General features: G+C 42.8%; 1 protein-coding gene across 1 annotated transcript; it reads left to right on the top strand.

Annotated features, from left to right (window-relative positions):
• Positions 1 to 113,250: 113,250 nt before the first annotated feature.
• LOC149462533 (retinal guanylyl cyclase 2-like) lies at positions 113,251 to 283,525 on the top strand. The gene is made up of 19 exons (XM_089676747.1): positions 113,251 to 113,995; positions 136,303 to 136,604; positions 139,852 to 140,206; positions 167,858 to 167,942; positions 190,618 to 190,714; positions 193,138 to 193,269; positions 200,294 to 200,374; positions 203,466 to 203,642; positions 204,975 to 205,131; positions 210,031 to 210,180; positions 212,046 to 212,194; positions 218,444 to 218,607; positions 223,026 to 223,218; positions 230,839 to 231,013; positions 241,701 to 241,799; positions 247,208 to 247,302; positions 253,547 to 253,632; positions 273,808 to 273,895; positions 282,718 to 283,525. The coding sequence occupies exons 1-19, from the start codon at positions 113,251 to 113,253 to the stop codon at positions 282,751 to 282,753; spliced, it is 3,366 nt and encodes a 1,121-aa protein (XP_089532873.1). The 3' UTR covers positions 282,754 to 283,525.
• The last annotated feature ends 4,833 nt before the right edge of the window (positions 283,526 to 288,358 follow it).

The following is a 288,358-nucleotide window of genomic DNA, read 5'->3' as shown; positions in this document are numbered from 1 at the left end:
CTTTCTCATTGCAGAGCTACAGCCAGTAATTTATCCCACCCCATTGCACAGCTACAGCCAGCAACTCTCCCCACCCCATTGCAGAGCTACATACAGCAATTCTTTACAACCCATTTCAGAGCTACAGCCAACAGTACTCACCACCCCACTACAAAGCTACAGCCAACAACTCTCCCTCCCCCATTGCAGAGCTACAGGCAGCAACTCCCCCAACCCCACTGCAGATCTACAGTCAGCAATTCTTCCCACCCCCTTCAGAGTTACAGGCAACACCTCTGCCCACCCCATTGCACAGCTACAGACTGTAACTCTTCACACCCTATTTCAGAGCGACAGCCAGCAACTCTCCCCACCCCATTGCAAATCTGCATTCAGAAACTCTTCCCACCCCAGTGCAGAGCTACATCCAGGAACTCTCTCCATCCTATTGAGGAGCTACAACCAACAGCACTCACCACCCCACTACAAAGCTACAGCCACCACCTCTCCTTGTCCCATTGCAGAACTACAGCCAGATACTCTCCTCACTCCATTGAGCTACAGCCAGCAGCACTCACCACCCCAATACAAAGCTACAACCAACAACTCTCCCAGCCCCATTGCGAGCTACTTTCAGCAACTCTCCCCACCCCATTGCAAATCTACAGCCACCACCTCTCCTTGTCCTATTGCAGAGCTAGAGCCAGAAACTCTCCCCACTCCATTGAGGAGCTACAGCCAGCAGCACTCATCACCCCAATACAAAGCTACAGCCAACAACTCTCCCAGCCCCATTGCAAGCTACTTTCAGCAACTCTCCCCACCCCATTGCAAATCTACAGCCACCACCTCTCCTTGTCCTATTGCAGAGCTACAGCCAGAAACTCTCCCCACTCCATTGAGGAGCTACAGCCAGCAGCACTCATCACCCCAATACAAAGCTACAGCCAACAACTCTCTAGCCCCATTGCAAGCTACTTTCAGCAACTCTTGAACACACTGCCCTTCTGCATTAACGAACAGTCAGACATCCCCCTTGTAAAAATACACTATGTCAGCACCGCAATCTCCTTCCTTCTGAAACGTGTATAGGCCACATCTCATGGACATTAATGTAAATGAAGTTGCACCCCATTTGGCAATTTAATAAAAAAACAATATCTGGGGGTCCAAAAAGTGTTTGTTTATAAAGGCATAGACATATGCATGTCTTTGGCCCTGTGCAGCCACAAATCACTGATTTTGTGTGTGCAATAAAACTACTGATTTAATGAAGACTTCACTGTGGTTTTAACAACCTCTTTACCCACTTCCAGTATTATTCAACCCAAAAGACTAAGAACTTACTATGAATGAAGGGCAATATGACTCGGCCTTTGGAGGGGTTGTCACTACAACACACTTTATTCATAGTTTATTGATGCAGACAACAGCACTGACTTCATGGATGTCTGAGGACCACACACCACTGGAGAAGAGCAGGGGAGAAGGAGGACCAGGCATGTCGTGACCATCCAGAAGACATCAAAAAAGGTAAATAGAATTTAAAGTATATCACACTAAGCACTGTACCACTTGTAGAGGGGACCATAGAGCTTGGAGTTGGGCTTTAACGTGTAAATGTGCCCTAAATAAAGATCAACACGAGTTCCCTGTATAAGATATAAGGCAGAAATTTGATCGACCACAGAAGACCTTGCAGTGTTTTTGCTAACACAGCAGAAAAGAGATGTCAAAACTCTGAAGTGCTTCCCTGTTCTCTAACCATTACAATCTAACCACAAGCGCCGGTCAGGTATCCTCAGACTATTAGCGCATTCTTAGCAGTCGCTGGACTAGTTCCTGGAATTGGGCGCTAATTAGCTGGATATTCAGCAGTATTGAGCCTGACAGGTCTAGTACAGTCTCGTCTCATCACCAGAGTGTCAAGGCTTATTAGGGAACAGCCACTCGTGGACTTACATTTAGGAAGTGAAGGCAAGGCACAAAAATCAGTATCAGTGTCCTGGGCAAAGGAATAAAATAATGTGTTATTAAAATTGATGCTACTCCGATGTAGTCATGACTCCCATCTAGCCATTGCATACAATGCAGTTTGATGCACCACTAAGCCTAAGTAATAAGCAGCTAAAATTAGAAAATGTTATCACATACTGTGGGCGGCACAATGGCTTAGTGGTTAGCACTTCTACCTTGGAGTAATTGGGTCATGGGTTCAATTCCCAACCATGTTGCCTCCTGCATGGAGTTTGTATGTTCTCCCTGTGTTTGCGTGGGTTTCCTCCTATACTCCAAAGACATGCTGGTAGGTTAATTGGCTCCTGTCTAAATTGTCCTAGTTTCATCCCTGGCCATGTGGGATCTCCTGCATGGTAGGGGTTGGGGAAAGACCTGGTAACCTACCCTGTAAAATAATTGCTAAGAGAATTCATGGAAAAAAGTTGCTTCCAAGTGATGGTTCATGCAATCACCAAGGGTTGGAAAAAACTGAATAGATAGATCTACTCACTTACCTTTCACTATACAGATTCTAGCATGCTTGAACTCTGCCTGAAGTCTATACTAGCTGCAATTTTGTTTCGTCTGTCCACAGCACATTCTCCCAAAAGGATTTTGGCTTCCTCAGGTAAGTTTTGGCAAACTCCAATCTGGCTTTTTTATGTTTCTGTGTCAGCAGTGGAGTCCTCCTGGATCTCCTACCATAGCGGCCCTGTTCATTCAGATGGCGATGTATAGTGGGTGTTGACACAGTTGTATACTGTGCCTGAAGGTCAGCTTGAATTTGTCTGGAAGTTGATTGAGGTTCTTTATCCACCATTAGACTTATCCTTTGTTGCAATCTTTGATTAATTTTTCTCTTTCATTCACGTCCAGGGAGATTAGCTGCAGTGCCATGAGCTGTAATGTTCTTGACAATGTTGCGCACAGTGGACACAGGAACATTAAGAACTCTGGTGATGGACTTGTAACCTTGAGATTGTCCATGCTTTTTCACAATTTTTATTCTCAAATACTTTTCTTCACTGCTCTTTCTCTTCTCCATGCTCCATGTGGCACACAGAGACACACAACAGAAAGGTTGAGTCCATTTTAACTGGTTCTGAGTGATTTCTATATTGTTAGCACCTGTTAATTGATACAGGTGAGTTTAATTACAAATTACAGGAGCATCCCAAACTTAGAATGCAATTGTTTCTTACAATTTTGAGAAGGTGCCAATAATTTTGTCCAGTCCGTTTTTGGGTGGAATGTGTTAGATTTGGCTTTTTGTCTCTCCACTTTTTTTCATACCAATACAAACAAAAGAAAAAAAAACATGAGAATGCCTAAATATTTGTAATTGCATCAATGTTCTGGGCGAAGTGGTGCATTACCTGGCAGAAATATCATATATATAATATATCTTCTCACACCCACCTTTCACCTCTCCCATCTCACTTCCTACCTCTGGTTTCCCGGGCTATATCTGCCTCCAGCAACATGCCAGCTCCTCTGGGAAATGTAGTCTTTTAATATGCTGTCCTGTGGTCAGTCCATAAAGTTTTTCACCAGAGTCTGTATGCCATTGAGTTGCAGGACACTGCCTCATTGTGTCTCTTTTAACATCCTGCAGTCTGAATAATAGCAGGGTGTTACAAATATTTATGTGGTCCCAGCCAATCCCTGGGGGAGGGTGCCCTGTTGGTGGCTGGGAGAGGATATAAATAATTTGAGGCTTGGAGCAGAAGTATTCTTCTCCCTAGGAGAGGTTCCCAGCCAGTAGGGCTGCTGCCCTTCCTGGCAATCTAGCTGAAGATCCTGTTAGTCTCATTGAGGTCCCAGCAGTGGAAAGCTGGGGGGCCTATTCTGCTGCAAATTCTTTGAGCTCTAAATAAGGGTTTCATTGAAGATCCGGACTGAGAGTTTCACTAAGGAGGCTGATTTCTTCAGTCTGGAGGGAGACATCCAAGTCCCAGGGACACTGTGAGTACAGAACTGAGACAAGGATCCTAGTAGACATGTGCAGAACAAAAAAATGTTTTGTTTCATTTCATTATTCAAATAATTTCATGTAGTTCATTTCATTTCATTTGTTTTCAGAATTTGTTTAGTTCCATTTAATTTATTCATTGTCAAATTCGATTTGAATTTTCCAAATTCGGTCAAACTGAATTCAGTTCGAACAAATTCTGAAAAATCAAATCAAATTTGAAAAGTATCCAATCGGCATTCAAATCCGAATGTATTCTATTTGTAATTTGAATTTCGGAAGACGGTTACATTCTTTCTATTTTAGTCTATTTTTTTTATTCTATTCTGTTCTATTGTTTTCTTTTCTATTCTGTTCTATTATTTTCTATTTTACGTTATTGTATTCTATTCTTTTATTTTCTATTCTGTTCTGTTTTGCGCTATTCTTTTTGAAATTTGAATTTCGGAAGACCGCTGTATTCTATTTTATTTTAATTTATTTTTTTCTATTCTTTTCATTTTTATTACAATATATTATTTTGTATTCTATTCCTTTATTTTCTATTTTATTTTATTCTGTTATTTTATTTTATATTCTCTTCTGTTTTACTCTATTCCTTTCTATTCTATGCCTTTATTTTCTATTCTTTTCTATTCTATTCTTTTATTTTCTATTCTAATCTTCTCTATTTTAATTCTTTATTTTCTATTCTATTATAGTCTATTTTTGTTTTCAAATTTGATTTAGTTTTCCAATTCAATATCGTTTTCAAATTCGATTTGGATTCGAATTTTAGAAAAAAGTTTGTCTAGATATTTTGGATTTGTTTAAATTCCTTACTATTGTAATTCGGAAATTTGGATACATTTGAATATCGATTTGGAATGAAACGAACCGCACATGTCTAGATCCTAGTGACCGCTGCAGCTTTTAACCCCTGGTTCACTGCTATCAAGGCTGTCCTGACCTGGGACATTGCTGATGATGTCCCAGTGGTGTCCATTTCATGTCCTATGGCTGAAGGGACAGTTCTTGGGAGAGAGCAAAAGAGGGTTTCTGCAAATCTACATACAGTTGGACCACAGAACCAGAGAGAGGCCACCCTCTAATAGGATGTCAGATCATTGCAGGAATTTGGAGGAGGCTAAGAGCAATAGAAGGGACTTTTCTAAATTCAGGACAAAAAACTGGAACAGAAACTTTCTTTTTAAAAACCGGAGTTTTGTATTACTTTACTGCAGCAATATAAATGGGCCCTTAGTGTTCTGAGGATGTAAAGTATTTCTGTTTCTTTGAAATCAATAGACATGTGTCTTTTAAATCTGATTATGTAAGAAGTTTAACATTTGGGCAGAAACTGGGCATCTTGCCTACTTTTCTTTAAATAATTTATGAAGGTCATTGTGAAGCTACAAGTTCCACATGCAAGGCAGCATTCACTAATCAATCAGTCCTCTATCCAAAGAATTAGCTTCTTATAAATCAATTCGATTTAGGTCCTGAATATTGCTGATAATGAAGGCAGCCCATATTCGAGTTTTGCTCGATGGCACATTGTATATAAAAGGGAACAAGTTAGAGCATGCTGTTCTTAGCCATAGCTAAAGATCCCATCCAGTGCTGGATCCTTATAGTTTAACTAATTGCAACACTTTTTCTTTAGTTTTGGATAGAGTGGAGAACACCTATCAGGTGCTCCCTTTAGGGAGATTCACCCCTTCTATATGGGAAGCACAGTGGCTAAATGGTTAGCACTTCCACCTGGCAGTACTAGGGTCATTGGTTCAAATCCCAACCACAGCACCACCTACCTGGAGTTTGCATGTTCTCCCTGTGCCTGTGTGTGTTTCCTCCAGGTACTCTGGTTTCTTCTCACACTCCAAAGACATGCAGGTAGGCTAATTGTATCCTGTCAAAAATTTGTCCCTAGCATGTGAATGTATGAATGTGAGTTAGGGACCTTAGACTGTGTGCCCCTTGAGGGTTAGGGACTGATGTGAATGTACAATATATATATATATGTAAAATGCTGTGTAAATTGACAGAGCTATATAAGTACCTGAAATAAATAAATACATTTATTAAGTTTATCCTTATAGCCAATAGTGAAAATAAAAGAAAATCCCCAAATTTGGGTTGTCACCAGAACGTGAAGAAATTTTTCCATGGGGACACTAGTTCTGGTGTCAACCAGGGATTCCCTCACTTTGGAGGGGTTTCCTCTTACTTCCTGTTTTAGCTATGTGGCGGGAAATGTTCTGTTTCAAGCACTACTTTATGCATACTGACATACCTCCTTTAGATTTCAGTCTATCCAGCCAGTATGGTCACCTGCTAAATAAGCGCCATCCACAGACAGTTTCACTCGCTAATAAGTCACGGCAGTTTAAACCAATTTAGTTTTACTTAGTAAAATGCAGTACATGGATGCTCACTGATCAAATCAATGTGTAAAGAGACTCTGGGGGGATTTACTAACACTGGTGCACACAGAATCTGGTGCAGCTCTGCATAGTAACCCACCATCCTTTAGGTTTAATTGCCAAAGCTTAATTGAACAAGCTAAAATTAGATGATTAGTTACTATGCACAGCTGCACCAGATTCTGTGTGCTCCAGTTTTAGTAAATCTCTCCCAATGTTCTTCTAGGCCTTGTGTCCAGCTGATAACTGAGAGAACATGAGAAAGACTGGAGAGGGGTTTTATCTAGATTTTGCAATCTTTGCTAGCCCACACATACAGGTAAACTAGAATATGCCATCTCAGAAATGCAATAATACCATATTGTAGTTACACTGGTGTAGCACTACCCCCTTAGGATTTGCTGGGAGATTTGGGTCCTCCTATAGACCTGCACAGCCAGGCATCACGCATGTCTACAAAAGCTTGCATCCAGAGTCAGAAATCAGTCCTTGAGCTTTGGTTTTTGTTGTTTTATTTAGGGGATTTTGAACTGGGATAGAGTTAGGGGTGTACAGGATTCCCAAGGGTACTGATAAACTGAGAACAACTTCCTGGATTTATTTACAAGCCTTCTCTGCAGACCAGTCTGTGTTGGAGAGCTAGCCAGGGTCTCCTTAGTGTACCATCCCAAACCCTAAATCAACTTCTCCTCTTCACCCATCTATATGGAGATATCCCTGAACAGGGGATCTGGTTCCTGTCACTTTAAGAATTGAACAGTCACTGGTAGGCGGCTAATCTGGTTTTCCACCAGAGTGCTCCTTCCCTTATCCGCCCAGCGGGTGTAGGTGTATTCACTCAGATCCTCTCCTGTACCACTTGTGGGTCAGTGTCTGCTACCAGGCCTATCAGCCTGGCCGCTCCTTCCCTGCCATACAGGTGGCCCTCTCTCAGGGGGCCGGTGAGCTCTGAGCTTTCCGCCATTCCAGCTCTAGGCCAGCAGGTAGGCTCCATCCCACTGGGGATCCTCGCAGCCTCCTCTCTGTTTTCCACCTGAACTCTCTCTTCAACCTCCAGTCTTCTGCTACTGAGCAGGCTCCAACACTTTTAAGGGTGTTCAGCCCCTTGCTAACCTCTTATTGGGGATTGGCTAAGATCCCTCAAAGGTGCAGCCAGCCACTCCTCAGATCCACCCACTGCCTCTAGGGCCTTCCTCCAAAAGCACCAGAGCAGGGGGAAATTCCAGAGAGGCTGGCCTGCAGAGCCTCTCAGCCCTGACTACAATTTGACCTTCTGGCTATACCCCCCAGGCTGCTACTCAGCCTTCCTCACTGACAATCAGGATTATAGCTTCCTCTAGCTAAACTAGGAGGGTGCTACACTGGATTGCCACTGAATGTCAACATAAAGATTCTTATGTACTACATACTAAAAATCCAATACAAAGGTGATGGTTACATGATAAGTGTTCTAGAACAGAAAGTGAATGGGACAGAGATGACAGTGGTTATAATCCTCCTTTACTCCATATAAAAAGAAAAAAGTTCTACCGTAACCATTTAACTCTAGAATGTACTGCTAATTCCAAGGCAAAGCACCTTCAAAATGATGGAACTCTTCTGATTTCTCTTCAATATAGAGAAACGGTTTGGGATGGATTTTCACCTTGCAATGAAGGATCTGTGGTCATACGTGGCAGTGCAATAATTGTGAAGTACGGGTGCACCATATCTATATGAACTTGTTGAATATTCTACTTCAAAACCAGGGGTATTGATATCGAGTTGTGATATAACGTCCTCCACCATTCTGGGAAGACCTTCCATATGATTTTGGAGTTTTTCTGATTCATGTCCATTTATCTAAAAGAGCATTTGTGAGGTCAGGTCTTGATGTTGGGTGAGAAGACCTGATATGCAATCAGTGTTTCAAGTCACCCCAAAGGTGTTCAGTAGTGTTGATGTCAGGGCTGTGTGCAGGCCACTCTAGTTCTTTCACACCTACCTCCTCAAAGCATCTCCATCTAATATAAATACATTAACAAACAGTTTGGAATGGATTGCCACTTGCCAAGAAGGATCCATGGTCATAGGTGGCAGCACAATAAATATGGGCTACAGGTGTCCTATATATATGAACTTGCTGAGCATCCTACACCAAAACCAATGCTAGTGATATGGAGTATTTCACTGTAACACCCTCTACTCTTCTGGAAAAACCTTCCACATGATTTTGGAGAATGTATCTGGGAATTTTGTGCCCATTTGGCTAAACGAGCATTTGTGAGGTCAGATTTGGATTTTATGAACCAACACTTGCGCTCAGATTTTAAAACAACAAAAATAGATAAATAAAAGCAACTTGCACGTATAAAGGCAATATTATGATGTAAATGAAGAAAATGCAATGCTAGTTATATAATAATCTTATGTCACTTTAAATAAAGTCCATACAAGTTCCCAAATGAATGGAAGCAGGTGCAGAAAGGGAAAAGTTCGATCCAAAAACCGTCACCATGCACCAGAAACAAATTGGCCTCTTACCAGACAATTTGACTATACAAAGCCGGTCAACATGTGCAGTGTGATATAACATCAATACAGCAATCGATCTTCAATAAAGATCCCTTTCAGAATGAAAAGTAACTTCTCCACCTTCAATGATCTCCAAATGGCAGAAACTCCCATCCGATGGTCAGGGAATGAATAAAGAGAAAAGGCAACTCATAGTGTAATATTTAAAATCTAATTTGATAAATCTATTTAAGTTCCACGTACATCAGTATATAAGATAACCAGCATGGGTGGAGCCTTGGACGTCATCGCGCTCTGGAGGGACGGCAGCCATCTTGTTGGTTAGAAACATCTTGTTTTACCATGCTGGTTAACTTATTTACTGATGTACATGGAACCTAAATAAATTTATCAAATTAGATTTTAAATACTACACTATGAATTGCCTTTTCTCTTTATTCATTCCCCCTGTTTCACCGGCTGTCCTGTATTCCAGGAGGCCGGCATCTTCAGTGTGGGCATCCGACTGTGATAGCTTGCGGCTTCACAGCCGGGTACCCACTGCGCATGCATGAGAAGAGCTGCGCTTCATTAATGGTCCTGTAGTCTTCTGGGACCTGTCTCGTGTCCCAAAAGACTACAGGGAGGGAGGACATCTTCCACTTCCGGTCGCCTAAGCGATCGGACCGGAAGTGGGAGCGGGTATCTGTCAAATTCGGGTACCCGCTCCCCCCAAAGGTACCAATCCTTAATGGGGAGCAGTCCTTAAAGCGGAACTTCCCCTTTTGGGTGGAGCTCCACTTTAAGTGGCCCTAGCTCTAGGGTGTCAAACTGGCGGCCGTCCAGCTGTTGCCAAACTACAAGTCCCACGAGGCATTGCAGGATTGACAGTTGCAAGCATGACTCCCAAAGGCAGAGGCATGATGGAACTTGTAGTTTTGCAACAGCTGGAGGGCTGCCAGTTTGACACCCCTGGCCAAGCTCTTCAAAAGTTTGAGCATCCTTAGTCTACGAGATGTCTTTGCAAGCTGTAATATTAACAGTATCCTCTGGAAACACTTGAGCTCTATCATTTGCAGGGATGTCGACAAACTCTTGGCCATATAGTGTACCTTGATCGCTTACCCACCCATGCTGTGTATATGAGATCGCTGGCTGGATCCCTTTCCATGCGCACCTTTGTGTTGGTGACCTCTATTCAAGTTTACGGTGAACTAATGCAGCTTGGTATACACACTGTAATTTTCTGCTATGATATCCTCCCAGGAACAGATGCTTCTGACAAACAAGTTCACGCAGTCTTGCTGTTTATTAAAAGTGATGTTTTCAGCTCCACCACGCACTTTCTCAACCACACTTGCCAGCCATTGTTTCTGTGTGTCTGGACTGCCCTCTGCTGGACCTCCACTGAAAGAAAGTCACGTTGGAAGTTACAACATAATCAAAGGTACTACTTTTCTCTTAGTTTTGGGTAGAGGATGGAAGGGGTAGAACTCCTCTCAGGTTGTTATTGCTTTCTGTGTCCCTGCTGGGGAGGTTCATCCTCATTATTTGTCTTGGTGCCCATTGTCATTGGAAAACCACAATATTACAGCTGTCTTAAAAGGACAGACCAACATGTATTGGCTGCAGGATGCATTATCCTCAATACATTTTCTCAATAAATCATAATTTTGTATGATGATTTTTTTTAAAACTAGTTTATTCTGTTAATAGGAAAAACTTTCTGTGCTGCTATAGGTATAGATAGGACTATTAAAAAAAACTGCAAACACCCTAGACCTAGACACCACTAGCACAAAGAAACAAAACAAATAAAATGGTGTTGCACTTTTATTTAGGACATGTTAGGCTACGTTCACACTAGCCTTGTGTGCAGGCGTCAGAGAGGCGTTTGGGAAGCGTTTTTACCACTTCCCAAACGCCTCTGCCAATTCTGCACATTACAGCACATGATGCTGTTCTAACGGGAGTGTTTGCGTTGTGGCAAAACGGACGCCTCTGGTCGAGTCAGGAGGCTTTGAAGACTCCTATTCTCGTCTATGGTGCTGCTCCGCAAACGCCCGGCCGTTTGCGGAGCGGTAACACCACTCAAACTGTATTATAGGCGTTTGTGGGGCGTTATTAACGCTTGGCAAACGCCTAGCAACCGCCACTAAACCGCGCATGCGGCGTTTGCGGAGCGTTAAAAAACGCTCCGCAAACGCTGGACCAACGCTTGCCAAACGCTATAGGTAACATGTTTAAAGTGTAAGTTTAACTTTACAGAAAATGTGAAAAAGTGATCTTACACTGGACCCCCCACCCATCCCCTTGGTCCCGCTGCACCCGTGTCCCACAATCCCATGCTGTCAGGCACTGGGATGCCACTTCACCTGTCCGAGGATTTAAAATCTCCCTGGCTTTTTCTCCTTGCAGCGCTGACAAGACAGGATACACAGATTCTGATTGGTTAGTGCCGCCCATGTGACGGTGCTGACCAACTAGAAAGCCTCTTGTCCGTACACGCTGAGAGGTATGGATAGGAGTTTAAGCCACGTGGATTTTGAATCCTTGGCCTGGTGAAGCAGCATCCCAGCACATAAATGCGGGGGATCTGGGACACTGGTACAGCGGGATTGAGGGGGATGGGTAGAGGGTCTAGTGTGAGGTCACCTTTTTCTGTAAAGGTGAACTTGCACTATAAAAGTGCATGTAAACCCTTACATATACCTAGTGAAGTGATTGGCCTTAGTTGATACACAGAGATGAAACAAGTCCTCCTACTTAAGTTGTACCTATCTATCTGCAGACCATCTCCTCTACAGCCTTCTAAAACACACATTTTACACACCATTTACATGTACATGCTTCAAAAGATGGGAGGTGGGGATCTGATGTCACATAATGCACAGCATAGAGCAGGCAGCTGAGTATAATCTGCAACCTGAGTGGAGGGAATGGACATACCTACACAGTGTCATAGGGAAGCATGCACAGCTGAGGCTGTCAATCACCTGCTGTGTGCTGGGGGCTCCCCAGGATTGTCTGGTGTCAGCATAACCTGACCAAGGAATCAATGGTGGAGAAGGATCTGTGAGTTCTGGTAGATCACAAGCTTAATAATGGCATGCAATGCCAAGCTGTGGGTTCTAAAGTGAGCAAAATCCTCTCTTGTATTAAAAGAGGTATAGACTCCAGAGAGAGAGATATCATATTACCCCGGTACAAATCATTAGTAATGCCTCATCTGGAATATGCAGTTCAGTTTTGGGCACCAATTCACAAAAAGAACATTGGGGAACTGGAGAAAGTACAGGGAAGGGCAACCAAACTGATAAGAGGCATGGAGGAGATCAGCTATGAGGAAAGATTAGAGGAACTGAATTTATTCTCTCATGAGAAGAGGAGATTAAGGGGGGATATGATCAACCATGTATAATACATAAGGGGGGCTATAATCTCCATGTATAATACATAAGGGGGATATGATCACCATGTATAATACATAAGGGGGGATATGATCACCATGTATAATACATAAGGGGGGATATGATCTCCATGTATAATAAATAAGGGGGGGATGTGATCTCCATGTATAATACATAAGGGGGGGATGTGATCTCCATGTATAATACATAAGGGGGGATATGATCTCCATGTATAATACATATGGGGGGATACGATCTCCATGTATAATACATAAGGGGGGGATACGATCTCCATGTATAATACATAAGGGGGGGATACGATCTCCATGTATAATACATAAGGGGGGATACGATCACCATGTATAATACATAAGGGGGGATATGATCTCCATGTATAATACATATAGGGGGGATATTATCTCCATGTATAATACATAAGGGAGGATATGATCTCCATGTATAATACATAAGGGGGGATATGATCACCATGTATAATACATAAGGGGGGATATGATCACCATGTATAATACATAAGGGGGGATATGATATGGGATATGATCACCATGTATAATACATAAGGGGGGATATGATCACCATGTATAATACATAAGGGGGGATACTATCACCATGTATAATACATAAGGGGGGATATGATCACCATGTATAATACATAAGGGGGGATACGATCACCATGTATAATACATAAGGGGGGATATGATCACCATGTATAATACATAAGGGGGGATATGATCTCCATGTATAATACATAAGGGGGGATATGATCTCCATGTATAATATATAAGGGGGATATGATCACCATGTATAATACATAAGGGGGGATATGATCTCCATGTATAATACATAAGGGGGATAAGATCACCATGTATAATACATAAGGGGGGATATGATCTCCATGTATAATACATAAGGGGGGATATGATCTCCATGTATAATATATAAGGGGGATATGATCACCATGTATAATACATAAGGGGGGATATGATCTCCATGTATAATACATAAGGGGGGATATGATCTCCATGTATAATACATAAGGGGGATATGATCACCATGTATAATACATAAGGGGGGATATGATCTCCATGTATAATACATAAGGGGGGATATGATCTCCATGTATAATATATAAGGGAGATATGATCTCCATGTATAATACATAAGGGGGGATATGATCTCCATGTGTAATACATAAGGGGGGATATGATCTCCATGTGTAATACATAAGGGGGGATATGATCAACATGTGTAATACATAAGGGGGGATATGATCTCCATGTGTAATACATAAAGGGGGATATGATCTCCATGTGTAATACATAAGGGGGGATATGATCTCCATGTATAATACATAAGGGGGGATATGATCTCCATGTGTAATACATAAGGGGGGATATGATCTCCATGTATAATACATAAGGGGGGATATGATCACCATGTAGAATACATCAGTGGTTCATATAGTGAACTCGGTGTAGAGCTATTCACCCTGAGGTCATCACAGAGGACATGGAGGAACTCTTTACGTCTGGAGGAAAAGAAATGAAATCTCCAAATACGGAAAGGTTTCTTCACAGTGAGAGCTGTGAAAATGTGGAACAGACTCCCTCAAGAGTTGGTTCTGGCCAGCTCAGTGGATTGCTTTAAAAAAGTCCTGGATTCTTTCTTGGACACACAGAATATAACTGGATACTAAAATTTATAGGTAAAGTTGATCCAGGGAATATCCGATTGCCTCTCGGGGGATCAGGAAAGATTTTGTTCCCCTGCAGGAGCAAATTGGATCATACTTTGCTGTTTTTTTTGCCTTCCTCTGGATTAACTGTAGGTGCCTTAGACTGAGACAACTGCACACTATAGATAAATATGCGTTGTTCATTTTTCGTTTCAGAGTTTTACAACCACTTTAGAGCATTGGCAACAGGTATTAAGTAGCCTTAGTCTAGGGCTGCAAGTCTAATCATTAAAAATTAATTGAAAACATGCACATCAATAAAGCATGTCAACGCACAAAAGAAATGCCCCTCTACGTACACAAATGGGTCTAAATGGACCCTCAATAAGCAGAGATTTTATTTCTCCAGCAGCACTGTAGCTTTGATATCCTCTTGCGGGTGAACATATGTTACCGATCAGACTGTGATTTTTCCAGTAACTCCCTGTAGGAGAGATCATGGATAAAATAATGAGTATGAAAATGAAAAACAGGTTTCAGGTCAGACAAACAGCCAATGACAGCGGTCATCCAGAACATCTGCTGTTGAATCAACAGCCCACACCCAGGTCACCCTCTGATAGACTGCCTGGTGCTATGACAGCCAATTACTAAGCACTGACCAAGCAGTCAAGGACGTCACAGAAGCTTATGAAGCACTGGTGTGGATGGCATGTAGAATATCTTGTGGTTATAGAACAAGTTGAACAATTGTAGAACAATTTTGAGTGAAATAGCAAGGAAGAAAATAAACTATTTCTATGCCAAGGAAGGAAGGAGGCAGGTGGAGTTAAAGTAAAACTAAAGGAAAACCTTTTCTTTTCATTTTGGATAGTATAAGGGAGGGATATAACCCCTGTCACTTTTTTTCCCCATTTGTGTCCCATTGGGGAGATTCCCTTCCACTTCCTGTCCCATAGCCAAATCAGGAAGTGGAAGGAAATCCCTCAAACGTGAAGGAATCCCTAGACACTGGAAAAATGACTTAGCCCCTTCTCTAAAAGACGTCATTGAGCGAGTCCAGACCCACTTCATCTATGAGAAATCTTTAGCTTACCTAAACCATAGAATTACCAAATTTGACAGAGCTTGGAAACCCTGGTCCTGGTCCGACTGGTTCAGAACTGTAACCAAAGATATTATTATGTTTAACCTTTTTTTGGATACTCTAAAATGATTATTTCGTGGAACTAGTAGGATTGTTAGGAATTATTTAATATTTCCTTTTTTCTCTTTGTTAAACTTTAACGCAGCACCTATACTGTGATATTGTGTAGCTTTTCACTGTCCTATTTTATTTTTAGTTTTCTTTGTTGTTGTAACTATATTTGTAAAACCAAATAAAAATTTATTATGGAAAAAAAAGTGAAGGAATCCCTGATTGTCACCAAAACTAGTGTCCCCATTGGAAGATTTCTCCTCTAGTCCTGTTCTGGTTATGATACAAAATTTCAATTTTTCTTTCACTTTCACTCTTACTGATAATGGTCACAAGGACAAATTGAGGATGATTCTCCTTAATGGGGGCACTGACAGCAATAAAACCTGACAGGGATTCTAATGCTTCCCCACTCTTATTTAAAAAAGTTTTGCCTTTAGTTATATTTTAGCCCAATTTATACAGTTGCAAGAAAAAGTATGTGAACCCCTTGGGATTACGTGGAGTTTTCCATGAATTGGGCATAAAATGTGCTCTGAACATCATCTAAGTCACAACAATAGAAGAACACAGTCTGCTGAACATAATACTACACAAACATAAGATGTTGCCATGGTTTAATTGCACATAACATGTAAACATTCACAGTGCAGGGAGGAACCTTTGGACTTAATAACTGGTTGACCCTCCTTTGGCAGCAATAGCCTCAACCAAACGTTTCCTGTAGTTGCAGATCAGACCTGCACAACGATCTGGAGTAATTTTGGACCACTCCTCTTCACAAAACTGTTTCAGTGTAGCAATATTCTTAGGATGTCTGGTGTGAATCGCTCTCTTAAGGTCATGCCACAGCATTTCAATCGGGTTGAGGTCAGGACTCTGACAGGGCCACTCCAGAAGGCGTATTCTGTGCTGTTGCAGCCATTGTTTTGTTGAATTACTTGTATGCTTTGGGTCATTGTCTTGTTGCATCACCCATCCTCTGCGGAGCTTCAGTTGGCGGACAGATGGTCGTACATTTTCCTGCAAAATGTCTTGATAAACTCTGGAATTCATTTTCCCATCAATGACAACAATCCGTCCAGGCCCTGAGGCAGCACAGCAGCCCCAAACCATGATGCTCCCTCCGCCATGTTTTACAGTGGGGATGAGGTTTTGATGTTGGTGTGCTGTGCCTTTTTTTCTCCACACATAGTGTTGTGTGTTCTTCCCAAACAACTCAATCTTGGTTTTATCTGTCCACAGTATATTTTGCCAGTAGTGCTGTGGAACATCCAGGTGCTCTTTTACAAACTTCAAACGTGCTTCAATATTCTTTTTGGACAGCAATGGCTTCCTCCGTGGTGTCCTCCCATGTACTCCATTCTTGTTTAATGTTTTTCTTATTGTAGATGTATCAACAAAAATGTTCGCATGTGCCAGAGATTTCTGTAGGTCTTTAGCTGACACTCTGGGATTCTTCTTTACCTCATGCAGCATTCTGCGCTGTGCTCTTGCAGTCATTTTTACAGGACGACCACGCCTAGGGAGAGTAGCAACAGTGCTAAACTTTCTCCATTTGTAGACAGTCTGTCTTACCGTGGACACATGAACATCAAGGCTTTTGGAGATACTTTTGTAACCCTTTCCAGCTTCATGCAAGTCAACAATTCTTGATCGTAGGTCTTCTGAGAGCACTTTTCTGTGAGGCATGGTTCACATCAGACAGTGCTTCTTGAAACCAGTAAACCCAAAACAGGTGTGTGTTTTTTAAGGGCGGGACAGCTGTCAGCAGCACATCCAATATCATCACACTGATTGGAGTCAAGGTTGGCTCACTCCTGGCTCCAATTAGCTCTGGGAGAAGTCATTAAACTAGGGCCTCACATACTTTTTCCTCCCTGCACTGTGAATGTTTACATGTTATGTGCAATTAAACCATGGCAACATCTAATGTTTGTGTAGTATTATGTTCAGCAGACTGTGTTCTTCTATTGTTGTGACTTAGATGACGTTCAGAGCACATTTTATGCCCAATTCATGCAAAACTCCATGTAATCCCAGGGGGTTCACATACTTTTTCTTGCAACTGTACATCATGACAGATAAAGTAGGGCAGCCCATTGACATTAATGGAAAAGCACAAAAAAAAGATCTTGCACTGTCACACCTCCATGGTGTGACCAGATTCTTAAAGAGGAACTTTACCCTTCTCTGCTAAAATGTTATTTTTATTACCTGGTAATTGTTCTTGTATAGAAAAGAAAAACTAAATATTTACTAGTTCATGGAATCCAGTGTTGTCCTCCTAAAGTCCAAAGTTTATTCTTTGGGGCTCTGCTCCCATTTTGGATCAACATGTTGTGCATGCTCAAACACTGTCTACAGGGCAGTCGCAGAAACCTGCAGCATGTTTGTACACATGCGTAGATATCTCTGCCATTCCATGGGACCTAACAGACTTTGTGCATGTTTGTGTTTGTTGGGGCTAACATGATTTTGGGCATGCGCAGTCACGCCACAGGTCTCTGCAGGGTCCTATAGACCTATGGCGTGTCTGCAGATGTGCAAAATATGAACATGTAGCAACTGCCCAGCAGGAAGGAAAACCACCAGCACAGGGGTGGACTAACATTATTGTTCATTGTAGTAGTGCAGGATTGAAATAACATCGGGCGCCAGTCACATTTTGTCTTTTCAAGATGTTTTATTTGCTAAAGACTCACAGAGCAAGAAGGTTAGGACTTTCTGATTCCTCCTGTGACTTGTTGTCCACACTCCAACCACACTCCTGCTGTCAGAGTGCATATAGAGATTGTGGACCACAGTGTATTGCAAAAATAAGGACCATCAGACAATCATCGGCAGCAGATCTCCATGACCAGGTAGTGGGTGCCTCTACGCATCCCTTCAAAGACAGTACCTTGATCTTCTGAGGGCAGCCTCCATCCCCATCCAATAGGACTTCTTCCCCTGGCTCTCCACCATCGACCAGGAAGGAAAGCTTCAGGATGTTTCTGCTAGGTCCAAACAGGCTTCTGGCCTAATATTTTATCACAGATACATGATAGTTTACGTTTTTGGGGTTGTATTTGATATGTGCAAAGAGAGATTATGCAAATAGTTAACAATTAAATATGTAATGACAGATACAGGTAGTAATGTTAGAAAATATAACAAGAATAGTTAACTAAAGATGCCTCTTTGCCATGGAGTCCTGCCCCTTTGTGTGGCATGGCTCAGATAATCGGGGGATGGCCTTCCAGCACCTGTAAGAGTAAGCCAGCGGCTCTATAGCTGCTCTGATCACTTTTACAATGTGCAGGATCACGGGCTGGAGAAAATGAAGACCGTGCAATCACCCTTCCCATCCAAAAACATATAGGTGGTGGTTAAATAATTGTAACCATAAAAACATATGTGAGGGTGCAATATAAGTGGTGCAAAAAAAAAAAAGGGTAAGGGTAAAGGAAGAAAAATACACAATAAACAATAATGACAGAGGATTTTACAGAATTGTTATTCCCCACTGCAAATTAAACAATAATGACAAAGGATTTTAAAAGATTTTTATTTCACAATATAAAAAAAATAGATTAGTTGAACTCTAATACTAATGGGGTAGACATGCAAGTTTGCAATGTATTTCACACTCATTTCAGTAAACGAATGAAATATTCGTAAACCAAGATACAGAGGTAAGGGCCATATATTAAGGGTAAATAAAACAAAAAACTATATTAGACATTAATGACAAAATGATTTTAAAGGTTTTTTTTTCTTCACAATAAATAGAAGTTAGGTCCTATGAACACTAATTGGGTAGACATGCAAATTAGAAATGTATTCCACACTCATTACAGTAAACATTACTTATAACCCTAAAAACATAGGTAAGGGCCTAAGATAAAGGGTGAATAAAGAAAAAACATACAAATTAAACAATAATGGCAAAGGATTTTAAAGAATTTTTATTTCACAATAAATACAAATTAGGTTTTATAGGCTCCGATGGCAAAGACATTCAAATTAATTATGTATACCATGCCATTAAATATCTGTAACCCCAGATATAGTTATATGCAGATAGGAATAAAAACATCTCTAGATAAAAAAAAATTAAATAACTACTACATGTGAAGGAATAGAAGCTGTATGTTTAGGTACATAAACTGGACGTTTCGACAAGAGAATTGCTGCTAGATACATGCACAACTTGGTTATAATAGCCTCATAGTTTATTGACACAATTGTCTAATTCACAAAACTTGTTACTTTCTGTCCCCGTCTGGTGGCGTGTCTTCCCAATTCTCAGCCAGTGAACTTTTGTCTCCACAAATCCCTCAAATCTCCATTGCAAGTCTTTTTATAGATACCCAATCGGGAAGCTGCTTCCCATGGGCTTCAGCGGGACATCGGAAGCTGTCTCTTGTTCAAACACGTCGCCCTTCGTAATTAATTGTGTAAAGATAATGCAGAGTAGACACCTCACCTCGGACTAATTAGCAGCAAAACATTGATGGAGGGAAAGAGCTTTGATTGTGTTTACGAACGATAGCAATCTTGCGTTTGAATATTCCGTAGAACAGGACTTATACGTAATCAGGCTGAGCTGCTTAATGTTAGCAGCTTATAAGATATAGGTCAGGTGGGTGAGTATAATCGGCATAGACACTTTCCCACAAGGAGAGAAAAAGATAACTCCAATACCTTTAAACCGATACCGGAGTTGGGTGTCTGAAACCGAGCATGAGTGATATTTATTGATATTGGATGACAAGTCCTAGCAAATACTCAGAGTGAAATAAAAACTGCAGCTGCCTATGCCCATTATATAGTGTTCAAAGATGCAAACAACACACTCAGCTGAAGAAACAGTAGAAGGGCCAGATCCCAGGAAAGGTTCTGTAGGCCACACCTGTGATCATTCAACTGGTCAACTTGAGGAATCCCAGGTGTGGTCAATACGACCTGCAAAGTATGCACCAATAACAAAAAAACAATTTTACCACTGCCCTATTACTAAAGAGAGTTACTGTATTACCAGATGTTGCTGCATGTTTTATATAGAAGACTGCCTAATAGTAAAGAGACTTCCGTAGCCTCCCTAGTGGTCTGATTATGTCAGTATTTCTGTGCTCAAAGTGGTACATTTTTTTGCATGGAAATATGTCATTTTTTTATTGTAGGCCTGTAATTCTTAGGAATCACTCATTGAAATCTGTCCGAACAAGAGTCTAGTAAACATCCCGGGGATGATAAAATTTGAAACACGAAATCATAAATTATAATTTAATAAATAATCATAAAAAATAATAATATAATAATAATAATAATAATACATTTAACTAAATAATATAATCAAACCAAAAACACTGAAATTTGAAATATAGCGCCAAGTTCGCATATCACTGAGCAAAGTCGCAAAATCGTTTTCAGTGTCTGATGATGAATTTCCCTACTAATCATTATCACTCAATTCTGCAAGTGGTTCTAATTTACTATCGCTGTTCTCTAGCTGGTCTAAAACCACTTTTGACCTAAAGGGACGCTTTTTGGACGCCATGGACGTTTCTCAGTTTCCAGGCAGAAAGGCAGGGCACAGGACAAAGCACTCGGGACAAAATGTATGTGAAATGGTTTGATACAGGAATGTTATACTATGTGATTTTAGTGTATTTAGTGAATGTCACTTTTTACAATTTCTACATTTCCCGGCGGTTACATTCCCCGTACGTCCCGTATGTCCCAACGTCGCAGGGAACAGAACCCGGAAGATGGATGCCGGCATCGGCCGGGAAGAGATGGCCGGGGACGCTGCAGGGGGGACATCGTGGGAGCAAAGGACAAGGTAAGTGCAGAAGAGATCCCGGAGCAACGCTGCAGCGTATTCCCGAGTGTAGCTCGGGGTTACCGCTTCTGGTACTGAAACTTTACCCCGAGCTACACTCAGGAATACCTCCAGGGAGGTTAATACAGAGGGAGATTGGCCAAATTACAAAGATTGCCCAATACCAGAGAAACTGCCTAGTGACTAAAGCTTGCTGTACTAACTATGTGATGTTAATACAGCAATCCCCCCCCTGAACTATTGTGTTTTGACAGGGGGACTGCCCCCCCACCCACCATCACCAAAACACACTGGTCAACGTTAGCAGAGACTGCCCAATACCAGAGGGACTGCCTAACGACAGAGGGTTATTGGCCAAATGACAAAGACTACCCAATACCAGAAAGACTGCCTAGCGACAAGGGGAGATTGGCCAAATTACAAAGACTACCCAATACCAGAAAGACTGCCTATCGACAGAGGGTTATTGGCCAACTTACAAAGGCTGCCCAATACCAGAAAGACTGCCTAGTGACAGAGGGTTATTGGCCAACTTACAAAGACTGCCCAATACCAGAAAGACTGCCTATCGACAAGGGGAGATTGGCCAAATTACAAAGACTACCCAATACCAGAAAGACTGCCTAGTGACAGAGGGTTATTGGCCAACTTACAAAGACTGCCCAATACCAGAAAGACTGCCTAGTGACAGAGGGTTATTGGCCAACTTACAAAGACTACCCAATACCACAAAGACTGCCTAGTGACAGAGGGTTATTGGTCAAATTACAAAGACTACCCAATACCAGAAAGACTGCCTAGCGAAAGAGGGTTACTGGCCAAATTACAAAGACTGCCCAATACCAGAAAGACTGCCTAGCGACAAGGGGAGATTGGCCAAATTACAAAGACTACCCAATACCAGAAAGACTGCCTAGTGACAAGGGGAGATTGGCCAAATTACAAAGACTACCCAATACCAGAAAGACTGCCTAGTGACAGAGGGTTACTGGCCAAATTACAAAGACTGCCCAATATCAGAGAGAATGCCTAGTGAAAGAGTGAGATTGACCATATTACATACTTTCGTGCCATGGAGGAAGTCAGTTGTGAAGAAACGCGTAGGTGGAGCTACGTGCTGACGTCACTGCATTCCCGTGTTCCTGTAAGTGAAGGTGGATTTGCTGTGTATGCCAGTTGGAAAGTTTTCTTATTGCGCAACTGGTTTTATTTGCTTGTAAGTACAATGTTTATCTAAAAAATATTGTTTGGAGAATTTTACACTATGTGGGATGTTGCTTTCATATTCCTTCTCGAGAGCCGCATGGATGGTGACTGAAGGAGGATTTCTATGAGGATCCTTGATGTCATGGAAGAAAATCAGCGAGAATGATATGGTTCTGATGTATGCATTCCATGATCTCTATATGATTTCTCTTTAGTTAGTTTAGTTAGTCATGTACCGTTGGTAAAATCATACAAAACTCTAAACTGCAGGTCACAGAAGTGCCAAGTGATATATGTGTGCTTATTTAGCAATAATGGTGATTATACATAGTCCGTGACACTACAGGTCACAGCAATGCCCGGTGTTCATGGAACTACAAGGTGCAGCAATACCAGCTGGGATGCTCAAGAGTGCTCATGATCCAACATAGGAATCCAGCACCTTATATGATCAATATTCCTCCTGCGCTATAAATGGTAAAAGGAGCTAAACCTAAAAAGCTGCCAGCACTCTCCTGCTGATACCTAATACAGTGTAAACATAAATTAATAAATAGTGTGGCGCTCTAAAAATGAATACATAAATATATGTATATAAACATAACCATTTGTACTACGTGACCAAATAAATATGTGACCAATTCATATAGTGAATTAATTGCAGTATATCCAAAAAAAATATATATATATTGATAAAAATAAATACCTCAAGTGATTTCAACAATAAACCTAGTATCCCCAGGTTATGTTGTTACATAACAAGCATACCATACAGTGATCATATATAATTAAATCCTGTATAAAGTGACCAACGTGCTAAAGTGCCAAAAAAATGTGCTAAAACATATATTTCAATTCTTGAATATTCTTAGAACACTCAGTCCTTCAAGTGATATCCAAATCATGCGATGTGTAGTGATAAAAATAGTGATTTGTGCCAAAAAACTCCTCTCCTACAGGTGGCTAGATTGCCTCCTCACCTCCTCCTGGTGACCACTAAGGGCCAGCAGGCTTGCAGGATCACCCTGGATCCTTATTCCACACCAGACCAGCAGCTCCTCTCCTTCTTTATTTATGTGAGACTCCCGTCTCTCTCCCTCCACCAGGATTCTGAAGGACAATGACTCACCAGTCCAGTGAGCCTTTTCTCATCAGCAGTATATAGCAGTCTTGTGACTTCTATCAGTGTTCAGCAGAGCACTGGTTAAAGCTTGTAGGTTTCATTCTCTAGGAGGATGAAGAACCACTGACCTCTGTCTGGACAGTGCTGATTGGCCCTATGCTGATCACATGCACTCTCCCAAGACAAAAAAGAAAATCTCTAGCAATATACACCAAACTGAGCATGTGCAGAGTGTCTCCAAACCTCTGTTCTATCAGGAGATATCAAACCTTATATGGATGTGCACTCACCAGAACGCTACTTGTATAATAGCATTAATGCTGATCCTTATGGGGGGTCTCAGGAAGCCATAAATAGGGACCGCACTTCTCCAGGGTCATGGTTATGGAAAACCAGCAAAGGATCCTCCTAGGGCAGGGGTCTGCAACCTTTAAGACATAAAGAGCCACTTGGACCCGTTTCCGAGAGGGAAAAAAAGACTGGGAGCCGCAAAACCATTGCAACATTTAAAACAAATCCGACACTGCATATATTGCAAAAAGCGCTCTGGTCATGAAGGGGGTTTAAGGGCCCAGTAAGCAAAGGGTTAATCAGGGCCACAGTGTATCGTCATAATCACAATCATAGCCTTAGGTCCAGTGGTGGGCAACCTTTTTTTTCAACTGAGCCAAATCTCGCCAAAACCACAATTGAAATTTATTTTGAGAGAAACATTTTTAAAACTGAAAATACATACCCCATATAGTAATTCATCCCCCATATAGTAATTCATCCCCCATAGTAATTCATCCCCCCTATAGTAATTCATCCCCCATAGTAATTCATCCCCCATAGTAATTCATCCCCCCTATAGTAATTCATCCCCCCTAGAGTAATTCATCCCCCCTATAATAATTCATCCCCCATATAGTAATTCATCCCCCCTATAATAATTCATCCCCCATATAGTAATTCATCCCCCATAGTAATTCATCCCCCATATAGTAATTCATCCCCCATATAGTAATTCATCCCCCATAGTAATTCATCCCCCATATAGTAATTCATCCCCCATAGTAATTCATCCCCCATATAGTAATTCATCCCCCCTATAGTAATTAATTCCCCATATTGTGTCAATTCACTTACCTTTGCTCCGCGCGTTCCTCTCGCTGTGTTCCTGCGCCGTTCTGGTCTTCAGGGCGGACTGTGAGAGGAGAGGAGTTCGTCACGCTGCCCCGCCTACATCCTGACAGCCAATGTTTGCCAGCGGGCGCCCGGCACACAGAAGAGCTGCATTAAAAGAGCCGCGGCTTGCCGACCCTATTGCCTGTCACCTGGTGGGCAGTGTGAAAAAGAGCCGCATGCGGCTCCGGAGCCGCGGGTTGCCGACACCCGTCCTAGGGGGAGAAGTTCACCACAAGAGCTGAAGATATGACAATATAATGTAGTATTTATTGTAAATAGTTAAAAGCAATTCACGTGGATACAGCAAAGAGTTAAATGCATAAAAGCAAACAAAAATGACCGCTCCGGCCATGGCGGCGTGACGTCAGCATGTAAGGCTTCACCCAACACATTTTGTGCGCATGCACGTCTTCAGGGGCACGCTTGCTAGCCAACGTCATGGATAGACTCTGTTTAAATAGCCTGCAGGGCACCATCTAAATTTTGTTGGAGACAAGAAGTGACCACAGAATAGCAGGAGCCATGATCCCGCAGTACAAACTTGATGACATATGTACTGCTAAGGAGCGATGTAAACAGGGAGAAAACTGCTGTGAACAAACGATCATTATAAAGACGTACTAAAAGGGCAGAATCATTCTCTGCAAAGAGGCATATAAAGAAAACCTATTACCAAGATATGCTTCATAAAAAGAAGGGGGGTGATGATGTGAGAGTGTGAAAAAGGTGATAAATTCAACCCAGATGAAAACTCATATGGGGTATAAAAATGAATGTCAATGTCACAAAATAAATAAAACAGGGTTTCTATGTGATCTGAGATGTTTTATTTGATTTATTTCACTGGAATATTGTATGAACACTTCTATTCACATAAGCACTTTATGATTGCATTTGTCACTTATGCTTTAGCGTTGCACTCACATTTGAATTGATTACTGTGGGTTTGTTGCCTTGCCTTTTGTGCTAGCGGCTACCATATTATCTGCACTCAGCTCATATCTTGTGTTATATGTACCGTTTGTAAGCCTGCGTTTGTACCGTTGATGGTTTTGGAACACAGATTCTAATGTGCTATGGTGGTGGAATATTAACCAACTTACCTCTATTTGCAATTTATATTTGAGCTCACAAGTGGGCATCATCTTTTACCACATGGACAAATAGTCTATTTGGAGACTTTGATATATATACTGTAGAATTAGTATTTGGACAGTTTGATGCATACTGAAGTAGCATTTTGGCGATTTAATGATTAAGTGTTCTTTCATGGCCAGACCACTTCCTGTTATCTCACATATATATTTTTATTATTATAGCCAAATTTACCACCCTAACTCCTCCCACAGTTTTTACACTACATAGACAGTAATATACCGAAACGTGTGAATTGTTCCCGATTGGTGTGCTATTATTTTGTTGAACGTTTGGCCGAATGGTTCACAAAATATCGCCGTTTTTGTAGTGAAATTGGTCCCATAGGAATGAATGGCGGAATGTTCAAAACTAGAGTGGGAGCTGACAAAAGCTAGAGTGGGAGCTGAAAAATCAGGACATGATTTCTAAACTGCCATCACTCCCTCATTTTCAAGCCCACCTACACAAATCTTATATCAAAACGTTCAACTATCCCTGCTGTCACCAAAAATGTCCATGGCTAAGCCATAGTCCTGATAGTTTTCACAATATGACCATTTGTTTGCAACTCACGTCGCCCATTGACATTCACTGAAACTCCACTCTAGCCACCTCAAAATTGAAGGGCAATTTCTAAACTGCGACTGTGCCTTCATTTCTAATATTTCAGAGACAGACTATGCATCAAAATGTAGATCTGAGTCTTGTGAATCTCACAATATAAAGCTCTTCGGTGTAGGATTTATAATTTTTAAACTACAACCGTTTGAAGATGGCAACCACCAGTGAAGTGAGCAATTTGGAGCAGTTTGTTTTTAACCGCTCTTCTCTGCACTTGCTGTAGAGTGAGTTACCATAGGATTAGCTGCCGCCAAGCACCTATGAGAAAGCTCCCAAATTGAAAATTAAGAGACCGTCCTAACTGCAGAGCAGTATGGTCTAAATTACACATAAAGAGACTGCCCAGTTACAGAGAAAGACTGTCTATAATAAAAAGAAAGTGACAGTTACAGATAGATTGCTCAGTTAGGGAGAGAGATTTCCCAGCTAAAGCGAGAGCATTCAGGTACATAGAGAGTGCTCCGTTGCAGAGAGTGCTCAGATACATGGAGAGTGCTCAGTTATAGAGAGAGATTGCCCAGATACAGAGAGAGTACTCAGTTGCAGAGAGAGATTCCCAGATATAGAGAGAGCACTCAGTTACAGAGATAGTTTGTTAAGGTGCAGAGAGAGTGCTCAGGTACAGAGAGTGCTCAGTTATAAAGAGAGATTATCCAACTAAAGAGAAAGTGCTCAAGTACAGAGAGAGTGCTCAGTTATAGAGAGACTGCCCAGATACAGAGAGTGCACTCTGGTACAGAGAGAGTGCCCAGGTATAGAGAGAGATTACAAAAAATGTCCACTGCCCCAGTCTATAACTGGCCTTCACAGCAAGGAGCACATGGAAGGGCAACGCATGGCAAACAACAAAAGAGAAAAATCCCAGCTCAGCTTCGCAGCCAGCTTGCAAACAAACCAAATTAACTTGTCTTACAGTATGCGTTAAAAACAGGGGTTCAGTTAGCACACATTTGCAAATACATGCTTAAGCTACCGAGCCTAATCACAGCGCCCCGATATTCTGTAGTTCCTAACTCTACAAATTGTGAGAGCCCCCATAGTAGAGGCACATGTATTTAATGGATAGACCAAGGGCAGGTGGACCTGAGGGAGCCCACCCCTCTTTAAAGGTATAGGAGTGGACTGGACACCCAGCATGTAGCACAATGGCAGCCAAGGTGTCCAGTGCACCGCCTCACCATTAAATCCATGTGCCTCTACTATGGGGGCTCTCAAAATTTCAAGAGTCAAACCGCCCCATCCATCATGGGCAAGACCAAAGAGCTGTCAAAGTACGTTACGGACAAGATTGTAGACCTGCACAAGGCTGGAATGGGCTACAAGACCATCAGAAAGAAGCTTTGTGAGAAGGATACAACTGTTGGAATGATTATTTGCAAATGGAAGAGATACAAAATAACCATCAATTGCACTTGGTCTGGAGCTCCATGGGGTAAGGATGGGGCAAGGGTGATCATGAGAAAGGTGAGGGATCAGCCCAGCACTACACAGGAGAAGCTTGTGAATGATCTCAAGGCAGTTGGGACCACAGTCACCAAACAAACCATTGATAGCACAATATGTCACCATGGATTGAAATCCTGTATCGCCTGCAAGGTCCCCCTCTTCAAGAAGACACATGTACAGGCCAGTATGAAGTTTGCCAATGAACATATAAATGATTTAGAGAAGAACTGGTAGAAAGTGCTGTGGTCAGATGAGACCAAAATTGAGCTCTTTGGCATTAACTTGACTTGCCGTGTTTGGAGGAAGCAAATTACTGACTATGACCCGAAGAACACTATCCCTACAGTCAAGCAGGTGGAAACATTCTGCTTTGGGGCTGTTTCTCTGCTAAAGGTACAGACCAACTATGCCGCATTGAGGGGCCAATGGACGGGCCACGTATTGTAAAATCTTGGATGAGAGCCTTCTTCCCTCAGCCAGAACACTGAAGATGGTACGTGGATGGGTCTTCCAGCATGACAATGACCCAAAACATACCTCCAAAGGCAACAAAGGAGTGGTTCAAGAAGAAGCAGTCTCCAGACCTTAAACCTATAGAAAATTTCTGGAGGGAGATGAAACTTTGAGTGGCCAAGCAACTGCGAAGAAACCTTAAGGATTTAGAGAAGATCTGTGGACCAAAAAAAAAGAAGAGTGGACCAAAATCCCTCCTGAGATGTGTGCAAATCTGGTAACCAACTACAAGAAATGTCTTACCTCTGTGCTTGCCAACAAGGGTTTCTCCACACATACTAAGTCATGTTTTGCTTGGGGATCAAATACTTTATTTGCTCACTGAACTTAAACTGTTATAACATTTGTATCGTGTTTTTTTTCAAGATTTTTGGTTGATATTCTGTCTCTATGATTTAAAATACACCTAGGATAAAAATTATAGACCCTTCATTTCTTTGTAAGTGGGCAAACGTACAAAATTCTACTTGCACCCGCTATCACAATATAAAAATAGTGCAGCTGTGCGGGGCTCAGCCCACACAGCCACGCCATTCATTCACAGCAATCTGTGAATGAATAGACTACAACGGAGTACAAGTCCCATCTATGTACTGGTGAGCACTCTCATAGTTCATTGATCTTCTTGCCCTTCAGAAATTGTGTGCCCATACCTCCCATATACTAAATTATTTACATAATTTCAAATGACTGACAAATTACACTGAAGCAGGCTAAATATAACTAAAAGACATACAGTAGAGAAACCAATAGTTGTCATTTTTTGTAATTTGGTTAAAAAAAATTGGGATGCTCAGTCTAAATTGCCAGGACCTAATTTTGTTCCAATCCGGGCCTGGTGCTCCTGTACAGAGAGAGCACTCAGGCACAGATGGAGTGCTGAGTTATAGAGAGATATTGCCCAGATACAGAGAGATTGCTACGGTACATGTAGCACTACCCTCCTTGGAGTCGCTGAAGTTATTGGGTCCCCCTACAGTCCTGCACAGCCAGGCAACACACATTTTTTCTCAGACTTGCATTCTGGAGACAGTAAACAGTCCTTGAGCTTGATTGTTTTAGGTTTTTTTAGGTTTTATTAGAGGTATTGAACATGGATTGTTTTGAGGGATGTATGGGATGACCACGGACAACCATGTTCAAGTCTCCATAGTAGATCTCTTCTTAGAGAGCTCTCCAGCTCTCCTGGTGTACCACCCCAGACCCCAGCTGAATCCTCTGCTCATCCAGCTGTACTGAGGGAATCCTTGAGCAAGGGGTCCCAGAATCTGTCACTTTAAATACACAGTCCCAGGTGGGGGATAATCAGGTTTCCCACCAGAATGCCCTCCCCCTTATCTGCCCAAGGGGTGTAGGATTAATCACTGTCCTCGCCTGCAGGCTTGTTGGGTTGGTGGCTGCCTTCAGGCCTTCTGCTGTGTAGGCTCCTTCCTTGGCACTACAGGTGGTCCTCTATCTGGGGACCAGTGAGGTCAAGTGATCCCCTTTCTGAGTCTAACCTGAAGATAGGCCCCCTCCCAGACAACTGCATCCCAATTTCTCACTCCATCTTCCACCTGAACTGTCCTGCTGCTGAGCAGGCTCAGTCACACTTACGGGCTGCCCTGACCCCATGCCAAGCCTCCTGCCTGGGGATTGGCCAGAGTCTCTTAAGTGTGCAGATAAGCCCCTCCTCACCCTCATCCACTGCCTTGTAGAAACTTCTCAGCTCTCTAGAGCAGGAGTATGTATCAGGGAACTGGTCTTCAGAGCCCTCAGCCCTGACCCAAAGGTGACCTGGCTGACTCATGCCCAGGCTGCTTCCTCTCTAGAAAACCTAGCCAGCTCCCCCTAACTAACTAGAAGGGCCCTACATACAAACAGAGTGCTCAGTTATAGAGAGAGCGATTGCCAAGATAAAGAGCAGAGAGAGCGTTCAGGTACAGGGAGAGTGCTCAGTTATAGAGACAGAATGCCCAGAGAGATTTCTAAGGTACAGAGAGAGTTCCCAGATTTCAGAAAAAATGATTGCCCAGTTACAGATAATTCTTGTCTATACTACAGTATATGAATGGAGTCTGCCCAGTTATAGAGACAGTCTGTTGAATCTATATAGAGATAGCTATAGAGGGAAGCTTACTATGCTGATATTGGACACAGTAGGGAAGTCTGGGATCACCCAATTTTCTGCACACCAAAGGTCATCTTATTGGAGGAACCTGGTACAGACCACCTGCTCACATCATTCTTAGTCACATCCCTGTGTCCTTCTATACAGATAATAAACCCATCTACTGGCGCGAAGCAGTATATACAATAATAGGGTTTGAACAGTGCTGTAGACTAATGTGGTCATCAGACTTAAAAGGTTCTAACAAGCTGTTTGTGAGAAATTAACAGACTGGTTTCAGAGGACTAATTGAATTATATCCTGCAGAGGCAGCCTGTCCCTGGATACTCATTACGGCTGTTGCAGTAAAGTAGAAGAATCTCATAGAGAACAATTTATTCTATTGCTGTACTTACAGGAGCTGCGCTCATCCCTCTTATCGTTACCCCATGACCTTCCCGAGTCCCAGTCTGATTTCACAGATAGTGTTTAAAGGATTGCTGTACTGAAAGATTCAAAGATTTTATTATATTGAATGTGTGAGTGAGCTGCTAATAGCATTCACTACTAATGATCTGATCAGATGAATTGGTACATTTACATACTTTGATTCAAGTTAATATACTATACATCTCTCTGATCTGTTTAGAATTACACGTTTCTTTTCACACAGTTAAAACCATTTGCAATATGTTAGAAAGAAATGTCTACACTCAAATCCAAACATGAAACATACACTATATTGCCAAAAGTATTGGGCCATCCCTCCAAATCATTGGATTTAGGTGCTCCAATCACCTTCATGACCATAGGTGTATAACATCAAGCCCCTAGGCATGCAGACTGCTTCTACAAACATTTGTGAAAGAATGGGTCGCTCTCAGGAGCTCAGTGAATTCAACCGTGGTACCGTGATAGATTGTCACCTGTGCAATAAGTCCATCCGTGACATTTCCTGGCTACTAAATATTCCACGGTCAACTGTTAGTGGTATTATAACAAAGTAGAAAACACTGGGAACAACAGCAACTCAGCCACAACGTGGTAGCCCACATGAAATGACAGAGTGGGGTCAGCACATGCTGAAGCGCACAGTACACAGAAGTTGTCAACTGTCTGCAAAGTCAATAGCTAAAGACCTCAAGACTTGGTGTGGCCTTCAGATTAGCATAACAACAGTGTGTAGAGAGCTTCATGGGTTTCCGTGGCCGAGCAGCTGCATCCAAGCCTTACATCACCAAGTGCAATGTAAAGTGTCAGATGAAGTGGTGTAAAGCACGCCACCACTGGACTCTAGAGCAGTGGAGACGTGTTCTCTGGAGTGACCAATCACGCTTCTCTGTCTGGCAATCCAATAGACGTGTTCGGGTTTGGCAGTTGCCAGGAGAATGGTACTTGCCAGACTGCATTGTGCCAAGTGTAAAGTTTGGTGGAGGGGGGATTATGTGGGGTTGTTTTTCAGGGGTTGGCCTTGGCCCCTTAGTTCCAGTGAAGGGAAATCTTAAGGCATCAGCATACCAAGACATTTTGGTACATGCTCCCACCTTTGTGGGAACAGTTTGGGGATGGCCCCTTCTTGTTCCAACATGACCAGCGGCGGACTGGCCATTTGGAAACTCGGGCGCTGCCCGAGGGCCCGGGGTCAGTAGGAGGCCCCATGAGATGCCCCTGGTACCTTTTTCATAGGCTTTTTTGAGTTTGGGCAAAGACACAGGGGTCTTTTCCCATGATCCCCTATTGCCCGGGGGCCCCATAAGTTGTCAGTCCGCCCCTGAACATGACTGCACACCAGTGCACAAAGCAAGGTCTATAAAGACATGGATGAGCGAGTTTGGGGTGGAGAAACTTGACTGGCCTGCACAGAGTTCTGACCTCAACCAGACAGAATACCTTTGGTATGAATTAGAGTGGAGACTGAGAGCCAGACCTTCTCGTCTGACATCAGTGCCTGACCTCACAAATGTGCTTCTGGAAGAATAGTCAAATATATGAATAGACTCCCTCCTAAACCTTGTGGACAGCCTTCCCAGAAGAGTTGAAGCTGTTATAGCTGCAAAGGGCGGGGCCAACTCAATATTGAACCCTATGGACTAAGACTGGGATGTCAATAAAATTTCATGTGTGTGTAAAGGCAGGCGTCCCAATACTTTTGGCAATATGGTGTATATTTGGATGCCCTGATGCTCCTGTACCTTTAAAATCATCTCTGTACCTTTTAAGGAGAGGTGGGCTCCCTCCAGGCATATGTTCTCTTAATCTATCCATTATATATATAACTTGGGAGACTCTCAAAAATATAGCATTAGGACTGCAGTACACAGGGGTGCCATGATGTAGCTACTACAGCTTACGCATATAATTGCAAATGTGTGCAAACTAAACCCCTTGTTTTAACATGAACTGTTAGACCAGAAAATGTGTTTTTTTGCAGGCTGGCTGGTAAGTGGACTGGGAATTTTGGTTTGTCTTTTGACACGTGTTGCCCTTCCATGTGCTCCTTGCTGCAAAGGCTAGTTATAGGTTGGGGTGGTTGCCATTTGTTTCTACAGATGACCAGATGTCCCCTGTTTCTGACGATAGTCCTCGATTTTAGGAGTCTTTCTCTAGGAAAAAAAAATTCCCCAGTTGAAACAATGTGTCCTCAATTTCTTTCCATCTTTAATAATGGCACCCCTGGTCCAGGCGGCTGCAGTTTGACCCATCTTAGCAACATTTCTGTAATTGGCCTGAAGCAGGAGGGGAACAGCACAGGTGTTTGGGGTTATTGATGATGATATATGCCGATATTGGGTGGTATTCCCAGTTCTTCCCCTCTTGGCCTGTGAAGAATTCATTGGGGGATGTGCGGATATAGATTATTTGTCGCCTTGCCGTTTCTTGTGATGGTGACCTGCAACATCTGGGCCTGCACTCTTGAACCAGAGCAAAGTAGGCTCAGGTGTTATTAAACCACAGCCCTTTAAGCCCCACTCACTGTTAGCACAATTTGACCACATTCAACATTTGGTGTGGCGTGCTTTGCATGTCGCTCTTATTCCCACTTCCTGCTCTGCCCCTGTCCCATCCCCAAGTACAGTGGGTATGGTCAGCAAGGTTTCCCCAATATCATTTAGAACATCTGGATGCCTTAACACATATATATGTAGTGCTACCCTCATGAGGGCTGCTGTGTTTCTAGGGACAACTAAGCTCTGCACAGCCAGACAACATGCATTTTTCACACTTGCATCCACAGTCAATGAACAGTCAGTGAATTTGATTTTTGTTATTTTATTAGGGAAAATTACTTGGATAGGGTAATAGGGATTATGGGATATCCAACTTGGCTGAATAAATGCATAGGGACAACTTCATTCCTAGTTACAGAAACAGATCCTGGACTGTTCTTTTCCTTGAAAGCAGCCAGTCATTGTGGATCAGTAGCAACAGCCCCTTACGGGCAAGGAACTCACAGACCTTCTGAAAATCAATTTAGCTTCTTGTAAATCACATGCAGAAATTCTCTTCTCCCTTGTAGAACCGCTTCCAGCACCACAGCCTGCAGACACTACCAGCCCTCTTGGCTGGTCTGAAGATCTCTCAGATAAAGGTTTAAGCACAGCACTGTTCTTTTAAAGCTTGTTACAGTCTCTGTCCTTGTGAATCCCTGGGTGTGCTGATGTACTCACTCTGTCCTCCTTGCTCTCATTGCTCCAGGCCTTGATCCTGTTCATGCCATACTGCTGAATGGACCCTCCTGAGTCAGCCCGAGCCCAGCTTGAAGGTCAGCCACCCCAGGCCTAGGGAAACCTCTTGCAGACTACCAACAGTCTCTTCAGCCCTCCATCTTCTACCCGAGTCCCCTTGCCGGCCTGAGTATCCCATATTTATGGGTTGTCTCACCACTCTACCAGGGCCTCCAAACATGGGACTGGTCAAACTCCCATACACATGCATATTAGGTCTTCACCTCTTCTGCCCACTAGCTTTTGGCAGGTTCTATGGTCCTCCAGAACCAGGTGGAGGTGATAGAGCCCCAACCAGGGGCGGACTGACAACTCATGGGGCCCCCGGGCAATAGGGGATCATGGGGCCCCTGTGTCCTTGCCTAAGCTCAAAAAAGCCTATGAAAAAAGTACCAGGGGCATCTCATGGGACCCCCTACAGGCCCCGGGCCCTCAGGCAGTGCCCCAGTTTCCAAATGGTCAGTCCGCCCCTGGTCCCAACCTGTTAAGCCATCCAGCTTGACCAGCATTAACCCGACCTTCACAGACTCACACAGTTACCATGAGTCATACACAATAAGTTTACCTACACTACACTACACTAGTAGCAAACTAGAGGGCGCTACATGTATATATATATGTACCGAATTAAAATTCACGGAGGTCCGGTCAGTAAAATGTTCTTCCTGCAGAGGTCCGAATCTCATTTTTGCTTTATGATTCAGGTTCTTCATATCACAGCTCCGCCTTCCCCTTTATATCAGTGCCCACAGTCCCCTCTTTCACATCACAGCCCTGCCCCCCCCTTACATCACAGCCCCCTTTACATCAGTGTCCTCAGTCCCCTCTTTCACATCACAGAGCCCCTTTAACAAGACAGCCCCCTTTGCAATTACAGACCACCAGCCCCTCACTTCATAGCTCCCCCTTCCTCACATGACAGTCCCCCTTTGCAATTACAACCCCCCTCCTCACATCAGAGCTCTCACTCCTTAAATCACAGCCCCTCTTGCTATCACAGCCCCCCCTCACATCACAGTTCCACCTCCTTAAATCACAGCCCCTCTTGCTATCACAGCCCCCCCTCACATCACAGTTCCACCTCCTTAAATCACAGCCCCTCTTGCTATCACAGCCCCCCTCACATCACAGTTCCACCTCTTTAAATCACAGCCCCTCTTGCTATCACAGCCCCCCCCTCACATCACAGTTCCACCTCCTTAAATCACAGTCCCTCTTGCGATCACAGCCCCCCCCCCTTCCCCCCCACACACACACACATCACAGTTCCCCCTCTCCTCACATCACAGCCCTTCTTTGTAAGGCAATGCACTATAGTGCATTTTTGTGCATTGTAGCATGCAGCAATACATGTATGTTGCCTTAGTGTAGGGGTCTCCAAATTATGACCCTCCGGATGTTGAGGAACTGCAAGTCTAATGAGGCCTCTGAGTCCTCTGCAAGACTCTGACAGCCACAGGCAAGACTCTCAGAGGCATGATGGGACTTGTAGTACTTCAACAGCTGGAGGGCCATAGTTTGGAGACCCCTGCCTTAGTGCATTGGGGTGTCAAATATAATGCAGTCTGCCACATAGTAGCTAACCTGTTTATTCTGCCAGTACATTCATTGATTTCCACTTCCTTTAACAGGGTGACTGTGATGTTCATTATGCGGTGAAATTACAATGGCGCTGTCACCCCACAGAAAGGGTAGTCCTAAATAGTTTGAAGGTATCACCTACGTATTTATGTTCCTTCTGCTATGTATAGCTAATACAATAATTTACAGTTTAATAGTAAGGCTTCATGTGCACGGCACACAAGGCCATACAATGTAAATTGTGGGTGTACTACTAGGGTGACACAGTTGTAGCATACAGCCACCCATAGTAATGAATGGCTGTACGTTGTCTGTAATTGGCCAGTTTGTATGTGGTCATAGCACAGAGTGTTCCTGTGATCAGAAGTGACATTTAGTTGTCTCTGAACTCAGAAAACTTTGCTCCTGGCCGCCTGTGTGAATGTAGCCTTAAAGCAATAGTTTTTTTGGATTTTTTTTTTCAAGAAAAGATTCAAACCATATGAATAAATGCTGACTGTTGAAAACAAAGCTGTGTTATATGATTGGTCTCTGTCTCTATTCCTACAATTGTAATTTTTGAGGAACAGCTTGGCCAGCATGTAGAGACAACTATAGATAAAGAAACTAAAGTAATTAAAAAAAAGGAATATATATGGTCAATAATATTATTACTGGTATTAACCACATACTTTCATCAGAATACAATATTTACCTTGTAGTACTCTCACTCTGCATGTTGTAATGCTCCCCCATGAACGATGTCCTGTTTTATTTATCCCACTTCCTGTCTGTCCTGGCCATTAAAAGAGAGGTATGGGATCCCCACCTCTAGAAAAAATCATACTCACCTAGATGGCTGTGGCATCGATCCAAGCTGCTGCTGTCTCCTGCTGGCTGTAAACCAAGAACTGAGGGATCAAACACAGCTGATCACTCAGTTCTCCCCCTCCATTCTGAGCAGAGAGCTGGTGGCTGTCAGTCGCCAGCTCTCTGCTCTTCCCCTCCATCACTCACTGGTGGGCTATGAAGTGGGCAGCAGGGGCTGGCTTGGGCTGAGAGAAAGAACTGCACTCCTGTGATCCTTAGGAGAAGTATAACCAAAATAGCTTTGGGTACACTTTAAAGAAGACCTTCACCTGAAACCAAAGTTACCCTCATTATCTCCTTCCCCCAGCCTCTAAATCACAACTTCCTTTTTTATGGGCAGCAATTACAATATTTTGCTGGTACCCATTCCCACTTCCTCAAGGATGTTGTCACTTCAGAGCCCCCCCTTTCATATCACAGTCTTTTGGGATACACATCACACATCCTAAGATGCTACAGGACCACTCTCCCTGTTTCCCTTGTTCTCACCCATGTGGAGTCAGAAGCTGGGTGTGAGGCACCAGGAAGTGACAGCTAGCTCTGAAAACCAAGATGGTGGCACCAAAGACTCGAAGTCCTACAAATTATTAGCTGCAGGTAAGACTGTTCTGGACTTCTTGGGTTGATAAGTACCTCACCATTATATGTTGCGCTCCTTAATAACAAAAAAAATGTGATTCCCCTTAAACTAAAAAACAATATATAAATATATAACCAATTTAAAAAGTTATTAAATCATCTAATCAATTTCATATAATTAATAGTCCCATCAATAAAAATAAAAGTCCAATAATAGTGACTTGGTGATTATTGCTCTTCAATTTGTGACTTTTTGTGAATCCTCCAATTAGTGAAGATGTATGCTCACCTCCTTTGTTGCCTACAATTAGGCTATACACACTTGTGGTTCACCTTCCTTGGAACCAGCCAGAATTAGCTCTTTATGGGTAGATTGAAGGGTCCTTCCCTTTGGATTAATGCAGATATCATCTATGGGTTAACTATCCCTGCAGGGATTCATCCCTCCTTCAGCTGTGATAAACCACCTATTTATCCTCTTTAGACATTTCTCCGCATGTAAAAAGAAAGTGATGACATAGTGCTTTATCCTTTAAAACATTTTTATTCCCACCATCCGGGTAATGCACTCACATTTAAAATTATCAAAAATTGCGCTCATATATCATAAAGCCTTTTGCCGGCCGCCGAGTCATATACTTGCCATCTGCCGAATGATCCGATTCCTTCCGAGTGACGTCGTAGCCCCACCCCTACACGTTACGCCACCGGTCACGTGGCTTCATCAGGGGGTTGTGATAGGTTCTGGACTTCTTGGGTTGATAAGTACCTGTTTCAAACCTGCAGCTACAGTATTTCATTTTAACATGCCCAAAAGAAGTTCCTGCTTAAGGACCTCCCCCTAGGGGTCATCAAGCCACCCTGAAATCACAGGAGAACGCTGCAGTGATTGGCAATATTTAATTCCATGAGTACCATTCTCTGCAGCATTTAAACCCACCACTGGAGGAAGACAAGCTAAAATATAATGTCAAGTGAACTCAAGACCGATATATGCATATTTTTTTTAACTCAAAGTGCTGAGGGGCAACCTGAATTTAGTCTTTTAGTCAAGATCAAAGCCACTTGATTTTAGTACTGTGCAACAATGCACAAGTCATTTTGTCTTTCTGTTTTGCAGGTACCAGAAATTGTACACCTGAAAGTCCCATGATGTGGGAGGACTCACCCTTTAAGAAAATTTTGTGTGCATTGGAACAGTTCTTTCGACCTTAGTCATATGAACAACATAAAAATAGCAACACATAATACATAGAACACAGTGACTGAAGAGCCAGCTTTGCTTTCTTGACCACTGACATCTGGCATTTGCCCTACTTCTACTCTCTATTATAACCCAAATCAACATGTTAGGGGTTAATGAAGCTTTATCCTTTCATCAGCCTAAAGGAGAAAAACAATCATCGCCAGCCAAGATCATGTAAAAGGAGGAAGCGGAGCTTATTGTTGGAGATTGTAACATCTGGCACTCCATCAAATCAGATCGCCCCTGCTGTGTTGCAATCCGGGGACTTCATACCACATGCAAAAAAAGGTCTCCATCTGTGGAATGATCCTGGGGAGCCACTGAGGTCTATGTTAGCTGCACATCCAGATATCACCAGAACTGCAACCAGCCTGATTCATTTGGTATAGGGAAATATATTCACTGGGAACTATAATTATTCTGAGTCAATTGTATTTTAAAGCTGGACTCCAGGCAGATGTGATGGCTGTACTGAAAGTGATGCAAAAGTGGACATAACTTTTTTATTAACTTACATAGGCGGTCCAGATTTCACATGTTGGTAGATAAACTCTTTTATTATAGTAACTCTTCTTCTTCTTTTTCATTGCAGTTAAATATTGGATTCCAAGCATATACAATGTGCCGTCAATGGTGTTGATTTACTAAAGGCAAATAGACTGTGCACAGTTGCACTCTGCAAGTGTAGTTGCTCCAGAGCTTCATAAATGAAGTAAAGCTTCACTTTGCAAAGAATATCCGATCATGTGCAAAGAAAATAAAAGAAAACTGAATTTGTGATTGCACATGATTGGATGAAAGATGTCAGCAGAGCTTCCTCTCATTTACTAAGTTCTGAAGCAACTGCAAAGTGCACAGAGCAACTGCAAAGTGCACAGTCTACATGCCTTTAATAAATCAACCCCATAGAGTTCTTGATGAAGGAGGGGTGCAGGCTGTATGACATCCACAGAAGGCTACAGAGTGTTTACAGAGATGACATCAATGAAGAGTGTTTACAGAGATGACATCAATGACAGTGTCTTGTTATTGGTGACAATTGTCAACGGTATCATCTCTGTAAACATTCTGTAGCCTTCTGTGGATGTTGGACAACCTGCACCCCTCCTTTGACAAGAACTCAATGACAACACATTACTTCTGCTCGGAATCCATTATTTACCTGTAATGAGAAAGGTGAAGAAGAGTTATAAGAGAAAGAGTTACTCTACCAACCTGTGATATTTGAATGACCTATGCAAGTTACTGAAAAAGTTATGCCCACTTTTCCATTACTTTTGATGCAGCCCTCTTATAAATGACATAAATAAGTACAGCTACGTATTCACTAATACATGCTCAAATTATTTTTATTTTTTTTTATGCAATCATTGCAAGTAACTGACGTTGAGTTGGTATCAACCTCTTGCAGTCACAGTACAGCAGAGCTCAGCATGGGGGAAGGAGAAGCAGCACAAGGAGCCAATTACTTATGCTGCACTGCAAAGGGGTGTACTGAAGGTAGGAGAGATTAGAGGAATGAGCTTATCAGTAACAAATCCTTTGGCAGATAAAACTTTCATGGATATTTCACCTGTGTCTTAAGGGGTTTGCCTGGAGTTAATAACAGGCATGCTTTGGAGGTAGCCCCTGACTCCTTCAAGTGTTTGTATAGCTAAAACAATTTTTTTTTCTCTGGATAAAGTAGAGAAGATTTAGAACCCTTGTCCAGCTTATATTGCTCAAAACACAAGAACAACCCAGGTGCTGGATTCAGGTTCTCGAAGGGTAACTGAAATGGTTACTGGGCACCCTCATATCTAATAGATCAGTGGTTCTCAACCTTCCTAATGCTGTGACCCTTTAATACAGTTCCTCATGTTGTGGTGACCCCCAACCATAAAATTATTTACCCAGTAATTATAATTCATGAGTGTCGTTTTACCTCCAATACTGCTGCTTTCAACACAGTAGCTACTTTTAACAGAGTAGCTGCTTTCAACACAGCAGCTGCTTTCTACACAGTAGCTGCTCTTTACACATCGGAAATATGTGTTTTCTGATGGTCTTAGGCGACCCCTGTGAAAGGGTCGTTCAACCCCCAAAGGGGTCGCGACCCACAGGTTGAGAACCACTGTAATAGATGGATATGAGGATACACACTATTCAATACAAAAACGAAAAAAAAGTGGAGCCTGTGTTGTGTAGGGATGATTAGAGATGTCATCAACTAGATATAAGGAGTACTATAACAATTGAAGTACATGCAGACACAATGATTAAAATTTAATCCAATCTTTAACTTGTACGGGTAACTTCAGCATAAATTTCAATATTATAATCTGCAGTTTTTATTTTAAAAAAATCCCTTGTAATGTCACTGATCATCTGTACCGTTTCACTGGATGTAAAGAAGCCATTACTGGCTTCGGAAAGCATCAAATCAAACCAATCTTGGATTGATTGGCTGCTTTTAAGGGCAGAGTAGAGATCTGGGGTCTAACAGACCCCAGTTGTCTCAGCAAAGGGTACCTGTCACTGTCCATGCTATCACAGGGGATGTTGTTCATCCTTTGTGATAGCAAGAAAGTTGATCTTTAATAAAATGTAAAGGTACAGTGTAAAAATAAAAAAATTAAATGAATAACAAAATAAAAAAAAAAGTTTTAAAGGGCCCCGGTCCCCCATGCTTGCACGCAAAAGAGAACACATGGGTCAGTCCCTCACGCATACGTAAACAGTGATCACACCACATATGTTGAGGTATCACTGGCAAACATCAGAGTGAGAACAATATTTCTAGCACCAGACCTCCAGTGTAACTCTAAACTGGTAACCTGTAAAGGCTCGCTGTAAAACATCACGTATGGATAATTACATGTATGTAGTAAGTCGCTGTTTCATGGGCATGTGCACTTATAAAGCATGAAATTGTTGGTATCTATTTATTCAGCGAAACATCATGATTTAGATTTTATCAACAAAATGGGTATCATATTTTTGTGTGTATTTGTGTGCACTAAAATTTGTTAAAGTGTATTTATTACCCCCCCCCCAAAAACAAAAACACTGTGTAAATACCACGTGACATAGAAAATTGCAACAAAATTTTAAAAAGGTAAAAAAAAAATACTGTACTTTAAGGCACAGTTTTCATGGACTCAACAAATTTTGTATATTTCATTTGATGGCCATGTCAATGCTTTGAATTGCAACCCTCAATCAGCGATGTTTTGCTCATAAGCACTAAAGTATTTTTGATTTTTCTTGACCAAAAACCAAATTCGTTGTTAGAATTTCATTTGTTTAGATAAGAATTTCAAAAACTTTCCCAGCTGGAGCCTTCAGACTTTCTCATTACTGCGGATGAAAATGAATGAATCTCAGATTGTCTCCATTAGCTATCAGAGAAACGATCAAACGTTCCAGAAATGAAAATTTTCCAATTAAAATTTACAAGTGTACAATGTTGTATGTTGAGCTTTAGAACTTCTGGCAGGTATTTACTGATATCTGGGTGTCTGTTAAAGTGTATCTATAGCTGAAATCTAAAATTGTGTATTCATTTCCACATTGTATCTCACTTCTAGTCTACTAAGTGTGGTGATGTCACTGAATGATGTTTGCTAGAATATCTCCTAAACAGTACACATTTAGGAGATATGCATTTTAAATACAGGAAAACTTTATTATAAGCGTACCTGTAGGTAAAATCAAAATGCAGAGTTTACTACCACTTTAAGCTGGCCATACACCTGTAGAATTTCGTTTGAACATTCATACAAAAATCTTTCTTCAGTCATTTGATAGTACCATCATGGACTTGGCAAATGTCATATAATATTTCATTTGATGGCCATGCCAATGTTTCCATATTTAAAGTTCAATTTCAATAAGTGATGTATTGCCATGGACATTATTCCAATTTCCTTAACCAAAAACCACATTCACTGTTACTTAGTTATATAGTTAGTCTGGCTGAAAAAAGACAAAAGTCCATCCACAACCATTAAAAAAAAAAGTTATAATCCTATACCCACAGTTGATCCAGAGGAAGGCAAAAAAAACTATTGAATTATTGAATTAATGTAGAACCAAGAAACATTTTTCAACCTGAGCCTTCGAATTTCCTCATCACTGCAGTCAAAAATGAACGTCAGTTTTCTAACTATAAAAACATCCTTTGAATATTCTGAAAATGAAAATTGATGCATGGACAGCTTTAGAGAAATTTACCCTACCTGTCCTGCTGACAACAGATTCACCAAACAGAAATCTGCAACAGGGAAACAGAAATAAAAATCTGATAAACAATTATAAGTAGAGCTTTTTTCTCAGAGAATAGATGCAGGAACTCCCCACCATTTGAGTCACCCCTTGTATCTGCCCCTACCTACCTCCAAGCACCATCCCTTGTTTCCACCCCCTACCTACCTCTCAGTACTGCCCCTTTTAGAGAATAGAGAACCAAGTATCATTTTTGGTGCTAAGCAATTGGGAATTAAAGCGGAGCTCCACCCAAAAGGGGATGTTCAGCTTTAAGGATGCTCCCCTGCTCCACATTAAGGATTTGCACCTTTGGGGAGCGGGTACCCGAATTTGACAGGTATCCGCTCCCACTTTCGGTCCTCCCCACCTAGGCGATCAGAAGCGGAAGGTGTCCTTCCTCCCTCCCTGTAGTCTTTTAGGACACGTGACAGGTCTCAGAAGACTACAGGACCATTCAGGAAGCGCAGCGCTACTCACAAGCTATCACAGCCGGATGTCCACACTGAAGATGCCGGCCTCCTGGAGTACAGGACGGCCGGTGAAACGAGCTGTGGGGGACACGCCATGGGACCGAGGAACAGGTAAGTGGATGTTTTTTAACAGTCAGCAGCTACAGTTTTTGTAGCTGCTGGCTTTTATTTTTTGATAGGTTGAGTGGAACTCTGCTTTAAGGAACAATAGGCTCCTCCCTCAACAAGAGATCCTTCCCAGCAACAACTGACCCCCCAGCAACATAAGACCCCCGCCCCAGCAACAATAGACCCCAATGCAAAAATAGATTTCCACTAATGACAATAGATCCCCCAGCAGCTGGCATGACTAGACCCTCCAGCACATCCCAGCACACCTTGCCATTACATACATTTGGTACTGGAGGTGCCAAAACTGCGTTACCTTGCGTTCTCACTGAAAAAAAAGCCCTGGTTATTAGAAATAATGATGCATATACGAGTCTTTCTTATTCTGCTCATCTGCTTTTCCAATGCAAAGTCTCTCTGGTATTCTAAGTAATTACACTGCAGGATAGTTCCTCTATGATATCTTGTTTGGTACACAGTGTGTGATTTGATGGCAGTCCCCCGATGCACCTGTGGCACACAGTTTTGCCATTCAGACCAAAGCCTACCTCATACGAGAATCACAAGCCAGATAAAGGTCTATTCAGGTCTGTTTCAGCATCCTTGAAGAGCCAGCGATCAAAGAGGTCCAATACATACTCAGGAAAAGGTAAGAAAAAATACAGCAGTCCTGAATTTTTCCATGTTTAAGGAAAATGAACTCTATTAGGGCTCATTTGCAACATACATGCTGGGGTGCATTGTGAACGTGTGTTGCAATGCATTGTTTTGTTTCCCCCAACTTATATGTAATTCTTATGTGCAGCAGTGCATCGCAATGCATTACAGTGCATCAGAACATGCTATGCCCAACCTTACTTTTTTCAGGGAACACCAACGCAACTGAAGCCATACTAAATAAAGCATATTTTCTCATCCTTGCCATGGGTCTGTGTTGGGCAGTGATACCCTATGTTGCTGGTATGGACAACCCCTTAAAGTGGAATTCCATCCCAGACATTTTTTTCTATAGATACAATAAAGGGAAGGTTTAGAACCTCTGTCATGGTCTTAGTGCTCTCTATGCTCCTGTTGGGGTGATTTTCCTTGTACAAAAGGAATTTATTGGAAATCATCCCAAAGTGTGGGGGAATTCCAGTTCAACAGATTTCATTGGAACAACTGTTAAAAGATAACCATACTTCTCTTTTGGTGACAACTGTAAAAGTTTGGATTTTCCATCATGTTTTGTCACAGTGAGGTTCTAACTCAGTCTTTCTTGAACTAACGTTCCTCAGGAGGTTGCTAGAGGTTCCTTGAATAATGAGTAGAAGGGAATTGATCTCCTGCCGGATGGTGCCTGCATAGTTAAGTGGCCAATGTCAATGAGAAGAGCCAGGAGCATAGGATCAGTGAAGCCTTTCCTCTCTTCTTACCACCAACCAGCAATATAAGATGCCCTACTTCTCTGATCACCAATGTAAGGGGGCATTGTTTCTCCACTGACCATCAATATACAGTGGTTCTTCTTCACTGATTACAAAAGTAAGGGGCATTGCTTTTCCAACTGACCACCAATATATTGTTGTCCTCCTTCATTGATCACCAGACCAAGGGGGCATTGTTTCTCCAACTGACCACCGTTATATGTTTGCCCTTGCTCACTGATCACCAATGTAAGGGGGGAATTCTTCTTCCCACCAACCACCATTATAAGGTGGTTCTTCTTGACTGATCACCATTGTAAGGGGACATTGTTTCTCCATCTGACCACCAATATATTGTTGTCCATCTTCACTGATCACCAATATTAGGGGACATTGTCTCTCTAAATGACCATCAATATAAGTTGTCCCTTCTTGACTGATCACCAATGTATGCTTCACCTTTTGTTTTTACGCTTTTTTGTATATTTAGTATTTTTTTAGACCAAGACTAATGAGGGGCACATGTTGTATGTTTAGTGTATTAGAAACCTTGTTTCTGTGTATAGATGTGCACTGACTTGTAACAACTGTATGTCTTTCAAGTAATAGGGGTTGTCGTTTTTAGCTGTGTTGTTGTCTTTGTTTCTGATTGGGCTCTTTCACAAGGACAGCAGTGCCTACCACCCTCTGAAAATCATTCTGCAGTGGTTTGCTTTTCAATAGGCCATAGAGCATTAGCTGTCAGTCATTTAGGAGGCAGTCCATCCACGTACCAGAGCAGCCTGAAAATGGGTAGGTACATAAATCTTTTTTACATATGTTAGTCAGCATGGGTGTTAGGAGGGGACAATTAAGGCTAGTTAGGTGTAAATTGAAATTCTACTTTAACTTAATCCTTAATACTAGATTAGCTATTAAACAATGACACTTTCCAGGAAAATAAGCACCAAAAATATAAATCTTGAAGTGCCGAAATTTTCTGATCCATGCCAACCGTTTTCTCATTGTGCAAAAGTCAGAAGGAATAAGCTACTGACTATTTTATGGTCACCCATTCCTATCCATCTCCTCATCTCACCCCTCTGCCACTCCTGCCCAAGGCCCCCATCTGACTGGAACTCCAGTTCAGACCGCCTTCCCCCCATTCCTGCACCTCATCCCATCTTTTGTCATCACTGGAATCTTCAGCAGCTGCATAGTTCCATGTTTGGGGTCACAGGGAACAAACCATATCGCTGGATATTGGGCTGAGATGCTGGAGGTTCCGTATTTGTCTGATGGGTTCATTCCTGCAATTTTTCAATGTAAGCATGTTGGCGTGAGAATTTGCATCCGGGAATTGCATGCTGTTCAGCATTATTCCCAACAGTGTTCCTGTGTTTTGGTGCATTGGTGATGAAGACGTAAAGGTGTGCGGTGTTGATGTAACCAGCAGCCTTTTGTCTTGGAATGTAGCAAGGAGTGAAACATGTTTGTGTTGTGAAATGGGATGCAGGTCTCAGGGTTGGCTTCGATTTCCTTTGTCATTGTAATAGTGCAGAGTGGAGGTGAGCCCTATGTGTGCAATCACTGATTTATTCCTAGGGAACCAGCGAAAAAGACTTTTACTTACCTTATCCCTTGTTGTCCTTCCTTTCTTCCCCCAGCCAGTGCTCAACTCTTCTGCTTGATGCACCGTGTGTAATGGCACCCTCACAAACAATTTATGGCTATTAGCCCAGCATTACATTTGATGATATCAGGGTGCCTGCCACCAACAGATCACCTTAGAGGAGAGGCTTTGGGGGCTAGTCTTATAGCATAGAAGGAATCTACAGGAAGGGAATAGGTAAGTAAGGTTATGGGATTCATTTAGCACATAGCGTTTATTTTTTATTTTCTCCAGAATTTATCTTTAAGTGCAGAGAATTCTGGAGATAATCTGTAGAGATGAGCGAATCGAACCAGGCGAACCGGAATTCGATATGAATTTCAGGAAAAATTCGATTCGCGTCGAATCCGAATATTTGCCTACTTCGGGTGCGCGAATCGGATTTTTCCCGATCAGCCGGCAAAAGTGTCCCTGCAGAGAGCTCCGCTATTTCTGACATTTCTCTGACAGTTCCTTCACATGTACAGCGGTTGAAACATTGTATCTATTAGTTTCCATTTAGGATACAGATGTTTCAACCGCTGTACATGTGAAGAAGCTGTCAGAGAACTGTCAGAAATAGAGGAACTCTGCACATACACTTTTTGCCGGTTTGGAATTCTTATTTTCATCCTACTTCTTCTTCTTCTTCTTCATCCTCATCCTCAGAAGAAGAAGATGAGGATGAGGATAAAGAAGAAGAAGAAGAAGAAGTAGGATGAAAATAAGAAGAATTCCAAGCCGGCAAAAAGTGTATCTGCAGAGCTCCTCTATTCTGCAGATACACTTAGAGGAGCTCTGCAGATACACTTAGAGGAGCTCTGCAGATACACTTTTTGCCGGCTTGGAATTAATCTTATTTTCATCCTACTTCTTCTTCTTCTTCATCCTCATCCTCATCCTCAGAAGAAGAAGAGGATGAGGATGAGGATGATGAAGAAGAAGAAGAAGTAGGATGAAAATAAGAAAATTCCAAGCCGGCAAAAAGTGTATCTGCAGAGCTCCTCTATTCTGCAGATACACTTAGAGGAGCTCTGCACATACACTTAGAGGAGCTCTGCAGATACACTTTTTGCCGGCTTGGAATTAATCTTATTTTCATCCTACTTCTTCTTCTTCTTCTTCTTCATCCTCATCCTCATCCTCAGAAGAAGAAGAAGAGGATGAGGATGAGGATGAAGAAGAAGAAGTATGATGAAAATAAGAATAATTCCAAGCCGGCAAAAAGTGTATCTGCAGATCTCCTCTAAGTGTATCTGCAGAATAGAGGAGCTCTGCAGATACACTTTTTGCCGGCTTGGAATTATTCTTATTTTCATCCTACTTCTTCTTCTTCTTCCTCTTCATCCTCATCCTCATCCTCTTCTTCTTCTTCTGAGGATGAGGATGAAGAAGAAGAAGAAGAAGTAGGATGAAAATAAGAATAATTCCAAGCCGGCAAAAAGTGTATCTGCAGAGCTCCTCTATTCTGCAGATACACTTAGAGGAGCTCTGCAGATACACTTAGAGGAGCTCTGCAGATACACTTTTTGCCGGCTTGGAATTAATCTTATTTTCATCCTACTTCTTCTTCTTCTTCATCCTCATCCTCATCCTCAGAAGAAGAAGAAGAGGATGAGGATGAAGAAGAAGAAGAAGAAGAAGTAGGATGAAAATAAGAATAATTCCAAGCCGGCAAAAAGTGTATCTGCAGAGCTCCTCTATTCTGCAGATACACTTAGAGGAGCTCTGCAGATACACTTAGAGGAGCTCTGCAGATACACTTTTTTCCGGCTTGGAATTAATCTTATTTTCATCCTACTTCTTCTTCTTCTTCTTCATCCTCATCCTCATCCTCAGAAGAAGAAGAAGAGGATGAGGATGATGAAGAAGAAGAAGAAGAAGAAGTAGGATGAAAATAAGAATAATTCCAAGCCGGCAAAAAGTGTATCTGCAGAGCTCCTCTAAGTGTATCTGCAGAGCTCCGCTATTTCTGACAGTTCTGTGACATTCACTCCATACAGCGGTTGAAACATTGTATCTATTTGTTTCCATAAATGGATCCATTTATGGAAACAAATAGATACAATGTTTCAACCGCTGTATGGAGTGAATGTCCCAGAACTGTCAGAAATAGGCTATTTCTGACAGTTCTGTGACATTCACTCCATACAGCGGTTGAAACCGCTGTATGGAGTGAATGTCACAGAACTGTCAGAAATAGACAGAAACTGTCACAGAACTGTCCTTCTTCTCATCCTTCTCCTTCTTCTCATCCTTCTTCTCATCCTTCTCCTTCTTCTCATCCTTCTCCTTCTTCTCATCCTTCTCCTTCTCCTTCTTCTCATCCTTCTCCTTCTTCTCATCCTTCTTCTTCTCATCCTTCTCCTTCTTCTCATCCTCCTTCTCATCCTTCTCCTTCTCCTTCTCCTTCTCCTTCTTCTCATCCTTCTCCTTCTTCTCATCCTTCTCCTTCTTCTCATCCTTCTCCTTCTCCTTCTTCTCATCCTTCTCCTTCTTCTCATCCTTCTCCTTCTTCTCATCCTTCTCCTTCTCCTTCTCCTTCCTCATCTCCAAGGGCATTTAAATTAAAGGTACAGTGTTCTGCACTAATTTAAAGGCTCTCTGAAGCCTAGAAACCCTTTTTATAAGTTAACTTCGTAGCGAATTAATTCGCATCGAATCGAATTTCTTCCTGAAATTCGGCGAATCAGCCGAATCGAATTTTTGAATAATTCGCTCATCTCTAATAATCTGCAACAAAGTAAAAAACCACAGCACTATAGCCTGCATATAAACTGAATGATAGAGGGGATTAAATTAATTACCTAGTGTGATGAATAAACGATTAAAATCTAAAACTTTATTTCTTGTCATAAAAACTGATGAAGGGATTTCTAAAATCACTGCAACTTGAATTTCACGTAATTAACAGTCTTGGTTATCATTTCTAGTTATAATGCTCCGTAAATGATCTCATCCAGCATTGGTATAAACAGGCAGACTATATGCAAACACTTGCTGATCTACAATTTACTATATATCCAGAATGTAGGACTGTAGTTTGTACTACAGAGGCAGGTAGAGGCCCCTCAAGTGGCTTGGTGGGTTGACATTTGGGCTGGATCTTTAACATGTTGTTGGGTGTGAAGACTTTTTAAAAGGTTAAAAGAGTTTAATTTGAAAAATCTGGGGAGAGAAGGATTAGGACACAAAGAATACTCAAAAGGACAGTAATTATACTTACAGCCAATACAGAAAAGAACTTTTAAACCAGATCAACGCTCTGTTCTTCTGACTGTGCAGAACACAAACCCCAGGATGAGCCACCAGACATTCTGCCATGTCCAAGCTTGTGCCCAGCTTCTCCTGACACCCTTTCAGCAGATGAAGTTGCTCCCTAGTGCTTTCATCAGGCTTCCAGCTTTGCTCCTTCTGCAGCAAGGCAGTGCAAGCCTACAGGCCTTAAACTCAGGCCTTCATTCTTCAAGCACATGTCATCTACAGGCAGCGGGTCAAAGTCTGGGAGGCAAGAGAGCCACCAGAAGGATACCCCAAATATTTATAACCTTTCCCAGCATGCATGTTGCAAGAGGGAGCAGCAGGATAGTGGTTGTTTGTCATATCCTCCATGTTTTCTAATTAACTCCAATTAACAAGCTCCAAGTCTGGGAAACATGAGAGGCCTACCACCCCCCCCCCCCCCACACCTTGCACAGGGTCTTGGGGTACCTTTGCTTTACTGCTGTTTTCACCAATGGCTTGGGACAAGGCTGAGGTTGCCATCAGGAAATACTCAACTCTAAGGTGGGCCTCTACTCTTAGATAGAACCGTACACCATGCACTCTTACACAACAACTGTTCTCCAGTTACTCTCTGGTCCCAGTGCAATTGTTCTTCCCACTGTAGCTTGCAATTAGGTGGGCCGTGCCAAACACTGACCACAGCCACCTACCCAGCGTTCCCACTACCGATCTGGGTAGCAGCATGGAACCTCTCTTAAATTCCATACCTCTATACAGGATAAAGACCTATGCAGTGCAGTTCCATTCCAATTGCTATGGGAGAAGAAATGTGATACAGCGAGTGCTGACAACATCTCCCTCGCGGTTAAGGCCATTCAAACTATAACAGGTACACTCTACGGATGTACTGAGTAAAGTGCGACATTACAAAGTCCAACAGAACTTCAACAGAACAGTCCAATTTCCTAAGTTCCTAGTTCCCTATCCTAATCAAGCTATGTACTGTCCCAGCATTCCTGCAGAGGTGAGTCCGTGTGTTTGCGACAACCAGCAGAGGCAAGTTCCAGAAGTAGGTCTCTTTGGGGCGAACCCCAAGTCTTTAAGATAGTTGCGCCATTCCTACACCTTTCCCAGCTGTCCTTATCTTCAGGGTTCTGAGGATTCGGCCAAGGCCGGAGAAGGGAACCGGCCTTCTCTCACAGTAGATCTTTCAAACTCTAGACCAAGGGTACAGGCTACAGGCCACCCACTTCTCTCAGGTGCAGTGGGTAGTGAGAACATTAACCACTAACCTTCTGTCCAGGACAGCACCTACCAAACTAATTCTAACCTGCTTACATGTCTATCATTTACACGACCCCTTGCCCAGTTGAAGGGTGCATTATGGAGGCTGGGCTCGCAGTATTCCAGGACTGAGTGGCTATCTCATTACGTGAGCACTGCTAAGTCCTGAAGGAATGCCCACCCTGTTCCACCACCAGAGAAAGAGGAGAAAGCTGGCATGATGTCACTGGACCAAATAGAAGACTGCAGGAAACAAGGTATGTGTGGGATTTTAACCACTTGTATACCAGGGAATAAAAAAAAACCCTCAGCATTGTTTGCTAGAAATTACTTTAAAACCCAAAACAATTATATATTTTCTGAAACAGAGGCCCTAAAAAATAAAATGGTGGCAGTGGTAATTTTTTTGTTGCCCAATATTTGCACAACTGTTTATCAAACACAAACATTCAGAAAAAAACTATGAATTTTAGTGCATACAAACACAATGAAATAAAAGTTTTTGGAGCTTAAAACTACAAATTGCTACAAAGTGTGAATGCAGCCTAAGTGTCATTTCTGTCTGTTGCTTTGTTCCTCTGCTATCAGCATGAATCAATTCTGATGAAGAGAAAAATGTGACAAGGGAGGAATCTCCAGCACATAACCTGATTGACAGTATCAGCTCTGTTCTTGTAAACTGTGTGAAGGGGGTATGTCTCTTCCCTCCATTCAGCTCTCAGAGCTCTCTTAACTGAACTCTGCAGTGTGTAATTTCAGTTCTCCACCCCTTTTTTTTCTAAAAGCTCAGATAAGATGTATAAATTGTGCACTTTGAATGGACGTAGAGAAAAGAAGACTGGCTAAAACACCCCTATGTGATAGCATTGGGTAGGTGACAGATCCTTTTTTATGGAGACATGGGTGTCTTTTGAAAGGCTGCTGGCAGTAGAACTCCATTTTTTTTAAACCCTCGCAAAAACCATGGCTGCGCCTAATTTTGCACTCTCCAGTTTTAGTAAATAAACCCCAATGTCTCCCCTGCCCTCCACTGCAGCTAATCAAGCACAGTACCTGCTTGATTAGCTGCTTTCTCAGCTACAGTAGCAGAGGAATGACAGCAGAGAACCCGGAATTGCTGAAATCTTTCATTCATTGCAAAAGAGAACTGGGAAATGGATGCATCCTGAAGCTGTCTACTGTGGTCCAAGGCTCCTTGGAGGGACTGGAGAACTCAGGAAACTCCATGGGCAGACACAGGTAGGAGTGAAGGGGATCAGGACTCCTGATGTACTGTAAAGCAATTCTGCCCGATCACTTTTATATGGCAGCTGGGAGTTGGCTGAAAAGATCAATACCAAGCTTCTGGCTGTATCTGGAGTATGGTTTCCACTTCATCCCTTTGAACTCGAACACTTATTAATTATACAGGTTCTGAGGCTAATTTAATGCAGATAAGGCACTAAGTGAGTTTAATTACCTCCTTAAGTAGCCACAGAACCTGTGGAATTAATATATATTTGGGTGTAAACCCATATGGAAGAAAAATATATTTGAAATATATTTTAAAAATATTCTTCCCAAATATATTGACATATATTTGAAATGCTACAATTTTGGCCATATTCAATATATTTCAATATATATATATATATATATATATATATATACACACACTGTATGTTGAAATGCATTTTTATTACAAAATATATGAACAATATTTTTAAAAATACATTTCAAATATACTGTATGTCTTTAAAGATACAAATCTACATTTTTGGAATGCAATTACAAATATATGTAAAAATATTATGTTAAAACTACTTTTTTATATGTTAACAAAAATCTGAAGAATATTTTTTAAAAGAATATATTTTTAAAAAATATATTTTTTAAATATATTTCTTCAGATTTTTTTAAAAAAACATATAAAAAAGTAATTTTAACATATATTTTTACATATATTTGTAAATGCGTTCTAAAAATTTAGATTTGTATTTTTAAAGACATAAAATATATTTGAAATGTATTTTTAAAAATATTTTTCATATATTTTGTAATAAAAACGCATTTCAACATATATTTATTGAAATATATTTTGAAATATATTGAATTTGGCCAAAATTGTAGCATTTCAAATATATGTCAATATATATGGGAAGAATAGTTTTAAAATATATTTCAAATATATTTTTCTTCCATGTGGGAAGGGATGAAGTGGCAACCCTAAGCTGGAGCCATGAGCTTTAGCCCCTTGACCACCAGGATGTTTATAAACGTGCCTTGGTAAAAAAAGAAGTGATTACATAAGGGGCTGGGGGTGTTGAAATTCTAAAGTTCTGCTTTGACAATTCTGCCGAGAGAATGAGACAGAAATGCCGTAACCCCTGGATGATATATCAAACTGTCGGGAACTTTGAAGTATCTATTAAAACTAAACTATCAGCTTTGGATGGACTGACCCTTTAATCTAGTGAAGTTTTACTTTCCATTCTTCAGTCAGCATTTCTCTATCAAAGTAAATTGTTAGCAATGAAGGAAGGACGTATGAAATGGGATCAAAGCATCACCATGTAAGATTGCTGACTTATCTCTCTGTAATGCAACAGAAAGTTTCGTCTGGCTGTTCAGGTGATTAAGATGTGTGGATAAATCCTTAATGAACTCCCCATGTGTTTTTCTGCTGACTTCTCATAATTCACTCCTTAGCAAATGAAGCTTTGTCATCAGCATAGGTGTCCCTGGAGAAGGCCTATTACGCTCAGGATTTATCCCAATCTCTGCAGCACACTCCTGCAAATTTTCAAGTAAGAAAAAATAATTGTCATTCCATCTTTTTTAAAGATTAACTCTTGGCACAAAAACATTTAGTTAAATATACTTCTCAGAAGCCAGAAAGTATATATATATATACACACACACTGCTCAAAAAAATGAAAGGAACACCTTAAAACACATCAGATCTCAATGGCAAAAAATCTAATGCTGGATATCTATACTGATATGGATGGGTAATGTGTTAGGAATGTAAGGGTGCCCCATCATTTGATGGAAATGACAATTATCAACCTACAGAGGACTGAATTCAAAAACACCCCGTAAATCAAAGTGAAAAAATGAGGTAGCAGGCTAGTCGATTTTGCAGAAATTTCATTGCAGCAACTCAAAATGGTGCTCAGTATGGGCCCCACGTGCTTGTATGCATGCCTGACAATGTCGGGGCATGCTCCTAATGAGACAACAGATGGTGTCCTGGGGTATTACCGCCCAGATCTGGACCAGGGTGCAACCTGGCAACGTCGGATGAACCAAAGCATGATATCCCAGAGGTGTTCTATTGGATTTAGGTCAGGTGAGCGTGGGGGCCATTCAATGATATCAATTCCTTCATCCTCCAGGAACTGCCTGCATACTCTCACCACATGGGGCCGGCCATTGTCATGCACCAGGAGGAACCCGGGACCCACTGCACCAGTGTAGGGTCTGACAATGGGTCCAAGGATTTCATCCCGATACCTAATGGCAGTCAGGGTGCCATTGTTTAGCCTGTAGAGGTCTGTGTGTCCCTCCAGGAATATGCCTCCCCAGACCATCACTGACCCACCAACAAAACGGTCATGCTGAACCATGTAACAGGCAGCATAACATTTTTCACGGCCTCTGCAGACCCTTTCATGTCTGTCACATGTGCTCAGGGTGAACCTGCTCTCATCTGTGAAAAGCACAGGGTGCCAGTGGTGGATCTGCCAATTTTGGTGTTCAATGGCAAATGCCAGTCAAGCTCTATGGTCCCGGGCAGTGAGCATAGGACCCACTAGAGCAGCGGTTCTCAACCTGGGGGTCGCGACCCCTTTGGGGGTAGAACGACGCTTCCACAGGGGTCGCCTAAGACCATCGGAAAACACATATTTCCGATGGTCTTAGGAACCGAGACACCGCTCCTCGCCGCCGCCGTCTCCAGGTGTGGGCGGGATGACATGCCGCCCCTGTCATCTGGACACACCTCGAGATCAATCCTCGCCTGTGATTGGCCGCCGGCACTGTAGCTCAGGAGAGGCACACAGGCGGCCAATCACTGGCAAGGAGGTGGAGCTTGGAGAGGAGGAGCCGAGCGGCACCGCGAAGATCGAGCGAGTGAAGAGGAGGAGAGCGGCCGGAGAAGGAAGACAGCTGACAGGTAAGTGTCGGTACCATGGGAGAGGGAGGGAGCGAGCGAGCCCAGGCTGGAGCAGGGGTCTGCAAGGTAAGTATCATTGGTGTCAGTGGGAATAGTGCCCCATCATTGGTGTCACTAATACCAATAATGGGGCACTATTCCTCCCACTGACACCAACGATGGGACACTATTCCTCCCACTGACACCAACGATGGGGCACTATTCCTCCCCCACTGACACCAACGATGGGGCACAATTCCTCCCCCCACTGACACCAAGGATGGGGCACGATTCCTCCCCCCACTGACACCAACGATGGGGCACAATTCCTCCCCCCACTGACACCAAGGATGGGGCACAATTCCTCCCCCCACTGACACCAAGGATGGGGCAGTATTCCTCCCCCCACTGACACCAAGGATGGGGCACTATTCCTCCCCCCACTGACACCAAGGATGGGGCACTATTCCTCCCCCCACTGACACCAAGGATGGGGCACTATTCCTCCCCCCACTGACACCAAGGATGGGGCACTATTCCTCCCCCCACTGACACCAAGGATGGGGCACTATTCCTCCCCCCACTGACACCAAGGATGGGGCACTATTCCTCCCCCCACTGACACCAAGGATGGGGCACTATTCCTCCCCCCACTGACACCTATGATGGGGCACTATTCCTCCCCCCACTGATACCAATGATGGGGCACTATTCCTCCCCCCACTGACACCAAGGATGGGGCACTATTCCTCCCCCCACTGACACCAAGGATGGGGCACTATTCCTCCCCCCACTGACACCAAGGATGGGGCACTATTCCTCCCCCCACTGACACCAAGGATGGGGCACTATTCCTCCCCCCACTGACACCAAGGATGGGGCACTATTCCTCCCCCCACTGACACCTATGATGGGGCACTATTCCTCCCCCCACTGATACCAATGATGGGGCACTATTCCCCCCACTGGCACCTATGATGGGGCACTATTCCTCCCCCCACTGACACCAATGATGGGGCACTATTCCTCCTCCCACTGACACCTATGATGGGGCACTATTCCTCCCACTGATACCAATGATGGGGCACTATTCCTCCCATTGATACCGATGATGGGACACTATTCCTCCTCCCACTGACACCTATGATGGGGCACTATTCCTCCCACCGACACCAATGATGGGGCACTATTCCTCCCACTGATACCAATGATGGAGCACTATTCCTTCCACTGACACCAATGATGGGGCACTATTCCTCCTACTGACACCAATGATGAGGCACTATTCCTCCCACTGATACCAATTATGGGGCACTATTCCTCCCACTGATACCAATGATGGGACACTATTCCTCCCACTGATACCAATGATGGGACACTATTCCTCCCACTGATACCAATGATGGGGCACTATTCCTCCCACTGACACCAATGATGGGGCACTATTCCTCCCACTGACACCAATGATGGGGCACTATTCCTCCCACTGATACCAATGATGGAGCACTATTCCTCCCACTGATACCAATGATGGGACACTATTCCTCCCACTGACACCAATGATGGGGCACTATTCCTCCCACTGATACCGATGATGGGACACTATTCCTCCCACTGACACCAATGATGGGGCACTATTCCTCCCACTGACACCAATGATGGGGCTCTATTCCTCCCACTGACACCAATGACGGGGCACTATTCCTCCCACTGACACCAATGACGGGGCACTATTCCTCCCACTGACACCAATGACGGGGCACTATTCCTCCCACTGATACCAATGATGGGGCACTATTCCTCCCACTAACACCAATGACGTGGCACTATTCCTCCTACTGCAAAATTACAGTTATGAAGTAGCAACGAAAATAATTTTATGGTTGGGGGTCACCACAACATGAGGAACTGTATTAAGGGGTCGCGGCGTTAGAAAGGTTGAGAACCACTGCACTAGAGGATGTCAGGCCCTCAGGCCACCCTCATGAAGTCTGTTTCTGATTGTTTGGTCAGAGACAGTCACACCAGTGGTCTGCTGGAGGTCATTTTGTAGGCAGTGTTCATCCTGTTCCTCCTTGCACAAAGGAGCAGATACTGGTCCTGCTGATGGGTTAAGGACCTTCTACGGTCCTGTGCAGCTCTCCTAGAGTAACTGCCTGTCTCCTGGAATCTCATCCATGCTCTTGAGACTGTGATGAGAGACACAGCAAACCTTCTGGCAATGGTACGTATTGATGTGCCATCCTGGAGGTGTTGGACTGCTTGTACAACCTCTGTAGGGTCCAGGTATCGCCTCATGCTACCAGTAGTGATACTGACCCTAGCCAAATGCAAAACTAGTGAAGAACAAGAAGGATGAGTAGGAAAAAATGTCAGTGGCCTCCACCTGTAAAACCATTCCTGTTTTGGGGGTCGAATCATTGTTGCCCATCTAGTGCACCTGTTGTTAATTTCATTAACACCAAAGCAGCTGAACTTGATATCCCAAGAATTAAATTGACTCGATGCTATACTCTGATTAAAAAGTGTGCCTTTCATTTTTTTGAGCAGTGTATATCCACTTTGTGTGTAGCCTGTGCAGAGAACAGAGCTGTAGGAGGGACCCATCAGGCCCTACCCACTACAGGCTGCCTGCAGGAAACTAGAGAAGGGGGCAGAGACAAGACCAGTCACCCTGCACAATGAGGGAGAGCATCAGTGACCGGTCTGTATTACAGGATGTTCCTGTAGAGGTAAAGTTCCACACTGGACAGATCTTGAAAAAATACACAAAGCACACCAAACCAAAGAATACACTTGACTCTTGTATTTAGACAATATTTGTTTATCCCGGAGTTCAGCTTTAATTTTTTTCTCAAACATATTATTATAAAGTAGGGTTGTGATAAAGAATTTTATAAATAGTATTAATGTTTCTCCACCATACTGGATCAAACTATTAAAGTATCCTCTGCTGAAAACTGTCTTTTTTTTTAGCCAAAATATTATTATTTTTATTATTATACAGGATTTATATAGCAGCAACAGTTTGCGCAGCACTTTACAAAATAAAGGGAGACAGTACAATTACAATACATTTCAGTACAGAAGGAATAGGAGGGCCCTGCTCGTGGAGCTTACAATCTAAAGGAAGGGGGTGGTACAAAAGGTAATAGCAGCAGGGGATGATCTAATGGAGGTGGCTCAAATACACGTCTTAGGTAGAGGTAGGGTAGGCTTCCCTGAGTAAGTGAGTTTTCAAAGATCACCTAAAGGCAGACCTGGTGGGGACTGATCGGACATACTGGGGTAGGGAGTTCCAGATGATGGGAGAGGCTCTGGAGAAGTCCTGGAGGCAAGCATGGGAGGAGGTGACGAGGTAGCTAGAGAGGAAGATGTCTTGGGAGGAGCGTAGCGGGTGATTTGGATGATATCTACGGATGAGGTTGGTGATGTAGCTAGGGGCAGTGTTGTGAATGGCTTTGTACCTCTGTCCTTTTTTTTCTGTTGTCCCTCTTTAAAGCTAATCCACCCCCCCAAAAAAATATTCACTCACTGGCCACTTTATTAGATACATCTTGCTAGTGCCAAGAAAATCTCCCCCCCACCAGTACACCACCACCAGCCTGAACCATTGATACAAGACAGGATGGATCCATGCGTTCATGTTGTTTACGCCAAATTCTGACCCTACTATCTGAATGTCGCAGCAACCAGTCTGCCCATTCTCCTCTGACATCAGCAAGGCATTTTGATGCACACAACTGCCGCTCACTGGATATTTTCTCTTTTTTCGGACCATTCTCAGTAAACCCTAGCGATAATTATGCATGGAAATCCCAGTAGATCAGCAGTTTTTGAAATACTCAGACCAACACATCTGGCACCAACAACCATGCCATGTTCAAAGTCACTTCAATCCCCTTTCTTCCCCATTCAGATGTTCGGTTTGAACTTCAGCATGTCGTCTTCTCTACGTCTAGATGCCTCAATGCATTGAGTTGCTGCCATGTGATTGACTTATGATACATAAGATGATAATTGATATTACTTATTAGCAATTTTTGTTACCAAGCATTGAACAGGTGTACTTATTTAAGAGGTTGGTGAGTGTATATTTCAGCTTACCAGTCCTTAGGTTTGTTGGCTAAATTAGTTTCCATTTTTTTCTTTATTTTCACCTAGTGATCCTGCAAATAACATACTTCCTGTCCTGGGGTGGCTACGCTCACTCCTCCAATGTATCTATAGAGGGAGCCATGGTTGTCATCAAAGAATAGGGCTACAAACACATTTCTCTCTTCATCTCCATTATATGGGAGGTGGGGGAGTCAGTAGTTTACTGGAGATAGCTTGGAAGGAAAATAATATTACTTGATATACCAGTTCATCTCACAGAAAGTGACAAGGACACAGCATTTCTGGCAAGAGTAACAGGTCATTTCTGATCTTGCTCAAAATTAAAGGGAGAATCGGCAACGGTTGGGCCTTGGGAGCCTATGGATGACATCACAGTTCCAGGAATTCCAGCTTTTGTTCAGTGCTCCCTCTTCTCCCTGCAGCTGCTGCTTACTAAAACAGGGGAGATCATGTGACTGGATCAGAGCAGACTATAAATAGCTAAGCAAACACATTTTTTTTCACACAGGTTAGGCAGCATAGGAATCAGGAGGGGACATATTTAAGCATAGTTAAAGTTAGGATGAAACTCTACTTTAACCACTTCAATGCTGGACACTTTCATCCCCTTCCTGCCCAGGCCAATTTTCAGATTTTAGCGCTGTCACATTTTGAATGACAATTGCTCGGTCATGCAACACTGTATCCAAATGAAAACACTTCATCCAAATGAAATGTGTATAATTTTTTTCACACAAATAGACATTTTTTTGGTGGTATTTAATCGTCACTGGGGTTTTCATTGTTTGCTAAATAAATGAAAAAAGAACAAAAATTGTGCAAAAAACTTTTTTGCTTTGTTTCTGTTACAAAATGTTGCCAATTAATAATTTTTCTTCATAAAGTTAGGCTACAATGTATTCTGTGTATTCAGTGTATATTATTTAGTCTGTGTGAAAGTCTACAAACTATGGTATATATATCTGAAAATTGATCAATCCTGATGCACTGACAGCTGATTTCATTTCTTGGCCCGAAAATGCCAGGACAGTACACATACCCCCCAAATGACCCCTTTTTGGAAAGTAGACAGTCCAAGGTACGTGGTTAATAAGAGGCATTGTGAGGGGAGCAGGAGGGAACAGTACTGGGGGGGAAGTATAGGGGGGCCAGGAGGGAACAGTATAGGGGGGTTGGAGGGAACAGTATAGAAGGGCCCTGAGGGAACAGTATGGGGGGGGCAGGAGGGAACAGTATAGGAGGGCCAGGAGGAAACAGTATAGGAAGGCCAGAAGGGAACAGTATGGGGGGCCAGGAGAGTACAGTATAGGGGGGCCAGTAGGGAACAGTATAGAGGGGTCAGAAGGGAACAGTATGGGGGGGGCCAGGAGAGTACAGTATAGGGGGGTCAAGAGGGAACAGTATAGAGGGGCCAGTAGAGCACAGCACAGTACAGCGGGGCCGGGAGAAAACAGTACTGGAGGGCACAACGCTGGGGTCTGTAGTGGTTGTCCCTAGAGATGAGCGAATTATTCAAAAATTCGATTCGGCTGATTCGCCGAATTCGCGGAATAAATTCAATTCGAGGCGAATATATTCGCTGCGAATTTAACTTATAAAAAGGGTGTTTCTAGGCTTCAGAGAGCCTTTATATTAGTGCAGAACACTGTACTTTTAATTTAAATGCCCTTGGAGTCTGCTGGGGAAGAGAAATAATACTGTCAGTCAGTATGACATGCAGATGAGTGCCGTCGATCTTAGAATCACCGCACACTTCACTCATTTGGGCAGTCACGGGGCCAAAACCAGAGTGTGGAGCCACAGTGTGGCGGTGGAGGCAGCAGCAATGGGAGGCCATACAGCACCCTATGACAAAATGGAACCCACCAGCAGTGTGAGGAGACCTGAAAGTGGCACATGGCAGAGTGTGGCGATGGAGACAGCAGCAATGGGAGGCCGTACAGGGACCCATGACACACTCTGGACCTGGCAGCAGCATGAGGAGGCGGTACAGGGGCCCATGACAGATTACGGGCCTGCCAGCAGCATGAGGAGTTGGTACGGGGGCCCATGGCAGATTACGGGCCTGGCAGCAGCATGAGGAGGCGGTACAGGGGCCCATGGCAGAGTGGCGGAGCGTAAGCAGCTAAAATTGAAGGCCATACAGAGGCCTATGTTAAAAAGTCCCCCCAGCAGCAGCGTGGGGAGACGACTATCAAGAGTCCAATGGCAGAGTGGCGGAGCAGAAGCAGCTTCAATTGAAGGCCATACACAGGCCTAGGTTAAAAAGCGGAAGCCGTCAGCAGCGTGAGCAGACGACAGAGACACATGGCGCAGGGTGGCGGTGGATGCAGCAGTATTCGGAAGCCAAACACAGGCCTCGGTTAAAAAGCGGAAGCCGTCAGCAGCGTGAGCAGACGACAGAGGCACATGGCGCAGGGTGGCGGTGGAGGCAGCAGTAATGGAAGGTCATACAGCACCCTATCACAAAATGGAACCCACCAACAGTGTAAGGAGACCTGAAAGTGGCACATGGCGCAGGGTGGCGGTGGAGGCAGCAGTATTCGGAAGACATACACAGGACTAGTTTAAAAAGTGGAAGCCATCAGCAGCGTGAGCAGACGACAGAGGCACATGGCGCAGGGTGGCGGTGGAGGCAGCAGCAATGGAAGGCTATACAGCACCCTATCACAAAATGGAACCCACCAACAGTGTAAGGAGACCTGAAAGTGGCACATGGCGCAGGGTGGCGGTGGAGGCAGCAGTATTCGGAAGCCAAACACAGGCCTCGGTTAACAAGCGGAAGCCGTCAGCAGCGTGAGCAGACGACAGAGACACATGGCGCAGGGTGGCAGTGGATGCAGCAGTATTCGGAAGCCAAACACAGGCCTCAGTTAAAAAGCGGAAGCCGTCAGCAGCGTGAGCAGACGACAGAGACACATGGCGCAGGGTGGCGGTGGATGCAGCAGTATTCGGAAGCCAAACACAGGCCTCGGTTAAAAAGCGGAAGCCGTCAGCAGCGTGAGCAGACGACAGAGACACATGGCGCAGGGTGGCGGTGGATGCAGCAGTATTCGGAAGCCAAACACAGGCCTCGGTTAAAAAGCGGAAGCCGTCAGCAGCGTGAGCAGACGACAGAGGCACATGGCGCAGGGTGGCGGTGGAGGCAGCAATGGAAGGCCATACAGCACCCTATCATAAAATGGAACCCACCAACAGTGTAAGGAGACCTGAAAGTGGCACATGGCGCAGGGTGGCGGTGGAGGCAGCAGTATTCGGAAGCCAAACACAGGCCTCGGTTAAAAAGCGGAAGCCGTCAGCAGCGTGAGCAGACGACAGAGGCACATGGCGCAGGGTGGCGGTGGATGCAGCAGTATTCGGAAGCCAAACACAGGCCTCGGTTAAAAAGCGGAAGCCGTCAGCAGCGTGAGCAGACGACAGAGGCACATGGCGCAGGGTGGCGGTGGAGGCAGCAGCAATGGAAGGCCATACAGCACCCTATCACAAAATGAAACCCACCAACAGTGTAAGGAGACCTGAAAGTGGCACATGGCGCAGGGTGGCGGTGGAGGCAGCAGTATTCGGAAGCCAAACACAGGCCTCGGTTAAAAAGCGGAAGCCGTCAGCAGCGTGAGCAGATGACAGAGACACATGGCGCAGGGTGGCGGTGGATGCAGCAGTATTCGGAAGCCAAACACAGGCCTCGGTTAAAAAGCGGAAGCCGTCAGCAGCGTGAGCAGACGACAGAGACACATGGCGCAGGGTGGCGGTGGATGCAGCAGTATTCGGAAGCCATACACAGGCCTAGGTTTAAAACTGGAACCCAGCAGCGTGAGCAGACGACAAAGACGCACATGGCAGAGGATGGATCTGGCAGCAGTATGAGAAGGCGGTACAGGGGCCCGTGACACAGTGTGGTGATGGGGGCTACAGCAACTGGATGCCAGAAAGTGGCCGATAGGGCTATATACTGCATGGAATTATAAAGTTGTAAAGACAGCGGCCTATTTGTCCCTAATAACATGTTTGGGGCATGATTCATGGCGGATTTAGTCAGTTGTGTCAGGAACTGGTGGTTTGAAATCCAGACTAATCCACGCCTGATTCATTTTCACAAACGTGAGTCTCTCCACACTTTGGGTGGACAGTCGTGTCCTCCGCGGAGTTACAATACCTCCTGCCGCACTAAACACGCGCTCCGATGCCACGCTACTGGCCGGGCATGACAGCCTTTCAAGGGCAAATTCAGCTAGTTGGGGCCAAAGGTCAAGTTTTGTTGCCCAGTAATCAAGGGGATTGTCTACCTCGGTTGGCAGGGTGCTGTCCAAGTAGGCCCAAGCCTGTTGTTTGAGGTCCTGCTCCAGGTCCACCTGATGCTGCTGCTGCTGCGGCTGGTTAGTAGTTTACTCACTGCGCTGGTGAAGAAAGCTACTCATCATCGACTGCAGACTGAGGCAGCCGCTGCTGGTGGAGCTGCCACTGCTCCTACCACCCCACCCCTCCCCTGCTGCCATGGCAGCGGAACACGAGCGCACAGGGCCCACAGTGTCTGAGGATGGACGTTGGCGCAGAAAGGCAGAGACCAACTGACTACATAGGTGGTTTTTATAGTACTTTATTTTGGCCTCCCTCTCAGCAGGTGTGAAAAAGGCCACCATTTTTGAAGGGTAGCGAGGGTCCAACAAGGTGGACAGCCAAAAGTCATCCCTCTGTCTGATGGTTATTATTTGGCTGTCGCTACGCAAGCAACCGAGCATGCTATGGGCCATTTGTGCCAAGGAATGCAAGGGACTGCCTGCCTCCATCTCCACAGCATACTGCCACGGTGCGTCTGGGTCCTCTGTCTCCTCCTCCTCCTCTACCAGATGCTCCTGCTCCTCCACTCCTGTCCGCTGAGTGGAAAAACCACCCATTTCACTCAATAATTCCTGAGCACCAATGTCCTCCTCTACCTCCTCCTCTTCTTCCTGTCCTGCCCCCACAGGGGTCATGTGGCGTTGAGATCTGTGCGCCACGTCTACCGCACCCTGACCAGCCATTGTTAACAGCATTTGTTCCAGGACGTGCAACAGAGGAATGACGTCGTTCATCCCATAGTCCTGCCGACTCACGAATAGCGTGGCCTCCTCAAAGGGCCTGAGCAAGCGGCAGGTGTCACGCATGAGCTGCCAATGGCTGACATCTAAGTTACACAGGGGAGTACCTTTATCCGCTTGTAACATCAGGAAATCGGTGATGGCCTTTCGCTGTTCGTAAAGGCGGTCTAACATATGTAGGGTTGAATTCCACCTTGTTGCAACGTCGCAGATCAGGCGATGCTGTGGAATTCCGTTCTGCCGCTGCAGCTCAAGGAGGGTGTGCTTTGCGGTGTAGGAATGGCTGAAATGCATGCAAAGTTTACGTGACATTTTAAGGATGTCTTGCAGTGGGATGGTGGATTTTAGGAACCGCTTGACAACCAGATTGAACACGTGAGCCATGCATGGCGCATGGCACAACCTTCCTTGACGCAGAGCACACACCATGTTCTTTCCGTTGTCGGTCAACATGGTTCCGATTTTCAGTTTGTGCGGAGACAGCCATCTGTCGATTTCTCTGTTCATTACACTCAGAAGTTCCTCCCCTGTGTGACTACGTTCGCCAAGGCATACCAGGTGCAGCACAGCGTGACACCGTTGCGCCCTGCACATGTGATATGCCGGTCAGGTAATGGGACTTGGCACGGGGGTGGCGGCTGAGGACACGGCGGAAGAAGAGGTGGTAGAGGCGGACATCTTTGCGGACCAAGGACGTGCAAACGTGGAGGCAAAAGCGGCGTGACCTGTCCAAGTTGCTGGTGCAGCTGTGCCATGTGACATGTACTGTCCCTGACCGTAGTTACAGCTCCACACGTCGGCGCTGCCGTGCACTTTGGCAGAGACCGACATGCTCAAAGACTGGCCCACCATCTCTTCTACATGTGAATGCAGGGCTGGCACTGCCTTTTTGGCGAAGAAATGCCGGCTTGGCACTCTCCACCGCAGCTCGGCACAAGCCATCATTTCTCGGAAAGGTGCTGAGTCCACCACTTGGAAAGGGAGGGACTGCAGCACCAGCAACTTGGACAGGAGGACGTTCAGCTTCTGCACCGTCGGGTGCGTGCTCGCAAACTGTTGTCTCTTGGAAACGGATTCCAAGAAAGACTGCTGACGGAATCCGTGAAGAGGAGTAGCAGGAGAAGGAGCATCTGAACGAGCGGAAGATGCCAACGAGCGACAACTCCCCTCAGCAGAGGTGTTGGAGCCTTGACTGGCTGATAGAGGGCGATTGACGACGTCGGGTGACGGAGCAAGTAACGGAGCGGGTGATGGAGCGGGGGCTGGGGCAGGCAGAACCGCCGTATCTTTATCACGGTTTTCCCAGGCCACCGAATGGCGACGCTGCATATGCTGATGCAACGCTGTAGTCCCAACATGGGCCCCCTGGCCACGCTTGACTTTCTGGCCACATAGTCGACATACGGCTACGTTTACTTCCTCGGGCGGCTTCACGAAAAATTGCCACACCGCCGAGTAGGAAACTTTGCCCCCGCTACTCCTCACTGGCTGACTGCTACTTCCTCCGTGCACACCGGCACCACTACTGGCCGTGGTGGTAGGCTGCAGTGGAGCTGGTGCTCTACTCCGTGGCCGTTTGCCTCCACTGACACTGCTGCGACCCTGCTGCCTCCTGGGCAACCCACCGACTGTTTTGCTCGCTGGCAAGCTGGCACCCTCTTCTCCTGATGATGCGGAAGCAATAGCCTGATGACGACGAGGCTGCCAAGTGCGATCAGCCTCATCATCATCAATTAGGGTCTCCGCGTCACTACTAGCCCCCTCGGCTGCGTGTGGGTCAGGAGACAGACCTGTCTCTAGACCGGCTACCGAGCCACTCTCCTCGCCAGTACTTCTTCGCCTGGCTGCTGAAGAGGCGGATGTCTCCCCCCGTTCCTGACCGCCCTCTGTTAGCTCTTCCTCACTGTACAGTGGGGCTGAGCCCACAGCATACGATACTTCGCTTGGTGAGGGAACAGCAAAGGACAGGGGCAGGTCGAGGACACGTGATTTCAGTGGGCTTGCTCCCGGGCCATGCCAACTAACGGTTGTGTCTGACGTACCCACCGACCGTTGGCTGTAGGTGTCAGAGGTGACCTGGGAAGAGGAAGACGACCAAGTCAACCAATCGATGACGGCAGGGTTGTCGGTGGAGACACGACCGCTGGATGACACCGGGAGCACTGGCCTCTGGCTGCGACTAGTGCTGCCTCGACCCCTTCCTCTGCTGCCACGTCTGCTCGCTCCTGAAACATTGCCTCCTCTGCCACTCCTCTGCGTGTTGTCTGATATACTCTTTAATTCAATAAGCACCCCAAAAATAAAACCGGATTTAACTCTTTGAACGTACAATAGTGGTTGTGAAGCAGAAAGTCAGTTTATTTAGCACAATCGGTCAATTGCAGCTTGCCGTTGGCTGGAAACTGTACGTTTATGTCACTGGAATGCACTAATCACCCAAAAAATATTACCGCCACCCGGCGTGTAAATGGATCTAACTCTTTGAACGTACAATAGTGGTTGTGAAGCAGAAAGTCAGTTTATTTAGCACAATCGGTCAATTGCAGCTTGCCGTTGGCTGGAAACTGTACGTTTATGTCACTGGAAAGCACTAATCACCCAAAAAATATTACCGCCACCCGGCGTGTAAATGGTTCTAACTCTTTGAACGTACAATAGTGGTTGTGAAGCAGAAAGTCAGTTTATTTAGCACAATCGGTCAATTGCAGCTTGCCGTTGGCTGGAAACTGTACGTTTATGTCACTGGAATGCACTAATGACCCAAAAAATATTACCGCCACCCGGCGTGTATATGGATTTAACTCTTTGAACGTACAATAGTGGTTGTGAAGCAGAAAGTCAGTTTATTTAGCACAATCGGTCAATTGCAGCTTGCCGTTGGCTGGAAACTGTACGTTTATGTCACTGGAATGCACTAATCACCCAAAAAATATTACCGCCACCCGGCGTGTATATGCATTTAACTCTTTGAACGTACAATAGTGGTTGTGAAGCAGAAAGTCAGTTTATTTAGCACAATCGGTCAATTGCAGCTTGCCGTTGGCTGGAAACTGTACGTTTATGTCACTGGAATGCACTAATCATCCAAAAAATATTACCGCCACCCGGCGTGTAAATGGATCTAACTCTTTGAACGTACAATAGTGGTTGTGAAGCAGAAAGTCAGTTTATTTAGCACAATCGGTCAATTGCAGCTTGCCGTTGGCTGGAAACTGTACGTTTATGTCACTGGAAAGCACTAATCACCCAAAAAATATTACCGCCACCCAGCGTGTAAATGGATCTAACTCTTTGAACGTACAATAGTGGTTGTGAAGCAGAAAGTCAGTTTATTTAGCACAATTGGTCAATTGCAGCTTGCCGTTGGCTGGAAACTGTACGTTTATGTCACTGGAATGCACTAATGACCCAAAAAATATTACCGCCACCCGGCGTGTAAATGGATCTAACTCTTTGAACGTACAATAGTGGTTGTGAAGCAGAAAGTCAGTTTATTGTACACAATCGCTCAATTGCAGCTTGCCGTTGGCTGGAAACTGTACGTTTGTGTCACTGGAATGCACTAATCACCCAAAAAATATTACCGCCAGCCGGCGTGTAAATGGATCTAACTCTTTGAACGTACAATAAGTAACGATTCTGTGTCCCTGAGTAACGATTCTGTGTCCCTGAGTAACAATTCTGTGTCCCTGAGTAACGATTCTGTGTCCCTGAGTAACGATTCTGTGTCCCTGAGTAACGATTCTGTGTCCCTGAGTAACGATTCTGTGTCCCTGAGTAACAATCTGTGTCCCTAAGTAACGATTCTGTGTCCCTGAGTAACGATTCTGTGTCCCTGAGTAACGATTCTGTGTCCCTGAGTAACAATTCTGTGTCCCTGAGTAACAATTCTGTGTCCCTGAGTAACGATTCTGTGGCCCTAAAGTCTCTGTGGCCCTAACTCTGTCCCTCAATACACAGAGGTCTGTCTCTCTTGAATGACCGGAGGCTAATAGAGAATTCGAAGATGGCCGCGATTTATAGCTCCACCATTACACAGTGCTGGCTGGCTGGCTGCTGATTGGCTAATGCGATCACATGTCATGATTCATGACTCATGAATGCATTATGGGTCAGCGCGCCTTGTCTGCGCGCCTTCCCAGAGATCCCTGCCCCATCTTCTCTGTCCATTTTCTCCTGTCGCCACACATGTCGCCGCCATTTTTGGGAAAATTCGATTCGTGCATCCGAAGTTTGCTAATCTTCGGATTCGTCGCGACTCGAATTTTTCCAAATCTTCGAAACGAATTCCACTTCGTCATGTTCGATTCGCTCATCTCTAGTTGTCCCCATACAGAGTAGCTCAGGAAAGCTCTTGGATTGTATCTGGCATGGTGATCCTATTGGATGTGACTGGTGTCAAGGGGGGTGGTGGTGTTCCCTGTAAAAGGTATTAGAAGAGCAAAGGGGAGATGGAGAGACACTACCACTTGTATGTCCATGTGTATTGTCACGGCACCTGCATAAGAGGTTGCAACTGCTCTCTTAAAATTATACTGTTAAATTTGGCATCATAGTCAAGACCTTGTGTGGATGTCCGTTATTTACTTTAACAGGGAATTACTCTCATGCATACATTTGAGTTGGGGACAACGCGGGACACAAAGTTGTTAGGCAAAAGGGTTGTACATTAAATCTGCATTCTCAGTTATGCTACACTGGATCTTTACCAGAGTTTCTAGAAATGAAGACTATGCCTTGCCACTCCAATAGTTATAGAAAGTCAGGGGAGCCCATGCAAAGCAATTGCAGAAAGTCAGGAGGGTCACTTGAGCAAAGTGAGGAAATAATTAATCCCTTGCCATGTCCACTACACAACACAAACAGGACGGGACCGAATTCTATAGGACTGGTGCCAAGGGGAGAAGGTTTGTCTTCTGAACAATGTTAAAGGAACAAAGGGGGGATGGGACATTACCACTTGCATGCCCACATGTATGTTATGATGTCTGCGGAAGAGCCCTATGAAGTTGTGGAGGATTGTCTGGATATCAGCTACAGATTCCAACCCATCAGGAATGTTACCTATTGCCCATTGTTGGAGATGTGTGGCCTGTGTGTCCAGGGTGTGCCTAAATCACAGTGAAGTTGGCTCCCTAAACCTGTTATAGGAGATGTTGTATGTTCTTGCTCTGGCCCATCCTAGAGTGATAAGGGCTCAAGGACCTTAGTCTGGAAAGCATGGAGTGCAGATTTCTATAGCTGAATGGACAGAGGCTCTGGTGGTGACTTCCTGTCCTGGCATATTTTCTCTAAGAGGGCTGTGAGATGTCTTCCTTTCTGCCTTTGGGGTTGAGTTGGCCCAGGGAGATTTGCTGGCCTCCAAAGACAGCAATGAGTTTGGGACCCTGAACATCAACCTTGTTTTCCAGAGTAAGGAAAAGGTTCATCCCTTACTTGTGGTTTTGGCTACCTAATGTATCTTGAAACCCAACTCTAGGCAAAAATCAAAACTGAACTGTGCAATGGTCATTAGGTAACTTTCTCAGATGTTCTTACTTCAACCGCATCTTGTCAAGTCACCCAGCAATATGCTGTTTCAAACAGTTTCCATCCCCTGTAATGCTAATTTCCTGACACCTGGATCGTTGAATTTAGTCCAATACTTATGTTTATGGGCACTCTCACTGCCCCCATGTAGTCCTCATTCCTGTGAGAAGATCCTGCTGGCCAGAAGTGTTCCTGCCACCAATAGGAATTGTTCATGTCATGCATGCAGTGTCATGGACACCCGAAGAAGGACCCTGCTGAATGTAAACAGAGGAGGAAAGGACTCAGGACCTGAATGTTAGATAATTGCGGCTTTAGGTAAGTAAAAAGACAATTAAATATTTTTTTTTAAATGCCAGTGATCCGGTAGATGGGGTTGGTGGGAGAGGGTATTTCTTTCTTTTTTTTCCCAGAGTTGGTCTTTAATTTTGTGTCTTTTTCCTTTTGTTTAATCACTCTATGAGGATTTGTTTAGTCACTCTATAAAGATTTGTTTAGTCACTCTATGAGGAACTGCAGAAGCCAAAAGGTACAAATGATAATTGCTGTCATGTAAAAGTCTTCCTTAAAGTTATATTAAACTCCTGGGTTTTTTAAGCACTTTTAACAACTGATTTATTCAATTTCTGAGCTTCTTCATCTTTTAATTCTTGCTTATGATGTTGTTTAAAATGGAACCATGGAGCCCCAGGTTTCCTGTTTCAGGGTGGCTCCTTTCTCTTGAAACATCCTATGGAGCCACCCTTGCATGCAGGGACTAGTGCTGTGTTTCCCTAAATTTTGTGCATCAATAGCAACACACAGCCCCATAACGTAGGATGGCAAGACACTCCCCTGTTCCTCCCTCCTCCAAACTAACAGATAAACTGGAGATTGCACTGTCCGCTGTTAGCTCTTACATGTTAAGACCAGAATTTCAGGGAAGCAGCACTGAGAGAGCAGGAACCAGCAGTACGAAAAGTTGTAAACTGCTGGGGTAAGAATTCTAACAAATAATTATTGGGGAATGTTTATTTTTTGTGTTCAGTGTGTTAAATTAACCACTTCCAGTTAAGCCCATGTATATAAACGGCCAGACAGGAGCAGTGCAGGGGCGGGTGGCCGTTTCTAAACATCCTCCCACTTCCCTGCTTGTGCGCGCTCCCTAGGAGTGCGGGGCACCACGATCCGGTGCCTTCTGGGTCCGGAGGACACAGCAGAACACCAATCTTTGTATGAGACCTCTGTGTGAGGTCCCGATCATGTGATCACTGATTGGCCAATCAGTGATCACATAAAGAGTAGTAAGCAAGATGTAACTTCTGACATCATTGCTTACTATGTGTGAAATCTGTGAATGATCACAGAGGTCACATGGTACAAGGCTATTCACAACAGCCCTGTACCATGTGGCAAGCTGTGACCAATCACAGCTCACACAGTATTTCTCAATGGCTGCAAGAATGCAGCCAGAGAGAAGGAGAAATGATTGCTTTTACAGCCTTTATGGGTGTAAAAGCAATCAGTGTAAAAAAAAAAAATCTTCATCACCCCCCACAAGTAGTACAGTACTGTACTGCTAGGGTGATGGTATGTAAAAAAAAATACATAAATAATATAACAAAAATGTAAAAAAAATTTGAAAAATTATAATTTTGGGTTATAAACTAATTTGGGTTATTTTTTTTTTTTTTACTAAAAAGATAACTGAATACATTTTGGCCAAGATTTATGAAGAAAGATTATTTATTTGCCAAATGTTTGGACTTTTAATTTATATATCAAAAAAAATAAAAAAATTTTAAGAAAAACACTGTTTTTCAAAATTGTTTGACTTTTTAATTTATATAGCAAAAAAAATAAAAATCCCAGTGATGAATAAATACCACCAAAAGTTTTATCTGTCTCAAAAGATGCTAAAAAATTAATATGGGTACAGTGTTGCATGACCGCGCAATTGTCATTCAAAGTGTTATAGCACTGAAAGCTGAAAATTGGCCTGGACAGGAAGGGAGTAAAAGTGTCTGGACTTGAAGTGGTTAAAATTGCTGAGGGTTTAATACTACTTTAAAGGATAAGTTCACCTTTTGTAACATGTTACATGTTACACTCATATTCAAGATGTAACATGTTACGAAAGGACCAGTCCCCGCTTCCCGGCAATCCCCTGTTTTGACAGCTAGTGGTGGAATCTTTTCCCCCCGCTAGCTGTCACAATTGTTCTATTTGTGTGAAAAAATTATCAAAATGTTATATGGGTACAGTGTTGCATGACCGCGCAATTGTCATTCAAAGCATGACAGCGTTGAAAGTTGAAAATTGGCCTGGACAGGAAGGGGGTAAAAGTGCCCCGTAGTGAAGTGGCTAATAAGGACTTTTGAGGTACCCAAGAACTACACAACAATTTCTAACCCAAAAAAACACATGATTTAAAATCAAAACATAGACTTTTTTTTCATTCCAATAATTATTCCTTCCTCCTTTCTAATAATAATAATTCTTGGGGAAAAAAAGTTTATGTTTTGATTTTAGATCATGTGTATTTTGTACTTTTACCTGCAAAAAAACGTGCATTTGTTATTTTTTGTTAAAAGGTGAACTTATTTAATACTGTTTTTTAGGAGCAGAATTTTGATGGAGTGTTGATAGACTAGATAGCAGAGTACCACATTTGGAATGTGTCAGAATTGTGAACATTATTGTTTAATAAGGACTTTTGAGGTACCCAAGGACTACACAACAATTTGTAACCCAAAAAACACATGATCTAAAATTAAAAAATAGACTTTTTTTGTATTCCAATAATTATTCCTTCCTCCTTTCTAATAACAATTATTGGGGAAAAAAAGTCTATGTTTTGATTTTAGATCATGTGTATTTTGTACTTTTGGATAAAAATTGTCGTGCAGTCCTTGGGTACTTAAAAAATCCCTATAAAATTATAATGTTCACAGTTTTTTTATAAGCACAAATTCATTTAAAAAGAACAATTTTTTAAAAAGAAATATAATACCTTTTATTCTTTATTAACATATGTCATATTTCTATCAAGTTCAAAAAGACCAAAAAAAAGAAGAACCAAAATTAGAACTTTTCAGATGGTTTAGTCATAATAGCTGTCCTTGTGTTTGTTCAGCTCTAATTAATTTATTTAAATGCCTCGTGTGTAATGTTTTTTACTATAAAACAATGACTTCTGCAATGATTATGGTTTTCCATCACTGATCACCTCCCAGTAGTCTCTTTGTGGCTGTGTCTGTAGAGTGCACATCTGTTCCTCCAAACCCAGTTCTGATGCTTTGTATGAGGCTCATCGAGCAATAGGGAGGAATACGTACAGCAGGGAAGAGTTTAAGGTGTGAGAGACACACAGCATCAACAATCTTCTTATGGAGCTTCCTACACAAAGCAGGGATTAAACACACTCACAGCTCCAAGTAAGCCGTGTGCCTGACCTAGAGGTTACACTTATGAAAACGGCAGCAGATACATTTCAACATTTTATTTGAATTATGAAACAATTGGAACTGGGAATTAGACAAACATCAAAACAAATCGGCTTTCATCACTTAGTGGGATTCTCCCAGGCTGGAACGAATTAAGAACAGTCGAAAAAATTTCACCACCACAGTACATTTTGGAAGACGCGGTGAAATAGAATATTTTTTTAATGCAGATCGTTATTAACTTTTTCATATTGAGAAATATATATTTTTGCAATGTTGCTTTGGTTCTGGTGCACTTCCTTTCGTGGCTGGAGCAATGACCCTTTGTTATGGAATTTGCTGACAACTTAATTGAAGATAAAGAAGATAAGACATTGAGTGGATACAGGACACCGGAGAAAGGACCAGGGCTTCATGTTTGGTTCCTGAAGCTGCGGAATACTCATTGGTTAAGGACATGAAAGGGAACGTTGCTTGGACAAAAGGATCTATGACTAAATTTGCACAGAGTTGTCCGTGGTGCTGAAAGTTTGGTCCCTCGAGGAGACCGAGAAGACATCAATGTTGGATTGAGGCTGCTCTGTTCTGCACTTTACCTAATATGTCCTACCTACAAAATTCATAATGGGCCCTTGATTGGTAAGTTAACCCAATCCGAAATTGTGTGACAGTGTACCGATCTTTTAACCACTTTAAAATAATTATGAATGAGTTATAAAATTCACTTGCTTGGTTTATATATTTTGCTAAGGTATAAATATTGATTGGCATTTCGTCAGAAACTAAGCAAAAAATGTATAAAATTGTATTTATTTGCTGATGTTTGGTAAACTGGTGTGAATCAATGGATATTATATAGCCTGTTTTTTTAATGAATTATTTAAATTGTTTGTGATATTAAGAATTCCAGCTTAATTAGGAGTGAATATTAACAGCTTGATTTAATTATGGATTTAGTAGTCTTTCCGGTGTTTTTGAAAATATAGAATTGCAACTATAGGATCGAGATTTAATATTAGCCGATGAAGAGATTGATTTTTATAAGATCACCCTAGATCCTGTTAGTAGAATATCTATTAATTATTTATGTATTTATTTCAGTACTTATATAGCGTCGTCAATTTACACAGTGCTTTACACATGTATATTGTACATTCACATCAGTCCCTAACCCTCAAGGGGTGTACAATCTAAGGTCACTAACTCACATTCATACATATTAGGGCCAATTTAGACAGGATCCAATTTAACCTACCAGCATGTCTTTGAAGTGTGGGAGGAAACCGGAGTAAACCCAAGCAGGCACAGGGAGAACGTGCAAACTCTAGGCAGGTGGTGCTGTGGCTGGGATTTGAACCAATGACCCTAGTACTGCCAGGCAGAAGTGCTAACCATTTAGCTGCCCAATTAATTCATGTAAAGAGGACATAGCAGCCTTTCTCAATCTTGTCAAGACAGAGTAACCCTTGATATAACTTTCTGGTCTTAGGGAACCCCTTTCCAAAAGTTTCTTTATCTAAAACGTATGATACATTAGTGTGATGGTCAGTGGGAAGAATGCTCCTTGTACTTGTGGTCATTGGGAAGAATTATCCCCTTACAGATAGCTAAAAAAAATCAGTGGTGTCAGTGGGAATTTATCTGAGAGCATTGCTCAAAGAATCCCCAGCAACCCTTGGAGGAACCCTAGAGGTCCATGGAACCCTTGTTCAGAAACCCTGGTCTATAGCGTTTCACAGTGTACATGGTATCATTACCTCAGTCAGTGCACTATAGAAGGTTCAACTCTAATGCCTATACCATGGTCACATGCACTAGGGCCAATTTCATATAAGATGATTAACCTCCCACTCTGCTTTTAATGGTGGATTGAAACCAGGATACCAGGAGAACATGGAAACTCAACTTATACAAGGTTCAAGGGGGTAAATGAATTCAAGATCTAATGCTGTAAGGAAGCAGTCCCAGCAACTCAGCTGAAGAAAACCTTCCTAAGGTATAAAACATATGTAAATCCAAAACTTTATTTGTTATGAATTGAATGTGGAAAGGATAGAACCCATCAGGTTGCTATTCCTGTCTGTATAGCAACATAGGGGAGATTCACTCTCACATTGCCCATGGTAACCATTGTCCCTGGTACAGAGGAAGTGAGAACATTCCTGAGTTTGCGTGAATATCCCCTAGGTTTGGAGAGATTTCCTCTTACTTCCTGTTGTGTCTCTGACAGCGGAAGTAAAGGGAGACAGATGGGACACAGAAGAGGGAAAAAAAGTAACTATTCCATAGTCTGTCCAAAAACACGCACTTTCAAATTATATTTAAAATCTATATATAAATAAATTAATACACAGAAATCACTTAATATAATTTACCCTCCTAGGCCACATTCCAAAATTATCTTTTAATTCTATGGCTGAACATTCCTAAGTATACATTAGAAATGACTCCTTATGACAAAATGTTCCTTTAATACCACATACATATATATGTACAGTTGTGTTCAAAATAATAGCAGTGTGTTGAAAAAAGTGAATAAAGATCAAAATCCTTCTAATAGCTTTTATTTCCATCCACACAAATGCATTGGGAACACTACACATTCTATTCCAAATCAAAACATGAAGAAAAATATATCAAATTTGTGTTGTTCCTCTAAAAATATTGAAGAAAAGTGAATATTAGACGGTTCAAAAAAATCGCAGTGTTTGTATTCTTCTTTACAAGCTCAAACATTCACTATATAAACTGAAAAATGTTTGAAGATTTTGCTTTCCTTTGAATCACTTCATGAATATTTGGTTGTAGTCGCACTGTTTCTGAGAACTGCTGTACATCTGTTTTGCATGGAGTCCCCCAACTTCTGGCACCTGTGATCAGGTATTCCAGCCCAGGATGATTAGACTACATTCCACAGTTCTTGTCTATTTCTTGGTTTTGCCTCAGAAACTGCATTTTTGATGTCACCCCACAAGTTTTCTATTGGATTAAGATCCGGGGATTGGGCTGGCCACTCCATAACGTCAATCTTGTTGGTCTGGAACCAAGATGTTGCACGTTTACTGGTGTGTTTGGGGTCGTTGTCTTGTTGGAACACCCATTTCAAGGGCATTTTCTGTTCAGCATAAGGCAGCATGACCTCTTCAAGTATTCTGTTATATTCAAACTGATCCATGATCCCTGGTATGCGATAAATAGGCCCAACACCATAGTATGAGAAACATCCCCATATCATGATGCTTGCACCACCATGCTTCACTATCTTCACAGTGTACTGTGGCTTGAATTCAGTGTTTGGGGGTCATCTGAAAAACTGTCTCCAGCCACTAGACCCAAAAAGAACAATCTTACTTTCATCAGTCCACAAAATGTTGCGCCATTTCTCTTTAGGCCAGTCAATGTGCTCTTTGGCAAATTGTAACCTCTTCAGTACGTCTTTTTTCCAACAGTGGGACTTTGCGGGGGCTTCTTGCAGATAGCTTGGCTTCACATAGGCGTCTTCTAATTGTAACAGTACTCACAGGGAACTTTACACCTTCTTTCATCTTCCTGGAGCTGATTGTTGGCTGAGTCCTTGTCATTTTGGCTATTCTATCCATTCGAATGGTAGTTTTTTGCTTTCTTCCACGTCTTTCAGGTTTTGGTTGCCATTTTAAAGCATTTGCAATCATTTTAGCTGAGCAGCCTATCATTTTCTGCACTTCTTTATATGTTTTCCGTTCTCCAATCAACTTTTAATCAAGGTACGCTGTTCTTCTGAACAATGTCTGGAACGACCCATTTTCCTCAGAATTTCAGAGAGAAATGCACTGTAACCAGCATGTACAACATTTGCTGCCTTCCTTCCTTAAATAAGGGCAATAATTGCCACCTGTTTTTCAAAGAATGAATGACCTCACTAATAGAACTCCACACTGCTATTATTTTGAACATGCCCCTTTCAATGAGTGATTCAATTACACAGAATCAGCAGCATGCATGTCATGACTGTTGGGTCTGTTGGATTTCTATTACTCTACTACACCTGCTAGTAAATTATTTGCCATGTAGAAGTATCATTTCTACCAAAAACAGTGATTGATCCGGTTAGTGATGTCTGACTGCTATTATTTTGAACACAACTGTATATATATATATTTATATATATACACACACACACACACACACACACATATATATATATATATATATATTAAACAGACACTTTATTAGGTACACCTGTTCATTTACTTGGTAACACAAATTGCTAACCAGCCTATCACATGGCAGCAACTCAATGCATTTAGGCATGTAGATGTGGTGAATACGACTTGCTGAAGTTCAAACCGAGTATCAGAATGGGGAAGAAAAGAGATTTAGGTGACTTAGAACATGGCATGGTTGTTAGTGCCAGACGGGCTGCTCTGAGTATTTTAAAAACTGTTGATCTACTGGGATTTTCACACACAACCATCTCTAGAGAAATCTAGACTCATCAGACCAGGCAACGTTTTTCCAATGCAAAAAACAAGGAAACAGAGGGCGTACCGGCCTAGTGCATTACCTGAGAGTTAGCTTTGTTGAGTTAAAAAGAGATATATACTCACAAACGACTGTGTGGCCAATGGCATATCAATATCCAAAGCTTTCACGTCACCAAGTCAGCTCCCAAAGCATGAGAAGACCCTCAAATGGCGGATGCGTTTCGAGGGGCGATCCCCTCTTCATCAAAGCCAATGGCCAAACCCTCAGGAGTCATTTAAAGTCTATTGCACCTTTAAAAACCACTGAAAAGTAAGATAATTTTTTTTGCCACTTTGATGCGAGTTGACAAAACGGCAACATTTTGTGGAAATCTCCTAATTTTCACAAAAATATCAGGAAAATGAAAACGCTTCCCAGTTATGTATTTATATTTATGAATATGAGCAAAGGACTTCTGTTGGGTTATAGCTGTAATCATATGCGATAGCCCAGGAAAACCGCAGGACCTATTGCTCAAATAGTATAATAGCTCATTTTTAGATGATTAAATATTCTATTATTTTCTTATTATGGTATTTGTATGCTGATGGCAGTGGGTTCCGGAGCTCTTTTTTTTTTTGCAAGCACATTAATGAATAATCACTAAGCACCATTAAAAATTCAAAGCTGAAGGAGTAATTGAGAAGTGGGCTGTATTTGTCAACACAGTGGTCCATGTAAATAAGATTCAAGACCGGAAAAATAGTGAAGGAGCCTCTTTAACCACTTGCCTACTGAGCACTTTCACCCCCTTCCTGCCCAGGCCAATTTTCAGCTTTCAGCGCTGTCACATTGTTAATGACAATTGCGCGGTCATGCAACACTGTACCCATATGACGTTTTTATAATTTTTTCACACAAATAGAACTTTGTGAACAAAAAAGGACTGAAAATTTGGAAAAAATTCATTATTTTTTAAGACAGATAGAAATTTGTTTTGGTGGTATTTAATCACCATTTTTTTTATTTTTTGCTAAACAAACGGAAGAAAGTTTTGAATTGTCAAGTTTGTCTTAGTTTCTGTTGTAAAATGTTGCTAATAAGTAGTTTTTCTCCTTTTCAGCCTATCAGTGCATGGATGGACACTGATAGGCTGCACTGATGGGCACTGATGAGGCAGCACTGATAGGTACTGATGGGCACGAAGTCATAGGTGGCACTAATGGGCACTGATAGGCAGCACAGATGGGCACTGATGGGCACTGATGGAGCTTCACTGATTATCAGGACACTGATTATCAATGTAAATACCCCCTGTCAGAATTGCCGTTTACCGACTCGACTCTCCTCACACGTGTGAGGAAAGAACTGTTGATAACTGGTAAGTCTGTTTACAATGTGATTATCTGTGATTGGACACTGCTAATCACACGGTAAGTGTTTACCGTGATTGGCCCTTTACCGTGATCACAGGGTGCGCCAGATACGCACCCCAGGGATGACCGCGCTGTAGCTGTTTTTTGGCTACAGTGCGGTGGTGAAGAACTTAAAATTTTCAGCAGGTAATAAAGCCTGATAGGCAGCACAGATGGGTACTGATGAGGCTCCAATGATAATCAGGGCACTGATGATCAGTGCCCTGATTATCAATGTAAATGCCCCCTGTCAGTTTTGCCGGTTGCCGACTCTCCTCTCCTCACGCGTGTGAGGAAAGAACTGTTGATAACTGGTGAGTCTGCTTACAATGTGATTATCTGTGATTGGACACTGCTAATCACACGGTAAGTGTTTACCGTGATTGGCCCTTTACCGTGATCACAGGGTGCGCCAGATACTCACCCCAGGGATGACCGCGCTATAGCTGTCTTTTGGCTACAGTGCAGTGGTGAAGAACTTAAAATATTCGACAGGTAATAACGCCTGATAGGCAGTACAGATGGGCACTGATAGGCAGCACTGATGGGCACTGATGGGGCTCCACTGATAATCAGGGCACTGATGACCAATGCCCTAATTATCAGTGTAAATGCCCCCTGTCAGTATTGTCCGTTACCGACTCTCCTCTCCTCACGCTGTGGCAGCGTGTGAGGAAAGAAGTGCTGAAAACTGGTAAGTCTGTTTACAATGTGATTATCTGTGACTGGACACAGCTAATCACATGGTAAAGGGCTACTGTGATTGGCCCTTTACCGCGATCACAGGGTGCGCCAGGGACGATCGCGCTGTAACTGTCTTTCAGCTACAGTGCGGTGGTGAAGAGCTTAAAATATTCAACAGGTAAAAAAGCCTAAATGTTAAAATGGATAAAAACATAATTAAAATGTTTAATATACTGGTAGCATGACTGCCTGAAATCATGCTTCATATTCATTTTAAATCTAAAATTAAAACCGGTAAAGCCTTTTAAAGCATTAAACATTTTTTGGCACCTTCGTTTTTTGCCATTTCACTGGCAAAAAAAAATGACGGGGTTACAACCCTCTCTTATCCTATCCAAAATGGGAAAAAAAAGGTTTACCGGTAATTTTAGTTCCACTTTAATGATTGTTTGCCAAGCTCTGGAAGCCCCGCAGGGGTAAGACTAGTCCAATTTTGTCCACTCTGGGCTACGGTTAGGGAACGCCTGTAAATATGGTATTGGTCAAATGTTGACAGCTGAAGCAGCTGCAGAGAGTAGATCTTTGCTCCTACACAAAGTCTACTTAGATTAAAGCGATACTAAAGCAGTTAGAACCAAAATGTACTAGATTTCAGCTTACCAATCATTAGCTGTAGTGGCTGCATTAGTTTTCTTTTTTTAGGCTTTTTTCTCTCTGTTTTCACCTTGTGCTCTAGCCAGTAACACACCTCCTGTATTAGAGCGCCCCCACACTGGATGAAGGAGCAACAGGGACTCACATTCGGACAGCAACATTGTCAGGATGGGGGAAGGAGAGCGTTAGATGTACTAGCAGATTTATATATAACACATTGAAGTCAAACCCCAGCTCACACTTTAGAATCAGTCACATCAAACAGTTTTTTTTCCTTTTGGAATAACACTCCGGTCACATTGGGTGTGACTTGGGCATACGATTTGCATGCCATGCGACTTGCAAATGCCAAGTTGCACCCCATTGTCCGCAATTAGAGCAGTCATATCGGTGTGGTTCCAACTTGACCGGAGCTGCACCGATTTCTAAAGTACTTATCACCCAAACCATACTCTCCGCTCCTCGCAAGACCTCCTACTCTCTAGCTCCCTTGTCTCCTCTTCCCATGCTCGTCTCCAGGACTTCTTCAGGGCTTCCCCCATCCTCTGGAACTCCCTACCCCAATCTATCAGACTATCGCCTACTCTGCTGACTTTTAGGCGATCACTGAAAACATATCTCTTCAGGGAAGCCTACTCCGCCCCCTGCTAATACTGGAATCCTCTACTCTTCCAACCACTCCATCCCCCACAGTGACTACCTATTGTACCATTAACCCCTCCCTCCTAGATTGTAAGCTCCAAGGATCAGGGCCCTCCTATCCCTCTTGTATTGAACTGTATTGTTACTGTATTGTCCCCCACTATAATGTACAGCGCTGAGCAAACTGTTGGCGCTATATAAATCCTGTATAATAATAATAATAATACATGCACTACTTTTGGTGGGATTTGCATAGACATCTGTGTCAAATGAAACTGGCATCTTCACTGTAAGTCGCATGATTTCAAAGTCAAGCTTGATGTGACCGGGAAGCGCGGGGGGGAAAGGTTTTACATGATTGAATAAAATTCTGATCATCGCAAGCACTGCTGTCAGTAGCAAATGGTTTGTCTCAACCCTGTACTAATACATTTGTAGGAGAGCTTGTTCTTTTGAAAAACCAGATCACCAGGTAAAAATAAATAGAAGAAAACGAAAGCAGCCATCACATCTAAGAATCTCAAGCTGCAATATAATAAATGCTTGCTTTTGGTTTCATAGTGGTAGTAAACCACACAAAAAGTAAGTAAAAAACACAAAAAAAAGTTTCCCCCCTACAAGGTAATGTCACAATGTGCTAGTGTGCATCACATACCAGCATATTATGAAGAATCTACCCTAAAACAAAGCCCTCGAGCAGCATGCTGTCATCGCTGCAGAGGCTTCTATCTTCACCTGGTCTTCCTTCCAGGTTTGCAAGATTCGGCCGTCTTACTGGCCGAGCCGCGATGACGTCACTCTGGCGCATGTGCTCTGAAGGAACAGCACTGCTATACTGTTCCTTTATAGCTCATGCTATACAGTGCATATTTAAGAGCAGGGGCGGACTGACCATTTGGAAACTTGGGTACTGCCCGAGGGCCCGGGGTCAGTAGGGGGCCCCATGAGATGCCCCTGGTACCTTTTTCATAGGCTTTTTTGAGTTTGGGCAAGGACACAGGGGCCCCATGATCCCCTATTGCCTGGGGGCCCCATGAGTTATCAGTCCGCCCCTGGTTGGGCTTGATGTTCGAGTCGAAGATAAGTTCAACTTGAACATCGGCCGTTTGTGTGTTCGACCAACACAAACATGGTAAGGGCATTCGGAGGGCTGGTGTTGTTTGCACCATCAGGCAGCACCACAGGAAGGGGATACCACAGCCAGCTGATCAGCACAGTCCAATGTATTGCAAGGCATCCTATGGACAGTTCTGTACTTAAAATGCCATTTACTACCTCAAGATGTTCTTTACCAATGTATTCAGTAAATACAGTTCTTGTTTAACCACTTAAAATCTGGACACTTTTACCCCCTTTCCTGCACAGACCAATTTTCAGCTTTCAGTGCTATCACACTTTGAATGACAATTGCGCAGTCATGCAACACTGTACCCATATGAATTTTTTAGCATTTTTTTGACACAGATAAAACTTTATTTTGGTGGTATTTATTCACCACTGGGATTTTTATTTTTTTTACTATATAAATGAAAATGTCCAAAAATTTTGAAAAAAGTGTTTTTCAAATAAAATTTAGCAAATAAATAATCTTTCATCATAAATCTTGGCCAAAATGTATTCAGTTATCTTTTTGGAAAAAAAATTAGTTTATAACCAAAAATTATAATTTTTCTAAATTTTTTTTACATTTTTATTTTATTTTTTATATTATTATTTATGTTTTTTTTTTTAAAACATACTGTCACCCTAGCAGTACAGTGTCATCATAGTGACACTGTACTACTTGTGGGGGGTGATGAATATATATATATTTTTTTTTTACACTGATTGCTTTTACACCCATAAAGGCAGTAACAGCAATAATTTCTCCTTCTCTCTGGCTGCATTCTTGCAGCCATTGAGAAATACTGTGTGAGCTGTGATTGGTCACAGCTTGTCACATGGGTCAAGGCTGTTGTGAATAGTCTTGTACCATGTGACCTCTGTGATCATGCACAGATTTCACACGTAGTAAGCAAGGATGTCAGAAGTGACATCTTGCTTACTACTCTTCATGTGATCACTGATTGGCCAATCAGTGATCACATGATCAGAACCTCACACAGAGGTCCCGTACAACGATGGGTGTTCCAGTGTGCCCAGAGGACACAGTGGGCACTGGATCGTGGTGCTGCACGCTCCCAGGGAGCGCACACAAGCAGGGAGTGAGGAGGACGTTTATAAACGGCCAACCGCCCCTGCACTGCACCCGTCTGGCCGTTTATATACAAGAGCCGGACGGGAAGTGGTTAAACTAAAGCTGCCTGGTCTCTATCTTGTCTACCACGGCAAATTTTTCAATTTTTGCACACTTTAAAATCTGCATTTTGGATAGAAATTACTGTAAACCCCCCAAAACTAAATATATTTTCAAAAGCAGACACCCTGGAGAATAAAATGGTGGTAGTTGCAATTTTTGTATGTTGCACAATATTTGTGCAGTTATTTATCAATCACATATTTTCTGGAAAAAATACACTAAAATTAATTTTAGTGCAAAAAAAAAACACAATTTTTTTGTAAGATATAGAATATGGGGTTGCATTGAGTAAATAGATACCTAACATGTCAAGTCTTAAAACTGCGCACGCTCGTGGAATCGCAAAAAAAAAACTATGGTGTCCAAAATTCTCTATAGGTGATGCTTTAAAAGCCTTTTACAGCTCATTAAACATTTGCGATGCTACCTCACATGTGTGGCACAGTTTACATACACATGCTCACCCTACGCTGTGCTTTTTATATGGGGTGTGTGCAGGGATATTGGGGCTGCATTAACCACTTCCCATCCAGCCGCTGTATATAAACGGCCGGACGGTGGCAGTGCAGGGGTGGGTTGTGTTGGTTATGTGTTAGAGAAGACACTGGTAGTGATGAGGCAGAACTATGACTTTACTTGTGTGGCTTAAGTTGCAAACATATAAAGCACATTTCAGCAGACATCTTACTTGTGGAAGAGATAGAGAGGAAGAGAGAACCAACAAGTTTTACACATATGCACAACTAGTAACCTTTAGTGTACAGTGCCATCTACTGGTCAAGTGATATTAACACACAATACTATATAGTACATGCTGTTGTATTCCCAACAGGTTGCCCTTCATAAACGGCGCCCGCCATTTTTGATTCTGCGCACTCCCTGGGAGTGCGGAACACCGATCATTGTACGGGACCTCTGTGTGAGGTCCCGATCATGTGATCACTGATTAGCCAATCAGTGATCACATGAATAGTACTAAGCAAGATGTCACTTCTGACATCATTGCTTACTACTTGTGAAATCTGTAAATGATCATAGAGGTCACATGGTACAAGACTATTCACAACAGCCTTGTACCATGTGACAAGCTGTGACCAATCACAGCTCACACAGTATTTCTCAATGGCTGCAAGAATGCAGCCAGAGAGAAGGAGAAATGATTGCTTTTACAGACTTTATGGGTATCAGTGTAAAAAAAAAAAAAATCTTTATTACCCCCCACAAGTAGTACAGTGTCACTATGGTGACACTGTACTGCTAGGGTAACAGTATGTTAAAAAAACATAAATAATAATATAAAGTAAAACAAAAATGTAAAAAAAAAATAGAAAAATTATAATTTTTGGTTATAATCTAATTTGTTTTTTTTTTTTTGTTTTTTTTTTACTAAAAAGTTAACGGAATCAATTTTGGCCAAGATTTATAAAGAAAGATTATTTATTTGCAACGTTTTATAAGAAAAACACTTTTTTTAAAAAATGTTTGGACGTATTCATTTATATAGCAAAAAATAAATAAAAATCCCAGTGGTGAATAAATACCACCAAAATAAAGGTTTATCTGTCTCAAAAAAAATGCTAAAAAATTCATATGGGTACTGTGTTGCATGACCGCGCAATTGTCATTCAAAGTGTGATAGCGCTGAAAGCTGGAAATTGGCCTGGACAGGAAGGGGGTAAAAGTGTCTGGACTTGAAGTGGTTAAACAAAAATACAGTGGGATTCTTGTCCAAATCCCATATGGCTTCCTCCACCACTCCTGTGTGAATCCAGGCTTGTTATAGTGACTTCAAGCTTGGTTTCACACAGGAGTGGTGCGGGAAATCGCATGTGATTTAAACAGGAAGGCAGTTCAATTCCTGTCCGAATCACATGTGGTTTTCCACACCACTCCTGTGTGAAACCAAGCTTGAAGTCACTATAACAAGGTACCTCATGAAGTCTGAATGGAATACTCCCAGGATGTTGCTAGGATGTTGCTAAGTGAGGCCTAGCCATTACTGCTCACCTACACCATCACAGGAGTGAGCTCTTTCTCTGAATCAAAGTCCTTCACATGCACTTTCTCTCCCCCGATGCAGTAGCTCTGACCTCAGCATCTGAGAGCTCACTCCTGTGATGGAGGAGATGAACAGTAATGACTAGGCCTCACTTTAGCAACGTCCTTGCAGTTTTCCAGTCAGGCTCCATGAGGTACAAAAATGGCCTACACCTATAGTAAGGACATTATTCAACTTTAGTCAGAGCTGCCCAGTTTGTTTTTATCTACAGACACTGCTTATCTGCATAGGCAGTTTTCTGGTAAAGGTGAACTAACCCTTTAGACACAGGAGATATTAATTTGTGAAGTATAGTGTTTATTTTGCATTTATGCATTTCCCTCCATACTCAGGCGGTCACATCATTTAGATGCGTTCAGAGTATCTAATCTACCCCTGGATGCAACGATTTGTTTTTTTTCTAAATGTAATTAACCGCTTGCCAACCACCCTATAGCAGAAATACAGGGCAGCAGTGGTGCACAAAATCACGTATATATACGTGATTATATACGCGATATATTCGCGACCGCGGCTGACAATCACCAGTTTCTGGCTGGTAATTACTCGCTGGCATCCGGTGATTTTCACGGATCTCCAAAGGGGAGGAGGTCTGCTTTGTTTACCAACAGTCCTCCTCCCAGTCAGCTCGGGCACACTGCTCTGGGTGGCTGTGCACAACACAGCCATCCAGAGCAGTGTGCTTACAGTGATTTACACACACCGCCCCCTAATAAAACATTCCCAGCACACAGTTAACCCTTTGATCGCCCCTTATGTTAACCCTTTCCTGCCCAGTGCCATTAGTTACATAGTTACATAGTTTGGCTGAAAAAAGACAAAAGTCCATTCAGTTCAACCACAGGACAAGATACGCCCGTTCCTTACCTCGGAAACCACTAAGCAACTCATTCACTCCCTTATTATATCACGCCTCGACTATTGTAACTCCCTCCTCATTGGCCGACCTCATCGCAGGCTATCCCCACTCCAGTCCATCATGAATGCTGCTGCCAGACTCATCCACCTTACTAACCGTTCTGTATCTGCCACCTCTCTCTACCAATCCCTTCACTGGCTTCCCATTGCCGAACGGATAAAATTCAAAACGCTAACACTGGCGTATAAAGCCATTCATAACTCTGCCCCTAATTACATCACCGACCTTGTCTCTAAATATCACCCAGTCCGTACACTCCGCTCCTCGCAAGACCTCCTACTCTTTAGCTCCCTTGTCTCCTCCTCCCATGCTCGTCTCCAGGATTTCTCAAGGGCTTCACCCATCCTCTGGAACTTCCTACCCCAAGCTATCAGGCTATCACCTACTCTGCTCACCTTTAGGCGCACTCTGAAAACCCATCTCTTCAGGGAAGCCTATCCCGACCCCAGCTAATACTGGAATCAACTACTCCTCCTACCACTCCATCCCCCACAGCTAATTACCTCTTGTACCACTAGCCCCTCCCTCCTAGATTGTAAGCTCCAAGGAGCAGGGCCCTCTAATCCCTCTTGTATTGAACTGTATTGTTACTGTATTGTCTCCCTCCATAATGTAAAGCGCTGAGCAAACTGTTGATGCTATATAAGTCCTGTATAATAATAATAATATACCCACAGTTGATCTAGAGAAAGGCAAAAAAAATTTGCTCCTGCAGGGGAAAAAATTCCTTCCTGATCCCCCGAGAGGCATGTTAGTTCCCCCCCAGTGTCAGAATGCCCGCCGCAGTCCCGCTATAAGTCGCTAATCGCTAGTAGAAATTTAAAAAAATCCCAATATATATATACCGCCATTTGTAAACGCTATAACTTTCACGCAAACCAATTAATTTACACGTATTGGGAATTTTTTTTTTTAGCAAAGACATGGAGCAGAATACATTTTGGTGTAAATTTATGACCAAATGAGATTTTTAAAAAATTTTTACTGAACATGTTTAATAGCAAAAAGTCAAAAATATTGTTTTTTTCTCAAAATTGTCGGCCTTTTTTTTATAACGCAAAAAATAAAAACCACACAGGCGATCAAATAGCACCGAAAGAAAGCTAAATTTGTGGGAAAAAAGAACATAAATTTAATTTTGGTGCAGCGTTGCATGACCGCGCAATTGTCAGTTAAAGTAACGCAGCGCTGTAACGCAAAAAATGGCCTGTTCAGGAAAGGGGGTAAATCCTCTGGAGGGCAAGTGGTTAAAGGGAATACACCCAGACATAAGTAAACAGACAATGTGCATGACACCATTTATATGCATTTAGAACTGTCCTATGAACGCAAATAAATGCATAGAATTGCACGTATGTCATTTCCCTTGTGAATGAGGCCTAATTGTAAATGGATCCTCTCAGTGTTAGAACAGCATTCTCAGTTTACAAGAGGACCTGTCTGAAAGGAAGATAGGATCACTTTCTGGGAAGAGTACTGTCTGGAAAAGAGTCACCAAGCAGCTTGTGTATATATAAATATTAGTGATGCACTGATATATCAGCTGCCAAAAATTATCATCCAAAATTAAGGTTATCTGTGTTTTGCTGATAAAAAAAAAAGTGACAATAATGGTAATTGACGTCAATGCAAAATATATCCCATTCACTTCAAAATTGCCCCCTATTGACTTCAATTCAAAATCCTGTCCCATTGATTTCAATGCAAAAATGTTTCCCATTGATTTCAATGCAGAAACACCCCCTATTGACTTTGATGCAAAATTGCGTCCCATTGGCTTCAGTGCAAAATCACATCCTATTGACTTCAATGCAAAAACACCCCCTATTGACTTCAGTGCAAAATGGAGTCCCATTGACTTCAATACAAAAATGCCCCCTATTGACCGCAATTTAAAAAGGCCTCTATTTAATTTTTTTTTTTTCTGTGCAATTTTTGTGTGTTAGTTTCAGTAATAGTTATTTTACATTACTAGATTGTATTTTCAGAATTCATACTCATTTAAATTCATGATATTAATTAAAATATACAATTATATATAAATAATATATTTTAAAAAAACTGTTGGTTTTGGTTTTTGGCCAAGTGCATCCTGAATTTTCAGTTTCAGTTCCGGTCAAGAATTTACATTTTGGTGCGCCACTAATATACACTGTATATATACACTACATTGACAAAAGTATTGGTCGGCCGGCCTTTACACGCACATGAACTTTAACCACTTGCCTACCAGGCACTTATACCCCCTTATTTACCAGGCCAATTTCCAGCTTTCAGCGCTGCCGCACTTTGATTGACAATTGCGCGGTCATGCAACATTGTACCCATATGAAATTTTGATCATTTTTTTCTCACAAATAGAGCTTTCTTTTGGTGGTATTTAATTGCCACTGGGCGCTTTACTTTTTGCGCTATAAATAAAAAAAGTGCAAAAAATTTGAAAAAAAAAAAAGTTTCTTTGTTTCTATTTTAACATTTTTCAAACAGGTAATTTTTCTCCTTCACTGATGTGCGTTGATGAGGCAGCACTGATGGGCACTGATAGGCGGCACTGATGGGCACTGATAGGCAGCACTAATGAGGTGGCACGGATAGGCGGCACTGATAGACAGCACTAATGAGGTGTCACGGATAGGCGGCACTAATATGCAGCACTGATAGGTGACACTGATGATGGGTACTGATAGACGGCACTGACTGGCATCACTGCTGGGCACTGACTGGCGGCACTGACTGGCACAACCGCTGGGCACTGACTGGTGGCACTGACTGGCAGCACTGCTGGGCTGCACTGGTGGGTGGCACTGGTGGACAGCAGTGGTGGTTGGCACTGGTGGGCACAGGTGGGTGGGCACAGGTGGGTGGCACTGCTGGGCACAGGTAGGTGGCACTTCTGGGCACAGGTGTGTGACGCTGCAGAGTGGCACAGGTTGGTACACTGCTGGGCACAGGTGGGTGATCTGCTGGGCACAGGTGGGCGGAGCTAGTGGGCGCACTGCTGGGCACAGGTGGGCGGAACTTGCGGGTGGCACTGCTGGGCACCGATCATCAGGGCACTGATCATCAGTGCCCTGATGATCGGTGCCGATCCCCGCTCTGACAACTGCCGGTTCTCGGCAGTACTTTCCTCACGATCTGACAGCGTGAGGAAAGTGCAGCCGAGAACCGGCACTTGCATTTCCCTCTGATCAGCGTGTCATTGGACACCGCTGATCACGTGGTAAAAGGCCGCTGTGATTGGCCTTTTACCACATCACGTGATCAGCTGTGTCCGTAGGACACAGCGATCACTGAGATCGCCGGGTGCGCGCCCCCTGGGGCGCGCAGGAGAGCGTGTTCTGGGAGGACGTCATATGACGTCCGCTCAGAACTGGCCGGCCGCAGTGCAGCCGTCATTCGGCTATCTGCGGTCGGCAGCTAGTTAATGACATCCCAGTCTTAGTCCGTAGAGTTCAATATTGAGTTGGCCCCGCCCTTTGCAGCTATAACAGCTTCAACTCTTCTGGGAAGGCCGTCCACAAGGTTTAGGAGGGTGTCTATGGGAAGGTTTGACCATTCTTCCAGAAGCCCATTTGTGAGGTCAGGCACTGATGTTTGATGAGAAGGCCTGGATCGCAGTCTCCGCTCTAATTCATCCCAAAGGTGTTCTATTGGGTTGAGGTCAGAACTGTCAAATTCCTCCACCCCAAACTCGCTCATCCATGTCTTTCTGGACCTTGCTTTGTGCACTGGTGCGCAGTCATGTTGGAACAAGAAGGGTCCATCCCCAAACTGTTCCCACAAAGCTGGGAGCATGAAATTGTCCAAAATGCTGATGCCTTAAGATTTCCCTTCACTGGAACTAGGGGGCCAAGCCCAACCCCTGAAAAACAACCCCGCACCATAATCCCTCCTCCACCAAACTTTACACTTAGCACAATGCAGTCTGGCAAGTACCGTTCTCCTGGCAACCGCCAAACCCAGTCACATCCATTGGATTGCCAGACAGAGAAGCGTGATTGGTCACTCCAGAGAACATGTCTCCAATGCTCCAGAGTAAAGCGCACTTTACATCACGGCATCTGATGCTTTGCATTGCACTTGGTGATGTAAGACTTGGATGCAGCTGCTCGGCCATGGAAACCCATTCCATGAAGCTCTCTACACACTGTTGTTGTGCTAATCTGAAGGTCACATGAAGTTTGGAGGTCTTTAGCTATTGACTCTGCAGACAGTTGGTGACTTCTGCGCACTGTGCACTTCAGCATGCGCTGACCCCACTCTGTCATTTTACGTGACCTACCACTTGGTGGCTGAGTTGCTGTTGTTCCCAGTTGCTTCCACTTTGTTATAATCCCACTAACAGTTGACGTCGAATATTTAGTAGCCAGGAAATGTCACGGATGGACTTATTGCACAGGTGACAACCTATCACGGGACCACGCTTGGAGTCACTGAGCTCCTGAGAGCGACCCATTCTTTCACAAATGTTTGTAGAAGCAGTCTGCATGCCTAGGGGCTTGATGTTATACACCTGTGGCCATGGAGGGGATTGGAACACCTGAATCACATGATTTGGAGGGCTGCACCAATACTTTTAGCAATATAGTGTGTATATGTGTGTATATATATATACTGGGATAGGAGCAAGGATTTATTTCATTTTTTCATTTGATAATTCATTTATTTAGTGATGGGCCGAACACTCCCCTGTTCAAAGTTCGCAGTCAAATTTTGTTAGGTTCGACCGCGAAGTTTGAACAGAGGGGACAATTCACTTACGCTTCGTACACACTATAAGAAAATCGTACGAAAATTTTCATATGAGGACCGATTGTCCGACAATTGGATCGTTAGCTTTCGAGAGCTGATCACGACAATTTTTCTCGTACGATACCAGATCGTACGATTTTCATTTAATCAGTACAGCAGCCATCTGAAAGTACAATACAAATACAATGCAATACATGACAGCATTTTTGAAATTCTTTTCTTTCATAGGAGATTTTTTGTATCTTTAGTAACCTTTTCACTTTCGATGTGAGACTAGCAGGTGAAAAAAAATGGCCAATATTCTCATCGTGTGTATGGGGCATAAGTGGTATCTGAGTATGCACAGCTGCTAAAAACATTCTTTAACCACTTGCCTACCGGGCACTTATACCCCCTTCCTGCCCAGGCCAATTTCCAGCTTTCAGTGCTGTCACACTTTGAATGACAATTGTGCGGTCATGCAACACTGTACCCATATGAAATTTTTATCATTTTTTTGTGACAGATAGAGCTTTCTTTTGGTGGTATTTAATCACCTCTGGGTTTTTTATTTTTTCTTAAACAAACCAAAAACCACTGAAAATTTTGAAAATGTTGAAAAAAAACCCATTTTTTCTTAGTTTTTGTTATAAAATTTTGTAAATAAGTGATTTTTCTCCTTCACTGATGTGCGCTAATGAGGCTGCAGTGATGGGCACTGATAGGCTGCACTGATGTACACTAATAGGTGGCACTGATGGGGAGGCACTGGTAGGTGGCACTGATGGGCATTGACAGGCATCACTGATGGGCACTGAAAGGCAGCAGTCATATATGGCACTGATAGACAAAACTGATAGGTGACACTGATAGGTGGCACTGACTGGGACTGATAGGCGGCACTGACTGGCACTGTTAGGTGGCACTGATTGGCACTGTTATGCGGCAGTGATAAGCAGCACTGACTGGCACTGATAGGCGGCACTGATGCACACTGATAGGTGGCACTGACTGGCACTGATAGGCGGCACTGATTGGCAGCATTGATAGGTGGCACTGACTGGCACTGATGGGTGACACTGAATGGCATCTCAGATGGGCACTGATATGTGGCATTGATGTGGCACTGATGGGCACTGGCACATGACACTGATGAGCACTGAAAGCTGGCACTGATGGACACTGACAGGTGGCACTGCTGGGGCTACACTGATCATCAGGGCACACTGATCATCAGTGCCCTGATGATCAGTGTACATGTCCCCTCTGAGGAATGCTGATTACCGGCTCTCCTCTCCTCTGTCAGCGTGACAGCATGACAGCTCGTGGGGAGAGAAATGCCAATAACCGACATTTCCCTATTTACATGAGATCAGCTGTGATTGGACACAGCTGATCACCTGACCGAGCCGATATCTTCATCTCTTTCCGTTGATCAGTGATCCGCTGTGTCCCACTGTTATATGACGTCCTCCCAGAACGAGAGAACCACCTTGCGTCCGCCATATTACTATATGGCGGGCAGGAGGTGGTTAATGTTTCAGCTGTCAGCGGAGGTGATTGGAACACCTATGAATCCAATGATTTGGAGGGCTGGCCCAATACTTTTGGTAACATAGTGTGTATATATATACTGTATATATGTATGTATATACGGCGTAAACAGGACTACTGAATAAAGTATGAAGACCATGGCTGAAACTGAAAATATTTGTAACCCAGGCAGCCAACCAATCAGTTTTAAGTTGATCAAAGCCAAATCTGGCAGATATATTGATGGTTGCTATGGGGGGGGGGGGGGGGGGGGTTTGCCCGTTACAACCTTTTATTAATTTCCATTCTGAATAACATCACGGCTAATGTATTCTCTGCCCAACCCCCCCCCATATGAAAAAGCCACGGGGTGAAGCCAGGGTTCCATCACGTTAGGAACAGGGTCACAAGTGCTGCCATGGTAACAACCTACCATCAGGGAGCCATACAAGACCCCGCTGGGCCGTAAAGCGGAGCTTCACCCAAAAGAGAATGTTTCACTTTCACTTCTCCTTCCCACCTTTTTTTCGGGTAGAGGAGGGGGGAGCGGACAGGTAACCGCCCACTTCTGCTCAGATCACCTCTATCCCTCCCTCTCTTCAGTCTTCTGGGACAAAGCAAAGCGCATGCATTGTAGACAGTAGGCTGTGAAGCTGCAAGCAGCACGACTGGCTGCCCACAACTAAGATGGCGGTGCCGGGTACCTGAAGGCTTGTGAAGAACTAGCCCAGGTGAGGACGGCACTGGATCCCTGGACAGGTGAGTGTTCTGTTATGAAAAGTCAGGATTTGTAACTGCTTTTAATTGTTTTTTTCCCCCACAGTGGAGATCCATCTAAACCCTAACAATTAATTTCTTGTAAATGCTCCCTTTTGACCTGTTAAATATATGATTAAGGTCTGGTTCACACTATAGAAACGCAATTCAGATGCGTTCCGGATGCGTTTTTACATGCGTGTATTTGACGCATTTTGTGATGCGTTTTTACGCATTCCAGTATGTTTTTTTATGCATTCCAGTTCATTTTTTCCTCTCTCATTTTCTTTAATTTAAATAATGCCATGCGTTCTGGTGCGTTTTTGGTGTGTTTTGGTGCGTTTTTGATGCGTTTTACTGTGTTCCAGTACAGCTCTGTGCATAAAAAAATGCAGCCTGCTCTACTTTCTTTTTCTGCAACCGGAACGCACTGGAGCTGCAAGCACTGATGTGAACTATGACACTGAGCCTGTGTTCACATATATGCGATGCGGTACATCACATGTGATTCGCACAGGAACCGCTCCGCATTCCTGTTCAAATCACATGCGATTTGTGTGCGCTGCGATTGGAACCTCACATTTTTTATGTCTCTAATCGCACCGCACCAGCACCAGCACCAATAACCTGCAGGACCCTTTTTTTGGTCCACACTGGAATCAGGGTATTCACACCTATGCAATCCAATTCTGCACATCGCACCGCGTTTTGTGGACCGCTTTCGGGGTGTTGTTAACTTAACATACACACCCGCAGCGGTTCGCATGAACGGGGTGCGATTCTAATGCGGTGTGGAATTCCCACTGAAAACACTTCAAAATCCACACAGCATCAGTGTGAACCAGGGCTGACAACCATATAACCTACTTTCTGTGCATTTTGGATGGAGAAAAAACGCAACTGAAATGCATGTAGTGTGAACCAGGCCTAAGGGCCAGTTCAGTGTGAAAAATGCACTTCAGATGCATTCCGGATACATTTTTGATTACAGTTCACACCACACGCAGTTCCGGTGCAGATTTGCCATGTTCCAGTGTGGTTCTGTGCAGAAAAAATGCTGCATGTTCTACTTTTTTTTCCTGCACCAGAAACTCACTGGAACTGACTACACTGGTGTGAACTAGGACCACTGGAATACATGGAAAACGCTGTGCAGACATTTATGATGTAGAAAAAAACGCACTGGACTGCATCTAGTGTGAACTAGCCCTAAAGGGCTTCACCTTTACTAAAAAAAACTGCCTATGCAGGTAAGGGGGGTCTGTAGATAAAATCACTGTGCAGCTCTGATTAAAGTTGCTTTAGGTGTAGGCCATTTACGTATCTCTATTCACGCCTGACTGAAAAACTCCCTGGACGTTGCTAAGAGACTCCTATCTATTACTGTTCACCTCCACCATTACAGAAGTGAGCATTCAAATGCCGAGCTCAGAGCAACTGCATCAGGGAAGAGAAAGAGCATGAGAGGGGTTTTGAATCGGGGAAAGAATTCACGCCTGCGGTGATGGAGGTGAACTGTACCAGCTGGGAGTCTCTTAGCAACAGCCTAGCAACAAGGCAGGACACGATGATGCCATCTCTGGGAGTTTTTCACTCAGGCTTCATGACGTACATAGATGGCCTAGACCTATAGCAAGGGCAGCTTTCATTTTTGTGAAAAGCTGCACAGGTTGTTTTCATCGACAGATGTCCCTCATCTGCACAGACACTTTTTAGGTACCAACCCTTTAAATAGCATGGTACATTCACTATATCTGGTCTCCCAGGACTCTGCATTCACTATATCTGGTCTCCCAAGACCCTGCGTTCACTATATCCGGTCTCCCAGGATCCTGCATTCACTATATCTGGTCTCCCAGGACCCTGCATTCACTATATCCGGTCTCCCAGGACCCCGCATTTACTATATCCGGTCTCCCAGGACCCCGCATTCACTATATCCGGCCTCCCAGGACCCCGCATTCACTATATCTGGTCTCCCCGGACCCTGCATTCACTATATCCGGTCTCCCAGGACCCCGCATTCACTATATCCGGTCTCCACGGACCCCGCATTCACTATATCCGGTCTTCCAGGGCCCTGCGCTCACTATATCTGGTCTCCCAGGACCCTGCGTTCACTATATCTGGTCTCCCTGGACCCTGCATTCACTTTATCTGTTCTCCGCGGACCCTGCATTCACTATATCTGGTCTCCCCGGACCCCGCATTCAATATATATCTGGTCTCCCAGGACACTGCATTCACTATATATTGTGTCTCCCAGGACCCTGCATTCACTATATCTGGTCTCCCAGGAACCTGCATTCACTATATCTGGTCTCCTCGGACTTTGCATTCAGTATATCCGGTCTCCCAGGACCCTGCATTCACTACATCCCATCTCCCAGGACCTCGCATTCACTATATCTCATCTCCCAGGACCCCGCATTCACTATATCTGGTCTCCCTGGACCCTGCATTCACTATATCTGGTCTCCGCTGACCCTGCATTCACTATATCTGGTCTCCACGGACCCTGAAATTACTATATATCGTGTCTCCCAGGACCCTGCATTCACTATATCTGGTCTCTCTGGACCCTGCATTCACTATATATGGTCTCCCAGGACCCTGCGTTCACTATATCCGGTCTCCCAGGATCCTGCGTTCACTATATCTGGTCTCCCCGGACCCTGCATTCACTATATCCGGTCTCCCCGGACCCTGTGTTCACTATATCCGGTCTCCCAGGACCCTGCGTTCACTATATCCGGTCTCCCCGGACCCTGCATTCACTATATCTGGTCTCCCCGGACCCTGCGTTCACTATTTCACTATATACGGTCTCCCAGGACCCCGTGTTCACTATATCTGGTCTCCATGGACCCTGCGTCCACTATATCTGGTCTCCGCGGACCCTGCATTCACTATATCTGGTCTCCCAGGACCCTGCGTTCACTATATCTGGTCTCTCAGGACCCCGCGTTCACTATATCTGGTCTCCCTGGACCCTGCATTCACTATATCTGGTCTCCGCGGAACCTGCATTCACTATATCTGGTCTCCACGGACCCTGCATTCACTGTATATCGTGTCTCCCAGGACCCTGCATTCACTATATCTGGTCTCCCAGGAACCTGCATTCACTATATCCGGTTTCCCCGGACTTTGCATTCAGTATATCTGGTCTCCCCGGACCTTGCATTCACTATATCTGGTCTCCCATGATCTTGCATTCACTATATCTGGTCTCCCCGAACCTTGCATTCACTATATCCGGTCTCCCCAGACCCTGCATTCACTATATCCGGTCTCCCAGGACCCTGCATTCACTATATCTGATCTCCCACAGTACACACAACATGGAAATGCAAGTATTTTAGTAAATATAAACTGCTAAATACCTTTTCTCATCAGCAGTATATGGCAGTCTTGTGACTTCAGCAGAACACTGGTTAAAGCTTGTAGGAGGAGTTTTCTTTCTGTTCTATGAAGATGCAGGACCGCTGAACTTTGTCTAGACCAGCAATGGGCAAACTACGGCCCGCGGGCCGTATACGGCCCGGCGGACCTTTTAATCCGGCCCACGGAGCTAGGCTCCCGCTAGGCTCCTCTCACAGTCCGCCCTGAAGAACGGTGTAGCATGAAAATCTGTCTCCTATGAGGATCTGTCCCCCTCAACGTATCTGCGCATGTGCCAGAGATCGCCGATCGGCTGCTAATGCCTGAAACTGGCACATGCGCAGATACGTCGAGGGGGACAGATCCTCATAGGAGACAGATTTTCATGCTACACCTGAATGGCGCGGGAACACGGCGAGAGGAACGCGAGGAGCAAAGGTAAGTGAACTGACACAGGGGGGACTTGGGGACTTAATATGGGGGATGAATTAATATGGGGGATGAATTACTATATGGGGGATGAATTACTATGGGGGATGAATTACTATATGGGGGATGAATTACTATGGGGGATGAATTACTATGGGGGATGAATTACTATGGGGGATGAATTACTATAGGGGGGATGAATTACTATATGGGGGATGAATTACTATATGGGGATGAATTACTATATGGGGGATGAAGTACTATATGGGGGATGAATTACTATATGGGTGATTAATTACTATAGGGGGGATGAATTATTATATGGGGGATGAATTACTATATGGGGGATGAATTACTATGGGGGATGAATTACTATATGGGGGATGTATTACTATGGGGGATGAATTACTATATGGGGGATGAATTACTATGGGGGATGAATTACTATATGGGGGATGAATTACTATGGGGGATGAATTACTATATGGGGGATGAATTACTATGGGGGATGAATTACTATATGGGGGATGAATTACTATATGGGGGATGAATTACTATGGGGGATGAATTACTATGGGGGATGAATTACTATATGGGGGATGAATTACTATGGGGGATGAATTACTATATGGGGGATGAATTACTATGGGGATGAATTACTATATGGGGGATGAATTACTATGGGGATGAATTACTATATGGGGGATGAATTACTATGGGGGATGAATTACTATATGGGGGATGAATTACTATGGGGGATGAATTACTATGGGGGATGAATTACTATATGGGGGATGAATTACTATGGGGGATGAATTACTATATGGGGGATGAATTACTATGTGGGGGATGAATTACTATATGGGGGATGTATTACTATGGGGGATGAATTACTATATGGGGGATGAATTACTATGGGGGATGAATTACTATATGGGGGATGAATTACTATGGGGGATGAATTACTATATGGGGGATGAATTACTATGGGGGATGAATTACTATGGGGGATGAATTACTATATGGGGGATGAATTACTATATGGGGGATGAATTACTATAGGGGATGAATTACTATATGGGGGATGAATTACTATGGGGGATGAATTACTATATGGGGGATGAATTACTATGGGGGATGAATTACTATATGGGGGATGAATTACTATATCGGGGATGAATTACTATATGGGGGATGAATTACTATGGGGGATGAATTACTATATGGGGGATGAATTACTATATGGGGGATGAATTACTATGGGGGGATGAATTACTATATGGGGGATGAATTACTATATGTGGGATGAATTACTATATGGGGGATGAATTACTATGGTGGATGAATTACTATATGGGGGATGAATTACTATGGGGGATGAATTACTATATGGGGGATGAATTACTATGGGGGATGAATTACTATATGGGGGATGAATTACTATGGGGGATGAATTACTATGGGGGATGAATTACTATATGGGGGATGAGTTACTATGGGGGATGAATTACTATATGGGGGATGAATTACTATATGGGTGATGAATTACTATATGGGGGATGTATTACTATGGGGATGAATTACTATATGGGGGATGAATTGCTATGGGGGATGAATTACTATATGGGGGATGAATTACTATATGGGGGATGAATTACTATGGGGGATGAATTACTATATGGGGGATGAATTACTATGGGGGATGAATTACTATGGGGGATGAATTACTATATGGGGGATGAATTACTATGGGGGATGAATTACTATGGGGGATGAATTACTATATGAGGGATGAATTACTATATGGGGGATGAATTACTATGGGGGATGAATTACTATATGGGGGATGAATTACTATGGGGGATGAATTACTATATGGGGGATGAATTACTATGGGGGATGAATTACTATATGGGGGATGAATTACTATGGGGGATGAATTACTATGGGGGATGAATTACTATGGGGGATGAATTACTATATGGGGGATGAATTACTATGGGGGATGAATTACTATATGGGGGATGAATTACTATATGGGGGATGCATTACTATATGGGGGATAAATTACTATATGGGGGATGAATTACTATGGGGGATGAATTACTATGGGGGATGAATTACTATAGGGGGGATGAATTACTATATGGGGGATGAATTACTATGGGGGATGAATTACTATATTGGGGGATGAATTACTATGGGGGATGAATTACTATATGGGGGATGAATTACTATATGGGGGATGAATTACTATATGAGGGATGAATTACTATATGGGGGATGAATTACTATGGGGGATGAATTACTATGGGGGATGAATTACTATATGGGGGATGAATTACTATGGGGGATGAATTACTATATGGGGGATGAATTACTATGGGGGATGAATTACTATATGGGGGATGAATTACTATGGGGGATGAATTACTATATGGGGATGAATTACTATATGAGGGATGAATTACTATTTGGGGGATGAATTACTATATGAGGGATGAATTACTATATGGGGGATGAATTACTATTGGGGATGAATTACTATATGGGGGATGAATTACTATATGAGGGATGAATTACTATATGGGGGATAAATTACTATATGGGGGATGAATTACTATGGGGGATGAATTACTATGGGGGATGAATTACTATAGGGGGGATGAATTACTATATGGGGGATGAATTACTATGGGGGATGAATTACTATATGGGGGGTGAATTACTATGTGGGATGAATTACTATATGGGGGATGAATTACTATAGGGGATGAATTACTATATGGGGGATGAATTACTATATGAGGGATGAATTACTATATGGGGGATGAATTACTATGGGGGATGAATTACTATGGGGGATGAATTACTATAGGGGATGAATTACTATATGGGGGATGAATTACTATATGAGGGATGAATTACTATATGGGGGATGAATTACTATGGGGGATGAATTACTATGGGGGATGAATTACTATATGGGGGATGAATTACTATATGGAGGATGAATTACTATGGGGGATGAATTACTATATGGGGGATGAATTACTATGGGGGATGAATTACTATATGGGGGATGAATTACTATGGGGGATGAATTACTATGGGGGATGAATTACTATGGGGGATGAATTACTATATGGGGGATGAATTACTATATGGGGGATGAATTACTATGGGGGATGAATTACTATATGGGGGATGAATTACTATATGGGGGATGAATTACTATAGGGGATGAATTACTATATGGGGGATGAATTACTATGGGGGATGAATTACTATATGGGGGATGAATTACTATGGGGGATGAATTACTATATGGGGGATGAATTACTATATGGGGGATGAATTACTATGGGGGATGAATTACTATATGGGGGATGAATTACTATGGGGGATGAATTACTATGGGGGATGAATTACTATATGGGGGGTGAATTACTATGGGGGATGAATTACTATATGGGGGATGAATTACTATAGGGGGGATGAATTACTATATGGGGGATGAATTACTATAGGGGGGATGAATTACTATATGGGGGATGAATTACTATGGGGGATGAATTACTATATGGGGGATGAATTACTATATGGGGGATGAATTACTATGGGGGATGAATTACTATATGGGGGATGAATTACTATGGGGGATGAATTACTATATGGGGGATGAATTACTATATGGGGGATTAATTACTATGCTTACTATGGGGGAATATTACTATACTTACTATGGATGACACATACACATCATTCATCTACTCTTGGTCCGGCCCCCGGGTCCAATATATGAACCCATTGCGGCCCTCAAGTCAAAAAGTTTGCCCACCCCTGGTCTAGACAGTACTGATTGGCCCTGTGCCAAAGAAAGAAAAAAAAACTCTCTAGCAATAGACACTACACTGAGCATGTGCAGAAGGGCTATGGGTTCAGTAAAAATTGTAAAACATCAAATTTCGTCATAAATTTAGGCCAAAATGTATTCTGAATACATTTTGGCCTAAATTTATGACGAAATTTGATGTTTTACAATTTTTACTGGACCTGTTTAATAGCAAAAAGTAAAAAATATTGTTCTTTTCTCAAAATTGTTGGTCTTTTTTTTTTATTGTGCAAAAAATAAAAACGCACAGGCAGGGGCGGACTGACAACTCATGGGGCCCCCGGGCAATAGGGGATCATGGGGCCCCTGTGTCCTTGCTCAAACTAAAAAAAGCCTATGAAAAAGGTACCGGGGTCATCTCATGGGGCCCCCTACTGACCCTGGGCCCTCGGGCAGTGCCCAAGTTTCCAAATGGTCAGTCCGCCCCTGCGCACAGGTGATCAGATACCACGGAAAGAAAGCTTAATTAGTGGGAAATAAGGACATAAATTTCATTTGAGTGCAGCGTTGCATGACCGCACAATTGTCAGTTAAAGTAATGCAGCTCCGTAACGCAAAAAATGGCCTGGTCAGGAAGGGAGGTAAATCATCTGGAGGGCAAGTTGTTAAAGTGCACGTATGGTTTTAGATTTACACCCCGGTCACACCAATCCCGACTTTGAAATCATGTGACTTACAGTCGATCTCAAGGTTGGATGACATGCCGTGCGATTTGCAAGACATCTGACACAGATGTCTATAGAAATCGTACCAAAAGTAGTGCATGTACTGCTTTAGAAATTGACGAAGTCGGAACCGCATCGATATAACTGATGTAATTGCGGACAATAGGGTGCAACTTTCTATGCGATTTGCAAGTTGTATGGCATGCAAATCGCATGCAAAGTCACGCCCAGTGTGACCGGGTCTTACAGTGCTCAATGTGTTCAATCCCTGGCAGTTTGTTCTTTTGTTTGTGTCCTGTTGGGGAGATTTTCTTCTTCAATTCTTGTCCCAGAGATGCAACAGGAAGTCAGACAAGATCCCTACAGAGTGATTTTGATTCCCCTCTTAGACAGGACTCACCAAGATCTGTGCTCTCATTGGAAGATCTCCCCTCACTTCACAAAAAAAAAAAATAAATTTGCTATACATACAGTACACTTTAACGATAACCAGCCGTGACTGTGATTATACAAAATACAGTATAAAGGTAAAATATAAGGGCACAGGAAGTCAGCAGGGAAGAGCACAGGAAGTCAGCAGGGGAGAGCACAGGAAGTCAGCAGGGAAGAGCAGAGGAAGTCAGCAGGGGAGAGCACAGGAAGTCAGCAGGGAAGAGCCCAGGAGGTCAGCAGGGAAGTGCACAGGAAGTCAGCAGGGGAGAGCACAGGAGATCAGCAGGGAAGAGCACAGGAGGTCAGCAGTAAAGAGCACAGGAAGTCAGCAGGGAAGAGCACAGGAGGTCAGCAGGAAAGAGCACAGGAATCAGCAGGGGAGAGCACAGGAGATCAGCAGGGAAGAGCACAGGAGGTCAGCAGGAAAGAGCACAGGAAGTAAGCAGGGGAGAGCACAGGAGGTCAGCAGGGGAGAGCACAAGGGGTCAGCAGGATGCATTAAATTGGAGGCAGCAGGGCCCATTACAGGGGGGGAAGAGGGGCACATTACATGGGGGGCAGCAGGGAACATTACTTGGGGGGGCAGCAGGGCATATTACATGGGGTGGCAGCAGGGAACATTACATGGGGGGCAGCAGGGCACATTACATGGGGTGGCAGCAGGGAACATTACATGGGGAACAGCAGGGAACGTTACATGGGGTGGGGAGCAGCAGGTAACATTTCATGGGGGGGAGCAGCAGGGCACATTACATAGGGTGGCAGCAGGCAACATTACATGAGGGACAGTAGGGAACATTACATGGGGAGCAGCAGGGCACATAAGATAGGGGGAAGCAGCAGGGCATATTACATGGGGGGAAAGTACGGCACATTACACGGGGTGGCAGCAGAAAACGTTACATGGGGGACAGCAGGGAACGTTACATGGGGCAGCAGGGCACATAAGACAGGGGGGAGCAGCAGGGCATATTACATGGTGGACAGTAGGGCACATTACATGGGAGGTCACAGGGCACATTACATGGGGAGGAGCACTAGGGCACATTACATAGGAGGTCACAGGGCACATTACATGGGGGGGAGCACTAGGGCACATCACATGGGGGGGGGGGCAGCGAGGCACAATACATTGGGCACATCAGGGCACATTGCTTGGGGGGGGGGGCAGCAAGGCACAATATATGGAGACTGCAGGGCACATTATATAGGGGGAATTAGTAGCTGGGCACAGTAAGGGGAGAAAGTAGTATACTGTACAGTAGTGATGCAGTTCTGTCTCATGCAGAGCTGCACTGTGAAGCTGCTGGGAGTTCTGTTGTAGCGCGCTGTTCTCCGCTGGCCCCTCCTTTCTCTTCCATTCCATGTAATGTCACTTATAGGCCCCTGGGATGGACAGGAGGGGCAAGCAGGGAACAGTACGGTACAACAGGACTACCAATAACTTCTTGGTGCAGCTCTGCATGCCGGGGAAATAAGGGGATGCAATCTGTCAGCTGCCTGCAACTGACGGGCAGATTGTGGCGAAACGCCTTGGGACTTCTCGTGGAACCCCTGCCAAGGATTGAGGAATTCACAGCTATTGTATTGCTTCTGACTGCCCAGAAAATGCTTGCATCTGATTGGATGCAGGAAATGCTCAGCAGAAACTTTTCTGACCAGCTCCTTTGACAAAAGTTGATTGGAAGATCAACTGTTCTTGAGCAGAGGTGTGCCAAAAGGGCCACCCGCAGCTCAAATTTAGGGTAATTCAGCAGGAATCGGCCCACATTTGATCTGTGTATGGCCTCCCTTATGTGTCCCTTATGTGTCCCATTGTAGAGAAGATTCCATGTAGTATACAGATAAGTTGAACTAAACCATACAATGAACAAATATTAACCACTTGGTCTTTGCAGGCCCAAGGCAAATGCACTTGTTTACCCCCTTAATAAATTCCCTTAAGTGCCTGTGTGCCCTGGGATGGGAACTGTGTGAGGTTTTCACTGGCAAAGCAACCAATAAGAATCCATCATTCATGTTTTATATGCAGGAACCCTGATTCTGGTAGCTGTACAGACTGTCCTTCCTTCACGAGGCCTCTGTCTGTCATTGAGTAAAGTATAAGGTAGACAGAGATTTGTTCTTCATATGTAACTGGTGAGACTCTCCAGTAAATCCTGTGTGCTTAGTGCTGACAAAGCGAAGAGTATAAGATGCTTATGTTCCATTGAGTTAATTGAGATGTAACATGTTCTACATCATCTCCTATCTTCCTGTATGTAGAAACTATTAGGAAAATGTTTCCAGATGATCCAAAACTAAGACTGGTCAATACCTCTGGATTAGGAAAGTGATGTGAATACGCTTTGTTCCGTAGATCAAATCTATCTATCTATCTATCTATCTATCTATCTATCTATCTATATATTATCTATCTATCTATCTATCTCTCTAAAATCTATCTTAAGGATGTTTCCCATAATACCCAATAAAATATATATATATATATATATATATATATATATATATATATATGTATATATATATATATATACAGTAAAACTTTGTATTGCAAGTAACTTGGTCTGTGAGTGTTTTGCAAGACGATCAAAAATTTTTATAAATTTTAACTTTATAAATGAATGGGGTCTTGCAATATGAGTAGTAAAAACGTCCGTAACAACTGATGGTTCTCCTCTCTCTTTCTCGCTGCGGGATCGTGGGGAATCGTTTCCCGGTCTCAGTTGGTGTGCCTCACTCACCTCTGTACTGCAACAATGGCCCAGATTAAGATAAAAAAAAAAAAAGGTAGAAAAGGAAGGCAGTAAGAAGAAGGAAATAATGATGGTGGAAGTTAAAAAAGAAATCATCGAGAAGCACGAACGAGGTATGCGAGTGGCCGACATCGCAAGATTGTATAATAAGTCTACATTGACAATTTGCACAATATTAAAGAAGAAATAAGGGAGCTAGATGCAGCAAAAGGAGTCTCGAGAGTATCAAAGCAAGGGCCACGTGCTCTGGAAATATAGAAAAGTTGCTTCTCGTCTGGATAAATGAGAAGCAACTAGCAGGTGATACTGTGTCCAAGAACAATATCTGTGAGAAGGCAAAGACCTTGTACGCTGACCTTGTAAGTAAACTGCCACGTACATCGACAGAAAATGAAGAAGGCTTCAAGGCGAGCAGGGGATGGTTTGATAACTTTAAGAGAAGAAGTGGCATCCACAGTGTTGTGAGAGGCTGCTAGTTTGGACGCTAAAGCAGCTGAGGCGTTCACTGCCGAGTTCCAGCAGCTCATGGTTTCCGAGTGTTACTTGCCACAGCAAGTTTTTAACTGTGATGAGATGGGGCTTTCTGGAAAAGGATGCCAAAGAGGACCTACATTACAGAAGAAGAGAATGCAATGCCTGGTCACAAGCCCATGAAAGACCATCTAACTCTCTTGTTTTGTGCAAACGGGGATTTGAAAATCAAGCCCCTGCTTGTATATCATTCCGATAATCCTCGAGCCTTCAAGAAATGCAAGGTGCAGAAGAGCCAGTTAAACGTTATGTGGAGGTCCAGCAGCAAGGCTTGGGTCACTCATATCTTGCTCGTAGAATGTATCAACAAGGTCTTTGGTCCTACAGTGAAGAAATACCTTTTAGAAAAGAATCTGCCACTCAAAGTCTTGCTGGTAATGGATAATGCTCCTGCTCATCCTCCAGGCCTTGATGACAAATTACTGGAGAAATTTGAGTTCATTAAGGTCAAGTTCCTTCCTCCTAACACCACTCCACTACTCAAGCCCATCAATCAGCAGGTAATTTCCAACTTTAAAACGATTTAAACCAAAGCACTATTTCAGTTATGCTTCGAGGTGAACGAAGGAACAAACCTTACCCTCCGAGAGTTTTGGAAAATTCATTTCCACATTGTGAACTACCTCAAGATTATCGATAAAGCCTGGGATGGGGTCACCAAGAGAACCCTAAATTCTGCTTGGAAAAAACTGTGGCCTGATTGTGCTCTTGAACATGACTTTGAGGGGTTTTCTCAGGAACAGGAGCCACCAGTTGTCGATGAAATTGTGTCCTTGGGAAAGACCATGGGACTGGAGGTGAATGAATACAACATTCAAGAGCTGGTGGAGGAACATGGCCAGGAGCTGACCACTGACGAACTGATGGATCTGCATCGCGAGTAACAGCAAGAAGTTATGGAGATCTCGTCTGAAGAGGAGGATAAAAAGACAGAGGAATCCCTCACTTCAAATGAGATTAGGGAGATGTGCAAAATGTGGGAAACAGTGCAAAATTTTGTAGAAAAGCAACACACGAATAAGGCTGTAGCAGTGTGAATGATAAATCTGTTTAACGACAATGCAATGTCACATTTCCGCCAAATGCTCAAAAGGAGGCAAAAGCAAGTGTCATTGGATAGGTTCCTTGTTAAAGTCACACAAAAAGAAAAAGATTCCACTGAGCCAACAGATAGCAGTTATCCTGTTAGTGATTGACGTCCTAAACAATAACCCTCCTCCTCTCCTCTCTTGTTTTCCTCACACTAGCCACATATCTTTTTAAGGGTAAAGTGTTATTTTTTTTTATTTTTACTTTATACTGAGTGCTTTGGATTACAAGCATGTTTCCGGAGCTAATTATGCTTGAAATCCAAGGTTTTACTGTATATATATATATATATATATATATATATATATATATATATATATATCTCATCCTTTGCCATGCGGGATCTCCTGCATGGTAGGGGTTGGGGAAAGACCTGGCAACCTACCCTGTAAAATAATTGCTAAGAGAATTCATGGAAAAAGTCGCTTACGAGTGACGGTTCATGCAATTGCCAAGGGTCGGATACGACTGAATGTATATATAGTGTGTAAAGATGCAAACAGCATCTTTACACACTGACTCAAGAAATACAGTACAGAAGGGTTGCCTTTTTTATTGCTGTAGCTACTTGGATATTCCACATTACTAACTGGAACAATAAGGACATTCTGCCTTGTAGTAGCTCTGTTGAACAATCCCTTAAAGGGTAACTCCACTTTCGTGAAAACTAAAATTAGCAAACAAAAAAAGTAATATAGTGTATACAATTGCACTACAAGTTATATTGTAATCGAATGTTTTTAAGAATTACCTTTTCTTTTCAATCTGTAGCGCTGCAATTTCCTGTAAAATACAATGCAATATGGTTACCTGGAGGTGTTCTGTACACAGATGGTGTACAAATGCCCCCCAGAAATATAATTTCCTGCTTGTGTGATTGGCTTACTGATTTTCCCAGAAGTCTGCACTAAGATAAAAAGTCACATTTTGGGCATCCCCTTCAACAAAAATGTAATTTTTGGTGAGATATTTCCAAATGAAATCATGTCTAAGGGCCAGTTCACACTACATGCGTTTCAGTTGCTTTATTTCTGCATCCAAAACGCACAGACAGTAGGTTATATGGTTGTCAATGTCATAGTTCACACCAGTGCTTGCAGTTCCAGTGTGTTGCAGTTGCAGAGAAAAAAGTAGAACAGGCTGCATTTTTTCCTGCACAGAACGGGACTGGAACATGTTAAAACGCATAAAAAATGCACCAGAACACACCAAAAATTCTCTGGAATGCACATGTCCCTATGTGAATTGAAGAAAAAGAGAGAGGAAACCGGAAAGCATCAAAAATACACTGGAACACATCAAAAACATGCATGCGAAAACGCATCCGGAACACATCTGGACTGCATTTCTATAGTGTGGACTGGCCCTAAAGGATGCAGATTTGGCAAATTTCCTCATTAGACCTCTGCAGATGCAGCAGCTGATAGATAATTATGAAACCACTTCTATACACATTCACTGTGCACGTGGACACAGACAAATAAACAGCTATTTCTTCATAATACCGAAAGGTAGGAATCTGTACTAATATTTGTTAAAAAAACTCTGCAATGTACAACCGGAGGGGAATGTATTTTTTTCAACAAAGTGCAGTTACTCTTTAAGCAGTGGGACATTAAGTGGACAGCACTGGATCACATAAAGCAATATACTAGGCCAGGCAAGCCTTGTACTTGGAGAAATAGGGGTGATAAAAGCAAACAGTCTCTGAAATTCTTTCCCCGTCTGGGCCAGCACTCACAAAGTCCTTCAAGCATAGAATGCAATTCTGATTCCGGCAGACAGGGTCTCCCTGTGTACTCCCAATTCAGGTCTTCAGTGGCACCCCCCTTGGTTCCTGAAAGGATTTGTGGCTCAATAGACACTCTCAGCAATGGCTGGGATCCAGTCTGCCTATTCTCCTCTGACCTCTGACATCAACAAGGCATTTCGTCCACACAACTGCCACTCACTGGATATTTTCTTTTTTTCTGGACCATTCTCTGTAAACCCTAGAGATTATTCTGCTTGAAAATCTCAGTAGATCAGAAGTTTTTGAAATACTCAGAGCAGCCCGTCTGGCACCAACAACCATGCCACATTCAAAGTCACTTAAATCCCCTTTCTTGCCCATTCTGGTGCTCAGTTTGAACTTCAGCAGGTCGTCTTCACCACGTCTAGATGCCTAAATGCATTGAGTTGCTGCCATGTGATTGGCTGATTAGCAATTTGAGTTACCAAGCAATTGAACAGGTGTACCTAACAAAGTAGCCGGTGAGTACATATTGGTAATCAAATGGTGAGATCTCCCACTATACTTCCTGGCCTAGGGTTGCCACCTCATCCCTTTAAACCTAAACACTTATAAATTATACAGGTTCTGAGGCTGATTTAATGCAGATAAGGCACTAAGCAAGTTTAATTACCACCTTAAGTAGCCACAGAACCTGTGAAATGAAAATGTGTTTGGGTTTAAAGGGATGAGGTGGCAACCCTAAGCTGGAGTCATGAGCTCAGTAGACACTCTCAGCAATGGCTGGGATCCAGTCCCACCTCATCCCTTTAAAACTGAATACATATTAATTACAGAGGTTCTAAGGCAAATATAATGTGGATAAGGCACTAGGTGATGTTAATTAACACCTTAATCAACCACAGAACCTGTGTAATTAATATGTGTTCCATTTTATAGGGATGAGGTGGCAACCCTATCCTGGCCTTGTGTCTGTCTTCTTTTTGCTTTTGGATAGTGCTGTCCACCTTGAGATGTTCCCTCTCCTCCTATTGTATTCTCCATAATATAAAAAGAAATCTAAAAATCTAGAAGAGGACGTAGGCCCTAATTTGCTTTCAGTGGGTTGTCAATGCACCCAAAAACACACATAACTCTTTTTTGCCAAGGGAGCTCGCCAACACACAGGGCAAGAACTTTGTGATGTGCAATGATTGGACACATGCTTTGACACCTAGCAGGACCTTGAGGTTTACCATAGCACAGTAATTCGAATGGACTGTTAAAGTATTTGTCATCCCCAGAACCTAAATACAAAGGCCAGTACTAAATAATGACAGGGAAGACAGTACTGTATAATATATACTGTATTTTGCTCATTAATCCCTGTGATAAATTGCTTGTCTTCGATGTTAACATACTTTTAATCTAAAATGTGCTGACTCAGTGTTTCCAACCCCTGAAACAAATTAAAATATAATCTTGACATCTCTGATATTCTGCTCTTGTGTTCATTCTGATTTAATAGGGATTTTTCAGCAAGTTCAATGGGACCAAAGCAGTTGGGTTAACCATTTCATCTCTCACACACTGGGCAGGAATGGCATTGTAATTATATTTTGTTTTATTTAGTAACTATAAGGATAATGTGTGCAAGGACATTATGGAAACATTACCCTTTTTGAAGAGATTACTTATTAAATAGGGGGGGCTGCAGTGAATGTGAGATTATAAATGTAACAGAACCGACCCAGACTGCGTACTTCCATTAGTATACCGCTTCCCCGTCCGAACATCGACAATAGACACCACAGCCGACCATACAAGACTAGACGACTCCAGTCTGTCTGAACATGGAACTCTTTAACACAGATACAAGATATATACACTCAGGGGACAATCCCCCCTCCCTGCTTAATGACACAGGGCGGGGCAATCTACATTTAGTAACAAGAGACACACAGGTATTCAAACTTCATACTAGCAGACAGTCCCATCAGGAGGGAGGACGGCTGGAGACCCCCCACCCCCACTAAGCTAATACACATAAACACAGACATTCCATAATAGTTTGCTCCCAAGCCAAGCAATAGAACAATGGGATGCAGCCACATAACATTAAACAATCAACAACCCCCACCCCACCTATCTCCTAAACATATCTACACAGTCTGAAACAAAGCCCACACAATATTAGGACAGATCACCCTGTACCCCTAACAGACACAGGGTGATTTACACATGAGAGGGATATGGGGAGCTGAGACAGGGGTGAGCTGGGTTCCATGGGCCCCCCACCCAAAGTAACTCACGTCACAATATAGGAAAGAGGTCAACATTAAACCTCACCTGTTGCTTTGCCCTGCATGGACAAACTACAACTTCACCTTAAAGTGAATGCAAACCAGAGGTGACAACACTATAGAAACAGTATAACATGTGAATCTTGTCGCCTAGTAAGCATGCTTTTGGCAGGATCGCCAGGTTAAAATAAAAGAAAATAGCCTAAAAAAAAAACGAATGCAAGCACCACACCTAATGTTTTTGGATTCAGATACTCGTTAAAGCGGACCTTCAGTCAAAAGTGAAAGTGCAGCTATTCCTCCTCCCCACCCCTGCACTCAACACCGTAGATGTTTTTTGACTGGTACTCGCTCCCACTTCTTTAATTCTCATCTAGGTGAGAATGACGTGGGTTTAGGCATGCCCTCTGTCCATACCCTCAACCCTTCTCTGAGATGTCCCATGCAGCTGTAGTCCCACAGATCTCATGCATCTTCCTGGGCAGCACAGTGGCTAAGTGGTTAGCACTTCTGCCTGGCAGTACTAGGGTCGCCAGTTCAAATCCCAACCATGGCACCACCTGCCTGGAGTTTGCATGTTCTCCTTGAGCCTGAATGGGTTTCCTCTGGGTACTTTGGTTTACTCCCACACTCCAAAGACATGCTGGTAGGTTAATTGGCTCCTGTCTAAATTGGCCCTAGTAGGTGTATGTATGAATGTGAGTTAGGGACCTTAGATTGTACACCCCTTGAGGGTTAGGGGCTGATGTGAATGTACAATATATATGTAAAAGCGCTGCGTAAATTGATGGTGCTATATAAGTACCTGAAATAAATAAAATCTTCCTAAGAAGAACCAGCTGTGGGAGGACAGTGGTGGACTCCAGGCACTGGTAAGTCACACTGGTAAAAACTGGCAGCTACATTGTTCCTCTTTAAAGGAGAAGTACAGCCAAATCTCTTTTGGCTGTTCTTGTTCTATGAAACACAGGAATGTAGTTCCTTCTGCCCGCTGTCAGCTGACATCACTCAGCCGGTACAGGCTGGGGAAAGATCCCGACTTCAAAGTCGGGATCCACCCTAGACACTGGAGCGACTCAGCCTCTTAGCGATCAGCCAGCCACTCCCTCCCCCTCTACAACCCAGGTGCTAAAGTGAGCGCAGGAGAGGGGGCAGAGCAGAGAGCAGTGACTGACAGTCCCTCTCTCTGCTCACAGCGGCTGTGAGAACTCAGCGATCAGTGATCATGTGATCGCTGAGCTATCACCCTTAGAGCCAAGGGGGGACAGATGCAGCATTAGACCGATGATGCATCCACCAAGGAAAGTATGAATGGGCACAAAAAAAAAAAAAAAAAAAATCCTACACTTCTCTTTTAAAGATTTTTTATGTAATATGTAAAGGTTCTTTTTCTTTCCATGAATCTTCTCTAACTTGTAGAGAATTTTCTTCTTCAACCTGCAGATTTCACTAAGTTGTATGCTCATGGTAACTGAACTGTGATTGTAAAACAGAACTGGCAGGATCACCAGTTGAAAATAAAGGAGAAAGGCCTAGAGAAAACTAATGCTTCCACCACATCTATGAATTGGTGAGCGGCAATTTAATAATTTTTTAGTTTTGGGTTTAATACTTCTTTTAAGTAATGACAAAGTTACTGCCAAATCAATAGACCCATACCAAATATGTAAAAATTGCTCTGATCTATAAGGAGTATACAGGTACGATAGCTGAACTAGTTAAACATTTAATTTGATAATTTTTCACCTAAAAGAAATCAGATTGCTTTGATAACTGACTTTGAAGGTAATCATATAGGGAAAAGTACGGAATAACATAAAAAAAATTAAAAAAACAACCCCTAAAACATAAATTATCACAGTCAGTTTGGTTAAAGTGTTGCTAAATCCAGGGCCCTGCATTCACTATATCTGGTCTCCCGGGACCCCGCATTCACTATATCTGGTCTCCCAGGACCCTGCATTCACTATATCTGATCTCATAGGACCCCGCATTCACTATATCTGATCTCCCAGGACCCTGCATTCACTATATCTGGTCTCCCTGGACCCTGCATTCACTATATCTGGTCTCCCAGGACCCTGCATTCACTATATCTGGTCTCCCCGGACCCTGCATTCACTATATCCGGTCTCCCAGGACTCTGCATTCACTATGTCTGGTCTCTCAGGACCCTGCATTCACTATATCTGGTCTCCTAGGACCCTGCATTCACTATATCTGGTCTCCTAGGACCCCGCATTCACTATATCTGGTTTCCCCGGACCCTGCATTCACTATATCTGGTCTCCCAGGACCCTGTATTCACTATATCTGGTCTCCCACAGTACACAGAACATGGAAGTGCAATTATTTTAGTAAATATAAACTACTAAATACCTTTTCTCTTCAGCAGTATATAGCAGTCTTGTGACTTCTATCAGTGTGTAGCTGAGCACTGATTAATCTTGTGGGAGGAGTTTTCATTCTCCTCTGACTGTCCTATGAGGCTGCATGACCCCTGACCCTCTGCCTGGACAGTGCTGATTGGCCCTGTGCCATGCACCCTCCAAAAATATTGGAAAAATTATCTAGCAATACACAAACTGAGCATGTGCAGTGTCTCCTAGGTTTTGTAATATCAGCAGATGGATTGGGGACTGTGGAAGAAGGGGAGGATCAGAGAAGATAAGCCTTTTTACATAATGCTGATGAGTAACCCTTTAACTTCCACAGTGAGTATAACAAGCATGCTTTACTGCATATACAGACTGATTTTCCTGTTGTGAGTTTAGTAACACTTTAACAGCATGTACAGTACAACATGGTACCATGGTTTTTGCCCTTCATTATTTTGTAAAAAAATATACTGTATGTGCTTTGTTGCTCTTTAAAAAAAAAAGAAAATATTTTTATTCGGTTTATCTCATTTTTTATGTATTATTCATTTTGTTCTTTCTTTTTTGACAGGTAATTCTGTAGATTCATGGCCTGTGAAGGACTTTAGCGTGGCCGTAACAAGCTACAATGTTTTATCGTTGTCCACATCTTGGAGACTTCTTGTGGAAGAAATCAAGACTCCAAGATTCCAATCATCTACCAATCCAGAGAGCTTTAAGGACGTTCCCACTTCATGTGCTTCTTTGTTTTATTCTAATGGGATTACTCATGAAACCTTGGGGTGTGCAGAGTGTCAACTTTACAGTGGGTGTGGTTGGTCCATGGAAGTGCGACCCCCTTTTCTCTAAGGCCTTGCCAGAATTGGCTGCTGGGTTAGCAGTGACCAAAATCAACAATGACTCATCGCTACAGCTGGGTCACTCCATGGATTATAAAGTTCTGGAGGAAAACTGTGAAACCTCCAAAGCGTTAATGGAATTTGCAAACTTTGATAAATTCTCTGCTGCATTTATAGGTCCGCAGAACCCTGGATACTGCGACGCTGCTTCGCTTTTAGGGAAAAACTGGGACAAAGCTGTTTTTTCCTGGGCTTGCATTAACCATGAGCTGGATATGAGAGATAGCTTTCCAACATTTGCCAGGACTATGCCAACTCCAACCAAAGTTTTGTTTCATTTTATGAAGTATTTTAGATGGGCTCATGTTGGGGTGGTGTCTTCCAATGAGGACATCTGGGTGGACACTGGAAGGAAGATAGCTAGTGCACTAAGAAATCAAGGACTTCCCATTGGCATTGTCACAAATATGGGCAATGGAGAACAAGGTATTATAGATACATTGACAGCTATAAAAGACACACATGATCTCAGAGGTAAGAAAATTATATATACTGATGTACTGTATATATATAAATATATGTTTTTTTGTTGCTTTTTTTTATCATCCCAGCAGTGTTCACACCATCCCATTGTAATCACTGTCCTACTGGGTGTTATGATTTATTTTTTATTTATTTATGCTTGTCTTAATTGATTGTCTATGCCACCAAAGGTACAAAGGACGATCAAACAAACTAACTTAACCCCTTCAGTGGTCCTTTAACTGGGTCTTAATGCTTGGAGGTAGGGTGGACGTCCTGATCCCCTAATCATTGTGATTGGCTTTCACAGTGGTCACACGATCCTGGAGTTCATCCTGCTAACTCTTGATCAGAAACAGAGACCAGGAGTTGACTGTGACAGCTTGGCCACTGTGCTGGGAGTACACAGGAAGTGCATACTCAGTCCAGGAGACTCAGCCACCATGGATGCCTATGTACAATGTATGGGCATTAAGGCCCACCCTATCTGCTGCTGTACATATGCATTATATGGTTGACAAGAAGTAAAAGTGAACCAGTGGCCAGGTTATGGAGATTGTAGTATTTACAAATTCTTAACAAGCAGTAAATGAGCTTTGAAGTAAGTCCTCGATGATATCTGTAGGCATTGTGGAGCAATTCATCCTCAAATATTACAACAAAGACTTTGAAGTTGGGTTGCAATCAGTTTCAAATCAGCTTACAGCCTACTGTTTATATACACTATTATCACGTCTGTGCTGCCAGAGGAAGCAAGAGGAGAGGGTCTGCATTTTCATTGCTTCTGTTGTGAATTTTAAGGATAAATTTCTCCACAGTGCTTAGAGCCACAAGGTTAGTGAGGGCTGAGCTCACGAGTCTGCAGTATATTGTGAAATGTCAGGAATTTATTTATGCATATTTGTAAATTTGTTAAAAGGTCCCCTTTGAAGCTAGGTTCACAGTAGTGTGGGTTGGGAAAAATTCCCCGACATGCACAGAAATACATTGCCATTAATTGTTATGGTGCCTCCATGCATTTACTAATACATGAGTTTTTGCACATGCCAAAACACATGGTGCCCCTGTTATGGAGACTCACCCTCTATATTTGACCTGTTTATTATTATCGTGAACATCCACTAAGTCATTGTGAGCGGACGCAAACTCACCCATTTTAGATTCCACATGGTTGACACGCTCCCCCAGACTCTCAACCTCAGCGTTTACTTGTGACACAAAACTCATCATATCCTTGTGTAAAGACCCTTTAAGGGTAACAAGCATATCCTTCATGACTGACGTTGTCAAAGGCAGAGTTTCAGCAGGGTAATCTTCTAGATCAGTGGTTCTCAACCTGTGGGTCGTGACCCCTTTGGGGGTCGAACGACCCTTTCACAGGGGTCCCCTAAGACCATCAGAAAACACATATTTCCGATGTGTAAAGAGCAGCTACTGTGTAGAAAGCAGCTGCTGTGTTGAAAGCAGCTACTGTGTTGAAAGCAGCAGTATTGGAGGTAAAACGACACTCATGAATTATAATTACTGGGTAAATAATTTTATGGTTGGGGGTCACCACAACATGAGGGACTGTATTAAATGGTCACGGCATTAGGAAGGTTGAGAACCACTGTTCTAGATGCTCAATAAACTCTCTGGTAGTATTATTGGATATGGACTCATTAGCTTGTTCATCTAGTAGGTGGGGGTCTGGGGAACAGAGCTGCTTTGCCTTTTGGGGGCTGCTGGTTGGTGTAGTGCCCACAGATTGTGCAGGGCTTTGATGGCTTATATGGGCAGGAGTCCTCTCCTCTGCTGTATGTGACTGCACAGAGGGAGAAGTGCTGGGACCGGCGCCATTTTGAGGGGAGGGGCCACCCGCCGGAGAGAAAAACTCCATCAGTTTGCGGGGTCCCTCTTTGATCTTCTGCTTCCCCATGTCAACTGATCGGTTCCCGGCACTCTTTCACAGCTGTCAGTGGTGAGAGGTACGCTCTCCGCTGTCCTCTGCCGCTGTGATCTGCTTCGGTTCCTGGAGCTCACGGACTATGTGGCCATCCCGTGCTACAGCGGCCATGCCCCCCTCGACCTGTTTATTATTATCAATGAGAGTGAAAGTGAAGGAAAATCCCACATTTTGGGTTGTCACCAGATTAGGAATAGAGGGGAAATCCTCCAATGGAGTCACTAATTCTGGTGACAACCTATTGATTTTTTTCACGCTATTTATAAATGTTTTTTCATACAAAATTCACACAGCTTTTCCCCCAAGATTCTCAAATTTTTAATTAGGGGTAAATAGATCCCTAAATGACGTAAAAAAAGATTACAGAACTACATTCATTTGTGTCTTTTCTGTCTATCTGGAGTTCAGATTTATTGTAGTGCTCACCTCCAAAGGGGCTGCTTGAAACAGACAGGTTCTTCCTAAGTAGTACAGAGGCCACCTATCAGACCAGCACACTGATAATTACATCACAGTCTAGGGAGATGTCTTTTTAGGATTTAATGCAGCAGAACAGTAGGAACAGGGTTTGGGGTCACGGGATACTCCAGAAAGATAAGCAACAACAGCAAAAGTACAAGCTTCTCTCTGGTCTACCAGTAACAGCTTCTCTGTAGGTAGCTGAGGATGGTTGGCATATCTGAGGCCCCACAGCTGTAGACCATGGAGAAGCTATTAGCAGCTGGTCTTCTACACATCTATCAGACCTCAGTAAGGTCTTTACTCACAGGAGCTGTCTGCCAACTAGTCTCCACAGGCACCTCCTTAATGAGGAAAATGGTGAGGACTCTAAAACGGTGTTCTTCAGCAGATCTCCCCTTTTTTCAGATGTCCTCTTCTGGCCCATAGCACTGCAAATGCTAAGGAAAGAACAATATGGTCAGACTTCCCTTCTCTTTATCACCTCCCCAGTCACCCTCTGGATTTTCAATTAATGAATATAGAAGAATTACCATGATCTCGAATTTATCGCTAACTATATTGTTTATGCAGCTCAATGGACGACGCCGAACGGTTTTTTATTTTTAACTCTTTGATTTTATCTTTATGATTGTACCAGGGTGGATTTGATTTAAATCAAATTGATTTAAATCACGATTTAAATCATTAGTCAGTAAGGCTTGATTTAAATCCTAGTTTTCTACATAAAGACTAATTCTTGCTGGTATAACTTTAATATGCAAGTAGATGAAGATTTTTAGAATAACAACTTTTCATATTAGTTTTTTTTATCCCCAGTTTAATAGGTTAATCATTCGTATTTGGACAACTTTTCTGTTGTACTTAGGAAGGAGAAAAATAATCATTACCTTAATATTAACAATTTAAATAGATTTATTCATCTGAAACAATAACATTCCAGCATATGTGATTTGCTTAAACATCCATGTTTGGTAACTAATTTGGCTAAACAAAATATATATATTTTAAGAAACGTAGACTGTCAGCCCCTTCCTCCTCACACTTAGTTTCACTTTCTTCTTGTGCAGATCTATTCCACTCCAAACAATCAGAAAAATATTGTTTCTATTCTATTCACTGAACTTCTTGAAACTTAGCACTGAAGGGGTTGATTCTGTATTCATAGGTTTGTAGAAGTTAGGATGAAGGTCTTTTTCTTAACTCTGTTCATGTTATAACATTTTTGCTGTGAAGAAGAGGCATGTGATCTCCGCTGAGTCAAATTCAGTTTTGAGAACTGCAAAAATAAACCGAGCATCTGTGATAATATCTTGTAGGCAGAGAAACTGCCCAATAATCTTACAAAAACCTCTGGAAGAGCATGACATTGTGAATGGATTCATGGAATTTATTTACCAAAACAATTAAACATATACAGCCTTATTCTACATAATTAAAAAACTAATCTTTATTTCATGATGGAATAACCTTTGGATGGTAATATATTTTCCTCAAAAAGCATTTTATTTAAAAAAAATCAGATTTGTTTGATTTTTTAAAAAAAATCATTGATTTTTATCCACCCTGGATTGTACTATGTTCACCATGTCCATGTCTACCTTTCCATGATCCATGAGATCAAATAAACACAATATTGCATTCACCAATATAGTGATATATTACTCCGCATAGGATTAATTATTAACCACTCCTTGGCAGGCTTTGCACTAGTCAACCGCCATTTTGTTTTCTTAAGCGTTTATGGGTTTATAATCCACACTCTATAAGTAGTGAGACGGAGATATCACTAGATCATTAGATTATCATAGTATGATGGAAATGTTTTCTTTTTCTATATATTCACCCTCTGGATGCCCCCTTTGAGGGATTGCCCAGGGTATAATAAATATTCAGCTGATCATGTGAATCTCTCTCCTTATGTTCTAGAAGATTCTTCCAGAGGCAGGAGGAAGTAGCCAAACTCTCAGCCTAGGGATTCTGAGCAGACCCAGTTAATCAACAACCACTCCACTCACTACATTGGAGCCAAACTAGATTTTCCTAACAGCCTAACTGGGGGGGGGGGGGGCACATCTATATAACCTGCCCTACCTACATTTCATCATTATCTTTTCTATAGAATATTTTACGTTCTGAGTTTTTCCCACCTAAGGTTACCTCTCCCCTCATTTTTGTTGTCTAGGATGCAAAGCATATCAACCAGAGCCTTGGTCATATTCTTTAGCCCTATTTATGCTAACAGTATAGCTGATACTGAATTAATATGGAGCGAGCACAAATTATGCCATGAACTTTTGTAACTGATAAGCTGAAAAACTAGACACCCGGAAAAGATTGATGACTTCACTGTAACCTTTGACTAAAAATGCCATTCCTTTTGCTCTCCTATGCCTCTCTGTCAATCCGCAAAAGGTAACGTTTCTTATTTTTTGACAGTCGTGCTCTTGTGCGGTTATATAAAAAAAAAGAAAAAAAGAGGAAATAATAAATATTCCCAGTACCAAGAAATCTAAAATGAGCTTGTATGTTAAAAGGATTGACAGTGAATAAACAAGCATTGCAGCTCTGAGTCCGGAGTTAGCTCTAAAAAGATGTTTTTTCGAATGTATTAATGTCTGATAACTCATGGGCAAAATTGGATTTCATTGTGTATTCCTTCATAATAAGATAAACATGGAGTAAGGTGGTTAACTGGATTCAAATTGTTAATTTGTATCCAGGGGCGGACTGACAACTCATGGGGCCCCTGGGCAATAGGGTATCATGGGGCCCCTATGTCCTTGCCCACACTCAAAGCACACCCAAAAAAGCCTATAAAAAGGTACCAGGGGCATTTCATGGGTCCCCCTACTGACCCCGGGCCCTCGGGCAGTGCCTGAGTGCTCGAACGGTCAGTCCGCCCCTGTTTGTATCTAGTCTATTTTTTGATACCCTTCAGTTTTTTAATTCATTCATAATTATATTTATACCCAAAGCACATCTAAATCCAAGTACAAAACTTTAATTTATCTCAACTTACTAATCCTTAGATGTGGTGACTGCATTTTCTTTTTTCAGGCTTTTTTGCCTTTTTTTCCACCTTTTTTTCACCTGGGGATTCTTCCAGTAACACACTTCCTATGCTAGAGTGAGAAGGGATGTCAGTCCAGGAGCTCGTTCACGCTAGCTTTGCTCTCTGAGGAGTGATTCACGTTTGGATCACTCTACAGACAGCATTGGGTAGGTGGTGCGGAAGGATTGTATTGCCTCCTTGACACCTCCTTTAACCCTTTGAACCCCGCACTAGTGAACCACAATTAAGTGAATTGCATGTAGTTGTGGGATACTTACAGAGCAGCGCCATTCACTTGAAATTGACAAGGAATACAATCCCTGCCACAGCCACGAAGCAAAGCAAAGATGTGTACATCCCCTGCTGCTGCCTCTGCAGCTAAAGGGGGTAGCGGAAAGGGAAGGGGGGGGTGGCGGTAATCAATACCATCAATACCCTCTCCTCTCAATGAGGTGTAAAAATTTGGAGGAATATTTGGGCAGGCAGAGGAAAAAGGTAAGGAGGTCGTCGTGGCAAGGCGGATTGTTGGTGTAGTGATTTGCACTAATGGTGGGAGGGACTTAAAATGTGAGCCTGCATTCAGAGCGCAGGGGTCAGACGTACTGTATGTCATTTACAAAGTTCAGGTGTCAGGAGTAAGTAATTTTCAAAGTGCAGGGGTCAAATGTGTGGAATGTACAAGGTGCATTTGCTCTGTACAAGTGATATCCATGCTGGAGATGCTAAGAAGCAGGTTTGGACCCTCTTATCCTCCATACCTCTCTACACCCCAGCCCCCACAGATAAGAGCGTGTGGGTGACATGCTGGGCCAGCGCTATCACTAGGCAAAATAGGCAGCTGCCTGGGGCGCATTGCTGCCTGGGGCGCACACACGCCTGTTATAGAAGGACAGAACCCACACAGCACATGTACACTGATAGGAAGATGATCCCTGCCCTTGTTGCCACCATTCACAGTTAAGTCTGGCTGACCAATCACAGGTGCTGATGTCAGTAGCAGGAGGGCCACAGTTACCTTTCACACCCGGAGAGCTGTACAGTATAGATGTCTGGGGCTTGGCACTCACAGTGTTGTCTTCCCCCATGGCGGGTGTGTCAGGCCTGGCCTTCTCTTCCAGTCATGGATGCCAGGCAATGTAGAGGTCCTGTGCCGGTCACTAGAGGATTTGTATGGTGGCAGTGCAGGGTGATGTGTGTCTGGGGTCCCCCCTCTTCTCCTCCTCCCAGGCTACAAGGATCAGGAGCCTGTATGTGTGAGCGGCCAGAGCCAGCTGTGCTGGAGCTGTCAGTGTCAGGTCAGCGGGTCAGAACTCTTCTTTCCTTCCAACCGGTCACTGCAACCTCCAGATCACACCAAGGATTACTTCTATATCCTGCACTGTTAAGATGGCCACCTGACACCATCACCATAGGGGGTCACCTGACACCCCCACCACTATAGGGGGCCAGTTTTTCTTTTTTGGGGGGGTACAGGTAGCTGGTTTTGCCTAGGGCGCAAAATAGCCTAGCACTGGCTCTGGTGACAGGTGTGTGGATGTATGTGAGCAGCCCCAAATGCTGACAGTGTGCATTCAGGGCTGTTTACCCACACAGTTGTCAAGCTTTCCTGCCCCCATTTTTTTAGGTGTTTTTCACGTAATGTGCATAGGGCAGACAAAATTGAGCTTATTCCATCATTCTTGAACTTTGAAGAGTCTTGTGACTTCTCTCTACAAATCTTATGCCCCCTTCTCAGAGCCAAGCATCATACAGTATATAGTAGTAGTATTTTTACTGCCACTATATATGACAGCTTCCTTTCTGTCAGTGGTTTCTAGGGAAGTGGTGGGTGACGTCATCCGGTCAATGATATTACCTGGGAGGCTTTGCCTCTTTTTATACTTTTAGCAGCAATACTCTTGGAAATGTCATTCAGCACAAGTCAGTGACAGGATAAGACATATCCCTCAGCTGGCAGGATTTCTTTCTTTCAGTGAGCGGTTTTCATAAAGATTGATGTGGATCTTCATTTCTGGATGACATGATTGATGATGGATGTGCATTGTGGGACTTTTTTTTTTTTTTTTTTAAACAAAAAACCTCATTCACAAAAGTGTTGACACCCATATTTCATGAATGGGCAATAGGTTTATGTGGCTTGAAATAAATATATTAAAACCTCCTGCGCTTCAGATGAATAAAAACACTAAGCTGCCAACACCCTCCTTTTAACCAAAAAGTGCATATGTAAAAATAAGAAAAATTGGTGTAGCGCTAAACAAATGCCACTATGCATAAATGTATATACATGGATAGAAACTAAACTAATACATAGGGGTATAAATGCTTACAAATAATCATGCATACAAAGACAAACCGATTGCATATCCCCTAATGGGGAAACGTGACTAAATGCTTGTGATGGTTGCACACAAAAACCATGCAAAAGGATGATATACTGCAACAAGTGATAAAAGTGAATATTTTACAGTCCACTTCACACAAAAACTGTGATCCTTTAAAAGCCGTGAGAGTGCCACTGGTGCCACAATCCTAAAAATGGTTTGAGTGCCTCCTCACCTCCCCGCACTGACCACAAGGGCCAATACGCCTTTGAACCATATAAGATGTATTCCTCGGATGTCAGCCGGTACAGGTCCACAGTTGACTCTACCTCAGGCGCTTTTCCTTTCTCTTACATCTCCACATCCATAGCTTTCTCAGGTTTGTCTTTTGTCTTCCTGAGTCCCAGGCCAAGAGCTTTAATTTAAGCAGATTTAATAGAAGAGCTACTGTAGCTCAAATTACTGGAATAATGAATGCTGGTTTCTGATAGAAAGGTGTCAGAACGCTCAGTTAATGGTGTATGGGGCTGCGTAGCTGCAGACCTGTGAGGTTGTCACAAAAATAGAGCAGAAACAAGCCACCTAAAATGACACGAATAGCTAGTGTCATTATCATATCTCCGACTCACTTGTATAAGTGTGGATCCATAAACCCAAAAAAATGCATACTAGACAATATGGCAGTGTGACAAGAGCACCCCTACCTGAAAATAGGAGGTTACTAAATGATCCACGCGGAGTAATATGAATTCAAAAAATTCAGACAATACTTTATTTGATCACTTAGATCATACGGAGGTTAAACATGAGCACGGTGAACATGTCAAACAATTAAAATCATGTTTAAAATGCACTAGGCGTCTTCATTGTAGGGTCATTTTGGCAAGTAGGGCACCATATATGGCGATGTAGGGTAGTGGTGAGGTAATACTCCTAGATTTCCATGGATTTCCAGCCTATATTGGAGTAGGCCATGTATACAGCAGATATATTCCCAATATACGTCAGGAACCTCCTGGTATGTGAGAGCTGGAACACAGATAGTACACAATATATGTATGAGAATATAGGAGTTAAATCACCTCCAGGCCTCACCACACCTCCCTCTCCACCAAAAAATGGACACTTCAATTACCTTCTCAGTTGTAAGACTGTCATACCCGCTTCTCAAATATAGGGACCTCCTGGGTAACCACCCCAAGTGAAACAATGTCCACAGTACCAAATGATTCTGGGGATATATATAAAAATGAATATAAGTATATAAATCACAGGCATCAAGTGAACCCTGAAAACAAAGAACATAATATGGGTATATTACCATCAATGAAGATCAAGAAGACACCCGTCGACTTGAAATAAGATCAGGTCCTTGATGCTTGTACAGAGGTGCATATGGGGGTGGGAAGCCAGGTAGTCACAGTACGTAAATTCCAGACACATATACTGTGTATGCAGCAGGCCGTGAGAACCTGAGTCTATATACCCAATGGAGGGTTTCCAAAAATTACTCAATCAGAGAGAATTGAAGCGGTTTCATTAGGATATGGCTATGTCACAGCATACAATGCCTAAATAGGGTAGCGTGTATATATGTATATACAAGTTATCCTCATAAAGAGGATTTCAAAACATTCCCCGTGTGCACAGGGTAAATTGGGCCCACATAAGATACCTTCTAAACTCCATATATGCTCTATGAATCTAAACAGCTATAAGCTTAAATAACTTGCCACCGGTGGAAGATATATTCCCCTAGGGGATTGCCGTTTGCAGACCGCTGTAATAGTAGCCTTATGGTAGTTTTTAGAGGGCCTCGTGCCTTACTAGCAAGGAACTGTGACACCGCCGTTCCTTCCCACCTCGTGGACGCCACACCCTATGAAGACGCCGAGCGTAGTGACGTCAATACGTTGACGCGTTTCGTCCGCCAATCACCGCAGACTTCGTCAGAACTGGGAGGGGACTTCCATCCTTTGCCTTATATGTTGCACTAATTGCATACCAAAGAGTCTCCACCTCGCCATCTTGTGTTGAAAGAGTATCACTACATTTGAAATATCCAAAGTGAACTAAAACACACATACTAAATTTAAATTGACTGCTGGAAATAAAAAAGGAGGGACCATATTGCTGTAAATCAGATCATCTTCAAAGAGGATAATGGAGAGAAACTATTATTGTAGTAATTATCATTCAAATAGGGAGATATCAAGATAAGGTTCAGATTCCCAATTATAATATCAATCTAGTTATTATAAGAATTTGAATATATAATGGGAATGGAAATAATCACATAGTTAGATTCATATTTTGTCCAAATGGACCAAAATTTCATTCCCATATATAGTTCCCCAATACAGGTTATAACTCAAGATATATTAAAGGTTCCAAAAAATTCAATTAAAAAAAAACCCAAAATTGAGTTCTGTATTTAGTCCATATGGGACAAGTGCACCCAGGGTATAGATCCAGAACTTTTCTTTTCGTAGGAGGACCTTATCAAAGTCCCCCCGACGAGCTGAAATATTCAGCAGGAAAATCCCTTTCACTTTTAGACCTTCTTTTTTACCCCCATGTACTTCTTTAAAGTGTTGTGCCAGTGGATTCTCTTTCTCTCCCTTTCTTATATTCCTATTTTCGTTTCTGATATCTCTCAGATGTTCACCAATCCTAGTCCTAAGATTCCTTTTCGTTTTTCCTATATACATCTTCTTACATGGACACTCTATCATGTATATTATTCTGCTGCTAGAGCAATTAATAAAACTTCGTATCTGGAATGCCTTGGATTTATCATTGTTAAAGAACTGATTGGACTTATGTACAAATGGACAAATTTGGCAGTGGCCACAAGGGAACATACCACATAGGCCAGTCCTCCTAGTTAACCAATTTCTTTGTGGTGCCCTCTGAAACTCTGATTGTACTAGTATATCATTTAAGTTCCGAGCTCTTTTTGCTACCATTTGGGGACTCTCCCCCACCACTCTTGCTATCTGTGGATTTTGAGTTAGTAAGTACCAATGAGAGTCCAGGGCCTTCTTAACCTCACCCCATTGTTGTCCATTGAGGAACACCGATAACCTTACTAGAGGTGAAAGAACAGCCCTTAGGGAACTTAAGAATGCTAAAAACATTGTGATTAAAAAAAGTGATAAAGGGGGAAATGTAGTATTACTAGAGAGTGTGGAATATGAAAAGGAGGTACTTAGACAGCTGAAGAGCCCGGATACATATCGTAAACTACAGAATAATCCTTTCCCCAAACTTGTGGTTGCCCTAAATAAAAAAGTGGAACTGGCACGTGAAGCAAACTTATTAACTAAACAGGAGTGTGACATGGTGACAGTTGATGCTTATAACATTCCCACCTTTTATGTAATTCCAAAAATACATAAAAATCCTACTCAACCACCGGGACGCCCTATAGTATCGGCTATCGGAGGTCCGTTGGAACCAATAGGTAAATTTGTAGATGATCTAATTAAGGACCTGGTCTTGGAACTCAGATCCTATGTGAGGGATACGGGAGATGTACTGAAAAAGATTCTAAATGTAAAAGTACCAAAGGATGCACTTCTGGTGGGCATTGATGTGGAATCATTATATACCTCTATTCCACACATTTGGGGACGGAGAGCTGTGGCCCACTTTTTGGAGACATATTTCCTTGAAATGGAGGCTCAAAATGAATTTATATCAGAGCTGTTGGAATTTATGCTGACACATAACTGCTTCCAGTTTCTGGGGTCCTTTTACCAGCAAATACAGTTGTGTCCAAAATTATTCAACCCCCACTGAAATTGAGTGTTTTGGCCAGTTTGACATTGCTTTTGATCATTCAGTCATCTTGCTTACATTTACATTAAAGAGGCACTTGTAGGTCAGACAAATATAACATAACAGTTATAATGAAATAACCACAAATGTCTTTTCTGTGCTCACAGCATTATCAGTTTTATTCAACCCCCAAGTGACATTCAATCTTAGTACTTAGTACAGCATCCTTTTACAGTTATAACAGCTTTTAAACGTGAAGCATAGCTTGACACAAGTGTCTTGCAGCGATCTACGGGTATCTTCGCCCATTCTTCATGGGCAAAGGCCTCCAGTTCAGTCACATTCTTAGGCTTGCGCACTGCAACTGCTTTCTTTAAGTCCCACCAGAGGTTCTCAATCGGATTTAAGTCTGGTGACTGCGATGGCCACTCCAAAATGTTCCAGCCTTTCCTCTGCAACCATGCTCTAGTGGACTTGGAGGTATGCTTGGGATCATTGTCCTGTTGAAAGGTCCAACGTCTCCCAAGCCTCAGGTGTGTGACGGACTGCATCACGTTTCCATCCAATATCTCCTGGTACTGAAGAGAATTCATGGTACCTTGCACACGCTGAAGCTTCCCTGTACCTGCAGAAGCAAAACAGCCCCAAAGCATGATTGACCCTCCACCATGCTTCACAGTAGGCAAGGTGTTCTTTTCATCATAGGCCTTGTTCTTCCTCCTCCAAACATAGCGTTGATCCATGGGCCCAAACAGTTCTAATTTTGTTTCATCAGTCCACAGAACACTATCCCACAACTTTTGTGGTTTGTCCACATGGCTTTTGGCATACTGCAGTCGACTCTTCTTATTCTTTGGAGACAGCAAGGGGGTACGCCTGGGAGTTCTGGCACGGAGGCCTTCATTACGCAGTGTGCGTCTTATTGTCTGGGCTGAAACTTCTGTACCCACATCTGACAAATCTTTTCTCAGTTCCTCAGCAGTCACACGGGGACTTCTCTCCACTCTACGCTTCAGGTAGCGCACAGCAGTCGAAGTCAGCATCTTCTTTCTGCCACGACCAGGTAGCGTTTCAACAGTGCCCTTTGCCTTGAATTTGCGAATGATGCTTCCTAAGGTGTCTCTTGGTATGTTTAACATCTTTGCAATCTTCTTATAGCCATTGCCCTTCCTGTGAAGAGAAATCACCTCTTCTCTTGTCTTCCTGGACCATTCTCTTGCCTTCACCATGTTTGTAACCACACCAGTAAATGTCTAGAAGGAGCTGAGTATCACAGTCATTTTAAAGCTGCCTAATTGGTGCTTATTATGCTTGATTGCTGCTCGGTGACATCCACAGGTGTTTTCAATACCTGATGGAAAGCACCTGTATGAACCTCTGTTCTTCAGAGTGGTAGTCTTTAAGGGGTTGAATAATTGTGGCAATGAAGAAACCACATAAGAACCATTTACTACTGTATTACATAAACAATTGATGTCATTTTAGTTGCATTTGGGTAGTTACAACGTCCTTGTAGGATTTGATTCTGAATACAATTCCAAATGTACACTATAGTCCCTAAACCCCTTTACAGCATTGGGGGTTGAATAATTTTGGACACAACTGTATGTGGCACTTCCATGGGAGCACCCTGGGCCCCGGCATTTGCATGTTTACATCTAGGGCTGTGGGAAGAGGAGTCGGTTTATCCCTCCACTCCCTATAAGCAACATGCAATAAAATGGCTGCGATACATTGATGATGTCCTGATGGTTTGGGACGGAGGTATAGATGACCTAGAAAAATTCATGGAATTCCTAAATGAGAATGATAGGAATATCAAACTTACTTACACAGCTGATAGAGAGGTAATAACATTTTTAGATCTATCAATCTCTGTCCACGGAAACAAATTAGTCACTAAAACGTTTAGAAAGGAAACAGCGGCCAATACACTTTTACATGCTAATAGCTATCATCCAAGGAGTTTAAAACAGGGAATACCCATTGGTCAGTTTCAGAGAATAAAAAGGAACTGTACAGAAGAAGCTGAATATAGAAATGAATCTATTCAGCTCTACAAGAGGTTTAGAGAAAGAGGTTACTCACATAGAACCCTAAGAAGAGCAAAAAGAAGAGCCCTTGGTAAAACAAGAGATGAGCTTATAAATAAACCAAAAACTAAGGTAGGGGCGAATTCGGTAAATCAACCAGTGAGATTCATAACTAAATTTGGACAACAATGGGGTGAGGTTAAGAAGGCCCTGGACTCTCATTGGTACTTACTAACTCAAAATCCACAGATAGCAAGAGTGGTGGGGGAGAGTCCCCAAATGGTAGCAAAAAGAGCTCGGAACTTAAATGATATACTAGTACAATCAGAGTTTCAGAGGGCACCACAAAGAAATTGGTTAACTAGGAGGACTGGCCTATGTGGTATGTTCCCTTGTGGCCACTGCCATATTTGTCCATTTGTACATAAGTCCAATCAGTTCTTTAACAATGATAAATCCAAGGCATTCCAGATACGAAGTTTTATTAATTGCTCTAGCAGCAGAATAATATACATGATAGAGTGTCCATGTAAGAAGATGTATATAGGAAAAACGAAAAGGAATCTTAGGACTAGGATTGGTGAACATCTGAGAGATATCAGAAACGAAAATAGGAATATAAGAAAGGGAGAGAAAGAGAATCCACTGGCACAACACTTTAAAGAAGTACATGGGGGTAAAAAAGAAGGTCTAAAAGTGAAAGGGATTTTCCTGCTGAATATTTCAGCTCGTCGGGGGGACTTTGATAAGGTCCTCCTACGAAAAGAAAAGTTCTGGATCTATACCCTGGGTGCACTTGTCCCATATGGACTAAATACAGAACTCAATTTTGGGTTTTTTTTTAATTGAATTTTTTGGAACCTTTAATATATCTTGAGTTATAACCTGTATTGGGGAACTATATATGGGAATGAAATTTTGGTCCATTTGGACAAAATATGAATCTAACTATGTGATTATTTCCATTCACATTATATATTCAAATTCTTATAATAACTAGATTGATATTATAATTGGGAATCTGAACCTTATCTTGATATCTCCCTATTTGAATGATAATTACTACAATAATAGTTTCTCTCCATTATCCTCTTTGAAGATGATCTGATTTACAGCAATATGATCCCTCCTTTTTTATTTCCAGCAGTCAATTTAAATTTAGTATGTGTGTTTTAGTTCACTTTGGATATTTCAAATGTAGTGATACTCTTTCAACACAAGATGGCGAGGTGGAGACTCTTTGGTATGCAATTAGTGCACCATATAAGGCAAAGGATGGAAGTCCCCTCCCAGTTCTGACGAAGTCTGCGGTGATTGGCGGACGAAATGCGTAAACGTATTGACGTCACTACGCTCGGCGTCTTCATAGGGTGTGGCGTCCACGAGGTGGGAAGGAACGGCGGTGTCACAGTTCCTTGCTAGTAAGGCACGAGGCCCTCTGAAAAACTACCATAAGGCTACTATTACAGCGGTCTGCAAACGGCAATCCCCTAGGGGAATATATCTTCCACCGGTGGCAAGTTATTTAAGCTTATAGCTGTTTAGATTCATAGAGCATATATGGAGTTTAGAAGGTATCTTATGTGGGCCCAATTTACCCTGTGCACACGGGGAATGTTTTGAAATCCTCTTTATGAGGATAACTTGTATATACATATATACACGCTACCCTATTTAGGCATTGTATGCTGTGACATAGCCATATCCTAATGAAACCGCTTCAATTCTCTCTGATTGAGTAATTTTTGGAAACCCTCCATTGGGTATATAGACTCAGGTTCTCACGGCTTGCTGCATACACAGTATATGTGTCTGGAATTTACGTACTGTGACTACCTGGCTTCCCACCCCCATATGCACCTCTGTACAAGCATCAAGGACCTGATCTTATTTCAAGTCGACGGGTGTCTTCTTGATCTTCATTGATGGTAATATACCCATAATATGTTCTTTGTTTTCAGGGTTCACTTGATGCCTGTAATTTATATACTTATATTCATTTTTATATATATCCCCAGAATCATTTGGTACTGTGGACATTGTTTCACTTGGGGTGGTTACCCAGGAGGTCCCTATATTTGAGAAGCGGGTATGACAGTCTTACAACTGAGAAGGTAATTGAAGTGTCCATTTTTTGGTGGAGAGGGAGGTGTGGTGAGGCATGGAGGTGATTTAACTCCTATATTCTCATACATATATTGTGTACTATCTGTGTTCCAGCTCTCACATACCAGGAGGTTCCTGACGTATATTGGGAATATATCTGCTGTATACATGGCCTACTCCAATATAGGCTGGAAATCCATGGAAATCTAGGAGTATTACCTCACCACTACCCTACATCGCCATATATGGTGCCCTACTTGCCAAAATGACCCTACAATGAAGACGCCTAGTGCATTTTAAACATGATTTTAATTGTTTGACATGTTCACCGTGCTCATGTTTAACCTCCGTATGATCTAAGTGATCAAATAAAGTATTGTCTGAATTTTTTGAATTCATATTACTCCACGTGGATCATTTAGTAACCTTCTATTTTCAGGTAGGGGTGCTCTTGTCACACTGCCATATTGTCTAGACCTGTGAGGTTGCCCATGCTGACACAGCCAAAAATGCCTCAATGGGCATGTGAGCATCAGAACTAGACCACTGAGCAATGGCAGAAGGTATCTTCAAGGTGTTGATTTGGCCTCTAAATTATCCACATCTCAATCCAATGGAGCATCTGTGGGATGTACTGGAAAAACAAGTCTGATCCATGAAGGCCTCAATTCGCAATTCACAAGACTTGAAGAATCTGCTACTGATGCCTTGGTGCCAGATACTATGGCATAACTTCAGATGTCTAATGGAGTTCATGCCTCGACAGGTCAGGACTGTTACGGTGGGACCTACTCAAGATTAGGTGGGTGGTCATAATTATTATGGCTGATTGTTGTATATTAACCCAATTACTAACCATTTTTTACATTTGCAGCTTTTAATAAAATAATACCAGGTGATCTTGCCATGAAAGTCCTTGACAGTCCACCCTGAGAAATGCCATGCAACTATTGTTGGAGTACATGTAGACAGGAGGTTTCTGCAAAAGAGTCCATAGGAGACAGGGGCGGACTGACAACTCATGGGGCCCCTGGGCAATAGGGGATCATGGGGCCCCTGTGTCCTTGCCCAAACTCAAAAAAAGCCTATGAAAAAGGTACCAGGGGCATCTCATGGGGCCCCCTACTGACCCCGAGCCCTCGGGCAGTGCCCAAGTTTCCAAATGGTATGGTCAGTCCGCCCCTGATAGGAGATCAGCAACAGTGAAATGCAAAAGAGGATGAAAAAAAATAATCATAGTACACAGTGTCTTAGTAGCTAAATGTTAGGGTTCACATCTACTTTGCATATTTTTTTAAAAGAATATACAGTTGCAACAATTACAGTACTGTTATTTCTGCATGGCTTCAACTTAAAAAAAAGGGCTCCTTTCACTTCATATGAAAAATTGTGAGGGTATCGTTTAGCATCTGAGCTCTTTTTTCTCTTCTCAGGTTTAGCTTACGTTCCAGTTAGCCTAATGAGCTTATTAGATGCTCTTACATCAGATAACAGTATGGAGGAAGGGATGTAAAAACCCAGCTTTGTTCTTTACCAAGTTTAACATGATCATACAGCAGATAATTAGTGGCCAACAGAAGTTACAGTATAATTTAGCTCCCTGGTGCTGTCATGGTTAGACCAAGTGTAGCCAGGGGCGGACTGACCATTTGGAAACTCGGGCACTTCCCGAGGGCCCGGGGTCAGTAGGGGGCCCCATGAGATGCCCCTGGTACCTTTTTCATAGGCTTTTTTGAGTTTGGGCAAGGACACAGGGGCCCCATGATCCCCTATTGCCCGGGGGCCCCATGAGTTGTCAGTCCGCCCCTTAGTGTAGCCCATATAATTACTCCTTTCTGCTTTCTGGAGGCTGATGCCTGTCAGACATTTTACAAAATAGGTTATGTCTTCCCACTTCCAAGGCACTTTGGCACTTTATAAGTCCAAGTGTATATGGTAGATGAACTGATGGATATGTTAATTGCTGTCCTTTGATAAAATCCCTAGTAAAACACACCAACTCATGCCATGGGTTTAAATGGCCACATAAGCCCTTTATATAACCACCAAAAACTATTAACAGTTCCAATTAACAAATAACATGTTGACTGTTGGTTATGAGAAGGGAGTCTTTGCTGTCCACCAGCCAAAAAGGAACCATATATTAACATAGGACTTCTCACGTGCCAATACAAAACACTATATGTATAAAATTCATACATGTATTTATTCTCCATAAAATGTTGTCTTAAGATAATAAGGCTAGCACAGTCAGCTCACACATCCTAGATTGTTCCATCCCTTTTATATATGAACCCTTCCTGCAATGTATTATGTAGAGAGAAAACAGGTGGCGCACACACCTAGAGCATTATCCAAGGTTTATTGTAGGAGTGAAAGAATAATAAAAACATACTCACAGATGAAGCATGTATCTAAAAAGCATAGAAAAATGACAATGGCCACAACGGCAGGCAAGGTGTTCTCACTGTCAGTGCGGTCAAATGGCTGATGCGTTTCGGGGACAAATCCCTTTCCTCAGAGCTGAAGACCAGCCTCTGATGCAGATGTGTGATGAATGGAAAGTAGGAGCCTTGCTGTTGATGCATTGTAATTTTTCTATGCTTTTTAGATACATACTTCGTCTGTGAGTATGTTTTTATGTTTTTATTATTCTTTCACTCCTACAATAAACCTTGGATAATGCACTAGGTGTGTGCGCCACCTGTTTTCTCTCTATCCAGTGGCTGATTTCCCCATCTGAGGAGGGCTGCACCCCTGAAGCATTTCCTTTGGTTGTCGCTGTCCTGGTTCCCTTGGCTTCCCTTTTGGCTGTGCATATCCTGAGGCGCTGGAGAGTACATACGATATGCAATGTATTATGTGTTTATACATGAATATCCAAAGATATTCAATGTGCAGAGCGGAGGGAGTTACTTGACGCATTTTGTGGACAGTTATTGCCACTTCCTTACGAGATTAAAGGGGTGAGTACAATATATAGCATGCAACATATAACAATCAATTTCTGCCTGAGAACTGTGCACCCAGATCATCCAAAGTTGGTCACCAAGGACTTACAAAGACAGCTACACAGTCATCAGAAATCCTACGTGGATAATCCAACATGTATGTGGTCCTGGCTCCTCATTATACTTTATATTGGCTTTGATTACATGTTTCAAATTATTAATTATTTTTTATTGGTACTTATATAGCACCGTTAATTTACACAGCACTTCACATCAGTCCCTGCCCTCAAGGAGCTTACAATCTAAGGTCCCTAATTCACATTCATACATACTGGGGACAATTTAGACATGAGAAAATTAACTTACTAGCAGGAGAACAGGAAAACTCCAGGCAGGTGGTGCTGTGGTTGGGATTCAAACTGATGACCTTAGTGCTGCTAGATGGAAGTGCTAACCACTTAGCCACTGTGCTGCTGGTAGGGTAGCTAGGAACTGCTTCTTTGCTGGTTAATTGGTGGCTACACCATGTTGTATACACTGTCATCTCAAGACAATTCATAGCCCTTGATTTTTAGATGAACTTAAACCATTTTACCATTTACAGGCTAGCTTTTTCCCTCCTTCATTCCCTGAAATCAGCAGGGATGCCAAGGCCCTGGAGTCCGCTCTTGCACCACTGTAGTCCATTATCCAAATAGCAGATCACACACCAAAGCCAATCAACTGTAGCAAAGGTTTATTGCAATGATAGCACACATGATTAAATCTCATTGTGGATGAAACATGTCAGGGGCATGGCTTTCAATGGGAGTGCGCAGTGTGCCATCATTGCAATAAACCGTGGCTGGAGTAGAACATCTTCGGTGTGCAGCCTGTTATTTTGATAATTGCCTATGGCTTGTCAAGAACCCATTAACAAGGAATATATTGGATGGGCAGAAAATCTTCCTAAGGAAGGGTAGCAGGCACTCCTGCCTCTCCTCCCTACCACCAATCAGGTAGGAACTAATGGTTATACTTAACAATTAACTGTTTTTTTAGGGACTGTGCTGTCCATTCAGGGAAAACAGATGAAGCCATTGCCATGGGGAGTACTGTGATCCCTATGAGAGGTGATAAATACCTGGATGTATTGCAATGACCTATTACTGAGCATGCATGCACATACCATGACACAAAATATTCCAGACTCTAAGGCCACTTAGACCTGTACTCACTGGGACTTGTTTTAACCTCTACAGTGAGTCCGTCTTATAAACCAATCAGTAGTGTCTGTGTTTAAACACCTGAGCATTTGATTACTTGACTTTCCAGTAACAAAATGTGTTTGATAAAGAAAAATATTTCCCCCAAAACTTAAATTCTCACAAAATCTTCAGCTACCATTGATGAAGTGACAGGGGGTGTGTACCCCTGGCACTTTGATATTGGAAATATTTTTGTAAATGACCCAGTAAGATGCTACATTCAGAAACTTCATTTGCACATTAATTTCTGAGAATAGTTTTTCAGGAAATAGTTCAATAACCTTTGCCTGAAGAAAGGTTACCATAAACCATAAATGTACCATAAAACACAGAATATGTTATAAAATGATTATAAAATATTTCCCCCAAACTTAAATTCTCACAAAATCTTCAGCTACCATTGATGAAGTGACAGGGGGTGTGTACCCCTGGCACTTTAATATTGGAAATAATTTTGGAAATGACCCAGTAAGATGCTACATTCAGAAACTTCATTTGCACATTAATTTCTGAGAATAGCTTTTCAGGATATAGTTCAATAACCTTTGCCTGAAGAAAGGTTACCATAAACCATAAATGTACCATAAAACATAGAATATGTTATAAAATGATTTAGCCATTGGAAAGTATCCCTATGAAACTTTTTTTTTTTCTAAAAAAAATCAGTCTGGTTCACAAGTAACAACTAAACACAAAAATCACATCTATAGTCTGGATTCAGGGAATTTTGTAGGATCCCTGACATGAAGGAATCCAGCTTTCTCTTTTGATGATCATACTTCACAACCTTAGGCAAACCTAAATTTATGTAATTTGCATGACCTTCCAAGATTCATGAAGGGCCCGTGTACACCTTCATGTTTTGTTATGTTGCGTTAACATGCAGTAGCCTCCCTAGCGGTCTGATTATGTCAGTATTTCTGTGCTCAAAGCGGTACATTTTTTTGCATGGAAATATGTATTTAATTAATTGTAGGCCTGTAATTTTTAGGAATAACTCACTGAAATCTGTCCGAACAAGAGTCTAGTAAACATCCCGGGTAGGATAAAATTTGAAACAAGAAATCATAAATTATAATTTAATAAATAATCATAAAAAATAATAATATAATAATAAAACATTTAATTCAATAATATAATCAAACCGAAAACACTGAAATTTGAAATATAGCGCCAAGTTCGCACATCACTGAGCAAAGTCGCAAAATCGTTTTCAGTGTCTGATGAGGAATTTCCCCCACGAATCATTATCACTCAATTCTGCAAGTGGTTCTGATTTACTATCACTGTTCTCTAGCCGGTCTAAAACCGATTTTGACCTAAAGGGACGCTTTTTGGACGCCATGGACGTTTCTCAGTTTCCAGGCAGAAAGAACAGTAAAAATGCAGGCAGGGCACAGGACAAAGCACTCGGGACAAAATGTATGTGAAATGGTTTGATACAGTAATGTTTTACTATGTGATTTTAGTGTATTTAGTGAATGTCACTTTTTCACATTTTTAAATTTCCCGCTGTTCCATCCCCCATACGTCCCGACGTCGCAGGGAACAGAACCCGGAAGACAGATGCCGGCATAGGTCGGAGGACATTGCCGGGGACACTGCAGGAGGGACATCGCGGGAGCGAAGGACAAGGTAAGTGCAGAAGAGATCCCGGAGCAATGCTGCAAGGTATTCCCGAGTGTAGCTCGGGGTTACCGCTTTTGGTACTGAAACTTTACCCCGAGCTACACTGGGGAATACCGCCAGGGAGGTTAATATGTATTGCATGAAATCCGCCCATACACATTATTGAGCTGCCAATGCACCAACCTAGAATGGACAATAACACACTACCATGTGTTTTGAGGTGCTTATCAATGCATGTGTGTTGGGAGTGTTTTGGGGAAATGGTCAGAATCCCAGATTTTTATTGTAACTTTTGAAGAAAGCAACACTTTCTGTTTTATCAATGGAAAGGGAAAAAAGAGGACGTTCTTAGGACCTTGACCTATATCTGCATTAGGACCTGTGTCGATGGGCTTAGTTATGTCAGATGGGCTGTGCAGTTCCAAACAAGTCTATCGGTTGAGTCAAAGAGCAAGTCTGGCCAGTAACGGGTTCAGAGTCAAGATGCAGGAATGCCACTGTGCACAATTCTATGTGCAAAACCATGCACATGCGTGTGCACAAGTACTTTTGCTTTATTCCAGCTATGCAGGCTGGTACCATTTTCCTAACGGGTGTGTAAATCGCAAAATACGCTGCCCAGAATAAAATATATTTTTGCAAGTTAAACTTTTCACATGCATACATTTCAGCTTTTCGACCCTGAGTTCACCTTTAGTGTTGTCGGCCCATCCTTTTCGTCCTCATATTTGTGATTCTTCCTTTGCACAGATCATTGTTAACCTTTCGTGTTGTTTTTATGTTTTAGTCATCATTATGTGCATGCATTCTGTCTTCATTGGAGGGGAAGAACAAGCCATCTTTCTAATCAAAGCGCATGAAATGGGACTGACCGATGGAAGATATGTCTTTGTACCCTACGACACTTTACTTTACAGCCTTCCATATAAAAACAATTCGTACCCTATCTTTGACAAGAACAGCAAGCTGCAGGCGGCCTATGATGCTGTGCTGACCATCACCATGGACTACGAGGAAAAGTCATTTTATGATGTTTTTGCCGAGTTCAAAGAGAAGGGGGAAATAAAAACCAATCTGGAGCCACAGCAAGTAAGTAACCAACTTACTGTGCTCTTAAACTTGTACTGTGCCCTTCAATTTTGAAACATGTAAAAGTGGGGTGAAAATACTTACCTTTCCCAATGCCTACACCACTAAACCGAGCTTCATTGCTGTGGTTTGGTCTCTTAATGTCTGCTGAGAAACTGATGCTTTTGGGAGTGTCAGTTTCCAGCTCTCCATAGATCCTCCTGCTGACCCCCATATCACTGCTGTATACTGTAGTGACCTGAAGGTCAGCAGGAGGATCCAGTGAGAACTCAGTTTCAGGAGATGAGTTCTCAGGGTTGAAACAGAGCTTGGTAAAATGGGAAACTGGGAAGTATTTACACTGTTCTTTTACAGGGTATGCTCTTTGGCACATTTCAATGTCAACAGATCACTTGCTAATTAGCACAGATTATTGATTGCAACCAATTGTACAAGGTGCAATAAGCTATTAGGCATAGCCATTGCTCTGATTTATATACAGGGCTGTTTTTTTAACTGGACAGATCATCAAACACAAAAAGAAGAGATGGTTTACTATTCTTAAATTCTAAAGCCTTCTGACTCCTCTTCACATCTATTGCACCCTGCTCCCCTACAGTTCTACACCTCTTCCATCTAGAGGTAGACAGAAGAAAAATGAAAAAGTCACAATTTGTAAATGTGGAGACTTCCCACTCCTGCTGTCCAAGTCTCTGGTCCAAGAGTTCCTTTTTTGATAATACAACCCTAAGTGCAAATACATTTGGGCCTCAGGGCTGGACCATTCTCATTACTTCCACTAATGGAAGCATGTACGAGGGGCGTCCAAGTCAGACCGGGACTATTGAGTTTATATAATAAAAGAACAAATTTCATGGAGCAGAAACTGCATTTATTTTTCCACATACGCCTCTGCTACATTTATATACTTATTCCGTATTTCACCACTTCCCTATTGCCCTATAGCATAAATATAGCAGACCGCGGCTATCAATCACCGGGTCTCCGACGGTGATTATTCGGCGGCGTCCAGTGATTGCCAAGCAACTCCGACGGGGAGAATTGTTTGTAAACAAAACAGTTCTCCTCCCTGTCAGCTTGTGCACACTGCTTTGGATGGCTGTGGAGAGCACAGCCATCCAAAGCAGTGTGCTTACAGTAAAGCACATGGACATAGCACTTCGTAAAACAGCACACAGTTAACCCTTTGATCGCCCCTCGTGTTAACCCCTTCCTGCCCAGTGCCATTAGTACAGTGTCAGTGCTTTTTTTTAAGCACTGATCACTGTATTGATGTCAATGGGGATGTCACTAACACCAAGTCATTTCCCTCGCAGTGTCAGAATGTCTGCCGCAGTCCTGCTATAAGTCGCTGATCACTGCCATTAATCCCAGTATATATACCGCCATTTGTAAATGCTATAACTTTCATGTAAACCAATTCATTTACACATATTGGGATTTTTTTTTCAGCAAAGACATGGAGCAGGATACATTTTGTCCTAAATTTATGACGAAATTAGATTTTTAAAATTTTTTTACTGGACATTTTTTTCTCCTGTGATATAGTACCGCTTGGACCTTGAAGAAGGGGACACTCCCCGAAAGCTTGTCCTCAAAATTGTATGTTAGTGCAAATAAAAAAGTATCACGGACAGCACTCCAATTTTTTTTCTCAAAATTGTCAGCCTTTTTTTTTTATAGCACAAAAAATAAAAAACACAGGCGATCAAATACCACCAAAAGAAAGCTCAATTTGCGGGGGGAAAAAAAACATAAATTTCATTTCGGTACAGCGTTGCAGGACCGTGCAACTGTCAGTTAAATTAATGCAGCGCTGTAATGCAAAAAATGACCTGGTCAGGACAGGGGGTAAATCCTCAAGAGGACAACTGGTTAACTGATGCCTGGAAAGCTTTGGCATAGAAAGATGTGTCAGTATGCATGAACCATCCTAGGACAGCCTGCTTCACTTCATCATCAGTGCTGAAATGTTGACCTCCGAGGAATGCTCCAAACAGGTGGAAATCACACAGAGTGAGGTCTGGGCTGTAAGGGGGATGTGGTCACAAGCAGAAAGCTGTCTTGGTACCCCTGGTACCCACTAACGTTTTGATAATGCAAATGTTCGTGAATGATTGTGTTCACTATTACCACAGAAGATTTGTCTCTTGTGCAATTTCACGACAGGTTATGCGTCGATTATCCAGGATCAGGGTTCCATGCGCTGAATGTTCACAGGAATTACTGCTGTGGGCTGGGAACCACCATGGCCGGGGTCGTCACTGATGGACGTACGGCCATCTTTGAATCATTTACTCCATTCAAATGTCTTACTGTGGCTGAAGATGTCATCACCAGACTGTGTTTGAAGTCTTCATCCACGGGTTTTACGTGGGTTCACTACACGCTGTTCCATGCATACACTAACACTGTTGTCTGCCACCTTAATTACCGGTCTCTGGACTGGCCCGCGACATGTGCGCCGCCTATCAGTAATAAGACACACTTGCCACTTACTAGTGTGTAGTACATTCCCTTTTTATACCTTTTTATACCTGTAAAATTAAAAGTCCCAGTTTGACTTGAACTCTCCTTGTATTTGTAGTGCACATGCAAAATGGTTCTAGCACAAGACACATCAAAACATACTTGAACATTAAAACGATTCACCATACTAGGATACAGTTGTTGTTTTAGGATCTACTGAGAGGATGATGTGGTCTTGGCCAGTAGGTCATACAAAGACAGCACATAATGATCATGTACCCATACGAATTATATGTTTTCTATTGGATTACATAGCAATCTTATGTCAATGGTAGGCATTTGAACATCATGATTTCTATTGTCTACATTTAGAAGCTCGTCTGGCCTTCTTGTGTCAGTTCCCTGCCTTCTCCAGTGACAGCAGAGGTGCCCTTATATAATTTCAGAGTTCTCCACATGTAGCTAAATGGTGGCATGTGGTTCAAGATGTTTAATTTGCCTCTACATGAGGGATCCTGATGTATCTCCTTTCCACTTCCCTCCCAGTCCACAGCCTACCCAACTGTAATAATCTCAAGAGGTGCAAAGATGTAAAGGGTTACTCATAATGTTTACCGATGAATTATGTGTTTCTTCTTTTCTTTTAAAGCTGACAAAAACATTCTACTGCTAATATACTTACAGTATCGCAGATTAATTCTTGCTTCTAAAAGCTACACAGAAAAACTGGAATGCATTTCATTTAATATTAGACTGACCAATCAATTTGATTCAACAGGTCTCACCGCTGTTTGGAACCATCTATAATTCCATGTACTTACTGGCCAAAGCCATGAGCAGCGCCTGGAAACAAGGGGCCTGGATGTCGGGAACTAATCTTGTGGAATACACCAAAAACTTGGACTACCCCGGATTCACCCATATGTTATATACCGATGGCAAGGGGAATGGGCTCAGTAGCTTTGTAGTCTTAGATACTGATGGGAAAATGAACCAGCTCTTCCCAACCTACTCAGTGGAAGTTGGCACCAATTTAGTGCGCTTTTTAGGAAAGACTATACGGTTTCCAGGCGGGACTCCGCCCACTGCAGATTCCAGCTGTTGGTTTGACCCAGACACACTCTGCATTGGAGGTAAATTACTTTTATATCATTTGATTGTGCAATATTTTTACAATATAGAAAATAAGGGTAAATGTGAGCGCCTAAAGATACTTAAAAAGCAGCCAAGCCCAAGGTAACCAAGCAAAACCTCCAATAAATGAAACAGAATAATTTGCGGCACTAAGATCAAAGAAATATTCTATAAGTTAATAGATATACATAAAATACATTCAAAAAAACACTGATTGCTGATAAAAGTTCATCAGATGACTCAAGTGCTCAATAATCATGCATCTTCCTAGATTCGGTGGATCCAGGTAGATGTGCATATAGGTGTATAAGCTATGCGCACTCACCAGAAAGCGCATGTAAATGTGCGTTTAGTAATTATATGATGTCATCAAATGGTCATCATGGGATGATGGCAGGAATCCTAAGCCTTTCCTCTATGGGTGGATGGATTCTGAGGTATGGATTCACTGATATCAAGGTCTTCCAGAGTTCCCTTTTATGGGATAGGTGGGTGCAGTCCTCTGTATCTAGTGGAGGCTCCCTCTCTGGATCTTAGGACAGCTGTGAATCAAAAACTCCTCGGGGGAGTCAAAGCAAAAGGATTCCCATAGTGTAGTAACTTTGTAAACATTTATTGCACAAAATCCAGGAAAAAAACAAACAGCAGGGCATGTAAAACCATGTGGACTAACCGTCCAGAGCTAAAAGATGGCCGCCAGAGCACCTCGTTGCACTGGCGGCGTGACGTCACGGCGTTACTGGCTCCCTCTTACGCGTTTCGTGCACCCGCACGTCGTCTGAGGGGAGTGTCAGCTGGAATCAGCACATTATTCTGTTTCATTGTTACAGTATAGGTTGTGTAAACGTGACCATTGGGTGCTATTACATACCTCAAAATAGTGTTTTTAATTCCCACTGCTGTCCTGCAAAAGACCTATTGCCAGCAAGGACACCTACGTAAGAGATAAAGGGCTGCATCAATAACTATGACTGACAATGCAGGTTGCAAATACGTTTGTCTTGGCGCAGTGTGCATCAATAAACTCTTTATGTGTTGAAGGCATACCTAATTTAAAGAAAAACCCCAATGTGCATGAACCTTAGAGTTGGACAAACAAAAGTGAAAACCTAACCTGCCCCAAGAAAATCCAACACATTGCCACTAGGATATCTGGCAGCATAATAGCAAACAGCTCTGAGTAGTTAGCGATCATATGATCACCCTGACTAAGCAAATATGGTATCACGTTGCATCTCCTCAAACTCAAGATACTGTGTTAACAGAAGAAAAAAAACAAGACGAATAAATGTATTAAAACACTAATATATTAAAAGCTGAATTGCAGGAATTCAGCTACTTTGTAGAAAATAAGTCCAAAGAGCTGCATGATATCTGCTGACCTTATCACTATTATTTACAAAACAACAGTTTTATTGCACTCTGGCTATCGCTGCATTTCCGGGTGCCTGATGATGATGACATCTTTAACATTACGGTAGGTGCAGCTGCTATGCTGGCCCCTCCTCTCCTCCTGCCCAGTCACAGAAGCCTTTGTATTATGTGAACCCATTTACAAAATACAAAGGCTTCTTTGAATGGGTAGCAGAGGGGAGGGGTGGGCATAGCTGCTCTGTGTGCCTCTCTTTCCTCTCTCACAGCCCCAAGTGTTAGTGTATGCTCCAGTAAAGCCATACATCTTTCAGAAATAAAAAAATAACAGATAAGTTCAGGAGATGTCATACACCTTCTTGGGCTCAACTCATAGTGTGCCTGCACTTTTTACAGTGCTGGTTTCCTGGAATTCAACTTTAAAGTAGAACATTGGCCTCCCATTAAAGATATGTGCTGCACTACTTATTTATACTGTAAATTTTCTTTTATTCCCCTGTGTTGATCCAGGTATTTATATCCACCTAATGCAGTCTCCTGTGATAGCGTGGCAACGATGCTACACTGCTTTTGAACTCAGAGCAGAGTTTTCAGTCTCATGTAAGCTGTGCCTTTTTGCACTACAGTGTAATGAGAAGATGTTGACGAAAGTGTGGCTATCTTTCTTATTGTTGATTCACAAACCTGTAGCCTGTCAATCAGCTTTGGGCCACACCTAGTCCCACCCACTGCTTTCTACATTGACAGCACTGCATCTGTTACTGAAACCCTCCCACTATGAGCTGCAGTGTCTGGGAGGGGGAGTGTGGGAGACACAGATAGGAACACGGGTGGGAAGGTAAAGGACATTTTTTTTTACTTTATGGGGCTTGTATATCCCATAGTAACTGGATTTGGTACCTGTTTGGCCTTTAGTTGTGCTTTAAGTTAAATTTGGTTAGCTGGTTGGTTGATTAGTTAGTTAGTTGGTAGGTAGCAATTGATAAATTAATTGATTATTTATTTATCTTAAATCATTGATGAATTACAGTACTGAAAAATGTCTAACATGTGGAATCTAAAATAATACATCTTTGTTTACTTTATCAAAGCCTATACATATTTGGGGTTCGACTGCTCAGGATAAATAGGAGAAAAAAATTATTTACTAAATTTGGAATACAAAATACAATACAAAACGCTTTAAACTATAGCTGTATTTTTTGCTCCATTTTTCAGTTTCTTGTAAAAAGTATAGTTGGGGTATTTTTAAATTCAAATTACCAGATGAAGCCCCAGATGCTTGTATGAAAACTATCAGAAATGAAACATTTGGCCTGGCCAAAAAATCATGGACAAGAAATGGTTAAAATTCCAGGATCAATCTAACTGTGCTTAAACCTGCTCCCACCCCAAACTCCTATTGTAACTACCCTGCAGAAGGAATATGCCTGTACTTAACTATTCGCAGGATGCTCTGGTCTGGTTACATGATGGGCTTCCATTGTAGTGGAGGAACAGCTGACAAAGGATGCCCAATGGTATGCCTATGGATGATGTCACAACCCAGGCTCTGCATCTGTTGTTGGCTCTCTCTTCTCTCCCACTGGGGAGATCATGCGACTGGACCGGAGCACCCTGAGAATAGGTAAGTATTGGCATCTCCCTTCTACATGGTAGTTGTTATAGGAGTTAGGAGGGGGGTTGGAGCAGATTTAAGCTTAGTTAGATCGACTCTGGAATTAGTGGTAGTAAACCCAGTGGTGTATTTAGGTTTTTTGCTGCCCTAGGCAACACAAAAGTTGCCCCCCCCCCCACAGAGAGAAACTGACATTGACCAACAACACCCCAGCTCCTCACCTGAGTTAGCCTTCCACTACCACTGCCCCCCATACACCTGCCACCATCCCCCTATGGCAAGAGAGAAAAAGACACTAACCTTCCTTCACAGCTCTGGACATCCCTAGGAATGAGAGTCGGGTTGTGCATACACCATCATGAAACCCGCAGCCTCTCTTGGAACCCACCAGGTCCCCATGCCATCTGTGTCCCTTTTTCCATCACTTCTTCCAATGGGCAGTGCTGCCCCCCTGAAAAATGCCACCCTAGGCAAATGCCTTGTTTGCCTTTTGGTAAATACACCCCCGAGTAAACCGCAGCTAGAGAAATAATATAAACAAATCCCCTGGAAGGTAATGTGATAATGTGCTAATATGCATCACATTCTAGCACATTATGCAGGACTAATTTTAAAGTGAAGCCCTCCAGCTGTGTGGTGTCCTCGCTGCAGAGGCTTTCATCTTCACCTAGTCTTCCTTCCGAGTTCACGAGTCCTGGCCGCCTGACTGGCCGGGCCGCACTGATGTCACTTTCTCAGGACATGGTACAATGCTCTGAGGGAACAGCACGGGTATGCCATTCCTTCAGACGCATGCGCCAGCGCACAAAAAGAGTGATTATCTCCTAAACGGTGTACGTTTAGGAGATATTCATTTTACCTACAGGCAAGTTTTCCTATAAGATTACCTGCAGGTAAATGATACAAAAGTGGGTTTACTTCCACTTTAAGTGTTAAATTCTCAATTCCAGCCTTGTTTTTGTAATGAATACAGTGGTAAAGAGTCAGAACATTTGTCCAATTTTACTGCTATAATCATGTTTGGGAAATTCCCCTTCATTTCCTATTTGATGGAAGATAGAACAAAAAGTGAAGGATGATCTCCCCAGTGGGAACACAGACAGCAATCATTTTTGCAGTTAGAAAAGTTAAAGCTTAGAACCTTTGACCGGTTTTTATTTATGAGTTGTACTCTTTAGTTCCAGTTTAGTTGAAGGGTGTCAGACAAGACAAGAAGTGCGGGTAAATCTTCTCAATGGGGACACAGACTATTATAAAAAATAGGTTTTATGTTATGAACGTACTGTATAGTGACTGGTGGGAGGAACCACTGTGTGCAATGGGGGGAAGGATGGGGAGGGGCGGGGGGGGGGCAGTGATCCAATGCTTCCAGAAGTGTTTGAATTTGAGGACTGATGGATTATTTCTACATGAATCCCCAGACATTATTTTCTGTTGTTCTCCCTGAGTCTGAGAGCATTTTTTTTTATTTCAGAGATGTCTCAGTTTCACACAATATACGTTTAGCATTTGTAGCTTCCTAGATTGTAGGCTCCAAGGAGCAGGGCCCTCCTATCCCTCTTGTATTGAACTGTATTGTTGCTGTATTGTCTCCCGTTATATTGTAAAGCGCTGAGCAAACTGTTGGCGCTATATAAATCCTGTATAATAATAATAATAATAAGTAACCTTCATTTTTTAAATTAAAATAATAAACATGTTATACTTACATGCTCTGTGCATGGTTTTGCACAGAGCAGACTGATCCTCCTCCACGGGAGCACCCGTGCAGGCTCGCTCCCGAGCTGCCCTGTCTGTGCCTATTGACACACAGCGGGTGGCTCAGCCCCACCCCCCCACTCCCTCATCATAGCATTTGTTTTAAAGCAGTGGATGCCAATGACTCCTCCCGATGATATCAATCTGCTCAGTGAGGTTGTAGACAGTGGCACGAGCCACTGCTCTTGGTCATATCTCTGGATCGGATTGAGCTCAGGTAAGAATAAAGTGGGGGGGGGGCAAGAATAAAGGGGGAGCTGGGCATTAAGCTAAAAAACCTTAAGGCTTTAAAACCACTTTAACATACCATTTGTACCTGAACATTTTATATATTAATTCTTGGGACAGATGGGGCTTTAATTTGGAAGATATATATATCTATATATATGTAGATATATATATATATCTCAGTGGCGTTGCTATGGGGGTGCAGGAGGTGCGCACTGCACCCTGGTGACACCCATCAAAGAGGTGGCACCATCAGGGGTCTGGCTGCCCCCAGCTGCCCGCTCTGCTGTATTTTTGTTTAGCAATGAGGGGAGGTGGCAAAACAAACAGGCTCCTCCTAAGCCTTCTCTCAACTGCAGTTTCCTATGTTTGGCAAGCAGGGGAGGTGGGCGGGGCATCGTTGGTCACGTGGCCAGCAGTGGTAGAGCGTGGTTCAGTCAAACTGAGACCAGAAGACTAAAGAAAGACAGAGAGGAGAGGGTACTCTGCTAGTCATACGGAGTCATGTCAGAGCTTGCTGAGCTTCAAAGAGGACGAATTGTTGGTGCCCCTTAGTTGGTGCCTCTGTGACGGAAGTTGCCAATTTATGTGCCGTCAAGTACTGTATCAAATGTTATAATGGCATATATAGTTTCCGGGAAAATGTTGCCTGACAAGCATAAGCGCGGTCGACATGGTCAACTGACCGAAAGAGGCGAAAGGCCATTGCGCAGGATTGTGACCTGAAATAAAAAAAACTGCTGCAAAAGTGACTGCAGAGCTCAATCTCAGTCTCCACAGGACTTTTTTTCTGTTATTTCTTAGTTTTTTTGGAAACATTTTTTAAAATTTTGGAAAAAAACTTCTTGTAGTCTTTTATGCAACATTTACCTCCAGATTTTTAGTCCAAAAGATAACCATCTAACAGTTAAGATTATATCAGTAAATGTGATTTGTATGTGACATGAGATAAATAACTCATGTCCCTTTGCCCTTTAAAAATGGCACCTGGGATTCAAGTACAGTACAGTGGTGATCTGCAGGGGAAAGGAACATATTATTTAATTCTTTGCAGGGCACACTGTATTTTTATTTTTTATTCTAATAACAGAATCCAACTGAAAGCATGAGAAAGTCTGTGGATCTCTAGAAAACACCTTCGTTTTTAGTTTTAGATGACGTAGGGAAGGGTTAGACTCGAGTCAATGTTTAATTGCTGTCCGTGTCCCCATTGGGGAGTTTCAGAACACTGTCAACAGCAAAAAAGTAATGGGGAAATCCAGATTTTTGGAGTTGTCCTTAGAAAAAAAGATACAGGAAAATTGGGACAAGTGGGGGAATTCCCTTTATGAGAATTCCTCTAACGTCCTGCTGGGTCCTATGGGGCCCTATACGTGGGCACCACTCAGTACAGAATTGAGCCCTGTCCTGCTACAGGCTGCCATAGACTCTGACATGCGGCAGGCAGCGGGGCTGGATGATGCATCTGTCCCTCCCAATCGCCCTAAAACACTGGGAGGACCACACTGCAGAAAGTCGGCCCATTGTGCAAGGGCTTTAAATTATATGTGAAGCCAAAACTTGCTGTTCATTTTGCATAGAGTAGAAAAAAGTGAAAACCTCTGTCTGGTTAGTTTTTGTAGTCTGCAGGGGCGGACTGACCATTTGTTCTTCATGGTTGATCAATGGGGGCTCACCTAGGGGATCTATAGACTAGGCAGGGAGTACAGGATCATGTGACATATCCAGAGACCGCAGTCCTGGGAATTTAAGCTCAAGTGTGTAATTGCTGAACTCCAGGTACAATATAACAGTTCAGAGCAGGGGCGGACTGACCATTTGGAAACTCGGGCACTGCCCGAGAGCCCGGGGTCAGTAGCTCAATCGGGGTAACGTGTGGCTACATAGCAGAGTCTCTAGAATTCTCTATAACAGCAGAATACAGTTATAATACAATTCAATACAAGAGGTTCAGTAGGGCCCTGCTGGAGAGAGTTTATAATCTATAAGAGAGGGGAATTTGATGCTAAAAGATGACAAAAGTGAGGGAAAAAAATCGAACAGAAGGGGGCACCAATCTGAGTGTAGAGGGTTTACTTATTTATTTCAGGTACTTATATAGAGCCGTCAATTTACGCAGCCTTTTACACATATATATTGTACATTCACATCAGTCCCTAACCCTCAAGGGGCGTACAATCTAAGGTCCCTAACTCACATTCATACATACACATACTAGGGACAATTTAGACAGGAGCCAATTCACCTACCAGCATGTCTTTGGAGTGTGGAAGGAAACCAGAGTACCCGGAGGAAACCCACGCAGGCACAGGGAGAACATGCAAATTCCAGGCAGGTGGTGCCGTGGCTGGGATTTGAACCAACGACCCTAGAGGGTTAATAATTTATTGGTATCAAAAGGTGTAAAAACTACTCGCAAACATATGTAGTTAAAAAATGTATTAACTTTCTACACTCAGATTGACGTCCCCTTCTGTTCGGTTTTATCTCCTGCAGAGTACTGCTTGGCTCTATGGAGAGCTGTCTTCACCTGTCATACCCTACCTAGGTCCTTTGGATTTTTGGACTCTATGCCTTATATGTTACCGTTTATCTGCATTGTTTGTTATTTTATTTGCTGTATACACTCACATTAGAATCTCCGTACTTCTGGTTCCCTCCAAGCGCCAATTCTGTTTATTCTTTTGTAACAACAGTGAGGGATAAGATGATAAAGATTGTAAGATTGTAAGCTCCAAGGAGCAGGGCCCTCGATCCCCTCATGTTTTGCATTGTATTGTTATTGTTCTGTCACATGTTCTGTCCCCCTCTGTAATGTACAGCACTGAGTAAACTATTGGCGCTTTATAAATACTGTATAATAATAATAATAATAATAATAATAATAATAATAAAGTAACATTTCAGTTTTCAGGTTGAGGCGGGATAAGTTTCCCTAAATAGATGAGTTTTCAAGGATCGCCTAAAGGTGGACAGAGTAGGATAGATCCAGACAGGGTGTTCCAGAGGATGGGAGAGGCTCTGGAGAAGTCTTGGCGGCGGGCATGGGATGAGGTGATGGACGAGCTAGTGTAAAGTATTAGCTGGAGTTCAACTTTCATCTAGTCCACCCAGGGGCGGACTGACCATTTGGAAACTCGGGCACTGCCCGAGGGCCCGGGGTCAGTAGGGGGCCCCATGAGATGCCCCTGGTACCTTTTTCATAGGCTTTTTTGAGTGTGGGCTAGGACACAGGGGCCCCATGATCCCCTATTGCCCGGGGGCCCCATGAGTTGTCAGTCCGCCCCTGTGTATAGCCTTCCACAAAATACAAAACTATACTGTTTAACAAGGGTTTGTTCACACAGGCCCCGATGTCCGTACAGTGTGCAAGTCTTGTTTGGGTACGCATCCAGAGCAGTGTGAAGTTGCATGCAGGAAGCCCATGTTAGTAAATGTGGCTGCAGAAGCTGTATGTACGCACGCAAACATCTATGTTATTATTATTGTTATACAGGATTTATATAGCGCCAACAGTTTGCTCAGCGCTTTACATTATGATGGGAGACAATACAGCAACAATACAGTTCAATACAAGAGGGATAGGAAGGCCCTGCTCCTTGGAGCTTACAATCTAGGAGATGGGGCTAGTGGTACAAATGGTAGTAACTGTGGGGGATGGACTGGTTGGAAGAGTAGAAGATTCCGTTATTAGCTGAGGGCAGGATAGGCTTCCCTGAAGAGATAGGTTTTCAGAGATCGCCTAAAAGTGAGCAGAGTAGGCGATAGTCTGATAAATTGGGGTAGAGAGTTCCAGAGGAGGGGGAAGCTCTGGAGAAGTCCTGGAGATGAGCATGGGAGGAGGGCAGGCATACAGAGAATGGTGTGCGGCCTGAGTATTCGGGGCCGCCACACATACCTGCATTTCCATTGATTAGCTTAAGCTGCTCTGGATTCTCAAACCAATAGCTCTTGATCCCCTGTGAATGAGCCCTAAGGCTGTTATACTGCACTCATTCTCCCATCCAACCTCTAAATGTTTGCATTTGTTATTTTTAAAAGCCAGTATAAATATTCTGCATGGTTCACGTAAATGAGAGTGTTCCAGGGATATGTCCTTTGTCGGGATACTTTGTTCTAAAAGGTGTAATTTTTTCCCGTTCTCAGTTGGGAGGTATGTTTGATTTTCGACTGGGAGGTACACAACTGGGACGTATGTTTGATTCTCAGTTGGGGGCATCCAACTAGGAAGTATGTTTATTTTTTTAAAATCTAACACCAAAAATAATTGCGCTCGGGCTAAAACTTTATATAAAATAGAATCAAGCAGCTAGCACAATATAACACAAACATAAAAAACAGTGCAGCGCTGATAATAGCAGATGATCCACCATAACATTTCAAGCATACTTAAATAAAACGCAAACAGGTAATTTGGAAAGTCCCTCCAACAAAGAAAAGCATAAACTAGAATAGAAAATAAAAGGAATAGAACAGAACAGAAATACAATAGAAAAGAAAAAAAATAGAATCAATTTGAATAGAATAGAAAAAAATAGAATGAATACAGCCATCTTCCGAAATTCGTATTTCAAAAAGAATAGAATAAAACAGAAAATAGAATAAAACAGAATAGAAAAAAAATACAATAGGAAATAAAGGAACTAGAATAGAAAATAAAGGACTAGAATAGAAAGGAATAGAATAAAGCAAAATAGAATAGAATAGATTGCAGATTTCCTTAAAAAAAACCTTCAAGGTGTAATTCAGCTGAAAGAGTGCAACAAAGTCCACCTAGAAAGCCTTGGTAGGCTGGTCAATGGACGCTGGTGCTCAAAGAATGATGGCTATAGGGAGAAAACCCTTCACCAAACCAAACACACGGTCTTTTACCAAAGCATATTGACCACCCTTAAACAAATGGTCAACCAGCACTGTATAGAACCAGAAGGAACTTCACAGATGAACTCTCTACCAGGTTCTCTCCCAAATTTCACGTTCATAGGTTTACAGATCGAACCAACCAGATTGGCAAGATTAATCTCAAAAGATGTCAGCCAGAGAAGAGAAATCCATCTCATAGTGTAGTAAACCAAATATAAAACTACTCATTCAAAGTAATCCATGTACATATAAAAAGTAATACAATCAGCATATCAACAATCTCAGTATAATGTTTTCAACCAACAAGATAACTGCTGCATCCCAGTGCGCGATGACGTCACCTGCCGTAGCTCTGCTTCACCTAATTCTTAGTTGGGTGGTATTCAATTGCAAGATATGTTTGATCCTCGGTTAGGACTTGTTTAACTGAGAGATATGTTTGATTCTTGGTTGGGAAGTACTCAATTGGAAGGTATGTTGATTCGCAGTTGGGAGGTATTTGACTTGGAGGTATGATTTATTCTTAGTTGGGATGCATTCAACTGGGAGGTAGTTTTAATTCTCAGCTGAAAAGTCTGAAAGCCAAGGAACCAATCCAATGTTGGTGGCCTCCGCTCATCTCTATGGCCTAGGACAGTGGTCGGCAAGCCGCGGCTCGCGAGCCACATGCGGCTCTTTACACATTTTAATGCGGCTCTTCTGTGTGCCGGGCGCCCGCTCCCCTCCCTCCTCTCGGGCGGCCGCCCCAAAAGTCAGGACTCTGCAGCGTATACGGCCCGGAGGATCTTTTAATCCCGCGGAGCGTGGCAAACATTGGCTGTCAGGATGTAGGCGGGGCAGCGTGACGAACTCCTCTCCTCTCACAGTCCGCCCTGAAGACCGGAACGGCGCGGGAACACGGCGAGAGGAACGCGCGGAGCAAAGATAAGTGAATTGACACAATATGGGGAATGAATTACTATAGGGGGGATGAATTACTATAGGGGGGGATGAATTACTATATGGGGGATGAATTACTATAGGGGATGAATTACTATGGGGGATGAATTACTATGGGGGATGAATTACTATATGGGGGATGAATTACTATGGGGGATGAATTACTATGGGGGATAAATTACTATAGGGGGGATAAATTACTATGGGGGATGAATTACTATATGGGGGATGAATTACTATATGGGGGATGAATTACTATGGGGGATGAATTACTATGGGGGATGAATTACTATAGGGGGGATGAATTACTATGGGGGATGAATTACTATAGGGGGGATGAATTACTATGGGGGATGAATTACTATATGGGGGATGAATTACTATATGGGGGATGAATTACTATGGGGGATGAATTACTATATGGGGGATGAATTACTATAGGGGGGATGAATTACTATGGGGGATGAATTACTATATGGGGGATGAATTACTATGGGGGATGAATTACTATATGGGGGATGAATTACTATAGGGGGGATGAATTACTATATGGGGGATGAATTACTATGGGGGATGAATTACTATATGGGGGATGAATTACTATGGGGGATGAATTACTATATGGGGGATGAATTACTATATGGGGGATGAATTACTATGGGGGATTAATTACTATATGGGGGATGAATTACTATATGGGGGATGAATTACTATAGGGGGGATGAATTACTATGGGGGATGAATTACTATAGGGGGGGTGAATTACTATGGGGGATGAATTACTATATGGGGGATTAATTACTATGGGGGATGAATTACTATATGGGGGATGAATTACTATGGGGGATGAATTACTATATGGGGGATGAATTACTATGGGGGATGAATTACTATGGGGGATGAATTACTATATGGGGGATGAATTACTATGGGGGATGAATTACTATATGGGGGATGAATTACTATGGGGGATGAATTACTATATGGGGGATGAATTACTATGGGGGATGAATTACTATATGGGGGATGAATTACTATGGGGGATGAATTACTATATGGGGGATGTATTTTCAGTTTTAAAAATGTGGCTCTCAAAATAAATTTCAATCGTGGTTTTGGCGAGATTTGGCTCAGTTAAAAAAAAAGGTTGCCCACCACTGGCCTAGGAGGACTGGAGCAATGTGATGACATCACTTCCAGTTCCAGATCAATGTAAAAAAAATTTTTAAGCATTAAATCAATGTTTTTTCAATGTAATCTTTCCTTTGTGTTCTTATTGACCTCAGATCTCTTCATAAAGAGGACCTGTACCTGCTTATTTCTATCACAAGAGATGTTTACATTCCTTGTGATAGGAATAGAAGTGACAAATAATTTTTTTAAAGGAAAAGTGTAAACCTTTTTAACCATTAACCGCCCGGCCTATAGCCGTTTGGCGGCCGCAAAAATTCTTTAGCTTTCCTGGGTGTACGCCATTTGGCGTCCTCCCGCACATGCTCAGCGGCGCGATCTGTCACCAGCCGTGTACCTCGGACACGGCCGATGACAGATCTGGGTACCGGCCCCCGACATGCAGGTCACATGACAGTTGTATACAATGGATGGCTTCATTCATGCCATCCATTGTATACTAGTGTCTAGCTGTGAATGGTCACAGCAGGTCACATGCACATGTCATGTGATTAGCTGTGGCCAAATCACAGCTAAGCACAAAAAAAAAAAAGTAATTCTTTGCTATAAGCAAATTGTGTAAAAAAAAAAAAAAAAAAAATACTGATCACTTCCCCAAAGTAGTACAATGTTACTATGTTTCTATAATGTAACATTATACTACTTTGGTCATAGTAAAATATGAAAAAAAAATCTTAAAAAAAATAAAAAAAATGTAATAAAAAATTAAAAATAATAACAAAATAAAACAAAATAAAAAAAAATATATATATATATTTTTTTTTCATACTGTCACCAGTCAGTGTCCCTGTTCACCTCCATGCCAGTTATATGATGACGCTGTACTGCACTGGTGACAGTATGTAAAAAAAAAATTGTGAAAATAATTTTTTTAATTTTTTCATTTTCCGAAAAATTATGACAAAAAAAATACAACTTCAAAAAACTCGCCATGCCTCTTATGAAGTACGTCGGACTGTCTACTCTGCAAAAAGGGGTCATTTGGGGAATATCTGTACTGTTTTGACATTCTTGGACCTCAAGAAATTAGATTGGCTGTCAGTACTTCAGGATTGATCAATATTCAGATCTATACCATAGTTTGTGAACTCTATAACTTTCCTACAAACTAAATAATACATCCTAATTTGGGTTATTTTCACCAAAGACATGTAGCAGAATACATCTCGGCCTAAATTTATGAAGAACAATTATTTATTTGTAAACTTTTATAACAGAAAGAAAGAAAAACGTGTTTTTTTCAACATTTTTGGTCTTTTTTTGTTAATTTAGCAAAAAATAAAAACCCCGGCGGTGATTAAATACCATCAAAAGAAAGCTCTAGTTGTGTGAAGAAAATGATAAAATTTTAGTTTGGGTACAGTGTTGTATGACCGCACAATTGTCATTCAAAGTGTGAGAGCGCTGAAACCTGAAACCTGGCCTGGGCAGGAAGGGGTAAAATTGCCCGGTATTGAAATGGTTAAAAATGTAATAAAATAAATAATAATAATCCAAAAAAAATTGAAAGTCCCCCAATGCGCGCAGTGGTGAACGCATACATAGGTCATGCCCACATATGTGAACAGTGTTTGTTCCACACATGTGAAATATCGCTGTGATCCTCTGAGCGAGAGCAATAATTCTAGCACCAGACCTTCTCTGTAACTCTAAACTGGTAACCTTTAAAAAATGTTTAAATGTCACCTATGGAGATTTTTAGATACCGTAGTTTGGTGTCATTCCACTAGCGTGCAAAATTTTAAAGCATGATATGTTGGGTATCTATTTACTTAGCGTAAGCATCTTTTATATTTTACAAAAAAACTTGGTCATATATTGTGTTTTATTTTAGATTAATTAAAGTGTAAAAGCACTTGAAAAACTGCTGTGCAAATACATTGCGACATAAAAAAATTGCAAGGGTCACCATTTTATTGTCTAGGGCCTCTGCTTAAAAATATATAAAGTTTGAGGGTTCTAAGTAAATTTCTAGTAAAAAGTCACTGTGTTTTACATGTAAGAGAAAAGCGTCACAATAGGTCTGGTACCTAAAGTGTTACTAAACCCGGACCCTGCATTCACTATATCTGTTCTCTAACAGTATGGGCAGCACAGTTTCTAAATGGTTAGCACTTCCGCCTGGCAGTACTAGGGTCATTGGTTCAAATCCCAACCACGGCACCACCTGCCTGGCGTTTGCATGTTCTCCCTGTGCCTGCGTGGGTTTCCTCCGGGTACTCCGGTTTCCTCCCACACTCCAAAGACATGCTGGTAGGTTAACTGGCTCCTGTCTAAATTGTCCCTAGTATGTGTACATGCTGGTAGGTTAACTGGATCGGGGGTGGACTGACAACTCATGGTGCCCCTGGGCAGTAGGGGATCATGGGGCCCCTGTGTCCTTGCCCAAACTCAAAAAAGCCTATGAAACAGGTACCAGGGGCATCGCATGGGGCCCCCTACTGACACTAGGCCCTCGGGTAGTGCCCAAGTTTCCAAATGGTCAGTCTGCCCCTGAACTGGATCCTGTCTTAATTGGCCCTAGTATGTGTATCTATGAATGTAAGTTAGGGACCTTAGATTGTACACCCCATGAGGGTTAGGGACTGATGTGAATGTACAATATATATATAAAGCACTGTGTAAATTGACAGCGCTATATAAGTACCTGAAATAAATAATAATCACAGAACATGGAAATGCAATTCTTTTAGTAAATATAAACTGCTAAATACCTTTTCTCATTAGCAGTTAGAGCAGTCTTGTGACTTCTATCAGTGTCCAGCAGAACACTGGTTAAAGCTTACAGGAGAAGTTTTCATTTTCTTCTTAGAGGATGCAGGACCCCTGACCTCTGTCTGGACAGTGCTGATTAGCCCTGTGCTATCACATGCACTCTCCCAAGAAAGGAAAAAAAACTCTCTAGCAATACGCACCACACTAAGCATGTGCAGCTTGATCCCAAGGCTCTGTTCTATCAGGAGATGGTTTTGGGACAGTAGAAGAAGTGGAGGATCACAGAAGACAGAATCAAACAGCGTTTATGCACAATGCGGAGGATTAACCCCTTAGGTACGGCAGTGAGTATAACAAGCATGATTTACTGCATATACAGACTGATTTGACTGTAGTGGGTTTAGTAACACTTTAAGTGGTTACTTCTTAGTTGGGAGGTATTCATTTGGAAGGTATGTTTGATCCTCGGTTGGGAGGTACTCAATTGGGAGGTATGTTTGATCCTCGGTTGGGAGGTACTCAATTGGGAGGTATGTTTGATCCTCGGTTGGGAGGTACTCAATTGGGAGGTATGTTTGATCCTCGGTTGGGAGGTACTCAATTCGGAGGTATGTTTAATTCTGAATTGGGAGGTAAATTTAATTCTCAATTGGGAGGTATGCCATTGGGTAACATACACACGTTATAGAGATCTGGCAGTGAAAATCTTGAGTTGTCTCTGTAGCTCTGGAAGTGAATTTATTAAACACAAATGTGTTTGTATACAGACATATAGGTATAACAACCACTCTCATGAATAATATTGGGATAGCAGTAGTAGTAATAGGTGTAGTAGGTATGCCACTAAGTGATATTGTTATAAAATATTCTTTCTAGTCATGATATAATTTCCTGTCTCTGTTCTCCTGTTTCCAAGAAGGACTCAGCCATGTGTCTAGCACATCTGGACTAGTAAGCCTTCATTCACACAGGCGTTGACAATCGTTCTGAATGCAGGCCCCATTTGTTATTGGACCTGCCTCATAGACACAGCTGCGCATAGGCAGCCTATAGGGGTAGATGCAGACAATGACTGCTGGGACACAGGGACTGCTGGGACACAGCCCCGTGCAAAAATTTGAAATGGATTCAGGAGCGGTTGCACAGATCTGAATGTAGGCACTGTACATTTAGATCTGTGCACCTGGTACTGCATACATGTCATATTTCCACAGGCGGCTGTGTCCATGTAGCTGATGCGTCTGCATCCACTTCTATAGACCACCTATGCCACTCAGGGCGGAAGCAGCCATAATGACCAACAGAGCTTACACACAAAATGAGTGTCACTGCCCTTCTGAATGAAGGCTAAACATTGATAAGGAGGCACTGATGATGCTGCACTGATATGCAGCAATGATGGGCACTGATAGGTGGCACTGCTGGGCACTGCTGGGCAGCACTGACTGGTGGCACTGCTGGGCACTAATGGGTGGCACTGCTGGATGGCACTGATGGGGGGCACAGAGATCACCGGGTGCATACCACTGGGGGCGTGGGAGGGCGCGTTCTGGGAGGACGTCATATGACGCCCTCCCACAACTGGACAACCTTGCTGTAGCCATCATGCGTGGTTGCCATGTGGTTAAGGAGGAATGGGCTCCTCCGGGCACACCTGCCCTTAACCTATCCACTGATACATGTACTCCTACTAGGGAGGCTTTGGAAATTTTAGTTAGGTCCACAGTGTATAGAGGACCCTTGACATGGGACTGTGGCTTACGCATGTATTTGCAAATCTGTGCAAACAAACCCCCTCTGTTTTTATGCAAACTGTTAGTCAGGGCCAAATTGGTTGTTTTGTTGAGATGAAGGCAGGGGCGGACTGACCATTTGGAAACTCGGGCACTGCCCGAGGGCCCGGGGTCAGTATGGGGCCCCATGAGATGCCCCTGGTACCTTTTTCATAGGCTTTTTTGTTTGGGCAAGGACACAGGGACCCCATGATCCCCATTGCCCAGGGGCCCCATGAGTTGTCAGTCCACCCCTGGATATAGGCTTCGTTTGCAGAAAAAACGATGGAAAAAAAGCGCAGATTTCACTTGCAGAGACATTAGTTTACATCAGTTTTCATACGTGTTTCAATTAGTTTTATACACGTTGCAGATTTCTGCGCAGAAAAAAACCTGCATGTGATACCAATGTTGTGGTGTGAATAGGGCAGAGAGAGAATTGATCTCTTTGTGCCCTTGTAGAGCGCCTGCATGAAAACTCATGTCTCCGCACATGGTGTGAATGAGGCCTTACCCTAAATTCACACCTAAATGTTTTCTGCAGCGTTTTTCAGAAACGCAGTACAGTCCATTTAACATGATTTCTTATGCGACAGGTTCACATCTCCGCGTTTTCACCCAGTGCGTTTTTTTGGAAAGGGTCGGGGACTTTTTTGAACGCAAAACATTGAGTTTTTGGTTCTATAGACTTCAATGGGAGCGCTGTAGAAAAGTATGTATTGCATTTTTGCCACGTTTTTGAAGTGTTTGCATTTAAAATCTGCCTAGAAACAAGAAAAAAAAATGCAAAACACATAAAAAAAGCAAGTGCAAAAATGCAAAACGCAATGCAGAAGCGCCTCAAATGCAACGTGCATAGGTGTGAACCTAGACTTACAGTGGAACTTTAGTTAGTTTAGCTTTGTTACCACTTTAAGTCCGGATACCTTCACCCCCTTCCAGTCCAGGCCAATTTTCTGCTTTCAGCGCTATCACACTTAGAATGACAATTGCGCAGTCATGCAACACTGCACCCAAATGAAATTTTTAGCATTTTTTGAGACCAATAAAACTTTCTTTTGGTGATATTTATTCACCACTGGGATTTTTATTGTTTTGCTATATCAATGAAAAACACTAAACATTTTGAAAAAAAAGTGTTTTCCTTATACAATTTTGAAAATAAATAATCTTTCTTCATAAATATTGGCCAAAATGTGTTCAGCTATCTTTTTGGTAAAAAAAAAAATCAGTTTATTAAAATAATTTTTAATTGTTAAAAAAATTGTTTTCACATTTTTATTTTATATATAAATATTATTATTTATGTATTTGTTTTTTTTACATACTGTCACCCTAGCAGTACAGGGGGGGGTGATGAAGATTTCTTTTTTTTTTTTTTTTACACTGATTGCTTTTACACTCATAAATGCTGTAAATTAATAATTTTTCCTTCTCTCTGGATGCATTCCTGCAGCCATTGAGAAATACTGTTAGAGCTGTGATTGGTCACAGCTTGTCACATGGTACAAGGTTGTGACCTCGGTGATCATTCACAGATTTCACACGTAGTTAACAATGATGTCAGGAAGTGACATCTTGTTTACTACTGTTCATGTGATCACTGATTGGCCAATCACTGATCACATGAATTTGGACCTCACACAGAGGTGCCGTACATCGATCTGTGTTCTGCTATGTCCAGTGGACACAGTGGGCACAGATCGTGGCTCTGCACCCTCCCAGGGAGCTCGCTCAGGCATTGGATGCGGGGAGACATTTAGCAACGTCCCCCCGCATCGGCAACGCTCCTGTTAGGTCGTTTATAGCCATGGGCCAGACAGGAACAGGTTAAAGTGGAACTCTAGTCCTGCTAGATCACCCCAGGCTGGCCCCTTTTGCCGGTATATCTTTGTAAAAAATTAAAAAATAAGTGCCTATACTGTTTAAAATCCAGTAATACACTGCCTTACCCAGCTCTGCACATGCTCAGTTGCTCTTTATTTTTAGACACTGCGGGAATTGTAGAAGCCAATCTGCTGACAGCCTTAAAGCAGAATTAAACCCTCCTATCCTTTACAGCCAAGAAAGCTGCTTCTGGTTGATCTGCAACTGCCATGGTGCTGCACATGTAGTCAGTCATGACACCAGTCATTTGATGGTTTGACAGTTTGGTTGCAGACACAAGCAAATGTGACAGATGGCAATCCTGGCCAGGGGCGGACTGACCATTTGGAAACTCGGGCACTGCCCGAGGGCCCGGGGTCAGTAGGGGGCCCCATGAGATGCCCCTGGTACCTTTTTCATAGGCTTTTTTGATTTTCGGCAAGGACACAGGGGCCCCATGACCCCCTATTGCCCGGGGGCCCCATGGGTTGTCAGTCCGCCCCTGATCCTGGCATTCCAGGAATGTACAGTAACTGTTTATATGAAACCATTAAAGGATAAGTTCACCTTTCGTAACGTGTTACATGTTGCACCCATATTCAGGGTGTAGCATGCAACATGTTACAATCAAACCAGCCCTCGCCTCCCCCCCCCCCCCCGATCCCAACTTTGACAGCTAGTGGACCACACTGCCACATCACTCATTCCTAGCCATCTGTGAACTACCCCTCAATGATCTACCATGGCGCTTTGAAGCTCATTCATTTTTCCTGTCAGTATATCTGCTTGCTTGTACATCCCGTACGGGCAAGTCGATATACTGACAGATCTGCAGGAGACCTGCATGGCACCAGTGATCCGCTGATTGCTGGTGCAATGGTTTATAGGCTCCTGCCAACAAAATAATACATGCACAATTTTTACCTGCAAAAAATGTGCATTTATTATTTTTTTTTTCTAAAAGGCGAACTTATCCTTTAAATTGATGGGTTTAGTTCCGCTTTATGATTTACTGCTGTTCAGGGGCTCTGGGCTTCAGCAAAATGGCAGCCTCCAGCAAGAAGAAACAGAAGCAATGCCGGAGGCAATTTGCAGCACACACTAATTTTGGTAATAATACATGTAGGATGTATGTTCCTTGCTTAAGAACATTACTTGTTGTTATGGGTAAGATTCCACAGGGTAGTGTTTGTGGGACTCTAGCAGCAATAGGGGTTAACTAAAAAATAAAAGAGAGAGCGCACAAGCTCATAGTGCAATTACCTTTAATAAGCAAAGACTAAAACAAACATAAAAAGATTGCACACACAGAATCTTGTATTTGGCATGACATCCATACTAGTTGCTTATTGGCAACTGTGTAAACCTTTCCCCGACTGGGATTTATACTGCTACATTTCTTTGGTAAAAATAACCCAAATCAGTGTATATTATTTGGTCTGTGTACAAAGTTATTGAGTCTACAAACAATGGTACCTATTATTGAAAAAATTGATCACTGATGTACTGATGGCTTATGTCATTTCTTGAGGCCCTAACATGCCAGGACAGTACAAATATGCCCCAAATTATCTCTTTTTGGAAAAGTCCAAGGTATTTAGTAAGAGGCATGGTGAGTTTTTTGAAGTTGTAATTTTATGCCACAATTCTTTGAAAAATGAAGAAATTAAATAAATTCACAAAAATGTCATATTAACAAGTTATTTCTCACACACGTCATAGGCATACTTGCCATTATACCCCAAAGCAGATTCTACTACTTCTCCTGAGTATGGCGATACCACATGTGTGACTTTTTTACAGCCTAGCCACATATCCAAGGAGTCCCAATATCCAAGGAGCACCTTTAGGCATTATCCACTTTAAAGGATAAGTTCACTTTTAAAAATAAATAAATAAATGGCCATTATTTTTTTTTTGCATGTTAAAAAAAAGGTGTATTTACAATTTTTTCTTTTTATTAAGCCTGGAAAGCATTGCACCAGCAATCACCAGATCGTTGGTGTCATGCAGGACTCCTGTAAACTGTCAGTGTACGGGATATATGGGCAAGCAGATACAGTCTGACAGGAAGACTCAATGAACTACCATAGCACTCTACAACGCTGTGGTAGTTCATTGAGAACTACACGCTGACAGCCACAAAGGCCACAAAGGCCGCAAGGCAAATTAAAAAAAAAAACAGGATTTTTGCTTGCTCATGATTGGGTGATGGAAGTCAACAGAGCTTCTGTTCATTTACTAAGCTCTGGCGCAACTGCAGAGTTCAACTGCACTTTGCAAAGTGCACAGTTTATTTGCCTTTAGCAAATCAACCCCACTGTTTCCTCCAATACCCAGTATCTTCAAGAACACTTACAAGGAGTCCTGCCTCTTTCAACCCCTAGGCCCCAAAGGCCTGTAAGGAGATAACATAAAGCACCGTCCTCTTAGGCCCAAGCCCAAAAGGGAACACACTGATGTGTGAAGTTACTAAGCAGCTGGGTAGGGGTTTGAAGGCTAGTTTATATTAGGAAGGCTATGGAAGGTGGACTGGTGTAATATTTACAAAAATGTACATTTTCTAATAATATATAAACTGCTGAAAAAAATTAAAGGAACACTGAAAACACATCACCTCTCAATGGGAAAAAATATCATGCTGGATTTCTATACTTATTTGACTGGGTAATGTGTTAGGAACGTAAGGATGCCCCATCGTTTGATGGAAATTAAAACTATCAATTCAAAGATACCCTGAAAATCAAAGTGAAAAAATGATGCAGCAGGCTAGTCCACTTTGCTGAAATTTTGTTGCAGCAACTCAAAATGGTACTCAGCAGTTTGTATGGTCCCCACGTGCTTGTATGCATGCCTGACAATGTCGGGGCATGCTCCTAATGAGACGATGGATGGTGTCCTGTGGTATTTCCTCCCAGATCTGGACCAGGGCATTACTGAGTTCCTGGACAGTCTGAGGTGCAACCTGGGGGCATCGGATGCAGATGGACTGAAACATGATATCCCAGAGGTGTTCTATTAAATTTAGGTCAAGCGAGTCTGGGGACCAGTCAATGGTATCAATTCCTTCATCCTCCAGGAACTGCCTGCATACTCTCACCACATGAGGCCAGGCATTGTCGTGCACCAGGAGGAACCCAGGACCCACTGCACCCATGTAGGGTCTGACTATGGGTCCAAGGATTTCATCCCGATACCTAATGACAATCAGGGTGCCAATGTCTAGCATGTAAAGATCTGTGTGTCCCTCCATGGATATGCCTCCCAAGACCATCTCTGACCCACCACCAAAACAGTCATGCTGAATGATGTTACAGGCAGCATAATGTTCTCCACGGCTTCTCCAGACCCTTTCACGTCTGTTACATGTGCTCAGGGTGAACCTGCTCTTATCTGTGAAAAGCACAGGGCGCCAGTGGTGGACCTGCCAATTCTGGTGTTCAATGGAAAATGCCAGTCGAGCTCTATGGTCCCAGGCAGTGAGTACAGGGCCCACTAGAGGACGTCTGGCCCTCAGGCCACCCTCATGAAGTCTGTTTCTGATTGGTCAGAGACATTCACACCAGTGGCCTGCTGGAGGTCATTTTGTAGGGCTCTGGCAGTGCTCATCCTGTTCCTCCTTGCACAAAGGAGCAGATACCGGTCCTGCTGATGGGTTAAGGACCTTCTACGGCCCTGTCCAGCTCTCCTAGAGTAACTGCTTGTCTCCTGGAATCTCCTCCATGCTCATGAGAATGTCCTGGGAGACACAGCAAACCTTCTGGCAATGGCACGTATTCATGTGCCTTCCTGGAGGAGTTGGACTACCTGTGCAACCTCTGTAGGGTCTAGGTATCATCTCATGCTGCCAGTAGTGACACTGACCATAGCCAAATGCAAAAAAATAGAGAAAAACAGTCAGAAAAGATGAGTAGGGAAAAAATGTCAGTGGCCACCACTTGTAAAACCATTCCTGTTTTGGGGACCATCTCAGTGTTGCCCATCTAGTGCACCAGTTGTTAATTTCATTAACACCAAAACAGCTGAAACTGATTAACAACCCCCTATGCTACTTAACTTATGAGATCAATACCCGAGGAGTTTCATTGATTTGATGCTAGACTCTTGATTAAAAAGTGTTCCTTTAATTTTTTTAGCAGTGTATTTACACAAAAATATGTGAAAATATAGTTCACACAGTGTGCTCACTTTCGTATTCTGCATCAGTGTTTCACAAACAGGGTTCCATGGAACTCTAGGGTTCCTACAGAGGTTGCTAGGGGTTCCTTGAGCAATGAGCAATTTCTGTCTCTCATATAAGTTTTCACTGGCACCATTGATCTTTTTAGCTATCTGTAAGGGGATAATTCTTCCCAACAGCTGCCAGTGTAAGGAGCATTCTTCCCAGTGACCATCACACTAATGTATCATGAGTTGTAGATATGGTAATTTTTAGCAGGGGTTCCCTGAGACTGAAAAGTTATTTCAAGGGATCCTGTGTGTTGAAGAGGTTAAAAAGGCTGCTGCTCTGTATAATGAGACTGATGGGAAAGCAAAAAAAGGGTAGTAAATGTTTCTGGGGAGAGAGGTGGTAATTGGTAAACTGACCCTCCTGCTTTGCCCTGCATAGGAAACAGTCACTTTAAAGCAGAAATCAGCTTAATTGTGAACTTCATAGCCCTTGTCATAATGTGTACGTTTCCACAGCATATTTGCGCAATATGGTACACTTACCTTCTAAAGTGTCCCTTTTTCCAGTGATATTAGGCTTATGCTCCCCCTTATTATTATTATTATTATACAGTATTTATAAAGCGCCAATAGTTCGCTCAGCGCTGTACATTACAATGGGGGACAGAACATGTAACAGAACAATACCAATACAGTGCGATACATGAGGGGATTGAGGTTCCTGCTCTTTCGAGCTTACAATCTAGGAGGGAGGGGATGGTGGCACAGGAGGAGAAAGCTGTGGGGGATGGAGTGGTAGGAAGAGTGAAGGAGGTCGGGAATTAGCAGGGGGTGGGGTAGGCTTCCCTGAAGAGGTGGATTTTCAGGGTGCGCCTAAAGGAGAGGAGAGTAGGTGATAATCTGATGGGTTGGGGCAGGGAGTTCCAGAGGATGGGTGACACCCTGGAGAAGTCCTGGAGGCGGGCATGGGAGGAGGAGACCAGGGAACTAGAGAGAAGGAGGTCTTGTGAGGAGCGGAGTGTGCGTGCTGGGCGGTACTTGGATATTAGGTCAGTGATGTACTACGGGGCAGTATGGTGGACAGCTTTGTATGTCAGTGTTAGGATTTTGAATTTGATCCGTTGCGCAATCGGAAGCCAGTGGAGGGATTGGCAGAGGGGGGTGGCGTAAACGGAGCGGTTGGAAAGGTGAGTGAGTCTGGCAGCCGTATTCAGGAGCGACTGAAGCGGCGAAAGCCAGCGGCAAGGCAGGCCAGTAAGGAGGGAGTTGCAGTACTCAAGTCGTGATATGATATCGCTTAGTACCCACTGCCTTCCTCTCCCAATGTCCTTCTGACTCTGGAGTCTTCTGCATTGGCCAGCAACAAATTACGTAAATCCTGCACATGTAAATGGGAGTTGCTTTATTACAGATGACAGGATTTTACCCTGAGCTGCGCACTTGAACTGCAAAGGGGGTTCTTTACTGTTACCCTAGGTTCACATCTGTGCGGGTGGTGCCATTGCGGATCCACACGAAAATCCGTGCAGCCACACCACCTGCACAGAGAAATGCGGACCCACGGGCGTGTGCCATTAATTCTAATGGCACACCGCCCGCACTGGAAAACGCAACTGTACTGGGAACCAAGGTTCCCATGCGGGCTGCGTTTTCCACAGAAGTGCAGGGACTTCTTCCCTGCGTGTCATGGGCACGGGAGTCCATTCAAATGAATGGGCTCTCATGCCTTTGCAAAACACAGCCCACACAGCCGCATATATGTGAACCAGGGGTTAGAGTGGTAAGGATGCGGAACTCCATTCCACAATCGGTGATGTCAGCGGGAAGTGTAAATAGTTTAACAAAACCCTTTGATGGGTATCCTAGTGAATGTAATATACAGAGATATGGGAATTGATATTGAAATAAACACACAGATGATGGAGATAGCTACCACATGCAGTAATTATCTCTTTGACTTGTTGTAATTGAATTATCATTCAAGGTGTCAGATGCTCGGTGGATAATCTGCAGGTTGTGGCGTTTGAAAACACGGATGCATCTTTGTAACATTTTGTACCTGTGACCTATATGAGTTTTTTATTTATGAGGAATACTGCCAATGAGGGGTGCTTTTGGAGCAAGCTATTGGGATCCATCACTCATCAAGTTGATCTTCAGAGTCCATTTTGGGACCAAAAATGCGGTTAGACTGAGCATAGTATATGTGAGGTCGCACTGCTGGAGGTGAGCAGACATCTGCTGGAGGAATTGTGCACATTTCTGTGGTTGGAGCACGAGGTGATCACAGGAGGAAGGATATTTTATTCAAAAGCAATTTCTTTGGGACTTTTATGTGATTATCACTTATGTTTTTCACCATGTAATTATTTTTGATATTGAACTTTCACGTTTTGTAGTGCTGCACGTTATTTTCAATTATGTATTAGCTACTTGCCCACCACAGATAACCGAATGACGGCTACACTGCGGCCGGCCAGTTCTGGGAGGGCGTCATATGACGTCCTCCCAGAACGCACTCTCCTGCACCCCCCCGGGGGCGCGCACCTGGTAATCTCCGTGATCGCTCTGTCCTACGGACACAGCTGATCACGTGATGTGGTAAAAGGCCAATCACAGTTGCCTTTTACCACGTGATCAGCCGTGTCCAATGACATGCTGATCACCGGGAAATTCAATTGCCGGTTCTCGGCTGCACTTTCCTCACGCTGTCAGAGCGTGAGGAAAGTACTGCCGAGAACCGGCAGTTGTCAGAGCAGGGATCGGCACCGATCATCAGGGCACTGATGATCAGTGCCCTGATGATCAGTGCCCAGCAGTGCCACCCACCAGTTCCACCTACTTGTGCCCAGCAATGCGCCCACCTGTGCCCAGCAGTGCACCCACCTGTGCCCAGCAGTGCGCCCACCTGTGCCACCCAGCAGTGCCACACACCTGTGCCCAGAAGTGCCACCTACCTGTGCCCAGCAGTGCCACCCGCCTGTGCCCACCCACCAGTGCCACCCACCTGTGCCCACCAGTGCCACCCACCTGTGCCCACCAGTGCAGCTCAGCAGTGCTGCCAGTCAGTGCCACCAGTCAGTGCCCAGAGGTTGTGCCAGTCAGTACCCAGCGGTTGTGCCAGTCAGTGCCCAGCAGTTGTGCCAGTCAGTGCCTAGCAGTGGCACCAGTCAGTGCCCAGCAGTGATGCCAGTTAGTGCCACCTATCAGTGTTGTCTATCAGTGCCACCTATCAGTGCCGCCTATCCGTGACACCTCATTAGTGCTGCCTATCGGTGCCGCCTATCCATGCCACCTCATTAGTGCTGCCAATCAGTGCCCATCAGTGCCGCCTATCAGTACCCATCAGTGCAGCCTCATCAACGCACATCAGTGAAGGAGAAAAATTACCTGTTTGAAAAATTTTATAATAGAAACAAAGAAACTTCTTTTTTTTTCTTTCAAATTTTTTGCAATGTTTTTGTTTATAGCACAAATAGTAAAGTGCCCAGCGGAGATTAAATACCACCAAAAGAAAGCTCTATTTGTGAGAAAAAAATGATAAAAATGTCATATGGGTACAATCTTGCATGACTGCGCAATTGTCAATCAAAGTGCAACTGCGCTGAAAGCTGAAAATTGGCCTGGTAAAGAAGGGGGTATTAGTGCCCGGGAGGCGAGTGGTTAAACACACAGATACACACACCTACACAGGTTGAACTGGATGGACTGATGTCTTTATCCAACCTCACCAACTATGTAACTGTGCGGCAGTCAATGTACAATAAGGAAAAGGTTGATAACAGGCAAGGAAAGAGCTTCTATGGTGGAAGGCACATGCAGAGTCTCTTCTGCCATAAAACATATCTGCTAGTAATATTTTTAGAAAAACTACCTTTAATTTATCTTTAAAGATTGAGTCCTCATGCTCACTTGATGTTTTTACAGCGGCTGTTTTTGGCTTTTGGCATTTTTTCTTGCAGCCAGTAAACTCCCCAGCATGTCATCCTATGTGTCCATAGACTGTAATCAGCGTTTTTTTGGCAGGGGTGTTTTTTGACTGGAAAAAACCCCCAGAAACAATGGGTTTCTAGAGGAGTTTTTTAGCTGTAAAAACGCTCTAATGCGGAAAAACATGGTAAAACGTAGTAAAATGCGGCAAACCTGTGTTTTTGGACTTTTTTGAGCAAAACGAAACACTAAAAAAAGCAAACTCGAAAAAACACAGCAAAACGCTAATTCAAAAATGCTGAAAAACTCACTTTTTTAACGTGACTTTACACAGCTAATGTTACCAACATTATTAAAACACCCCGTGTGCATGGAGCCTAAGACTCCTTAGTGGCATTTCTCACTTTTTTGTGAATCACAAAAGGTGTCCTGGTTAAATAGTATGACAAATATACAGCACAGTACAGCAATACCATGAAACCACTGCTAGCAGTGTAAACTGCAATAAATTGCTAGCCAGTTTAATATGACATACATTAATACAATATTAAAATAGAATTGCTAGTTTTCTATTTTCAACCTCCATTCACATTTAATGTGAGCATAGCCGGGCGATTTAAATTGTAGAGGTTTTTTTTATTTGCGTGTTTGTGACTGCGCTCACATGACCACAGGAGCAGGATCATACATTTGTGGCCCCTTAGACTTTTAAATGGGAGGGCCTGAAAAAACATGTTTTTCAAGTGTTTTTCAGGCGCTCCCATTAAAGTCTATAACGCCAAAACTTGTGATTCTGCCCCAAATAGCTCATGTACTTTAAATTTTTTAAAGCTTCACACCACTGGTGACAAGTAACACAATGTTCATGTGTGAACAGGCCCATTGAGATTAATGGGATTCTTGAACTTAAACATTGTTGTGCTTTGGGAATAACTGACAAAACAGGTGTGAATGAGGACTAGTATTACCTTGAGGGTTCTGCACAGGAATTTAGGAAGAAGAAAGTAGGCAGGGCAACAGTCATAGCCTATTACAGAGACGTGAGTGACAAGGAGCCTAGACAACACTTTGCTGTTCTCTCTGGATTGTGTTCATGCAAACTTGGCACTCAGCATAAACCTGATTCAAATCAATAAAATAAAATAAAAATAAGTAAAATAACATTTTCTATGAAGGCTCCTAAGCTTGATATTATGTATGTAATAACTGAAACTTCTTCCTTTTTCTAGGTATTGAACCATCAATTGTCATCTTGGTGTTTGGTCTGGTGTTTGCCTTGGCTCTCTGTGGTGTTGGGGTCTCCTATCTTATCAGGTAACAATACAGAGGTCTTCTACTTAGGTAGAGACCAATACTCGGTATGTGTCACCTTCTTCTTACCACCCATCTACTTTATCCTATTCCTTCTTATTTCATTCCTCATCTGTCCTCATCCATCATTCCTGCCTAAACCATAAAGGACAATCAAACCCAATAATAGAAATTTAATATAGAGCAGCTTACCAGTTGCTGGATGTGGTGGCTGCATTAGTTTATTTTTTTAATTTTCGAGACTAAAAAGTACAGTGAATACCCATTGATCTTGCCAAAAATGCAGTGTTGTTTTAAATCCCTGATTTGAATTGGAAGCATAACATAGCTCCCAACTTTTTAAGATGGGAATGAGGGACACCTATTAGCAAAAGTATGTAGGCAAAAGGACAAGCCCCCTGCCACGCTGCCTTAAAGGAGAATTAAAAAAAAAAAATAATAATAATAATAAATATATATATATATATATATATATATATATATATATATATTAGTTAACCGAGCACTTTCACCCCCTTCTTGCCCAGGCCAATTTTCAGGTTTCAGCGCTCTCACACTTTGAATGACAATTGCACAGTCTTGCAACACTGTACCCAAACTAAAATGTTATAATTTTGTTCACACAACTAGAGATTTTCTTTGGTGGTATTTAATCACCACTGAGGTTTTTAGTTTTTGCTAAATTAACAAAACAATACCGAGAATTTTGAAAAAAAAAAGAAACCCACATTTTCTTTGTTTCTGTTATAAAAGTTTACAAATAAATAATTGTTCTTCATAAATTCAGGCCGAGATGTATTCTGCTACATGTCTTTGGTGAAAATAACCCAAATCATTATTTATTATTTAGTCTGTAAAAAAGTTACAGAGTTCACAAACTATGGGATATATCTGAAAATTGATCAATCCGGAAGTACTGACGGCCAATCTAATTTCTTGAGGCTCACAAATGTCTGAACAGTACAGATATCCCCTAAATGACCCCTTTTTGCAAAGTAGACAGTCCGACGTATTTCATAAGAGGCATGGCAAGTTTTTTGAAGTTGTAATTTTTTTATTTTTCGGAAACTGAAGAAATTATATAAATTATTTTCACAATTTTTTTTTTACATACTGTCACCAGTGCAGTACAACGTCATCATATAACTGGTGTGGTGGTGATCAGGGACACTGACTGGTGACAGTATGAAAAAAAAAGATAATTTTTTTAAATTTTTTATTTTTTAATACATTTTTTCTCTTTTTTTTAAGATTTTGTTTTTCATATTGCACTATGACCAAAGTAGTATAATGTTACCATATTAACATTGTACTACTTTGGGGAAGTGATCAGTATTTTATATTTTACACAATTTGATTGCTTATAGCAAAGTATTTCTTTGCTATAAGCAAGCATTTAACTGAATGAAATCGATTCATTCAGGTTTTTTTGTTGTGATTACCTGTGATTGGCCACGGCTAATAACATAACACATATGGGCTGTGATTGGCCCAGCCTGTGCATGTGATCGCTGCAACCATTCACAGCTAGACACAGTTGTATACAATGGATGGCATGAAAGAAAGCCATCCATTGTATACAACTGTCATGTGACCTGCTGTGATTGGTCACAGCAGGTCACATGGTACTGGCAATGGGGCCGGTACACAGATCTGTCATCGGCCTTGTCCGAGGTACACGGCCGGTGACAGATCTCGCCATAGCGCAGCCCTGCGGGCACACAGACAGCACGATCTGGGAAGGATGTCATATGACGCCCTCCCGGAGAGACGAAGCGTTCGCCCAGCCGTCATTTGACCATAGGCCGGGCGGCAAGTGGTTAAACCACTTTTCTCCTTTATACTACTTATTGAAGTTTACAAGTGCAGCAATTTAGAATTTGGATGAAAGCTTTAGCACTATGAAACACTTTTTGGAAGATAACTAATGCATTTTATATACAACTATAGATCACACCAAAATTAGGGACAAATGAGGAGGAAAGAGGGACAGAGGGACTTTGTTCCAAATCAGGGACAGTCCCTTGAAATCAGGGACATCTGGGAGCATACAACAATGTTATCTTCCTTCTGTAAACAAATCTCTCCATCTCCCATATAATAGGGGAAAAAAAGTCAGATATGTTTGTTGCCCGCCCTGCCTAGGGTGACATACAGTTGCAAGAAAAAGTATGTGAACCCCTTGGGATTACGTGGAGTTTTGCATGAATTGGGCATAAAATGTGCTCCAAACGTCATCTAAGTCACAACAATAGAAGAACACAGTCTGCTGAACATAATACTACACAAATTTTAGATGTTGCCATGGTTTAATTGCACATAACATGTAAACATTCACAGTGCAGAAAGGAAAAAGTATGTGAGGCCCTAGCTTAATGACTTCTCCCAGAGCTAATTGGAGCCAGGAGTGAGCCAACCTTGACTCCAATCAGTGTGATGATATTGGATGTGTTGCTGACAGCTGTCCTGCCCTTAAAAAACACACACCTGTTTTGGATTTACTGGTTTCAAGAAGCACTGTCTGATGTGAACCATGCCTCGCAGAAAAGAGCTCTCAGAAGACCTACGATCAAGAATTGTTGCATGCATGAAGCTGGAAAGGGTTACAAAAGTATCTCCAAAAACCTGATGTTCATGTGTCCACGGTAAGACAGACTGTCTACAAATGGAGAAAGTATAGCACTGTTGCTACTCTCCCTAGGCGTGGTCGTCCTGTAAAAATGACTGCAAGAGCACAGCACAGAATGCTGCATGAGGTAAAGAAAAATCCCAGAGTGTCAGCTAAAGACCTACAGAAATCTCTGGCACATGCTAACATTTTTGTTGACACATCTACAATAAGGAAAACATTAAACAAGAATGGAGTACATGGGAGGACACCACGGAGGAAGCCATTGCTGTCCAAAAAAGAATATTGCAGCACGTTTGAAGTTTGCAAAAGAGCACCTGGATGTTCCACAGCACTAGCGGCAAAATATACTGTGGACAGATGAAACCAAGATTGAGTTGTTTGGGAAGAACACACAACACTATGTGTGGAGAAAAAAAGGCACAGCACACCAACATCAAAACCTCATCCCCACTGTAAAACATGGCGGAGGGAGCATCATGGTTTGGGGCTGCTTTGCTGCCTCAGGGCCTGGACGGATTGTTGTCATTGATGGGAAAATGAATTCCAGAGTTTATCAAGACATTTTGCAAGAAAACATACGACCATCTGTCTGCCAACTGAAGCTCCGCAGAGGATGGGTGATGCAACAGGACAATGACCCAAAGCATACAAGTAATTCAACAAAACAATGGCTGCAACAGCACAGAATACGCCTTCTGGAGTGGCCCAGTCAGAGTTCTGACCTCAACCCGATTGAAATGCTGTGGCATGACCTTAAGAGAGCGATTCACACCAGTCATCCCAAGAATATTGCTACACTGAAACAGTTTTGTGAAGAGGAGTGGGCCAAAATTACTCCAGATCCTTGTGCAGGTCTGATCTGCAACTACAGGAGACATTTGGTTGAGGTTATTGCTGCCAAAGGAGGGTCAACCAGTTATTAAATCCAAAGGTTCACATACTTTGTCCTCCCTGCACTGTGAATGTTTACATGTTATGTGCAATTAAACATGGTAATATCTAATGTTTGTGTAGTATTATGTTCAGCAGACTGTGTTCTTCTATTATTGTGACTTAGATGACGTTCAGAGCACATTTTATGCCCAATTCATGCAAAACTCCAAGTAATCCCAAGGGGTTCACATACTTTTTCTTGCAACTGTACATGGCTTCCTCCATAGATACAGTGGATGAGTGAATGAAGTCACCCAAGGAAGAGAAGCTTGTTATTTGCAATTTGACAGGTCAAAATATAGAGAAAAAAGCCTAAAAAAAGAACCAATGAGGCCACCACATATAAAGACTTGCAGCATTTTTGTACTTGCAGTTAGAGGCCTTTAGCCCTGGGTTTACACTAATGCGGTGCAGAATTTACACCGGTTTCTGTGCAAATTCCACACTCTATCACAATTGCAGACTGTTCATGCGATCCGCTACGGGTGTGTATGTTAAGTTAACAACACCTCAAAATCGGTTCGCATAACGCAGTGCGATGTGCAGAAGCGGATCGCATAGGTGTGAATACCCATGTGATCCTAGTGCCGACCCAAAAAAGGAGCTGTATGGCTCAAATCGCACCGCACAGAATTTGCATGTGATTTGCACAGGAATGCGGTGCCGTTCTCTGTGCGAATCACATGCGATATACCGCACCGCAGAAGTGTGAACCCCGGCTCAAGAGCCAATTCATATTGTGTTCCATCACACATGCAACACACTATTGCAAATGATCTACTTCCCGTTCTTAGGCTGTGTATATATACTGTTTATGGCCTAGGATGGAAGCGGTTATACCAGGATCACGGCTGCAGCTGAATATATTTTTTTTAAATTATTGTGTCCGGACCAGGGGCGGACTGACCATTTGGAAACTCGGGCACTGCCCGAGGGCCCGGGGTCAGTAGGGGGCCCCATGAGATGCCCCCCGTACCTTTTTCATAGGCTTTTTTGAGTTTGGGCAAGGACACAGGGGCCACATGATCCCCTATTGCCTGGGGGCCCCATGAGTTGTCAGTCCGCCCCTGGTCAGGACATATACTTTTACCCATCTCACATCTATGTGGCCGTGCGCGCCACGTTTTGCATGGGCACGAGAGCCCATTCATTTGAATGGACTCCCATGCCTGTGACACACAGGGAAGAAGTCCCTGCACTTCTTTGGAAAACGCAGCCCACACGGGAACCTCGGTTCCCAATATGGTTGCATGTTCCAGTGCGGGCGTCGTGCCATTAGAAGTAATGGCACCCATCCGCGGGTCCGCATTTCTCTGTGCGGGTGGTGCGGCTGCACGAATTTTCATGTGGATCCGCAGCGGCACCACCCGCACAGATGTGAACCAGGGGTAACACTTCTCTACTTTATTCAAACTGAAAAAAAAAATGTATTTCAACATAACATGTAACACATGTTCACCATAACATTCAAGCTATCTATATATTTATCTGTTACCACTTAGAAAATATAATAGCTTACATTGGTTTATGTTCAGTATTCGGCAACATCTCATGTACTATATAACTAAATGTATATATGAAGCAAATGTAATATTGACATGGGAGTATTTTTCGGTTTTGTAGCCCAGATCTCTGGTAATTGGGTCTGGTGTGAAGTTTATGTCCCATGGGCTTTGCTTAGATGACATCACTGACAGCTGGAAGCTTGGCTCAGCCCGGCCAGGGGATATTTTTCCTGCGGCTCCCAAGCTGCATCTTGAAATAATCTCTAGAATTTAATTTGTGCTCTTTGTTTAATGTGTTCAAAATCCTTTGACATGGTGATATAATTGAGGTTGGTGCAAAGGTTAAGCGGTTGTTGCTTGTAAGGTGTTGCGTCAGCAGAAAGAGTCATACATTTTATTATGTATCGTTTTTTATGTTTTATTCAAGCATTGAAGCATGGGACATTGGTTCCTGTTGCCATGACTGACACAAAAAACAAATAAAAATATTTCATATCTCATATTAAAGTAGAAGATAAAGATGCTGATGGTTTTCTATTTTTCCTGTTGATGTATTTTCCCATTTCTTGATTTTACACAATTATGGAAACATACGGTTTTTATTTCATGTCTGTGCTGAAAATATTTGAGAATTTTCTATTATAATTATTATTATACAGGATTTATATAGCGCCAATGGTTTGCTCAGCACTTTACATTATAGTGGGAGACAATACAGTAACAATACAGATCAATACAAGAGGGATTTGAGGGCCCTGCTCCTTGGAGCTTACAATCTAGGATTATTGTATATCCTTTTAAAGTGTATGTAAACCCAAGAAGAAAATTGCAATGTTTTGCAGATACTAGTCCTTAGACATGATGGTTGCATTACTTTTCCTTTTAAAGTGTTCCTAAACCCAGACCCTGCATTCACTATATCTGGTCTCCCCGGACCCTGCATTCACTATATCTGATCTCCCAGGACCGCGCATTCACTATATCTGGTCTCCCAGGACCCTGCATTCACTATATCTGGTCTCCCCGTACCCTGCATTCACTATATCCGGTCTCCCCGGACCCTGCATTCACTATATCCGGTCTCCCCGGACCCTGCATTCACTATATCTGGTCTCCCCGGACCCTGCATTCACTATATCCGGTCTCCCCGGACCCTGCATTCACTATATCTGGTCTCCTCGGACCCTGCATTCACTATATCCGGTCTCCCAGGACCCTGCATTCACTATATCTGGTCTCCCCGGACCCTACATTCACTATATCTGGTCTCCCAGGACCCTGCATTCACTATATCTGGTCTCCCCGGACCCTACATTCACTATATCTGGTCTCCCAGGACCCTGCATTCACTATATCTGGTCTCCCCAGACCCTGCATTCACTATATCTGGTCTCCCTGGACCCTGCATTCACTATATCCGGTCTCCCCGGACCCTGCATTCACTATATCTGGTCTCCCTGGACCCTGCATTCACTATATCCGGTCTCCCTGGACCCTGCATTCACTATATCCGGTCTCCCAGGACCCTGCATTCACTATATCTGGTCTCCCTGGACCCTGCATTCACTATATCCGGTCTCCCCGGACCCTACATTCACTATATCTGGTCTCCCAGGACCCTGCATTCACTATATCTGGTCTCCCCAGACCCTGCATTCACTATATCTGGTCTCCCCGGACCCTACATTCACTATATCTGGTCTCCCCGGACCCTGCATTCACTATATCTGGTCTCCCAGGACCCTGCATTCACTATATCTGGTCTACCACAGTACACAGAACATGGAAGTGCAATTATTTTAGTAAATATAAATTGCTAAATACCTTTTCTCATCAGCAGTATATATCAGTCTTGTGAATTCTATCAGTGTCCAGCAGAGCACGGGTTAAAGCTTGTAGGAGGAGTTTTCATTCTGCTGTAGGAGGATGCAGAACCCCTGTCATTCTAAAAATCTCTTCTTTAACCTTTTTAAGACATTGCTTTGCAATAATTTTTTATAACATATTATTACTCGTTATTACCTGAAAGCAATCAAAAACACTGATCTTGGTGTTCTCAATGCTTTCAAGTGCAGAGGAGGGATTTTGGGTCTTATAGACCCCAGATCCCTCCATAAAAAATACCTGTTACTTGTCTATTGCTGTCACAGGGGATGTTTACATTCTTTGTGACAAGAAGTCAAAGGCGAACAAATGCATCAGTCATGCACGCACGCTCGCAAATAGCCATCGTCCTACACATGTGAGGTATCGCCATGATCGTCAGATCATGGGCAATAATTCTAGCACCAGACCTCCTCTGTAAATCTACAGGCTTTTAAAGCATTGCCTATAAATAGTAAAATGTATGTTGTTTGTCATGTTTGGTATCTATTTACTCGGTGTAACATCATCTTTTATATTTTACAAAATTGGTTTATGCATTGTGTTTTTTTGCAATAAAATTCAACACTTGTATTTTTTCCCAAAAATTGCATTTGAAAAACCACTGTGCAAATACTGTGTCATATAAAAAAAAATGCAGAAACCACCAATTTATTCTCTAGTGCCTCTGCTTTAAAAAAAAATATAATATTTGGGGGTTTTAATACATTTTTTAGCAAAAAATACTGATTTAAAAAGTAAACAGAAAGTGCCAGAAATGGTTTGGGGCTGAAGTGGTTAATTACTTCACAAGCATATGCTATAACATTTAAAGGCTTCTGGCCTGTTATTTGGGATATTTGTTATCCAAAAAAAAATCTAAAAATCGTAATCCATAAACACCAATCAGGTTTTAGTTCACTGAAATGAGATCAAGATTAGTAAATGGTGTAAGCCGGTTATGTTATTGGTTACTGCACATTGCATTTCACATCTAGAAGAACAATTTAATCAAAGCTGATTTCAGTATGAAATTGCAGATCAGCTAAAATTCATGAAGTGGAATCTCTTAATTTCATAACTGAGCTGCTTTGGAAAAAATGTTGAAAAAGCAAGATTTACTTGTTTTTTCTGTAACTATTTAGAGGATGTTGATGTTTTTATGGGGTGTATTTAGGGCAGTTTAATGTATTTCATGTAAGTATTTCTTGTGGGTGTTTTTGCATATTTGATCCTGAATTATTTACTTTCACTTTATATTTTTGGATAGGCATTTCCTTAGATAGGCTGACAACATCATTCCTTCTGCAGTGAAATCACAGTAGCGTTGTCACAGTTACTATACTGTATCTGCTTGGATGCTGGCACTGTTGATAGCCCCATCAGGGATACCCGTCAGGAATACTCTGCCCACAGAGCTTTAGGTAGACAGCACATTGCTCTGTCTTCAGGAGCTTAGTAAAACCATGTAAAAGTCCTGCATAGACCTTCCTACTCTATCCGGAGCTCCCTAGACCTAGAAGGATGCAGGAGAAATTTTGCTACCCAGCTGTTAAAAGATCTATTACATTTCTTTTAAAACATCTAACATTCCAGCTTGCCTTAGAAATTCCTCTTTATCACCCTTGAAACTAGAGGCTTTAAATTGCCTTTAAATAATGAGGGACCTCTTTGGCACAAGAGAGATTTGGAGACATAAAAAGGCACTAGAGGTGTCTAAAGACTGTTTACCTTCAGTTTCCCCAGTTACTGCCATGTTTGCTGGGCAGTGAGCAAAACTGCTCATGATAATCTATTCATTTAAAGCAGTGGTCTCCAAACTGTGGCCCGTGGGCCAGATGTGGCCCTTTGCTTGCCTTTTTCTGGCCCTTGGGTCACTGTTCATCCCACTGACACAAGGCACTATTCCTCCCACTGTCAACAAGATTGAGGCACCATTCCTTCCACTGACACCAGTAGTAGGGCATAATTTTTCCCACTGACACCAACAATGGGATACTGTTTCTTCCACTGAAACCAAAAATGGGGCACTATTCCTCCCACTTAAAGCAATGATGGATCACTATTTTTTCTTCTTACACCAATGATGGGGCACTATTCCTCCCACTTAAACCAATGATGGAGCACTATTTCTTCCACTTACACCAATGATGGGGCACTATTTCTTCCACTTACACCAATGATGGGGCACTATTCCTCCCACCAATACCATTAATGGGGCATTATCCCTCCTCCTAACCACAGACACAATGTATTTTTTACTCCTACTGACTACCAAGCCTGGGAATTTTCTCACTCCCACTGTCGCTTATTCATTTCTAATTCCACTGGCCCCCCTAAGGTCTGAAGAACCGTAAACTGGCCCTATACTTAAAAAGTTTGGAGACCCCTGATTTAAAGCAAAATTGTATTTTGGATAGAGTAAGGCCTTGTTATAACCCCTGTCACTTTGAGGGGGGGGGGGGGGTTGCCCTCACTTTCTGTTTCATAGACAAAACAGTAGTTGAAAGAAAATCCCTCCAAAGTAAAGGAATCTCTGGTTGTCACCAAGGTCACCAGAATTAGTGTCCCCACTCAAAGATTTCCCCTCTATTATTGTTCTTGTGATAACCCAAAATTTTAAATTTCCCTTTTGGTAATAACAGTAAGGCCTCATGTGCACTGGGAGTCAAAAATGCTGGGTGATTGACGGGTTTTTTTTTGCGTGTAAACGCCCCTCCATGTTAGAAACGTAGAAAAGTGGTGGCAGAAAAAGCTTGAGTGGTCTGTTGAGTCTGCCCATTTTTCTGTTTTTTTGGGGTTTTTTTTTTTGGGGGGGGGGGTGTTTTTATGAAATCTGTTCATCAGTTTACATTTTCTGTACGTATAGTGTGAACGAGACTTAAATGTCCATTCACACATTTCACACATTTACAGGCAATTAGAGGCAGAAAAAACCCCATCACTTGTGCGTTCAGGAGAGGAATGTTTGTGGAGAAAAAAACGTCTAAAGCGTGTAAATGAGCCTAAACACTAGGTGTATTTAGTGTTTGAGCATTCATTCACATCAATGCCCAGAATAAATTATTATTATGGTCAATTAAATGAATGAACGCCAATAACTTGATGCCCCTAAATGCATCTAAATGCTCCTAAATGTATTTGCATTGCTTTTCTCCTGCCATGAGAAAGGTGTTTAGAAGAGCTGGGCAAACGCCCAAAAGGCTTAAAAAGGCCTAAAAGAGGCAAATAAAGAGGTCGAGTCTCCCTAGCAGGAGGACAGCAATAAAAACTGAGAGGTGTTCTAATTCCTTTCCACTCTATCCAAAATTTAAAAAACAAAAAGTTTAAGGGGGGACCACAAGAAGCATAGCTATTCATAAGGTGATGAGGACAACCACACCAAAATGAGGTTTCAATCTCAAGTTTACTGTGATGACTAGAAGATGTGATCCTCATTGAAAATCACAAGTCAGAGTACCATACAGAATCACTGCATGGTGATTACATCAAGAGCATGGAAAGACTTCTGGTACCCATTGTGGTGATGCACCATCTGGGCATCGTATGAGCCTATTAAGTAGAGTTTGTAGAGTTACAACTCCCAGCATGACATTTCAAGAGGCAGCACTGCTGATTCATCCCATATGGAAGAAAAATATATTTGAAATATATTTTTAAAATATCTTCCCAAATATATTGACATATATTAGAAACGCTACAATTTTGGCCATATTCAATATATTTAAAACTAGATTTCAATAAATATATATATATATATATATGTAAACTATGTATATATATATATATATATATATATTTATTTATATACTGTATGTTGAAATGCACTTTTTATATATTACTAAATATATGAAAAATATTTTAAAAAATATGTTTTTTAAATATAATCTTCAGATTTTTTTTTTACATATAAAAAAGTCATTTTAACATATATTTTTACATACATTTGTAAATGCATTCCAAAAATGCAGATTTGTATTTTTAAAGACCAGAAAAGTAGGGAAAATGTCAGTGCGTCTTATGGAGCGAATATGGAGCAGCCGGTCCGGTATTTCCACCGCCGCCACCATGTCAGAATACCGGGCCGGCCGCTCAGCTCTTCTCTCCTGCAGGACCTTACCTGTTCCTCTGTCCAGCGCTGTAGTCTTCCCGTGCCGGCTTCTGTGACAGCCGGGTGCCCACTGCGCATGCGCGAGAAGCGCTGCGCTTTGTGAATTGTCCGGCGACTTCTAGGACACATGACAGGTCCCAGAAGGCGCCGGGCCATTCACAAAGTGCAGCGCTTCTCGCGCATGCACAGTGGGCACCCAGCTGTCACAGAAGCTGGCGCGGGAAGAAGCCAGCATGCCCACACTAAACAAAGGACAACTTCAGGTACCCGCTCCCCCTCCCTCCCCAAAGGTCCACAGTCTCTTGGCCATCCCCTGTACTGTCTGCAGTCTCTGGTCATACCCTGTACTGTCTGCAGTCTCTGGTCATCCCCTGTATGTCTACAGTCTCTGGTCATCTGTACTATGTCCGCAGTCTCTGGTCATCTCCTGTACTATCTCCGCAGTCTCTGGTCATCTCCTGTACTGTGTCCGCAGTCTCTGGTATTTCCCTGTACTATGTCCGCAGACTCTGGTCATTCCCTGTACTATGTCCACAGACTCTGGTCATTCCCTGTACTATGTCTGCAGTCTCTGGTCATCTCCTGTACTATGTCCGCAGACTCTGGTCATCTCCTGTACTATGTCCGCAGTCTCTGGTCATCTCCTGTACTGTGTCTGCAGTCTCTGGTCATCTCCTGTACTATGTCCGCAGTCTCTGGTCATCCCCTGTACTGTGTCTGCAGTCTCTGGTCATCTCCTGTACTATGTCTGCAGACTCTGGTCATCTCCTGTACTATGTCCGCAGTCTCTGGTCATCTCCTGTACTATGTCCGCAGTCTCTGGTCATCTCCTGTACTGTGTCCGCAGTCTCTGGTCATCTCCTGTACTGTGTCCGCAGTCTCTGGTCATCTCCTGTACTGTGTCTGCAGTCTCTGGTCATCTCCTGTACTATGTCCGCAGTCTCTGGTCATCCCCTGTACTGTGTCCGCAGTCTCTGGTCATCTCCTGTACTATGTCTGCAGACTCTGGTCATCTCCTGTACTGTGTCCGCAGTCTCTGGTCATCTCCTGTACTGTGTCTGCAGTCTCTGGTCATCTCCTGTACTGTGTCCGCAGTCTCTGGTCATCTCCTGTACTGTGTCTGCAGTCTCTGGTCATCTCCTGTACTGTGTCCGCAGTCTCTGGTCATCTCCTGTAGCGTGTCCGCAGTCTCTGGTCATCTCCTGTACTGTGTCCGCAGTCTCTGGTCATCTCCTGTACTGTGTCTGCAGTGTCTGGTCATTCCCTGTGCTGTGTCCGCTGTTGGGAATACAACAGCATGTACTATAATGTACTATATATAGTATTGTGTGTTAATATCACTTGACCAGTAGATGGCACTATACACTAAAGGTTACTAGTTGTGTATATCTGAAAACTTGTTTGTTCCTCCCTCCTCTCTATCATCTTCAGGAAGTAATGAGTCTGTAATATGTCTGCTGCAATGTGCTCTGTATGTTTGTAACTTAAGCCACACAAGTAAAGTCTGAATTCTGCTATCACTACCAGTGTCTTCTATAACACATAACCAACAGGTTATGGGCCCAGCTCCAGACACTGAAAAAAAAGGAAAACTACAAGCAAGTAAGTGCTGCATTTACAATCCAATTCACTGAAAGATAGCAAGTGCTTCAGATATGAAGTTTACAATAGCAAAGCTCAACAATACCAACTACCAGCTATGGAAGTTGAAGCTTGAAATGCTGTTATCCAAAGATGACTTGTGGCAGGTACTAGATACAGACCCAATGACAACCCGGAAGAATGGGACAGAAAAAACAGGCAAGCAAAAGCAGTCATAAGCCTGTTAGTGGAGGACGATCAACTCATTCATATCAGGAAAGAAAGCACAGCTAAAGGTATGTGGACTGCATTACAAAGACTGCATGAACGTGCAAACCTAAACAGTAAACTATATCTGCTACGCAAACTGTATAAGATGAGGCTGGAAAAAGGGCAGGAAATGGGTGAACATGTAAATGCTATGCTAGAAGTTGTGGACCAGCTGGGTGCAATAGGTGAAGATTTAAAAAGCAACCGTGTTCTGTCAATACTTCTGTGCAGCCTTCCAGAATCATACAGTGCCCTTATAAATGCTCTAGAAACTAGACCGGAAACTGAACTGACACTAGAATATGTTAAGGGAAAATTAATTGATGAATACAGCAGAAGAAAGGAAAATTTGCATAGTGAAGAGAACGAGAGACCAGAGGCAGCTCTGAAGGTGCATGAAGGCATAAGACAAAGCAAAGAAACCAGGGTGTGTTTTTGCTGCAAAAAGGCCGGTCACCTGAAAAAGAACTGTTCAATCTGGAAAGCTGAGCAGCGAAAGCGGGAGCTACCCACAAGAGAAAGAGCTAAAGCGGTCATGAAAGAAAATAAAAGTGCATCATGGAGTGGTACTTTTAAAGTGACTCAGAATAGTACCTCACATGGATGGTACATTGATTCAGGGGCAACAAGTCACATGACAAGCGATGAGACATTCTTCACAGAAATTGATTTTAGTGTAAAAGATAAAGTCTTCCTAGCAAATGGGAAAAGTATTACAGCGGAAGGTAAAGGTAAGGGATTTCTGAACTGCAAAACACCATCAGGGGGCAAGCAGAGCATCCTTGTAAAGAATGTTCTATATGTTCCAAGCCTAGAAGGAAGCCTCCTATCAGTTACAACCCTTGCAAGCAATGGACTCACTGTCCAGTTCAGAGGTAATGAATGCACAATTCAAAATGGAAAGCAAATTTTAGCAAGAGGAAGATTAAATGAACATCTGTACAAACTCGTCACTGAAAGTGAGAAGGCTAATGCGGCAACTCATAACCCACATGACAAGTGCATCCATCTGTGGCATAGAATATTGGGGCATCGAAACCCAGAAGCTATAAAGGACTTTGCAAAGAGAGGTCTATCAGAAGACATGAAAATATTGCCTTGCCACACACTCAGCAAGTGCACGTGTTGCATCAAAGCAAAGGCCACCCGAACCTCTCTTCCACAGACCAGTCAGAGTAAAACCATTAAACCCATGGAACTGATACACAGTGATGTGTGCGGACCAATGAAAACCATCACACCTGGCGGGAACAGGTATTTGCTGACTTTCATCAATGATTATTCCCGGTACACAATAACGTATCTAATGAAGCACAAAAGTGAGACATTAGAAAAATTTCAAGAGTTTGTAGCTATGACAAGCAACAAGTTTCAAAGGAAACCTGGAATAATACGCACTGACAATGGAGGGGAATATATGAATAAAGAGATGGAATCATACCTAAAGAAACAAGGTATTATACACCAAACAACTGTACCATACACTCCTGAGCAAAACGGTGTAGCGGAAAGAAAGAATCGCACTCTTGTAGAAATGACAAGATGTATGATTACAGACGCTGGCTTACCTAACAAATACTGGGGAGAAGCAATAATGACTGCAACATACCTACAAAACAGGCTCCCATCAAAAGTTATTGAGAGTACACCATATGAAATGTGGAATGGATCAAAACCTAATGTAGGTGTCAGGCAGGGCTGTGGAACGGACAGGTAGGCCTAGTGGCAGGGTAACGCACTGGCTGACGACAACCACCACCAACAGACCGAAGTCCCTCAGGGCGTGGAGTCTAAGTCCCAGGCTGCCCTTCACCAGGGCCCCTGATGGTGGGGATAGACTTGACGCAGCCAGGAACCAGGTCGCGGCCCCCGAGACACCCCGGCTGCGGTAATGGCCGCCGCCAATGGCGTGTAGCTGGTGAGAATGACAATAGCGTAGTCAGGCAAGCCGAGTCGACAACAACAGGACAAAACAGTACAGAACAGTAGACAGAGAATCACAGGTCACGGGCCGGGTTCAGCAACGGAAGGTCAGATCGAAGGAAAACACAGAGAATGGTCTTAGTCACAAGCCGAGTCAGAATACCAGAAGAGTCACGAGCATATACACAGAGCTGTAGCAAGACAAAGACACAAGTGCAAAGAGCATGTGCGGATCACAGGCTTATATGTACTCAGCCACACCCCTCTGGGGGATGGACCTCAGAGACCTGAAGGCATAAAAGCTTCCAACCATGCTCAGCAGAAATCCAAGATGGATGCCAGCACATGGAGTAACATAACCTCTGGGAAAAGGTAGGACCTTGACAGTACCTCCTCCTCAAGGGCCCCTCCCCCTCCGCGGCTCAACAAAAGGTTTCTGAGGAAAGCGGGTATGAAAAGCGCGGAAGAGGGCAGGAGCATGGACATCCGCAGAAGGAACCCAGGAATGCTCCTCGGGACCATAACCGCGCCAATGAACCAGGAACTGTAATCGACCGCGCACCAATCGAGAGTCCAGGATCCGACTCACCTCATACTCCTCATGACCGTCAACCCGAATGGAACGGGGCCGAGGCAGAGAGGCAGTGAAGCGATTGCAGATCAGAGGTTTCAACAGTGATACATGAAAGGTATTGGAGATCCGCATCCCAGGCTAATACCCAACTGGGAGCAGAAGGCGCGCCAGAATCTGGACACAAACTGACTCCCACGGTCCGAGACAATCACCTTGGGCAACCCATGCAGGCGAAAAATCTCCCTGGAAAAGACCGTGGCCAGTTCTTGCGCTGTTGGTAACTTCCTGAGTGGAATACAATGGCACATTTTGGAAAAACGATCGACGACCATGAGAATGACCGTATGACCCCGAGACACAGGGAGGTCTACAATAAAGTCCATGCCCAGGTGTGACCAAGGACGCTCCCCATTGAGAATGGGTTGCAGAAGACCCATTGGAAGATGCCGTGGAGATTTATTCTGGGCACAGATCGAACATGCCGCTACATAAGAGGCAATGTCGGCACGGAGAGTTGGCCACCAGAACAACCGAGAGACGACCCAAGACAACTGGTTCCTCCCCGGATGCCCGGCAGTTTTGGAGTTATGGTAAGTACGCAGCAGACGGGTACGCAACCCCTCGGGTACAAAACATCTACCCTCTGGTCTCTCGGGAGGAGCGTCAGTTTGAGCCGCCAAAATCTGCTCCCCAAGGGGAGAAGTCAGACTGGTGCGAATGGCAGCCAGGATCTGATCCGGAGGTATGACCGAGGTTGGCTCAGAGTCCTCCCTGGACAACTCAGAGTATTGCCTCGATAATGCATCAGCCCTGACATTCTTGGAACCAGGCAAATAGGAGACCACATAGTTGAACCGCGACAAGAACAAGGCCCATCTGGCCTGACGGGGTGTCAATCTTTTGGCCTCCGAAAGATAAGTCAGGTTCTTATGATCGGTAAGAATGAGGACCGGAACCGCGGAGCCCTCGAGCAGGTGCCTCCATTCCTTGAGAGCCAGAATGATTGCCAACAACTCCCTATCTCCAATATGGTAGTTGCACTCTGCAGAGGAAAGCTTCCTGGAGTAGAACCCACAGGGAAGTAGGGGTCCATCGGGTGCCCGACATTGAGACAGGAGAGCGCCTACTCCTGTCTCGGATTCATCGACCTCAAGGACCAAGGGCAATCCAGGATTGGGATGAGACAGTATCGGAGCCGAAGCGAAGGCGGATTTCAGAGCCTCGAAAGCTACGATGGCCTCGGATGGCCACTCGTGAGGATTACTGCCCTTCTTGGTTAGGTCTGAGAGAGGCTTTGCCAGCGTGGAGAAGTTCCTGATGAACTTCCGATAGTAGTTGGCAAAACCCAAAAAGCGCTGAATGGGCCGAAGACCATTGGGACGAGGCCACTGCAGAACCGCCGAAACCTTTTGAGGGTCCATGGAGAATCCCTCCGCAGAAATGATGTAGCCTAAAAAGGCAACTTGGGATCGATGGAACTCGCACTTCTCGAGCTTACAAAAGAGTTCGTTCTCCCGTAATCGTTGCAGCACCCGCTTGACATCCTGGATATGGGACTCCATGGAGGTAGAGTAAACCAGGATGTCATCCAGGTAAACCACTACGCACTGCTGCAACAAGTCACGAAGGACATCATTTATGAATTCCTGAAAAACTGCGGGCGCGTTACACAACCCGAAGGGCATCACCAGGTATTCGTAGTGACCGGTTCTGGTGTTAAACACGGTCTTCCACTCATCCCCCTGTTTGATCCGTACGAGGTTGTACGCCGCCCTAAGGTCAAGTTTGGTAAAGACTGTTGCCCCCTTAAGGCGGTCGAACAACTCAGTAATCAAGGGAATCGGGTATGCATTCTTAGTGGTGATTCGATTGAGACCCCTATAATCAATGCAAGGCCTCAATTCACCACCCTTCTTCTTAACAAAGAAAAAGCCCGCTCCTGCTGGGGAAGTAGACTTACGAATGTGCCCCTGGGAAAGCGCATCCGCAACGTATTCCTCCATGGCCTTATTCTCCGCAACCGAGAGAGGATACACCCTGCCACGTGGAGGAGTGGCACCGGGTTGCAAGGATATGACGCAGTCGTAAGGACGATGAGCAGGTAAGGCACCAGCGCGTACCTTATCAAACACGTCCTGGTACTCCCCATAATCAGCAGGCAACGCAGAGTCCGAGGAGGCACACAACACCTTAACCGGCCCACGGATGCACCCGGCCCCACACTGTGGAGACCACGAGAGAATCTCAGCAGTTTGCCAATTGAAGGTTGGATTGTGCATCTGGAGCCAGGGATACCCCAAAACCACCGAATAGTGTGGAGAAGAAATCACCTGGAAACAGGCCAACTCCCTGTGAACAGCCCCAATAGCTACCTCAACTGGCATAGTCTCGTGGGTAACCTGCGGTGGTTGCAGGGGCCTGCCATCTATTGCCTCGAGAACCAATGGGGTAACTCGAGCCTGCAGGGGAATGGAGTGCTGGGCAGCAAACGAGCTGTCCATAAACAACCCGCCGGCCCCAGAATCTACCAACGCCTGGGCCGTCACCGAGCCCTCCGCCCAAGAGAGGACAACAGTGATCAGTGGCTTATCTCTGCAGAACGCCGGGGACGAGGAGACTCCACCCAAGATCTGTCCCCGACAGGATCTCAGGTGCGAGCGTTTCCCGGACGGACCGGACAGGACTGCCGAAAGTGCCCACCAAGACCACAGTACAGGCAGCGACCCTCCCGACGCCGAGCGGCCCGCTCTCCCTCGGAAAGGCGAGCAAACCCCAGCTGCATGGGCTCACCACCAGACAATCTATCCCCAGGAGGCGTGGGAGGAGAGGGAGGAATGGGTGGGACAGAAAACGCAGGTGCCAGTCGATTGGAAGGCCTCCGCAGGCGTTCCTTGAGTGAAGGCCTCTCCCTGAGCCTGGTATCAATCAGGATCAGGAAGGAAATTCCAGCTCCACAGGCAATTCCTTGGCAGCGATCTCGTCCTTCAATGCATCAGAAAGACCCTGAGAAAACGTAGCCACCAGAGCCTCATTGTTCCAACCCACCTCTGCTGCCAGGGTACGAAACTCTATGGCGTACTCGGCAACGGTCCGTGAACCCTGATGCATAGACATGAGCAGCTTGGCAGCCGAGGCGGAGCGAGCCGGTACGTCGAATACCCTACGGAAGGCATCGACAAAACCGGAAAACTCGTGAATCACTGGGTCATTCCTCTCCCATAAGGGATTCGCCCAGGCCAAGGCCTTGTCTGAGAGTAGCGATATTAGGAAACCCACCTTTGACCTCTCAGTCGGAAAAGCGTGGGGTATTAATTCGAAGTAAATCCCCACCTGGTTGAGGAACCCACGACACTGACTCGGCTCACCCCCAAAGCGCTGTGGAAGAGGGGCTGAACCAGTCATACCTCTGGGCGCCGCGGGTGCCGCAGCAGTCATGGCGGTATGCGCAACAAGCGGAACAGCAGCGGGAGCGACCACCGGAGTGACAACCGGCCTAATAACAGCAGGAGTAAGGTGCGCGGTGCGTGCCAACAGAGTTTGCAACGCCTGAGCGAACTGATCCAACAGGAGATCCTGTTGATCCAGTCTGGCGACCAACATTGGAAGTGAAGGCGTACCTGCACCGTCAGGATTCATGGCACTTGTGTAATGTCAGGCAGGGCTGTGGAATGGACAGGTAGGCCTAGTGGCAGGGTAACGCACTGGCTGACGACAACCACCACCAACAGACCGAAGTCCCTCAGGGCGCGGAGTCTAAGTCCCAGGCTGCCCTTCACCAGGGCCCCTGATGGTGGGGATGGACTTGTTGCAGCCAGGAACCAGGTCGCGGCCCCCGAGACACCCCGGCTGCGGTAATGGCCGCTGCCAATGGCGTGTAGCTGGTGAGAATGACAATAGCGTAGTCAAGCAAGCCGAGTCGACAACAACAGGACAAAACAGTACAGAACAGTAGACAGAGAATCACAGGTCACGGGCCGGGTTCAGCAACGGAAGGTCAGATCGAAGGAAAACACAGAGAATGGTCTTAGTCACAAGCCGAGTCAGAATACCAGAAGAGTCACGAGCATATACACAGAGCTGTAGCAAGACAAAGACACAAGTGCAAAGAGCATGTGCGGATCACAGGCTTATATGTACTCACACCCCTCTGGGGGATGGACCTCAGAGACCTGAAGGCATAAAAGCTTCCCACCATGCTCAGCAGAAATCCAAGATGGATGCCAGCACATGGAGTAACATAACCTCTGGGAAAAGGTAGGACCTTGACAGTAGGACACATCAGAGTGTTTGGCTGTAAAGCATATGCCCACATTCCAAGTCAGAAATGCTCCAAGTTGGAGAACAAAGCCATAGAAGGCATTCTGGTTGGCTACAGTGAGCAGAGTAAGGAATATAGAATCCTTTGTCCAAAGACCAACAAGGTCACAGTAAGCCGCAGTGTTTATTTTGATGAAAGTGAAGCACCAGATAATACAATTCTTGAAAAATGTGGAGAGGATTTACGCGCTGAATCGGCAAGAGACACTGACCCATGCGAAGCAGGACAAGAGCCAGAACAAGAAGAAGTGGAACTTACAATCAACGAGCCCATAGAACCCACTGAACAACAAGAAATCAGAAGATCCTCTCGAATGACAAAAGGGATACCACCCCACAGGTTATCATACGCTGCTAAAACACATCAAACACAGGAGCCTACATCCTGGGAAGACATAGAAACTTTGCCGAGAAGGGAAGCCAATCAGTGGAGAAAAGCAGCTGAAGAAGAAATAAAATCACTTCAAGAAAATAAAACTTGGTCACTAACAGAACTCCCTCCTGGTCGCAAAACCATCGGAAGCAAATGGACTTTTAAAGTAAAATATGATGCAGAAGGAAACATCCATAGATACAAAGCAAGATTAGTTGCCAAGGGATACTCCCAGAAATTTGGAGAAGATTACGATGAGACATTTGCTCCAGTTGTGAAACATTCTACCATAAGAACACTCCTTAGTATTGCTGCCGGAAAGGGAATGCAAGTAAAGCATCTAGATGTCAAAACTGCCTTTTTGTATGGAGACATCAAGGAGGATCTGTACATGGAACAGCCACCAGGATTTGAGAAAGAAAAGAACCTTGTTTGCAAACTGCAAAAGAGCATCTATGGGCGCAAGCAAGCAGCGAGAGCATGGAATGAAAAAGTGAACGAAATACTCAGAAAAGAAGGGTTCTCAAAAAGTAAAGCAGATCCATGTCTGTATTCAAAGAATCAAGAGAACAAATGGACATACATCCTAATATACGTCGATGACATCTTGACGTGTTTTGAACAAGAAGGGGACTATGACCAAATAGTTCACAAACCGAAACAAAATTTTGAAATTAAAGAGTTGGGGAACATTACTCACTATCTAGGAATTCAAATAGAGCGGAAAGAGGATGGAAGCTATCTTCTTAACCAAAGTCAGAAAATTACAGAAATGTTAGAACAGTTTCACATGCAAGATGCAAAGGAAGCAAAAACACCAATGGAACCAGATTATCTAAAAAACAATGGAACAGAAAACTTGTTACCTAACAATGATTATTACCGCAGGGCAATCGGAAAATTGCTATACATCGCCACCGTGACAAGACCAGACATCGCCCTAGCAGTGGGAATACTTTGCAGGAAAGTCGCAACGCCGTGTCAACGCGACTGCAATGCAGTAAAGAGGGTAATGCAGTACCTAAAGGGAACAAATCGGATGAAGCTGTGACTTTCAGCATCATCAAACCCAAAACTGATTGGATATGTGGACGCCGATTGGGCTGGAGACACCACTGACCGCAAATCTACAAGTGGTTACATCTTCCAGTATGGACAAGGAACCATAAGCTGGTCTAGTCGGAAACAAGTGACTGTTGCACTCTCTTCAACTGAAGCGGAATACATAGCAGCAGCACATGCATGTCAAGAAGCCATTTGGATTCGTCAACTTCTACTAGACATGGGACTGAATATGTCACAACCCACACCCATCTTTGAAGACAATCAGGGATGCATAAAGCTTACAGACTCTGAGAAGATTAACGCAAGAACCAAGCACATTGATGTAAGATATCATCTGCTCAGAGACATGCAAGAACAAGGGGTTATCGACATCCAGTACTGCCCATCAAAGGAGATGATTGCAGATGCACTCACCAAACCTTTGCCAAGGGAACGTTATTGTTTTCTACAAAAGAGACTAAATGTCATATAATTATGCACATGCCTTTGAGAAGGGGTGTTGGGAATGCAACAGCATGTACTATAATGTACTATATATAGTATTGTGTGTTAATATCACTTGACCAGTAGATGGCACTATACACTAAAGGTTACTAGTTGTGTATATCTGAAAACTTGTTTGTTCCTCCCTCCTCTCTATCATCTTCAGGAAGTAATGTGTCTGTAATCTGTCTGCTGAGAAATGTGCTCTGTATGTTTGTAACTTAAGCCACACAAGTAAAGTCTGAATTCTGCTATCACTACCAGTGTCTTCTCTAACACATAACCAACATCCGCAGTATCTGGTCATTCCCTGTACTATGTCCGCAGTCTCTGGTCATCTCCTGTACCATGTCCGCAGTCTCTGGTCATCTCCTGTACTGTGTCTGCAGTCCATTGGTTCAGAATATTTTTTTTCACCTCTAAAACCTAGGTCAGGTCAGGTGCATCTTATGGAGCGAAAAATACGGTATTTTTAAAAATTATATATATATATATATATATATATATATTTTATTTTATTTTTTTTAAATATATTGAATATGGCCAAAATTGTACCATTTCTAATATATGTCAATATATTTGGGAAGAATATTTTTAAAATATATTTCAAATATATTTTTCTTCCATGTGGAATACCTCCCAACCTTTTGAGGTGGGAATGATGGACACCTATTAGTAAAAGTATGTAGTCATAGGACACCCCCCCTGTCACGCCCCCTTAAAGGAGAATTATAGTAAAAGAATGATTAGTTAAACCCACAAGTGCTTTTTTTTTACAACTACTATTCTGTTTTACTGGCTTTTGAAATGTACAAATGCAGCAATATAGAAATTGGATGAAAGGTTTAGCACACTTTGTGAAAGATAAAAAATGCATTTTATATACAACTTTAGAAATCAGACCAAAATGATGGACAAATGAGGAGGAATGAGGGACAGAGGGACTTTGTTCCAAATCAGGGACAGTCCCTCTAAATCAGCGACAGTTGGGAGCGATGCTGATTAGCTACGTACTGTATCTCACAAATAATTTTTTTTATTGTTTCAGGCACAGTCTCCTTCAGATACAACTGGTAAAAGGGCCAAACAAAATATTATTGTCCCTGGATGACCTGACATTCATCAACCCCAAACTGAGTATGAAGGTGAGATGTGAAAGGATTTGTAAGCAGTAAATGCTGGATGGGTAAACATGAATAGTCAATTTTGTATCCCACACTAAGTCCATATTATAGAGCAGACTTAGACATTCTGGGTTTTAAGGAGCTCCTATAAATATATATAGGGATTCTCTCTTTAATTGCTGAATGTTACTTTTGTGGGAGATGAATATAAAAATAATTCACAACAATAGATTACCCATGAGTGCCCTGCTGATTCAGGTAAAGTGTGATTTGTTTTAAATTGACTCTGTTTTGAGTCTGCCAGGTTTTTGTACATATTATTATCTTTTGATATTAACACAAAAATATTAGCTTGTGTTGGGGCAATAGATCAGATTTACTTTATTTTTACTTCTAAAAGGAGGATAAAGAAAACATTTGGTGGGATATTGGTGGAGACAAGCACAATTTGTGTTTAAAATCTTTGGATACCTCTTGTCCTCTCTCAGGAGACAGTTGAGGGTGAGAGATCCTCCTTTCCAGCTCCTGCCTGCAGGTAGGCCCCTCTCCTGGGTCCCCTCACAGGCTCTACACTCCAGCCTTCACTCCATATTCCACTCGACACTACACCTCCTGTTGAATAGGCTCAGTCATATTTAAAAAGGCTGCCCTGGCCCCATGCCAAGCCTCCTACTTGGCTACTTGGTGATTGGCCAGAGTCCCCTGAGTATGCAGATCAGCCCCTCCTCACCCCCACCCACAGCCTTCTAGAAAATTTGTAAGTCTCTAGAGCAGGGGGAGGTATCAGGGAACTGATCTGCAGAGCCCTCAGCCCTGACCTGAAAAATACCTGGCTGACTCATCCCAGGCTGACTCATATCACGCTGCTACTCAGCCTCTGACTGAAAACGTATCTAGCTCCCCCTAGCTAACTAGAGGCATGCTACACTATGAACTTGGTCCAGTTCACATAACTACACCAATCTCTGCCTGGCTCTATTCAGGGCTTGGTAAAAATACACAATATGGTCTTAAATATGTGGACACCCCACCAAATTATCATTTTCAGGGCATTTTTAGTAAAGGGTATGATTAATGCTACAGTATGCAAAGACCTTTTAGACAATGTACACTTCCATCTTTGTGGTAACAGTTTGGGAAAGATCTAAAGCATGACTGTGCCCTTGTGCACAAGGCCATCTCTATAAAGACATGGTTTGATGAGTTTGGTATAGGGGAACTCAAGTGTCCTATACAGAGCCCTGACCTCAGCCCTCCTTTAGGAACACCTTTGGTCTCTTCTTGTCCAACATTATTACCTGACCCAACAAATGCTTATATGGCTGAATGAAACTCTTAAAAATCTTGTGGAAGTCTTTCCGGAAGAGTGGAGGTTACAAGTGAGGCCAGCCCTATATTAATGCACATGGATTTGAAATGTGATGTCTACAAACATTTTCCATATCTTGTATGAGCCGCTAGCCTTTCAAGGACTGTCCTTGTTGGGCTGGTGCATCGTGGTGAGGCCTCAGAAAGCACACAGAGTCCCAGATTGCAGAAAACTATGTATTTTAAAACATGGAAAACAGTACACCGGGAAGCTCACCTGACTGGGAGTGGAGAGTCAGCAGTGCTGTCCAACCCCAAAGGAGATCTTCCTCAAATTGCAGCTGTAGGTCCTAAACTTTCCCTGCTCTTCTGAAACCTCTTCCTAGCGCTAGTGCTGTCCTTGACAGATGGGTATCCGGTCCCTACACTAGCCATGCACTAAATACGCACCAAAACCTGGGGGCAGGGACTTAAAAAGAATCTACATGATCCAAGGTGGCCACCAGGGTCACCAAGATCTATCATATCCAACTGGATTCCTGCTCCAGGGAACCAAGGAAATCATAGAGAAATCCAGTTTCTCTTGATTTCCTCCTCCAACTGCATTGCCGTTACAAATGAGCGCCATCTGCAGTAGAGACTGTAGACTGCCCCTGCCTACATTTTGGCACACCCTGTTGGCCTTTGTTTCAGATGTATATCTGGCTGTATAAGCTTACTCCAGTACACTCTTCCCATTCACTGTTTTTCTACTTTTACTGTTAATAAATAGAACAAGGATTATAAAGTTGTCATATGTCACTTGCATTACAGGGGTATTAAGTTGAAGTTTTCTCCCAGTAAGTTGACTGTGAAATGGGGCCAAATCCTAAGAGATACTAATGAGAACGCAACATGATATAAAGCCAGCTTCGCAGTAAAATGTTTAGCATTTTCTACCGTTTCAACAATGGCTATAAAAATTATAATATTGTTAGTAATAATAATAATTGTGATATTTTGTTATCTCATAGTATCCTAAAGTGTATGTAAAACCACAAGCTATTTGTTTTTAGTATGTTTGGTCTCATGCCTTAAGCAAAGGTTTTTTTTTGTTGTTGCAAACTTCCTTTAACATAACATATTATCTTTCACAGAAAATTAATATCGATAACTTGAGTGATACCAAAAGCGTCTCAGACTGCAGGAGTTTGAAATCCATAGCTCGTTCCCTGTCTACAAAAAGTGCAGCAGCCAACTATGAGAATTCCAATGTGGCCGTTTATGAGGTAACCAAAATCCTAAAGTGGGTTGTCAGTACTCCTGTAGTATTTTCTGGTAGCGAGGAGAGCCACTGGGGAGCACTGCTTTGTGTTCTACGGGGGTTCACACATTTAAATTCTAATAAAACCTTCTGGATGGTGTGTGACACAGAACAAAGAGGACCACTATGAGAATTCCAATGTGGCCGTTTATGAGGTAACCAAAATCTTAAAGTGGGTTGTCAGTACTCCTGTAGTATTTTTTGGTAGCGAGGAGAGCCACTGGGGAGCACTGCTTTGTGTTCTACAGGGGTTCACACATTTAAATTCTAATAAAACCTTCTGAATGGTGTGTGACACAGAACAAAGAGGACCACAGAAGCATACTGGCCATTTTTTTTGATGCTCACTGCTATTGCGTCATATATGTTCTCTCCTTACTGTATGTTATGAGGCTGGAGCCAGAAACCAGAAAGCATCTAAGGTGTTCCTGAACACTTGGTTGCCATTTCATCATTGTTCTCTGCCACATTTTGCCATCTATTATCCAGGGGCATTGCTAGCATTGTAACTGACCTGTGTAATGAAGAGTACCCGACTATACACTATGGGTTAAATTTACTAAAAGTGGAGCGCTCAGTATCTGGTGCAGCTGTGTTTGGTAGTTAATCAGCTTCTAATTTCTACTTGTTCAATTACGCTTTGACAATAAAACCTGGAAGCTGATTGTTTTCTATTCAGATACTGCACGCTCCAGTTTCAGTAAATCCCCCCCCTATATGTCAAAAACTGGTGGACATCTGACCATCACACCTAATATATGTATGCACTCCTCTAAATTATTAAGTTCAGGTATTTACAGTAGTTATTGCTACAGCATGCAAGACATTGCAGACAACTGTGTACATCCAATCTTGTGGCTACCATCTGCTGAAGGTCCTTTACTATTCCAGCATGATTGTACTCCTAAGCCAGTTGCATAAAGACATAGTATAATGAGTTTGGTGTGGAGGAACTCGAGTGGTCTGCACAGAGCCCTGACCTCAAAACCAGCTCTATCAGGACGAGTTTGGTGTGGAGGAACTCAAGTGGCCTGTAGAGAGTTCTGACTTCAACCCAACTAAACATCTGTGGTCTCTTCCAGTTCAACATCAATACCTCAAAAATACTCTCATGGATAAATGGGCACACATTCCCAAAGACACACTTAAAAGTTACATTTAGTGGAAAGTCTTTCCAGAAGTGTAGAGGCTGTTTTATCTACAAGGGGGGCAACTCCATAATAATTCCCATTGCTTTGAAATGCAATGTCTTACAGTTTCTTATACTTGTGATGGTCAGGTGGTAACAGTTTGAGAAAGGTTCTTTATTGTTCCATTATGAAATGCACAGAAAATCAGCTTCATAAAGACATGGTTTGATGAGTTTGGTATGGAGAAATGTGGATGTTTCTGCAAGGAACCCAAGCTTTTTGAACACCTTTGGGATAAATTGAAACACTGATTGCGAGCAGGTCTTCTCATCCGATTTCAGTACATGACCTCACAAATAACCTTTTGGTTGAAAGGATGCAATTTCCTGGGTTGAGTGAAGCTGAGCGATTAGAAGTTTAACCACTTGCCTACCGGACACTTTTACCCCCTTCCTGCCCAGGCCAGTTTTCAGCTTTCGGTGCTGTTGTACTTTGAATGACAATTGCGTGGTCATGCAACACTGTACCCATAAGAAATTTTAATCATTTTTTTCACACAAATAGAGCTTTCTTTTAGTGGTATTTAATCGCCGCTGGGTTTTTTATTGTTTGCACTATAAATGAAAAAAGAGCAAACAAAATTTGAAAAAAAAGTTTTGCTTTGTTTCTCCTTCACTGATGTGCATTGATGAGGCTGCACTGAGAGGCAGCACTGATGGGCACTGAGAGGCGGCACTGATGAGGCGGCACTGGTGGGAATTGATGAGGAGTCACTAATAGGCAGCACTGATGTGCACTGATAGGCAGCACTGATGAGGCAGCACTGGTGGGAATTGAGGAGGCACTGATGATGCTGCACTGATAGGCAGCACTGATGGGCACTGATAGACAGCAATGATGGGCACTGATAGGCGCTGACTGGCGGCACTGATATGCACTGACTGGCGGCACTGATGTGCGGCACTGATGGGTTCCACTGCTGGGCATTTTTGGGACTAAACTGAAAATGAGGGCACTGATAATCAGTGCCCTGATTATCAGTGTAGATGTCCTCTATGACACTTGCTGGTTATTGGCAGTATTTTCCTCATGATGTGACAGTGTGAGGAAAGTACTGCTGATAACCTGCAACTGTATTTACTTTGTGATCGGCTGTGTCATTGCACACAGCTGATCACGTGGTAAAAGGCCGTTGTGATTGGTCTTTTACTATGTCATGGGATCAGCTGTGTCCATAGGACACAGCGATCACAGACAGTGCTGGGTTTGCTCCACTGGGGCTGCGTGGGGGAGCGTTCTAGGAGGATGTCATATGACGTCTTCCCAGAACTGGTCAATCACGCTATAGCCATCATTCAGCTATAGCCCGGTTGTCAAGTGGTTAAGGAAAAACCTGGCTCCCTGTAATCACAGTGTAATATGGAAGGAATGCGCACTGCTGTCATCATGTCAGCACTACTCTCTACATTTACGTACATCAGGACTACCCACCTCTGGGGGAAGACCAAAGACTAAGCAGATCCAATAGACATCAGAGAAAAATATATGTAAAAAAAGCATAAAATAACACTAGGGGCCTTAAGTGGGACAGAGCAAAGGTAACAAGGGGGAATTCAGTTCAGACTCTAAAGGGGTCCATCGGGATTCATCCAGATGCCTGTCCGTCTGCTGGCACAGCTTCTCAGTGCATCGCTGAGAGGCTGAGCCATTTGCTCCCGCCCTTGAAGAGTCCACCACTGAAGGGGCAGAGCAGAGAGTTGATGACTGACAGTGACGGGCTGTCTGCTCGCTGAACAGAGTGATCAGTGATCAACACTCAGGTCTCAGTCTTAAGCCAGCCATAGATGGTGCAAATAGAGACAAGTCTCTCCATGGCTGCACGGAGAAGCACAGAGTCTGGTGGAGGGGTTCTGTCATCCTCTCTGCTGCCAATTGATGAGACAAGGTGGGGGTGGAAAGGGGAAGGGTGCTGCAGCTGCAGGAGAGGTGTGAGGGCCACATGAAATAGCGTGGTGGGCTGGATTTTGCCCACGGGCCTTGCGTTTGACATATGTGCATTAGAACGTCTTTGCTAACACGGAAGGATAAATACATTTTTTTAACTTTTGAGCCTTTTGAATTCAGTTCAAGCAGAGATCACAGTCCTACTAACTGGTTTTAAATGCATGGATGTGGTATTTTTCCAAATTCCCTTTTATATTTTTTTGACCTGTTAGAGAGTTTTTGCCAGCTTAATCGTGTGCTGGCTAGCCTTCTCTATACATGGCGTATATCATCTTAGTCAGTTGGTGTGTTGGGCTTGCTCCAGAAGGGTTCACTAGAAAAAACATTCTGCTAAAGTGATATTAAAGCCTTAATTATTTTAGCAATATCTACTGTCCTGCTTCTTAATGAATGAAACTTGTCTTTCCACCTTGATTCACCTGCCCCTCGAGAGAGCCGCCCTTGCATGCATGCGTCCAGTCCAGAACTAGAGCTGATGATGTGACCGAAAACAACTCTGTGTCAACTCAAACACACAGCCCCAAAACCTTAGGATAGCAAGCCATTCCCCTTCTCCCACCGCTTCCCTCCTCCAAGCTGCTGGTACCTGTGCTGTTTCTGATTTGGTACAGAATGTGCACTCTCCCCGACAGAAATTTGTACTTAAGAACCTGTAACTGACAGCAATGAAGGTTAGGAACATTTATTAGCTAAATAATATACTAATAAATAAGTGTATAACCTCCTCCACCCCAAAATTCCTCAAAAAGTCATACTTTCTCCCTAGAAAGTGCAATAATCATATATTATAACCTTTTTGTGATAGAATTAAATAAAATACTAATATTCAAATTAAATAATATATATCATATATACTCAATAATAATAATAATATACTCAAAACATATAAAAAAAATTTTTTCAAAAAATTGAAAAGAAAGAAAAAAAAAAAGGTCCAATGAAAAACAGTGTCCCAATAAAAAAACAGTGTCCAAAATAAAAGTCCCAAATTTTCAAACTTTATCATCCAATAGGAAGGAATCCTATTTCATCCCGTGATACCTCAAAGAAAAATAAAAAATAGATACTCTAGTGCATTACCTTTATAAAACAATATATATTCACTCAGTGCAGAAACACAAAAATTGTGCAAAAACTATATATATATATCTCGTGCACATATAAATTAACTGTGACCACTCCGTGAACACTGCAACACTGTGAATCCACCGACACCAATAGTATTACATACTATTACCCTCTGTATCTATATAATCAGCATTCAATCAGAGATCTTCTATTTCCTCTCCAAAGAAATTTTCCAAGGTCCTCAAAAGACAAGAAGGGTCTCAAGACTCATGTTCAAGGTATAGGTAAAAGATTTTAATAGCCACTTACATTAAAATTCCACATATCCAGCTCCAAACATGGCTCCTATGCGAGTTCTGCCAAACAAATGCAGTAAGCCATGTGTGAACAACCAACAAAATGGCCGCGGCGACACTTCCGGTCTGCGTACGTGCGTCTCGACGTCACACCCTAACGCGTTTCGGCACTTCCGGACTTTCGTCAGACGAAGTCCGGAAGTGACGAAACGCGTTAGGGTGTGACGTCGAGACGCACGTACGCAGACCGGAAGTGTCGCCGCGGCCATTTTGTTGGTTGTTCACACATGGCTTACTGCATTTGTTTGGCAGAACTCGCATAGGAGCCATGTTTGGAGCTGGATATGTGGAATTTTAATGTAAGTGGCTATTAAAATCTTTTACCTATACCTTGAACATGAGTCTTGAGACCCTTCTTGTCTTTTGAGGACCTTGGAAAATTTCTTTGGAGAGGAAATAGAAGATCTCTGATTGAATGCTGATTATATAGATACAGAGGGTAATAGTATGTAATACTATTGGTGTCGGTGGATTCACAGTGTTGCAGTGTTCACGGAGTGGTCACAGTTAATTTATATGTGCACGAGATATATATATATAGTTTTTGCACAATTTTTGTGTTTCTGCACTGAGTGAATATATATTGTTTTATAAAGGTAATGCACTAGAGTATCTATTTTTTATTTTTCTTTGAGGTATCACGGGATGAAATAGGATTCCTTCCTATTGGATGATAAAGTTTGAAAATTTGGGACTTTTATTTTGGACACTGTTTTTTTATTGGGACACTGTTTTTCATTGGACCTTTTTTTTTTTTTTTTTTTTTTTTCTTTCTTTTCAATTTTTTGAAAATTTTTTTTATATGTTTTGAGTATATTATTATTATTATTGAGTATATATGATATATATTATTTAATTTGAATATTAGTATTTTATTTAATTCTATCACAAAAAGGTTATAATATATAAATAATATACTGTTTGACTAATAGATTAGAATATTATTTGTTTGAAAACATTGAGCATTTAATACTAATAGAATGATTAATAACTGGTCAATCAACAGACTTTTGGAGCTGCTGATGCATGCTGGGAGAAATATTACACATGAGTCACTTCCTAGCACAAGGTCTACCTCAAGTGTTGTACTCTGAGAGCATTGACCTAGGCTTTAGGGCCTGGGAACCAGGGATTTCTTCCCCCGGAATGAAACCCTGAAGATAATGGTCCCTGTGGAGTGCTGTTGTTAGGCCTTGAGGAACAGACTACAGTTGTCCCCCACATGGAGGTGGTGAGTGTCCAAGTGAGATGGAAAGCAATACAGGAACCTTTCCATGCTTTCCAACCTTGAGTTCTAAGACTGAGTTACTTAAGTTTTCAAAGATCCATCTTAAACTTTAAGTGCCCAACCAATATAACCCTTTTAGAAGCTGAATCAGAGAGTTGGAAATACATACAAAATATCAAAGACTGTGTTTTAAGTAGAACCTACACGTATACAGTGTACCCTCCACCCCTCTTCCTATTTCTCCATACAAATGTGCAATAAATCATTTAAAATCTGAAGAAAAGTGACTAAACATCTAGAGCACTAGTGTCCAAACTGCGGCCCAATGGCCGGATGCGGCCCTTTGCTTGCCTATATCTTGAGGCATTATTCCTGCCACTGACACCAACAATGGGGTGCTATTACTTCCACTGACATCAACAAAAGGACACTATTCCTTCCATGACATCAATGATGGGACACTATTACTCTCACTGACACCAACGATGGGACACTATTCCTCCCACTGACATCATTGATGGGACACTATTCCTCCTACTGACATCAACGATGGGGCAAAAATTCCTTCTACTGACACCAATGATGGGTCACTATTCCTCCTACTGACACCAATTATTTCTCCCCCTAAGACCAAATATGGGGCATTGTTTACTCCTACTGGGTACAGTGCAGACCCCTTAAAGCCTGAAGGACAGCCTTAAAGCCTGGAGGACAGTACACTGGCCCTTTGTTTCAAATGTTTGGAGACCCCTAATCTTGATCAACCATTCTCAACCAAGGTTCCGAGGTCTACAATGTAGCAGGCATTTTTCCCACTGACCCCGATTAATTAGTTTAAACAGGGTTTTCCTGAGACCTGAACATTTTTTTAAGAGTTCCTCTGGGGTAAAGAGGTTAAGAAAGGCTGATCTAGAGACAAGAACTTTACCCTGAGAGGAATGTGCCTGGGACATTTCTTGCCAAGTAAGCGGGTCTGGGACACTTCATGACATAGCTATTGGTTTGACGAAGACTCGACTTCCTTTACTACTGTATTTGCTCGGCTACCAATAGAGCTATAGATACAAAGCTGACTTTTTCACCTGAATGTCGCATTTGCCAAAAAGTTCAAGATGGTGAAGCAAGGTATCCTTCAAGGTTCAACGTATTACGTATTCTCTGGCTACATCTTTAATGTATTACGACTATGAAATTATTTTACAGGGAGACTGGGTGTGGCTGAAGAAATTTGAGCCTGGGCCCTACCACGAGCTGCGGCAGAGCACAACCAGCACGCTACGGAAAGTAAGAGCTGCATTTTGTACACTATTCTGTCATTTTATATCATAGGATAATAATGTGTGCTTCCTACATAAAGTAGAGCTGCAGCCAACACTTTTTTGCATTGTTTTGGCTATAGTGGAGAAGAGTTAGCTGCAAGGGTTTTTCTATTTCTTCCAGCCCAGGGTTGGGTTTTAAAGTGTATGTGTACCCTAACAATAAACCTATTTTCTCCATTTCGGTTCTTTAAATGTAGTTAAAATTGTTTGTTATGATTGTTTGATAAATGTGAAAAAAATATCAGTTGATCATGAAATAAAATCAGAGTTGTCATGTGTCCATTGCTCATTTTGTTATTGTCCCAAGGAAAGTAATTAGCCATTCCAGTTCTTAGTTTGGGATGTCAGTGGGCACCAGGACAAAACAAACTTTCAAGAGAAAATCCAAACGTTTAGGTCGGCATCAGAACTGGACTAGAAGGAGAATTATCCAATGGCATACCTGTTCCAGTAACAACCATCTAAGAAGGTTCACTCACATTGGAGAGATATCCTCTCACTTCCTGTCATTGTGTGTTCAGGATAGGAAAGGAAGGGAAATCTCAATGAGATGCAAAAAGGAAAAAAAAAAAATGACAGGGGTATACCCATTCGTTTCGCAATCTAAAATGATTAAAACATGTTTTGGCTTTAGAAATGCTTTAAGATTGAAAAGATTCACAGACCCAATTGAGGATAACAGCAATTGGCTGTTGTCCCTATAACTAGAGCAGGGGCGGACTGACAACTCATGGGGCCCCAGGGCAATAGGGGATCATGGGGCCCCTGTGTCCTTGCCCAAACTCAAAAAAGCCTATGAAAAAGGTACGAGGGGCATCTCATAGGGCCCCCTACTGACCCCGGGCCCTTGGGCAGTGCCCGAGTTTCCAAATGGTCAGTCCGCCCCTGAACTAGAGTACTGCAAATATGAGGTCCCCTGCATTCTGATACATTCTGATAATACATTCTGATACTATATATCCTTCATCCATGTTTTAAGAAGGAGACTAAAATAGGGGACAGTGATAGTGGACTAGGTGAATCTCCAGCAAATTTTTGGTTATCTGTTCTGTACAGATACTGAACCTTATTCCCTTTTTTATTGGTTAAAAAGTCCTGTGCATTAGTTAATGGGGAATGTCCTCCCCATGTGTGTTAAAATATGTGTAGCACCCTCCTAGGAAAGGTTGTTAGAGAGGTTAGGGGAAACTTAGTTCTTTAGCTTGGATACACAGAATATAACTGGTTACTAACATTTATAGGTAAAGTTGATCCAGGGAATATCTGATTCCCTCTCGGGGGATCTGGAAGGAATTGTTTTCCCAGCAGGAGCAAATTGGATCATGCTTGGCTGTTTTTTTTTGCCTTCCTCTGGATAAACTGTGGGTATAAGATTATAACTTCTTTTTTTTTAATGGTTGAACTGGATGGACTTTTGTCTTTTTTCAGCCAGACTAACTATGTAACTATGTAGCTCCTCTGTAATCAGTGTAGCAGGGTATAATTTTTTTGGGCTGCTCAAGGTATCACTGTCTACAGGCTCAACTACTATACCCTGCCTTCTAGTGGATTCTAGAGTGTAGAGGTTTGGAAGAGGCAGACCCTGGGCTTAATATTCCTTTGGTCTCAGCAAATCCTTGGTGGGAGGATGTCCAGTAAAAGGCTGAGGAGTGCATAAATAGTCTGGGGCTTGGAGCAGCAGGGTTCTTGTGCAGGGGGAGAAACCCCCAGATTGGAGGGCTGCTGCCTTTCTGGGTAGAATAGATGAAGTCTGCAGGAGTTCATTGAGGTCCCAGATCAGTGGGAGCTGGGGGGCTTTCTGAGAGGAGCTGAACTCAAGTCAAAGGAGGTGAAGGTCCAACCTGGAAGGTCACCAGAGAAGTGTCTGGTCTGTATTAGACGGAGGCATCCAATTACTCAGGGACATTGTGAGTATAGACCCAGAGTGTGAGATTCTAGTGACTGGTGCTGCTTTAACTCTTTGAGTATCTTTTCCAGTATTGCTGAACTGGGACCATTCTTGTGCATGGAGTCCCTGAACCGCTTGTCCTCCTTTTGGGGAGCTATTTGGAAGAGTAGAATTAAAGTGGTTGTACAGGATCAATGTTTTTCACATTCATGCATTCTATGCATGAAGGTAAAAAACCTTCTGTGTGCAGCATTTCCCCCAGCCCCCCTAATACTTACCTGATCCCCATCGCAATCCTGCGATATGCACAAGAACCACAGCTGTCCAGGGTCTCTGCCACCTCATTGGCTGTCAATTACAGCCAGTGAGCCAATGAGGAGACAGAGGGGCGGGGCTGAGCCGAGGCTCCGTGTGTGAATGGACACATGGAGCAGTGGGTTGGGAGAGCGCCTGCTCTGGTGTCTCCATAGCAAGCTGCTTGCAATGGGGTCACCCGACAGGAAGAGCCAGGAGCGCGTGGGACCCGATAAAAGGAGGATCTGGGCTGCTCTGTGCAAAACCACAACACAAAGCAGGTAAGTATAACATGTTTGTTATTTAAAAAAAGAAAAACTGAACCTTTAGTATCGCTTTAAGGCAGAGTGCCCTCTACTACTTTGTACACTAACATTTGGAGTATCCTAAAGCTATCCCTGCACCATATCCAAGTTCAATGAGCATTACATCCAAAAAAGACATTCCCTGCCTGGTCCTTGAGTTCTTTGGAAGAGAACCTGGGATAAATCTGTGGGGCCCGACAGGGGTCTACAAAGGGGTGCTACAAATGGAAAGAAAATTTCTCAAATGGGAACAGTGATACAGGACAGAACTACTGCCATAAACCTGTTAAAAAACCTGAAGCAAGGGGTAGGAGGGTATTCTTCCTGCCTGCAGTCTGCCGGTAACTTCCTCCCTGACCTCATTACCTGCATGTCCTCTGATGGGTTTTTCAGGCTTGTTGTGTTTAGCTGCTCACTTGTGCCATCTGTTAGCAAATATTCATCACTATGGCATGGTTGGCATACATTGGTCACTGGATTTAATTCTGGCTGAGTGCTGGACACAATTAGCCAAACTGTGTTTCAGAATTTAGCGTGCCATTAACCAGCTGTTTCTCCACTGTTTCCAGATGAAGGATCTGAGAAATGAGAATGTTAACCCTTTTCTGGGCTTTTTCTCTGACTGTGGAATCTTTGCCATTGTGACGGAGCATTGTTCTAGAGGAAGTTTGGAGGATCTGCTCAGAAACGATGATGTCAAATTAGACTGGATGTTTAAATCTTCATTGCTCCTTGATTTGATCAAGGTAATTACTGCACTGAATTCATTCCTTATCACTATGACTTGTGTAGCACTGAAAAGTCACCCCAACTTCTAGACCAAGACCAAGTTTTAGAGGGTCAATATGTATATACTTCCAAAACAGTGCCACCCCACATTTTAAAAATCCACTGGAATATGGATACAAGTCAGATATTTCTGTATATGTACTATAGGTGCTTAGAAAAGCATTGTGTTGTAAATCCTTTAAAACAACCTGACCTTCTGCACTCATGCCCTTTCCAATATTGCAGGCCCTTTGACTTAAGAAGATCTAAACTGAAGGACAAAATATAATATTTTGCAGCTTATCAGTCCTTAGATGTAGTGGCTGCATTCATTTTAATTTTTTGGGCTAAGTACAGTTTTAGCAAGTGCATACAATACCTGTATATCTGGCCAGAAATACATTGTCCTTATCACTTCCTATAAGATGAACTGAATGTTATCTTCCTTCTGTAAAGTACTAATCTACACATCCCCTATGTAATGGAGATGAAGAAATGCAGACATTTTTCAAGTCCTACCTAGATGACTACCATAGCTTTCTCCATAGATACAATGGAGTGATTGAGAATAGCTACCCTAGGGTAGGAAGTGTGTTGCTGGCAGGATTAGCAGGTCAAAATAATTGAAGATAGTCTGAAATAAAAACTAATGCAACCAACACATCTAAGGACAGCAAAAATGCAATATATTAAATTTTTTCTTGGGTTTAGAAGAGGCCTTAAGAAGACCTGGATGATATAGGGACTTTTCCAGACCTGCTGCCAGGGGCGCATCGTTAGAGGAAGCCCCCTTGTGCTAAAGCTGTTGCTACCTTTTGTGTCAAAAACTCTGCTTTACTTTGGTTAACTACTTCATTGAGTGTCCTCATTCAAGTTGCTTAGTTCTGGGCATCCCAAAGCTTTTCCCAATCCCTATTTTAGTTCTACAAAACAAATAAAACAATTAAAAAAAAGAACACAATCTGCTTGATTACTGTTTGAGGACTGAGTGGGGTTTAATGCACCTGGCTGAAAATACCCTATGCTGGGCTGCGTGCTCTATTAACGGATCAGAACCTGGGTTAACAGCAGGATCAACCACAAGGTTTGCACAACACTTGCAAGCCATTTAAAGCATCCAGCTGTGTAAGTATTCCACACAGGCTCAGGTAAGCTTTGCTGGGTGTCTTACTCCAGCACCATGAAAGATGTTGTGTATAGGGAATATGTGGGGATTTGTATAACTCCATGGATCCATGGTCTGTGGGAACCTCCAAGTGAGGCTTTAGTCATTTATCATATTTCCTTTCTTTATTCCAATGTTGACACAGGGTATGCGATATTTACACCATCGTGACTTTCAACATGGACGCCTAAAATCCCGTAACTGTGTGGTGGATGGCAGATTTGTCTTGAAGATTACTGATTACGGATATAATGAAATTTTGGAGAGCCAAAAATCTCCACGGCAGCCTTCTCGTCCTGGAGGTGAGAAAACAAAATACACAATAAAAAATATGGAAAGATTGATGTACAAGATTAACACTTTCACCCGAGTCAAAATAACTTTCATGCTATACCAGTGGTCTCCAAACTGCAGCCCAGATGCAGTACTTTGTTTGCCTTGAAGTGGCCCTTGGGACACTGTTTCTCCCACTGACACCAACTAAGTGGACGCTATTCCTCCCACTGACACCAAGGGGACAGTATTCTTCTCATTGACATCAACGATGGGGTATAATCCCTCCAACAGACAATAACAGTGGGACACTACTTCTTCCGCTAACACCAATAATGGAACACCATCCCTCCCACTGATACCAATTCTTCCAGTAAAATCCATGATGGGACACTATTCCTCCTCCTATGTTATTATGTCATTTTTGTACACCCACTGGCTCTTCTTCCCCAAGATCTGAAGGACGGTGAAGTGTCACTTTGTTTTAAGACCCCATGCCCTATAAAGCGCACTGCAAAATACTCTGGTCTTCAGTTTGTAGTTGGTAATGGTCAGCTTGATTGCTTTTTCACTTTCTGTCACAGTAACAAGGATAAATGGGAAAAAAAGAAGAGAAAATCTCTATAGAGGGACAGACAACCATAATAATCCACCAGCAATTTTAACCAATTTCTACTTTCCAAAATCTAATTTCCAAGCAAGTACATGGCAAGTGATAGCCATGTTGCTGCAACATTTACAAGCTCAAACATCTTTTGGGCAGCAATGGTGCCTGTATAAGGAATTTTTTTAATGCTTGCCTTAAAGGGTACCATCAGAAAAAAAAAATTCCACCTTATCTCATGGAAGGAAAGGCCTTACCAATAGGGAACAATGCATGGAAAAAGACGATCCCATGGGCAACCACAAAACAATAAGGTCAATTATAATTCATCCTTAAAAATTTTGGTTCCAGCACCAGGTGTTTTTTTGGTGTGATTTGTCATTAATTGTGCACTTGTTAATTATCAGTAATTTTTGTTTATTTTTTTTATTGTTGGAACATGGATCATCTTACACCTAGTACAGGGGTGGGAAAACTTTTTGACTTGAGGGCCGCAATGGGTTCATATATTGGACCCGGGGGCCGGACCAAGAGTAGATGAATGATGTGTATGTGTCATCCATAGTAAGTATAGTAATATTCCCCCATAGTAAGCATAGTAATTAATCCCCCATATAGTAATTCATCCCCCATAGTAATTCATCCCCCATATAGTAATTCATCCCCCATATAGTAATTCATCCCCCATAGTAATTCATCCCCCATAGTAATTCATCCCCCATATAGTAATTCATCCCCCATAGTAATTCATCCCCCATATAGTAACTCATCCCTCATAGTAATTCATCCCCCATATAGTAATTCATCCCCCATATAGTAATTCATCCCCCATAGTAATTCATCCCCCATATAGTAATTCATCCCCCATAGTAATTCATCCCCCATATAGTAATTCATCCCCCATATAGTAATTCATCCCCCATATAGTAATTCATCCCCCATAGTAATTCATCCCCCATAGTAATTCATCCCCCATAGTAATTCATCCCCCATATAGTAATTCATCACCCATAGTAATTCATCCCCCATATAGTAATTCATCCCCCATATAGTAATTCATCCCCCATAGTAATTCATCCCCCATAGTAATTCATCCCCCCTATAGTAATTCATCCCCCCTATAGTAATTCATTCCCCATATTAATTCATCCCCCATATTAATTCATCCCTCATATAGTATTTCATGCCCCACAGTACTATTCCCCCCCAAGTAGTAAGCCAAGTCCCCCCTGTGTCAATTCACTTACCTTTGCTCCGCGCGTTCCTCTCGCCGTGTTCCCACGCCGTTCCGGTCTTCAGGGCGGACTGTGAGAGGAGCCTAGCTCCCCTCACGGTCCTCACGCTGCCCTGCCTACACACATTCTGACAGCCAATGTTTGCCATGCCCCGCGGGCCGGATTAAAAGGTCCGCCGGGCCGTATACGGCCCGCGGGCCGTAGTTTGCCCATTGCTGACCTAGTACCACTGACAGGTTTCTTCCCTTACAGCACACTTCTAGCCAAAACTTTTGTTTTTTGATAAGGGTTGTAAGAAGATTTTACCTTTCTTCCTAGAACCTGGGAGAAGAGACTAAACAAAACACCTTTGTTAGTACTGTGGGGAAGGTTTAGATCAGGGGTGTTGAATTATCCCCCCCCCCTGCTTTAATAAACATATAGGGGATATAGTTTGCTCAGTTGGCACCACATCCAAGTTAAGCATAAATGGCAAAAAATAAAAAAAAAAAAGGATTTTAAGATACCAAACATAGCCCCAAAAAAAAGGCAAATACACAACCTCAATAAAATGAAAAAAGTTTTTATTCACACCAATAATTAAAAGATATCACAAAAACATTTTCAGACAGAGTTCTAGAAATACTGTGATTGTGATCCCTGAAGGAACACTAATCCTGTTATGCCCTAATTTACATATAAATGTTCATATAAATATGCATATACTGTTGTGTTCAAAATAATAGCAGTGTGTTGAAAAAAGTAAATAAAGCTGAAAATCCTTCTAATAGCTTTTATTTCCATACACACAAATGCATTGGGAACACGACACATTCTATTCCAAATCAAAACATGAAGAAAAAGAGATCAAATTTGTGTTGTTCCTCTAAAAAAATCTTTAAAAGAAAAGTGAATATTAGACGGTTCAAAAAATAGCAGTGTTTGTATTCTTCTTTACAAACTCAAACATTCACTATATAAACTGAAAAATGTTTGAAGATTTTGCTTTCCTTTGAATCACTTAATGAATATTTGGTTGTAGTCGCACTGTTTCTGAGAACTGCTGTACATCTGTGTTGCATGGAGTCACCCAACTTCTGGCCCCTGTGATCAGGTATTCCAGCCCAGGATGATTGGACTACATTCCACAGTTCTTCTCTATTTCTTGGTTTTGCCTCAGAAACTGCATTTTTGATGTCACCCCACAAGTTTTCTATAGGATTAAGATCCGGGGATTGGGCTGGCCACTCCATAACGTCAATCTTGTTGGTCTGGAACCAAGATGTTGCACGTTTACTGGTGTGTTTGGGGTCGTTGTCTTGTTGGAACACCCATTTCAAGGGCATTTCCTCTTCAGCATAAGGCAGCATGACCTCTTAAAGTATTCTGATGTATTCAAACTGATCCATGATCCCTGGTATGCGATAAATAGGCCCAACACCGTAGTATGAGAAACATCCCCATATCATGATGCTTGCACCACCATGCTTCACGGTCTTCACAGTGTACTGTGGATTGAATTCAGTGTTTGGGGGTCGTCTGACAAACTGTCTCCGGCCACTAGACCCAAAAAGAACAATCTTACTTTCATCAGTCCACAAAATGTTGCGCCATTTCTCTTTAGGCCAGTCAATGTGCTCTTTGGCAAATTGTAACCCCTTCGGCACGTCTTTTTTCCAACAGTGGGACTTTGCGGGGGCTTCTTGCAGATAGCTTGGCTTCACATAGGCGTCTTCTAATTGTAACAGTCCTCACAGGGAACTTTACACCTTCTTTCATCTTCCTGGAGCTGATTATTGGCTGAGTCCGCGCCATTTTGGCTATTCTACTATCCATTGGAATGGTAGTTTTTCGGTTTCTTCCACATCTTTCAGGTTTTGGTTGCCATTTTAAAGCATTTGCGATCATTTTAGCTGAGCAGCCTATCATTTTCTGCACTTCTTTATATGTTTTCCCCTCTCCAATCAACTTTTTAATCAAGGTACGCTGTTTTTCTGAACAATGTCTGGAATGACCCATTTTCCTCAGAGAAGCACTTTCACTCAAGAGGAGCACTATTTTAAGGACTGTAGAATAATCACTACATGTATTGATTTATGTGATATATCACCTGTTCAATTATTATTATTCACTATTTAGTTATATGATTTTTTTAAAGCACATATAAGAGGAGCACGGCACTATTGGAATATAATTATTTGCATATTGCACATAATAAGAGTGTGTGTATTAGCGCCAGAGAATCTCAGCAATATAATATATTATTGGAATATAGAATTACAGTGGCTCACATGCACCTTATTTTTATTTAGCAATAAAAGCTTCACAGAAATATTTGCTATTACCAGGTCTATGGAAAACTTAGAGTATGTAAACCCTAACAATGACCCTCTCCAGAGTGCTCCCTTTTGATCTATTTAACATAATGTTGAAGGTATTTTATTATATCTGTTCGATAAGTGTAAAAAAATACCTGTTGATTCTGCCAGAATTGCAGTGCCGTCCTGTGCACTCTACAGTGCTATCTCAAGCAGTGTAATCAGTCCTGCCTTGTCCTGTTTGTGAACTAAAGTACTCTTCCCCTTATGTTATGCAGATAGGGAGAGGTGTTCTGTAGATCTAAAATAGTCCCTGTTCCAGGGTGACATTGCTGTTCCTGCATAGATACAGTAAGCGTTGAGCGTTATCACAAAAAAGTGTGTGACAGGCAGAATCACTAGGGGAAAATAAAAGAAAAATATCCAAACATTTTTATTTTCAACTGGAACAATTATGTCGATCTTTAGCTGGACAGCAGTGGGGAGCAGGGGCGGACTGACCATTTGGAAACTCGGGCACTTCCCGAGGGCCCGGGGTCAGTAGGGGGCCCCATGAGATGCCCCTGGCCCCTTTTTCATAGGCTTTTTTGAGTTTAGGCAAGGACACAGGGGCCCCATCATCCCCTATTGCCCGGGGGCCCCATGAGTTGTCAGTCTGCCCCTGGTAGGGAGATGCTACTACCTAGAAGAGGCCTTATTAAAATAAGGAATATTCCTTTTATTTAGATATCCTTAAATTTCTGCTCTATATATGGTATATTCTAAATTACATGACTGTATTCTTTCATACAGAACTATTTTGGACAGCACCAGAGCTACTTCGAGATCAAACTCTGGCCAGGAGAGGAACATTTAAAGGAGATGTCTTTAGTTTTGCTATTATATTGCAAGAAGTGGTTGTCCGAGGTCCACCATACTGTATGTCAGGACTTTCAGCAGAGGGTAAGAGATTCTTTTGTCATGAGAATGGGGAGGGAGGTGTAACATTGGGTGGGATTTACGAAAACTAGTGCACTCAGAATCTAGTGCAGCTCTGCATGGTAGCCAATCACCTTCTAACTTCAGCTTTAATTAAGCTTTGACAATAAAACCTGGAAGCTAATTGGTTACTATGCACAGCTGCACCAGATTCTGCCTGCACCAGTTTCACTATATCTCTCCTATTGTGTTCTATGGGCCACACTATCTTCATCCAAGGAGTATACATGGTGGTCTTTGTACAACTAGACCTGGGACCATTGGCACATTATAAATTAATTATCGTGGATTGGCAGGGTTACCAGTGCTGTACCTGTACTGACCTTCCAAAATTATTAAATTTTTGGAACTGCTTCTCACCATTCTCCTGTTGATGTTTAGTACCTGGCCAATCCCTGCGGAAGGTGAAAATCACTGTTTAGTGAACTATAGTGATCTCCACTAGCTTCTGGGTCCCGTGCCAAGCAGCTTCTCTACTACATTGTGAACACAGTAGGTTGCTCGCTCAGCACAGGTGCCATTCTGAGAACATGTTCCATTTTCTCAGCGAATGCAAAGTATTCTCTGATTGAAGAAGGTGGAGATCATGACATCACCATCCATCTCTCCACCTACTCCAATTAGAAATAAGTTTCATTCACTGAGAAAATGTTCTTCAAATGGTGCCTATGCTAATCGAGCAACCTCCTTTGTTCAGTAAGCATCAGGAAAGCAGTTTGGCATGGGACATGAAAGCTAGTGGTGATAACTGTAGTATCAGCTCCTACTACAATGATTTCCAGCTTCCATGGGGGATAAGTCGGGTATGGAATATACATACTTACACCAAGCTTTGTAGTGGAAAAACATCCTTACAGGATGTCTCCAGTTGTCATCAAGATGGACCAATGTAGCTATGCAGTGGAATTCAGCTCAAAAGATGCAAGCTTTTGGCACTCACTGGGTTCCTTCCTTGGGCACAGAATTGTGTAATGCCTGAGGAAGAAACCTAATATGCTTTCAACTTTATTAATTATTGTTATTATTATTATTATTATTATACAGGATTTGTGTAGTGCTTTACAAAATGAAGGCAGACATTACAGTTACAATACAAGAGGAAACAGAGGACCCTGCACGTTAGAGTTTACAATCTAGGAGGAGGGGTTGAGTGATACAAAAGGTAATAGCTGTGGGGGATGAGCTGATGGAGGAAATAAATGGCAGTTTACTAGTTAGAAGCAGGATAGGCATCTTTAAAGAGAAAGGCTTTCAGTGATTGTCTAAAGGTGGATAGATTAGGAGATAGTCAGACAGATTAAGGTAGGGAGTTCCATAGGATTGGAGAAGCTCGGGAGAAGTCCTGGAGGCGAGCGGGAGAGGAGGTGACATGGGAACTAGAGAGCAGTTTGGTTGCTAATTTGAGACCAGGTTGGTGATGTAGGTGGGGCAGAGTTGTGAATGGCTTTGTAAGTTGTTGTTAGTACTTTCAATTTTATTCGATGGGTGAGTGGAAGCCAGTGGAGGGATTGGCAGAGAGGGGTAGCAGACACTGAATGGTTGGTAAGGTGGATGAGTCTGGCAGCAGCATTCATGATGGACTGGAGGGGGGATAGCCTATGTAAAGGTAAGCCAATGAGGATGGAGTTGCAGTAGTCAAGGCGAGAGATAACCAGGGAGTGAATTAATTTAAGTTAGCCCATAAAGGGTGTCTCTGAAACTCCAAATATTCAGCATTAACTGATGAATAACATAGTAAAAGACTTTACTACAGCAAAGTTGTTAGGAACCTTTTAGAGAAGACATTTTTCTGCAGTGATGTACTACATTTTGTACGTTTTCTATTCCAGAAATCATTAGAAAGGTCAAAAAGCCACCTCCGTTATGTCGACCTACAGTGGCCCCTGATCAAGCCCCACTGGAGTGCATTCAACTTATGAAGCAGTGCTGGAGTGAACTACCAGAAAGAAGGCCAACCTTCGATGAAATCTTTGATCAGGTTGGTGATTTATTCTCTTTTCAAAGGATATATTGTAACTTGCATTGTACATAAATTACAAAGATGATACAAGTAGCCCTTTTTGTGCATTGAAATATATACATGCAAGAGTGATGAATTAAGGCACATTTCCAAATCACCCAGGATTGGACAGGCCCATGGAAAGACCAGTACACATAAACTTTTGGGGACATTAGCAACTGTTATAAATTGGGGCCCTCCTGAATTCCAGATATGTACCTAAATATTTTACATAGTTACATAGGTGGAAAAAGTCCATCTATATCAACCAATAAAAATAAAATATAGAAAGCCTCAATATACACAATCCTATACCCACAGATGAGCCAGAGAAAAGCAAAAAACCTCAAAAAAACATGATCCAATTTACTTCAGCAGTGGAATAAAATCCTTACTGATCCCCCGAGAGGCAATCAGATATTCTCTGGGTCAACTGCCCCTGCCGTTATTACCTCTAAATGTTAGTATCCAGTTATATTATGTGCATTTGGGAAAGCATCCAGCTCTTTTTTAAAACGATCTGCTGACCTAGTCAGAGCTAGTTCTTGGGGGAGTGTAGTCCACATTTTCACATCTCTTTTTTTTTTTTGAATTTAAATATTTATTCATTTTCCATATAAAGTACATTTTCCATCATAACTCTCTTATAACATACAAAATCAGCGAATTATATCCATTTCTATCTTTGTTTCTATTCCTTCCCCCCCCCCCATACACCTATTCCCACCCACCCGAAAAACCCCACCCCCCATTTTCACATCTCTTACGATGAAGAAACTTTTCTGTACAGAGAGGTTACATTTTTTTTCCTCAAGATGTAAAAAGTGCTCCCTTATCCTCTGTAATGACCTGAAAGTGAATAACTCTACACCAAGTTCACTATTTGGACCACTTGTATTATAATACAAATGTATCATATCCCCCCTTACCCTGGTTAACATGGGGGCCATTAATTCTGAAGGGCACCCTCACACATCTCATCTTGCAGAGATCGCGGGTGCGGGAACTGCAAAGAAACCGCAAGGTCTTTATGGTTTTTCCGTGCAGATGCGTTTTGGAAAAGGTGCATGCACGTCCTTGCGCAAAATGTGGGCATAGCAGCCCATTCAAATGAATGGGCTACCGTTCCCGTGAAAGTGCGGGCTGCACAGACTGTGCTAATGCGAACTGGGCCTTAATCTCCTCTTCTCAAAAGAGAATAAATTCAGTTCAGCTAATCCTTCTTCATAGCTGAGCTCCTCCACGCCTCTTATCAGTTTGGTTGTCCTTCTCTGCACTTTCTCCAGTTCTTCTATATCCTTTTTGCAAACAGGTGCTCAAAACTGAACAGCACATTTTAGATGAGGTCTTACTATTGATTTGATCAGGGGAAAAATTATGCCTATCTCTCTCTGTAGTCTATGCCTATTTTAATACAAGTATTTTGCTAGCTTTAGAAACTGCACCTTTGCATTGCATGCTAATATTAAGTGTATGATCTACCAGAAACCCCAGCTCCTTCTACACCATTGGCTCCCCTAATTGTGAAATAGCACTTTTAATCCTAGACTCTATATCATTTATAAATTGGTTAAAAAGTAAGTGTCCCAACACTGTACCTTGGGGTCAGGGGCAGACTGATAACTCATGGGGGCCCCTGGCAATTGGGGATCATGGGGCTCCTGTGTCCTTACTCAAAGCACACCCAAAAAAGCCCATAAAAAGGTACCAGGGGCATTTCATAGGGCCCCCTCCTGACCCCGGGCCCTCGGGCAGTGCTCGAGTGCTCGAATGGTCAGTTCGCCCCTGCTTGGGGTACATCACTAATAACATTAGACCAGTATGAATCATTAATCACTTCTCTCTGAATACATCCCTTTAGCCAGTTTTCTGACTTGTCTGACACTTTTATTTTCTAATTCTCTCTTCCCTCTCAGTCCTTGTATAAATACTGCTCCAGTTTTCCCATAAACCTCTCCCAAAGCACAGCAGACCTCTTTCCCATTAGGTGCAAACCACCTTTAGCACATAGGTTGCACCCCAATGAAAAGTCAACCCAATGCTCTAGAAACCCTAATACTTCCCTCTTACACCAGGTCTAAAGCCATACATTTAGCTCTCTAAGCTCTCCCTTCTTTTTTTTGTGTTGCACATAGCACAGGCAATATTTCAGAGAATATAACATTGGAAGTCTTTCCCTTCAACTTTCAGCCTAGTTCTTTAAATAGATTGGTAATTATCCACCATCTTCCATACATTCTGTCATTCGTCCCAACATGGACGAAGACTGCTGGGTCATGCCCAGCTCCTCCTAGTAATTTTTCAATCTGGTCAACCATATGCCAAAGCCTAGAACCAGGGAGATAGCAAACCATTTAGCTGAGGCGATCCTGTTGAGAAATTATCAGTCCTAATTATAAAATACCCAATTACCTCCAACTCTCTAGGCCTTCCTGCATTACCCTCACCACATCTACTAGATGGGCTGCTCTCCTGGATGTTAGGGGTAGCAGTAACACTTAGAGCTGTCACATCTGAGTTTTCCACCTCAACATCTTCACCCAACTTGGCAAATTTGTTTGGGTGTTCAAACACAAGACTGGCCTTTCTTTTCTGTGAGCCCCTACCACTCCCTTTAAGAACGTTAACCTGTATTCCTACCTGATAATCCTGACTTACCCCTCCACCCTCCATCAACCCCATTAACTACCTGTTCAGTGAGCACAAGACCTCTTTCAAAGTTGTTTGCTCCACACTATTTTTTGTACAGATAACAATGGTTGTGGCTAATGTTGACTAATGTCAACATGTAAGGGCTGCCTCTGGAGTAGTGATGGATGCCCAGAGGGCTTTAGATGGCATGTTGGGAAAATCATCTCACATCTGCCTCAGCTTATTTTTTTTTTTTTTTAAATCAAAAATATTATTTATTAATGTTTAAGGCATACATAGTACAGAATGCAGTACGATATATAACATATTATGAAAGAATCAGCCATTAACAAAAAGAACAAAAGTACTAAAAGAAAATTTCCAGTGTTACCAGTTGTCCAATGAACAAAAAAGTACAACAAGATTGTGGTATTATTATGCAGTAAAGGCACATTTGGAACCCCACACACACAGAGCAGTAGATGTTCCCCTCCAGCAGTGGACCAGTGGAAAATACAGCAGATAGATCTCCCTACATGATAATCGAGGTGAACACAACAGGCAGAGCACATCATGAACATATAATTACAACAGCCTATGCATTATCAAATCCAATGGGGCTAAACCCGGAGTGGCCAGCCATGCTTCCCAGAGTTTCTCAAATTTACCTGGGCACCCACGATGTTGATAAATTAAACGATCGTATCGTAAGATGGTTCCTATATTCTGCCTCCAATCCTCCATAGTAGGGGGAGTTTCTGATTTCCAACACACAAGAATAGCCTTGCGTGCCTGGAACAGGACCTTGGAGATGGCTTCTAGTATAAATGTATCTTGGGTAACATTATCTGAAATATCTAAAAGACATTGTTTGGGGTCTAGAGATAGGTTAGTCTGAAACACTAAATTAAGTCCAGAAGTGACGAAACACGTCAAGGATTGGTTAAGCGGCAACAGAAAGTGACGAACATTGGAACCGAAAGTGAGGCGAGATTGTCCAAGAGCGAGGACCAGCAGTGGTGAGAGCATTGTGCGGTCTTCCTTCTCTGATATTACCGATATACTCATATCTCGGGGCATGATTTATTCATACAGTATGTCTTGTAAGTAATATTCTCGGGCAGCGAATAAATGGTTTTAAGTGGTACTGCACCATGTCGGGTCTCTACTTTTTATTTTTTATGTGATGTTTGTGGAAAGTATCCGTCAGAGGTATTAATACACTGGAGAATTTGGGCCATTCTTGGAAGAACTCGTGTTGTGTCCTGAGAAAATATCTGTCCTTTGGAGGATTATATATACAAACGCACAAAAGCCAACCATGAGAATGGAAGGCAATTATTATTGGTGAGTGCACACCTAATAGGGGAACACGGCACAATTGAAGAATTCTCTTGAATATTCACGTGGTGATTTTAGAGATATGGAATAATTTCATGTGGTGATCATATAGTAGCGAGAAATAATCCCTTTAGTAGTTGTAGCTGAGTGCACATAATTGAAAATGGGGATGGGGGAGGAGTGCCATAAGGCTGACGGGCCTTGAGCGGCAACTGCATGTTTTAACTTCATATAATAAAATAACATTGTAGATGGTAAATTATACCTGGACTTCAATGTATCAAACTATATGAGTTGACCACTGTCGCATATATGTTTCAAATGAGTTATCTCGTAGGATTTCCACTTAGGCATATTGTAGCTTGGCCAGTTCTGGTAATGCCGCATTGTTCCATATGGGACTAAATACAGTGTGACCAGTAACCTGCTGCAGCTGCTTGACCTTGACCCAAATGTTATGTGTTAGTCGATAGGTAGGGAAGGACTTATTTAGTTTAGAAAAAGATTGAGCCTAAAGACCTTTCCGATAATGAGCCAGAGGCCGTACAATGTAACATAACTTGTAGCGTAGAATCATTAGCCTGCCTCAGATTATTTACATCTTTTATTGAAATATATTCTCCAATTACAGTATAGGCCACATGTGTCAAACACAAGGCCCGTGGGCCGTATCCGGCCCTCCAGGCCATTTCATGTTGGCCTTGCAGCTGAGGCACCAGCCTCGTCTCCACCCTCACCTTGTCTCAGCAATCAGCAGCAGGGAGGAGGGCAGAACTCCTCCTACAGTTCCTGTGCCTCTTTGTGCACCCCCTCATCTCCGACTCCCCTGGTCTCATTATTCAGCAGACTCCATCCCTCCTCTGATCCTCCTCCAGACCCTGGACTTTTTGCTTTCCAGCTTCACCCCCAGCTTCTTCCCAGCAGCAGCACAAGGTAAGGGTGGGGGACTCTTGACTTCTCATGGTGGGGGGCTCTTGATATCTGATATAAGGGGGTGAGGTGAGATGCTCTGGACACCTATTCTTACAGATACAACTGGCTCTTTGAGGGCAAACATAATGATGATGAGGCCCCCCGATGAAATTGAGTTTGACGCCTCTGGTATAGGCTCACAGGTTTAGAGAGCACACTGGTATTATAGGGTACACTATTAGCCAGAAACAACTTTGGCATTGATCAGTGAGCTCTTTGAGCGGAGGCATCAGAGACTATACCCTAGTCCCTGCAGATATCAACTGGAGTTTATTCATTGTTCTCAGCCTAACACAAGAGGTCTCTTACCTTCTCTTATCTTCTCTCTGGAGTCCTCTAATATCAGTTCAGTTCTGGGCATCAGGTGTAAGAGGGATACCGCCCTCACTCAGTGTGGACATCTTGCCATTATTTGGTTGCAGTGTCCTCGGGCAGTGTCCGAGTTTGCAAATGGTCAGTCCGCCCCTGGGTGGGAGCATTGTAAAGGTGAGTAAAAGGTGCTCAGCGAGAGGGCTTCAAATAGACCCTGTGACTTTGTCCTTAATATATGGAAAGAAAAGACGTGAGGGCCAGGTCTATCAAGAGTTGAAAGCCATTGTGTTTGGGGGGGTCATAGACAAATTCCCCTTCAACAGGGTTTAGCATTAATGTGCGGGAGCAGCCTGGTAGTTGGTTAACCCTCAGTTTTTTAGTTTTTGCATAATTGCAATTTGGACCTTGCTCAACAAAGTTGTCTGGCAGTCTTTGTCCTGAATATATGGAAAGAAAGAACTTGAGCGCTGGGTCTATCAAGAGGTGAAAACCAATGCGTTTCGGAGGTCATACACAAATTCCCCTTTATCAGGGTAACCTAGACAGTTGGTTAATCTTGGGTTTTATTTCTTTATAATGATTCCAGTATTACACATTCAACCCTGCAACCAGCTTCCCATTGTCCTGCTTTGAGGAGGCTTTCCGTTATTCATAAAATGGGACCGTAGTTGCCCACTATAGTGGAAGGAAAAATGAAAAAATATATAAGCATTCTTTATAATAGCTACAGTTCAAGAAGTTTGATTCAAGACTAAAATCCCTTATACTTTGGACAGGCTACAGCATCGAACACAGGGTGGACACATTAATATGGAATTCAGTTTGTTCAATCCAGGAGCCAGCAGGATTTTCTTTATCAGCTCCATTGGCAACCACTAAGGAAAACCTCAAAAATGAGGTGCCAGCTGTAACTTTTAGGAAGCATTAGATACCTGGTTCTGATCTAACAGCCAGCTTCTGCTTTACTTACAGTTTAAAACCATCAACAAAGGCAAGAAAACCAACATTATTGACTCCATGCTGAGGATGCTGGAACAGTACTCCAGTAACTTAGAAGATTTAATTCGAGAAAGAACAGAGGAACTGGAGGTGGAAAAACAAAAAACAGAAAAACTTCTCTCCCAAATGCTACCTCCGTGAGTATTACCTGTGTGAAATTATTATTGCTAGCATGTAAGATAGTAGAATCTGGTTTAGGGCTGGTTTTCACCACAATTTCTGCATTCAGGGAGTTTTTTTATGCGTTTACATGCATTTTTTCCCCCTCTTTTTTTTCTTCATCTCATTTCAGGACATATGCATTCCAGTGCATTTTTGATGCATCCCAGTGCATTTTTTATGTGTTTTCCTGGTGCATTCCATACAGAAAAAATGCAGTGCATTTGCAAATTGACTGCACTGGAATCCACTGCACTGGTGTGAACTAGAGCCATTGGAATACATTGGTGCAGATTAAAAATGGTGTGGCCCTTAATGTACTAAAGCTAAGTTTGCACTTGCAGCAGACCTTGCTGCCCCTCTGAAAAGTGATCTAGCTATGTTTGCCTGACGGTAAGAAGGCAATGAAGAGGTTTATTATTAATGGTGCACTCAGAATCTGCTGCAGCTCTGCATGGTAACCAATCAGCTTCTAACTTCAGCTTGTTTAATTAAGCTTTGACAATAAAACCTGGAAGCTGATTGGTTTCTGTGCAAAGTTTCACTCAATTTTGCACTCTCCAGCTTTAGTAAATAACACCTAATATGTTAATAACAGGGGCGGACTGACCATTTGGAAACTCGGGAACTGCCCGAGGGCCCGGGGTCAGTAGGGGGCCCCATGAGATGCCCCTGCTACCTTTTTCATAGGCTTTTTTGAGTTTGGGCAAGAACACAGGGGCCCATGATCCCTCATTGCCCGGGGGCCCCATGAGTTTTCAGTCTGGTTAATACTAAAGCCTGCATCGTTGCACCACAACTATATGCATTGTGTCGGAGCAACCTAAACTGTTGCAAGGTGGTTGCGGTTCAGCCCCATTCACGTGAATTGCCTGCAGAATATAACAAGGGTTTTTACATTTTAGCGCCGCTGTGGCATATATACAACCCTGTCCAGGTGCCTTTTCAGCTTAAGGTGAGCCGTAAAACTACAACTCAGCTGTCTATTTTTACCACCCCCCTACTGTAAGTAGAAATGAGCCCCCAAATCCCAGAATCGCTGGACTGGCTGTGGGATTACTGACAGCTAAGCAGCTCCAGAGGTAAGTACAACGGGATGGGGGGGGGGGTGTGGTGAGGAGGGTGTCCAATGTTGCTTTTTTCATTATTTCTGTAAAGGTGAACTAACACTAACTGCTGAAGGTAACAGTCACCTCTCCAAACTATGTCAGGCAGTGGTGTGTAAGGGTTCATTTACACTTGTGTTGCCCTGTAGATTTAGGAAGTAGAAAACTTTTCAGAGGGTGTTTGACAGGCAGCTGGGAGGTGATATGTTGTCTACTCACCACCGCTTTTAACCCCCAAAAGGCTGAACCACCATTCCACAACTATGTGCAATGTGCATGGCGGCAGGGTGTTTGTGGCACAACCCCAATTACTTTACTGCAGGGGTGTCAAACTGGTGGCCCTCCAGCTGTTGTGAAACTACAAGTCCCATCGTGTCTCTATGTTTGGGAGTCATGCTTGTAACTATCAATGTTGCAATGCCTCATGGGACTTGTAGTTTGGCAACAGCTGGAGGGCCGCCAGTTTGACACTTGTGCTTTAGTGGGTCACATTTGGTGGAGGTACTGCTCGCTGAATGTGATATTTATTTATTTCTTTATTACAGGTACTTATATAGTGCCGTAAATTTACACAGCGCTTTACATATATATTGTACATTCACATCAGTCCCTAACCCTCAAGGAGTGTACAATCTAAGGTCCCTAACTTACATTCATACATACACATACTAGGGACAATTTTAGACAGGAGCCAAATTACCTACCAGCATGTCTTTGGAGTGTGGGAGGAAACCGGAGTACCTGGAGGAAACCCGCGCAGGCACAGGGAGAACATGCAAACTCCAGGCAGGTGATGCCATGGTTGGGATATGGGCCCTAAAGCCTGCACCACTGTGCCTCAACTAGCAGCGGCCTCTTTCAGTCGGATAATGCACCCTGCCACACTGCAAAAATGGTTCAAGAATGTTTTGAAGAACACAACATTGAGTTCGAAGTGTTGACTTGGCCTCCAAATTCTCCACATCTCAAGTCAATCAAGGATCTGTGGGATGTGCTGGGAAAACAAGCCTGATCCATGGAGACCCCAACTTACAGGACTTAAAGGATCTGCTACCGATGGCTTGGTGCCAGATACAGAGAAACGTTTGTTTTAAGAAAGGGGGTCTCTAGTGGGTGGAAACCTAGAGGTCCAAAATTGGAGAAACTACGGGGCACCAAATCCCATATGAATAGCAAAATGAATTTAGACTTTATAGGCATCCCATACTATGCTAGTATACAGAAGGGAGTTTTTCTTTTCACTACTTCTGGAAGACACACCTTTTGCTATTCTTATTATGATTTTATGATTGTTATCAAATAAAACTATTATATTTGAAGTTGGTTGTGATCCTTGGGATGTCTGTAAAGTCCAAACTGATTTTACTATTTAGGTTTGGTGCCAGTTAGCACAGCATACCTTCAGAGGTCTAGTGATGTCCAATGAGTCAGGGCCATTCTGGTGGCAAAAGGGGGACCTACTCAGAGGGGTGGGCAGGAGGGACAGCTGCCCTGGGCACTGTGGTATCATGTCAGTTGGGGGAAGGGGCGCCGTAAGGAGATTGGCAGGAAGTGGTTTATGTTGGGAGGGGGAATTTAGGGGGCGGCAGGGGTAAGAATTGTTCTAGAAGGGGAAGTTGGGAGGGGGGTGCTAGAAATGGTGATTTGGAAGAATTTGTGTTGAAAGGGGGGATGGGGAAAGAGGATTTGGTGGTATGTGATAGGTTTGTGCTAGAAGGGGTGAAATAGTAGAGGGGGGAAGGGGATTTTTGCTAGAAGGGGAATTTTTTTTTTTGGTGGGGGGGGGGGATTTGTGCTAGTAGGTATGAAAGTGGGGGTATTTGTTCTAGGAGGAGGGATTGGAGGGGGGATTTGTGCTGCTGGGGGGGGGAGGGATTTTGAGTGGGGCAAAGAGCATTTGTACTTGGAGGGGAAATTTTAGGGGTAGAAGATTTGTGCTAAGAGGGGGTGATGTTTTTTTTTGGGGGGGGGTGTGCTAGTAGGGATGAAATTGGGGGTATTTGTTCTAGGAGGAGGGATTGGAGGGGGGAATTTGTGCTGCTGGGGGAGGGATTTTGAGTGGGGCGAAGAGCATTTGTACTTTGAGGGGAAATTTTAGGGGTAGAAGATTCGTGCTAAGAGGGGTAAAGGGGTAATTTTTTTGGGGGGGGGGGGATTTGTGCTAGTAGGGATGAAATTGGGGGTATTTGTTCTAGGAGGAGGGATTGGAGGGGGGATTTGTGCTGCTGGGGGGGGGGGGGGGGAATTTTGAGTGGGGCAAAGAGCATTTGTACTTGGAGAGGAAATTTTAGGGGTAGAAAGAGGGGGTGATATTTTTTTTTTGGGGGGGGGGGATTTGTGCTAGTAGGGATGAAATTGGGGGTATTTGTTCTAGGAGGAGGGATTGGAGGGGGGGATTTGTGCTGCTGGGGGAAGGATTTTGAGTTGGGGGAAGAGCATTTGTACTTGGAGGGGAAATTTTAGGGGTAGAAGATTCGTGCTAAGAGGGGGTGATTTTTTTGGGGGGGGGATTTGTGCTAGTAGGGATAAAAGGATTGGAGGGGGGAGGATTTGTGCTGCTGGGTGGGGGGATTTTGAGTGGGGCAAAGAGCATTTATACTTGGAGGGGAAATTTTAGGGGTAGAAGATTCGTGCTAAGAGGGGGTGATTTTTTTTTTTGGGAGGGAGATTTGTGCTAGTAGGGATGAAATTGGGGGTATTTATTCTAGGAGGAGGGATTGGAGGGGGGGATTTGTGCTGCTGGGGGAAGGATTTTGAGTGGGGAGAAGAGCATTTGTACTTGGAGGGGAAATTTTAGGGGTAGAAGATTCGTGCTAAGAGGGGGTGATTTTATTTTTTGGGGTGTGGGGGGATTTGGGGTGAGAGAGGATTTGAGCTGGGAGGGGGAATGGGGGGGCAAAGCTTTGTGCTGCGAGGGGGGTTTCAGCAGGGAGTGGGGCAGATTTGAACTGAGAGGAGGGGAAATGTATGCTTAGGGGTAAGCATGCAGATTAGTGCTTGTTTTTTGTTTTTTTTGGAGGGGGGGTGGATTTTTTTCTAGCACATAAAGCTCATACATCTTGGGGATGGGGATGCATTTTGGCATGTTCGCCCTGGGCTATAGATGCTCTTGTCCCAGCACTGCCTACCCAATATTAGGTGGGTGGTCATAAAAGTATGGCTGATCAGTGTACAAATCCTTTGGCAGGTAGAGCCGCTCTCACATACAGCATGCAATTCATCTGTGTATCTGGCTGTTTGCCCGGAGTTCAGCTTTAAAGCTTCAAATAATTGCTTGTGGTTTTGTTTAGGTCTGTGGCGGAAGCTCTTAAAACAGGAGGCACGGTGGAGCCAGAATACTTCGATCAAGTCACCATCTACTTCAGTGATATTGTTGGGTTCACCACGATCTCTGCACTCAGTGAGCCCATTGAAGTGGTCGACCTTCTCAACGACCTTTATACTCTGTTCGATGCGGTTCTGGGCAATCACGACGTTTACAAGGTAAGGGGTTACATTTTTACGTTTTACAAGGGGTTTTTCTTTTTCAGACAAGGGTTTCCATTTTTTTTTTTTTAAATACCTTTCAATGGTTTAAAGCTCTTATGCAAACAGAGGAGCTGGGAGACAGTGGGGTGGATTTAATAAAGGTAAATATAACTGGATACTAACATTTACAGGTAAAGTTGATCCAGGGAAACGGGAGGACAGACCATTTGGAAACTCGGGCACTGCCCAAGGGCCCGGGGTCAGTAGGGGGCCCCATGAGATGCCCCTGCTACCTTTTTCATAGGCTTTTTTGAGTTTGGGCAAGGACACAGGGGCCCCATGATCCTCTATTACCCGGGGCCCCATGAGTTGTCAGTCCGCCCCTGCCAGGGAATAACCGATTGCCTCTCGGGGTATCAGGAAGGAATTTTTTTCCCAGCAGGAGTAAATTGGATCGTACTTTGCTGGGTTTTTTGCCTTCCTCTGGATCAACTGTGGGTATAGGATTATAACTTTTTTTTTTTAATGGTTGAACCGGATGGACTTGTTTTTTTTTCAGCCAGACTAACTATCTAACTATGTAGCTCCTCTGTAATCAGTGGAGCAGGGTGTAGTTTTTTTGGGCTGCTCAAGGTATCACTGGCTACAGGCTCAACTACTATACCCTGCTTTCTAGTGGATTGATGGACTTTTGTCTTTTTTCAGCCAGACTAACTATGTAACTATGTAAAATAGACTGTGCACTATAAGTGCACTTGCTCCAGGGTTTAGTAAATAAGGGAAAGCTCTGCTGACTTCCATCGTCCAATCACGTGCAAGCCAAAATGGTGTTTTTTTTATTGTCCTGATTGGGTTTTTGCAAAACGAAGGTTAATCTCATTTACTAATCTCTGAAGCAACTGCATTTGCAAAGTGCACAGCCTATTTGTCTTTAGTAAATCAACCCCTGTAACCCTAGGTTCACACCTAAGCGTTTTCTGCATCGTTGTGCAGAAACGCAGTACAGTCCATTTAACATGATTTCCTATGGGACATGTTCACATTTGTGCGTTTTCACCAGGTGCATTGTTTGGAAAGGGTCAGGGACTTTTTGAATGCAAAATTTGCATTTTTGGTTCTATAGACTTCCATGGAAATGCTGCAGAAAAGCATGTGCTGCGTTTTTGCCACGTTTTTGATTTGTTTTGTGTTTTTAACCTGCCTAGCAACAAGAAATTTAAAAAAAATAAAAAAAAGTAAAACGCATCAAAAACACGGCAGAAACGGCTCAAACGCAACCTGCATAGGTGTGAACCTAGCCTTAGTGGAATTGCTCCAAAGGGGAAGCTCATCTGACTTCCCTCATCCAATCACGTGCAAGTAAAATTGCTGTTTATTTTTTTATATATTTTGCTTGCATGTGATTGGGTATTTGTAAAGTGAAGTTTCCCCTCCCCTGGAGTACCTGCACTTTCAGAGTGCACAGTCTATTTGTCTTTAGTAAATCAACCCCTGTAACCCCAAGTTCACACCTAAGCGTTTTCTGCAGTGTTGTGCAGAAACGCAGTACAGTCCATTTAACATGATTTCCTATGGGACATGTTCACATTTGTGCGTTTTCACCCCGTGCATTGTTTGGAAAGGGTCAGGGACTTTTTTGAACGCAAAATATGCATTTTTGGTTCTATAGACTTCCATGGAAACGCTGCAGAAAAGCATGTATTGTGTTTTTGCTGCGTCTTTGCCACGTTTTTGATTTGTTTAGTGTTTTTAAATCTGCCTAGCAACATGAAAAATTTACAAAAATGAAAAAAAAAACCACAAAACACAGCAAAAATGCGGCAGAAACACAACGAACAAAATGCAATGCAGAAACGGCTTAAACGCAACCTGCATAGGTGTGAATCCAGCCTTAGTGCAGTTGCTTCAAAGTGGAAGCTCAGTTGACTTCCATCATCCAGTCACATGCTGTTTCTTGTTTGTTTGTTTTTTTCATTTTGCTTGCACGTGATTGGGTATTTGTAAAGTGAAGCTTCTCCTCCCCTGGAGCAACTGCACTTTCAGAGTGCACAGTCTATTTGTCTTTAGTAAATCCACCCCAGTGTGTGACCTCAGGCAGTAGAGAGGGCAGCAGCAGTCAGACCACAAGTGGCATCTCCATTGAACTTGTGTCTAGCCGAAATGTTCTTTGTTTTAGTTTGGAAGAGAATGGGGAAGATTTGGCACCCGGGCAGGTATTGAAATAAATGGCATTCTGTTCAATGGAAGCCAAACAGCAGCCTTCCCTTCAGTCTTGCACAGTTGCACAGGATCCTCTCCTCTACTAAAGGTGCTTGCTCTGATTTCAGTGCATACTGTGAGCTTCTCACAATGTGCATTAAAAGCTGCAGCAAGTCAGGTAGAGCCCGCCTCAATTCCTGGCTGGAAGACGTCCAGCATCATCTAGAGCTTTCCTCCCCAGCCTGACTGTCCCTGGCTCTACCCTTTTTTTTCATTGAATTTCAGTTCTTTAACCACTTCCAGTCTGGACACTTTCGCCCCCTTCCTGTGCAGGCCAATTTTCAGCTTTCAGTGCTATCACATTTTGAATGACAATCGCGCAGTCATGCAACACTGTACCCATATAATTTTTTTATCATTTTTTTGAGACAGATGAAGCTTTATTTTGGTGGTATTTATTCACCACTGGAATTCTTATTTTTTTGCTATATAAACGATACAAACGATATAAAGTCCAAAAATGTTGAAAAAAAATGTTTTTCTTATAAAAGTTTGCAAATAAATAATATTTCATTATAAATCTTGGCCAAAATTTATTCAGTTATCTTTTTAGTAAAAAAACAAATAACCCAAATTAGTTTATAACCAAAAATTCTATTTAAAAAATTTTTTTTTACATTTTTATTTTATTTTTTATATTATTATTTATGGTTTTTTTCTACATACTGTCACCCTAGCAGTACAGTGTCACCATGGTGACACTGTACTACTTCTGGGGGAGTTGAAGATTTTTTTCTTTTTTATTACACTGATTGCTTTTACACCCATAAAGGCTGTAAAAGTAATGATTTAACCTTCTCTCTGGCTGCATTCTTGCAGCCATTGAGAAATACTGTGTGAGCTGTGATTGGTCACAGCTTGTCACATGGTAAAAGGTGTTTTGAATAGTCTTGTACCATGTGACCTCTGTGATCATTCACAGATTTCACACGTAGTAAGCAATGATGTCAGAAATGACATCTTTCTTACTACTATTCATGTGATCACTGATTGGCCAATCAGTGATCACATGATTGGGACCTCACACGTAGTAAGCAATGATTTCAGAAGTGACATCTTTCTTACTACTCTGCATGTGATCGCTGATTGGCTAAGCAGTAATCACATGATCGGGACCTCGCACAGAGGTCCCGTACGATGATTGGTGTTCCACTGTGCCCGGAGGACACAGCGGGCACCGGATCGTGGTGCTGCACGTTCCCAGGGAGTGCGCACACTCCAAAATGGCGGGCGCCGTTTATGAACGGCAACCTGCCCCTGGACTGCCACCGTCCGGCCGTTTATATACAGCGGCTGGATGGCAAGTGGTTAAATTGTGGAGGCTCAGCCTCACATGTAGGCGTTACAACAGCTTCCTATTTTCAGGAAGCTACGTACAATAGTATTGGGCATAAGTTCAACTTGAAAATCGGCCATTTGTGTGTTCGGCGAACACGAACACATAAGGTCGTTGGGCGGGCTGTTTGCCCACTGCACCCCACAATGTACGGTGCCCTGACAGATCAGGTGCAATGCTCTGGCCAATCAGAGCGCATGATTATGTCACAAGTGGGCGGTGGCAGTGGGCATTGTGATTGACATTGGATCTACTTCAAGGGATATTTTTTTATTTTTGATTTTAATAAAGGACTTGTCAAAGACTGTCTCCCGTCATTTTTTTACTACGCTTTTTCTTTTTGTGAATGAGTAGCGGTACCATGTACCCCATATTCATTCACATGGGGGGGGCGGGATCTGGGGGCCCCCTTGTTAAAGGGTGCCTCCAGTTTCCGATAAGCCTTCCACCCACAGACCCCACAACCACCAGCCACAGTTGTGGGGAAGAGGCCCTTGTCCCCATCAACATGGGGACAAGGTACTTTAGGGGGGAGGAGCCTCCCCTGCCCCAAAGCCCCCCCCATATTGAGAGCATGTAGCCTGGTATGGTTCTGGGGGAGGGGCGCTCACCCCCCCCCCCTTTTCTGACATGTCGGGCTGCATAAGGGTCTGGATTTTGGGGTGGACCCCCACTCCTTTTTAAAAAAAAAATTTATGTAGGGGTTCCCCTCAAAATCCATACAAGATCCTAAGGGCTTGGTATAGGTGAGGGGGGGGGGACCCCACACGTTTAAAAAAAAAAATGTAATTGCTGGGCAATGCCGGAAATTCTTTTACATTCATCTGTCAGCGGGGAACCCCACTGACAGCAGAAACAATAAAGAATGTTTCACTACTAAAATATCGGTTGACTTAATCAGGGGCGGACTGACAACTCATGTGGCCCCTGGGCAATAGGGGATCATGGGGCCCCTGTGTCCTTGCACAAACTCAAAAAAGCCTATGAAAAAGGTACCAGGGGCATCTCATGGGGCCCCCTACTGACCCCAGGCCCTCGGGCAGTGCCCGAGTTTCCAAATGGTCAGTCCGCCCCTGGAGCCTGATGATTCCACCAATCAATTGTCCTTAGTGGAGATCTACGTAGTTCTGAGGATGTTATACAATATGGCCTGAAGATCTTCTGACAGGAACCCTTGATGAAGAATCTTTACACCTCAAAAGGTTCACAGCTGTATTCAAACATCAAGCTGTGATAGGCACACCTGAATTCTTAAGCACTTTTCTACAACCTTCTTCCCTTGCGTCTGTAATGCTTCTACGCCCGATGGTCAAGTTTATATACTACACCCCACAGGTGTATGTACATAAAGGACGGAAATGCTGTTCAAAGTTCGCGGTCAAACTTTTGTTAGGTTCTAATGTTCGACCACAAACCGAACAGAGGGGTGTTCGGCCCATCACTAATGTATAACACCCTGCTGCCCGCTTCAACCAGCCATGGTCTGCCTGCATTGCATAGAGAAGAGTCCCAGTAATGATGTCTAAAATGAAAATCATGAAAAGGGAAAAGTGTTAATAATGAAATTAGTGTGTTGATGGGGAGGTGGGGAGGAACTAGGAAAAAGAAAATTTAGGCAGCTTTGATCATTCTTCACACTATCCAACACTAAAGTTTTAAAATGGTTGTAATGGTTGTGGGCAGCACTGTGGCTAAATGGTTAGCACTTCCACTAGGTGTTGGTGCAAATCCCAGCCACAGCACCTCCTGCCTGGAGTTTGCATGTTCTCCCTGTGCCTGCGTGGGTTTCCTCTGGGTACTCCAGTTTCCTCCCACACTCCAAAAACATGCTGGTAGGTTAATTGGATCCTGTCTAAATTGGTCCTTGTATATGAATGTAAGTTAGGGACCTTAGATTGTACACCCCTTGAGGGTTAGGGACTGATGTGAATGTACAATATATATGTAAAGTGCTGCGTAAATTGACGGCGCTATATAAGTACCTGAAATAAATAAAATAAACCCAGTGAAGTGACTGGCCTCAGGTGATACACAGAGATGGAACAAATCCTCCTATATAGGTTGTACCTGTTTATCTGCAGTATTCTCTTTTCTACATCCATTGAAAGTGCTGAATTTAGAAAGTTTGTAGAGCTGTCAAAAAAAAGGGGTGGAGAGCTGAAGTTACACTCTGCAGAGCTGATTGGAGGGAAGAACCACACCCCCGCCCCTCAACACAGCTCACAGGAGCAGAGCTAAGGCTGTCAATCTGCTTGAGGTCCCTCCCCTGTCACCAATTTTCTCTTGGTGTCAGGAAAACCTGTCAGAAGTGATTCATGCTGATTACAGAGGAACAAAGCAGCAGACGGGAATTATACTTAGTGTTCCTAATTGAGACAAGTACACACTATGGAGGGGTATGGTTTGTTCATATTTCATGTCTGAGGTTCACAACCACTTTAAGGTAACGATAAAGCCCGCATCAGACCCCCATTAGTGACTCAAATTTCAACCAATTCTTGCTAAAATTCAAATCATGGATGGTCCTGCAGAAAATTATCAGCCAAATAGTGACGGCATCCTATCAGATGTCAGTGTCAACAACCATGGAAGCCACGGTTACCTGAATACTTCCACCATGTTGAGCGTGGATGGAGGAATTGACTGATTTTCTCTGTCTCTCATGGGCTGAATAGCCAAAATTCAAACCTTCTGTGCCCAGCCATACACTTTATTAAGTATGGGGCAAAGAAATAGACAGAGGCAAATTGTTCTTTATTTATTTCAGGTTCTTATATAGCACCATCAATTTTTGCAGCACTCTACATATATATTGTACATTCACATCAGTCCCTAACCCTCAAGGGGCGTACAATCTAAGGTCCCTAACCCTCAAGGGGCGTACAATCTAAGGTCCCTAACTCACATTCATACATACACATACTAGGGACAATTTAGACAGGAGCCAATTCACCTACCAGCATGTCTTTAGAGTGTGGGAGGAAACTGGAGCACCCGGAGGAAACCCATGCAAGCACAACATGCAAACTCCAGGCAGGTGGTGCCATGGTTGGGATTTGAACCAACAACCCTTGTACTGCTAGGTGGAAGTGCTAACCATTTAGCCACTGTGCTGCTTAACCCCTTGATGCTGATGTAACACAAATATGCGGCATCACAGAACTGGGCTTTTTTCCGTGGGGCTGCAGATTTGTGTACCTGTCTTTGTGCTGGGAGCACGCCGCACAGCGCGTTCCCAGCACAAAGACCGCGGTGTCACTGAGAGCACCGGGTCCCGTTCTAATGATCGGGACCCGAGACTCCCGATTCTGGGTCACATGATTGCTGTGATAGCCTCTGATTGGCTCTGATCAGTCACTGTACAGCCCAACCCTTTGTTTTTTTCTCTCTCTATGAATGGAGGAGATAGATACATTGTATATCTCTAACTCCTGGCATAGAGGGGAAAAAAAAAAGATTTGTATAAAAAATAAAATTAAATAAATATTAAAAAATAAAAGAAAAAATATAGAAAAAATACCTAGATCAAGGTTTGATCTAGTTCAGTACCATGGTAAGTGGTTGGGTCAGGGTCAAAGGTCAGGATTTAAAAAAAAAATTTGTGTCAGTGTGTTTTAGGTAAAAAAAAACCCAAAAACAAAACGCGCACTATTGTTTCTGGGCTTCACTACAGGTACAAACAACAAATAACATACACATATATGGTATCGCTGCGATTGTCAAGAGCTGAAGAATTTATTTTGGGTTGTTCTGTGGTGGTAGGTTATGTTAGTAACAAGAAACACGCAGCTAAATAAAAAAATATTAGTTTTTTTTTACTATTTTGGGCCAGTGTTCCTTTGATAATAAAAAAAAATCAGGAGATATCCATTACCATTTACCACCAAATGAAAGCCCAATTTGTCCTGAAAAAAACGCGGTATAATTCACATGTCAACATTGCAAAATTGTGCTTAGGCATTTCGATTTGTTTTAACCCTAAGGCGTGAAGGGGTTAATTTCCTCATGTTATCCCATCATAATAACTTGTCTCTTCACAGGTGGAAACAATCGGTGATGCTTATATGGTGGCATCAGGTCTTCCCAAGAGGAACGGAAACAGGCACGCGGCAGAGATCGCCAACATGTCACTAGATATCCTGAGTTCTGTGGGCAGCTTCCAGATGAGGCACATGCCTGATGTACCGGTCAGGATTAGGATAGGTCTGCACTCAGGTATCCACACCTCCATTCTGTTTTTCAGTACAGCTCTATGCAGGGGCGTCCCTAGGGTTGGTGTCACCCGGTGCGGTAACACTTGGTGACACCCCCTCCAAAGATCCCCGCAGAATAGATCGGATCTGTGGATTGAGCATAATGGATCGAACTCCGATCCATTATGCTCAATCCGCAGATCCAATCCATTCTGCGGGGGTCGTCGGCTTTCTTTACAATTACAGCATATCTTCAGGGGTCTAGTGGAGTCCATGCCTCGATGGGTTATGGTGGGTGGTCATAATGTTATGGCTGATCGGTGTATAAGAAATCCATGCCCAGCACAGCCTGACACTATACCTCTATCAGCTACTGCAGGGCTGCAGTTTACAGGGGAAAATAAAAATGAAAATGACCTTCAAAAGAAGGATGTTTGATCCCAAACATAGAGCTAGTGGTGTCCCAAGGCAGGTGGGGGGGTGCGAACTGCACTGGGTGACACCGACCGCACGGGGTGACACCGGACCCGCTCCACGAAAAGGTAAGTTGTAAAGCAAGTCGACGATGGATGCGGGGTTTGTCGGCTTTCTTTACAACTTACCTTTTCGTGGAGCGGGTCCGGGGTCACCCTGTATAGGTTGCATGCTGACGATCCCCACAGGATGGTTCGGATCTGCGGATTGAGGACTCCGATCCATTATGCTCCCCAATCCCCAGATCCAATCCATGGATAGGATCAAACATCCTTCTTTTGAAGGTCATTTTCATTTTTATTTTCCCCTGTAAACTGCACCCCTTCAGTAGCTGATAGAGGTATAGTGTCAGGCTGTGCTGGGCTTTGATTTCTTATACACCGATCAGCCATAACATTATGACCACCCACCATAACCCATCGAGGCATGGACTCCACTAGATCCCTGAAGGTATGCTGTGGTATCTGGAACCAAGCTGTCAGTAGCAGATCCTTTAGGTCCTGTAAGTTGCAAGGTGGGGCCTCCATGGATTAGACTTGTTTTTCCAGTACATCCCACAGATGCACAACTGGATTGAGATCTGGAGAATTTGGAGGCCAAATCAAAACCTCAAACTCATTGTTTTGTTCTGCAATCCATTCTTCAATTCATCAGACTAGGCCACCTTCTCCCACTGTTCCGTGGTTCTGATGCTCACGTGTCCATTGTGGGCGCTTTTGGCTGTAGACATGGGTCAGAATGGACACCCTGACCAGTCTGTGGCTACACAACCCCATACACAGCAAACTGCGATGTCCTGTGTTTTCTGACACCTTCCTATCAGAAACAGCATTAACTTTTTCAGCAATCTGGGCTATAGTAGCTCCTCTATTGGAACAGAACTTTGCTCCCCACATGCATTAACCAATAGCCGCCCAACCTATAGCCGTTTGTGTAAAAAAAAAAATACTGATCACTTCCCCAAAGTAGTACAATGTTACTATGGTAACATTGTACTACTTTGGTCATAGTAAAATATGAAAATAAAACCTTAAAATTTTTTTTAAAAAATGTAATAAAAAATTAAAAATAATAAAAAAATTAAAACAAATTAAAAAAATATATATATTTTTTTTTTTCATGCTGTCATCAGTCAGTGTCCCTGTTCACCGCCATGCCAATTATATGATGACGCTGTACTGCACTGCTGACAGTATGTAAAAAAAAATAGTGAAACTAATTTTTTTCATTTTCCGAAAAATTATCACAAAAAAAATACAACTTCAAAAAACTCGCCATGCCTCTTATGAAGTACGTCGGACTGTCTACTCTGCAAAAAGGGGTCATTTGGGGGATATCTGTACTGTTCTGACATTCTTGGACCTCAAGAAATGAGATTGGCTGTCAGTACTTCAGGATTGATCAATTTTCAGATCTATACCATAGTTTGTGAACTCTATAACTTTCCTACAAACTAAAAAATACATCCTAATTTGGGTTATTTTCACCAAAGACATGTAGCAGAATACATCTCGGCCTAAATTTATGAAGAACAATTATTTATTTGTAAACTTTTATAACAGAAACAAAGAAAAACGTGGGTTTTTTTTTCAAAATTTTTGGTCTTTTTTTGTTAATTTAGCAAAAAATAAAAACCCCAGTGGTGATTAAATACCACCAAAAGAAAGCTCTAGTTGTGTGAAGAAAATGATAAAATTTTAGTTTGGGTACAATGTTGTATGACCGCGCAATTGTCATTCAAAGTGTGAGAGCGCTGAAACCTTAAAAATGGCCTGGGCAGGAAGGGGGTAAAATTGCCCGGTATTGAAATGGTTAATGAGCCACCCATGACCCTGTCATCGATTCACCGGTTCTCCTTCCTTGGACCACTGTTGGTCGGTCCTGACCACTACAGGCTGAGAACACCCCATAAGAACTGCAATTTTGGAGTTGCTTTGACCAAGCCGTCTAGCCATTACAATTTGGCCCTTGTGAAAGTCACTCAAATCCTTACGTTTGCTCATTTTCTCAGCATTCAACACATCAACTTCAGGGACAACATGTTCACTTGCTGCTTAATATATCCCACCCACTTTCAAATGGCATTGTAACAAGATGATGTTTTATACTTTACTTGAGAGTGGTCATAATGTTATGTCCAAACCATGTATATCTTCAAATCTAACCTTGATTGGGATCCTGTCTGAGAAACATTCATCCAGCTTGTTTCATGTTGTTCTTCCCAGCTTTTCAGTAATGAGCATTTACAAGCTACTTACAGTCCATTTATTTATTTATTATTTTATATATACGTGTATTAATTTATGTTATCTATCTAATGTTGATAATCCTACTTAGTAAAAACAAGTGGCTGAGCTGTGGTTTTATCACCCCCCCCCCCCCCCCGTGCGCAGCACAACCATCCAGAGCAGTGTGATTACAGTGAAGCACCAACACACTGCCCCCTAGTAAAACACTCCCTGTACACAGTTAACACTTTGATAGCCCCTCATGTTAACCCCATCCTGTCCAGTGTCATTAATACAGTGTCAGTGCTGTTTTTTAGCACTAATCTCTGTATTGGAGTCACTGGGGATGTCAGTGACATCCAGGGGCGGACTGACCATTTGGAAACTCAGGCACTGCCCGAGGGCCCGGGGTCAGTAGGGGGCCCCATGAGATGCCCCTAGTACCTTTTTCATAGGCTTTTTTGAGTTTGTGCAAGGACACAGGGGCCCCATGATCCCCTATTGCCCAGGTGCCCCATGAGTTGTCAGTCCGCCCCTGGTGACACCAAGTCAGTTCCCCCCCAGTGTCAGAATGTTTGTTGCAGTCCCGCTATAAGTCGCTGATCACCACCATTACTAGTAGAAAAAGTGCCAGTACAGTGCCAATGCTTTTTATCAGCACTGATATCAGCACTGGGGATGTCAGTGACACCAAGTCAGTTCTCCCCAGTGTCAGAATTCCCACAGCAGTCCCGCTATAAGTCGCTGATCACCGCCATTACTAGTAAAAATTAAACAAAAAAAAAAAAAATTCCAGTATCTATACCGCCATTTGTAAACGCTATAACTTTCATGTAAACCAATTAATTTGCATGTATTGGGATTTTTTTGTAGCAAAGACATGTCGCAGAATACATTTTGGCCTAAATTTATGACGCAATTCGATTTTTAAAAAAAATTTTTACTGGACATGTTTAATAGCAAAAAGTCAAAAATATTGTTTTTTTTGCAAAATTGTCGGGTTTTTGTTTTTATAGTGCAAAAAATAAAAAACGTACAGGCAATAAAATACCATTGAAAGAAAGCTCTATTCGTGGGAAAAAAAGGACATCAATTTCATTTCGGTGCAGAGTTGCATGACCGCGTAATTGTCAGTTAAAGTATCGCAATGCCGTAACGCAAAAAATGGCCTGGTCAGGAAGGGGGGAAATCCTCAGAAGGGAAAGTGGTTAAAAACATTTCATTACAATAAGACTTGAGTCGCAATTATAAATGCTATAATATGTTTTTTTTAATTTGCTAATTTTTCTTCCCACGAAAGTGGAGTTACCCTTTAAGCGCAAGCCAAACACTTAGCTTGCTGTTGCGTTGCATTAGCCCTATTATTATAAATTGCCATTTGCAAAAAAAAAAATGCATTCAGAGTCTACTTAGCTTTTCAGAGCATTGGCTAGCGTGAACCTAGCTTTTGACAGCTGTCATTGCAACACGTGTCCCCACTGGAATTTGTTCCGGTGACAACTCAACTAATATTGGATTTTTCCTCAATTTCAGTCTCAGCAACAATGGCCCCAAGGACAAATAGAGGGGCTGAATCTCCCCAGCAGGGACACAGACTGTGATGAACACCCGATGGAGGGTCTAACCCTTCCCCATTCTGTACAGAACTGCTGGAGACACATTTTAATGAGATACTGTCACCATGTCTATTAATGGAAGGGGAATAAAAATAATAAATGTACCAAAGGATATGGGTTTGTGCAGGAGCGGACTGACCATTCGAGCACTCGGGCACTGCCCGAGGGCCCAGGGTCATTAGGGGGCCCCATGAAATGCCCCTGGTACCTTTTATAGGCTTTTTTGGGTGTCCTTTGAGTGTGGGCAAGGACACAGGAGCCCCGTGATCCCCTATTGCCTGGGGGCCCCTTAAGTTGTCAGTCCGCCCCTGGGTTTGTGATATGTTTATCGGGATTACTCTCTGCTGCTGCTGCATCCATATCCTCTGTGCTGCCATTTGACATTTGGCAACCAGCAGCACAGAGCCGTGGTGACATCGGGGTAGGATATGGAGCATTTGTGGGATGACAGGCTGAAGAAGACTTTGACACACCCCAGGCCACTCAGGAAAAAAAAGGGGAGCTATGGTAAGTTTTCTCTTTACATCTCAGAGCTGCAGATCTCTTGTGGCCTCTTTGCAGCCACTTCCTATTTACATGAACCTGCGTGAGATCTCTCAAGGTAGCTTCCTGATAGACCATACCTTTGCAGTGAGCATCAACACCTCTGCTTCTTGTCTTCACTGGAAGTGAACATGACAACACAGAAAAGCAATTTGGAGATAAAGGCAGAGCGTTGTCACCCCATAACAGAAAGTATTTGAACTAGGATCTTCATGGCAAGTTTTCTAGGTATTATTTTTGTTAAAGGTGCCAATTTAAAAATCAGAAATAAATATGAAAAACGTGTCGCGCTCCAATAATATTAAATATGATATTTACACTGAAATATAAACATCGGATTAATATATATCATCTAAAATGATTTAAGTAGCAAAAGAGAGTCCAGCTTTAAATTGCAATCCTGCGTGCTTATTTACAGAAACAATCCGTGACTTGTGTTATTCACTAGTGAAAAATAAATAATATGAAATCTAAAAATAATGTAAAAAAAATGTTATATATAAAAAATGTTATATAAAAAAGTCCACAAAAACTTGTGTGCTCCTTCACCTTTGTGAAGTATATGTATGCATGTATATATATATATATCTATATATATCTATATATATCTGACGTATATGACCAAACCGTTAAGTGAGGTCAAATACAGCTTGTGTCCCTTTAAAACAGCGGTTCTCAACCTGGGGGTCGCGACCCCTTTGGGGGTCGAACGACCATTTCCCAGGGGTCGCCTAAGACCATCGGAAAACATATTTCCGATGGTCTTAGGAACCGAGACACCACTGCTCTGTCTCGCGATCTGTGGGCGGGATGATATGCTGCCCCTGTAACCTGGCCACACCTCCGGGATCACTCAACAGCTCCGCCTCCTCGCCGCTGATTGGCCACCGGAACTGTAGCTCAGGAGAGGCACACAGGCGGCCAATCACCGGCGAGGAGGTGGAGCTTGGAGAGGAGGAGCCGAGCGGCAGAGCGCGCAGATCGAAGAAGATCGAGGGAGCTGCAGGACCGAGTGAAGAGGAGAGAGGCCAGAGAAGGAAGACAGCTGACAGGTAAGTGCAAATTTTGCTTCTGCAGGCTGTAGATGGGAGAGGGAGAGAGCGAGCCCAGGCTGGAGCAGGGGTCAGCAAGGTAAGTATCATTGGTGTCAGTGGGAGGAATAGTGCCCCATCATTTGTGTCACTAATACCAACGATGGGGCACTATTCCTCCCCCCACTGACACCAACGATGGGGCACTATTCCTCCCCCCACTGACACCAACGATGGGGCACTATTCCTCCCCCCACTGACACCAATGATAGGCACTATTCCTCCCACTGACACCAACGATGGGGCACTATTCCTCCCACTGACACCAACGATGGGGCACTATTCCTCCCCCCACTGACACCAACGATGGGGCACTATTCCTCCCCCCACTGACACCAACGATGGGGCACTATTCCTCCCCCCACTGACACCAACGATGGGGCACTATTCCTCCCCCCACTGACACCAACGATGGGGCACTATTCCTCCCCCCACTGACACCAACGATGGGGCACTATTCCTCCCCCCACTGACACCAACGATGGGGCACTATTCCTCCCCCCACTGACACCAACGATGGGGCACTATTCCTCCCCCCACTGACACCAACGATGGGGCACTATTCCTCCCCCCACTGACACCAACGATGGGGCACTATTCCTCCCACTGGCACCAATGATAGGCACTATTCCTCCCCCTACTGACACCAATGATAGGCACTATTCCTCCCCCCCCTGACACCAACGATAGGCACTATTCCTCCCCCCACTGACACCAACGATGGGGCACTATTCCTCCCCCCACTGACACCAACGATGGGGCACTATTCCTCCCCCCACTGACACCAACGATGGGGCACTATTCCTCCCCCCACTGACTCCAACGATGGGGCACTATTCCTCCCCCCACTGACACCAACGATGGGGCACTATTCCTCCCCCCACTGACACCAACGATGGGGCACTATTCCTCCCCCCACTGACACCAACGATGGGGCACTATTCCTCCCCCCACTGACACCAACGATGGGGCACTATTCCTCCCCCCACTGACACCAACGATGGGGCACTATTCCTCCCCCCACTGACACCAACGATGGGGCACTATTCCTCCCCCCACTGACACCAACGATGGGGCACTATTCCTCCCCCCACTGACACCAACGATGGGGCACTATTCCTCCCACTGACACCAATGATGGGACACTATTCCTCCCACTGACACCAATGATGGGACACTATTCCTCCCACTGACACCAATGATGGAGCACTATTCCTCCCGCTGATACCAATGATGGGGCACTATTCCTCCCGCTGACACCAATGGCGGGACACTATTCCTCCCACTGACACCAATGATGGGGCACTATTCCTCCCACTGGCACCAATGATGGGACACTATTCCTCCCACTGACACCAATGATGGGACACTATTCCTCCCACTGATACCAATGATGGGGCACTATTCCTCCCATTGACACCAATGATGGAGCACTATTCCTCCCACTGATACCAATGATGGGGCACTATTCCTCCCGCTGACACCAATGGCGGGACACTATTCCTCCCACTGACACCAATGATGGGGCACTATTCCTCCCACTGATACCAATGATGGGGCACTATTCCTCCCACTGATACCAATGATGGGGCACTATTCCTCCCACTGCAAAATTACAGTTCTGAAGTAGCAACGAAAATAATTTTATGGTTGGGGGTCACCACAACATGAGGAACTGTATTAAGGGGTCGCGGCGTTAGAAAGGTTGAGAACCACTGCTTTAAAAGGACTTAGGGATGAGTGGACATATATATCCCTGTCCTAGATGGATAGATGGATGAGTGGAGTGTTTGCCTTTTTCCAGCAGGGGGTCTCACTGTTTCCCAGAGGCCTGCTTTCCTGGAGCCGGATGGATGGATGGAGTAATCCCTTTTTCCTCTAGGGGGTCTCTTTATATTTCAGTGTAAATATCATATTTAATATTAGTGGAGCGCGACACGTTTTGCATATTTATTTCTGATTATAGTGACACACTTGTATGAGTATGTGTGAGGTGTTGACGACCCACTTATGTTTTTTTATGCATTTATTTACTCATTTACATTTAATAATTTACATTTCACTCACTTAATAAGATATTTATGCACATATACCATAGTAGCTCACAAGTATCACGGATTTACATGCCAATTTAAAAATATTACAATTTACATTGATATGATAAAGATCATATGGCAGCACAGTGGCTAAATGGTTAGCACTTCCTCCTGGCAGTACTAGGGTCATTGGTTTGAATCCCAACCATGGCTCCACCTGCCTGGAGTTTATATGGTCTGCATGGGTTTCCTCTGGGTACTCCGGTTTCCTTCCACACTCCAAAGACATGCCGGTAGGTGAATTGACTCCTGTATAAATTGTCCCTAGTATGTGTATGTATGAATGTGAGTTAGGGACCTTAGATTGTACACCCCTTGAGGGTTAGAGAGTGATGTGAATTAACTATATATTAGAGATGCACCGAAATTTCGTTGGCCGAAACGTTTTGGCCAAAAACAACCCTGTCGGTCGTTGGCAGATATGAAAAAAAGCACCAATACAGGTGCCAAAAAAAGCCACCCCTTGCCGCCACCTGCTCGCCACTGGCCACCGCTTGGTAGTTCTGAGACTTACCTCAGAAACCATTGAACGATCCCAGCGCTGGGCATAGAGATTAGTGAAGGAAAGATGGCCTCCACTCATCTCTATGCCCTTGGAGGACGGGAGTTATGTCACTTCCGTTTCCAGACATTTTTTTATTGAAAACACTAGATCAATGACATATCGGCATGGATGTCACTCCACTTCCGCAAACTCAATCTTTCCAAAACTGAGCTCTTAGTTTTTCCCCCAGCCCGTGCCCCCTCCCCTGACTTCTCCATCAAGATCAATAACACAATCATTAGTCCCTCACCTCATGCCAGAGTACTAGGTGTAATCCTAGACTCCCATCTGTCCTTTCACCCCTAAATCCAATCCCTGTCCAAATCTTGTAGACTTCACCTCCGCAACATCTCCAAGATACGACCGTTCCTAACCTCGGAAACCACTAAGCAACTTATTCACTCCCTTCATATCTCTCGTCTTGACTACTGTAACTCCCTCCTCATTGGCCGACCTCATCGCAGGCTATCCCCTCTTCAGTCCATCATGAATGCTGCTGCCAGACTCATCCACCTTACTAACCGTTCTGAATCTGCCACCCCTCTCTGCCAATCCCTCCACTGACCTCCACTCAGTGTCCTCCACCCCTCTCTGCCAATCCCTCCACTGGCTTCCCATTGCCCAACGGATAAAATTCAAAACATTAATAATTACGTATAAAGCCATTTATAACTCTGCCCCAAATTACATCACCAATCTTGTCTCCAAATATCACTCAAACCGTACTCTCCACTCCTCGCACGACCTCCTACTCTCTAGCTCCCTTGTTTCTTCCTCCCATGCTCATCTCAAGGACTTCTCCAGAGCTTACCCCATCCTCTGGAACGCTCTACCCCAATTTATCAGACTGTTGGCTACTCTGCTCACTTTTAGGCGATCTCTGAAAATCTTTCTCTTCAGGGAAGCCTATCCTGCCCTCAGCTAACACTGGAATCTTCTACTCTTCCAACCAGTCCATCCCCCACAGTTACTACCTTTTGTACCACTAGCCCCTCCTTAGATTGTAAGCTCCAAGCAGCAGGGCCCTCAAATCCCTCTTGTGTTGAACTGTATTGTTGCTGTATTGTCTCCCTTATATTGTAAAGCGCTGAGCAAACTGTTGGCGCTATATAAATCCTGTATATTAATAATAATAATCAATGCTTTTTTCGATCTAATGCTTTGCATTGCAGAGAAGAGATGTGGGGTTTTATTGACCCCATATCTCTCCATAAACAGGACCTGTCACTAATTATATCTAGCACAAGGGATATATGCATTCCTTGTGATAAGAATAAAGTGATTAACATTTTTTTTAAAGGGACAGTGCAAAAAAAAAAAAAAAATAAAATAAAAAAAAAAAAAAAGTTTAATGTGCCTCCGTCCCCCCATGCTCACACGTAGTGGTGAACGCATATGTAGGCCATGCCCTCATTTGTAAACTGTGTTCAAACCACACATGTGAGGTATCGCCACAAACGTCAGAGCAAGAGCAATAATTCTAGCACTAGACCTCCTCTGTAACTTTACACTGCTAACCTGTAAACATTTTTAAAGCATCACCCATGGAGATTTTTAAGTACCGCAGTTTGACACCATTCCACGAGCGTGCACAATTTTAAAGCATGACATGTTGGGTATCTATTTACTCGCCATAACATCCTCTTTCATATTTTACCAAAAGATTGGGGTATATATTGTGTTTTGTTTTGTTTTTTTAATCAAAGTGTTTTTTTTAATAAAAGATATATATTATTGTTTAAAAACTGCACATTGCGGTTCCGGTTTTCGGCCAAGTGCATCTTGAATTTTCAGTTTCGGCATCAGAATTTTCACTTCGGTGCACCACTACTATATATATTTATATATATATATATATATGTAAAGTGCTGCATAAATTGACAGTGCTATATAAGTACCTGAAATAAAATAAATATGAGATTGTAGTTATTGAAATTTCATCTATTGTAATGTTCTTCCAATATGCCACATAGTGGCAGAGTCTGGCTGTACTTGTGTTTTGATGTACTTGGAGGAGGCCATGTTTTCTCTTTACTGATGCAGCCTTATGGTTGCCCACCAATAATAGAAATTAGCTTTAAAATTTCAATATCACAACTTTTTTTTTGTTCTTAAAGGGCCATGTGTAGCTGGAGTTGTGGGCCTTACTATGCCTCGTTACTGTCTGTTTGGAGACACAGTGAATACGGCTTCACGAATGGAATCCACAGGATTGCGTAAGTCATAATGATTATCCCACCTACTGTTATTATATATACAGAGCTGGCACATAGACAGAGATACAGATACAGCTGTCACTGATATGGCTTTGTTAACCACCAGTAAAGGCAGCCATAGACAGATTGAAATTCAGCTGGTTCAGCAGGAACCAGTTGAATTTGGACCCATCTATATGTAGGCTGGTTGTATTTCCACCCCTGGTGGAAGGAAAGAAAATTGAATAATGTATGGTCTGCTTTAGCCATTGATCAACCTTCAGCTCTGGCACTTGGATCACATGATTTTGTTTATAAACAAAGGATTAGGGTTATAGTTAGCCACTTGAGGTCCGCCCTATAGCAGATTTACTGCTACAGGGCCGACATTCTGTGCAAAATCACGTATGTAAATGTGATTTTGCACTTCCGCCACTGAGGGGCAAGCACTTTCTGCCAGAGCGCTGCTCCTGCCGTGATTGGACACAACAGAAGCCGATCAACAGGTGCCGGACAATGGATGAGTGTGGGCACCTGTTGATCTCAAAGAAGACTGACAGAACAAAGCCATATAAACAAGGCAGAGCTGTGTTATGTCAACAACAATCTGCTAGATTTTATTCAGGGAACAAAATCTAGCAGATTGTCTAGTAAAAACAGCACACACTGTACACAAAAACACTGCTAGGCACACAAGTAACCCTTTGAACGCCCTAGATGTTTAACCCCTTCCCAGCCAGTGTAATTAACCACTTCCTGTCCGGCCGCTGTATATAAATGGCCGGATGGTGGCAGTGCAGGGGCGGGTTGCCATTCATAAATGGCGTCCACCATTTTGGCTTGTACGTGCTCCCTGGGAGTGCGCGGCACCACGATCCGGTGCCCGCTGTGTCCTCCTGATCGCTGTACGGGACCTCTGTGTGAAGTCCCGATCATGTGTTCACTGATTGGCCAATCAGTGATCACATGAATAGGTGTAAGCAAGATGTCACTTTGACATCATTGCTTACTACCTTTGAAATCTGTGAATGATCACAGAGGTCACATGGTACAAGGATATTCACAACAGCCTTATACCATGTGACAAACTGTGACCAATCACAGCTCTCACAGTATTTCTCAATCGCTGCAAGAATGCATCCAGAGAGAAGGAGAAATAATTGCTTTTACAGCCTTTATTTCTGTGTAAAAAAAAAAAGAGATCTTCATCACCCCCACAAGTAGTACAGTATCACTATGGTGACACTGTACTGCTAGGGTGACAGTATGTTAAAAAAAAAAACATAAATAATAATATAAAAAATAAAATAAAAATGTAAAATTAAATTTTGGCCAAGATTTATGAAGTATTATTTATTTGCAAAATGTTATAAGAAAAACACTTTTGTTCAAAATTTTTGGACTTTTTCATTTATATAGCAAAAAAAAAATCCCAGTTGTGAATAAATACCACCAAAAGAAAGTTGTATCTGTCTCAAAAAAATGCTAAAAAAATCGTATGGGCACAGTGTTGCATGACCACGCATTTGTCATTCAAAGTGCGACAGCACTGAAAGCTGAAAATTGGCCTGGACAGGAAGGGGGTAAAAGTGTCCGGACATGAAGTGGTTAACATACAGTCATACTGTCCACCGCAATATCAAAATCCCGCTATATGTTACTAGTTTAAAGAAAATTCCAGTATATATACCGCCATTTGTAGACACTATAACTTTTGTGCAAACCAATCAATATACGCTTATTGGGATTTATTTTTACTAAAAATATGTAGCAGAATACATTTTGGCCTAAATTTATGAAGAAATTAGATTTTTTTTCAATTTATTTATTGGATATGATTTATAGCAGAACGTAAAAAATACTGTTTTTTTTTTTTTTTTAAATGTTGTTTTTTTCATTTATAGTGCAAAAAATAAAAAAATGCAGAAGTGATCAAGTGATCAAATACCACTAAAAGACAGCTCTAATTTTCGGAAAAAATGACATAAAATTCATTTATGTACAGTATTGCATGACCGCGTAATTGTCAGTTAAAGTAACATAGCTCTGTATCGCAAAAAAATGGCCTGCTCATAAAGGGGGGAAAATCTTCCGGAGGTCAAGTGGTTAGGGTTAGGTGCTTGTTTACATCAAGTGTATTGATCTGCATTGATCAACTGGGGCTGATTGCAAGGACACTGAAAAACCATTTGATCTCAATGTTCCCTGTTCACACTATAAAGTGCATTGATGTGCATTAAGGAATAATGCAGACTTGCTGTGTGCCAAAACAAATCAAAGCAATACAACATGCCTATCAAAATACAAGAAAACAAATTGTATTTTGACCCTTGATGTTGCCTATACAGAAAAACTGCATTTAAAAACACAGTTTAACATGCAGTAATACACAGTTCAATGCATTGAAAACCACTTTTCAGCATGCGTTAATGTGCGTGAATAAACATGCATTTTCTGTGCTTGCATATGTATGTTGCGATGTGAATGAGCCCTTAAACTGGCCGCATATGGCTCACCTTTTTTCATTTAGCCAGCGGGCTGAATGAAAAAAAAAACTGAACAAATTTCCCTATCCACACATTTGAGGTGGATAAAGGAATCCTCCCCGCTGCGCTATTGTATTGTGACTGCAGGGGGAGTCCTCCACTGTCAGAAAACATGGATCAGTGCTGCAGCCATTGGGTGCAGCTGCAGATTGAGCAGCTTTTTTCCAACTGGTCTGTTCAACAGAAGTCAGTCGATAGATCAACTTCCGTTGAGTGTCATAGGCCACACATGGAACAATATTCAGCCCCTCCCTGCTGAACCAGACTAATTTTGATCCAACTATGGCCACCTGTAGAGTTAGGGTTATGGTCGGCTCTGTTGTCAACAAAGCCATTGTTCAAGGTATTAGCGCTGACATGATCACATGACTTTCTAATGCTAGATCGAAATTTGAACTAAGCCCTAATTGTAAATCATCATCTTTGGCAAATAACAAATCTACGCTGGACAAGGGCGTGTTTCCCTACGCAACATCTGGCCAATTGATGAATCTAAAATATATACAAAATATATTCTCAGCTGTAATTAATGCCTATTGGAGTGGAATGTACTGTGCACAACAATATGACTGGATACCAGGGGCGGACTAACCATTTGGGAACTCGGGCACTGCCTGAGGGCCCGGGGTCAGTAGGGGGCCCCATGAGATGCCCCTGGTACCTTTTTCATAGGATTTTTTAAATTTGGGCAAGGACACAGGGGCCCCATGATCCCCTATTGCCTGGGGGCCCCATGAGTTGTCAGTCCGCCCCTGCTGGATACCATTGCAATTATTTACCTTACATCCAAATGGTTAATAACACCAGACCAAATCAAATACAATATCGTTTTAGATGAAGTGACGGCATACAAAGTGGCACTGTAGTTTGATCATAAACCTATCAGCTTGAATATATAATCTCTATTAAGGAAATGGAGTTACCCCACGGACAAATCTAATTGGATAGTATAATCTATCTTGCTACAGATATGTAATACGGGTACACTCATCCTCAGGTTTAAATGTCAGCTTCTCATGGATAAGCCCCATACATCACCATATCCAGACAAAAATACCTCACTATCTTGAGGAATGCAAATGATGCACTGTAAAACTCAGTACAGACCTCTCCAAAAAAAAATAAATTTGATCTGTGTATGACCATCCCCGTTCGACAGAAGTCGACTGTTAGATTCACTTCTGTGGAACAGACAAGCTACAAAACTTTTGTCGACCAGTGGCTGCAGACAATGGGCTGATTCAAATACAACAAATCACCCACGCTCCTACGTGTAGAAATAATATATAAAAAATATGTATATCTAAATCTGCTAAACGATGCCGCTGTTCAGTGCAATACCACTAAGATATAATATGTAATAATAAACAGCACAAAAAAATAATGGGCCGATTAGTGTATTCTAAAAGCTTTGGGATTTGCTGTAAGAATATAGCGTCCCTGCAGGGGGGATTCCTCCATTCACATGTGGATAAAAGAAACTGTTAGTTTTTTCGATCAGCTCGTTAGCTGAATAAAAAAATTAAACAATCCATCTGTGATAAGCTTAGGAAAGAAAACCATGTGATTTTTTTTTCAAGCCTAAGGAGTCTTCATAGCAAAATGTGGGGCTAATGTCGATGAAGGTGAAATCTGTAATTTTTCTGTAAAATCAAGTTCTCTAATCAAATTACTGAACAGTAATGGTGCACTTGCAAGGAGCTGGCTTACATAAAAGGGGGGGTTTACTAAAAAGCTTGGTAGCCAATCAGTTTCTAACTTCAGCTTGTTTAACTAAGCCTTGACAATAAAACCTGGAAGCTGATTGGCTTCTATGTACAGCGGCACCAGGTTTTGCACCCTCCAGTTTTAGTAAATCAACCCCGTAGAGACCCAAACGACTTAAACTGCTCACAAAATTCTGACTTCTCTGTTGTTATTCCATTGATCATTGATAAAAAAATCTCTGCCAATCCCTCCACTGGCTTCCACTCGCCCAACAAATAAAATTCAAAATACTAACAACAGCTTACAAAGCCATCCACAACCCTGCCCCCAGCTACATCACCAACATGGACTCAAAATATCAATCAAACCGCTCTCTTCGATCCTCCCAAGACCTTTGCTCTCTAGTTCCTGTATCACCTCCTCCCTCGCTTGCCTCCAAGACTTCTCCCAAGCTTCTCCCATCCTATGGAACTCCCTAACCCAATCTGTCTAGCTGTCTCCTAATCTATCCACCTTTAGACGATCCCTGAAAACCTTTCTCTTTAAAGAAGCCTATCCTGTTTCTAACTAGTACACTGCCTTTAATTTCCTCCATCAGCTCACCCCCCCCAGCTTTTAACGTTTGTATCACTCAACCCTTCCTCCTAGATTGTAAGCTCTAACGAGCCGGGCCCTCATTTTCCTCTTGTACCAAATTGTATTGTAACTGTAATGTCTACTTTCATTTTGTAAAGCAATGCGCAAACTGTTGGCGCTATATACATCCTGTATAATAATATTAATAAAAGCAATAGACACCTTATTGCATTGACAGTACAGTCCGAGAAAACTCCTGATAATACTCCAAATACCCAAATGGTGGCTGTATCTGATTTGATGGTGCCAGTGTTCAGCCGAAAATGTTTCAAAAGGCTCTTTAGATTTGTCGATCAAAGCATGTCAGGAGAAAGGTGGACAGAGCCACCCACAGAGCAAATCACAGCTTGTTCATTAACAACCGTCCAAAATGTGAGCAGTGTATGGCCAGAACAGGGATTTGGTTCCAAATGAGGGACTGCTGGTAATGGGTAAAAAGTCCTCCTCTATCTGTATAAAATCTAAATTCACGATATTTACTCCAGTATGTAATATCCATGATTATAGTTTGTGACATGTCTTTTTTTTATCCCGTCACAGCTTACAGAATTCATGTCAACCAAAGCACAGTGGCCACACTCCGCACTCTACCAGAAAACTATAAAATAGAACTTAGAGGAAAAACAGAATTAAAGGTAACTGCAACCATTAAAATCCAAGGCCTTCACATTTTGAAATACTTAGAACATTCCTCTACCAGTCTTCCTTCAAAGTCCCTTCATAGCCCAGGTTGCTACAATTAAACAAATAATATATTGTCTTTATTATTTTAGTTTCCCTCTTGATAACATTGGCATACATTTGTGCATATGATGGGTGCGATGGTCAGGTGTCCACAACCTTTGGCCATATAACATATCACTGGTTGATCTGACAAATTTAAAGGATAAGTGTCATGGACTGCCTGGCACCCAGCCTTAGTGCCTCCATTAGAGAACTGCTTTCTTGTCGTTGGGACACAGGACCAAGGTATTATAGCTGGGTATCGCACACAAAGTCTAGACAAAACTAACTTAGGTGCACCTGGAACTCTCTATTGAACAGAAATACAGTCCTTCAGAAACAGGGGCAGTCCGCACATGAGCAGTAAAACAAATATTACACACTGGGATAAACATTCTACACTGATTAGGTAATGAAGTCAAGTTGACACCAGACTAATCCCATCATGTAGGAAACTCCAGGAGGACAGGCCAACAGATAGAAACAATATGTGATTCAACTAACTCAATTAACAATGGGTCAAATACACAACAGTAAACACATCACACCTTAGTAAACAGATTACAGCAAGATACCTCAGTATTAGGTTGTTCTGAGCTGCTTATATTAACATAAGTTTAGAGTCTCTGAGTCTAGGAGGGGGAGTTGAAGCAGTCAATGCCGGTTTGGGCACAGAGACCCCAAATCTGTATCGGAGTGTGTGTTTTGGGGAGACATGGACTTGAATTTGAAGTAAAACTACTCCAAAGGTCCCCCCAGGCACACAACTCCCAAAGAATAGAACCCACTCAGATGCCAAGGCCCATGGTCAGTAGGTAAGAGGCTAGCCTGCAGTCCCCTCCAAAAGGCCCTGTACCGGTTGGGTCTGTCACAATCAGTTCATTTTTTGTAACGTGTTTGGATTGTGGGGGAACGCAGCTCCAAAACCACCAGCACTGAATATATGTAATGGCAAGAGGTTCTGGGGTGTGCTGAATGGTCTTTGTTGCTGGGTGGAATCTGATGTTGTTGGCTGTAGGAGATCTATTTTACTGCTTTTTACTGCTTTTCTTGTTATCATTAAAGTGAAACTACACTGCATCTGAGCACCAGAAACCAAAAAAACTATTTAATTAATTTTTCCTATTTGAAGCAAGCTACTCCATCCTTCCATGTCTCCATGATTCACTTTATAAAACATCCCCTAGCCTTTCTAGATGGGACCATCTTGAAGAAGGGCAGATGATTCATGTAACATTTACTTCCTGGAATCCATCTACCCTTAGCTCAGGCATGCAGATTTAGCTGAGAAAGCCCCTCCTCCTCTCCTCCTAAAGACTCCTGGGATGTATGACACCATTTTGTAGGCCTGGAAACCAGGAGGTAACTGAAGAAATGTAAAACAAAAAAAAAACTGAAACAAAGTAAATATGATATGCTTCCTATCTATTTACTAATGCTAGCAGTATAAGGATTAAAAATAGTCAGTGTTGATGGAGAGAGTGAAGTTCTACTTCATCAAATTCCATACAACTTGCTCAGCACTACAAAATGATACTTGGTTCTGTATTGTCTAAAAGGGGTGGTATTGGGAGGTGGGTAGGGAGTGGAACCAAAGGACAGTGCTCAGAAGTGGGTAAGAAGCGGAGACAAGGGTGACTCAGAAGGGGGGAGTACCTGCAATTATTCTCTGAGAAAATAAAACAGAGTATACATAATAGTGTGATGGAAATTCTACAAACTGACTTACTGTATGAGACTGAAAACACATAGCAAACTAAAAACAAAGACGCATATTTTTCTCCCACTGTACCAACAATGGGGCACTATTCCTCCCATTGATACCAACGATGGGGCAATATTCCTTCCAATGATACCAACAATGGGGCACTATTCCTCCTGCTGATACCAATGATGGGGTACTATTCCTTCCACTGATACCAATGATGGGGCACTATTATTATTATTTTATTATTATACAGTATTTATAAAGCGCCGATAGTTCGCTCAGCGCTGTACATTACAAAGGGGGACAGAACATGTGACAGAACAATACCAATACAATGTGATACACGAGGGGTTCGAGGGCCCTGCTCTTTCGAGCTTACAATCTAGGAGGGAGGGGATGGTGGCACAGGAGGAGATAGCTGTGGGGGATGGAGTGGTAGGAAGAGTGGAGGAGGTCGGCAAGTTAGCAGGGGGTGGGGTAGGCTTCCCTGAAGAGATGGGTTTTCAGGGTGCGCCTAAAGGAGAGGAGAGTAGGTGATAATCTGATGGGTTGGGTCAGGGAGTTCCAGAGGATGGGTGACACCCTGGAGAAGTCCTGGAGGCGGGCATGGGAGGAGGAGACCAGGGAACTAGAGAGAAGGAGGTCTTGTGAGGAGCGGAGTGTGCGTGCTGGGCGGTACTTGGATATTAGGTCAGTGATGTAGTTCGAGGCAGTATGGTGGACAGCTTTGTACGTCAGCGTTAGGATTTTGAATTTGATCCGTTGCGCAATCGGAAGCCAGTGGAGGGATTGGCAGAGGGGGGTGGCGGAGACAGAGCGGTTGGAAAGGTGAATGAGTCTGGCAGCCGTATTCAGGATGGACTGAAGCGGGGATAGCCAGCGGCGAGGCAGGCCAGTGAGGAGGGAGTTGCAGTAGTCGAGTCGTGATATGATGAGAGAGTGGATGAGCTGTTTAGTGGTTTCTGGGGTTAGGAACGTGCGGATTTTGGCGATGTTGCGGAGGTGGAGTCTGCACGAGTTTGTTAAAGATTGGACTTGGGGCTGGAAGGATAGGTTGGAGTCCAGAATGACACCCAGTACTCTGGCCTGCAGAGCGGGTTTGATATTGGCGTTGTTGGATGTGACGAAGAAATCAATGGGGGGTGGTGTCCGGGCTGGGGGGAAGACAAGAAACTCGGTTTTGGAGAGGTTCAATTTAAGGAAGTGGAGCGACATCCAGTCTGATATGTCGCTCAGTAGGTGTGTGATTCGGGCTGAGACCAAGGGGGTGAGGTGGGGGGTTGAGAGATAGATTTGTGTGTCGTCGGCATAGAGGTGGTAGTTGAAGCCGTGAGAGTGTATGAGTTGGCCAAGGGAGGAGGTATAGATGGAGAAGAGAAGGGGCCCAAGGACAGAGCCTTGAGGGACCCCAACAGAGAGGGGGAGTGAGGGGGAGGTGGTAGCATTATAGGTAACGCTGAAGGAGCGTTGTGACAGGTAGGATGAGAGCCAGGAGAGAGCAGAATCTCTGAGGCCGAGGGAGTGTAGTTTTTTGAGGAGGAGGGGGTGGTCGACTGTGTCGAAGGCCGCAGAGAGGTCAAGGAGTAGGAGCACTGAATAGTGGCCATTAGCTTTGGTGGTTAGCAGGTCGTTGGAGAGTTTGAGTAAGGCAGTTTCGGTGGAGTGTAGGGGACGGAAGCCGGACTGTAGGGGATCGAGGAGGTTGTTGTCGTTGAGGTGAGAGCATAGGCGGGTGTAGACTAGGCGCTCGAGGAGTTTAGATGTAAATGGGAGCAGGGAGATGGGTCTGAGGTTGTTCGGGTCATTGGGGTCCAGGGAGGGCTTTTTAAGTATGGGGGTGATGCGTGCATGTTTCAGAGGGGAGGGGAAAGTGCCTGAGGAGAGAGAGAGATTGAAGATGTGGGTGAGGGAGCGTAGGATGGAGGAGGAGGAAGGTCGTAGGAGTTGTGAGGGGATAGGGTCGAGAGGGCAGGTGGTGAGGCGGGCATCAGAGAGGATCTTGGAGACTTCCTCGGTGGTAGTAAGGTCAAAGGTGCGGAGTGTGGGGGGAGCTTCAGTATGAGGAATGTAGGGTGGGGTGGAAGAGGAGGTCAGAGCAGTGGTGGGGCCGTGGGAGAGGGGTGATGAGGGGGTAGCTGAGTGAGGGTGAAGGGGGTTGGAGAGAGTTTGAGCAGCGACGAAGTCCCTGCGGGTTATGTCGAGGGGGAGGGGGGATAAGGGGGTAGTTGTGTGAGAGGGGACGGTTTGAGAGGGTGTGTGAGTTGCGGCAATGTCCTTGCGAATTGTGTCAATCTTGTTTTTGAAGTGATTGGCAATCTCAAGGGCAGTGAGTGAGGTGCTGGGTGGAGGTGGGGGTGGCGAGAGTAGAGAGTTGAAGGTAGAGAAGAGTCGGCGAGGATTGGAGGAGAGGGCCTTGATGAGGGTCAAGAAGTAGGCCTGTTTGGCAGCATGGAGGGAGGAGGTGTAGGTGTGGAAGGCAGATTTGTAGCGGGTGAAGGCTTGTTGGGATTTGGTTTTGCGCCATAGTCGCTCCAGGGCACAACTTTGTCGTTTGAGGGTTTTGGTGTGATCAGTCTGCCAGGGCTGGAGCGGTCGGGGTCTGATTTTGCGTGTGGTTAAAGGCGCTAGTGAGTCAAGGACTGTTGAGAGCGCATTGTTGTAGGCGGTCAAAGCCAAGTCGGGGCAGGACAGGGGGAGGATGCGGTCGTGGAGTTGATCAGCTGCAGAGTGGAGGGAGGCAGGGTTAAGGTTGCGGAGGTTACGGCTGGTAGTAGTGTGACATTTGGAGGGGTAGGCGTTGGAGGACGAGGAGATAGAGAAGGTGATCAGGTTGTGGTCAGAGAGAGGGAAGGGGGTGTTAGTGAGGTTGTGGGGAGCGCAGCGGTTGGAGAAGACAAGGTCCAGGATATTTCCGTCGGAGTGGGTGGTGGATTGTATGCACTGTGCAAGTGCAAAGGAGGAGGTTAGGTGGAGGAGACGGGCTGTGTCTGGGTTGTCGAGGTTGACAGGGATGTTGAAATCCCCAAGGATGATGGTGGGTAGCTCAGAGGAGAGGAAGAAGGGTAGCCAGGAGGAGAAGTCATCCAGGAAGCGGGGTATGGATCCAGGAGGCCGGTATATCACAGCAATCTTCAGGGGGGTTGGGGAGAATAGTCGGACGCAGTGGGCCTCGAAGGAGGAGAAGGATAGGGAGGGGGGGTTTGGGAGGACTCGGAAGGTGCTCTGCGGTGACAGGAGCAGACCAACCCCACCACCTTTGCGACCGTTAGGCCTGGGTGAGTGGGTCCAGGTGAGACCTCCGTAGGAGAGTGCAGCAGGGGAGGTAGAGTCAGTGGGCTGGATCCAGGTTTCCGTGATCGCTAAGAGGTTGAGGGAGCGGGAAACACTATTCCTCCCAATGATACCAATAATGGAACACTATTCCTCCCACTGATACCAATGATGGAACACTATTCCTGCCACTGATACCAATGATGGGGCACTATTCTTCCCACAAATACCAATAATGGAGCACTATTCCTCCCACTAATACCAATGATGGGGCACTATTTTTCCTCCTACTGACCACCTAATATTTTTACTCTCACTGACCACCAAGACCAGGGAATTGCTGTTTATTCCCACTGGCCACACTCTAGCCCCATTTAAATCTGAAGGACAGTAAACTGGGGGCACTATTGCTCCCACTGATACGAACAATGGGACACTGTTCCTCCCACTGATACCAACAATGGGTCAATATTCCTTCCAATGATACCAACAATGGGGCACTATTCCTTCCACTGATAGCAATGATGGAGCACTAGTTCTTCCACTGATACCAACAATGGGGCACTATTTCTTCCATTGATACCAACAACGGGGAACTATTTCTCCCACTGACACCAATGATGGGACACAAATCCTCCTACTGACACCAACAATGTGGCACTATTCCTCCTGCTGATACCAATGATGGGGCACTATTCCTTCCACTGATACCAGTGATGGGGCACTATTCCTCCCACTGATACCAATGATGGGGCACTATTCCTCCTGCTGATACCAATAACGGGGCACTATTCCTTTCACTGATACCAACAATGGGGCACTATTCCTCCCACTGACACCAATGATAGGGCACTATTCCTCCCACTGACACCAACAATGTGGCACTATTCCTCCCACTGATACCAAAGATGGGGCATTTTTTTACTCCCACTGGGCACAATCTGGTTCCCTAACATCTAAATGACAGTAAACTGGCCCTTATTTTAGAACGTTTGGAAACCCTACTTCATAGTAAAGCATGACATGCAGCATTTTGTATTGTGTTGTCTAGTTTTGTGGGACTGCATACTTTAAATGCAACCCATTGAAGGATCTTGCCCCTGCCATTGTGGGTCAGGAGTGGGAGAGTTTATTTCCTTCCTTGCTTAACATAAGCTAATCGTTTTGTTCTTATTTAGGGAAAAGGAGTAGAAGAAACCTATTGGCTAGTTGGAAAAGATGGCTTTAGCAAACCTTTACCAAGGCCGCCAGATGTAAAGCCGGGGTAGGTATTTCACCATATTCACAACTTGAACGGTAAAACCAGCATGCATTTTTATGTACAGCCAGTCACAAAGAAGGATCTATTTTTTTTATATAAAATAGATTTTACACTTTTGCTTAAAACTAACACATTGTAAATGTGAAATTTACCGAGTTCACATTTATCTGTTTTATTTGGTATGGTGTGTATCATGGTGTGATCTCCCATAAGAGAGGGGCATACGTAACAAGGCAATTTTTAGCAAGTAGAACAATTTTTTGCAATTTTATAATGTTTAGGATTTTTTTTTTTTTGCTTGGAAATAGGCTTGAAATGTATTGTCATCTGGTGAGTGCGGTCAATATTATTTTTCACGTGGTGATTAGGTGGAAGCACATTTTGGAACATTGTTTTGAAAATCCTTTTGGGAAAATAAGGACTTATGTTTGAAATATTATATATATATTTTTGCACGGACATTTATTTATTTGTGATTATTTTTATTTATTTAATTTTTGCGCTGTTTTTTTGTGTTATTTGAAATGTATTTTCTTTTAGTGGAAATGCATTCCTTGCTCTGTCACTCCAGTGCTCTATGCTGCCATAGATTATCAGACACACCACTTTTTCAAAAGTGACATCTAGGGGGAGATGTGCATATTAACCAATCATCTTCTAAATTCAGATTGTTCAGTTAAGCTTTGACAATAAAACCTGAGCAAATATACAATAAGCATATGGCGCAAACCTAAAGTAAAAAACGTGGAATATAACCAATAGGCAATAAAACGTGATAAGTCCATATAAAGTCCATAAATAATTTAAAAACCCATAGAAAACTCTTAAAGGCAGCTCCACCAAGAGACTGGAATGTATCTCTTCAGAAATGAAAGAAAACACAAGGGGGTGCCTCTACAGTAAGTGCAGTATTAGGAAGTAATTTAATGATCCATACATAGAACACTGTGAAGAGAATTAAAAGCCTTGAATTAGAAGAGGACCATATCCATTCTGTTAGCCACTCTGCTGATTGTGTATTGGCGTCGGCGTCCAGGGTCAGGTGGAGCCTAAACCAAGATGGGCAGCCGCGTTCCACGGACGGCACCGGCTCCCAGAGATGAAGACTTCGAAACCGGAAGTGATGTCAGGGAAAACTGTTTCCTGACGTCACTTCTGGTTCCGCGGTCTTCTCCATCCCTGGGAGCCGGTGCCTCCCGTGGAACGTGGATGTTCATATCGGTTTAGGCTCCACCTGACCCTGGACACCAATACACCATCGGCTATGGTCCTCATCTAATTCAAGGCTTTTAATTCTCTTCACATATGTGAGTGTTCTATGTATGGATCATTAAATTACTTCCTAATACTGCACTTAGAGGCTCCCCCTTGTTTTTTCTGACAATAAAACCTGGAAGCTGTTTGGTTACTGTGTCCAGCTGCCCCAGATTCTATGTGCACCAGTTTTAGTAAATCAACCTCCAGTGTTGAGGAAAAGAAGGGGCATGCCTGACCAGGTCTCTAAGATTACAAAGTACACTGGGAAGCGTGGTCAGACCCTTGTGCCTATTGAACTGTGCAGTTGTATTTAAACACGCTGTGCAACTGATATAATAGGAAAGTGCAAGAAAGACTTGACCCTCTGTTCATAATTGTGCAGGTGGTGCCACTGCGGGACCCACACAAATGCCTGCAACCGCACTAACCACATAGAGGAATGCGGGACCCGCGGGCGGGTGCCATTCATTCTAATGGTACGCAGCCCGCACTGGAAATCGCAAACCGTACTGGTAATCTCAGTTCCCCTGCGGACTGCGATCTCCACAGTAGTGCAGAGAATCCTATTCTGCGTGTCCCTGGGCACGGCAATCCATTCAGATGAATCGGTTCTCGTGCTTGCGCAAATTCCAGCCCGCATGACCGCACAGATGTGAACCAGGGCTTAAAAAATATTGGTTGTTTGTACTTATGTCTTATGACTGAATATCAATTTCTGTGACTTTGAATGGGCTTTGATAAAAGATGCATCTAAGGCAGTTTGCAAATTGTCTGTGAATCAGTCTGTCAAGCCCAATTCTATTCAAAACTTTTTTTTGTTTTGGATAGACTTGGGATGAGTGCTGCTGCCTGCGACCCTGTTGGGGAGATTTCACCTCATTTCCTGTGTCTGTGACAATGGGGAAAAAGAGAGGAGCGATCACTGGGGCAGAAAGACGCAGACAGTAATAATAGCCTGACAGAGGTTCTAACACTTTCAGCTGTTCTGACACAGTCTGTGTCTTAACTGGAAGGATTTCACATCATGTGTTCTTCTGACATGACTAACAGAGGTTCTGTGCCTTCTCCATTCAGTTTAAAACTTAAACAAAAGTTTGCTTGAGCTCAGCTTGGAGGGTTGTGTCCAGGGGTGGACTGACAACTCATGGGGCCCCCAGGCAATAGGGGATCATGGGGCCCCTATGTCCTTGCCCAAACTCAAAAAAGCCTATGAAAAAGATACCAGGGGCATCTCATGGGGCTCCCTACTGACCCCGGGCCCTCGGGCAGTGCCAAGTTTCCAAATGGTCAGTCCGCCTCTGGTTGTGTCTCTGCTTTGTAAGCCAAAGTACAGTGTGTGTGCAATCTGATCTCCCCTCTATTCAGGCCTATTTACAGTAGTTGTAAAGCAGTACATGTACCCAGTGGAGTGACTGACCTCAGGTGATACACAGAGATGAAACAAATCCTCCTACATAAGTTGTACCTGTTTATCTGCAGCCCTCTCTTTGCTACAGCCGTTCAAAGTCCAAAATTTATACAGCTTGTCTGAGCTTTCAGAAAGCAGGGAGCTGGAGTCTAACATTATGCTAAATGAGATTTGATTGGAGGGAAGGGACCCCCTTCACACAGTTCACTGGAACAGAGCTGAGGCTGTCAATCACAGGCTGTGTGCTGAGCTCCCTCCCTGTCACCTTTTTCTCTTGGTGTCAGGAAAACTTATCAGAAGTGACTCATACAGATAGCAGAGGAACGAGGCAGCAGACAGAAATGACACTTTATGTTCTGGAATTCTGGATTGAGACACACTGTAGAGGGAAATGCTTTGTTCATATTTCATGTCTAAGGTTTACAACCATTTTAAAAGGAATGGTTCCTTGAAGCTTCCAGCTGTCTGGCTGTAAATGGTAGTTATAAAAAAACATTTGCAGTATGTCATATTTAACTGGATATAAGAGATGACAACAACATCAGTAATCATAATTCATGTGATATTAGCTTTCTTTTTTTTTTTTTGCTCCTTTAAAAGTCTGCTAAATTTACCATAGAAGTATTGTAATGTTGAAATGTTTGTATGTGAAAGTCAATTCAGAAAAAATGCCGCAATCACTTTTAGAATATTTTGACAAAATGTTATCAATTTGGCAACTTGTATTTTAGTCATTGGTCCATAGGGCACCACGCTACCCATTCTATTATTATTATTATTATACAGTATTTATAAAGCGCCAATAGTTCGCTCAGCGCTGTACATTACAAAGGGGGACAGAACATGTGACAGAACAATACCAATACAATGCAAAACATGAGGGGATTGAGGGCCCTGCTCTTTCGAGCTTACAATCTAGGTGTGATCAGCGGCTATAGAGTCGCCACTTCACTTTCACTTTGAAGCAGGGAGTCGATTGAACAAAATGGGCTGCTACCGGTCATCAGTCACCAGCCATCAGTTTGTGATTAATGGTTCACTCTTTAAATGTACGTACAATTGTACTCGTTAAAGTGCTTTTGCAGGAGCCAATTAAAGCAGAACTCCAGCTTTGTTATCACTGTAAATAGTTTGCTGAGCCAAGCTAGCCCAAACAAACAATTTTTTGTTAATAATAGATGTGCTCATTGTCAGCACCTTATAAATTGTTGCATCTGTTGAGGCAGCAGTATGGGGACTTCTCATCTACTGCCAAAACAAAATCTATTTAGGCTGATCACTTCTCAACAATTCACAGGAAGCTTTGTGAATTTAAGAATACATACAAGGCTTTCTCTGATTGGTTCTGAGTCAGGTGAACAGATGACATCACAATATCCACACCAGCCATTCAGAGGAAGCCTTGTATTCATTGATAAAATACAATGGCGGAGGTACTCAGCCCAACTTGATTTTGTTTCAGCAACAGATGGGAAGTCCTGGTACCACAGCTAGAAGGCAATGCTGTCTCTCTCTTAGGCAGGCTGCTTGGTACATTTAGTTTGGCTCTGCTGTAATCAGTGGACTGGTGGCTCTGGTCTGATCAGAATTCCTAGGCTAAGTCAGGGAGGGTTCCATTACTTCTGACCAGCTCAGTGGATTGTTTTAAAAAAGTCCTGGATTCTTTCTTCGATACACAGAATATAACTGGATACTAACATTCATAGGTAAAGTTGATCCAGGGAATATCCGAATGTCTCTCGGGGGATCAGGAAGGAATTTTTGCCCCTGCAAGAGCAAATTGGATCATGCTTTATTGGGGTTTTTTTGCCTTCCTCTGGATCAACTTTGTGTATAGTATTATTATTATTATTATTTTTTTTAATGGCTGAACTGGATGAACTTTTGCCTTTTTTCAGCCAGACTAACTATGTAACTATTCCCCCTAAGGGAAGGATCACAAAGACCAGAAACCACTGTTCAAACTGCCAAGGTGCCTACTGCACTAAGGGCCTCATAAGGAGCTGAGAAGGGGACACCTGCTTAGGACACTGCTTCATTCGATCGGCTCCTCTCAAACTGGAATGGCCATAGATGGCTTGAACCCTGCTGCCTGTTAAACCAGCCGAATTTCAATCCACCTATGGCCAGCTGAATTTCTCCAATATCCACTTGTTGACATGGTGCAGCAGTATTGTCACCTGTGGACAGAGTAGTCTTAGATGCACTTGTAGTCCTAAAAGGTCTCCAACTGTGGGCAGTCAAGCTCTTTATTGCAGAAGAGACATGCAACTTCTCTTCTACAGTATAAACAAACCTAAAGCTAAAATTAAACTACCTGACAATGAAGACGGCCGCATGCAAGACCCGAAGAAGCCGGTAGAAGATGCCGGCGAGGGAACATGGACCATAGAAGAAGCAAGTATTGCGGATTTAGTTCTGCTTTAATTAACAGACAGTAAATTAAAGTCCAATGCCAGTTAACACTTTAAATGATCACATGATCATTTTTAATTTCCTTGTGGAAGAAAGGTTTAAACTACTGTATATAAATAAAAGCTGACCATTGTAAGCACCCCTGAAAGGTTCTATCATTTGCCTCAACCACTGTAACACTCACTTTTATAAGGCAAATTAGACTGGTACAGGATTTGCAAAAATAACAGGCCAATGTCAACATTATAATAAATATAATAAATATATAAAATAGAACACCATTTTATTTTCAATATGTTTAATAAAAAATAGTGGCAATATTCACTTACCTTCTCCACACCCCAGCGCTGTCCAGACTTTCTCCTCGATCCAGTGCCCGGTCTTCCTCAGAACAGAGAAACACCCACATCATTCTGCCTGTTTTCTGAAAGCTCAGCCTGTGGTCTGCATGGTCAGGCAAGTCCCTGAGGATGTACCTTTGAATGAAAGGACGTTGGGTGCAGGGGCGGACTGACAACCTATGGGGCCCCCGGGCAATAGGGGAACATGGGGCCCCTCTGTCCTTGCCTAAACTCAAAAAAGCCTGTGAAAAACGTACCAGGGGCATCTCATGGGGCCCCCTACTGACCTCGGGCAGTGCCCGAGTTTCCAAATGATCACTCCGTCCCTGCTTGGGTGTATCCTGCTATTGATTTCCATAGAGAGCATGGAGCTGATGGTATATCACATGCTGTCAATGCCATGGGACTTTATATTCTATATGTGTCCTCCTCTAGACCACACTGCCTGAATACTGTTTGGGGCATCACCAGCTGAATATTTCAACACTGGATTTTCCTGGGAGGTTTCTGCTTATTGGGACTTTATGGTCAGTTATTTATACAAGAGAGGACCCCTGGACTCTATTGTTTCCTTATAGCCCAGTGGATGGTTTCCAAATGCAATGGATTGACTTATTGGGGCCATTGCATTTCCATACAATTTTTTGAGTTGGAGTTTCTCCTGAGCCCTTTCTGGTCCATATATGTACACACTGTTTGTATGCATTGTTTTTCACATTACCACAGGAATGGACAGAGCAGGATGTGTTTGGTTTTTATTGTGATTTTAACCGCTTCCCGACCGCCCTATAGCAGATATACTGCTACAGGGTGGCACGGGTGCGCAAAATCACGTGTATATATACGTGATTTCGCATTTCCAGGTAGGGGGCGCGTGCGCTCCACCCGGGGTCCTCTCTTATATAAATACTAACAAAAAAGTTGCAGTTAGCAGAAGCCTCCCAGTAAAATCCAGTGGTAGAACATTCAACTGGTGATGCCCCAAACAGTATTCTGGCAGCATGGTCTGGAGGAGGACAGTAAAGTAAAGTACCATGGTGTTGGCTCAGCTCATGGTGGAATAGCTAATAATAGCCCAAGCATATCCTCCCTTGCATACCAATTAAACAAGCAGAAGTTTTTGCAGATATTGGGGGTTATAAAAGCACAGGTCAGTATATAGGACAGTCCCAGATGTAATGCATGTCCATACGAAAGAAACAAGTACTGTATTTGTGACTCCGTATAGTGAGGATGGTTATGACCAAATCTCCAGCAGAGAGGCTTTTTTTCAGCGGGAACATGGAGGAACGCAGTTTCGGCACCTCCAGCGCTGAATTTATTTATTTACAAGGGGTGCTTGAGTGTGCTTGGGGGTCCATTGATGTTAGCTCCTTGGAATCTATTGTTATTGGGGGAGTGAATCTGTTATTGAAGCCGGGGTCTATTGTTGCTGGGAGGGATCTACCATTGAGGGAGGGGTCTATTGTTGTTAGCTGCTGAAGGGTCTATTAATGCTGGCTGCTGGCAGATCTATTGTTGCTGGGGGTTGTTTTGTTTCTGGGGGGTCTGTTGCTCCTAGGGAGGGATCTATTTTTGCTGGGGGATAACTGTTGCGAGGGGTGTATTGTTGTTGGCTGCAGGGGATCTATTTTATTACTTTTCTTGTGATCATTAACAAATTCCATGCAAATGACAAAATGATACTTGGTTCTGTTTGCTCTAAAAGGGGCAGTACTGGGAGGTGCATAGGGGTGGGACCAAGGGATGATGCTCAGAGGTGGGTAGGGGGTGACTTGTACTTGGGGGCGGGGGTACCTGCAACTATTCTCTAAGAAGAAAAAAAAGCACTGTCTAACAGAATATTATAGATCCTTTCTTCACTGCACAAGGGTGGGTGTCATAGCCATGCCTGCCTGACCAGTTTGTGAATGAAGCCTGGAGCGCTTCCCATTCATCTACTGTCCAGTGCTGCAGAGAAAGAGTCTGATGAACCTATGTTATCTTTCTTTGACCCTTTCTCTACCTCAAATGTGAGACATCAGGAGTCTGTTTAGACACCTGAATATTTCACCAAAGGCACCCCAACAGGGCAGTTAAAAAGATATAAAAAATAAAATAGATAAAGAAGTAATAACATTCTAAAAAAAATTTAAAAAAAATGTAAAATTAAAAAAATCATTAAAAAAATCAAGGATTTTGTCAGGACATCATTTGGATCACTCTTCAGAGAGCACTTGCCAAGCGGTAAGGAAGCATATTGAAAGAATGACACTGGAAGGAGTAGAAGCTGGCTGTGATGCCATCAGACAAGCAAAAAGACTTCAGGAAAAAGGTTTGCATGGGGGAGGCTTTGGGGTAAGGGGTGGTTGGGAGGCAACATAGTAGGTAAAATAATAGAGGTTACAATTGTTCCCTACTCTCTCTATAGCAAAATAAAGGCTCTCTCATACAGGCGGCTGGGGGACAGTAAAAGTAGTGGCTGAGTTGCCTAAATGAATACTAATCTTACATCCTGACAGGTCTGTACACAGGCTGAAGTGGCAATATTTTGCTTCGCCACTACATTTTTAACATGGGTTGCAGAGTTTGTCAGGTGGCACTGCCTGACAAACTCACCCATTGAGATTGTGGGCACCACAACCGCAAGCAAAAATAAAATGGTTAATAAAACAGAAATGAAGAGGTGGCAGTAGCGCCTCCTGAAATTCCTCCAGCTGCTGACATACCGTTCTCTGAAAAGAGATCCACCGCAGATCGTTTCTTAGAGGAAGTAAGCATTGATTCCAGTGTGAAAGAGCTCAAGGATGTTTTCGCTTTACATACACTTCAAACATTTTGTTGTGAAAATGATCACGATATAAAATAAGGAAACCATCTAAAATAAGTCATTGAGGCTCGGTGCATTAAATACAGTAGCAAAAAAAAAACAAAACCCTGCACATTCTCTTTAAATCTGTTTAGTCTGTTTTATGCTTTTGTTATATTTTTACAAACTTATTTGTGTTAGTGAAAAAGATTTTAAATTCATGATCCTGCACCTATAAATGTGATTATACATAATAGCGTTATGGCTTCTTCCCCCGCTGTTTGCTTTGCATATAAAGCACCGTCTTTAGCCAATGTATGCCTAACTTATATGTTGTCATAAAAACGTGCGGCAGATGTTGATTAATGTCTGCGTCTTCAAGGCTTCGCTTTTATGGGGCGCCATAAATTGTCTTTAATAGGGTAATATCTCAGCACAATGAAAACCGCTTGCAGCGTTCTAAACTTGATAATTGGAACTGAAAAGATGTAAAGGGAAAAAAAAAATATAACTGTAGACAAAATAAATCTAGTGACCAGCATAATAAGAGAAACAGTTCTGTAAAACAGGGAACTTGCAGAACTGCAGGACATGTAAATAACAAACACCGGACTGTTAATATGCAGTCAGAATAATCTAGAAGAATGAACTTCTCCTGAATATTGATGAAGTTGCGGTAAAACGTGTGATGTGGGTATCCCTACATTGCAGAGAGTTAGAGAGAAACAGGGTTAAGTCATGATTATCCCCTTCACGCCTAAGGGGAAAACAAATCTTAAAGCCAAAGCACAATGTTGCAACGTTGACATGTGTTAGCAAAACTGTACATATCATCACAACTACTTTGTACATCCAGGTGGATTTTGCCTTGTTTTTTTTCAGGACAAATTGGTGGTAAATTGTAATGATTTTTTTTTCATTATCAAAGGAAAACTGACCCATGATATTTAACCTCCTCGGCGGTATGATTATTTCCGATTTTTTGTGCTGAATGCGGTACCATTTTTTTGCATGGAAATATGTGGTTTTTTATTGTAGGCTGTAATTTTTAGGAATAACTCACTGAAATCTGTACGAACAAGAGTCTAGTAAACATCCCGGGTACGATAAAATTTGAACCACGAAATCATAAATTATAATTTAATAAATAATCATAAAAAATAATAATATAATAATAATACATTTAATTCAATAATGTCATCAAACCAAAAACACTGAAATTTGAAATACAGAGGCAAATTCGCACATCGCTGAGCAAAGTCGCAAAATCGTTTTCAGTGTCTGATGACGAATTTCCCCCACGAATCATTATCACTCAATTCTGCAAGTGGTTCTGATTTACTATCGCTGTTCTCTAGCCGGTCTAAAACCGATTTTGACATAAAGGGACGCTTTTTGGACACCATGGACTTTTCTAAGTTTCCAGGCAGAAAGAACAGTCAAAATGCAGGCAGGGCACAGGACAAAGCACTCGGGACAAAATGTATGTGAAATGCATTGAAACAGCAATGTTTTACTATGTAATAATCATTTTTTATAAAATGACATTTTTAAAAAATTTCAAATTTGCCGCCGGTTTCGGTGCCCGTATGTCCCGACGTCACAGGGACCGGAACACGGAAGCCGGATGCCGGCATCAGCCGGAGGAGATGGCCAGGGACGCTGCAGGGGACACATCGTGGGAGCGAAGGACAAGGTAAGTGCTGCAGGGAATCCCTGAACAACGCCGCATGGTAAGCCCGAGTGTAGCTCGGGGTTACCGCTCTTGGTACTCAAATTTTACCCCGAGCTACACTCGGGAATACTGCTAAGGAGGTTAAAAAACATTTTTTTAAATTTAGTTTTATATTTCTTGCTACTACCATAACCCAACACCAAAAAACAACACAAAATAATTTCCCCTGCTCCTGACGATTGCAGCAATACCACATGTGTGTGTGTTAGTTGTTGTTTGTACCCATAATACGGCACAGAAACTATAGTGTGCATTTTGCTTTTTTTATCTTGCCAGTAACTGACATTGATACTAATTTAAAAACAAAAATCCTGACAAAAAAAAAAACTACTGACCCTGGCCTTGACCTTTGACACTGACCTTGACCCAAACACTAACTCTGGCACTGACCTAGATAAACCTTTGATCTATTTTTTTTTTTTATTATTATTTTATTTTTTTATTATATATATATATATATATATATATATATACAGTTGTGTCCAAAATTATTCAACCCCCACTGAAATTGAGTGTTTTGGCCAGTTTGACATTGCTTTTGATCATTCAGTCATCTTGCTTACATTTACATTAAAGAGGCACTTGTAGGTCAGACAAATATAACATAACAGTTATAATGAAATAACCACAAATGTCTTTTCTGTGCTCACAGCATTATCAGTTTTATTCAACCCCCAAGTGACATTCAATCTTAGTACTTAGTACAGCATCCTTTTACAGTTATAACAGCTTTTAAACGTGAAGCATAGCTTGACACAAGTGTCTTGCAGCGATCTACGGGTATCTTCGCCCATTCTTCATGGGCAAAGGCCTCCAGTTCAGTCACATTCTTAGGCTTGCGCACTGCAACTGCTTTCTTTAAGTCCCACCAGAGGTTCTCAATCGGATTTAAGTCTGGTGACTGCGATGGCCACTCCAAAATGTTCCAGCCTTTCCTCTGCAACCATGCTCTAGTGGACTTGGAGGTATGCTTGGGATCATTGTCCTGTTGAAAGGTCCAACGTCTCCCAAGCCTCAGGTGTGTGACGGACTGCATCACGTTTCCATCCAATATCTCCTGGTACTGAAGAGAATTCATGGTACCTTGCACACGCTGAAGCTTCCCTGTACCTGCAGAAGCAAAACAGCCCCAAAGCATGATTGACCCTCCACCATGCTTCACAGTAGGCAAGGTGTTCTTTTCATCATAGGCCTTGTTCTTCCTCCTCCAAACATAGCGTTGATCCATGGGCCCAAACAGTTCTAATTTTGTTTCATCAGTCCACAGAACACTATCCCACAACTTTTGTGGTTTGTCCACATGGCTTTTGGCATACTGCAGTCGACTCTTCTTATTCTTTGGAGACAGCAAGGGGGTACGCCTGGGAGTTCTGGCACGGAGGCCTTCATTACGCAGTGTGCGTCTTATTGTCTGGGCTGAAACTTCTGTACCCACATCTGACAAATCTTTTCTCAGTTCCTCAGCAGTCACACGGGGACTTCTCTCCACTCTACGCTTCAGGTAGCGCACAGCAGTCGAAGTCAGCATCTTCTTTCTGCCACGACCAGGTAGCGTTTCAACAGTGCCCTTTGCCTTGAATTTGCGAATGATGCTTCCTAAGGTGTCTCTTGGTATGTTTAACATCTTTGCAATCTTCTTATAGCCATTGCCCTTCCTGTGAAGAGAAATCACCTCTTCTCTTGTCTTCCTGGACCATTCTCTTGCCTTCACCATGTTTGTAACCACACCAGTAAATGTCTAGAAGGAGCTGAGTATCACAGTCATTTTAAAGCTGCCTAATTGGTGCTTATTATGCTTGATTGCTGCTCGGTGACATCCACAGGTGTTTTCAATACCTGATGGAAAGCACCTGTATGAACCTCTGTTCTTCAGAGTGGTAGTCTTTAAGGGGTTGAATAATTGTGGCAATGAAGAAACCACATAAGAACCATTTACTACTGTATTACATAAACAATTGATGTCATTTTAGTTGCATTTGGGTAGTTACAACGTCCTTGTAGGATTTGATTCTGAATACAATTCCAAATGTACACTATAGTCCCTAAACCCCTTTACAGCATTGGGGGTTGAATAATTTTGGACACAACTGTATATATATATATGGAACACTTTGAAAACACATCTAATCTCAATGGGGAAAAATATTATGCTGGATATCTATACTGATATGGACGGGGCAATGTGTTAGGGACATAAGGATGCCCCATCGTTTGATGGAAATGAAAATGATCAACCTACAGAGGACTGAATTCAAAGACACCCCGAAAATCAAAGTGAAGAAATGATGCAGCAGGCTAGTCCATTTTGCTGAAATTTCATTTCATTTTCATTCATAGGTACTCAGTAGTTTGTATGGCCCCCATGTGCTTGTATGCATGCCTGACAACGTCGGGGGAGGCTCCTAATGAGACGATGGATGGTGTCCTGGGGTATTTCCTCCCAGATCTGGCCCAGGGCATCACTGAGCTCCTGGACAGTCTGAGGTACAACCTGGCGGCATCAGATGGACCGAAACATGATATCCCAGAGGTGTTCTATTGGATTTAGGTCAGGTGAGCGTGGGGGCCATTCAATGGTATCAATTCCTTCATCCTCCAGGAACTGCCTGCATACTCTCGCCACATGAGGCCGGGCATTGTCGTGCACCAGGAGAAACCCAGGAGCCACTGCACCAGCGTTGGGTCTGACAATGAGTCCAAGGATTTTATCCCGATACCTAATGGCAGTCAGGGTGCCATTGTCTAGCCTGTAGAGGTCTGTGTATCCCTCTATGGATATGCCTCCCCAACAGTCATGCTGAATGATGTTACAGGCAGCAGAACGTTCTCTTCTCAAGACCCTTTCACGTCTGTCACATGTGCTCAGGTGAACCTACTCTCATCTGTGAAAAGCATAGGGTGCAAGTGGTGGACCTGACAATTCTGGTGTTTAATGGCAAATGCCAATTGAGCTCTATGGTGCCAGGCAGTGAACACAGGGCCCACTAGAGGATGTTGTGCCCTCAGGCCACCCTCATGAAGTCTGTTTCTGATTGTTTGGTCAGAGACATTCACACCAGTGGCCTGCTGGAGGTCATTTTGTAGGGCTCTGGCAGTGCTCATCCTGTTCCTCCTTGTACAAAGGAGCAGATACCGGTCCTGTTGATGGGTTAAGGACCTTCTACGGCCCTGTCCAGCTCTCCTAGAGTAACTGCCTGTCTCCTGGAATCTCCTCCATGCTCTTGAGACTGTACTGGGAGACACACCTTCTACGGCCTTGTCCAGCTCTCCTAGAGTAACTGCCTGTCTCCTGGAATCTCCTCCATGCTCTTGAGACTGTGCTGGAAGACACAGCAAACCTTCTGGCAATGGTACGTATTGATGTGCCATCCTGGAGGAGTTGGACTGCCTGTGCAACCTCTGTAGGGTCCAGGTATGGCCCCATGCTACCAGTAGTGACACTGACCCTAGCCAAATGCAAAACTAGTGAAAAACAGTCAGAAAAGATGAGTAGGGAAAACAAATGTCAGTGGCCTTCACCTGTACAACCATTCCTGTTTTGGGGGTTGTCTCATTGTTGCCCATTTAGTGCACCTGTTGTTAATTTCATGAACACCAAAGCAGCTGAAACCGATTAACAACCCCCTCTGCTACGTAACTGACCAGATCAATATCCCTGGAGTTTAATTTACTTGATGCTATACTCTGATTAAAAAGTGTTCCTTTAATTTTTTTGAGCAGTGTATTTTTTTACAAATATTTTTTTCTCTCTGAAAGGACAGAGAGAGATACAAGGTATCTTTCTCCTCCATTCAAAAAGAGAAAACAAGGGGGGAGGGCTTCACAGTGACTGATCACTGTGATATCCAATCAGAGGCTTTCACAGTGATCATGTGAGCTGGAGTTGGGAGTTCTGGGTCCCGGGCTCTCACTGACACCCTGGTCTTTGTGCTGGGAGCGCACCGTGTGGCACACTTCTAGTAAAAACACAGGTATGCAAATTAGCAGCCCCATGGAAAAAAGCCCAGTCTAGTGGGGCTGCTAAATTGCATACGCTCAGCACCTAGGGGTTAATAAAGCGTAATAACCACTTGCCACACAGGCCAATCCTGACATTTCTTATATACATGTAAAAATCAGCATTTTTTTGCTAGAAAATTACTTAGTAAATATTTGTTAGGCAGAGACCCTGGATAATAAAATTGTTGTCACAATTTTTTATGTTGCACGATATTTGCGTGGCCATTTTTAATGGTTAGGAACAGATACATATAATAAATTTTAGTTTATCCAAACACAATATAGTACCCATTTTTTAATCAAATATAAAGGGCGATGTTACACTGTGTAAATAGATACCTAACATGTCATGCTTTAAAATGTTGCATGCCCATGGAATAGCGGCAAACTACAGTGCATTCAATTATCCATAGGCAATGCTTTAAAAGCCTTTACAGGTTACCAGTTTAGAAGGTCTAGTACAAGAATTATGGCTCCCACCCTTCTGACATTCGCAGTGATAGCGCACATGTGTGGCACTATTACTGTTTCCATATGCATGTAGGACCTACGTGCATGTTCGCATTTGCATGTGATCATGCAGGTGTGCTTTAATTTTTTTATTGCTATTAATGTTCTTTAATTTTTTTATGCTGTTTCTTTCCTTTCTTTAATTGAAGCTTATTGCTTTGAAAAATAGAAGCTGATTGGATGCCCCAGATTCTGGCTGCCTTATTTTTGATAAATTCCCCTCAATGTCTTTTAGGGCTCGTTCACACTAGGCTGTTTTGCCAACGCTTGCCAAACGCCCCTATAGCGTTTGGCAAGCGTTGGTCCGGTGTTTGCGGAGCGTTTTTAACGCTCGGCAAATGCTCCGCAAACGCCGCATGCGCGGTTTAGCGGCGGTTGCTAGGCGTTTGCCGAGCGTTAATAACGCCCCACAAACGCCTATAATGCATTTGAGTGGTGTTACCGCTCCGCAAACGCCCCGCAACCGCGTCGCAACCGCACCGCAAACGCCGGCCGGGCGTTTGCGGAGCGGCACCATAGACGAGAATAGGAGGCTTCAAAGCCTCCTGACTCGACCAGAGGCGTCCGTTTTGCCGCGACGCAACGCGACGCGACGCAAACGCTCCTGTTACAACAGCACCATGTGCTGTAATGTGCAGAGTTGGCAGAGGCGTTTGGGAAGCGGTAAAAACGCTTCCCAAACGCCTCTCTGCCGCCTGCACACAAGGCTAGTGTGAACGTAGCCTTAGAAACACTTCTCTTCCACCATGCCCACCAATCATTGGGGCAGCATGGTACACTTTGTATGGTACACTTTAGCCCACAGCCTTTGAATTGAAAGGGTTAAGTGGTTGTGCTCACCTCCCAGTCCAGAGATTTCCAATCCCCCCAGTGATCTATAGGCAAAAGAATTTTAATCTTAGTTTTAGATAAAATCGTATTAGAACCCCTGTCATGCTCTTATTATTGTATGTTCAGGCTTGCAATACAGTGAGATAAAAGGATGTTGCATGGGGCATGGCTGTCAGCATTGTCACTGTTGATTCACGACAAAAAGCGCACCAACCTTGCGCATTACCTCAGTAGACCAAAATTTTATGAAATACAGAATAATACTCACAAACAACAAAGTACTGACACCTTGACCCCTCCTCCCAGCCTGAGATGTCCCATCCCAAAAGGGCAGGGTCCTGCTCTAGTTCTAGAGTATATATGGGAGAGAGCACTCATTGTTTAGTTAAGCTCTGAGGAAGAAGGGACTCCCTTCGAAACGCGTCAACTGTGCCCTGAGTGTCCACCCCTATGATGGGACTCGCGCAGGCTTTATTATTCTAAAGTTCCTTTGAGGGCTTGAAATACTTTGTTGTTTGTGAGTATTATTCTGTATTTAATAACATTTTGGTCTACTGAGGTAATGCACAAGGTAGGTGTGCTTTTTGTTTTGTTTCGCTTCACAGTATTAGTCGGGCTTCCCCAGCCTTGTTTGGAGCTGCACAACCCCATATGCACTGGTGGTTGAATTTTTCAAGTTCTGGTTTCATCTATCCACCCCTTTTGGGTCTCAGAGCACAGGAGAGTTTGTTTCTAATTTGACACTGTTGATTCACAAGTCTGTAGCTCCTGGCCACACCTAGTCCAGCCCACTGCTTTCTGGATTGACAGGACTGTCTTTGTTACTGAAACCCTCCCACTGTGAGCTGCAGTGTCTGGGAGGGGGAGCGTATGAGACAAAAGGAGTAATTGGTTTGTTTACTTTATAAAGCTTGTGTATCACATAATAACTGGATTTGGTACTTGTTCAGACTATCATACAGGAGCCTTTTTGTAGCTGCAGATTTATTACTGTATATGCAGTCTGACTGCATTACAATAATATAGAGTGTGTATTTTGGATTTAAATCATACTGATTTATGAAAACTTGTATACTCACCTTTCTGTCATTTTCCTTTCCTGGTGCATCTTCGTGGCAGCATACAATGGTTGTGACTCTGCCTACATTCTATGCTGCCATTTTGCACCAGGAAATTATTTGTGATGAAGTGACCATTTTCAAAATGTTATCAGCATCAATCTAAATTTAAAGAAAAAACTTTGGACAACGTTTTTAGCAGCTGGATTGGGCTCCCTATAGCAATCTAGTTCTACTGGTTCAATTATTATTATTAATATTGTACAGGATTTATATAGCACCAATTTATATATACACCAACAGTTTGTGCAGTGCTTTACATGAGGGCAGACAGTACAGTTACAATATAATTCAATACTCGAGAAATCGGAAGGCTCTGCTCATTCGAGCTTACAAACTAAGAGGAAGAGTCAAGTGATACAAAAGGCAATAACTCTGGGGGAAGAGCTGATGGAGAAAATAAAAGTAAAGTTGTTAGGTGAGGGCAGGATAGGCTTCTCTGAAGAGAAGAGCTTTCAGGGATCGCCTAAAAGTGTACAAAGTAGCCAGATAGATTGGGGTAGGGCGTTCCATAGAATGGGAGAGGCTCGAGAGAAGTCCTCAAGATGGACATGTGAGGAGGTGACAAGGGAGATAGAGAGCAGGAGGTCTTGGGAGGAATGAACAGAATGATTTTGTTGATATTTTGAGAATAAGTTAGGGATGTAGCTGGGGGTTGTGGATGGCTTTGTAAGTTGTTGTTAGCATTTGGAATTTAATTAGTTGGTTGACCAGTGGAGAGATTGGCAGAGAGGAGTAGCAGATACTGACCAGTTGGTAAGGTGAATGAGTCTGGCAGCAGCATTCATGATGGACATCATCATTCATGATGAAGGAGGGATAGCCTATGTACAGGTAAGCCGATCAGGAGGGAGTTGCGGTAGTTGAGGCAAGAGATGACCCAGCAGTGAATTAGCAGCTTTCTGGTGTCATTGGTTAGAAAGGGGCTAATTTTAGAGATGTTGTGGAGATTGAGGCAGCATGCTTTGGACATTGATTGGATGTTGGGCTGAAAGGATAGTTCAGAGTCCAGGATTATACCCAGTATCTTGGCATGCGGAAACGGGTTGCTAGCTGAGCTGTCAATCTTGATAAAGTCAGGAGAAGAGGCACATGGAGGAGGAAATATTATGAGCTTTGTTATGGATAGATTGGGTTTGAGGAAATGTGACATCCAGACTGATATGTCAGTTAGTGAGTTAGTGATGCATTAGGGGACTGATGTTGTGAGCTGAGGGGTAGAAAGATAGATTTGGGTGTCATGAGCATAGAAATGGTATTTAAAGTCATAGGAGGCTATAAACTGATCCAGGGAGGAGGTGTAGATCGAGAATTGAAGAGGTCCCAGAATAGAACCTTGGAGAACCCCGACGAAGCAAGGAAGAGGAGTGACACTGTAGGTACGATGAGATAGGTAGGATGAGAATCAGTGAAGAGTACAGTCACCAAGACCAAAGAAGTGGAGTTTCTTTGAGGAGGAGGGTGTGTGTCGAAGGCAGCAGAGAGGTCCAGGAGTAAGAATACGGAATAGTGTCCATTGGTTTTAGCTGTTAATAGACGAGCAGGGCCCTCCTATTCCCTCTGTACTGAAATGTATTGCAATTGTACTGTCTCCCTTTCTTGTAAAGCGCTGCACAAACTGTTGGTGCTATATAAATCCTGTATAATAATAATAGATAGTTTGTAAGTTTGAAGCTGTATTCTCCCTGTCGCAAGAGCATCCAATGTATATGTGAGTGAATGGCTTCAGCAAGAGGTTTTAAACATAAAATAAAAAGTAAAAAGGGGATAGAGGACAAACTTGCCTGGTAATATTGCTCAGGGAGAATGATTGCAACAGAAAAGAAGAGAGCCGTACCTGAGAGGAAGGTCGGGAATACAGGGTATGAAGTGCCTCAAAAAAGGGGCCAGCAAACCCATAACGAGAAAGAGCAGCAAACATGAATGGCCAGCTACGTCTATCAAAAGCTTTCTGAGCATCTAGGCTCGGAATAAAGGTTGACCATTTAGTATTATTTATTAAGTCAATGAGGTCAATGGTACATCTACGTTTATCAACAGCATGTCTGGTAGGGACAAATCCATCTTGATCTTTACGTATAGGCTTGGGAAGCATTCTAGTGAGTCTGTTGGCTAGGATTTTAGTAAATATTTTATAGTCAGAGTAAAGTAGGGCAATAGGTCTGTACTTGTGAGCGAGGGAAGGATTTTTTCCCTGGTTTCAGTATGACCATAATATAGGCATGTAAAAATTGAGGGTAGGGAGCAGTACCCTTCATTACTATACTACTCTAAATAGTACTCTAAATAATTTTGTTGTATACATCAGGTGGTGTTAAAATGATCTGCGCTGGGAGTAAAATATTCTAGGTGCATAACTCACTGATCAGTTTGAACCTGCTCCCTGTAAATTAATGATGTCTATACTTAAATTATTCTGAGGTCTGGTCATATGATCGGTTCCCAGAGCTAGCTTCACTGTAGAGGAGGTACAGCTAACAATGGATGCCCCATAGTAAGTCTATGGGTGAAGTCACTGCAAAGGCAATGCAGCCATTGTCGGCAACCTCTCCTCTTCACTGAAACAGGCCACTGTGGAAATCACACGGGGGAGCATTCTCAGAATAGGTAAGCATAGACGTTTTTCCTTTACAGGATAATTAGCAGAGGTCTTAGAACAGGGGTGGGAGCAAGTTTAAGTTTAAATAGGATTTGACTGGACTTCCACTTTATGTTACAGTAAAGCTGGTTCAAATCTCGGCAAAGGTTTGAACCAAATATGGGCAGGCTTAATGTACCCAAGTGATCGATTGATACTTGTGTACAACCAGCTTACCAGATTTTACATGTGATTATCGCTAGTGGCTGTTACAGCTGTTAGCAATAGTTACTGTCTTCTACCTGCAGGGACAGCTTCATCTGACCCCTCCTCCCACAGGAGAGCACAATGGTTCGGCGGGATGGATTTTTGGTTGCAGAAAAGGAATTTGCCCTGACTTTGGCCTGCCTTAGGGCCTGTTTGGCAGGGGTTTTGTTGCTTTAAATCAGTTTTGCATTTCCATGCAATGCTACAGGAATGCAAGGGGAAGCAGGTGAAATGTAGGTCAGCAGTAGGTCTTCAGCAGGTCAATTGCACCTAATGAATTCTAAAAGATCTCAAAAGCATCTCAAATGGATGTCACGCTTCAACACAAGCCAAAGCCCTTCGACACAGGGCCCATTTCACTTGCTCACTACAGTACCCTAGCAGTGGTAATGCTACCTTGTCCTGAGCTATGCTGGGCCAGTCTAAAATGGGTCGTACTTTGGAGACACCTTATCTAATACAGAGTTATGACCAGGGGTGGACTGACAACTCATGGGGCCCCCGGACAATAGGGGATCATGGGGCCCCTGTGTCCTCGCCCACACCCAAAAAAGCCTATGAAAAAGCCAATGAAAGGTACCAGGGGATTCTCATGGGGCCCCCTACTGACCCCAGGCCCTCGGACAGTGCCCAAAAGCTTGAATGGTTAATCCGCCCCTGGTTATGACCTCATCATAATGGATACTGTTGATTAGGAATCACATTGCTTGTTCTTAGAGAGCATTCAGAAACCACATTCATATATTTCTTTTGGAAGGGAAAAATTTCCAGACAGATTTGGATCCAAATTGTATACAACCCTCCACATGTGTTCATATTTTAGGACTAAAATTTTTATGTAAAAAAAAAAAAAAAGATGTGCCTATGAGGTCATTTTTCTCCTTGTTCCAGGGACAAAGTCACTCTACTAATTACATATATATGTCTACAGGTGTAATGCCCATGGTTTAACAGCGGAGGAAATTGCAGAGTTCAAAAGGAGGAAAGCTGAAAAGATGCTTTCTAAAAAGGAGGCAGAGGTATGAGGAAGAGGCAAAACGAATTATGTCTGGTTGTTGTGTGTGTATGTCAGTGTATACCATCTAGAATCCACCATTTTTATTCATTGGTTTTTTTTTTTATTTACTTTTGCATGCATGCATGCCTACAAGCACTCAACGTGAATTACCCTCCTGCTTGAGTTTCTCCTTAAACAAAACATTCCCAGACTAATTATGCGAAAGTGAACCTGTTCCCACTTTGAACACCCAATTGTGTGGAAAGAAAGTTAAAAGAAAAGCAAATTTCCTTTGCACATCACTGGCTGATGGAAGTGAATACAGGTTTAGTCCTTTAGTAAATCAACCCCATTGGACCTACCGTATTTTTCGCTCCATAAGACGCACCTGACCATAAGACGCACCTAGGTTTTAGAGGCAGAAAACAGGAAAAAAAAAATTCTGAACTAATGGACTGCAGACATAGTACAGGAGATGACCAGAGACTGCGGACATAGTAGAGGAGATGAACAGAGACTGCTGACAGTACAGGGATGACCAGAGACTGCGGACAGTACAGGAGATGACCAGAGACTGCGGACAGTACAGGGATGACCAGAGTCTGCGGACAGTACAGGGATGACCAGAGACTGCAGACCTTTGGGGAGGGAGGGGGAGCGGGTACCTGAATTTGACAGGTACCCACTCTTACGTCCGCGGAGTTGTTCTTTGATCTTACCTGTTCCTCTATCCAGCCGCGCGCTGTCTACCCGGCTTCTGTAGTGTGAGCGCTTGGCGGACAGCTGGATGCCCAGTGCGCATGAGCGAGAAGCGCTGCGCTTTGTGATTGGTCCGGCGGCTTCTGGGATCTGTCATGTGTCCCAGGTACCGCCTTACCATTCACAAAGAGCACCGCTTCTTGCGCATGCGCACTTGGGACCCGGCTGTCACGCACACTACAGAAGCCAGGAAGACAGTGCGCCGCTGGATAGAGGAACAGGTAAGGTCCCACTGCAGAGCTGAGCGGCCAGCCCGGTATTCTGACACGGCGGCGGTGGAAATACCGGACCGGCCGCTCCATATTCGCTCCATAAGACGCACTGACATTTTCCCCCCTTTTTTGGGGGGAAAAAAGTGCGTCTTATGGAGCGAAAAATACGGTAACTTACTGAGCTTCAATGTCACATACAGTGGGTATAGAAAGGAATCACCCCCTATACCATAATCACATTGTCTTCATTTCAGGCTGTAAAGCAACACAAACAGTTTTTATTTTTTCAGCTGTATTTACTCAATGAAACTTATAACATCCAAGTAAAAGATATAACACCAACATGTCAGAAAAAAAATGAAAAAATGAAAAACAGAATTACCGAGTTGTTAAAAGGATCACTCCTTGTGTCAGTATTTTGTTGAACCACCTTTTGCTTTAATTACAGCCTTTAGTCTGTTGTGATATGTCTCTACTAACTTTGCAGGTCTAGACTTTGCAAAATTTGCCCACTCTTCTTTGCAGAACTGCTCATGTTCAGTTAAATTTGATGGTGACCATTTGTGGACTGCAGTCTTCAAGTCATTACACAGATTTTCAAATTTTGGGGTGGTCTGGGCTCTGACTAGGCCATGCAAGAACATTCACCTTTTTCTCCTTCAACCACTGTGTTGTCATTTTTGCTGTGTGCTTTGGGTCATTGTCATGTTGGAAGGTAAACCTTTTTCCCATTTTTACACAGATTAGTCAGCATAGGTGTTAGGAAATGGAAGGCAGCATTTGTAAGACTAGTTAGGTTCAACCTGGTATTCTACTTTGAAGAACTCTCTCCATGTAGAAACAGTAATTTTTTATTTTTTTTGCTATTGGTACATATCCTCCATGGCAGTGCCCAGCTACCCTTGTCCTTTTTTTTTTTTTTTTTTTGAGAAAAGCTTGCAAATAACAAGTTTCAGTTCCCATAGACTTAAAAAGGGTTTTGGTGCTATGACGCTGGGTTTGCCAAACTTCCTTTGAAGAGAACTTTGCCTAGTTCGCTCATTCCTATCTAGATCATTCAGATTTAATTGCTGATGCATTTGACCTGCAGTTGATCTCCTTCTGAGCTGCATTTGACCTGTTTCAAGCTGCTTTTGTACTCCTATAAACTTATATCTGGAGGAGAGAAGTAGTTCTGACAAAAGCCCATCAACACCGGTCCTTATAAAAGATATCCATGTCGAAGGACTACCTGTTTGGTTTTGAAGTCCAACAACAGACCTTCAACCTGGAGGTGGCAGCTGGGGGGCATAGCTATGAAGGGTTCTTAAACCTTGGACCTTCCATTCTCCTCTATGGACCGGTGTGCATACATCCAATCCTATCTGAAAAACAGGCAGATGGGGATCTAATCGGATGTCACTCAGGTGTAAATGGACAGGTGGTCCGTTTACATCTGACTGCCCATAGAGGAGGGTGGGCTGTGGCTATGTCTGCTCTGCTTAAGCAAGTGGACTCCAGGTGGAGTCTGCCCCATGTGGAAGGGGCCAAATAAAGAGTGCTTAAGTAATTCTTCCAAAGTTTCTCAAATGTATGTATTAAAAAAATATTGTATTAAATGAACAGTGGCCTCAAATGTTCCCATGAATAAAATGATCACTATCTCAGAAGGTAAGCACCAATAGCCTTTAGACATTGATATGGGGGAGATCACCCACCCACCCTGATAGAGAGGGTTGGCGTAAAGGAGTCACAGTCAAGCTCTACCAAACAGAGAACCTCTGGCAGGAGTGGGAGGTCTAAGTTAGATTATAATAGTTTTCTGTCAACTTTCCTTTTTTCAGTGTTTTAAAGTTTGCAAACTGATCTTGTAAATGCTTCTTTCTTTTATAACATCTTCATGTTATAAACAGATATTTATTGCAGGGTGCACTCAAGGTTCAGCTTGCAAAGCATGCTGGACTTTATATAAGAAGCTCCATCGCTGCCGACATAACTGCTAGTGGCCTGTTCAGCCTAACTGCCAAATGAGTTCTTCAGCTATGTGTGTAATTTGATTTCTTACAACAAAAAAGAAAACATTTTTGATTTCCTGCCACTCACTTGATAGGCTTTTCACAGCAAAGTATTAAACCAACCTCAAGCTCTCCACTTCCTGGTAATTATATTAGCTGTATAAAAATATTACATTTATATAAACAGTTTAAGACCATCTCATAATAAATGACAAAATATAAAAACATGGCACTAACATTTTGCTTGGTAATGGTTTGACAAGTACCTGCTCCCACCTCTGGCTCAGTTCACCCCCCCTCCCCTTCTTCCCTCCACTGCCCTCTGGGACACTTCACAGGTCCCAAAACACTGCGGCCCATTCACAAAGCGCAGTGCAGTAGGAAAGTGGCTGTGAATCAACAACGCTTCACTGTTGGTTTCCCTAAGTTAAGATGGCGGCACCAGCACTCGATAGCCAACTGAAGAATCGGCTGGGGGTGAGGACACCGCTGGATCCCTGAACAGGTAAGTACCCTAATATTTAAATTCATTATTTTGTTATAACTTTTTGTTGACATCAGTTACTACGTCCATTCAGAGAGTCGTATACATCTGAATCTCCAAAAATCTAATTTTCGTCCAAAATTCATTTCGATATGAAACAATACACATTTATCTACTTTTGAGATACCATCAATTTTCTGGAACCTATAGCCAGTCTATGGACAGCAAAAGAATACCAGTTATAACCAGCATGAAAAAAATGCTCCATTATAAAACAGGGCACAGCCCCTGAAGAGCAAATCTGAAATTTCCCATTAAGAGCATTGTGCGTTTAAGTTGCTCCCTCTGGCTGACCTGCTAGCTCCATTGGCTGGGATTTAAGCAATATAGAAACAAATATTAAAAAGCCCTTGAAGCATGCAAATCTGCTCGAGACATAGTTAAAGTGACATTAAACACACACTGTTTAATTTACATTGTCCCTTCTCTTTCTGTATGTGGATGATGGCGCTGTAATTATTTTAATAAATAAAAACATCTAAGTACCTTTTTCAAAATTGAAATATAGCTGTCACATGACTCAGCTCTTTCATAGCCTGTCTTCAGGGAGATGTAAGCAGGAGGAGCTTATAGTCCTCTGCTGCTGGTCACATGTTCAAAAAAGAAAACAAAAACAGCCTTTGGGATGGGACAGACTAAAACATTTAATGTGAAAATGGCTTAATGTAGCTTAATGTGTAATAAACTGCCTAAATCTCAATCAATTGACTTGAAACTTTGCACAGAGCAAGTTCCCAACTTCCCAAACATGTCCTAGAAGTTTCATAGATTTCGGCCTTCCACAAAGAAAATGGGGGACATTAAACCTTTTTTGGGGGAGCTTAATGTGGCTTAACGTACATAAAAGATCTTAGATGTTCACCAATTTCCTCCAAACTTTACAAATTGGAAGACTCTATCTATGTCAACATATTCTGAAAATTTCAGGTCATTTGGTAAATCACACCAAAAGTTATTCACATTAAGCTATATTTTACAGTGCTAAAACATTTAATGTGAACAGCTTAATGTAAAAAGAGCTTAACGTACCATAATGTGCCTAAATATCAATCTAATGACTTGAAACTTTGCACAGAGCAAGTTCTCAATGTCCCAAACATGTCCTAGAAGTTTCATAGATTTCAGTCTTCCACAAAGAAAATGGGGGACATTAAGCTTGTTTTTTGGGGAGCTTAATGTGGCTTAACGTACAAAAAAAAGCTTAGATGTTGACCAATCTCCCCCAAACTTTCTGTCAGATTGCGAAGGTATCTCCTGTGCACAGCCCTCTTCAGATCACCCCACAGATTTTCAATTGGATTCAGGTCTGGGCTCTGGCTGGGCCATTCCAAAACTTTCATCTTCTTCTGGTGAAGCCATGCCATTATTGATTTGGATGTATGCTTTGGGTCGTTGTCATGCTGAAAGATGAAGTTCCTCTTCATGTTCAGCTTTCTAGCAGAAGCCAGAAGGTTTTGTGCCGATATTGACAGGTATTTGGAACATGAAAGTATGCACTTCCCAAGCATGCACCACAAGCCAAGAAACCCCCAGTGATTGGCTGATGAGCCACAAACACACACTCATAATATTCCCCCATTGGCTGTCCCACGCAACGCCCACTACACAAGGTGGTAGGGGCTACACAAGCTTAATGTCACTCACTTGCTTTGTGAAAAATCAAAATCTATGAAACTTCTAGGACATGTTTGGGACATTGAGAACTTGGGTTGTGCAAAGTTTAAAGTCAATAGATTGATATTTAGGCACATTATGGTACGTTAAGCTCTTTTTACATTAAGCTGTTCACATTAAATGTTTTAGCACTGTAAAATATAGCTTAATGTGAATAACTTTTGGTGTGATTTACCAAATGATCTGAAAGTTTCAGAATATGTTGACATAGATAGAGTCTTCTAATGTGTAAAGTTTGGGGGAGATTGGTCAACATCTAAGCTCTTTTTTGTACGTTAAGCCACATTAAGCTCCTCAAAAAACAAGCTTAATGTCCCCCATTTTCTTTGTGGAAGGCCGAAATCTATGAAACTTCTAGGACATGTTTGAGACATTGAGAACTTAGGCTGTGCAAAGTTTCAAGTCAATAGATTGATATTTAGGCACATTATGGTACGTTAAGCTCTTTTTACATTAAGCTGTTCACATTACCGTATTTTTCGCTCCATAAGACGCACCTGACCATAAGACGCACCTAGGTTTTAGAGGCAGAAAACAGGAAAAAAAAAATTCTGAACTAATGGACTGCAGACATAGTAGAGGAGATGACCAGAGACTGCGGACAGTACAGGGATGACCAGAGACTGTGGACAGTACAGGGATGACCAGTGACTGCGGACAGTACAGGGATGACCAGTGACTGCGGACAGTACAGGAGATGACCAGAGACTGCGGACACAGTACAGGGATGACCAGTGACTGCGGACACAGTACAGGAGATGACCAGTGACTGCGGACACAGTACAGGGATGACCAGAGACTGCGGACAGTACAGGGATGACCAGTGACTGCGGACAGTACAGGGATGACCAGTGACTGCGGACAGTACAGGAGATGACCAGAGACTGCGGACACAGTACAGGGATGACCAGTGACTGCGGACACAGTACAGGAGATGACCAGTGACTGCGGACACAGTACAGGAGATGACCAGAGACTGCGGACATAGTACAGGAGATGACCAGAGACTGCGGACAGCACAGGGATGACCAGAGACTGCGGACACAGTACAGGGATGACCAGAGACTGCGGACATAGTACAGGAGATGACCAGTGACTGCGGACAGTACAGGGATGACCAGTGACTGCGGACAGTACAGGGATGACCAGTGACTGCGGACAGCACAGGGATGACCAGTGACTGCGGACAGCACAGGAGATGACCAGAGACTGCGGACAGTACAGGAGATGACCAGAGACTGCAGACAGTACAGGGATGACCAGAGACTGTGGACAGTACAGATGACTGCTGACCTTTGGGGAGGGAGGGGGAGCGGGTACCTGAATTTGACAGGTACCCGCTCTTACTTCCGCAGTTTTTTTTTATCTTACCTGTTCCTCTATCCAGCCGCGCGCTGTCTTCCCGGCTTCTGTAGTGTGGGCGCTCGGCGGACAGCCGGATGCCCAGTGCGCATGCGCGAGAAGCGCTGCGCTTTGTGATTGGTCCGGCGGCTTCTGGGATCTGTCATGTGTCCCAGGTACCGCCTTACCATTCACAAAGAGCACTGCTTCTTGCGCATGCGCACTTGGGACCCGGCTGTCACGCACACTACAGAAGCCGGGAAGACAGCGCGCTGCTGGATAGAGGGACAGGTAAGGTCCCACTGCAGAGCTGAGCGGCCGGCCCGGTATTCTGACACGGCAGCGGTGGAAATACCGGACCGGCCGCTCCATATTCGCTCCATAAGATGCACTGACATTTTCCCCCCTTTTTTGGGGGAAAAAAAGTGCGTCTTATGGAGCGAAAAATACGGTAAATGTTTTAGCACTGTAAAATATAGGTTAATGTGAATAACTTTTGGTGTGATTTACCAAATGATCTGAAAGTTTCAGAATATGTTGACATAGATAGAATCTTCTAATGTGTAAAGTTTGGGGGAGATTGGTCAATATCTAAGCTTTTTTTTGTACGTTAAGCCACATTAAGCTCCCCCAAAAAACAAGCTTAATGTCCCCCATTTTCTTTGTGGAAGGCTGAAATCTATGAAACTTCTAGGACATGTTTGGGACATTTAGAACTTGCTCTGTGCAAAGTTTCAAGTCAATAGATTGATATTTAGGCACATTATGGTACGTTAAGCTCATTTTACATTAAGCTGTTCACATTAAATGTTTTAGCACTGTAATATATAGCTTAATGTGAATAACTTTTGGTGTGATTTACCAAATGATCTGAAAGTTTCAGAATATGTTGACATAGATAGAGTCTTCTAATGTGTAAAGTTTGGGGGAGATTGGTCAACATCTAAGCTCTTTTTTGTACGTTAAGCCACATTAAGCTCCCCAAAAAACAAGCTTAATGTCCCCCATTTTCTTTGTGGAAGGCCGAAATCTATGAAACTTCTAGGACATGTTTGGGACATTGAGAACTTAGGCTGTGCAAAGTTTCAAGTCAATTGATTGAGATTTAGGCAGTTTATTACACGTTAAGCTACATTAAGCCATTTTCACATTAAATGTTTTAGTCTGTCCCCTTTGGGATACAGAGTAAAAATAAATAATTAATATCAATAAACTGTTGTGTTATATATTTGAAATAAAATCTTTATTATTTTTTGGCAATAACAGTGTGTAGGCGGATTTCTGCCACCCACAGATTGTCACTCCCCTCCAGCCCATGTCTTGGAATAACAAGGAAGTAAAGCCTCCATCAATCAACATGTAATATCCCACTCCCACTGTGTTTAGCTGGTTAGTGGGCATGGAGGAGGAGAGAGTGCTCGGTCATTTACCATTGTGTATATGCCCACATGTGTGACTTTAAAGATATGATAGGGAGGAAATGCTAAGCATAGAAACTCACTGAAAACTGAGCATGTGCACTGGCTGCCAACACTGCTTTGCAAAATCCCCAACTGAATTGGGGACATGGACAGAAGGGGGAGACAGAGAACAGCAGGATTAACCAGTTTTTTTGCAGAATCCCATAGTGAATGAGTATGAACAGCGTGTAATACAGCATTTGATAGTTTTTTCATGATGTGGGTTTAATGACACGTTAAGTATTAAAGGAGCTATCCTATGAGATTTTTAATATTTGTCATTTAGCACCTGCTGTCCTGGAGGAATCCAAAATGGCTACTCCCATGGACAGTAAAATCATAGTCCTTTGTGAAGAGTATATGTGCTGTGAACTGCTATAATTCAGAAACTTATTACAACTTCTTTGGTTGACCATTGGACTGTCTATCAGGTCTGTGCCAGCCTACTGCAGACCTTATAGGCAGCCTAACTGTCAACTGAAGGAACATATGTGGCAGGCTGACAACACTGCTGCTGATTGCAAAGCAGCAACTTAGGGTGGTCAGCCTGCAACATGAAGTGCTGTTACTGGCAGGATCTCCAGGTAAGAAACTTTGCAAAATATTCAAAATGGTACAGTGTATACAGTGAGACTTAGTATGTCAAACATGCTAAGGATAGATTTGGGGTTTATATACAGTATTATTATTATACAGGATTTATATAGCGCCAACATTTTGCGCAGCGCTTTACAAAATGAAGGTAAACATTACAGTTACAATACAATTTGGTACAATTAATAATTTGATAATTAAAATTATCTTTTAAAGTTTAACTGTTTTTCTTTTTTCAATTGTTTCTTTTGTATTTTTTTTTCTAGGGAGGACTGGCAGGAAATGGTAAACAGGGAAATTAAATCTATCTTCTGGAAAGCCAGGAAAAGTATATCTTTGGCCAAAAAAGCATCATTTGTAGGACTTTTGTAACGGGCCGCCTCTGAATTCTCTGGAGAAGGATGTTTTCATTTTAGAGGACTCCGTTACTGAAAAGTTTCTTGCAACGAACGAGGACTCTCTAAGGCAGAAGATTTAACAGTTGGATGGATGAAATTGAGGAAGTCTCTCAAGTCTCGGTATTGAGGCTGGACAAGATGACTTCACAGATAATGTAGTTGCATTGTAGAGTGTTTTCTAATGCTAAGTTTGTACACACTGCTGTGTTACAATGGTGGTCATCCACAAGAAACTGTACGGAGTGTCAATGCTCCCCTCAAGTTCACGACTTTTCTCTGGGCATCATGACCCCAAAAAGTTCATGTATATCTTTTAGGGCTTGTTTAGGACATGTTAAATTAAATTGCTTGTTCCAATGGATCCCAGGCCGACTTAAATGTTTGATGTTCTGTATTAAATACTGTGCAAGGAAAGACCAAGAAAAAGGGAGAGATAAAAAACAACTAATAGAACAAGCACTGGAAGCAGAAAAGCAAAACTCCGTAATTAAAAAATTAAAGTAAAGAATGTAAAGACATAAAATAATATACTACTTAAAGTGAGCCTTGCACTAAAACACAAGGTCTGCTTGTTCACTAGTGGACCCCCCAATGTATGATCCTTTGTACATTCATTTTTGTCCTCGGTTTTTTTTTTATGTTCAAGGATTACAGGGTTCTGGGCTACTGGTATTAAACAAACCTTGCATTTTAGTGCAGATTCATTTTAAATGGAAGCTATAGTTTTTTTATACAGCTTTTTAGGTATATATGTAAATGTGATTAATTATCTGTATATAATCATATTAAGTGTCAATGTTTTAAAAAGGTTGTTTCTATGTATAGTATGTAAATACATATGTTTATGGGGCAGTTATATTTGCTCATTACATACTCCCTGCATAATAGTGCTGCACAATGATTGTACTTCATTGTCCTGCTCTCTCGATACAAGTCTATGTGGTCGATTTACAAAAGGCAAATAGGCTGCGCCCTTTGGAATGGAATTTTCCCAAGAGATTAGTTTATGAGATGAGCCTTTGCTGACTGCTATCATTCTAATCATGTGCAAGCAAAACATTTATTTTTTTAATTTTCCTTGAACATGATTGGGTATTCTTTGCAGTGATTTTTCAGCACAATTCCCCTGCAAAGTGAACAGCCTATTTGCCTTTAGCAAATCAACTCCAATTGGGTCAGGTTCCCGTATGGAAGAAAAATATATTTGAAATATATTTTAAAAATATGCTTCCCAAATATATTGTCATATATTTGAAATGCTACATCTTTGGCCATATTCAATATATTTCAACAAACATATATATATATATACATACACACACACATATATATATATATATATATATATTATACATATATACATACATATATATATATATATATATATATATACATACACACACTGCATGTTGAAATGCGTTTGTATTACAAAATATATGAAAAATATTTTAAAAATACATTTCACATATACTGTATGTCTTTAAAAATACAAATGCTCATTTTTGGAATGCATTTACAAATATATGTAAAAATATATGTTAAAATGACTTTTATATGTAAAAAAAAATCTGAAGAATATATTTTAAAAATATATATTTTTTAAATATATGCTTCAGATTTTTTTTAACATATAAAAAAGTCATTGTAACACATATTTTTAAATGCATTCCAAAAATGTAGATTTGTATTTTTAAAGACGTACAGTATATTTTAAAAATATTTTTCATATAATTTGTAATAAAAACGCATTTCAACATGATATATATATATATATATACACACTCACACACACATATATATATATATATTATTATTTTTTTTAATATATCGAATATGGCCAAAATTGCAGCATTTCAAATATATGGCAATATATTTAGGAAGACCATTTTTAAAATATATCTCAAATATATTTTTCTTCAATGTGGGTTGGTCCAGACTAAAAAATACTGTCTGTAAGTTTAAAGCAGGCCATACACTGTTAGATTTTAATCAGCCCGTGGACTATACAGCGTGGATAGGTGTATCTCCCACTGTGCCTATTATTATATTCTGACAGCCTCCCAAGCAGCAGCTGCCTCTGATTGGATTAATGCAGGCCATAGATGGGTCAAAAATCGGCCGATTTTTCGGCCGAAAATAAAATCGGCCGATTTTCGGATCGTTAGTGGGCTATTTGGTCGGCCGTTTTCCGGTATTTTGGCCGTTTTTTTTTTCTGTAAAGTTGGAAAAAAATTGGCCGATTTTGCCGATCGGCCGATTTTCGCGGCAATAGTGGGCAAATCGGCCGATTTTTTGCCGATAAAAAAATCTGCGCATGAGCAGTGACCTGCAAGAGGAAGAAGAGGAAGAGGATGAAGAAGAGGATGAGGAAGAAGAAGAGGATGAGGATGAAGAAGAAGAAGAAGAGGATGAGGAAGAGGAAGAAGAAGAAGAAGAAGAGGATGAAGAAGAAGAAGAAGAAGAGGATGAGGATGAAGAAGAAGAAGAGGATGAGGATGAAGAGGATGAGGATGAGGATGATGAAGAAGAAGAAGAAGAGGATGAGGATGAAGAAGAAGAAGAGGATGAGGATGAAGAAGAGGATGAGGAAGAAGAAGAAGAGGATGAGGATGAAGAAGAAGAGGATGAGGAAGAAGAAGAAGAGGATGAAGAAGAAGAAGAGGATGAGGATGATGAAGAAGAAGAGGATGAGGAAGAAGAAGAGGATGAGGAAGAAGAAGAAGAGGATGAGGATGAAGAAGAGGATGAGGAAGAAGAAGAAGAAGAGGATGAGGAAGAAGAAGAAGAAGAGTAGGATGAGGATGAAGAAGAAGAAGAAGAAGAGGATGAGGATGAAGAAGAAGAAGAAGAAGTAGGATGAAAATAAGAAGAATTCCAGTACAGCAAAAAGTGTCTCTGCAGAGAGCTCCGCTATTTCTGACAGTTCTCTGACAGTTCTTTGACATTTACAACGGTTGCAACAATGTATCTATTTGTTTCCGAATAAAAACATCTGTATCCTAAATGGAAACAAATAGATACAATGTTTCAACCGCTGTAAATGTGAAGGAACTGTCAGAGAACTGTCAGAAATAGCGGAGCTCTCTGCAGGGACACTTTTTGCCGGCTGTAGAAGGGATGAAAATCGGCCGATTTTTTTTTACCATTGATGGTAACGTCGGCCGCTTGAACGACCGATTTTTCGTTTTTTAAAAGAAAAATCTGCCGTTTTTCTCCCCATCTATGGCCTGCATTAGGCAATGTTTAGATGAACATTTTCAGCTTGGCTTCAATCAAAGGATTTCAGGCAGGTGAGGGGAAGCTGGGCCACCCATATAGATGATTTCTGCCAATACGTTAGGATGCGGAAAAAATTGGCACAGTGTACGACACTATGATTAAGTTGGCTCTGCTCAACAGTCTTTAAAGGGCTTCTGTTAAAAGTAATTGAAGTGAACTTAAATGAAACTGAAAGTGGTACCCCAAGCTGCCCGCTACAATATCTCTTCTACAAAAAGAGTATTTTCTTTTTGCTATGGAGCCTTAATTTAGGGCACTGATTACCACCCATAAGAATTCAAAAGTTGATTCTCCTTGGTAAAAAGAAAATATTCCTATATGGGGAATGCATGAGCCTGGAAAAGTTATATCAAAAAAGACATTTAGTCAGATATTACAGTTATTACATGTTGAAAAATATACTATAGCTTACCTTAAAGACAACTACACATATTTTTGTACTTTATGGACCAAACCCAAATAAAATGAGAAAAAAAAATAAAAAAACAAAAAAGCAATTCTTAGAGAAAAGCAAAGAAAATCACAATGGAGTGGAGACATAGTTAAAATAATGCAGCTTTATGTCTGTCATTCAAGTCTACTGCATAACTAAAGAATGTATTACTCGGTTAATGATGGCTCTTTCAGGAGAGCCGGAAAAGGGGAGTATAATAGAAAAGCATACAGTATAAAAAGCGAAATATTACGCAAAATAAGGTATGATTTAAAAAATAGCTCACTTTGGTTTGTGTGCGCATAAACACTAAAGTATTGAGGAAAAGACTTTTAGCTAGTTATATTAACATTTTATATATACAAACATGTATATATAAAATGTTTTCGGGGACATACCCCGAAAGCTTGTCCTCAAAATTGTATGTTAGTGCTAATAAAAAAAGTATCACGGACAGTACTCAATTGTTTATATATAGAAACACAGAGTCATTCAAATCCAATAAATTATACCTTCTGGAATAATATTAAACATATATGTTACCTCAACATATTATTAAAATAGTATAAAAATTTTTGAACAAACAGCTTATAACATTATTATATCACTTTTAAAATGGTTCTTTTGATTATTTGCTGTTGCTATTTTTTTCAAATGTTAGGTTTACCTTAATTGCTTGGCCACAGAAAATTAGCTCTCAGACATATTGCTGGAAATTATGTTTTTATCAATATCTAGTATTCACTGTATTAAAAACAAAGAGAAAATCCTTAACACATCAGATTTTCTGTTTTCTTGTCTAACATGACAATATACTTATAAATTGAAAATGAATGTCACTTTAATACTGAATTCTAAAATTTTACAAACATTAATGTTAGGTTTTATTTTTCCAGTTCTGACCATCTAATTTTTACCACAATTATTTTGGAAACACAAATGTGCAATTAGTAGGTAAATAATACATCATAGTTAGTAAAGAATCCTTTTAAAAATATAAAAAAAAAGATTATCCAAAATAATACAACTTGAACATATTTAGATTTTAATGGGTTCAACCAAAACTGTACATAGTGTAAGTTTTAAATATATAACTTAAATGAAGTGTTACCTCTTCATTAAACATTTGTCTTCTGAAAAATATTACCTAGCTTTGCTTTTGCCTTAAATTAGCACTCCCATTTGTCACAGTAATTTATTTTTATTGCTGTTCTTTAATAAAACGGCACTACAAGTAAATACTTATGTAAAAAAAAAGAGTGCTGGAACCTTCCTGATTGTTGTATCTTCAAATACCTAATTATTTGCATGGGGAATTTAAGGTGGATCTTAAACTTTTTTTTTTTTATAGGTTTTGGATATTGTTAAATTATTAGAACCCCAGTCACACTTTTATTGCTGTGCGTGTCTCTGTTATAGAGAGGATTTACCTAAATTTGGAAAAATAAATTCTCACTCACTGCTGTATCTTCAGGACAGGAAGTGAGCTCCAGCAGGCATTAAAATCTCCAGTGTCAGCTGGTATTGGGGCCTAGAGAGAACGGTGGTGTTACCATCTTTGTCATGTGACAGTATTCGCTAGACCCCAGCACTTCTCCATACCAAAGAGCACTGGAAAACCCCAGGTATATTGCGCTGACTGCATTAGAGGAAGGAGCAGTGAGGGATTTTTATGGGAAGATCGGGGTTCCTTTTCACACTGTTACTACCTTGAATGGCCAATGACAGTGTATCTTTAATACATAATCAAGGCAAAAAAATCCCTTGCATTATTTTGCATTACATTGACACATTATA

This window comes from Staurois parvus, unplaced genomic scaffold (genome assembly GCF_062004578.1).
Source record: "Staurois parvus isolate SC_StPar_1 unplaced genomic scaffold, SC_StPar_1.0 ptg000173l, whole genome shotgun sequence".
NCBI lineage: Eukaryota > Metazoa > Chordata > Amphibia > Anura > Ranidae > Staurois > Staurois parvus.
The sequence above is the reverse complement of the archived record's forward strand: the minus strand, read 5'-3'. Positions and strand labels throughout refer to the sequence as shown.

What these genes read in the sequence shown, in the direction of transcription:
- LOC149462533 (XM_089676747.1), top strand. Translation starts at nt 113,251, where the DNA reads ATGTTTTATCGTTGTCCACATCTTGGAGACTTCTTGTGGAAGAAATCA. An exon ending in AGACACACTCTGCATTGGAG is followed by an intron (nt 140,207 to 167,857) that starts GTAAATTACTTT and finishes TCCTTTTTCTAG; the next exon opens with GTATTGAACCATCAATTGTC. An exon ending in GCAATCACGACGTTTACAAG is followed by an intron (nt 223,219 to 230,838) that starts GTAAGGGGTTAC and finishes GTCTCTTCACAG; the next exon opens with GTGGAAACAATCGGTGATGC.